The sequence below is a fragment of the Tiliqua scincoides genome, chromosome 3, assembly GCF_035046505.1.
Source record: "Tiliqua scincoides isolate rTilSci1 chromosome 3, rTilSci1.hap2, whole genome shotgun sequence".
Lineage (NCBI taxonomy): Eukaryota > Metazoa > Chordata > Lepidosauria > Squamata > Scincidae > Tiliqua > Tiliqua scincoides.
The window spans coordinates 154,206,865-154,462,245 of record NC_089823.1 but is presented as its reverse complement, the minus strand read 5'-3'; the positions used below and the strand labels follow the sequence as shown (position 1 = coordinate 154,462,245).

General features: G+C 44.8%; 2 protein-coding genes and 2 pseudogenes across 3 annotated transcripts; 1 reads left to right on the top strand and 3 right to left on the bottom strand.

Annotated features, from left to right (window-relative positions):
- Positions 1 to 48,069: 48,069 nt before the first annotated feature.
- LRRC20 (leucine rich repeat containing 20) lies at positions 48,070 to 185,688 on the bottom strand. 2 transcript variants are annotated; one of them, XM_066622139.1, is made up of 7 exons: positions 185,617 to 185,688; positions 183,211 to 183,318; positions 173,056 to 173,209; positions 167,044 to 167,170; positions 142,178 to 142,327; positions 105,425 to 105,592; positions 48,070 to 52,185 (listed from the first exon to the last, which is right to left on the bottom strand). In XM_066622139.1, exons 4-7 carry the CDS (start codon positions 167,123 to 167,125, stop codon positions 52,040 to 52,042), a joined length of 546 nt encoding a protein of 181 aa, XP_066478236.1. In that variant the 5' UTR covers positions 167,126 to 167,170; positions 173,056 to 173,209; positions 183,211 to 183,318; positions 185,617 to 185,688; the 3' UTR covers positions 48,070 to 52,039. The 2 variants fall into 2 exon arrangements, with proteins under 2 accessions (XP_066478236.1, XP_066478235.1); XM_066622138.1 differs by lacking the exons at positions 173,056 to 173,209; positions 183,211 to 183,318; positions 185,617 to 185,688 and adding an exon at positions 171,676 to 171,815.
- Positions 60,997 to 61,113, bottom strand: LOC136646296 (5S ribosomal RNA; annotated as a pseudogene).
- LOC136646115 (5S ribosomal RNA) lies at positions 165,345 to 165,464 on the bottom strand (annotated as a pseudogene).
- EIF4EBP2 (eukaryotic translation initiation factor 4E binding protein 2) lies at positions 185,296 to 209,829 on the top strand. Its single transcript, XM_066622140.1, has 3 exons — positions 185,296 to 185,670; positions 195,836 to 196,012; positions 199,053 to 209,829. The coding sequence occupies exons 1-3, from the start codon at positions 185,526 to 185,528 to the stop codon at positions 199,082 to 199,084; spliced, it is 354 nt and encodes a 117-aa protein (XP_066478237.1). The 5' UTR covers positions 185,296 to 185,525; the 3' UTR covers positions 199,085 to 209,829.
- Positions 209,830 to 255,381: the final 45,552 nt, after the last annotated feature.

The following is a 255,381-nucleotide window of genomic DNA, read 5'->3' as shown; positions in this document are numbered from 1 at the left end:
ATTCTGCCTCCTCCTAGACTCTTATCTCCCCAGGACTGCTACTTCAGTTCCAAACGAAGATGAAAGCCAGCAACACTGTCTTCCCTTTTCAAGAAGTGGAAGATCCAATTGACAAGAGTTAATGGGGTGCATGAGGCAGCTGCCACCAATGCAGAACTGTCTAGGAGCAGTCAAGCAAAACACCTGCAACTGAGAGTTCTTGACAAACAGCAGCTTATGAAAGAAAGCTGGAATCCCCAGATAGGATGCAGGTGAACAAATGAAGCAACTTAAATTTTTGAAAAAAGCCTGCCCTATTCCAATGTCTTTTCCCTTTAGAAAATAAAAAGAAGGCTCTTTGGAAAGGCTTCTGTTGGAATGCTGGCTAGCATCAAGTCTCTTTGCCATGGGTTGTGGTTTGGTCCTCCCCAGGTAGCCCACACCCTGCTTGTCAATAGCTCCCAAATGGCCAGACTACCAGCAGTGCTGCAGCAGCAGGCAGAGATCTCAGTGCTGTGTCCAAGCCCGCTGGGGAAAGAAGCAGGTGCTGCTCACCAGCTTTGCTCAGTGCCTGACTTTCCTCTCTCTCAGCTTCTGCTCTTTGGAATCTCCCTCCACCAGCTCACTTAGCTGAGAGGCAAAACTGCACTGCTGCTCCAGTCAGTTTGGGGAGGGGGGCAGGCATGGTCTGAAAAGGAGGAGGGGGCGCAGCTCTTCCTACTGCCATGGTTACAACATCTGGGGGATTCACAGCTGTACCCGCAGGAGCTCTCCTTTATCAAGCAGGCAGACTGAAGAGTTTTGAGAAAGTACATTGAATGACAAGGGAAATGAAATCAAAGCCATTCTTTGGCAGGCTCCTCTTCAGCTGCAGGTGCATTGCTTGCCCATTTGATTTCTCCTGCACAGACCTGCTTTCATGGCAGCTGGCCCACGGGTCAGTTGAATCTGAGTAACATTACAACTCTTTTTTTGTGGTATCCTGGGGGCAACTCTGCTGATATTTTTGTGGAAGGCATTGCAGCATTGGGGGGGGGGGGGTGTGCCTCTCTCTCTCTCTGGAACAGGAGCTCCTGACAAAGGATCTGGTGGCTCAGGGACTCAACCAATCCAGCTGACCAAACATTGCAGCACAAAGGCACCAGCTGGACTGCAGTGATTGTAAATTGAACCTCAGAGAACCTCTGGCATATGGGCCAGTGAAACCTGGGACTTCGAGCTTGCTCATCATGCTGAACAACTTGCTGCAAGCAATAGCAGTAACCAACACCAAATGCCTTGGCCTGCCCTGAAACTGCTCTCAACCCAGCTCTGATCATGCCCTACCTCTGGCCCCTTGGGTCCTGAGCCTCCCGCAGTGGAACTCAACCCTTGGCTCAACTCTGACTCTGTCCCACCTCTGGCCTCCCAGACCTCAATCTGCTTCCTCCAGTCTCCACCTTGCCTAGTTTGAACCATGCCTTTGTCTCAGCACCTGACAACCTGCAGCAGGCCCCAGCTGAGATCTGAGGCAGAACATCCAAATGGAATCCCCATCCATGGTGGTAAAAAATTAAATAATAATGATTAAACTAGTGGCAAGTTACTGTCCTTTACTGGTACCTCAAAGTCTGCAGTCTGGGGCAGGTTACTTCAACCTTGGTGTGTAGACCAAATCCTGATTCACTCCTTGTTCCCAATACTGGGGCTGTCAGATCAAAATGGAAATACAAGGCACACTCCTAAGTGCTGTTCTATGGAGTTCTTCTGTCCCACTGACATTTCAGGAAAGGGGACTGCTTTTTTAAAATAAGGCAGTTTTGCAGCCTGCTGTTCAGCTCTCAGAAGGTTGTTCTGCCAGTTTCAGTATGTACCCTTTTCCACCACATGTTTCAATCTCTGATCCTTTGGGAAAGGCCATAGCTCAGGGCTACAGCCAATGCTTGGCATGCTGACGGTACGGCTTCCATCCTGGGCATCTCCGGGTAGGGCTAGCAAAGAACCCTACCTGAACCCCTGGAGAAGCCTCTGCCAGATAGCATATACAATGGACAAATAGTCTGGCTCAGCATAAAGCTCATATGTAGCCTATCATGAGTACATCAGCAAAAGCTCAATCTCATCTCCTGATAGGGTAGCATAGCAGCTGCAGCTATTTGCAGCTACTGAATGAGCTACTACTGCTCTGAATGAGCAAGACCTTGAAGGAGTGTGTGTCTGATGAGGTCTGACTGCAAAGCTAGGGAGGTCAGGCATTCGCCTAGGTTTCTGGTTCCGCTGCCCTGAGTGTGCCACCATTCTCACTTTGCATGGAGCTCTTGAAAAAGTCAGAGGGAGTATGAAAAAATTATCTGTTTACATACTTCACCTTCTTTGGGGTTAAGGTGTTTGTCCAAACACCTCCAAAATCTCAAAGCCAGCATTATTTTTAGATATACAGGACTCCTTAATTTATATACTTCTTGGTAAATTGTACAAAATATCAATACTTGAAAGAGAAATCATCCTCTTTAAAAAAAAAAGAAAAATCAACATCAAATTTTTATATGTTTATAGAAAATACAGTGATTTGCTGAATATACCTGAAAGGACGTCTTCTTCAACACTGCAACCTTCACAGAGGCAAGTCTTACCATCCCCAAGAGATTATGATCATAAACATCAACCATAATAAAAATGCATGTTATTTTTATTCTCCTTCGGAGCATTTGAGATGCAAAAATGTCTTCAAAACTCAGAGGGCTTCTTTTAAAAAAGGATCTGCTTTGGTCTGTAAAAAAATCTGACATTCTTGAGCGGATGATTACAAGTTGGCTGGAAGTGGAGCATTAAAGCCACTCAGATGCAGTGATTGCCTGTTCACGTACAAGTGTGGGAGTTCTGATGCATATGCAAAACTTGCCTGTGTACAAGAGGCTCTCTGTTCATTTCAATGGAAAGGCCTCAACTGCACATGCAAAATAATGTGTGTGTAGCTTGCATCTGTCCAGTAGAGTGAAGAAGAATGATATCCAGATTGGGGAGTCTATACAGCAGCAGCAGTACCTTGCAGTTTTGTCTAGAGCATGGACTACTAAAGTAAAAAAAAAATGGCTGAGTGTCAAAGTGCCTTATTTAGCTTGCAAATTTTTTTGGTCAGCGGAAAACAAAAGTAACTAACTATAACATACATGCAAATGCAAGCAAAACCTAATACTGTAAACAGAAATAAAAGAAAAATAAGCAGAACACTGACGAACATTGTGGAAGGTTGGATGAAGGAGAAAAGTACATGGACCAAATCTGAAATGTGGTTATAAATGAAAATGGTGAAATAGTAAAGCAATGAAAGTCAAGTGGATGAAAGTCAAGGTATTGCTGTTTGTCAGGTATGCTTCAACCACCAGGAATAAAAACATAAGAGCCAGCAGACAGAAATTTCCTTCCTCGTGTATTATGTGAATTCAAATGGGCAAAAATAGCACATGGCAGAGCCTTCCTGGACTGTACCACTATTGCTGGAAATTGCATGTCAGAATCCTTCCTGTATAGCCATGGTTCTGAACCACTGAGGCAAAATTAGACTGTTATGGACCATATGCAGCTGTGGCCTTCTCTGGTTGTTCGTTCCCAAGCACTCACTTCAGTGGCTGTGGCTGCAGGCTGTTCATTCTCTGCCCTCTCTGGTGGTCTGTGGGAGATTTCTTGCTTGGTGAGACACTAGAAGTGATCAAAGGTAATTTTTCTTCCTCTGAGACCTTGTGGACCACTTCTCAGGGTCTTGTGCACCATCTGTGGTCCATGGGTCACAGGTTGGGAATCATGTTGAATATAAAAGCAAGCAAATCAGTGAGAAGACCAGGCTCAAACTTATTTATGGCGTGCCAACCTTTCATGCACCAACTCATCTTTAACACAGGCAAGGCTGTTTGGTTCCCACATTGCCCTTCCTAAACTGAAAATGTACTGTGGAACAGCATTCCTCAGCATTTGCCCCCTGCTGTACCACTTTGCATGGTCCACCTATTGGAAGTACCACTGATAGCAACTGGCAATGATGTCATCACTGGTTACTTCTGGATTGGGAGGCCAGGTGCAATGCAATAAACACTGGTAAGAGGCTCAGGGCAGATGGGAGGGATTATTTGAGCACATGAAAAGCACATTCTGGAGCTCTGCCTGCTGAACCGAGCCTCCTACTGCTGCTTGTCACGGTGCACAGCTGATCTCAGTGGGCGTCTGGGGGTCCTGCGCGTACCATTGGACACCACCTCAGGTATCACCAGTAGTACAAGTACCACTGGTTGAGAAACACTGCTCAAACACAGCCAGCATTTCCCTGCAACTCCAGATTGCAGGGGAAGTTTGGGAATGGTGAGCAAGCTGTATTTCAGGGAAGATTGTCTCCCATCACTTGTTATAAAATGGCTCCCAATAAGCTTTTAAGGAGCCTAGATTTCCTGCAGAGTGCCATTGTCCACTGTAGTGCAATGCAAGCTCTACAGAATCAAAGCTCATGCCAAACAGCCACAGAGACGCCTGGCAATGAAATCACTGTCAGGCACCACTGATTCAGATAGGAATGACGGTTCCCCAGCTGTCAATCAGTGAGAGCTAGGAGCAGATGGGGACTGGCCTCAGCTCTTTAAGTGCCCAATCCTGAGTGGCCCGGCACCCAGGGCTGCAGCGGTGCCAAAAAGGCTGCCTCTGCATCCTGAGTGTGCCAGGCACCAGCTCCCAACGTCTCCTAAGGGGAAGGGGACATTCATCCCCTTCCCCTAGATAAGGTAAGAAGCCCTGCAATGGGGCAACTCAACTCTGCACCTGTTATTTAGCCAATGCAGAATAAAGCAGCTCTGTGTCGGGCCAGGAGGCCCGACGCAGGCCTATGGATTCGGCAGAACTGAGTTCCACTGGTCCTGCCCCCCCTCCTGCCCCATTACCTCCCCTCGCCCCAACTTACCTCTTTGCTGCCCAGTGCTTGCCTGGAGTTCCAGGTGGCAGTCCCCTGAGCCTCGCACTGGCTCAACACGGGCTTGCACTGAGCCTGCTCTGGCTCTGGACTGGTGGAAACTTCACAGGTGTGCCTTACGGCATGTTTGTGACAGTGCATGCCTACGCTGGGCTGGCATGCATCACATAGGATTGGGCCCTAAAAGGGCTGATAGAGGGCAGAAAGAGGAAGAAAAAAGATATGGAAAAAAGTGGGAAGACAAGGAAGAGAGAGGAAAGAAGAGATGGAGGAGTGGGAAGGAAAGGAGGAAGGTAGAAGGGATGAGAAAATTTGGAGGGAGAAGGAGAAGGAGAAAATTAGGAGGAGGAGGCGGCTTGGAGAAAGGATGGGGAGAGGATCCAGGAAAGGGGGGCACAAGGGACCCACCAGAAAGCTGCTCACAGACAGGTGGGATTGCTCTGGTGGGAGCCAGAAAGGGTTAAGTGCCAGCACTCAGAGGCACACACAATGGAGTCCATCCAGCAAAGAGCAAAGTGAGACGGAGCATCTCCTGGAGGCTAACCTAAAGGCCGCCCTTCCTATGTGCACCCCTGCAAAACTGGACAGTCCCTGGTTAGGAGGACCTGAGAAAGTAATCAAATCCACCATATTAACTCGGCTTTATGGTATCCCTATGATCCCCATCGTAGTAGACCAGGCCAACTATTCACATGACCAGTTATTCAACAATTTCCCATTGTGATGGCACTGCTGGGCAATGGGACTATTTGAGGTATCAGGGTGAAGACAGTCCCCCCTTTTTATGTTTTGTCCATCCTGGTCAGGGAGCTTATTTACTTTGAATAAATATCGAAGACACAGCTGTACTATTAAGCCTGGTCCTTAAAATACACTACCTTTGCTCCCTGGATGTGCACTCCCCCTGTGGGACAATGCCATAGTTCTCCAAGATACAAACCTCTGCTACACAGTTTTGGTTGAAATTTATACTGCAGGAGGCTTATGAAACCACAGGATCTGGTTTTAATGTACTGTATTTACAAAAGAAGAGCATTTGTGGTGCCTTAATTAATAGTGAATCTCGGAGGTTTTTATCTAATAGGCATGCTAATTAAATTATTTTCTCTCTGAAGAGCTCGAATCATCACAATATATTCTGCTAATTGGCCTACAACATATGCCATTTTCAAGGTGAACTTACTGCCCAATTTTATCCCCCCTCCCCTGCCGGCATAAGTAGCATTGCAGAGGCTGCTTTACAGTTGTCCTAAAGCAGACTCTACTGACAAGCCTACTGCAGTGGTCCCACCAGCAGGGAGGTCGCAGCAGCCTCCCACATGCCAGCAGGCCCATGGACACCCATCAGAGCAGGTAACTGAGCTCAGGGGGTTGGAAGGAGGCAGGTATGGGGTAGAATGAAGTGAGTGAAATGGGGGAGGGGTGGGAAGAAGAGTGTGGTGACTGGCAGGGAGGAGGGCAGATCAAGCCTGGGAGGGGGATGCAGCTGAAGCTATGCTAGTGCCACTGCATAGGGATTTAGGTGGGATTGGGCTGCCCCTCTTGTTCTCTGCTCAGGTCCACAGTGGCTGGGACCTGCCTGGCCAATGGCACCCTTTCAGTGCCAACAGCACCAACATTGGGACCACCCTCCAGGCAGCCCAAGAGATACTTACTTAGGAAGTCATTGCAGCTACCAGTAGATTGGTGATCCTGGCTTCCTCATGAGGAACACTACTGGCCTCCTTGTGAAGAGCAAGGTTTCCTGTTCCTATCTCTCTCTGGTCACCAGGGGAACTAGGAAATAAGAAGCATGGGGAAACAGATGGTGGGAAGATATGTTAGTGGGAAGGTTGAAGAGACAGTCAGTGGTGGGCCAATCAGAAGAGGAAGAACAGGCTAGTAGGGAGTGTGCCTGAGGAGTGGAGCTCTATGAAGATGCCTTACAGTCCAGGGTGATTCAGGGCCCAATCCTATGCAGTGCGCATTGGCTCGACACCGGTGTGCACTGTTACTAGCTCAGCACTAGTTCTAGCTCAGCATCAGTGGAGCACCAGTGCTCTGCTGCTCAGCGGTCATGTGGACTGCTGGGCAGAGGAGAGGTAGGTGGGGATGTGGGGGGGAAGTGGGGAGGAGGCATTTTGGAGCGAGGGGGGCGAAGGGAGGGTGGGGAGAGGGTGCGGTGGAGGTGTGCTGGGGTGGGAGCAGGGCAGGAAGGAGGAGGCAAGTGGAGCTTTGCTGCATTGGATCCTGAGCATCCATGTCAGGTCGCCCATCCAACATGAAGGCTCTTAATTCTACACCGACCCTCGGGTGACTGTAGAATCAAGTAGCCCCACTGCAGGGCTATTCACCTTACCCAGGGAAAGGGGCCAAAAGTCCCCTTCTCCCAAGGAGCCACTGGCACTGCCCACTGAGTGCATAGGCTGTAGCAGCGGCCATTTTCAGTGCAGCTGCAGCCCTGGGTACCAGGCAGTTCAGAATTGGGCTGCCCACCCCCTCTCCTTTTGAGGAATCTGAACCATCCAGATGGAACTGAGGTCTGCAAGATACAACCCCATGTCATATTGTCCTTAAGACAAAAGGAAATACAGATAAGAACTGACCTTGCTACATTTGGATATGCTCATGAATGAAAATAAAAATCCTATACATTATTTTAAATAATGGAGTATTCTACTTTGCTGAATATCTGCTTCGTGGCAATGGTGTGTCAGATGCTTTGCAGATCTCAAAGACGACATGATTCATGATTACGGCAACTAAACTGAGATTTTGGTGACATGCATATGTATTTAAATGTAATTGATTAAGAGATGAATCAATTAAGATGCAAACCATTACCAGTGAAACATTTTTGTTGACAGAACTCATTAAAACAGTATCAGATCTAATAAACTTGGGATTTTGACTGTTTAGAATTTCAAACAGTAATTAACATTGGCCTTTTTGCCACCTGCAGTACAAGATGCAAATCATTAACCAATTAAACAAATTTTTGTTGATAGAGCCTATGCATGACTACTCAGAAGTAAGCCCCATTGTGTTCAATAGGGTTTAATCATAGGAAATCATGTATAGCAGCAGTTCCCAAACTTTGCATGGGAAGTGGAACCTTCCTAAGTAGTTGCAGGGGAGGGACTGTGATAACATTGCTTCCAGGATCACGCCATTGCCATGCACAAAGGGAGGTTTTCTCACTTACTGGGAGCTGCTATGGCCCTCTGGAGGGTGCAGGGGATCCACACCCCACTTTGCAGGCCTCCCCACACCTCAGAACAGCTTCCTGCTGCGATTGTGCAGTGGTCACAACAAAAGCCAGAAGTGGGTCACGAATGCAGCAGGAAGCTGTTCTGAGGTATGGGGAGATCTGCAAGCGGGGCTGTGGACCTCACGCACCCTCCAGAGCGCCATAGAGACTCCCAGTAAGTAAGAATTCCCCTTTTTGAGCAGTGGCGCAATCCTGGAAGTGCCATTGCCTTAGTCACATTATCACCACCCCCCCTTAAGGGGGTAGCAAACTTATCTCCCTGGCTGGGATGTCGCGACATCCCAGTTTGGGAAACGCTGGTGTATAGGATTGCAGCCTTAAGCTTATAGCCCTAAATAAAACCTGTCCTGAAAACTGATGCAGAATCTTTTAAAAGTAATTTCCAGCTGTATTAATGTAAGGAATATCATGTTTCTCATTACTTCTGCTATCCTCTTGCAAAGGTACTTTTGAGTTCTGATTATTCGTGCTTGTAATAGTTCCAGATTCCTTTGTCCTCCAGTATGCATAATTGGGCATGATCCTGATTGCCCTTACATTAATAAAGATGAGCAAATATGTTTTATATCTTGACATGCTTACCCAGAAGCAACTCTCATTAATGAAGGAGTGCGCACAGGAGTGTGCCAAAGGGGTTCACGTATGCACTGAAAAGGAGTTCAGTTGTGAACTGACTGAATTATAAATCTTACTGAACAGTTCCTTTGATACACAAGTTTTCTAAGAAAGGGTAATGTTGGTCAGACATGTTTTCATACATTATTTTTGTGACGTGACTGTCATTGAGCTGATCTCCACCAGCAGATGGCTCACTGCTACAGTGAAGAATGACAACCTTCCCGATACCAAGCGCACTTTAACAGAAGGCTGGTTGCACAGAAGAACTGGGCAGCAGCTGGAAAAGTCCTAAAATAAGATGCCTATGAGTAAAATGGAATCTTCTATTGAATCAACTCTAAGGTATCATTTCATTTGCTTTGGTTTCATAAAACTTTGGACAGAGTTGAACTGCTACCAAATGTTTCCACAGATGGTAAATAGTAGAACGGATTCCAGTAAAGGCTAGTTGTGCAAAAGGTCTGGTGACCCAACAAATAAGCAGTTGTGGATTGGCAATGGTTACCAGAAGAGTATGGTCAAGTTAATTGCCTGGCCACCCCAGTCTCAATGAAGTATTCACATAACCCCATTTTGGCATTGTGACATGGTGGATGGAGACTGCCATAAGTAAGCTTGCTGCCATCCAAACCTTGTGTATGGGAAAGATTAAGGCTGCAATCCTATGCACACTTACCTGGGTAAGTCCCTCTGAACTCAGTGGAGCTTACTTCTGAGTAGACATGCATAGGATTGTGTTGTGCATTTTCATCCAGGATTACTGAACCAGCCATGAAGCAAAGAGAGGAAGAGCCAATCCTATCCAACTTTCCAGCACTGATGCAGCCTGCAGTGGCGGGGGTGGGGAGGGCAGTCACAGAGGCCACCTTAAGGTTAAAGAGTGTAACCTAACCTTGTGGCTGCATTGTGGCTGCATTGCCTCTGGAAGGTTGGATGGGATTGGATCCCAAACCACCCAAGGTCATATTCCAGTGACAGGTGCCTCAGCTATATCTTGAGGAGAGCGGGTCTTTCAACTCAGTAATAGGCTCTGACTTTGTGAGACATGAAATAACTTTCCAATCACTTATTAACTGCTCAGGGCAAAGGTGTGACAGTGTTTAAACATGAAAATGAGAAAATAGTAGCCAGGCAGTGGTGTAGCTAAGGGGGTGGCAATTGCACTGGGCAACAAGCTTTAGGGGCAACAAGCTGAGCATGACACTAGTGGCCAATATTGTGAAAACCTTGGTATGTACAAATAAGACCATCATTTATATATCACTGGAAAGGTAATTTAACGCTGAAAGTGATGAAACAAACCATGCTGGAATGTCTAAATTCTATCAAAAGTTATCGCCAATTAACCAGAAAACTTTTTATTTATTTACTTAATAAATTAAATTTGATTTTGTTGTGAGAGGGGGCCACAAAATCTTCTTTAACCCCTGATAGCAGACGCCTTCGCTGTGCCACTGCCCCCTTTTTCACTTTTTAAAAAGTCTAGGTGTGACATCACTTCCTGGGCATCATTTTGCACTCAGCACAGGGCTACACTTTCATTAGCTATGCCACTGTATCCTGGTCAGTCATTTAATGTGTAATTCCTATTCTCCTCGGCATGTGCTAAGGCATCACAGGCTGGTGTAGTGTGCCAAATGTTGAATATGCCTAGGGCAGCACAAAAACCTGGCTTTGCCCCAACAAAAAATAGGAGTGGGTCTCTATAAGACCACCCACTTCCCAGCAAACTCCTGCAACCCAGCTATATTGGCAGTAGCCCAACCTCCATGAGGCTGGGGGCCTAACTGCCCCTCAGGGAGTGGTTTCTCCATAAGCCAAGTAAAACGAGCAAGGATTTTGGTGTTGTCTTCCAGTCAGTGTAATTTTAAGCAAGGTAAGGTTTACGGAAACAGTTATTTTGCAGGTTGGCTTCCATGGATTAGTCCCAACAAGTTCACTGTATGAGTCTGAGGCGTTCCCACTTGCACACAACATTGCATGCTGCTTTGGAGGAGTTCCTGAACCCCTGAAGCAGATTGGGAGAGGGTGTAGGGGCTACGACTAGGGAGAAATTTGAGCATATGGAAATGCTTTCCACACATTGATGGAGAATGTTCAGATCTAAGCCCTTAACAGCAAAGTTTGAAATGCAGAACCATCAATCAGAGGATGAAAGGTCACTGGCAGGTTGCTTCCTAGGAAGAACATCACAAGGGGCAGACCTGCCTGGCCCTAACCTTCAGCAAGAGAAGGAGCAACTGAAAGGAGCCTGTCCCTCCACTTCCTGGCAGAAAGAACATTCTGCTCTAATTGCCAGTTCCCTTCAGTTCTGAAGAGAAATAACCTCTTGCCTCTATACAAGCCTTCACAACAAACAAACAGCATTCTTGCCTCAGGATCTGTTGCAGTCTGTTGCAATCCAAGTTGATACTTGGCTGAATGGCACAAGAAATTCGGAGACTTCAACCAAGCCCTAGATAACATTTTCCTTTGCACCAGAATATAATCCTGTAGACTTATTTTTATTTCTTTATTCATAAAATTGTTGGGTCCAAGGTCATGTGAGTCCATTCACAAACTAAACCAGTCCATGATACAAACATACAAATGTATTTCAACTAGTCTGGGCAAACCCTTGAAAATTAGGAGGGCTAGAAACAGGAAGTGCAGCAAAAACCAATGTGCTAACCAGTGATACAGTTTGCTAAATAAAATTAATAGAATAATCTTGCAAAGATTTGCTTACCCACATCTATGAACTTAAGACAGTGCGATGTCATTTGAACTGCCCTAAAAAAGTAAGACTACCAGGTTCTACTGACGTGTGGTGAGGTCCAAGTCTGGGAAGGCACCACATACACAGAGGGAGAGATTGCAAAGAAACCTACCTTGCAAATATTATTCATGTATGTGTGCGCCCCCCCCCCCCCAAAGAAAACCAGAAATAAATTCAAAAACAGCTTAATGGCTTGGACAGAAGTGAAACAAATCAGCTTCCTGCCTCCTCAGAGCTTGCTGACGCAGGCACTCTGCTTTTTTTCATTGGAAGTCAACCATTATTGCAGCCAACCGACTGAGGGCCCGATCCAGAACAGCCAATGCCCAATGCAGCACCAGTACTAAGCATTACAAATGTGCCACAAAGCACACAGCAACATTCACCACTGACTCAGCGCAAGCCTGCGCTGAGCCAGCACCAGGCGGAGGGTAGTCAAATGCCATTAGGAGCTCTGGGCGAGTGCCAGATGCTGGAGTACTAAGTTGGGGTATGGCGGGAGGCATTCTGGGGTGGGGGGGAAAGCAGAAGGCAGGCAGAGTAAGGGAGGGAGGGAGCAGGGCAGGAGGGGACAGAAATGGCAGCAGGCTTGGGAGACCCGACACAGGTCTCCTTGAATCTGTACCTGTTCAATAGCAGGTGCAGATCTCAGGAGACCCATCAGAGCCATCTGGGAATTACATGGGGTAAGGGAGCATAAGCAACCTTACCCCAAGTATACCTGGCACTACTTCCCAGCCCCAATGGGTACAGAGGTCAACATTTCGGCATCACTGCAGCACTGGGCACTAGGAAGTACAGGATTATCAGCAGTTCTGTTAGGGGCCTCTGTGTGTATTGTATTGTATTGTATTGTATTTTGTGTGTGTGTACGTGTGTGTGTGTGTACTGCTTAACTCAGTGACTGTGCTGGAGCAGAAAGGAGCTGTGTGGAAAGGAAAGGTAGTTTTTTATTTTACTTCTTGGGTCCAGTGAGGCTGTGCTTCTCCTGCCTCCCCTGGCTGCCAGGCTCTCATTCAGAGAGGGTACATGTACCTTCAAATGAACTGAGGCACAAAGAAGGATTCACCCAATATACCACTTTTCCCAGCCATCTACCAGTTCTCCCACCCATCCTCTGGACCAAGTTGCTACAGTGCACTATAAAAGTAAGCTGGAACACTGTCTCTATAGAAGGACCACTTGAAATTACTTTTGTTTAGAATGACAAATCCCATGAGGTAAATGTGACATCTGATGAAGAAACCCTCAGGGTGGAACACCACCTTAGAAAGAACACAGGGCTGCCAGTGAAAATGGCAGCCCAACATTAAGTTTCTCTTTCAGTATTCCCTAGCTAAATTTACCATATGCCACAAGTCCATTTCCCCAGTGTCCTCAATGTGCATTTCCACTCCACCTTATAACCATGTCAAGACATGGAGGTTAATGAACTGCACTGATATTTGCAGTGACAATTCTGTGTTGCTTGTAATGTTCAGTTCCACTCTCAAGTTCTTAAATGGGGATATTGATGGAGCAGATTATTAAAGGGTAGCAGCTTATCTGCTAGATAAGAGGCCAGCAGTGGGGAAGGGTTAATGCTCATATGTCTTTAGTCTGAGTTCTCAATTCAGTCATAGCTCAAAGGAAAAATGGTTGCCCCTCGCACCATGGCAACTGATTCCATTCTCATAGCTTCTTGGCAGCATTTCAGCCACTGCAAAAGAAAGGGCTGTGTCAGCCCTGGCTTTCATCATGGATGTATTGTTGCTAACCTGTCTCTCCGGCAATTCGTACAGATGTGCTGCATATAAACTCTGGGGATTCACAAACTGCTACAGAGATAATGAGGTGCTTTTCCAGATGTTCTGCCATGCTTTCAGCCCCTCTGCCAATGCCTTCAATTGGAGTCTTTTGGTATAAAATAGGAGCCGCCAGGGGCAGCCCACCCATGAGGCAAAGCGAGGAAGGTGGTGGGTGGGTGCAGGCAGCGCAACTGTGCCCATCGGTCATTTCTGTGGCCGCCTCACCTTTCCCTCATTTGTCCCCTTCTCTCTTTCTGCTAGAACTGCTGCTCTACATTTTAAAATGGAGCAGCAGAGTCGGGTAGGACACTTCAGCTTCTTCTGCCCTGCTCTGCCACACTATTTTGAAACAGAGCAACGGGTACGCTGGGGACAGATAACCATGATAAGAACCCCAACCCCTGATCAGGGAGGAGAGGGCTGCCATTGTGCAATTCACGTGCTGAGGTGGCAGGCGGACCAAGTTCCTCAGCCACTCCCGTCTGCTCCTCCAGCTCATTTTTAAACTGAAACAAGGGGCACGCATGGTAGCAGTAGTGGGGGGCAGCAGAATGTCTGTGGCACCCAAGGTGCTGTTTCCCCTTGGGCTGGGCCTGGCTCCTGCAAATGTCTGTCTTCTGCTGAATACTGCTTTTGCTTTCATCCATTCTCTAATAAGGCTATTGTTGACTAGATGGAGCAGCCGGCTGGATACAGACTTGTTACGGTTCACATTAGGAGCTCATCTTGTGCTGTCTGAATTTTATCTTTGTGGTTAAAATGAGGAGAGCTATTTCTGAATAGGAAATGGGAGGAAAAAATAAAGGTGGCTTCAGTCCAATTCTATCCTCCCGCGAATGCAGCCACGCCAAAAAGGCTTGTGATGCATCCTGTGGGGGGGGGGGGGGAATCAGAAGGCTTGAAAGAGGTAAGGAAAAATATTTTATCTTACCTCTGTAAGGCCTCTCAATCTCCAATGGCTCTCCTTGGACTGTGCCAACTCTTGTGTTGGGAGGTGAGGAGGGAGATAGCATACTGGCACAGGTCATGTGCAACAGTACACCCCCTCCTGCCCTTCCCTGTTATACCCTCTCCCACTATGTTCCCTCAACAACCATTTTACAACAGTGTAAGTGTCTTCTGCTGTTGTAAACCCCACCATACAACAGCCCAATCCTGCATAGGATTGGGCTGTTAGTTGCATTTGTTTGCTGTGTCTGATGGGAACTTTAATCGCATCATCTACTTCTTTAACAATAAGAAACACACTTTGTGGTGTTAAGATATAGCATCTTTTGTTTGCTATTAGTAAAATGGATTTTGTGAAGTTGCCTCCAGTCTACTTGATGTTCTAGGTCAGGGCATCTAACTTTATTTTAGCTGGTTGAAGTCAACCACTGTGCAAGGGGGCAATTGTATCTTTGACCTGCTAAATTGTATTTTGAATAGTGCCATACACCCTAAGGATGGGTTTTCAGGAATGCTCTGTAAAAGTGGGAACATCTACATCAAGAGAAACAACATCAGGAAAACATTGAAAATTGCATCTTTGGTCCTTTCAGGCATAGAGTAACATTTGGCAGTATTCATACAGAGTAATCGTACAGACTCATACAGAATAAAGGTTGTCTGAAACCTTCAGGCATTACTATAATTAGGGTTGTCTGTTTCTAGTATTTGCAGAATAGAACAATGTGAAACCAATTCTCTGCAGACGCGTGTGGCCTCTGGGACACCAAGTGCCTCTGGGAACTAAGTGCCAGGTAAGGCACAAGAGTTTAGCATCTGGGCGAGGAGAAGGCAAGGAGATCTCTGAGTTTTGGAGAAGGAGAGGAGGAGGAGCAGGAGGAGGAGGAGGTAAGTGTACTCATTCTAACGCTTTGTCTTTCTAACTCCCTGTCTTCTAACCTTAACCTTACCTTTAAAGCAACCTTAAATCAAAATTGAAAGTTAGCACCTAAGGGAGGTACATAGGGCTACTCTGAGCAGGAGCAGAGTCCTACTCGTGAGTAAGAGCAGCGTCCTACTCGTGAGTAAGTGCCCAAGGGTCAGGCATTTAAATCAAAATTGAAAGTTAGCTGCACCTAAGGTAGCACTTAATCGAAGGAAGGGAGGAGGATAAAGTGAAAAGCAGGTTTTCTACTTGTTTAAATTAAACCTATACTTAACCCAGGTTAAACCTAATCTAAGTTAGAACATAACCTAAACAGGTCAGTAAATTGGGACACAGGATCTAGAGAGCAATAAATAATTAAACAAACCCAAATAAAAACTAGCTTGAGGTTACAAAAACAGTCCAGCCTAAGAGAACAGAACTAGGAGGGAAAGGACCTAGGAAGGGCCAATTCCCAACCCATTAAGAGCCCCAGTAGGCTAATCCAAGCAGTCCATTCAGGAGCCTGCAGAGTAGGTCACGCCCATCAGCAGCCATTTGCCTTCCTGAGCTTTTGTAAACTCACCTGGGAAGGCCAGCCCCCTTTCAATCAGGAAGGAAGGAGGGGGGAGGAGCCAGCCAGGAGTATAAAGCTAGGCAGGCCATCGCGTGAGGCTCTCTGCAGACGCGTGTGGCCTCTGGGAACCCAGTGCCTCTGGGAACTAAGTGCCAGGTAAGGCACAAGAGTTTAGCATCTGGGCGAGTTCAGCAGCAGGGCGAGGAGGCCAGGGCCCCAGACACTGCCCTTCCTCTTCCCTTGAGAAGAGGGCTGCTATCCAGTGTACGGTTTTTTAAAGGACCCCTAAATAAAACAACAACAACAAAAAAGCTATGCAGTCAGACAGCCAGCAGCAGGGTGGGGGCTATCCAGTGTTCTGCATCAAGTGCCACATGTATGATTATATGCCTCTGGGGCATAAGTCATGGGTGTGTCCTCGGTGCAAGGAGCTCCAGGGTCTCAGGGAACGCGTCCGCTCCCTTGAAGCCTTGGTGGCCGACCTGGAGAAGCGCAGGCAGCCAGAGGAGGACCGTGGGGAGACTTCCGGGGACGATCAGGCTTCGTCCCAACCTCAGGCGTGCAGCTCCTCGGCTGCCCGGGTGGGAAGTCTCGGGACTGGAGGACGTCATCCTGGAGAGGAGGGAAACAATCCCCTAGGGGGGATCCCTTCTCCAGGGGATGGGCCCGTATCCGAGCGCACTCGGGATACTCCTCGGCGGGAGGGGGGTCGGGGGCTTCTTGTAGTGGGGGATTCGATTATTAGAAGCATAGAGAGGGGGGTTTGCAACGGATGTGAGGACCGCATGGTGACTTGCCTGCCTGGTGCGAAGGTTGCGGACATCACTTCTCGTCTAGACAGGCTAGTAGACAGTGCTGGGGGAGAGGTAGCGGCTGTGGTGCATGTCGGCACCAACGATGTGGGCAAGTGTAGCTGGGAGGTCCTGGAGGCCAAATTTAGGCTTTTAGGCAGGAAGCTGAAAGCCAGGACCTCAAAGGTAGCGTTCTCTGAAGTGCTACCTGTTCCACGCGCAGGGCCAGCTAGGCAGGCGGAGATCAGGGGTCTCAATGCGTGGATGAGACGGTGGTGTAGGGAGGAGGGGTTTAGATTCGTTAGGCACTGGGGAACGTTTTGGGACAAGCGGGGCCTGTACAAGAGGGACGGGCTCCATTTGAACCAGAATGGAACCAGACTGCTGGCGCATAACATTAAAAAGGTGGCAGAGCAGCTTTTAAACTGATCCCTGGGGGAAGGCCGACAGGAGCCGAGGGGCATCCGGTTCGGGACTCCTCATCCCTATGGGACGAGGATGGGGAGGTTAGAGAACAACAAGACAAAGGCAGGGTAGGAGAAGAAATTGGGAAAGTTAGGGAGATGGGATGTGATAGACGGTTTGGCACAATGAGAGGATGCGGGGACAAAGGAGCGAATAAGCAGCCCATCCTGGGGCATTCCATGTATAAATGCTTTTATGCGAATGCCCGAAGTCTACGAGCAAAGGTGGGAGAACTGGAATGTCTGGTGACAAGGGAAAATATTGACATAGTGGGCATAACGGAAACCTGGTGGAATGCGGAGAATCAGTGGGATACCGCAATCCCGGGCTATAAACTCTACAGGAGGGACAGGCAGGGGCGTGTTGGAGGTGGGGTGGCCCTTTATGTTAAGGAAGGGATAGAATCCAGCAAAGTAGAGATTGAAGGTGGGTCCGACTCCACCGTAGAATCTCTGTGGGTTAAATTACCAGGCTTGTGCAGCAATGTAATACTGGGGGCGTGCTATCGTCCTCCAGACCAGAAATCTGATGGGGACCTTGAAATGAGGAAACAGATCAGGGAGGTGACAAGGAAGGACAGGGTTGTAATCATGGGGGACTTCAATTATCCTCATATTGACTGGGTCAATTTGTGTTCTGGTCACGATAAGGAAACCGGATTTCTTGACGTGCTGAATGACTGTGGCTTAGATCAGCTAGTCACGGAGCCCACCAGAGGACAGGTGACTCTGGATTTAATTTTGTGCGGTACGCAGGAGCTGGTTAGAGATGTAAACGTTACTGAGCCATTGGGGAACAGTGATCATGCTGCGATCCGTTTTGACGTGCACGTTGAGGGAAGAATACCAGGCAAATCTCTAACAAAAACCCTTGACTTCCGACGGGCGGACTTCCCTCAAATGAGGAGGCTGGTTAGAAGGAGGTTGAAAGGGAGGGTAAAAAGAGTCCAGTCTCTCCAGAATGCATGGAGGCTGCTTAAAACAACAGTAATAGAGGCCCAGCAGAGGTGTATACCGCAAAGAAAGAAGGGTTCCACTAAATCCAGGAGAGTGCCAGCATGGCTAACCAGCCAAGTTAGAGAGGCTGTGAAGGGCAAGGAAGCTTCCTTCCGTAAATGGAAGTCTTGCCCTGATGAAGAGAATAAAAAGGAACATAAACTGTGGCAAAAGAAATGTAAGAAGGTGATAGGGGAGGCCAAGCGAGACTATGAGGAACGCATGGCCAGCAACATTAAGGGGAATAATAAAAGCTTCTTCAAATATGTTAGAAGCAGGAAACCCGCCAGAGAAGCGGTTGGCCCTCTGGATGGTGAGGGAGGGAAAGGGGAGATAAAAGGAGACTTAGAGATGGCAGAGAAATTAAATGAGTTCTTTGCATCTGTCTTCACGGCAGAAGACCTCGGGCAGATACCGCTGCCCGAACGGCCCCTCCTGACCGAGGAGTTAAGTCAGATAGAGGTTAAAAGAGAAGATGTTTCAGACCTCATTGATGAATTAAAGATCAATAAGTCACCGGGCCCTGATGGCATACACCCAAGGGTTATTAAGGAATTGAAGAATGAAGTTGCAGATCTCTTGACTAAGGTATGCAACTTGTCCCTCAAAACGGCCACAGTGCCAGAAGATTGGAGGATAGCAAATGTCACGCCTATTTTTAAAAAGGGAAAGAGGGGGGACCCGGGAAACTATAGGCCGGTCAGCCTAACATCCATACCGGGTAAGATGGTGGAATGCCTCATCAAAGATAGGATCTCAAAACACATAGACAAACAGGCCTTGCTGAGGGAGAGTCAGCATGGCTTCTGTAAGGGTAAGTCTTGCCTCACGAACCTTATAGAATTCTTTGAAAAGGTCAACAGGCATGTGGATGCGGGAGAACCCGTGGACATTATATATCTGGACTTTCAGAAGGCGTTTGACACGGTCCCTCACCAAAGGCTACTGAAAAAACTCCACAGTCAGGGAATTAGAGGACAGGTCCTCTCGTGGATTGAGAACTGGTTGGAGGCCAGGAAGCAGAGAGTGGGTGTCAATGGGCAATTTTCACAATGGAGAGAGGTGAAAAGCGGTGTGCCCCAAGGATCTGTCCTGGGACCGGTGCTTTTCAACCTCTTCATAAATGACCTGGAGACAGGGTTGAGCAGTGAAGTGGCTAAGTTTGCAGACGACACCAAACTTTTCCGAGTGGTAAAGACCAGAAGTGATTGTGAGGAGCTCCAGAAGGATCTCTCCAGACTGGCAGAATGGGCAGCAAAATGGCAGATGCGCTTCAATGTCAGTAAGTGTAAAGTCATGCACATTGGGGCAAAAAATCAAAACTTTAGATATAGGCTGATGGGTTCTGAGCTGTCTGTGACAGATCAGGAGAGAGATCTTGGGGTGGTGGTGGACAGGTCGATGAAAGTGTCGACACAATGTGCGGCGGCAGTGAAGAAGGCCAATTCTATGCTTGGGATCATTAGGAAGGGTATTGAGAACAAAACGGTTAGTATTATAATGCCGTTGTACAAATCGATGGTAAGGCCACACCTGGAGTATTGTGTCCAGTTCTGGTCGCCGCATCTCAAAAAAGACATAGTGGAAATGGAAAAGGTGCAAAAGAGAGCGACTAAGATGATTACGGGGCTGGGGCACCTTCCTTATGAGGAAAGGCTACGGCGTTTGGGCCTCTTCAGCCTAGAAAAGAGACGCTTGAGGGGGGACATGATTGAGACATACAAAATTATGCAGGGGATGGACAGAGTGGATAGGGAGATGCTCTTTACACTCTCACATAATACCAGAACCAGGGGACATCCACTAAAATTGAGTGTTGGGCGGGTTAGGACAGACAAAAGAAAATATTTCTTTACTCAGCGCGTGGTCGGTCTGTGGAACTCCTTGCCACAGGATGTGGTGCTGGCGTCTAGCCTAGACGCCTTTAAAAGGGGATTGGACGAGTTTCTGGAGGAAAAATCCATTATGGGGTACAAGCCATGATGTGTATGCGCAACCTCCTGATTTTAGGAATGGGTTAAGTCAGAATGCCAGATGTAGGGGAGAGCACCAGGATGAGGTCTCTTGTTATCTGGTGTGCTCCCTGGGGCATTTGGTGGGCCGCTGTGAGATACAGGAAGCTGGACTAGATGGGCCTATGGCCTGATCCAGTGGGGCTGTTCTTATGTTCTTATGTTCTTATGTTAGTCAATAAAATGAAATAAAGCTTTTAAAATATATATATTTGCCACCCCTGTACCCTAAAAGACAGAAATGATGGCAAAATGGTACTATGCTCAGACAACAAACATACTTGCATGATAACAGAGTAGAAAATGCATACTGGTAATATTAGTGCTCTCGCATCCCTTTTTCTTAGGCAGTGGTGGACCTCCCCTCAAGGCACCCTGGGGCGAAGTGCCATAAAGCTGCCGCCCCCCTCCCACTCACCTGGATTGCCACAGAGCCTCATGTGACTCCAGGACCAACAGGAGAAGTCATCTGAGGCTTCCCCTCTGTCTTAAACTGTGCTTCTGGAAATCCGGAAGCACAGTTTCTGACTGTGTTGGGAGCCTCATTAAGGCTTCTAAATAAATAAATAGTAACTTTATTGGCATTTAATTAAGGCTTTCCGCACGGTCCTGGAGGCACACCAGCTCTGTACCAGGGCATTTGCCCTGCTCTTCCAACTGGAGGTTCACTGCTGTTCTTAGGGCTCCAGACACAAGGACCAAACCCATTCAACCCCATTTCTGCAGCTGCAGACACAAGGATAAAACACAGCATTCGTATCTATAAAGAGAAGTCCTTGCCTCAAAGGGTGGCATCTGTGCGTGTCTCTCAAGCTCCATTTGAAGCAACTGTGTCTATGCATCTATCTGGAGGCATGGCAGGTTAGCGCTTAAGCCCCTAAAAAATGTCTCAACCGGCCTCCTCCTGAGCCTGACCCTTCTTTTCAGCTGAACAAAGTTTCAAAGGCAGCACCTGAATGCCCTTACTAATGCCCTTCCGGCTGTAAGAGAAGTCCCAGCACTGCCCTCTACCCTGCCACTCCCTTGACTACATCCTGGTGCTGCCTTTCAAATGAGTGGTGGATCTCTGGGTATACCATCCTTGATTGAAGGCATGGTCCTGTGTTTGCCTGGAAAAGAAGTGATCAGTCACAGGCTGTCTGTGTTTGTGCTACAAGAGGATTCAGAGCTCACTCTGTAAAAAGTTTCAGAGTCCAGCCGTTGCAGAGGTGTGCCGTGTCCCGTGGTGCGAACCAGGAAGAGCACAGTGCTGTCTTTGTGTTTTGTACGTGTTCGACGTCGGGTGACACCACTGATTGTTCTGTTGCCACCGTGCATTGATTTGTTCCATACGTGCCTGGCTACTGTGGGAGTGCTGTCAGCATACAATGCTGTGATTGGTGGGTTGCAGTGACGTTGCCATGGTTGCTGTGGAAATGTCACTTGGTTTTGTTACGCTATCTTTTGCTTGAAGTGGTATTGTTTTGCTGTCCCCTTTGAGTTCTTAGGCATGCCGGCCCAGTAGCAACTATATGGCATTCGCTTTATGCTGGCTTTAACAGCCATTGGCATGTCAGGCCTATAGGGAACATCAGACCCTCTGCTCTTCCATGTGCTGATACCTTTCAAGCCAACTGGTCCCTGACCCCTCACTGTGGCTACAGAACCACTGAACCAACTCTCACATCTGGTGGAGTGATTTTTCCCATTGATTGAAAGCCAGTCTAGCAAGCCATATGATCTGAAGAATGGGGTACAAACACTTTAAATAATAGAATGGCCCTGCCCAAATATTTTGATCAGTGAAAAAGGCGTGCCCAATTAATTGAGTCGATTTTCTAAACATTGTTAGCAGTGGCACAGCTAGTGGGGGGGGGAATGGTCTGCCCCAGGTGCCACCCTCAGCATCAGTTGCATGCCTGCCATAGACTTCCCTGGCGCGAATGCCCTAGTGGTTGGTCGCTAGGACCCAGTGGAAGCCTTTTTGAGGCTCCTGACGGAGGTGCTTCCTGTTTGCTGGAAGCTCAGTTTATAGTGCCAGGGAACCTCACAGAGGTTTCTCTGGTGTGGGAGGAGGTCGCGTGAGGCTCTGTGAGCCTCTGGTGAGTAGGGGGGGGATTTCTGTGCGCGGGGGGTACCATATAAGAGGCCAACAATCTCCCTGTCAGTTCAAGGGCTGGGGGTTCCAGCCTGACTTTGTTTTGACTTGGGGAAATGTAGTTGAAGTATCTTGACTGGAGGCCTAATTGACATAAGCCCATAACTTGCTGTTTCAAGAGTCAGCCTAGTTACTATTGAACACATGGGGCTGGGTATTCAAGACCCAATCCCATCTAACTTCCCAGTTCCGATACAGCTGCAATGCAACCCTTAGGTAAGGGCAGTGGCAGAAGAGAGGCGGGGGCAGGGGGGGCAAAAGCCCAGAGTGCAGTGCTTGTCGTGCCCACCACTGCCACCTTCGCACACCCCGACGACCCCCTGCCCGTCTAAGCTGTTCCGCGGGCAGCTTGGCAGGTGAGGTCTTGCGTGGTGCTCGGCAGCAGGCAAAAAGCCTTCTGAGGCGTCTCCTGCTGTTTTATGCAACACTTTTGGTTTAATTGGTTAATTGGGAAATCGGAAGTACTGTTTAAAACAGCAGGAGAAGCTTCAGAAGGCTTTCCGTCTGCTGCTGAGCATCGCTCAAGGCTCCGTGAGCCTCATTCAGTATCCTGGGGATGGAAGGGGCAGCATGTCAGGGTAGCAGCCTGTTGCGAATCTGCCCCGGGGCCCGATGAGGTCAGGTCTTGAATGTTCCCTTGCCTTAGAGGAGGCCTCCGTGGCATCATCTTAGTCTTAATTATGAACAATGGTACAACCTGTATTAATGTTACTGTTTATAAATGCTGTTGTACACATAGTTATGAAATAAGAACCGTGAGGAGTTAAAGTTCTTAGGCAAGACTAGAGATGTTACCCTAACTGCAGGCTTGTAATTTTGTGCTTCTGGAAATCCTTGTGAAATGCCTACAATGAATCTCAAATTAATACACCCAGCTAGAATATTGCTATAAAACGTTATATAATAAATAGAGAGGAGGACTCGGGTCTCAACCTTCTGAGGAAACTCATTTCATTATTTGCAGTCACGCCAAGGCTTCTGTGCACCATTTTGGCCATTGAAAGACATTCATGTAAGAATAAATAATTGCTACATCTCTCTAAAACTAGCAGAATAACATAGTGGTATTATAATTGAGAATCAGGCCTTTTTCTTTTTCTCACTTTTTCTTTTTCTCACTGAGGATTGATCAGGCTTACTTTAAAGCAGGGGTGACAAACTGGTTTCATACAGAGGGCCAAGGTTAGCATTCATGGTGCCTGATGAGGGCTAGAAGTGACACCATTAAATAGAAAGTTACATCATTAAGGAGATGATGTAATAAGCACTTGGTTCTCACATAGAAACTCATTAGCTGCAAATGACTGAAGAAAATTATAATTGAGCTCTCCCAGATCGATAATGGGAGCCCAGATAAATTGCTTCCACATTCGGCACGCAGGCCTTATGTTTGACACCCCTGCTTTAAAGAAACAAGTAAGGATCAGTTAAAGCAAAGAGAAGAGAGCCACAATGGTGTCGTGCAGTGGTTCTCAAACTCCCAGGGAGTTCAAGAACCACTGTAAGTCCTTACTGGGGAGCGGGAAAGTGGGAGCAGGAGGAAGGCAGCGACGCAATCCCCAGGATCGCCACTAAGGGAGGGTGCAGGGACTGGCATGTACTTACCAGTTCCTGCAGCAGCCTCCTGGGGGTACAGGGAGCCTTGCGCGACCTCCCACAGGACTCCTCAACCTTCAGAAAGTGAAAGTGGAGTGATGGCACCCAACCTCCATGATTGCAAACTGGAAGTGGGGCGCGATTGCTCCACTTTCACTTTCTAAAGCTCAGCAAGCCCTGTGGAGGGTTGCGCAGGACTCCCCACACCCCTGGGAGGCTGCTTTAGGGACTGGTAAGTACATGCCAGTCCCTGCAGCCCCCTAGCAACATGATCCTGGGGATCGTGTCGTTGCCTTCCCCCACCCCCGCCCCTTAAGGGGGAAGAGTCAAGGGCCCTCATGTTGGTGCACTGCAACACCTCAGTTTGAGAACCACTGGTGTAGTGGTTTGGGAGTTGGACTTACACATGGAAGATCCAGATTCAAATCCCCACTCAGCTGAGAAGCTTCCTGGGTGACCTTGGGCTAGTCACTATTTCTCAGCCTCACTTATCGCACAAGATTTGTTGTGAGGACAAAAGGGGGGAGAAGCTATGTACACCACCAGTGAGCTCCTTGGAGGAAGGATGGGTATAAAAATGTGAAAAATAAATAAAATAAATAATCAGCCAATGTTCGGAACAGACAATATGTATTTGATGAGTAGTTCTCACAAACTGCTGATAGCTGCAGGTGGAGGCTCACATGATGAAATGCATCGGGGGGGGGGGAGGTCACATTCCTGCACACAGAAATCAAATAACTTGAGGGGGTTACCAGGTCATTAAATGTTTTTGCTAAATTAGATTGCTTCTTCAGTGGCATACCTAAGCCATTTGGCACCTGGATCAAAGAATATTTTGGAGCCCCCTCTCGATGAAATCAAATGTAATTAATTAGATAAGTAAACAGCACAGTAACAGTATCTGCACCGACAAGTATTGCTACTTGACAGTCACTGAGTGTTGACTGCATTACCTGCAGCTTTGCGCCCATCTGTTGTTTTAATTCCAGTTGAAATGAATGGGCTTTAAGCAGCCTGTGCACAGTATTGCAGGCATTGGGGCAGGTCATGTCTGGGAGGTTTTCTGAGTTGCGAGTAGGTCACACAGGTATTCTAAATTGCATGGTGTCCCCTGGCAGCATGGAGCCCAGGGCAATTGCTCCCTGGTCCACCCCCTTTGCAATGCCACTGTGCTTCTTTGGAAAAAAAATTGCTTATAAACAGGATCACTTATAACAGCTTCTGCTGCCACTGAAACACAGAGGCTTTAATCTTCCTAACTTGCACCAATATTGAGATATGCCACAGGGAAACTATCAGATCAAATCCCATTTGTAGTTACAGTACTTTAAAGAGCCTTTATCCAAAAAACAGAGTTGAGGGAATAATACTCAAGGATCACATGGTGTTGTACAAGAACTCCTGTGACAGCCTATTAAAGGCTGGAATACATTTGAAAACACCAATAAGGGATCGCATATTTATTCTTTGGTAGTAATGATATCTTGTTTTGGATAATGAAGCCACGTAGGTAAGACCTGTTTAAGACATAGTATTAATAACAACAACAACAACAACAACAGGTATTTATATACCGCCTTTCTTGGTCTTTATTCAAGACTTTATTCAAGGCGGTTTACATAGGCAGGCTTTATCTAAATCCCTATTTAAATAGGGATTTTTACAATTTGAAAGAAGGTTCTTTCTTTCAAGAACTACTACATTCAAGGTGTTTCATTCCGATCTGGCTTCACATTCTGGCCTCCATCCTCCCACGCTCCGAGCAGATGGAATTGCTTGGCTTCAGCTTGTCAGCTGCTCCAAGGTCGCATGGTGCCGGTAGCCTCGAACTGGCGACCTTGTGGATGTTATCTTCAGGCAGATGGAGGCTCTACCCTCTAGACCAGACCTCCTGCCCAGACCTGCCCAGACCTCCTGCCCTCCTATATGTATTAACAGACATATTATGCTGTGGTGAAGATGTTATCAGCAACGTTTATAAAGGATGTTCACTTGTAGCTAGAGCAGAGGAGTGGCTCTTTCTTTGATTTACAAATAACTGAGATGGATGCCTCATACATAGACTGACTGAGCACCAAATTATTGTGTCGTTGGATTCCTGACCAAGTAGAAGTATCCATGGAATATACAGGTCTTTCTACCACTGACTAGGAAATCCATCTGGGTCTGCAGCTTCACCATTTCCTTTAGATTTTATTTTTGCCACACACAGGAGGGTGTTCTAAGGGCCAGAGAGTTTGAATGAATGAATGAGCCCATTCATTCATTTTTTCACTCATCTAAGTTTCATCTCTAATTTATTTATATAAATTTTATATTTAAATTTTTTTTCCATCCCTCAATACCGTGCCAGATATTTGATGCGGCCCTCTGGCCAAAATGTTTGGAGACCCCTGCCCTAGAGGCAAAACATACCTCTGGCAGGTCTCCTGATTGCCCCCAACCCTCATTGGATGCAGCATGTGCTCCACCAGTACAGCTGTATTGGCGCCAAAAGTGGGGGATACCATTAGACAGTAATATTATTTAAGGAGAGTTCTGGGAAGGACAGAAACACATCCCACTACGCAATGCAAGTGGGCTGAATACATACAGAACTGGTCAATATAACATTTCAGAGCAGTTGGATGTGTGTGATAACTGCCCCCACGCACTGCTCAAAATATTTGGCAGACAAAAGTCTTTGTATCCTTGGTGTAAAAGGATATTACTTTGTGCAGATGGTTACGTTATTATCAAAAGCCCAAATAGAAGAAAGGAAATTAGAGTCCTTGATAATACCCTCATCACCCAGAGGAGTCTGGTGTGAAAAATCCCATCAGTATGTTCTTTCAGTTGTCAGATAATCCAACTAGTATGGAAAAATAATGAACCTAGTTCTTGAAAAGGTTTCACATGTATATCAGAAATAGTGCAAGCTTGTTATAATAGAAGAGAAGATTGGATGAAAAAGAGCTCTCTTTTGAAGGAATAAGTGATTTTCCCACCAGACCTTCTCTGTGTCCAGGGCATACAAATTACAATCTAATGACAAAAAACACAGGCCACCTCAAATATCTTCCTTAGCAACAAAATGAAACAGTATGGCCATTAAGGTAGGGCAGTCCAATCCTAAAGGCCAGCAGGGGCAGCAGCACCAAAGCGGTTATTGCTGCATACTGTGACCCAGTGGTAGCTGCCAGAGGTCTCCTCGGGGGAAGCTCCAAGCCCCACAATGGGGCTTCTCATGTCTGTGCTGGTTATTTTGCCAGCGCAGAGTTGAGAGATTCCATGTCAGGCCTTCTGGCTTGACATGGAGTTCAGGATCTGACAGAGCAGAGATCCACTGGTCCCACCCCTCCCGCCCTGATTCCTTCTCCGCCCCAGGTGCTGCAGAATGCCTTATGGCATGTTTGCGACACCCAGCACCAGCAGTATGCTCATACCACCGTTGCTGAAGAGCTCAGGATTGGGCTCTAAGTTGATTGTAAATCTGAGCCAGAGAAATTCAGAATCCAAAGGGTCATAATTCCCAATTCCAAACCTGGATTTTGGTGCTGGTACATATCCTGCAGTGACCCATTCACTGATCTGTTACTGGGAAGTTTTTGATTGGGTGGATGCTGAATCTTTTACACAGCTCTGCAATGTCTCTAGTTTTCTTTGAAATCTCATCTAGGACAGCAATAACTGATGGGCCACCCTCAGCCCCATGAATGTCCTTCACCATGCTAGGCTCACTTGGCATTGCCAAGCTGGACTGGCTAGTGTAGCAGTAGGGAGGGCCTGACCGGGTTTGTGTTCTTCTTTTTCTACTTTGATGCCTCAAAAGAAGATGCCACTGGACCTAAGAAAAAGACAGCTGCCAGAACAGAACTTGTTTGTGGTCCAGATGTCTGTTAACACTGTTTTACAAAAATTCATGACACTGATCTAAAGCCATGAGATGACAGATGAAGTCCATGAGATGAGATGATGCAGCCAGAGATGTTACTCAATTAGAATCCACCAGGCATCTACGCCTGCACGTCAATGGCACTGCTCTGGAATAAGCACTTTTGGAGCCTGCAGCTATCGTGATTGAAATCTTTGCATTCTTTCCAAAGGCAGTGTTGGTGCTATAGAACATGTTCAGAATCCTGGTCCTGTGCAGGAAAAGGATTCTATTCTTCTCTATTCTATTTACTGTTTCAGCACCATAGAAAGCAGTAGCATAGGCAGAGTGAGGCATCTCCACTTTCTTGCGTGCAGAACACAGCTCGAGACAGTTTATTTTTCCAGACAAAAAGCAGCATGGAAGCTAAGAAGTCAGTGGGCAAAACTGTTTAATCCTGACCCTTCCTGCTGCTTGCTTGTTCAACATATCCCCCCTCTAAGCTGCTGTCCTGAACAGCAGAAGAGCTGCTAAGGGCACAATCCTAACCCACTTTCCAGCACTGACATAAGGGCAGTGCAGCTTCAAGATAAAAGAATAAACATTTCCTTCCCTTGAGGAGGTCTCTGTGTGTGCCACTGAACTGCAGGATGCAACGCATGTCCCATTGGCACAGGTATGCCAGTGCTGGAAAATTGGTTAGGATTTGGGCATACATTGAAATGAAAACATACATTGAAATGAATGGGGACCCACCTGAAATTGGCCCACAACCCAACTAGTGGGTCCAAACCCACAGTTTGAGAAACATGGACTTAAATGTTTTCAAAATCTATTCTGTTCAGAGTTTGCCCACAAGTTCAAACTCATGTGGTTTATTGTAAAGATCAGTGATGCCGCTGATCTTGCCCCAAGCAGATTTTCTGCTGATCTTCAGGACTGGAACTGGGATCTACTGTTACAGGTTGGAGATGTTCCCACAACTTACCAGACCTCAGTCTGCTTGCTCTGAAGCCTTTTCTATAGCAGAGCATCAATGATAGAGTACACCTCATTGGCCTAAGAACTCCTGTGCTGACAAATGCTGACCCTTCCCTTTAGCTAGTGATATGTCAGCACCTGCTTCACCCACTCCCTGTATTTGAAAAGGAAGAGGGAGAAAGGACAGAAAAGGGAGAGGAGTGGGAAGTGATGGCGTCTAGCCAATAACTCTGTCCTTTTCCACAGAGAGTGGAAGAAGGGGGAGCAGTGGAGGTGACTGAGTGGATGGAGGGAAATCACTTCAGTCAGCCTTATGGATAGACCAGCCCTGCTCATGCCACACTGGGAGCCTTGGTGCAGGTGCCCGAAGACTATAGTACTTAGCTGGGGCGTGGAGCTTGCCTGGCATTTTGTATTGGCAACCTTCAGTCTCGAAAGACTATGGTATCGCGCTCTGAAAGGTGGTTCTGGCACAGCGTCCAGTGTGGCTGAAAAGGCCAATCCGGGAGTGACAATCCCTTCCACACCGGGAGCAAGTGCAGTCCGTCCCTGGTCTGTCTCCCTGGCTATGGGCCTTCCTTCTTTGCCTCTTAGCCTCAGACTGTTGGCAAAGTGTCTCTTCAAACTGGGAAAGGCCATGCTGCACAGCCTGCCTCCAAGCGGGCCGCTCAGAGGCCAGGGTTTCCCACTTGTTGAGGTCCATCCCTAAGGCCTTCAGATCCCTCTTGCAGATGTCCTTGTATCGCAGCTGTGGTCTACCTGTAGGGCGCTTTCCTTGCACGAGTTCTCCATAGAGGAGATCCTTTGGGATCCGGCCATCATCCATTCTCACGACATGACCAAGCCAACGCAGGCGTCTCTGTTTCAGCAGTGAATACATGCTAGGGATTCCAGCACGTTCCAGGACTGTGTTGTTTGGAACTTTGTCCTGCCAGGTGATGCCGAGGATGCGTCGGAGGCAGCGCATGTGGAAAGCGCTCAGTTTCCTCTCCTGTTGTGAGCGAAGAGTCCATGACTCGCTGCAGTACAGAAGTGTACTCAGGACGCAAGCTCTGTAGACCTGGATCTTGGTATGTTCCGTCAGCTTCTTGTTGGACCAGACTCTCTTTGTGAGTCTGGAAAACGTGGTAGCTGCTTTACCGATGCGCTTGTTTAGCTCGGTATCGAGAGAATGAGTGTCGGAGATCGTTGAGCCAAGGTACACAAAGTCATGGACAACCTCCAGTTCATGCTCAGAGATTGTAATGCAGGGAGGTGAGTCCACATCCTGAACCATGACCTGTGTTTTCTTCAGGCTGATTGTCAGTCCAAAATCTTGGCAGGCCTTGCTAAAACGATCCATGAGCTGCTGGAGATCTTTGGCAGAGTGGGTAGTGACAGCTGCATCGTCATTGTGCATGTGCAAAGCCCATTAAGGGGCACAAAAAATACAGCTTGGAGCAGACTTTCAGATCCCATCTGAATTCCTGGTGGATTAAAATGAATTTGTTCTGAAATCAGCCAAAACAACACCCAGTGGAAGATTCTGCCTCTCTCTTGTTGTTGCATATCTGTGTTAACTGCATTTCTAAAGGTCCTTTCAAAGGATATGGTGTTAAGCTTGGATTTCGGGGAGAGAGGAATGCTTTTGGCTTCTCTTGTGGGTGGGCTGTCGTTTGTCAGGATGTCAATGATGTCACAATGATGAATGACACAGTGCCATCTCTGCTAGATCGCATTCCCAGAGAGAGACAGCATTTTTCATTATTGGTTTCTACTTCAATATGTTGTTCTAATTACTGTACTGAAAGTATGTTGCTTACACTCCTTTATATTTTAGCTGCTAGAGATTATAAGAAAAGACTTTCATTCCAAAGTATCTAAGAAAAAAAATTCTCCAGATTCATTCTTCGACACTGACTCACGAAATTATTTTTCCCTCTCAAATTGTACACTTCCGTGATTGTTATACAAATGGTATATTAAATGATTGTTAAACAAACACCAGAACAGCCAAACACTAATATCTACAGACAGGGCTTTTTTTCTAATGGAACGCGGGGGGACGGAGTTCCGGCACCTTTTTGCAGGGGCCCCTCCCCTTTGGAGGCATTCCAGGAGGGGGGGAGCAAAATAGAGGCATTTGCTGGGTGGGTGCTGGGGGGTGCAGGGTAGGCAGGTGCCTGGCCCCTGCCTGACCACACAACGACCCCCTCCTGCCCCATCTCCAAGCTCCCGCCTGAGCCCAGCCTGCCTCCCCTCCCCCCGCGCTCTGCTTCCCAGCGCAGCTTCCAAGCCGGTGGAGGGCGCGGGGGGACACGTGCCGATGCTGAGGAAGAGAACGGACAGCCAGCCAGCCAGCCAGCCAGCCAGGGAGATGGGCTGTGGCACCCACGGAATGCCCAGGTACTGGCTTGGCGGAGGAGGAGGGGAAGGAAGCTGGCTGGTGCAGCCCCCGTGCCAATCTGCAGCATGAGTCTAGGCGTGTCTACTCAGAAGTATGTCTCATTGTGCTCAATGGGGCTTGCTTCTGGGAAAGGGTGCATAGCCTTGCAGCCTGAGAGCCCAAGCATGTCTACTCAGAATTAAGTTCCATTGTGTTCAATGGGACTTACTCCCAGGAAATTGTCATAGCCTTGCAGCCTGAGTAGGCAGGCAGAGGAAGGGCTCCGAGGCTGCAGGCCTCTCCACACTTTCCTGGGAGGAAGCCCCACTGTCTCTAATGGGACTGACTTCTGAGTAGACAGGCACAGGATTGGGCCCTGAGGCTGCCACCCTATCCACAGTAAGCCCCAATCACTAAAGTGGACTTCTGAGTAGACATGCATAGGATTGGGCTCTTAGGCTGCAATCCTAGGCACTTTCCTGGGAGTAAGCTCCATTGACTAGAACGAGACTTACTTCAGAGTAGACATACCTAGGATTGGGCTCTTAATCCTGGCAGAGATATATATCTGCACCCGTTTTCACATGCTAAGGGCAGGTGAAAAAGGATTCTACGTGTGTACAACGTGCTGTCCAGCCTTGCCAGAGATCCTCCTCGTCCTTCCCCCACAAACATGCCCTCCGCCAGCCAGCATTTGCAGCTCCTCTCCAGCAATGCACAGCAGCTGCTCAGGGCAGCAGAGAACATACAATTGCATGCCAAGCGCCTTCCCAAAGACACAGAGTATTCTGATACCTGAATTAAACCATATTTAATTGCTTGTTTGCAAATGTAGCTGTTTCTGTGTGCACCTAAGGACCCCTCTCAGGTAAGAATTCCTTTTTTGTTCTTACTCCCACAGTTGCTTAGAGTAATTTTATTACATGGAACTCATGTAAGCCATTTTTCGGAATCCATTCACTGCTTCCTCTCCTCAAAGTAGTGCCACACTACATACTACACGCTACAAGTGCACCTGTACAGTATTTTTCCCCTTGTGTAGAAAAAATAGCTAGGGGGAAGGGGATGTGGAGATTGACAGCCCAATCCTATGCATGTCTACTCAGAAGTAAGTTCATCTTTAGGGGGGAAGCACATAAAAAATACTTTATTTCTCCAATAAAAAATTGTTTATAAATAATTAAATAAATGAATGAATAAATAAATATTAACAAGTTGTGAGTTCCTGCACCTTTTTATTTACAAAAAAAGCACTGTCTACAGAAGACGACAAGATATTGGGGTAAATGAAATAGGTTCACACAACTGTAGAGCTGTAAGAGATATGGTGATAATAGGGTGACCCTTCATGCACTACTCCACAAGCACACCACATGTTCATCCCTGTGAAAATTTTAATGAGGCCCTGATGTAGTGGCTGCACACTATATCCAGAGGCTCTCCAGGCTTCAGACAGGAATTCCCAGCTCTACTGGAGATGACAGGGATTGAATCTAGGGCCTCCTGTGTGCAAAGCAGGGGCTCTCACAGAGGTATGGCCCTGTCCCCTGAGCTGCAGCTCTTAAAAGGGTCTCTGGAAGCATGGCTGAGGACACCCGATGGTCTAGCAGAGTTGCTGCCAGTTATGGTTAACCACTCCAGTATTGGGCCAATGATCGGACTCGGTTTAGAAGCCCACTTCACATATTCATAATCACTTGTAAATTGATTTGGGAAAAGCAGTGAATACTGTAAAACAAACTAATTAATAGTATAAGCCTATGCAGGTGAACTCAGGAGTAATTTGCACTGAATTCAGTGGCGCTAACTCCCAGGTAAATGTGCATGTATTGTACTGTCATTTGATTGATTTTGGAGCCTGGTCGTGAATCTTGTGTGTGTGTCAGGAGAGAGAGAGAGAGATTGTTTTAATGCTAGAGAGACTGCTAAGTAAAGGTTTGGTAAACAGAAAAATTGCTGAATCCATGGGATGAGCTGCTGCACATAACCTCCCTTGGGGCATTTAGCTAGGCAATGGCAATAGAGACAATGCTGTGCTAAACGGATCATTGATCTAACTCAGCATGGGAACATGGGCAGACACAGTTTAAAGTAAAATGTGCCAGCTGAGACTACAGAAGAGGTAGCAGTGTGTTCCATGAAACCTAGGGCACAATCCAGGGCCCGCGCAAGGCCCAGGAGGGTTGCAAACATGCTGTTTGCGCCTCCTCAGGAGGAAGCCGGGCCAGTGCTCAGAGAAGCACCGGCCCAGGAGACTGATGCAAGTTTCTGTGCCAGCTTCGCAATGAGCAAAGGTAGGTGGGGAGGGAGGCATTCTTGGGTGGGGGGAGGCCCTGGTGGTGGGTAGGCAGGGAGCAGGAGAAAGGGTTGGGATTCAGCAGTTATGCCGGATCCCAACCCCCATTCCTAGGGAGAATGGAGCAGCTTCAAGCCGCTCCGCTCTCCTCAGACTTGCACCACCTCAAGAGGAGGTCCACTGCAAGCTGGAGGAGACCCATAGGGGCCAGTGGCCCTTACCCAGAGGTAAGGGGAAATGTTTCCCCTTCTCTCTGGCTGAGTCGCTTATGACCCCTATCCTGCGCTGGATACAGCGCAAGCCTCTTAGCTTGCTTTTCCAGCACAGGATAGGATTGCACCCCTAGTTTCTTGCACAGAATACAATATGTTGTACACTGTACAACACTGTTTCTTAAAGTGTGAAATCCATTCATTTCAATGTTTTATTTTTAATATATTATACTTGATGCTACCATGGTATGTAACTGCATTTGGGGAAGTGTTAATCTGCACTTTTAACAGGCTACTCTGTATATGCTTTTAACAATGTCAGTCAATGGGGCTTACTCCTGGGTATGTGTGAGTAGGTTTGCAGCCTAGGATTGTTAAAAATGTCCCTGCTTGATGATGTCACTTCCGGTCATGACATCACTTTTGGTGGTCCGATTCTCATTCTAAAAGTGGGCCTCGGTGCTAAAACCACTGAGAACCACTGTTGTACAGAATACTGTTGTCCAAACCTCTGATAGCAGCTGTCCCACTTAATTTTTGAATTAAAATACAAAATGCTCTTTGCTCTTAAGTCTTCAAAGGAGAGTGGAATTATTTACTTATTTTTACAACTGTCCTTCCTCCAAGGAGCTCACGTTGCTGTAAATGGTTCCTTTCCTCCGTTTGTCCTTGCAACAACCCTGTGAGATAGGTGAGGCTGAGAGACAGCAGACGGCCCAAGGTCACCCAGGAAGCTTCATGGCTGAACTGGGATCTGAACCAGGATCTTCCAGGTTTCAATCCAACTCCCAGACCACCACGCTATCCTCCAGTCTTACCTGATGCAGGGGGGTGACAGAATTACAACTGGAAGAAGGGAAAACCAGAACAGTTAATTGTGCAAGCAGCCTTCCCTGTGAATATTTCAGGCTCAGAGGATCCCTTAATGACCTACCCATCAATATCTAAAGCCCCTGCCCCTCTGCCAGTAGAATTACAGCCGAAACACTATCACACCCAAAGAAGATGTAGATTTCTAGGTTCTTCTGGCGCTCCAGAGGTTTGCAGAGGTTTGAAATTATCACTAAAACCAACAAACCAAGGGGGGGCACCCAAAAAGCTGAAGAGTCATTGCTAAAGAGTCTACAGATTAAAGGGGAAAGAGCACATACAAGATTCCTAGAGAGTCATCCCTTTTCCTGCTTGAGGGAGGCAGGAGAAGAAAAGCACCTTCAGCTTAACTAAAAACTACAGCTGTATGAATGAGGACTGACTGTAAGTATGCACACAAAGAGTCCAAACTGGGGAAGATGTGAACCAGAGAGTGAGAGGAAGGTGGGGCTGGCTGTTCCATCCCAGCAGTTGAACAGTGTGATCTGGGACGTGCATACTCTGAAGTAAGTTCCATTGGGTTCAGTAGGACTTATTCCTGGGAACATTTGGCATATGGCAACATTTTGATGTGGCACTTACCTTATTTCATTCACTTGCTTTCTCATGGCACTGCAGTGCACCCAGGTAGGGAATTCCAGGGAATATTCCCAGTTTGTAGAGAATATAGAAAATAGGTGCAGAAGTGGTCAGGCACATAAAAACTAGCACATTCCTATGCTGACCAAAGATGATCCAATGAAAATCACTGCCTTTGGGGCACACTGTATACGTATTGTTTTGTCTTGCTCGGACTGCTTCATCGTGAGAACACTCCTCCCCCCAAACTTCTGTTGTGGACCATGTTTCCCATATTTTTCTAAAAAAGGATACATCTCAACATAAGAAGTGCTGACTTTGCACTCAGCAGGGACGTTTGCTGCTATATTAGTAAAGATACCCATATTCTTATGTTGGAACACTGCTGGTTGGGCAGGTAATTGCTTGTTGTAAGTCACAAAATAACAAGACCCTTTTTCCTATGTGTGACTAATTAGTCATGGCTCATTTAAAATACAGGTGCAATGAGAAAAACAGCAACTATAAATGATGGTTGTCCTTTAATTGAATGGACATAGGTGGTGTTTAACTTTAAATGAATGGCCCTGAAAGGAGAACAAGCATCCATGAACTGCAGCATTGGCAAACCACTAATTTTAACTCTCCCTTTTGATTTGCTCTTAAAAAACCATGCTGTGCATTTTTTTCATTGCTGGTAGCAGCCTCCACATCTCTTCACTCACCACATCACCACAAGCAGTGACACCCTCATGGATGGGGAAGTGAACATAAGAACAGCCCCACTGGATCAGGCCATAGGCCCATCTAGTCCAGCTTCCTGTATCTCACAGCGGCCCACCAAATGCCCCAGGGAGCACACCTGATAACAAGAGACCTCATCCTGGTGCCCTCCCTTGCATCTGACATAGCCCATTTCTAAAATCAGGAGGTTGCACATACACATCATAGCTTGTAACCCGTAATGGATTTTTCCCCCAGAACCTTGTCCAATCCCCTTTTAAAGGCATCTAAGCCAGATGCCATCACCACATTCTACGGCAAGGAGTTCCACAGACCAACCACACGCTGAGTAAAGAAATATTTTCTTTTGTCTGTCCTGACCCTCCCAACACTCAATTTTAGTGGATGTCCCCTGGTTCTGGTATTATGTGAGAGTGTAAAGAGCATCTCTCTATCCACCTTATCCTTCCCATGCATAATTTTGTATGTCTCAAACATGTCCCCCCTCAGGCGTCTCTTTTCTAGGCTGAAGAGGCCCAAACACCGTAGCCTTTCCTCATAAGGAAGGTGCCCCAGCCCAGTAAACATCTTAGTCGCTCTCTTTTGCACCTTTTCCATTTCCACTATGTCCTTTTTGAGATGTGGCGACCAGAACTGGACACAATACTTCAGGTGTGGCCTTACCATTGATTTGTACAATGGCCTTATAATATTTTGTTTTGTTCTCAATACCTTTTCTAATGATCCTAAGCATAGAATTGGCCTTCTTCACTGTCACTGCACACTGGGTCGACACTTTCATCTCAGTGCTCTAAGCACACCTCTGCTCTAAGAACAACCTACATTGTGACAACTGACTGCCGAGTCAAACTTGTTCTCTTCAAATCCTGTGTCCATCTCCATGTTCTATCGGTGGTATGGGAAAAACACCAACAGAGTATTTTTAATAAGGGCTGCTTACAAACACAGGCAACCTCTCTACTACAGGGGTCATTTTGATCTTACTGCAACTTCAGCAATTTCAATATAGCTGCAAGCAAAGCATTTATTAATTTACTTTTCAAGTTTCTATACCACCATCCTTCCAAGGAGTGCAGGATGATGTACATGGTTCCTTCCCTCCTTTAGTCCTCATCACAACCCTGTGAGATAGGTGAGTCTGAGAGATAGTGACGGAGCCAGAAAGCTTCATGGCTGAGTGGGGATGTGAACCTGCCTCTTCCAGATTTAAACCCAACTCACAAACCACTGACTACACTATCACTGCTGCAAGTTCTTCTCTAATCAAAGTGTAATTGGAAAAGGGTTCAAGGGGAGACCGTGGAGCAAAATGTGGTGCCATGGGAGGTATGTCTCCATTTCCCCCGCCTCTCATTTTATACATTATTATTAAATATAGCCCACATATTTTTGCACAATCAAACTAGAAATCTGTCCACAATTAAAAGTCAAAATCTTGATATTCTACATCTGATAGCCATCTCCCCCCCCCCCCTTTAGACTATTAAACCTCACAGAGTGTAGAATTGTGATAGTTAGGCAGCTTCCAGGATGGTCAATTGATCCAAACATCCTCATTCCTTTCACGGCTCAGCTCTCCAGGCCCCTGAACTCATAGGGCAGATGCAGTTTCCTGTAAGCTTCCATAATGCTTTAATCCATTTCTGCCCACCCACAGGTGTACACATTTGGTCCCTGTTGCGTATATGCAAGATTGGGCAGAAATGGCTTAAGGGCCCCGTTTGATTGCAGCTGTTCCTCTCCCACCCAGCACACATTCGTCACAGAAAGAGAACTCAGATCCCTCACCAGGATTATAAATCTTCCAATGACCTGTAATTATTGACACGCCATCCCTGACAGCAACATGAAGCATGACAGCTATCAAAGTACATGTGCTCCTGCTGGCTTCCCCCTTATCATCTGTTCCTGGACATTGTGTTCTATGCAAAGCCAATATTTGTGGCAGTCAGTTGTGCCAGTGTACCTGAATATAAAGAGAACTCGCTAATTTGATTTGGCTCATATTTCTGCTCAATAAATGAAATGCCTTTCATATGAACATTGCGGCCAAATGCTTTGCCTTACAAAAGGTACATTTCTGTCCCCTGCATTGCCTGCCAAGGTTTTGTCCTGTATAGCAGAAAATACCATTGAATAAGTGCTCCAATGTGGACAACATTCAATTACATGCCAAACAGATAAATTAAAACAGAGTCTTTTCTGACTATGGGTTCTAACGGCTTGGTTAAGGGATTCCTACTAAGGCCTGTGTTTAGTCCTTTGCTCACACTGAGAAGTGGCTACAGCAAAATCTAGGTGCCTGAAAATCCCAAAAGACTCTTTGTTTTCAAGACAAATTCAGATTTCTGGCCCTCATGGTTGAAAATGTACAAGCAGTATCTCTTGTAAGATACTTCTAAGTTATAGATAATAACTTGCAAGTGTAATGCCTGAGTTTAATTTCTGCCCCATCAAACACAACCTCTGCCTCCTCCTCTACCCCAGTGACATGTGGTAAGTCCAGATCTGGGGAGGCAATACACACTCCCCCCCTCCCCAAGCTCAATCTCTAAAACACACATACTCTCTCTTTCTGGCCACCCCCTCTAGAAATAATTTTTTTTAAACTCACCTCTTCCTTCCCCACTTTGAGCTAGGAGGAGCTCAGCACAGGCCCTGGTGTAGCAAGCCACCCTGGAGCCAGTGCAGAGTTAAAAATGATGCCCCCTCACATCACACCCAGAAGTGACATCACTTCCGGGTGTGACGACATGCCCGTGGTGTTGTTTTTTTTTAATTAAAAGAATAAAAAAATCCAGTGTCTCCTCCAGCCCCCCTCCTGTGCACTCCCCAAGAGGCATGGGCTGCAACTGGAGTCCCGGCTGCTTGCTCCCCTTGTTCCGCCTCCACCTCCTGCTTGTCCAGGCCCCCTGAAGCAGCCAAAAAGTTGCCTCTCCGGGTGCTGTTCAGTGCTGTTGTTTGTGCAGGCTCCTTACTTTTTCATGCCTTTTTTTTAAAAAACAGAAGAGAAGCAACTCTTCCCACTGCCTCCCCAGAGCTCACAGGAGTTCTGTTATTTTTTTTTTTTAATCAGAAGCCAGCTGTTCTGCCTTTTTTTATTTACTGGAAGACACCCTTGATTATAGCCTAACTGCTAGAGGCAACTCTTCCTGATGCCTCCCTTGAGACTGATGACACAAGTGCTGACTTTTTTATTATTGGCAAATGGAGGTAGCTCTCTCTGGTGGCTTTAATTGCACAGGTTTTGTTTCTTGCAAGCCACCATAGTCACTGAACTGGCAGCTCTCCATGTTTATGTGTGCTGCATCAAACAGAGGCTGAGCTGGAGCAGAGGAGGAGGAGCTTGGGAAAGGCAAAACGTACTTTAAAAATACTTCCTTTTTTTTTTACTTGCTGGTTTTGGTGAGGCTCTTTCTCCCGACTGCACATCACTGCTCAACCCCTATCACGAATTTCCTGTGTCTCATGCTTAATTGGAAGAAATTTGACACCTCAAACGTCCCCCCAGAATACACAATTCACATTCATAATTTTCTAGAGGCTGATGTCTGAACGCTACAAGCTTGATTTTAACAGTATGTGGTTTTAGTTGTAGTATAAGCTGCCCCAAGAGCCACTTCTACAGAACGATTTATGTTTTAAATGAATAAGTGAAAGGTAGAAGTCAAGAGGAATGAAATTGCTGTGGCCTTCAAACCAGGGCTGCTCATGAGGCCAACTGACGGGGTCAACTCAGGGAGTATATTTGTGGGGGGGGCGCCCCTCTTTATCTGCCCACTTACATCCACTGCTCCTCCTTCTCCTTACACTAACCTCAACTGGAAAAGGAAAATGGGGACTGAGAGGAAGAAGAAATGTGGAGGGGAGGGCTGAGCTAGAACATGGGAAAGTGAGAGACTCTCGATTGCCCAATTAAAGGGTGATCCAGATCAGTTCAGCCTGGCCTGGAACACAAGAGTCTCCTCCCAGTTGGGGAGCGGAGGAGGGCTGGAACTGGCAGCTACAGAGGCCTTTTAAAGGGCACAATGCCCAGCCCCCTTCCTCCTTTACACGACGCAGAGGCTGACACATCAGCGGGTAAGGGGGACAGCATTTGGCACGCCATCTCAGGCATCAGGAGGTCTTCAGACAGTCCTGCTTCAGCTTTTTCTGATCCTGAATGTTACCCTGAATCTTCACCTGCAAGGCACAGTTCCCACTTTTTTTTATTTTCTATCATTGGGTACTATTACATACATTCTTTCTCCTTTTCTTTCATGCTCCATCTTTTCTCCTCCCTCCCTATTTTGCTCTGTAACAGATCGTCTTTGGGCCACTGGTGCAACCCTGCTTTGGGAAGTTTGGGAACTGCAACCAGGACCAACACACTCAGGGCCCAAAATGCTCAAGAGTTCTGTATCTCCACACCATGAGGTTTGGATGCTGCCACCTCTGTTTTCCCCAAAAGAAACACAATCCAAAATAACTGCTCACAGTCTAGGACATTTGTGATTAGGCTACCTTGACATTCAACTAGTTTGCGTTGGAAATGTCACTTGTGGGCAGCCAAGTACTGCTGTTGAGTTCTGACCTTTTGCAGGCTCTGTCTAGCTTACAAAGTATAATTTCTCCATGAACTTGCAATGTGGCTACAAAGTTCAGTGCAGTTCTACCTGCAGTCAGAGCAGAGTCGGGGGAGAAGTTGCTTCCGTATGTGATAGTAGGAGGTTAGAAAGTGTGGCCTGATGACCAGCTGACTCCATGGATGGTCTCCACAGGCTACCGTCTCTCTACTACCAGCCAAGTTCAAAGCTGGAGGCCTGATGCTAAGTTATATGCAAAAGGTGCCACTGTTTGGGATGGATGGGGGTAGTGGGGTCAGCTGACCACCTCCTACACTATTTTATGGTCCAATCCTATCCAACTTTCCAGTGCTGATGCAACCATGCCAATGGGGCATGTGCTGCATCCCGTGATGGGGGCACAGTCACGGAGACCTCCTCAAGGTAAGGGAATGTTTATTCCCTTACCTTGGGTCTGCAATGCTGCTGCATCAGGGCTAGAAAGTTGGATAGGATTAGGTCCTTAGTCATTTTATTTAATCTCTACAATACTTATATTCAAGGATGGCTGCACCAGACCCCCCACCATCCTTCCAATTGTTATTTACTGTATTCTTTCCCACTCAATGTTTTCAGCCAGAACAGGAAGTGTGGGAACTCCCAGCATGCACCACTCTGTTTTCTTTCATGGGACTGCAAGGGAGGATTCAGGTAAGCTGCTGCTTCCCCATCCCCTTAAATTGTTTCTTCCTTGGTTAGTGCCTTTACATTTAAACTTAAAGAGACTGCACAAGGAACATACAAGATGAGTGGGTAGGGAAGCAGCTTGCTGTTTTTCTGGGCATGGGCAGTGGTGATTCATTTCCCTACCCAGTCATCACCTACCTTCCTTTGGTTGGCCCTTTAAGTTTTAAAGGGACTGCGCAAGGGAAGGAACAAAGAGACAGCGGGTGTGGAAGCAGAAACAGATCACTGTGGCTCAGTTCATGGCAGACTAGTGAGGGGTAACAGCAGAGTCAGGGTACTCTTCACCCCAAATCTATTGGAAAATAGGTACAGTGTTGCCTACAGGACACCAGGGGGCAGCATACTGTCCAGAGGACCAAAATGTTACCTGTCACAGGTAACCTTTACTTTGTCCCTCTTTTGACCTCAACCTGGTGTGTCTCTATCTAGCCTTCCTCTCTTTTCTTTCCTCACTCTAAAACCTCCAAGCATGAGCTCTGACTAGCCACATGGAGTCCGCCATGCCATGAGGGCTCACTGACCCATGCAAAAGGAACAGCTTTAAGATTCCCTGTTCCAAAGTTTAGGACCTGTATAGCCAAGAAAGATGTACATGATTGTGAACTGTGAATATTTTTCTTTGAAATCATTTTACAGCCTCTGCTCCTATTTTATTCTTAGTAATCCAACAGGAGTTGGTGGGTTGATTCAGGAAAATAAAAGTCTTTTGCTTATAACTACATAATATTGATTCAGAGAACCCCTTTTTCCATCAGTCTGCTGCTGTCTGCCACTGACATGAGCCACATTGTTTGCTTCATGCCGGGCTGGCCCTGCTTATATTTTTATAGAGTGATTTCCCTTATCATTTATCAAAGCCACAAACTCATTGGTTAACTGAGCAGCACTATAAGACTCTTTTTATTGAATGTTTTATCTGTTTCCTTTTGCATACAGTTGTGAGTCCAATGCTTATTACATACATCACCTTTCAAGAACATCAAAGGCATATCACCTACAGTAAAATATTATCCCACATTCTGAGCGCACATTTAACTTGGGTCTCAAGTCCCCATTACTTGTCCTTTCTTCCCACTAGTTTAAATAATACATAGATTGTATCTATGCAATTGACAATGAGTGCTGAGTTGAAATGGACATGGTGTACATTTTCAACATCACATTTGCACATCACTTTGGCATTTTTTCAACAGCAAGCAACTGCAAACAGAGCCAAAGTGTTCCCAGTACAGCTTTGCCCTGGCAGTCATTCAGAATGAGAACATTGCCTCATGACCTCACTTGGAATTGACTTGGTGTTGCCATCACATAGCTAATTTAGAGTGAGGGCAGTCAAGAAGTATTGCTGTTGTCACCAGATCTGATTGGCTATGTGGTCCTGAGATGTCATCACATTGACATTCAAGATAGGTTGCACTCAGTCTCCTGAGCAAGTGAAAATTCTGGGAGAAAAATTGTGAGGTGTCTCTCACATTTGAGGTGGAACAAAGCCCTAAGTGATACTCAAACTCACCACTCAGTGGGGGATGGGGAACATATCAGAGCCAACTTTAGCACAGGGACCTGCATGAACCTGTGCACAACCTGTGGAAACTGTATGCAGACTTGGCTGAAGAAGGGCCAGTGCTTGAAGCTGTACCCAGATTTTCCACTTCCACTTTAAAAAAAGTGTGCCGACACACCTCTCAACCCCACCTTTTCCACCTACTGAGCCTCCACCATCTATAACCACTCAACTGTTTCTTCAAAACAGAAGGGTACAGAAGGATGTGTTCTGTGCATGAAGATGTATAAATTGCCAAGAATGGGGCCTATACACATCAGGCTCTTTGTGTGAAAATAGTGCTTCCAGTGTGCAAGCTGCAGGTGGTGATGGGAAAGACCAGCAAGATCTCAAACCCCCCCCCCCCATTGTGTAGTACATATGAATGCCAGCATATGCCTATTTTATTGCTCTATTATCTCTGGGGTCACAAGAACATCACTGAAGAGCGACTAAAATCCCTATGTGCAGGACTCCCTGTGATCATGCTGAAAGGTCCCAGCACAACCCCAAAAAAGCTCTCATGAAAAACCAGACAGAGCCTTTCTCTCTGCAGCAGTTCAAAAATTAGAAGAGCATAAAGGAGCAGAGAACAAAACTGAAAAGTGATTTGCTTATCCAATAGAAAAGTGGAGCATCACTAAAGCATGTAATTCTTTTTGACAATTGAGTGAATGCAATATTAATTATCATGTCCAAAGTATAAGAACATAAGAACAGCCCCACTGGATCAGGCCATGGGCCCATCTAGTCCAGCTTCCTGTATCTCACAGCGGCCCACCAAATGCCCCAGGGAGCACACCAGATAACAAGAGACCTCATCCTGGTGCGCTCCCTTGCATCTGGCATTCTGACTTAACCCATTCCTAAAATCAGGAGGTTGCGCATACACATCATGGCTTGTACCCCATAATGGATTTTTCCTCCAGAAACTCGTCCAATCCCCTTTTAAAGGCGTCTAGGCTAGACGCCAGCACCACATCCTGTGGCAAGGAGTTCCACAGACCGACCACGCGCTGAGTAAAGAAATATTTTCTTTTGTCTGTCCTAACCCGCCCAACACTCAATTTTAGTGGATGTCCCCTGCTTCTGGTATTATGTGAGAGTGTAAAGAGCATCTCCCTATCCACTCTGTCCATCCCCTGCATAATTTTGTATGTCTCAATCATGTCCCCCCTCAAGCGTCTCTTTTCTAGGCTGAAGAGGCCCAAACGCCGTAGCCTTTCCTCATAAGGAAGGTGCCCCAGCCCCGTAATCATCTTAGTCGCTCTCTTTTGCACCTTTTCCATTTCCACTATGTCTTTTTTGAGATGCGGCGACCAGAACTGGACACAATACTCCAGGTGTGGCCTTACCATCGATTTGTACAACGGCATTATAATACTAACCGTTTTGTTCTCAATACCCTTCATAATGATCCCAAGCATAGAATTGGCCTTCTTCACTGCCGCCGCACATTGGGTCGACACTTTCATCGACCTGTCCACCACCACCCCAAGATCTCTCTCCTGATCTGTCACAGACAGCTCAGAACCCATCAGCCTATATCTAAAGTTTTGATTTTTTGCCCCAATGTGCATGACTTTACACTTACTGACATTGAAGCGCATCTGCCATTTTGCTGCCCATTCTGCCAGTCTGGAGAGATCCTTCTGGAGCTCCTCACAATCACTTCTGGTCTTTACCACTCGGAAAAGTTTGGTGTCGTCTGCAAACTTAGCCACTTCACTGCTCAACCCTGTCTCCAGGTCATTTATGAAGAGGTTGAAAAGCACCGGTCCCAGGACAGATCCTTGGGGCACACCGCTTTTCACCTCTCTCCATTGTGAAAATTGCCCATTGACACCCACTCTCTGCTTCCTGGCCTCCAACCAGTTCTCAATCCACGAGAGGACCTGTCCTCTAATTCCCTGACTGTGGAGTTTTTTCAGTAGCCTTTGGTGAGGGACCGTGTCAAACGCCTTCTGAAAGTCCAGATATATAATGTCCACGGGTTCTCCCGCATCCACATGCCTGTTGACCTTTTCAAAGAATTCTATAAGGTTTGTGAGGCAAGACTTACCCTTACAGAAGCCATGCTGACTCTCCCTCAGCAAGGCCTGTTCGTCTATGTGTTTTGAGATCCTATCTTTGATGAGGCATTCCACCATCTTACCCGGTATGGATGTTAGGCTGACCGGCCTATAGTTTCCCGGGTCCCCCCTCTTTCCCTTTTTAAAAATAGGCGTGACATTTGCTATCCTCCAATCTTCTGGCACTGTGGCCGTTTTGAGGGACAAGTTGCATACCTTAGTCAAGAGATCTGCAACTTCATTCTTCAATTCCTTAATAACCCTTGGGTGTATGCCATCAGGGCCCGGTGACTTATTGATCTTTAATTTATCAATGAGGTCTGAAACATCTTCTCTTTTAACCTCTATCTGACTTAACTCCTCGGTTAGGAGGGGCCGTTCGGGCAGCGGTATCTGCCCGAGGTCTTCTGCCGTGAAGACAGATGCAAAGAACTCATTTAATTTCTCTGCCATCTCTAAGTCTCCTTTTATCTCCCCTTTCCCTCCCTCACCATCCAGAGGGCCAACCGCTTCTCTGGCGGGTTTCCTGCTTCTAACATATTTGAAGAAGCTTTTATTATTCCCCTTAATGTTGCCGGCCATGCGTTCCTCATAGTCTCGCTTGGCCTCCCCTATCACCTTCTTACATTTCTTTTGCCACAGTTTATGTTCCTTTTTATTCTCTTCATTAGGGCAAGACTTCCATTTACGGAAGGAAGCTTCCTTGCCCTTCACAGCCTCTCTAACTTGGCTGGTTAGCCATGCGGGCACTCTCCTGGATTTAGTGGAACCCTTCTTTCTTTGCGGTATACACCTCTGCTGGGCCTCTATTACTGTTGTTTTAAGCAGCCTCCATGCACTCTGGAGAGACTGGACTCTTTTTACCCTCCCTTTCAACCTCCTTCTAACCAGCCTCCTCATTTGAGGGAAGTCCGCCCGTCGGAAGTCAAGGGTTTTTGTTAGAGATTTGCCTGGTATTCTTCCCCCAACGTGCACGTCAAAACGGATCGCAGCATGATCACTGTTCCCCAATGGCTCAGTAACGTTTACATCTCTAACCAGGTCCTGCGTACCGCACAAAATTAAATCCAGAGTCACCTGTCCTCTGGTGGGCTCCGTGACTAGCTGATCTAAGCCACAGTCATTTAGCAAAGTCTTGGAGTTCTTCTCCTTTGATCAAGAAAGTAGGCAAGGGCTCCAGCCTACATGATGCCAAGACAATGGGGCAAAACACTGTGCAAGATATAGATCCCAAAAACAAATATAAAGGCCTTTTATCAAGCTTATCAAAGCTCATGTTATCAGGTCCCTCCTCCTGGGTAATACCATGCATCATTCTTTTATACAGTAACATAGGTATAGGGGAGGGTACAGTTCTAAGTTTTGCTGGGTGCCACAACACACCATGTAAGCTGACCCTCCCTCTCGCCATGGGAGCCATTACTGGCTGTGAGAGAAAGGCAGCTGCATCTCCTTTGCTTTTCTCTCACTGCCAGGAATGGCTCAGACAGCAAGGGAGAAGGGCAGGTTTCAGGGCATAATGAGGTGCCCTGCAAAATTTAGTGCTGTGCCCTCCCCCGTAGCTATGCTTGGGGGGGCTTTTATAAAGCTTCCCCCCCCAGACTTTCTCCATATAGATTAGTAGTTGTTTAGCAGCAAACAAAATAGATCACTTTGGGCCCAATCCTAGCCAACTTTCCAGCACCAAGGCAGCTGCAGTGTAGCCCGTCAAGGAAAGAAAACCAATGTTTCCTTACCTTGAGGAGGCCTCTGTCACTGCTGCCCCACCACAGGATGCAGCGCACCCCCGTAAGCACAGCTGCATCAGCCCTGGAAAATTGGATAGGATTGGACCCATATTCAATTAGCTAACTATGAAGATTTGGGGGTTTGTTTGTTTAGGTTATATACCTTTTTTGCCTTGGCCAAACAAACCAATCAACCACAAATTCCTTGGTTAACTGAGCAGCACTGTAAGTTGCTTTTACTGGATATTTGATCAGTTTCATTTTGCAGACAGTTGTGAGTTCACTGCCTATTATGAACTCCTCCTTTCAAGAACATTAAAGGCATATCACCGCTGGTACAGTCAAACAATATTAGCCCACATATTGAGTTTCCTTGGACACAAGATTCCAGCAAGACTGAGCTTATTCATGTGTTTACTAGGAGGGAAGGCATGTTGGCTGAATGTTAAATTTCCCAAGACCTGGATGTAAAAGAATGGCAAAAGGAGGAGTTTAGTATTTCTCTCTTTCATACTCACACTCTTACCAGTGCATTTTGTGTGTGTGTGTGTGTGTGTGTGTGTGTGTGTGTGTGTGTGTGTGTGTGTGTGTGTGTGAGGAATAAAAGAGGATACAACACAGCTGGTGGCACATTATGGGGAGGAAAAAATTATGTCAGATTCACAGGAGGCAAACAGGAGATGGAGTAGGAGGAGACGTACCAGGATGTATAAGGTAATGATTGTACAATATCAACTTTCATCCTGGTCATCTAAAGATCTGGGAAGATTCAGGTGAAGGCAATAATTTTTAAACTGCACAAGAAGAGAGCATTTATGTCTCTGTTCTGGTGCGCAAATATGGTCACAGTCTAAGCAGACAGTGAAGAATGGAGGAGGTACTTGAACAGACAGAATGCACCAGAGTTCTTTGCACTGTCACCCCAGACTTTAGGCAGAGGCAGTAAATGTTGCTGGCCCCTTCACCAAGTTACAGCCAAGATGGATTTGGATGATTTGATGGATCTAGGTCTGGCAACTGCCTAATCCCAGTGATCTCTGGAAACAGCCACATCTCATGCCTCTTACATTTCATATATCTCCATCACATATCCTTTTAGGATGCAGCACCATAAGATTTTTCTTTAAATGTTGCTTCTTTTTGTTCCTCATTGTACCAGAGGGTTACACAATGCAGTCACCCAAACACATTTATTAAAGAGGTGTACTTCAAACCAGAAGCACCTCTTCTTTCACAAAAAGTAGCCACAGAGTTGGGAGGCCAATCCTGATGATAGGGACAAAGAAGTGCAAGTAATGAAACATTATCTCTCTCCCCTCATGCTATTGCCCCAAAGGCTGCTAATAACAGTCTTATTATGGATGGGAGTCTAACACTTTCCATCCTTGCATGCAACTTTTTTGTCAAGGAAGACGCTTACGGGCTTCAGCATGTCGCTTAAAAACATGTTCAGGTGGAACGTGTTTTTGATCCCAGGTCACCACTGTGTACACTACCTGCTTATACACACTTACTCTTTGCAATGTTTTGAATGGGGGGGATTAAAATTGTTCTTTGAAACAGTATTACATTTGGACATTTTTAATAAGAAAAAAGGTGGGTGATTATATAAAGGAAGTAGAAGTGGGACAGTGCATGGAACTAAGTATGAATTTCATACATTTCCTTTTTATTCATAGGAAAATCAGATGGCTACAGATCTATCCTTTCAGGAGGTAGAGATACTGCATTTTCTCCATTTGAAGCCACCCCATTACAGCAGCATCTATTTCTATAAAGTTTGCACTAGACGACTAGAGCGTAGGACTTAAGAGGATCAGGTGGTTTATTTGTCAAAGCGCTCAATTGTTACAGCCTGTCAAGCACACACTGAAGGCAATAAATAAAAGAGTGGGAACAATAGCATATAGACAAGACTTCCTATCCAGCAAAAATCCCAATGCTATAAGGTTAAAAATAGAAAACAAAGAAATCTCAAGTTGTGCAATAGTGAGCAAGTCCCAGCCCTCCAAACCCTGTGCTCCAATTAATCAAAACCAGAAAGTGAGTTCAAGCAATATTTTAACATATTTTAAAAAACAAAAGAAGCAAACAATCCAAGGAGCATCCATAAACATGTGCTTTGTTGCTGTTCGGTGAATTAATAAGCGTTTTCTACTGACGCATCTTACCTAGTCTCTTTAGGCAAGCACACAGACTGGGCAAAACTCCTCAGCTCATTACAGTCAAAATGAAGTGCAACCCTTTCTACAAGTTCCTGCAGAGGAGTTTTGACAAGGTTAAATCTATATTTGTTCACAATATGAAAGAAAAACATTATTCAAATCAGGAGCTTGGAGTTGCCTTCTCTAACAGCATGTCGGTTACTTTTGCTTTCCATACCTGTCTGCCTGGCCAGTTCCCTACACTTGCTCACACTCTAGTTCTACACAACTCCATCTGGGGCTCTGCTTTTAAAAGGCTGAGATTTCCAGGGGCAGAACCCCATCCAATGGTGTCCCAGTAAAGAACAAGTGAAATCCAGACCCACCTCTGACTCTTTTTTTGCGATTCTGCAGCCATCCTTGCACCAGCTGGTGAGAATCAGCTTAATTAGCCGGGAGAAGAAGCTTGTGTTATCTTGCTTTTCATTAGAACCAAGATAAAGAAGCCTAGTGGAACCTGGCAGAGCCAGTATGCCAAGGCTGTGCCAATTAGAAATTGACCACAGCTGGGGTTCTCCAGTTGGGAGGGGTCAGGTGGAGTGACCAATAGTAGCTTCAAAGGTTTATATCACCCTTCTAATTGTAGGGTATCCTTACTCTTTTCAGAAGTACCTTATGCCTTTCTATGGAAATGAAACCTTAATTTCTTTCTTTAAAGAAACTGTTTCTATTATTATCTGTGTTGTGTGAGAATGAAGTACTAATTCCAACTAAGTCTAGCCTACCTACTCAGGGCCCAATCCTATGACTCTGGGCGTTGTAAACATGACATAAAGCACATTTGCTGCAACCAAGGTGCAAGGAGAACTGGTGTTGGGCCAGCACTAGAAGGACCTGTTGTGGGAGCAGCTGGTGGTAAGTTACTCTGCCAGCTGGCAGAGTGGCTTTTGGGGGCATAGGAAGGGCATGAGGTAAGTGGAACTGGGCAGGGGAGGGGAAGATTGAGCTCGGTAGGGGGTGGAGATAGAGGTAGCCTCTGCTGCTGTATCCTGTGCTCCCTTGGTGCCCAGAAAGGTGCCCTAGCATAGGCCTCCTTGATTCTGTGCCTTCTCAACAGCAGCACAGATTTGAGGAGACCCATTGCGGCTGGCTGTGTTCTATCCAGGATAAGGGACCAAACGCTTCCTTACCCCAAAGAGACTCTAGCAGCTGCCTCAGTGCCCATAGGATACAGCAGCAGCCATTCCAGTGTAGCTGTTCCTCTGGCTGCCAGAGTGGATAAGATTGGTCTGCCCATATGCTACTGGAAAATGCTGCAATATGCCTGAATCTTGAATCCCTGGGAGAACTTGGAGGGAGTCCAGAATCTGCAAGAGAGGGCTTACAGTCTGAAGCACCTCAGCTTTCCCTGGAACTGAGAGATTAGCTGTTAATCAGGGGTGGAAACTACTGAGGAGCAATTTGTCCTACAGAAATGTGGGCCCATCTGGTCTGCAGGTGTTTGAGTTAATCAGACACATATGCTTTAGAACCTTGTACTTAGTGTTTGGTTTCTTTGTCTAAGAACTGTGCCCTGTGAATTCACTGTGTTCCTTTAGGCCCTTGAGTGGATGGAGCATGTTAGAATCATGAAGATCAGTAGCCTAGTCTCTCAAGCTGAGAGTGTAGACCCTTGAGAGGATAGTTTAATTAAGAACTAATTGGGACATGCACCTGGGTTAACTTGCAGCGTTTAGACAGTAGGCCAGTTGTGCTTAAGAACAGGTTGGTCTTAGGAACTGAAACGAAAGGAATCCTTGACAGTCCCAAGTGTCATTCAATTATATGAGAGAAAATCATGTGCTCTCCTTACTGTGGAGAGAGCATAACCTCTATTCCACAGTTGATGAACTGGTCACAGGAATCCTTCTGGAGGTACACTGTGTGTCTATATACAGAACATGTAGAAGTGCACTGCAACTCCCAGGAGTCCTTGTGGCTTCTAAGGTCTTTATATCCTGTAGCTTGTCATTTGACAGGGATTTTGTTGGTTTACAACACGAGTGTGTATTTTTTTTTTTTTACAAATTTAGTGCTTTTTTCAGAACCCCCTGTACAAATTTATACCACCCCATCAATGGGGGGGGGGCAGAAGCTAGATCTATAAATGTAATAAATGGTAACAACCATAACCAGAGCCCTTCACTCAGGGAAAGTCTAACAGCCCAATCCTAATGAGGACCTATGCTGGTGGAATGCACATTCCGCTGTTGCAAAAGTGCCATAAAGCACTTTGTGACATGCAAGGCCCAGGTGTGCGGGCTAGAAAGCTAGAGTCTCCCCGCTAGCAGCCATTGGGAGGTTTGCCAGAGCAGGTAAATCCAGCACAGGAGTGGGGGGAGCATAAGGAGGGGGTTGAATGGAGTGGGATGAGGGCAGAACAGGGCAGCAATGGGAGTAGGAGAGAGTGGATCAATTCTGGGGGGGGGGAATTGGTGGCACCAGTGTGTGCCATACCCAAATCCCCTTCCTGGACCCCATCCACCTACACAGATCAATGTGGGCTTGTGCCAGCGTTATCACTGGCACAGGTCTGAGTTAACTTGTTGCTGCTTCTGGGGCTTACCCCGAGGAGACCTCCAGCAGCCCAAAATCTCTGTGGGATGCAGCACAGCCTGTGCTGGTGCCGCTGCATCACCATGTGGGGATTTACATTGAAATGAGCTGAAAAACTATTAAGACTCTACCCTGAGAAAAACACAGCTAAAGACTAGATACTATCAAAGTACAGACAAATCCTGAGCAGAGGCTTATCAAAGCTGCAGGATGAAATCAAGCATAATATCAAATGCAGAAAGCTTAAGAAAATATGTGTTCACTCAACGCTACATTTATCAGAGAAATTTAATTCCAAAGACATGGTGGCAGCTTGCACTACGCGCGGAAGTTTATGGAATTCCTAAACACAGGACAGCCAACTTCCTGAAATCCACTTTATTCTTCAGGCAGTGCTCTTGGATCTAGAAATGTATTTCCTCATGCCTTCTGATCCTCTTGCGGTTGATAAAGTCTGAATACTTAATAGCTGAGTCTTGACATTCACAACCAGAAAATATGTAGCATTAAAGCGTAGAATCTGTCTCTCGCACACAAGTGTTGAAGTTCAGACTTTCTATCCCATCCTCCATCCCAATTTGATGCTGCAAGTAAAATTTCTTTATGGGCTAGAGAAGCTGACCATGTCTGATTGGTCATCGATCAGGTATCCAACTGGCCACTCTTGTCTCAAATCACAGATCACTGGGTGTGAAGAATGCTGCATTTCACTCATGTCTTTTTTCCCCTTCCATAATGGGAAAGACTACTGTCTGTCCAAGGAAACCTGTCCTTCTCCGATCAGTCAAAAGACACTTTCTTTGTAGGCATTATGTGCTTTCAGTTGGTTCACAGATCAGCAGAGATTCATTTCAGCAAGAACACTGTGCTTCCTACTACTCCGGAAGCCCACAAAACCTAACACATGCAGGAGCAGTGCAGCTTGGGAAAAATTGGTGGGTGTATCTTGGCTCAGCGCACACTGCATTCTCATTTCTTCTAGAACCATGACCAAATCCAGCCACAGCACTACATCTACACACTCAAGTCAACCACATTTCAAACTTGGGGAATGACTGGAGATGTCAGGAGGTCAAACTTGATCAGTGGCCTGGCAATTACCCGGACCTCTTCATTTACTGGATTTGACTTGAGGTTCACACTCTGAAGAGATTCCATTGAGGCAAGTTTCTCAACAGGCACGTCTGGAACAAGAAAAAGAAGCAAGAAATCAATGACTTTCAAGACAAGCACCAGTGTGTTAGGGCCAGACAAGTTTAGCCTACAAATTCATGTCTGCCCCCTCCCTTTTCACAATATGGGGTGTGTGTGTGTGTGCGTGCATGCAAAATGACTAAAACCCGTGGTGAGGAGGAGCCTTTTAGCACTTAACACCTGTGGTTGTGGTAACAATCTTACTTCCTGCTCTACAGAAGAAAGTGGTGTCCCTTTTGTACTCACTGACTGCTGGTGAGTTTTATAGGGGAAGAATTGCAGGCATGCAGTAAAACTATCAACCTACAATACTGCCTGTTGGGGACGCTACTGAGAAGATGGTAGATATGACTGGGAGTGTCCTTGCCCACCTTCATCTGGTACCCCAGCTGTTGCCCTTCCTTTGAAAAAGGCAGATCTGGCCACAGCTAAGAAACATTCATTGCTGCTCAGCATGTCATTTTATTGGTCTCCAATTACTGGTGATGGTGGTTGTAAGTTGCTTTTTTATTTAATATACTGCTTGTTAACTATCTTGGGCCCATTTTTCATGAAAGGCAGGGTAGAAATTGAATGAATGACTCAATAAATAATACCGTAATTGTTGACACTTGCTTTCAGAATTTCTCCCTTAGCTGTTTAAGGTGAATATGAATGACTCATTCTAGCTCTCTGAAATACGCATCATATTTAAAAGCAGTTATGACTGTAATTCATTAATGCATACTTCGGGTCTGCAGCCCCCTCCACCTTTTCCCAAGGTAGTAGGCTCAGGGAAAGACATAGCGAATGGATGTTAGAAACGACATCCTCTGGTTTCTTCTTTATTTAAGCAAAACAAGAGTATTCTCCACTTGCTGACAACATAAATGTAGTTTGTCTGTTGATACCTGCTCTGTGGTCCTTGGGCAGAAGTCCTATGGTTTAGGATGTTCTTGGCCATTGAGGGGAATTGTAAGGCCTAGTTGGCCAGCCAGATCAGCTGGTTCAGGGGATGGATGGGTCTCTTGGGGATGGGCATGAGAACTTGCCCCTCACAAAAGGCCTTCTTCCTCTCTGTCCAGGCATTGCAGTTCCCAATTCCTGCTGGAGCTCACCAAAGGCAGCCATTTGCTCTCCAGGAAAGTTCCCTTTTCCCACCTAGTTCCTTACCCTTGCACCCCTTTAGATCTTTTTGACTCAGTCTACCTCTGCCTCTTTCCAGCTTGTCCTCCGGGTCTCCCTTGCTTACTGCCCCCATCTGCCTCCTCTCCTAGTGGTGCAGCCTCCTGCCACCCTCTTTCTCTTTATTCTCTGTTTCTTTCGCCTTGTTTCTTCTCCATTTGGTTTCTTCTGCCCCACCTCCCTTCTTCTCTCCTACCCCACCATGGTGTTTCTCAAGCCCTCCAGCTGCTCACCAGCTGACATTATCCAGCAAGGCAGCTGCAGGGAGGCTGTTGGCAACAGCCAGCTGGGAGGAGCTCAGCAGTGATGTCACCACTGAGCCTATCAAGGGCTGGAAGTGCTGCGCTGTGCCAGCTAGGGGCCCATGCTGCTGCCGGGGAGGATGTGTGTATCTGAGTTCTCTTTAAACACTCCCCTGATGTCCCTGCCCATCTGTAAACAGGGCAGGAGGGACTGTGAGAGAGCTGGATCAGAAGCTGCAAGAGGGAGGAAGGTCATGGACAGAAGCTGCAAGGCTTACCAGAACAACCTAATCCTTGGCAGCTCTACTCAGAAGTAGTCCCACTGCAGCTGGTCATTCAATGGGGCTTCCTCCTCCCAAGTAACAATGGAGCTCAGAGTAGCCATGCCATGTGGTGGAAATCGTGATTGCTATGAACTGCCTCCCCCCTTCCCTGGGTTTCTGCAGTCAATCATAAGACAAGAACCCCCTTGGCTCCTCCTCCTGCCCTTTCTCAGCCAAAGAAAATACAACAATTCCCATCCTGAGTCCAATGATCATGGGTTCCTTCCTTCCTATCAGAGATGAGCAAAAGAGCTTTCTCTCGCCTCCCCCCTCCTGCTCGGATGCATTAACCCTTCCCTGCCTCGTAGCTGGAACTTCCCTGCTATTCGCCCGGTCTGAATGATGGACCCACAAGGTTTATCACACTGCGAAAACTGTAAGCACACCCAGACATAGGCAGACTTGAGTCAGCATGTGTAGGGATGAGGTCAGGGAGAAATGTGCATTTTTGCAACTCTGGTCCAAGTCATCGGAGTCTAGTTTCCAACCCTGTTAAAGAAGGGCTCCTTAAATTGTCCACAAATACAAGACCAGATCTCCAGTAAGGACAAGAAACTGAATGCTGATTGGTGCAAGCGAAAGCCAATTTCTGCACTGTCAGAACGCTGAATCAAGAACTGTAACATTAGTTTGGGCCGGAGAGAGACAGTGGTCTGCACCTGCATTGAAAGCCCAGTAAGAAGTTGACAAATATCTGACAAGTAATTGGTTCGTGTGACAGCAACACCATGGGATACAGAGCCCTCTGCGGTGAAATAAATCTGCCATTTGAAAGCAGGCACAGACTAAAATGAAGTAGTTCAAATCTCAGTGAGAAATGATGGCCGTAAGAAGTCGATTACCAGTAGCTTTCCCTTGACGGCCCACTGCCTCCACTGAAAAACAGCTTGAGGAGAAGGGCTATTTTTCTTCTTACATTTCATTACCAACCATAAGTGTATTTAGAGTTTCTTTTTCTCAAAGCAGAATCAATGTAATATATTGTAGATTTATTTTGCTAAAACCTTGCTACATCAGAAACCTATTAACACTTGTCAAGTTGATGTTATTCTTGCTATGTTCTTGTACCCTAATAATCAGATTTAAACACACACACCTTTCAGGCACTTTTGGAAAGGTCATGGAGTGATGCAATTGGGAGCTGTAAATAGAAATGGCGTGCTGAGAAGATGAAGGTCAGGGTACTGGTTTAAGGATATTGTCAGAGAAGAGAGTGTGATGCGTGTGTTCTCAGAACTCCTGTAATGCTACTGTATTGTCGCATTATTTAGTTAAGAGATTTGTATCCCACCTTTCTCCAGTGGTGCTCAGGGCAGCTAACAATATTAAAACGGACAATATTTATTGTACATTCTTCCCTCTTTGTAACTCCTTTTGCTATATAGATTTTTACTTATCCATACTGCATATATTAAGACCATCCCTCTTTATCCATACCAAGATTTTTGATATAACATCTAGTAATGGTGGGGAAGGAAAAGGAAACAGGTCTCTCATGGAGGCAAGGTCTACCTCCCATTTAACCCAACAGGTACACATCCCTTCCACTTGGAGCTTCAGGGACAAATTTGCCTAATCTGCCCAAGAAGGAGTTCCAGGAGTTTGAATCAAATTTTGGATTGCTCCCCCTGGTAGGACAGAGGTCCAGAAGGGCCCCTTTCTCAGGTGTGTTCCTGCAGGCTTCAGGGGGAAACACTCCTCAGTACTCTCAGAGGACCAATCAAGGCTGGAGAGGAGATACCTTCCATCAGGGCAGTGGTGAGATGCACTATTTGATGGGTAGTGTGTCCCTATGCTTTCAAGGCACTGACAATATATGCTCCCTTTCATAGTACATCTGTTTTTGTTCTGTTTCTACAAATTACTGTAATACAAGTCCTGAAGAACGGAAGAAGATGAAAAAAAAATCATGGGAAAAACGGGTGAAACATAAGAGTTGCTCACAGTTTGCAACTAAAGCATGAGGTGCTGCTGGAACTTCTGAACCATTTTCATTGTCAATTTTAACACTTCATTGATGCTGTATAATGTTGTTAGATGTTCTATTTTATTGTGTCATGCAACTTTTTCCTTATGCTTTTAGGCATTTAGGCCTTAGGCATTTTTTAAATTAGGTTTTTTTTGTGAACTTGGAATGGCTTTGGAACAAGTTATAATTTTTCCCATTGAAATTAATGTGGTAATTGCACTGATCCAGATTTTCACTATAAGGCCTATTTTCCAGGAACAAGATTAGGTATGCATAACGATGGAAAGGTGTACTTGTGTCTCAGCCTTCCTCCACAGAGCTCAAGGCAGTGGACTTAAGGACCATCTAGGCACAGGTCAGACCCAGATCTGCTTAGTTTCAGGAAAGTTGCTGCAACAGGGGCCTTCAGACTATGAAGTTAATAGTCTGCTTACTGAGAAATACAGCTCCCATGAGTGAGGGGAGCAAGGGATAAATTGTACCCTGGTCCAGGATCAAAAGAAGGCCCAGGAGAAGCCCTGGAAATGTCCTGGGATCATACATTTTCCTATCTGACCCAGACTCACTGACTTTGCCGCTGCTGCTGTTACGCCAGTTCTGACTCAGCCTCCAGAAAGGCATGTTGGAAGTGCTACGCAGCAGACACAAGCCATATGTCCTGACTTTCCATTCTAATGTGAGCCCTGATATGATGATACAAATTTTCTGCAAATTATTTCTATATTTAAAAGATTTTAGAGACTCAGGAGAGTGTTTGGTTTTCTGAATTACTGTATCTAGCGGCCAACGCTGCTTCGGTTAGCTATGTTTATTTTACTTTTTTTACTAATTCTTATGTCTTTTGATGATGTGATGCATTGCAATATAAAAGGATGTTTCAATCCTTTTATATTCTATTATTTTCAATTATTTTTCCTTATCTCTATTGTAGCATAAAAAGGATGTTAAAATCAAATGTGCCTTCTTATCTCTGGTCTTCTTTTGTTTTATTTTTTCTAGTGGAGGGAGTATTAAGAGCTTAAGGCCTTAAATGCCAAAGATTAACAGAGTGCTCCACTCCATCCCTCTCTCATCTTCCATACCCTTTTTGACTTTACAAATTATAAAGGTAAAGGCTTCCCCCCCCCCCCGCATTAAGCCTAGTCTATCTATTTCTCCGCCATAGCATGCAACTGCACTAAAACAGGCTATGCTGCATGCTATAGTGGGGGGCTGCTCGAGAGGCTCCTCGTAAGCTTCCTGATCGCCAATAGGTCTTCTCGGACATGTGCCGGTTCTTTGGCTGGTGCAAGTCAGAAGATAAAAAGAGGGCATATTGAGAGACAAGGAAGGGAATAGCATACTGGCACAAATATGTAAGATAAACTTTGCAATATAAGTGTAAAAAGATATTAAATTATAGTTAGGAAGTGCAGTCTTTAATGCTTTGCCATGCTTGGTATAACATGCAGGCAGCACTGACACTGCAGTAGCTCTTGTGGAAACTACATTTTCCAAGGGTTTCTGGGGCCTTTTGTTCTGGCACAGAAAAGAGAAGGAGGGAGACATCTTTCTCTGTTCCTCCCCTCATAGCTATCTGCCATTGCTGGTATTGCCCAGGTAAGAACAGTTTAAAGGAAAGGCAACTTGAGCCTCAATCCTGTGCACACTTTGCTGTGAGTAACCCTATTTGAACATTTGGAATAAACTTGTATAAGATTGCACTGTTGGAAAATCAGGGTGGATGAAATGAAGGGGGGCTGGCTGGGTGCTTATTATTTGAGGGCTCAAAGAGAGGAGTTAGGCTGAATTCATTTTAAAATAAGGAGATTTTTCAGGAAGTAGCTTATTTCTGAGTATAATTCATGTGATGGGGGGGCTGACCTCTTTTACTACCACATCTGTTTAATTTATCTCCCAACCACTACTATCCAGTAACTGAAAGAGGCTCTTAGAGCACAAGAAAAAAAAAATCCCCAATTCAAATTAGGGTAATGCTTTTATTAGGATATAAAATCTGAGGACAGAACCCCAAACATCCATCCAAAGTATCCTGCAACCAGACGGAGCCCAGGAAGAGGCTGGCATCTTTGCAAAGACTAAAGGGAGGGTCTCTCCATTTGGATGGAGATGAAATTTTACATGTCTTGCCTAGCCATGTTGCAGGGTGTCTCACTTTGAAGCAACATGAAACAGTTACTTTGGGTAGCAAAATCCAGACAGATTTTTTCCCCCTTTCAGCTTCCATCTCTGCGAGCCATTAAAAAGAAATACAGGCAATAGAACTGGTACGATTAAATTTTTGACTTGCAGCTGCAGAAATTTCTAAGACCAGCCAGAGCGGCCTATAGCCAGATGCTAATTCTGTCAGGCCCAGGGAACACGTTTTGAAATGAGCTTTCATTATGTCCTTGAACTTGAAAATTGTTCTCAAGGGCTGAATTGGCTCAATGTGATGCATTTTTCTTTATTGTCTTTGATCAATTTTTTTTAATTGAGCGAGCAGAAGGTAGAGGAGGGGACATGATTGGCTTCAAGTGCAAACTTGCATATTAAGCCACAGAGCTCAAGGAATGGGTATGATTCCCCCCCCCAACACTGCAATAGGAAATCAGACAGGATTGGAGTGGGAAACGTTTCTGGTTGTTTATGGAGAGGAATCCATGACTGGTCTCTCAAGGCCTCGGTCACATTTTGTAATTATGGGTAATGCCAGTCTGCCTGCATATGTATTTCATGGCATAAACAGTAGCTGAGATGCCAAATGTGTCTATAGTACACATGCTGTAGCTCCTATTTTAATTTACATTGGGCTTTTAGGAAAACTGAATTTTTAGGGCTTTAGGAAAACTCTTAGGAATATTTGAGTTACAACTCCCTTTGCTCCAAGAGCTTTGATAGCCCCACTCGATTTTTTAAAAAGAGGACAAAAAAGGACACTAGAAAGGAAACAGACAGTGGCTGACTGCTCGTGATTATATCAGGGAGTTTACTGCAGGCTGATCTGTCTCAAAATGACCAGGGTTTCCATGCAATTATCAATTCCCACCTCTGGGGTTGGCTTCATCCTGAACTGCTGTCTGGTCTCTTGTGAAAATGCCTATTCATAAGATTTCACTTGTCAGCTTCCCCTGTCCAGCAACAATGTGGGAAGGAAAAAAGCAGGAATGTGTTGGGAAAGGAATGGGTCCCCTGGCACTCCTGTAGTTGCCATATCAGCAGTTGTTGAAGCCATCCCCAGTGAGATAAATCAAACCTCTGGAAACCAAAGGTAGGGATCTTGCCACCTTCGGTATACTACTCTCATCTTCCAATACTGTACACTCTAAATATAGCACAAAGGCAATCTGCCTTGTCTTGAAGAGGCCACCTTTGACCTCTTGCTGCTGAGAAAAGGCAGCCAGTGTAATTTCACTAATAATAGAGGAGTGGTATGATTCAAACAATTGCCAGGAAGAATAACCACAGAGGTAGCATTAGTATTTTCACCGATAAGCACTAAGAAACATAAGTATTCTTTAGCTCTGTAATCACTTCAGAAGTGGAGCCTTAAGGTCTAACAAATGCAGGGAGCAGAGTTCAAATGCCACCCCTTTAAAAAAAAAAAAGAAATAGAAAACAGATTTGAGAGGGGGACCTTTTGAGCAAAGAAGTGGCATGGAATACAGGGTGCTTAACTTCTTCCTTGGTCAAAATCTTTGCCTGCTATTTGTCTGTTCAAAATTATCACCCAAATGGTTTCTGTTCTGCTGGGTTCAAAATGCAGCACAGAAAGCTGGGGAGGGGGATTTGGAATGCAGAAACGGGAGGCAAGGAAAGGGCTAAGCACCCTTCCTCTGCAACTTCGTTGCTCATAAACACCTTCCCCAAAGCGGTTTCTCTTCTAAACAAAAACAGAACAACAGGTTGGGGTTCTGTTATGCATTTCTGCATTAAATTTGTAGTGATCCCCTTAAACATTGACCCTGACAAGGCCCAACCCCCCCCCCCCCCCAGCCAATGAAGCAGCACCAAAAAAGCACGCACTGCATCCAGCCCTGGTGGGACCGAACTGGGAGGAAAGGGAATGTATCTCCCTTACTTCCCCATAAGCCTCCCACTCGCCAATGGGTCTCCTCAGACCGGTCGGTGCCTGCACTTTAGGTGGTGCACATCTGAGGAGAGGAAAGGGATGGGGAGCTTCAAAATCAAAGGACTAGGATCTGGTGCATGTCACTGCTGCCAGATCCAACCCCTCCCTGCCCATCCCCACCACTACCTCACCTGGTCTGGCAGGTGCAGCAGAGAGCACCAGTGGAGCTATGGCGCTGCCACCCCTTGCAGCAGCACTCACACAATGGCCATAGACGGAGAGCTACACACTCCATTGGTAGCCATTTTAGGAGAGTGGAAGTTACTTCTGTTGTTGTAATAGGCTCCAAGTGACAGCCCAATCCTGCGTACTTTTGTGCCTTTCATCAGTTTGTCTCTGTCTTTGACCTCTGAAGAAGAGGTCATTGTCCTTCACTGAAGGCAGTAACATTCATGCACAAAAGAATGCCAGACTGCTAAGACAATACATTTGACTAACCAAGATATTATATAAAAATATTATTACTAATAAAAGTAATGATAATTGTTTCTAGTTCTTTTTTCATCGACTGGCATCTCCAGGAACCGCAATATCAATTAAACATATAGCTGATTAATATTGTAACTCCTGGAGATGCCAGAAACGATGAAAAAGAAGTACAAAAAAATGGCAAAATACCAAGACCTGGCCATCGAAATCACAGGACTGGATAAAACATTGCAAAGTGGTCCCCATTGTCATCAGGGCATTTGGAACCATCTCAAAAAGTTTTGCAAATTACTTTAAACAACGGCCGCTTACTGAAATGACACCATCAGATCTGCAAAAAACAATCCTTTTAGGAACATCTTACATACCACATCAATACTAGTTGATACTTAGGCTGAGACTTCTATCAATTGCTCTACACCAGATAACAACTGTGTTTCATGTAGTTTGGGATAATGATGATGATTACAGTGATGATGAAATTTATATTCTGCCAAAGGCAAATGCCCAAGGTGGCTTACAAAAATGGTTGGCAACCTTCAGTCTCGAAAGTCTATGGTATAAGCCTACAGCACCCAGTATTCCCAGGCAGTCTCCCATCCAAGTACTAACCAGGCCTGACCCTGCTTAGCTTCCAAGATCAGACGAGATTGGGCATGTGCAGGGTAACAGTTGCTGTCAAGTTTCACAAAAAAAATAACAATAATGCTTACAATAAAAACAATAAATACTGTACAACAATAGAAAACAATTTGCAAAAACGGTTGGGGGTGAGTAAAAAAGGGAGGGTTTAGGTGGAGAAAGGTATTTGCCAGGAGATCCTTCTCAGCCCTTTGCAAACAGTTACATTTCCTCCAGCTAACAATAGCAGAATGACAGACAGGCTTGTCTAAGGCCATTGGACTGCTGCAAAAAAGAATCAATATGAAGGAATTTTGAATGGCACAATTAAAATGCATCAGCACCTTAAGGTTACAAACTGCGTAATAATAACTAGCAGTGAGAATTTTGCCATACAAAAGGCAGCAAGTTTAGGTTTTTTACCCTGTGCATATCAGGCCTCAGTGATTCTTGCCTGTGCACTTCTGAAACCCTTGGGAGAGCCAGCATCTGCACTATGCCAAGATTGCAACCATTATCCGATAGGCAGGCTTTTACAGGAACTGAGCAGCACCAATGGGCTTTGGAAACCTTGTTTCTGGTGTGTGGCAATGTTTTAATAGCAGTCACTGACTCAAGGTTTTGCACCTAGCAAGTCTGCACTCCATCTCAAAACAGTTAGAAATGACAGAATTGCACCATTTTCTCCTCCCACCCAGCACACCCATTATTGTGCTTGACAGGGCTTTTTTTCTAATGGAACGCGGGGGGACGGAGTTCCAGCACCTTTTTGCAGCGGCCCCTCCCCTTTGGAGGCATTCCAGGAGGGGGGGAGCAAAATAGAGGCATTCGCTGGGTGGGTGCTGGGGGGTGCAGGGTGGGCGGGTGCCTGGCCCCTGCCTGACCACACAATGACCCCCTCCTGCCCCCATTTCCAAGCTCTCGCCTGAGCCCAGCCCGCCTCCCCTCCCCCTGCGCTCTGATTCCCAGAACAGCTTCCAAGCCGGTGAAGGGCACGGGGAACATGTGCTGATGCCGAGGAGGACAGACAGCCAGCCAGGGAGACGGGCTGCCGCACCCACGGAGTGCCTAGGTACTGGCTTGGCGGAGGAGGAGGGGAAGGAAACTGGCTGGTGCAGCCCCGTGCCAATCTGCAGCACGAGCCTAGGCATGTCTACTCAGAAGTATGTCCCATTGTGCTCAATGGGGCTTGCTCCTGGGAAAGGGTGCATAGCCTTGCAGCCTGAGAGCCCAAGCATGTCTACTCAGAAGTAAGTTCCACTGTGTTCAGTGGGGCTTACTCCTGGGAAAGTGTCATAGCCTTGCAGCCTGAGTAGACAGGCAGAGGAGGGGCTCTGAGGCTGCAGTCCCCTCCACACTTTCCTGGGAGGAAGCCCCATTGGCTCTAATGGGACTGACTTCTGAGTAGACAGGCACAGGATTGGGCCTTGAGGCTGCCACCTATCCACAGTAAGCCCCATTCACTATAATGGAACTTACTTCTGAGTAGACAGGCACAGGATTGGACTCTAAGGCTGCCATCCTATCCACAGTAAGCCCCATTCACTAAAGTGGACTTCTGAGTAGACATGCATAGGATTGGGCTCTTAGGCTGCAATCCTAGGCACTGGGAGTAACCTCCATTGACTAGAACAAGACTTACTTCAGAGTAGACATACCTAGGATTGGGCTCTTAATCCTGGCAGAGATATATATCTGCACCCGTTTTCACATGCTAAGGGCAGGTGAAAAGGGATTCTACGTTTGTACAACGTGCTGTCCAGCCTTGCCAGAGATCCTCCTCATCCTTCCCCCACAAGCATGCCCTCCGCCAGCCAGCGTTTGCAGCTCCTCTCCAGCAATGCACAGCAGCTGCTCAGGGCAGCAGAGAACATACAATTGCATGCCAAGCGCCTTCCCAAAGACACAGAGTATTCTGATACCTGAATTAAACCATATTTAATCGCTTGTTTGCAAATGTAGCTGTTTCTGTGTGCACCTAAGGACCCCTCTTGTGTAAGAATTCTTTTTTTGTTCTTACTCCCACAGTTGCTTAGAGTAATTTTACTACATGGAACTCATGTAAGCCATTTTTCAGAATCCATTCACTGCTTCCTCTCCTCGAAGTAGTGCCACACTACATACTACACGCTATAAGTGCACCTGTACAGTATTTTTCCCCATGTGTAGAAAAAATAGCTAGGGGGAAGGGGATGTGGAGACTGACAGCCCAATTCTATGCATGTCTACTCAGAAGTAAGTTCATCTTTAGGGGGGAAGCACATAAAAAATATTTTAGTTCTCCAATAAAAAACAGTTTATAAATAAATAAATAAAAGATTAACGAGTTGTGAGTTCCTGCACCTTTTTATTTACAAAAAAAGCACTGGTGCTTGAACATCCAGCCTGAAAAAAATGTTCGCTGTTTGAAGACAGCTCACTGTTAGGAGACATTTTAGTTGGTTCAAAGAAAGGTATGGCCATACTGCGACTTTTGGACTGACTCATAACCATTCTGAATGCAAAACAAGTTGCAAAAGTACTGGAAAAGATATCAGACTTCTACGTGTAGCTGTATACTTGGAGTGGCAGAAATTATTTTTTGACAACCAAAGAGCCATGAGTCATGCACATTCAGGTGTCACTTGGCCTGATCCACACAGCAGATACAGGTACATCTGAGCTGTGCATGCATCCTGCAGTCCACAGATTAGGAAAGTGGTCTTGCTTCTTCCATGGCCATATCTTTCAATTCCCTTAACCTTTTGCTTAACTTTTTAAACATCTTTTCTTTGTAATCTGTATGTTCCCTTGTTATAGCAGTGCAGCAATTTTCTCTTTAAAAAGAGACCAGTATACCACCACCACAAGTGTCCCCCGTCCTCCCTCAGCCACAGTTCCTCTCATTTAATGGGGATGGAATATAAAGTTAAAAGTGCTGAATTCTTGCAACTGTTAATGGAAAACTAAAGTAACAATGCAGAGTTTAAAAAAAAATCTGAAATCATAGAACAACACAAGTATGTCCTGCCACAGCCTTTTGCATCTCCCTATCTTAATACCAACCTCCAGCACACAATAAATTGTATGGGGTTTACAGAAATCTGTTCTCTCTCTCCCCCCCCCCCCCCAAGGTCTGCTGTTGTTTATTCCCAACTAGCACATCCAAAGGTGGTAGTGGGGTAAGAGGCTACAGTGGATCCTCACTGCTTTAGTGGTTGCTGGGCAGAGGTGTGGGTCCTTGTGTGAGGTGCACCCCTGCACACAACCCAACTATGGAGCCATCTGTTGCTTCCATCACTTCCTCCTACCACTCCTGCTACTCTTTCCAAAAAGCAAAGAGGACTGGAAGAGTGGGAAGAGTGGCAGTCGCCTAGAGCTTCTTCCAGAAGATGCTCTAGGAAATTTTTGCACTCTTCCTCACACTTCTCCTGCTCCTCTCTGCCATTTTCAAAGGGCAGCAAGAGCAGGAGATGATAGAGACAGAACAAAGCCAGGATAGGTAGGTACTGCAGAAGCCAGGAGAAGTGACTAACAAAGGAAGCAGGTGGAGGTGCGCAGAGATCAGTCATCCACTTCCCACCGATCCATAGCCAGAGGTGCTCACTTCACCTGGCCCACCCCTGGTATCACTGAGGCTGGTCAGTCCATGTCAGGCTGTTTGGGTTTTTTTGTTTCATTTTCAACCTTAATTATTCCACCCACCCCAGCAGGGCACCAGGATGCAGGTCTCTTGCAGTCTTGTGTGCTCCCTGAGGCATTTGGTGTGCCTCTGTGAGATGCAGGAAGCTGGACTAGATGGGCCTATGGCCTGATCCAGTGGGGCTGTTCTTATGAATTCCTGCGGGTTCTTATGAATTCCAGGGTGGCTGCGGTGCTTACTTGAAGGACCTCTGCGTCACGGACGTTTGGGGGTGACGGAATAATATTGCTCTCACACTGATTTAAATGTGAAAGACTGACTCCCTTGGGTGTTCTTCAGGCTACTTCAGGCCCCGCCACCAAGTGCTCTCACAGCAAAAACACAATCAAAGTGAGTGTGTGTGGCAGCTGGACACAAAGCAGTCTAAAGATCAGCGAAAGGTGGTGTGGGGACGCGCTCTGTCTGGGGACATCACCGGGGGCAACCCTCCCCAATTCCCCCTTGTGACACCACTGATTCCCCCATAGTTAGGAAATTCCCTCTCTCTATAGGAACACATACTGTTTCAAACTGAAAAGCACTGAAGCAGCTGTTTACTATTTACTATTCAAAATACTAATAACAAAAATAAAGACTGATTTTGTTGCAGCACTTGTGCTCCAAAAACTCAATTTTTTTAAAAATGTCCTCTTATGGGGCCCAATTAAGAGCTGCAGATCAAAGTACTAAGAAAGAATGCAAATTCTTTTGGCATTCTCTGTTTTTTCCTTTTCATGGAGAAAACAAGGGCAGATGGATTCCTGCAGGGGGCGGCTCTTGAGGGCAACGATGGCAACTTGTACAAACTTCAAAGATGTTGACACAGACTGTAGCTAATCGATGCCAGGCAAAAACATTACAGTGAACAGGGAGATGTTCAACAAACGGAGACGCAGTTTCTACCAGGGTGCTTTTGCAAGGGGCATGAAAAACATTTTTTCCTACCTCTAACATAAACTTTTCTTGAACTTGTGAATATGCCCAACACAAGACACATGTCAACAGTAGTTCTTAACACTACTGGGGCATGCAGACAGAATGATCCGTTGGATTATGGCTCCCAGAGCCACACAATTCTACTGGAGCTGCTGGACAAAGTGATGAGGTTAGATCTTGTGAGATGGGGCAGGAATCATGTACAGCTGAGCATAGCATCTCAAATGTCTGCCTCGAACCTACCATCAAGGGTATCTCAAATTTTGACCCACTTGTATTTGCATGGTAGACTTGGCCTCCCATGCTGAGGAGGGTGAGTCGAGTTGTCACGCCCTGCCTCTGCATTCTTCCTGTCTCCCTTGTCATTTTGCAGCTTCCCCTGCCGTGGACTCTAGCCTTTAAAACCTATTGCCTTCATGTTTGGACACTCATTTTCTACAATAATAAGGTCAAGAAGCTTATTTTAAATGAGTTTCAGCTTTCTGTTACCAATTTGCAAGTCACAGAACAATGTCATGCAGCTTGTATTCTGCCTCCAGTTCTTGTGAAGAGTACCTCCTTAATTCAGTGTTGGCTCTTTCCATGGTAAAATCAAGACTTTTATAGCATGCTTTTTTCTTTCAGATTTCTTGGGTAGTATTTCTAGTCTTAAATAATCTCTCTGGCTCCATTATTACATTTTGGAATGCAGGAATGTAGGACAATGCTCTGTCAAGAACAAGTCCAAAATAGCTGAACACTGTAATGGAATCTTCTGGGATTGAAATAGAGCTACAGAAACAACTAACCTTGAGGTGATCTCCTGTGCTAGATGATTTATGAGTTTTACTTGGGGGGGGAGGGGGTTATCTATATTAGTGCACTCTCTGATAAAAAAATCCAATGTGAAATTAATAAATTCTATTCTATTCTGCACTGGGTGACCAGATGTCCTCTTTTTCCAGGATATATCCTTTTTTCAGCCTCATGTCCTGGAAAGGAATTTAAATGTCCTCCTTTTCCCAGTGAGGGAGCCCCTGCAGGCAGCACATAGCCTTCCCGCAGTTAAAAAATTATATGTAATGTAGTCTTAAATTTAATAATTGGTGTTGAAATTAACCACATGAGATCAATATATGAGTGTTTTTTGCTTTTATTTTGTAATGTCCTAAATTTTTCTTGATGCCCTACATTTTGGGATGGCCCATCCTCTTTTGCGGCTATGACATCTGGTCACCCTGATTCTACAAGCAGAATTAGATACGCTCCCTGTTCCCTAAGATTATGGTCGGGCCATGCTACTTTGCAACTCTAGCAAAATGTGTGCAGCAGAGCCACAACAGACTAGCATTTGGATGTGAAAGAAAGATGAACTCATTATGCATAACAAACGAAACTAATTTTCTTGTTTGCCATGTAGACATACCCAACGCATATTTTTTCACAGGCAACAATAGACTAATTTACTAGAAGTAATTACCACATTTGGAAATGCCCTTTCTTTCATCACGATAGGTAATTGCTACTGTTCACAAAAACTCTTGAAGGATATGGTCACATAAACACTCCTGGCAAGAATTAGTAACTCTGCTGGGACAAAAACTATAAACATTTTGCAAGTATTTTGCCTTCAAAGAGAGAAGGGCATCCCAAAAAACACTGAGCGGCATTTTTTTCCTCTTAGGACAAGCAATTCTAAGCACACCTGGACCTAAATTGCACTGAATGCACTAGGAATTGCTTCTGAGTAAACCTACACAGGATCAGGCTGTAAATCTGCTCCAATGGCCAAACTGTACTTTCCAGGCTAACTACCATTTGGGGGAAAACACCGTTTGGATATACCAGCAAACTGGTTTGCCTCAAACCAGAAAATTTAGGAGGGAATCAGAGTGTTTTAAAACTGCACTTTTCCCTGGAGCTGAAAGTGGTGATCACGCTCTCTGACTGCTCACCGGCCACCCCCTTGCTTTACCACCCTTCCGGTTGCTCCCTCCCAAAGTCGATGGCCGCTTTAGCTTTTGGCTTTTTTTTTTTTTAACCATGGGGGTGTGCTGTCACACCTGAAAGTGAAATTATGGGGGTAACATTTCAAACTTTGTGCCAGACTCCAGAGTGACTAGCCATGCCACTTTTTTCATGACTCCTCTGAAAAAGATTTTTTTTTTAAAGCTGAATTGAGCAAAGCAAAATATTACTTTGAAATGTCCACCCTTTTAAAAGTTGCTTATAATTGGAGATGATTTGTTGACATTTCTTTGATGGGAGCTAATAGCTAAGGCAGTGATTTTCAACCTTTTTCATTTCACAGCACACCGACAAGGTACTAAAATTGTCAAGGCACACCATCAGTTTTCTGACAATTGACAAGACACACCATGCCGTTGGTGGGGGGGCTCACATCCCCAATGGCCCTACTAATAAATGACCCTCCCCCAAATTCCTGCAGCACACCTGCAGACCATTCATGGCACACTAGTGTGCCATGAAACAGTGATTGAAAATTGCTGAGTTAAGGGATGATTTCTCCACAGGGAATTCATCTGATGATGTGGGCCATCTGAGACCAGCACTGTGCAAGAACTCGTATGTGGATATTTGTGTGATGAAGCATGAGAGATGCAGCTCGGGAGGCAGACCTTACAGACAGAAAGATAAAATTGACAGTTTTTAGTGGGATTAGTTAAAACTGGAGGTGCAGCCTTGAAGGAATTGCACAAAGCTATCTGAGGAACTGCTGCTGGTTTCAAAACTCTGCTTGCTTCCAACAGACTCTGCTTACTGAGTTGCAAATTAACCAAATATTACAAAGATGTGGTAAGGCTTGTCATTCTTCGAGGGACTTATGGCTCATCCTAGATCTATTTTTTGTAAGGAACTCTTATAATATGCAATACTTTCTGCCCCTATCAAGAGCGGATGCTCAAAACATATTGGGATGGTTATTTGATTTTACTTCTTTTTCTGCTTCTTTATTAATAGTGAGTTGTATGTAAAGAAAGTTAGTCATAACTAAGCGACATTGAAATCAGTGAAACATGTCACCGCAACTAACTTAAATCCCATTAATTTTAATGGAACATAAACTGCTATCCTATACACACTGAGGTCCACTACACTCAATGGAACTAACTTCTGAGTAAACACACACAGGATTGTGCAGCTAACCTGACAACTTTTGGGGTGATGCAACTCAACTCAGAATCTTGGAGGACTCCGAAGAAATTCAGGCTTAATTTTTTGAGAATATATAAGCACTATTAACAGATGATATTTCACATTTTACCTTATGCCTTTTTCTCCTGCTTGTGGGTTTTCTGAAGGCAGCTGGTGGGCAATTATTGGTAACAGAATGCTGGATTAGATGGGACTTTTGTCTGATCCAGAATGAGTTTTCTTATACAGGTGTGTGTGTCGCTTAACTACCTTTCAAACAACAACTGACTGCATATATGACAGAGGTTGGCTCTCTGCATCTTCCCCTCTATCTGCACACACCTGGCAAGAGGCTAGTTCAGCAGTTCCACTTCAGTTATGTTCAAAGATTGCACTTTGCAAGGAAATCCAGGCAAGCACAAGTTCAGCAGTTGCAAGTAAAGAAACTCATAGGATGCTCTGCTCCCCTGGTGATAACTATTTCATGGGCCTCCTTGCCTTTTTTTAACCTGCCTACTGCTAAGGCTGTGGTTGATCTTGCTCTTTGCCTACTTTTACACTAAACAACGGATTTGCTTAACAATGGGGATCTGAGAATGTATCCCTGTCATTAAGTGATGCACACCTGTATTTTTATCTAGGTTGATAATAGCAAAATGTTTTGCCATCTACTACCTGTTCTGTGGTGACTTCTGCACCACTCCTAATTATCTGTCCCATCAGAAGTACCTACATGTCCAGGTTCATGTGGATCTACCCCCACAGGGGCCAGTCGTGACATCCCAAGATGCCACAACCCATCTTGAGAAGTGGTGGTGGGCTGGCCAGAGCCGTGCTGCCAAACAGGACATAGTGGCCATGTTAGGTGCAGTGACACACCAGGAAATGAGGGTGGTGGGTAGGGCTTGATGGGGCAGGGAAAATTGGCACAGCTAATGGTGGAGCTCAAAAGCAGGTTGGCAACCAGTAATGAGAGCAGAGAGTCCTGGCAAGGAGGAAGCCCACACTTGTGCTGCACCAGATTGGGTTGCAGAATGTAGCCCAAGGAAGCAGATCCAGGTGGCAGGGGGGCTCCTGGGCAACTGACTAAGCCTTCCCCTAGGCCAGCCATTTTCAACCACTGTGCCGTGGCACACTGGTATGCTGCGAGTGGTCCACAGGTTTGCCACAGGAATTTGGGGGAAGGTCATTTATTAATAGGGCCTATGGGAGAAGTGAGCCCCCACTGGCAGCATGGTGTGCCTTGTCAATTGTCAAAAACCTGGTGGTGTGCCTTGACCATTTTAGTGCTTTGTCAGTGTGCCGTGAGATGAAAAAGGTTGAAAATCAATGCCCTAGACCAGGGGTGCCCAAACCCCGGCCCTGGGGCCACATGCGGCCCACGAGGCCTCTCAGTGTGGCCCTCAAGGAGCCCCCAGTCTCCATTGAGCCTCTGGCCCTCCAGAGATTTGTTGCAACCCACACTGGCCCGACACAACTGCTCTCAGTGTGAAGGCAATTGTTTGACCTCTTTGCGTGAGCTATGGGATGAGGGCTTCCTCCACTGCTTGCTGTTTCATGTCTGTCATGCAGTAGTGGCTGCAAAGGAAAGGCCAGCCTTGCTTTGTGCAAAGCCTTTTATAGGGCTTGAGCTATTGCAAGACCTTCATTCATTCATATAAGTTCATCTTTAATATATTCATTTATGTAAACTTATATAAATTTATTCAAATTTAAAATGTAAATTAATTCTTTTTTCCCAGTCCCCGACAGTGTCAGAGAGATGATGTGGCCCTCCTACGAAAAACTTTGGACACCCCTGCCCTAGACTATGAGACCCTGCTGCAGTCCCCCACCCAATCCTCTTTGTTTCTTTGCCGTACACATCAGACAGTCCTCTGCCAGAGTTCCCAGCACTCAGGCCGTGGCTACCTTGGTCCACCTGCAGCTGCTTCCAGGAGGGAGCAGGAGTTAGCCCCCTTCCCCTTTACATTAAGAGTTAACAGTCTCATTTATTAAAAAAAAAAAGAATCAGAATAACATTGACTCAATATGAGCACGCCAAACTATCTTAAAGAAGCATTACTGTGGGTTGCTATATTGACCAACATAGTTCGTGATCAGCCAGCAAACCAGAATAAAAAAAAAAAAATCCTTATTTGAAGCATATTTGAAAACCATGGTTTAGGCTACCTATGGTTTGGTGTAATGTCTGAACTACAGTTCTGGAAACCGCTCTATCTTGAGAGGCTCCTGCATTATGGAGACAAGAGTGAATTGTAAATGCTTGAACTCGGCTGCTGAGAAGACGGAAAATGTCAGCACAAGCTTCTTACTGCTATTTTCCTATGTTACATTTGGAAATTCAAACCATGGTTTGAGTTCTGAACTATGTTAGTGCAAATAATGGTTTGGTATGAATCACCTGCAGAATCACCTGCAGCTTAAAAACCCAAGCCTGTTCAGGTCCACACTCAGGAAAAATGCAATATTTTCACAGCAACCAATTTTGACTTTTTAAAAAACTTGTTTATTAAAAAGAAAAACCTACTTTGGATTGCACAAGCTGATATGAAAACTGCCCAATATAATTAGTGGTTTGGCCGATTGGAAGCATCTAGACACCACAGTCTCCCAACGGATTAACTGCAATCAAAACAATGCCTGGGAGCCCAACACTACCTAAACTAATTAGATTTTGGATTAACTATAACTTCATAGCGAGACTGGCTGAGAACTGCACTGACATCACAACCCTATGTTACTCAAAAGTATGGCCCAGTGTGTTCATGACCTCCCAGGGCAGGAGGTCTGGTCTAGAGGGTTGAGCCTCCGTTTGCCTGAAGATAACATCCGAAGGTCGCCAGTTCGAGGCCACCGGCACTGTGAATGGCGAGACCTTGAAGCAGCTGGCAAGCTGAGCTGAGTTATTCCACCTGCTCTTGGAGAGATGAAGGAGCTGCTTGTCAGCCTGTGTGGGAGGAATCTGGAGGCCAGAAAGTGATAACAGACCATTAAAGATCCATCTGAAATGTTGTGCGGTTCTTGAAAGATAGAACCTTTCTTCAATTGTAAAAATCCCTATAGGGATTTAGAACAGCCTGCCTATGTAAACCGCCTTGAATTAAAGTCTAAGGAGAAATCCGACGACCAAGAAAGGTGGTATATAAATGCCTGTATTATTATTATTATTATTATTATTATTATTATTATTATTATTCATTCTGGCTTATTCCCAGCTGAGTGGGCAGAGCCATGTCTTTTTCATTCATTGTAAAGCACCATTGACAGAGATGGTGCTGCATAAGTAATAACGAGACTGTACCTTAATGTCCTATACAGAAAAGCAAACAAATTCCTTTTCTCCTGTGGTGCCCTGGTGATGACCATAACCAGTGGTGTCACTAGAGGGGTGCAGGGGGTGTGAACTGCACTGGGTGACACCTTCAGGGAGGGGTGACACCAAAATGACTGTCTATAAAAACTATTTGCAGTGCTTCAGGGCTCAACCAAATCACAGCTTCTCAGCCACCCGAAAACATGAAGAAAGTACCGTGAAGGCCAAGAACAGTGGATGGGAACAGGGCTTATCGCATCCCGAGTTCCACAAGGTACATCGCAGACTAATAACCCTTCCTCACTTCAAAGGGTGCCTGCACACTGCGGAGGTGGGGCCAGGGTAGAAACAGGAAGCAGGGCCTGGGTGGCATAATAAGTTACTGCACTGGATGACACCAATCCTAGTGACACCACTGACTGTATCTTATGAAACATGAACAGGGCCAACTGAGACATGACATGTGCACATGATGTAACCTCGTGTGCTGCTGCTGAAAAGCCTTTAGGAGCCCTATGAACACTTGAAGATGCTGTACATTGAATCAGACTATTGGTCCCTCTCGCCCAGTATATACAGACCGGCAATTCTTTTCCATAGTCCTGAGAAATCTGAACTGGAGACCAGGGACTAGACCTGAAACCTTCTGCATAGAAACCAACTGCTTTACTACAGAACAACAGCCCCTTCAGTCCCAATTTAACTCCCTATTTAAAGATTTTTTTACCAAAAAGCGGAGTTTGATCCTCAGCCCATGCAGATATTACACTGCTATGCAAGGGTTTCATACATATGGACTAGTGCAAGGTATAGGTAACTTTTACATATGACACTGCTTGCATGGAGTTCTTACACAAGCAAATAATTTTTTTGGGTGGCATTGCCTACAATCAGCATCATGGCTAAATTAGACTTAATTAATACTAGGATCCACCCTAGTGATGAAGAAGAGAGATTAGAGACAGTCAACCCAATCCTGAGTGTCCGGCATGCAGGGCTGTCGCAGTGCCAAAATAGCTACCGTGGCATGCTGAGTGCAACTGGGCAGCCAGCAGCAGCTCCTTGAGAGAAGGGGACTGTATTACTCCAAAGACAATTTTTCATTTGCCATTCATGGCAATATAAAAACAGACAGTAAACCTGACCCCTCCCCTCATCCAACAACTAAGTTCTTCTGCATTGCTGTCTGAAGTATGTTGTTTGATCTTTATGACCACATAGCGACTGCTTATATTTCACTTAGGGCGCAATCCAAACTGCACCCACGGCCAGCACAAGTCACTTGTGCCTGGCTGGGAGGGTTGCAAACATGCTGTAAAGCACATTTGCACCTCTGTGTGAGTCAGCTGGGCCAGTGCAGGGGCACACACTGGCCCATGGAGGTCAGATCCAGCCTCCATGCTGAAGGATCTAGGTAGGTCCATGCTGGCCAAGCTCAGCTGGTGCGTGGGAATGGCAGGGAGGAGCCAGGGAGGTGACATGGAGGGTGGCATGGAGCAGGGGAGGGTGAGTGGTGGGTAGTGGGCGGGTCCATGGGCAGGTGGGTGGGGAGCTTCAGGCAACGCCAGCTCCATTTCTGCATAGCGCAGAGCGGCTCCAGGCTGCTCTGTTCTGCGCCACCTCTTCAGGTGGCACAGATCTGAGTAGATCCATTGGGGCTGCTGCAGTTCTCCTCAGAGTAAGGGGAACAGGTGGCACAGATCTGAGTAGATCCGTTTGGACTGCTGCAGCTCTCCTCGGAGTAAGGGGAATTTTTTCCCCTTGCCTTGGGCCAAGCCTCAGCCAGCCCTAAACTCATGCTGGATACAGCGCAGGTCGCCTGGCCTGCCTGTTCCAGTGCATGTTAGGATTGTGCTACTAATCTTAGAGGCAGAAATGAGCTCAAGTAAATTACAGATTCTCTCTCCCAACACACCTCACAGCATGGGCCAAAGATAGCCTTACAAAACATCTGTTACTTAGCAGCATTTTACTGGCAAATGAAATCCCAGTCAGTTTATCAGTTGTGATACAGAACACTGATTATCTTTGAAGAACAAGAGTTGTTAGGGTCTGTTTCTCCTAATAAACAAACAAGATCCTTCTACAAGAAATGTCTGAAGCAGGGAAAAGAAAACTGAAAGCATGTATTCATAATTAAGATAACCTTAGCCAGTACAAGTTCAGTGTGAGAAAGAGTGAGCCAAGAGCTGAAGGACCTTGGGGCAAAGGTGGCCCTCTGGGGAGCTGATGTAACCTTTCCTTGTGTATAGGAGTGCTCTGCTCTTTAGCACCATCTAATGCTCAATCTTTGTAACTGTTAACACACCTTACACTCTCACTCAACCTGCTGCTCCTCAACACCACTTGAAAAGGGAAGGCTTACTGTAGTAGTAGTAACTTTAAATTTATGCACCTTTGAGATATAAGCATAAATATATACAACAATTCCAACAGTCACACTCTACACACTCACCCACACATTCTATACAACATGCATCACAATATAAAAACAGTATAACAGACCATAATGCCCAGGAGTATGGTAACAGCTATATCGCCTTATTCAACGTAATGATGGCTATGGGATAAAGACTGTTCAGGAATCGTGTGGTGCTGCTCTAATAGTTCTGTATCATCTACCCGAAGGCCACAGTTCAAAGAACTTAGTCAGAATACTATGTGACTTCTGCAGACAGCGAGATGTATAGATGTCCTCCAAGGCTGGTAGATGAAGGCTGATGATGTGCTGCGCGATCTTAATCATTCTCTGCAGAGCTTTTTTATCCCCTGCAGAGCGATTTCCGTACCACACCAAGATATCATAGGTTAGGACACTCTCAATGGTGCAACGATAGTAAGACACAAGCAGCTGCTGTGACAAATTTAACCTCCCAAGCTTCCTCAGAAAATATAACCACTTTTGTGCCTTTTTTATCAACATGCTGGTATTAACAGTCCATCACCTCTGTGATGTAAATGCCTAGGAATTTGAAACTAGCAACCCTCTCCACCTCCTCACCATTTATGTATAATGGTGCGTGTACATCCCTCTTTTTCCAGAAGTCAATTATAAGTTCTTTAGTTTTTCTGATGTTGAGAGATTATTTTCTTTGCACCACAATAACAACTCCTGTACCTCCTTCCTATAAGCAGACTCATCATTCCCGCTAACAAGCCCCACCACTGTAGTATCGTCTGCAAATTTTATAATTTCATTGGTGTTATGTAATGGGGTGCAATCATGTGTATGCAGGGAATAGAGGAAGGGGCTCATCACACAGCCTTGGGGAGCCTTGGGAAGTGGCAGGAGCGTTCACTCACTCACTCACTCACTCACTCATTCAGGATAGAGGCTCGTTGTGGGCCGCAACTGGTCCCTGGGCCAGGGTCTGGAGACCCCTGATTTATACCATTTATACCCCACATCAGTTAAACAAACAAACAAAAATTATCCAGGGATAGCAGTTACAACCAGTAAAGGATGGCTTAATACAAAAAAGGTGCTGATGTTGGAGGAAAAAAAAATACTACCTGGAAGGAAAACCTTTGGCAAAATGAAAAGTTGCAGCCTCTTGTCCATTCAATCCATTTGCTTTAAGTATTCTAGTGCAATATACTTTTATCTCTGAGAGTGACAATTTTCATTAGATTGATAGAGTGGAAAGGCCTAGTTTTTACTGCATCTAGACAGTGCACTGCTTTAAAGACTGAAATCTACCGTGAAATGACAGCATTGTTCCAGAAAAATGGTTCACACTCAGCATAAATTTAGTGCTGCCTAGTACTAGACTAGTAGAATGCACAAGATGGTAAGAGATTATCTTGATTTGCCAAAATACTACTGTGTGATTTCCAAAGCTGTTTCCATCCCACACATCCAAGGAACTGCTATTTAAGAATGAAATCTATAATGTGTAGAAAACCTGACATTCTAAACATCTCATTCTCAGCTGTAGTATCCTCCATAGCTTCTCCCATTACTATCTTTTCCTGCCTTTAATGTCCACCTACACGCCTGACTCCAATTCTCCTCCTTCCTCTTTCCTTTCTGCACTAAATCAGTATCTGCAAAAATACATAAATTAAATCCTAAATTATTGGAAGCAACAATATATGAAATGGGCAGGTGCAAACACAACTGACCTGCCACCTATACTCTAGGCTCCAAATTACTATGTAGGGAGAACATGATCTTGCACAGATCTATGCACAAAGCTCAATTCACACTCAATGCTGTATACATATTGCAGTGGGTGAAATAATCCCCTTTACCCTATTATTATACAGTAGAACCTCCAAAGTAGACCACCTCTCTATTTTGACCATCTCCTTAAGTTGACCTAATTTTCACAGTATGGAGAGACACTGCATATACACTATGGGAGACCAACCTCTCTATATTGACCACCTCCATAAATTGTATCTTGACCACTTCGATCATTGCACAGAGTATTAATTTACCCTCCGTAAGTTGCCCACTGAACGCTATACTGTGGGCATGTGTTTTGTCTGGTTTGTCCCATCCTGGAAAAGCAAGAAGCCACGCGACAATCCCTCCCCTATGCCTGCTAGCGTGTGTGCAAAAGGGTTTTTATAGGTGGGCACACTGCACATAGCCGACAGACTTGCGCCGGCTGCCGACTGTATCTGGACACATACGAAGTTGTGAGGGACATGAGGTTCCTTGTGCATAGTGAAGCCACTGTCCTTTCACTTTGGTTCCCATCACAGGTGCATTACTTTACACTTATATTGAAACACAACTGCTATTTTGCTGCCTGTTCTCCCGGTTTGGAATGATTCTTCTGGAGCACTTCACAATCCCTTCTGGTCTTCACCACTCAGAAAAGTTTAGTGTCATCCACAAACTTGTCCACCTCCCTGCTTATCCGTTTCCAGGTCATTTATGAAGATGTTGAAAAGCACCAGTCCCAGGACAGATCGTTGAGGCACTCCACTTTCCACCTCTCTCCACTTTTTTTATCAATTGCCCATTGACACCCACTCTCTGTTTCCTGGTCCTCAACCAGTTCCCAATCCATAAGAGGACCTGTCCTCTTTTTCCCTGACTGTGGAGTTTTCTCAACAGTTTTTAGTAAGGGACCGTATCAAACACCTTCTCACATTTAGTGAATCTGAGGAGACCCAGTGGAGTCCAGGTAGCCAAAGTAAAAAAGTGTTTTTTGGGTTTTTTTAAGCTGTTGGGGCTATGTAACATGCTACATGCTATGGGCTGGCAAGGGATAGCATTGATCTGCCTGACTGCTATGAAACCAAGTATTTTTTTTTAACTTGCAAGTTTTTTTAAGCTTATGAATTTTCAGGGTTTTTTTAAAACACTGATTGTGGGCTGTTTATTCTCTGTCTCTTGGTATAGATACAGATGATATAAATAGGAAGCATTGTAAGAGGATCAATTCTCATTGATATTTGCAATAAAACTTTTTAAAAATCCAATCTAAATAATAACTTGGTCTTGCATTTGTTGTCCTGGGAGCTAAACATTATAATAATTAAATACCTTTTTTCCCATATGTTGACCACCTCCCTATGTTGACCAATTTCCTCCAGTCCCCTGGGTGGTCAACTTAAAGAGGTTCTACTGTATGTAGGAACTGGACACCAGCACCATGTAAATGGGCCTTCAGATGAAAAAAACCGTGTACTCCAATTTCCAATATGCATACATTTCCCAGTTCAAAATTTTTTTCCCAACACAGGATGGTCCTTATACTACATTCCATACATGACTGGGGGACTGATTTAAACATTATTAAGATAAATGTATATCCCTTCTTTCCATGAACGATAAAGGCAGCTAGTGACAATTCCAACAAATTGAAACAACTAATCAAATCTATTCATAATTAAGTAGTAGTAACTGCAAAACAGAGAAAGCACAAAACTGGGGTGGCAAAGCAGAAGTATAAGAACAATGGCCAAAAGTAAGGCAGCCAGAACAGGCATGTCTTCAGAATGCACTGAAAGCAGTATAAAGAGGGGGCTAGTCAGATCTCTTGGGGCAAGGAGTTCCAATCACGGTTGCTGCTCCAGGGAAGATCTTCTCTTATATGCCCCCCAGCTGAATGTCAGCTATTGGCAGGGACAAATGGAAATCCTCTCTAGAGTATCTTGTTTCACATTAAGGGCGCAATCCTAACTTGGACTTGGGCTGGCCCCTGATGTGCCGTAAAGTGCATTTGCGCCTCCGTGGGAGGAAGCTGCATCGGCACATCCAGATGCGCCGACGCGCGGAAGCCGCCAGAAGCCTCTGCGGTAGCTTCCTCACAGCCGCTTGTGTCGGTGTACCCATGCTGACACAAGTGGCAAAGGTAGGCGTGGGGGGGCATGGAGGAGGCGGGAGGGTAGCGTTTCTGGGTGGAGGAGGGCGGGCGATGGACGGCCCCAGGGGTGGGTGCACGGGGAGCCGGGGTTGGGGCTGAGACCCAGCGGTTATGCTGGATCTCAACCCCCATCCCCGTGGAGAACAGAGCAGCTTCAAGCCGCTCCACTCTCCTCGGACTTGCGCCACCTGCAGAGGTGGAGCAGGGCCGAGGAGACCCATTGGGGCAAGCAGCCCTTATCCAGGGGTAAGGGGAAGAGCTTCCCCTTGCCCCTGGCTGAGCTGCTGCAGCCAACAAACCTGCTTTGGATGCAGCGCAAGCCTCCTGCAGTGCAGGTTTGGACTGCGCCCTCAAATGCACGAGTGTATATGTGTCAAATAGTCTGTCCTGTGAAAATAGAAAATACCTTTGAAGAGGATGTCTAATTGTGGCAGCACATGGAAAGAAAACTTATGAAATTAGGCCCAATACTCTACTACAGCAAACATTTAGAGCAGTGGTTCCCAAACCATGAATCTAGGATCCACCACCAGTGGGTTGTGACCCAATTTTTGTTGAGTTGCAAAACTGACAGAGCTGACTAGGCGATGTGTATCACGAGTTAAACAAGCTAATACTTGGGAGAAGCACTGTTGCCCAATCACTATTATAGCCACAACCCTTGGCCTTTATAAATCAGGCAGTAGCCTCTAGGACGGTGATGGTGAACCTTTTGGGCTCAGTGTGTCAAAAATTTTGAAAATGCCTAATTTGACTCTGCTGGTGTGTTGTTACCATCACCACTTGAACAAAAGAGAAACAATTCTTTACATATTCATTTATACAGCCTATTCATGTGGAGTGCTATGTATTATAGAAAGAAATGTCTAATTACAAAAAATGAAATATGAGTAAAACAAACTCAGTTGTTGTCTGTTGTTGGTGAACACTGGTGTGTCGTGGTGTGTCACTTTTAACATGCATGTCATAGATTCACCATCACTATTCTAGGGCCTCTAAAAAGTTTGGGAACCAATGCTTTAGAGCAGGGCTCTCTAAACTTTTTGGCCGAAGGGCCAAACATCAAACATCTGGCACAGTGTCAAGGGCTGGAAAAACAAATTAAACATAAAATTTAAATAAATACATTAGAGAAGGAACTTAGATGACTGAATAAATGAATGGGCTCGAATGTCCGGGACTTCTCCAGGCATGAACACAGCCCAAGAAATAAAGCACACACTTAAATGGACCCCCATTCTCCCATCCCACAAGCACAACTCTGGTTGTGTTTGGTCAGCTGGGCCAGAGGCTCTCAGGGGATCAGAGGCTGGCCACTGGCCGGATAGAGGCTTGCCATGGATCGCATCTGGCCCCCAGGCCGGGGTTTGAAGATCCCTGCTTTAGAGGGAGAGACAGGAGTTGCTTATGACTGCTCAGACCAAGCAGGCCACAAGCTGAAGGTGCTAGCCATTAGGAAGATTCCAAATGCATTAATTTCAAGCCAGGCATTCCGTTCTAATGAAGCCAAGGGTCTGCTACGTTTGCTGGATGTTTCTTTTTTCTTTTTCTTTTTTTACAATACTTTATTTATTACAGATACAGGTAAGGAACATTGGATAGACTTAGGGCTAGGACTACATAGGTCACACATAAGGATACTGGCCATCGATTACAACATACATTAATCCAAACAATTATTCATCAATACAAAATTTATCATAATCATTAATCTACTGATTAATCTACTAATTAATAGTTTAACTAAACAATCAATATTTTTTCTCTAACCTTACCTATCCAATCATAAAAAGGCTTCAAATTTTTACTTATACCTTCTTCTTACCACTAAACTAAAATAAAATCTTTCTTACCTAATTCTTAGCTTCTAATATCACATCTAAAAGGAATGTCTCCAATTACAATGGTATTACACACTTCAATATCTCTTATAACATATTATATATCATTTTCCAAAATTTCCTTATTTTTTGCCTATCCACCACATGTAATAAAAAATTCCCCTCAGTTCTTTACTCATCCAACATTTATTTGATGACCCAAAATACACTTTTACTATTCTCTCTAAAATAAATTGCCATCTATAATTTATTTTATATAACTTCTCTTTTCAAAAAACCTTTTTGTTTATCTTAATACCACTTTGTTTTTCACAATACTTGTATTCCAGAGTTCCATTTTCATCTATTTTGATTTAATATAATTAATAAAATACTCTTCATTTCTAACAAAATATTTAAATCATTAATAACTACATAAAAAAATTTTTTCTACTTGCTATTCAGCCATTTTAACTTCTGTCTTGATACTAGTTTATTTATTACTTATTTATCTTAATACCACTTTAGTTTTCACAATAATTGTCATCTACTTTAATTTAATATGATTAATAAAATACTCTTGATTTCTAACAAAAAAATTTAAACCATTAATAACTACATAAAAAACAAAAACAAATTTTTTCTACTTGCTATTCAACCATTTTAACTTCTGTCTTGATAGTTATTTTGTTCTCTGTCTTCTTGGTGCTTTCCTTCTTGCTCCTCCCACTACTGCTTCCATTTCTTTTTTTCCTTATGTCTCTAAAAATTCTTGGCCTCTCTCTTTTCCCCCCTCTTTTTCTTCCTTCTGTTTTTAAATTTAATCCCAAAGTTCTTCCTCTTCCTGAAACAGTGTATTCTCTGGACGTTTCCTCTATTTTCTTCCTTCAAATTCTTAATTTTTATAGTGAGCGTTGCTTTTTCCATCTCCTGTCTCACTTCAAAGTACTCCACTTCCTTAGCTTCACCCAACACTGGATCCATTCTTTTTTCTTGTATATTATTTGTAATCTGTTCCTGCTTGCTTAACAGGGAGGAGTTTGGTTGATTTGTTCAGATAGTTCTCTGACCTGTTGCTGCATTTCACTTCTAAAATCCATCAAAAACTCCATTAATAAGGACTGGTTTTTACAAACATCCTTTAAGTTTTCAAATGCCATTTTTGTCCATATCAAATCCAGCCAGTTCTTGTAGGGCTAATTTCCAGTTTTTGTGTCCAAAAAAATATAAATCAATGGTTCCAGTCCAATCAATAATGTCAAATCAATCAAACAATCCAAGAATCATCCAAATCTTTATCTTAAATCTCTTCTTCCAAAAAGTGTGGATCACTAATCCAGGTCAATAACACTTTCAAATTGAGTTAGTATACCTTTAAATGACCAGGCTTGAGTCAAGGCTTCTTGCTGGGAAAACGAAAGTAGACTTTATTTCTTCCATTGAAGATTACTTTTTTATTTCTCTTCGGTGCATACCATAAAACAAAATAGTCTTGTCTTTACTCCAGCAGGGGAAAGCAGGGAAACTCCAAATTCGCTTATTTCCCCTCTGGGTGGCTACCGGCCAACATAAATGATCTTAAAATTATCTTTTCCTCCTTCGGATCTCTTGATTGCAGTTCTCGTTAAAGCCTTTTAATGAGCCAAGTTTACTCACATTTTAAAGCTTTTTTCACTGTCATGTTGTTGTATCTAGGCCGTGGGAGGGGGAGTTTTTCTCAGCTTTCCAGATCTTCTCCAAGATGGTGTCCGGGATAGAATGTGATTCAGCACAAACGGAGAGAAATTCTTGAAATTGCCTGTTTCAAAGGCCTGTTTCAAAGACCCCGTTCAAGCTCTCAGCTCTTCGTACCGTCTTCCTGGTAACGATGCGTGCCTTAGTTGTTGAGGCACATGAAAAACACATCTATTTAGCAGTCCCCCCGGGAGCCCCCGAGGTTCACTGCTACTTCGCCGAGTGTTGGCTCCGTCCCCACGTTTGCTGGATGTTTCATCAGATCCCTTATGTACAACAAATATATGTCAGCACTGCTGTAGAAAAAACATCAATCTGCTCCTTAATTGTATATAGTCTGACTTCTATTGTGATGTTATTATAACATGAATGTCAACAGGACTCAGAGCTGTCAGAAGTGTTAACACTCCATGTATCAAAGCTAAAAAAAAACACCAGGCAGAAATATAATTCAGCTGTCACACAAAATGCTAAGATGAGAGAACTATTGTGAATATTCAATAAAAAAATAGACTAGTATCTTTTGAATTAAATACCAGGGTGTCTAACAAAGTTATGCTAAAGAAAATTCACTGAGAGATACTGAGCACAGAACTAACAGTATAGTGGTTTTTTGTTGAGTTTCATCTTTCAGGAATACTGTAAATGGCAAAAAGTCTTTTTGCACTGAACTTAAAGCAGTTTCACATGTAACGGTTTCTTGTGCAGAATATAATTTCCGTCAGCTTTGCACATGCAGTACAGATGTGTTCATCACATGTGTATACAATAGTCTACAATTACTTCCTACACAAAAGTGATATACGAAATATATGTGAGGCAATCCTTCATTATTTCCTTATATTTGAGGAGTCAATACTGGTTTTAGTACAAGTGTGTGTCACTTGGCGGTGTTCCTCGACAACCGATTGCATCTATGACAGCAGTTGCCTTCTCCTCTGTAACCCCCATGCACCTTGTAAAGTCACCCACCGTTGTTGCATTTTCTTCCTCAGAAGCTGCATGATCCTTTGAGAGCCTTTTGAGCATCCTAAATGCTGAAGTGGAACCCCTGAACTCTTTCCAAACCAGTTGCTTGCCTTTTGAACATCCTGATCACACGTGCCTCACTTCTGCCCATCTCAGAGATTGAAGGCTCTTGCTGAGGGGCTGATTCAGCAAGAGTTCAGTGGTTTCACTTCAGTGATCAGGACCTTCAAAAGGCAAGTAGCTGGTTTGGAAAGTGTTCAGCAGTTTCACTTCAGCAATCAGGACCCTCAAAGGCTTGTGCTGCAGCTTCCACTGACAGTTCATTTAACAATGGATTCACTTAACATCAGGGATCAGAGAACACATTCCTGTTGTTAAGCAATGCACACTCGTACAACTTTCTTGCTTTATACGCATCACTGCGGATTTGTCTATCGGTAGTGATGTCATCACTGATGCAATCACTGGTTATTCATCTTTGTCCCTGGTTCACTGGGATACTGTTTTTAGGTGTTATTCCTCTTGGTTTATCCAATGACAGAACATATCATTAGAGACAGAGGGATGAGGCTTAAAGGTTATAGTCAAAATGTGAATTCCTCTCACATACCAGGGTTGATAGGCAGTGACTCAGGCACTGAACACCCTGGAATTCTAGTTATGTTGTTTGCAAAATAGTAACAGGGAAACAAAAAGGTTGATTCTCTAATACCTTTAACTACTACTGGGCAACTCTCCTGTGGAATAGCTAGTAAGGGACTTGGGCCAACAGAACTGCAGGACAAGACAACAGTCACCATTAATGCACACATGAACACATATTACAACAGCAATACCACATGAATGTATTAAGCCTTATGCTGAGCCAGACTTCCAAACTCAATATTGTCTAATCCAACTGGCAGTGCCTCTCCAGGGTCCTTGGGAAGAGGTCTTTTCCAGTCCTGCTACCTAGAATCCTTTTGACTGGTGGTGCCAGGAATTTAATCTGGGATCTTATGTATGCAAAGCATGTGCTCTACCCACTGAGTTACTGGTCTTGTTCAGGGGAACGAGGTTCTTAAAGAACCAGATTCTCAAGCTTCAAACAGCAGCAAATTGCTGTTATGATACCCATGCTCCCTTTTAAATGGATGGTTGTTTTAATTGGTTCCCTAATTCTACAGATTTTATTAGGAGAGGAAGCTGCTTGGGCACTCCCTCCATCAGCACCGTAGTCAGGAAAAGAAGTATAATTACCGGGGCCTCTGAAGAAGCCCAATTGCAGATGGGAAGGGTGAGACATGGTGGCAATGGCAACACAAAGTGTCCAGTTGAGTGACTGTGCAATGTAGCAAGAACATAAAATGAAATCTAAGAACAGATCTGCTGCAGAAGAGATTGATCATTAATTTGATCCACGATGCTACAAATCATAAGGAGACATCTCTATAACATCCAGGTAGAAATGAAAGATTAGTGGCGTGTTGTGAAAAATGGGAGTGGAACCCCGGAATTAATCAATGTTTACAGAGCTATAATGACAAGCTATTTCTGTGAGTGACATGCTGCAATCCTATACACACTCATCTGGGAGTAAGCCCCATTGAACATAATGGGAGTTACTGCAAAGTAAACACGTACAGGATTGTGCTTGCAGTCTCATTCTAGCCCCCCCCCTCCCACACACACACACAAAGGGGGGTGGGAAAGATCAGCCAGGTTCCTTTCTTTTTTCATTTCCCTCATTAAGCGGGCTGCTGAGGTTCTTGACATACAGAAACCTTGTTGTTTTTTTAAAGCAGGCAAGCACTTCTTTCTATGCTTGAAATAATCAACAATGCATTACCAACGTAAATACTGAACTCTATCACATATGTTACTGCAATGGAACTGGTAATTCACTTTTTTTGCAAGATGATGTGCTCTTTGAAAACTGAGATTAATCATAAGTGTACATTAATTTATGTCTTAAAACTGTTGATTAAATATGGTGCATTAAAGAGTACAGTTGTGAAGCAGTGAGAAATACCAAGGCAATGCAAATCAAAACTACAAAATATGATTTCTGTACAACAGGAAGTTGTGGTACAATTTAATAATCTCACATATGTATGCAGCTGATCCATACATACCTCAACAGATGAAAAGAAATGTATTACCTGCCTATACAGTACTTTGAGCTGAATTTCCATTGTGTGTTGCATTCTTGGAGGCAAGAGTTCAATATAATAGCTCACACCAGTGTTTCTCAAACTGTAGGTCGGGACCCACAAGGTCGGCCACGAGCCAATTTCAGGTGGGTCTCCATTCATTTCAGTATTTTACTTTTAATATATTAGACTTGATGCTACAATGGTATGTGACTGCATTTGGGTAAATGTTACACATCTGTACTTTTACTGTGTATATACTTTTAACAATGATAGTCAATAGATTTACTCCTGAGTAAGTGGGGGTAGGATTGTAGCCTAGGATTGCTAAAAATGTTCCTGCTTGATGATGTCACTTCCAGTCATGATATCACTTCCGGCGGGTCCTGACAGATTCTCATTCTAAAAAGTGGGTCCCGGTGCTAAATGTGTGAGAACTACTGGCTCACACTATGTCATGGTGACTCTGTATATGATAATATGGGGCTGGGCTTGAAACAGAGAAAGAAGTCTTCCCTTGCCGCATCCTAAGACTTCCTGGGCATGACAGAAAATGTCTCCTCTTTTGAATTTCAGTGCATATTACTTTATACCAGATCAGCTGCATTAGGTAAAGAACCATGTTTTGTTATTTACTGCTATTCAGGTACAAAGTAATTCTTATAAGGAAGCAATATGTGGATTTCAGCACAGTTCTCAGATTATTTATTTCAAAGCAGTCCCCTGAAGCCAATGCTTCTGAACTAAAGGAAAAGGTTTCAGGGCAATTTTGCAGTTTAAAATACTCCACCTTGTGATGATATCAGTGAAAACTTCATTCCGTGTGCACCCATGTATGTGTGATTGTTTATTGCTTCGTATCTGCAAACTGTGAAGTTTCTACTCCCTCCTGTAGTAGAGGATTGCTGCTGCTACTACACTGAAAATTTGTATAGGACTTTCTGAGTGTGCAGAGTGCTTCAATGTCATACTTTGTTGTCTTTACAAAAATCCTGCAAGATGATTAACTTTTATTTTCTTCATATTGCTGCTAAGGCTGAGAGGGAGTAACCTGATGAAAGCCACCTAGGAAGCTCATGGCAGATGTGAGATTTGAATCAGGGAAGTCCTGATTTGCAATTCAGTCATTTAGAATGCAATCCTAACCACACTTTCCTGAGAGTAAGCCCCATTGAACAAAATAGGACTTAATTCTGAGTAGACCTGGTTAGGATTGTGCCCTTAGGCTGCAATCCAATACACAGACTTACCTAGGAGTATGTTTCATTAAGCTCAGTGGTGCTTATTTCTGAGTAGCTTGCACGACTAGTCAATATACTTCACTATCTTCTATAACAGAACTGGGTAGGGATGGAAAACCCAGTGTGACTTGACTCATCAAGTTGCTGAGTCACCGCCTGCTGTGACTCGACTTGAAAAAGAGTCCTAACAGAGGCACTTTCCAAGTTTCTGATTCACCCTTTAGTGACTCTAATGGACTCGAGTTGAATCCCCCCTACCTTTAGAAATCCCGCCTTTAAAAACTGGAAAAAGCCGGGCTGCTGCTGGACTCTGTGTGTATGTCAAAGTTCTCTTTGACTACTCCCCTGATGTGCCCGCCTACCAGTAAAGAGGGCAGGAGGGATGGTGAGAGAGCTGCGATAGAAGCAGTGAGAGGAAGGAGGGTCATGAGCAGTGCCTGGGAAGCTTACTAGGACCACCCAATCCTTGGCAGCCCTACTCAGAAGTAGTCCCACTGTAGCCGGTCATTCAATGAGGGTTGCCCCTCCTCTGCTCCTCCTCCGGCCCTCCCTCAGCCAATGGAAATATGAGAATGCTGAACCCTTGTCCAATGATCATCGATTCCTTACTTCCTATCAGAGATGGGGAAAAAAGAGCCCAGTCCCACCTCCCTGCTCCTGCTCACATTAACCCTTTCCTGCCTCACGGTTTGAACCTGCTGCTTGCAGTCAGTATGCTGGCCCCATGAGGTTTTCCATGTCGTGAAAACAGTAAGCAAGCACCCCCAGACACAGGCAGACTTGAGTCAACTTGTGTGGGGACAAGTGCTGAGTTGGGGGGACCTGACTCAAGTCTTTTTCAGAGTCTTCCACGTGCACAACTCACAAGTCGCAGAGTCACCCAAAATCATGCATTTTGACCACTTGAGTCCGAGTCATCTGTCTCGAGTTCCCAACACTAGAACTGGGAATGGTCAAGAAGGCATCATCACACCACACTAAAAGAATTTCTTAAGAGTCCAAAACAAGACCAAAAAACCAGCTGCAGCATATAGAGCAAAACCAATGTTTGACTTTAGGTACAGTGAAGTGAAACATTATATTGGGTAGTGTGATTAATGCCTTGTTTTCACCCATTTTTCTTACCTTTTCCTTCTGACCCCCCAGAATTGTCTGTGTTGGCTCAGCCACTTAAAAGCCATTGGGACATGTTCCTGCAGCAGGCTTTGTCCTTTGTTTGAAAAGGCATTCCTTAGTTTTTCTGGATTCAAGTCATTCTTCATGTCTGCAGCAGCTAACTGTTCTGCTGGCATGTACCTGCCAATTAGGTAGTCACACCATCGTGTCTGGGTACATGGGTGGGATGGCAAGACCAGGTAGGTTTCACTCCTCCAGTCAGGTAATTCAATGACATCAAACCTAGGTTACTGAAATTCAAGCACAGGGGTGCTTGTGTGTGTGTGTCAGGTCTGCCACAATATCTCATGTTGGTTCACAGAAGGCATGCCCACTTACTCTCCAATAAGTGCAGGGACTGAGATTCCAGGAACAATACAACTAACTAGCAACACAGACTATATTTAGATACTCCTAGGCATTAATTTTGGTTTGTTTTTTCACTCCAAGCCAACCTGCAAATTTTACCAGCTTACACAGCTTGTTGGAGTTCTATGTGCTTTGCCCACAGGGGTTTCCAGGCCGCCTCTGCTGCGTGACACTAGTTATCATATTCAGTTTGATCAAGCTGTCTTTGTTTCCATTCTGCCAAGCTCAGGCATTTTCCATTGGCTAGTTTGCTTGTATTTTTCTGCCTCCTTTTCCCAATTTGCTTAATTCTTTTCTTTCTGGATTTAATAAAGTAATTATATTTTGTCTCCTTGCCTACCTAGTCTACCTTCATGGGTAATTCAATAGGTTGTCATGTCTGACTGCTCACAGCTACTGCAATTTGATTTTTAATAAGAACACATGGGTGTTCTTATGATATTGGGCCTTTACCCAGACAGCCCCTCCCCCCGGCGTGGTCTTTTTAGCCCAGGCTGGTGGAGGTGGAAACCAGTAGTTTCCCTCCCCATTCAGCAGCTGACCCAGTAAAAAGGGAAATAGGAGATAAGGAAGGACTGTGTGAATGCTAAACAACTAGGTCAGTGGTTCTCAAACTTTTAGCACCGGGACCCACTTTTTAGAATGACAATCTGTTCAGGACCCACCAGAAGTGATGTCATGACTGGAAGTGACATCATCAAGAAGGAACATTTTTAACAATCCTATGCTGCAATCCTACCCACACTTACTCAGGAGAAAGTCTACTGACCATCATTGTTAAAAGCATATACATAGTAAAAGTACAGATGTGTAACATTTCCCCAAATGCAGTCATATACCAGGGTAGCATCAAGTCTAATATAATAAAAGTAAAATATTGAAATGAATGGGAACTCACCTGAAATTTGCTTGTAACCTGCCTAGTGGATCCCGACCCACAGTTTGAGAAACACTGCACTAGGTCATACCCTTCTAAGCCTGTGTTCTCTGGCTCCTTCCCTGACAATTAGGTTTAAATAATGTTCCAGAATAGTAAGCTGCTATTTCCTGGCAGTTTTTCAGCACCCATTATATTCCAGCTGCTTGATGATAGCATTAAAGTCCTTTCAGTCTTCACCCAAATATCCTAAGCTAGTTATTCGCTCACTAGAGAAGGAGCAGTTCCAAATAGATTTTGTGCCGCCCAACGCCATTTGATTCTCATCCAATTACTATTGGTTATGAGTTTTGAAAAAAAAATATACAAGGACCTATTTAGGACCTATTTGTACAACTGTGCTGCCATTATCGAGCGTTTTCAGATAGCACAAAATCACCAGATGCAGCTTCCCATTTAGTTAAGACAACACCAACTTAGGACAATTAAGTAATACATTCAAGTGATCCTGAACAAATTTTGACTCACTAAACTAAACCCTTAAAAACTTTTAAAAGCTTACAGTGAGTTGCAACCTTTTTTGTCTCATGGCACAGAGGCAAGGCACTTAAATGGGCAAGGCACACCATCAGTTTTTTGACAACTGACAATGCACACTATGCTGTCAATGGGGAGCTCACATCCCCCAATGGTCCTATTGATAAATGACCCTCTGTCAAATTCCCATGGCACACCTGGGGACCATTCGTGGCACACCAGTGTGCCACAGCACGGTGGTTAAAAATGGCTGGTTTAGACTATAACTCCCTCCCTTCGTGGTGGCTTTAAAACACCAACTACCTGCAAGGAGGTAGAGAAAAGAGGCCAGCAAGCAAAGAAGCATCATTGTAGCTTCTTTAGAAAGCTTAGGCCCAGATCAAACGTGCAAAAACCCACATGAAAATGAACATTTTCCATGAAACAACCACACATTTGGTTGTAAAATCCACATGAGTTTCCTTACCTGTAATACAATTGTGAGTTTTTTTTTCCCCCACAGAACAGCCACATATCTCTTTCCCACTTTTACACCTCTTAATCTGAGAGTTTGGAGCCTTCCATGTGGGCATTTTGTAGGGTCACAAAACTCATATGGTTTTTGATATTTGTGAACTCTGAGTCATCAGAGGATGCGAAACAGTGCCCTGGGCTGGCTCTCAACAGAGCTCTCCATCACAGCTTGCCTGCTCCCTATTTTCGGCTTTGAAGGACAGCCATTTCCACCCTTGTCTGCAGTGAGTAGGTGAGACAACAGTGAAATCATCTTTTGCTTGTCTGTCTGGGATCTTGGGAGCAGGAAGGACAGGGAAGCCAACAGCACTTCGATCTTCTTCCCACAGGAGAGAGAGGGTGAGGTGCTGTCTCTCTATTCTACTCTTTGCATGCCTAATCAGCAGGAAGTGTGCATAGCAGCTGTTCCCAAACTGGTGGGTCGTGACCCACCAGGAGAACTGGAAATGTGAACTGGAGATTTGTGATTTGTTTTGCAAACATTTTTCCTCTTGCATTGATTTCCAGCCACCATCCTGTTCACATAGCGGCTCACCAGACTTTGGGAAGTCCACAAGCAGGAGAGCAAGGCATATTTATCTATGGATTGGACTATGAAACACCTATGTTCTTCAAGGAGTTCGTGATCTGCACAAGTTCTTCATGATGGTGAATTTGTTCTCAATTCTTGGTTAATCTTTCTGAAATTGCTGAGCCATGCTTTGTAAGCTTCACAATCTACTTGTAATTATGCCTGCCTTGCTGCTATCATATTGTGAAGTGTTCTGGGCACCAAGCCAAGGTCACTTGTTTATATGAGGCCACATCCCATGGGGATTGCATCATATACTTTTTCCGCGGCACTTGGTATATAAAAGGGGGCTTGAAAAAGCCATTAGTTATGCACCAAGTTCTCATGCAGGCAACTGCAGATGGGCCACATGCAAACTTGCCCATGAAAGAGATATATACAGTAGAATGTGGCACCAATTCAATTTGGAGGAATGTATTAATGCTCTACCGCGGGCCTTCGGTATACACAGGGAATCCATTCCAGGACCCCAACGGATATAAAAATCTGCAGATAATGAAATCTGCACAGTTGGCCCACTGTGCCAACTCAGTAATTTATTTGGAGGCTGCATCCAGTCCTTCGGAGGTCCCACATGGCCTCCCTCCTCAGAAGTCTCCCGGACAAGACCAGAAGTGGCTTCCAGTCATGTCCGGGAGGTCCTCTGTGGTGCAGGCCCACCAATAAGGAGGGCCCACTGTATTTTGTTTTGTCTATTTGAGGAAATTGTTGCTAGGACCAAGCTAATAAATCCTAACTTCTTTCTCCTGCTGGTCAGTTCCATCACTTCCATATCCAAAAAAGAACCTTGCTCTTCTGACAATACATTTGGCACTGCAAGCAGGATACAAATTTGCTCTCCCATGATTATTCCCCCTGCAACTGGTATCCAGAGGCATACTTCCTCTGAATGTGAATGTAGCACATAACCATCAGGACTAGTAGCCATTAATAGGACTGTCCTCCATGAATTTGCCCAAGCCCCTTTTAAAGTCATCCAAGCGGAAGGCCATCACCAATCACAAATTATGCACCATGTGAAGAGCTAACCTTTTTTTATCCATCCTAAAACTCCCACCAACCAGTTTTACTGGATAACCTCTGGTTCTATTATGATACAGGAAGAGCAACTTCTCTCTATTCACATTTTCTATACTGTGCATAATTTTATACAGAATATATTTTATCAAAAAAACCAGACATGCACAAACAGATACTATCCATAAATATTTTTGAACTATGGCTTATCATCATGGTATCCGAGAGTCCCAGATCTGAAATGTGATGCACAATAAAATCTTTCTGTACTTTTAAGATGTCAGGCTACATAAAAGCAACCAACAGTCTAAAATAACAGTGCCAGCTAACTTTGAAAGCAGTTGCAGACATAAAAATGACTGGCAGAAAATGACATCCCAGTGCTTTTAATTTGTTCTCTCTCAATTACGACTGCTATTTCATGTCATTTTATAACAGTAGTGAGAACTGGAAACCTAGAATTATTATGAAAATTAGATTTCAGAATGAATCAAAGTATCCCTCTCTCCTTGGGGATAAATCTTGTTTTTCTCCTGCTTATAAGCACAAGTTAGGGTAAAATACAATACACAGAGTGCCGGCACTTAGGTTTTTAAAAGTTTAGGGACGGGTCCAAAATGGGCTTGGGGATGGATCAGAAAGTTAAGGAATGGCTCTGAACCCTGCGTTTTCCACACCCACTTCTCTATTGAAATTAAGCCTAAGTATTGTTATATCACTTGGAGGAAAGGGCGGAATATAAATCATTTAACAGGCCAACCCTATAGGCTTCTTCCATGGACAGAACAACCATTCCATCAGAGTAAGGCCCACTCTGTTGGCATGCAGTGACAACATGTTCAGTAGAGCCTCCAGAGCAAAAGGCTGGCAACTGCATGTGTGCACTGCCAGAATGCCCAGCTACTGCCAGAGATGAGTTTGCACAAGGGGTGGGGTGGGCGGGGGCAGGGAGGGAGAGGATTAGCGTTGGAATCAGTGCCACCAGGAGGCATATCAAGAAAGAGTAGAAGGCGGAAATCAGCAGTGATGACACCACCAATATCCCATGCTCCCCCCGCTCCAGCTGGTCTCAACACACCCTCTTGGGTCCACTTGGACTTGTACCAGCCAAAGAGCTGGTGCAGATCCAGCTAGACCCTCTGGGACCATTGCGCATAGCATAAGTAAGTAAGTTTGCTTTGCTTACCTCTCCGTTGTGCTATGGTCTTTGGCCAGCCTGCAAGATGCAAAGGGGGGGGGAAGCACCACTGCACCCCAAAGGCCAACCAAGGATAGTATTGGGCTGTAAATTATTTAATTAAGGATATTTACATGCTACTTTTTGACAAAGAAGTTCACAAAGCAGTTTACATAGCAAAACAAACAAATGGTTGCTTCTCCCCAAAAATCTCACACTATAAAACAATGCAGAGAAACATCAGCAAACCACCATTAGAAAAAATACTGCATTGGAGCAAACAGAGAAAGGGGAAGAGTTGCACTTCCCCTGCTAAATATAAGAGAAGCAATGCTAGGCCAAGACCTGCTGACACCTGAGGCAGAATGCCAAGTGCCTTCATAGATTAGAGTTCTTGCTGAATTCCTGTAGAAAATATGAGGCACAGTCTTAGGAGAAATGCTCTCTACTGAATGAATCAAAAAACAAACAAGCAGAGCATCCTAATTATTCAGGCTCCCTGCTCTCGCTTGTTTTTGTTTTTCCGCTTGGCTCTACTATTTACATTTATATTTGGAAAAGGAAAAAAATTGAATGGACATGTTTGCAAAACTGATGTTAGCACAGTAGGTTGTCTGCAATGCAATTATTTATCTAATAGTGACTGGAGCCAGCAAGACATCAATTAGTCATCACCAGGTAATGTGGTTGTCAATATTCCCATAACAGTGAGCACTGACTGTCACCATTCTTCAGAAGAATAGCAACTCACTCCACAAGTCTGCTGGCTTCAATATCATGAATATTCCCAGTATTCACTGGAGAAATTTGGTATACCCATGAATTCTGTTAGTACAAAAGGGGACAATTACTTTTTAAAATAGTTTTCCCTCTAAACTTCAAGTTGTTGAAAATATGTGTTGAAAAGGATTATATGTAGTTTTTAAAAACCATAATGAACAAATTGGCTTTTTTTCCCTTTCAGTAACAATGGTGTGCATTCTTTTTGTTATATATAAACACATCCTCCCACTCTCGCTTCAAGGTGCATATCATTTGCTAAACTGCAGAAAAGATCTTTTATTCATGTAACAGTTTGGCCTTCGCTGAACAGGCAATTTCTGACACACAACATCAAAATTCATCTACCATGTAATGACTAACTGAACAACTGAATGGCAAGATTCCCATGTGCTGAACACCATTGTCTCATTTTTCCTAGGATACTTTAATTTTTTTTTTAAAGCTTGCTAACACAAAGGGGCAAGAGTTGATCTGTGCCCTGTTTATATACAATTCTTGCAGGAGGACAGGTCTCTGAATGCAGGAAGGAGGGCATGAGTCAGTGACAGATAAATCCAGCATACAAAGCAATGTGTGCAGGAAGGGAAAAGGAGGATGCAGGGAGAGACTGGCGTGTCCCAGATCTTATTCCCCATTTTTCTGCCCACTCCATCCCCTGGCTTTCCTTGGACTTGAACCAGCAAAATGGCTGGTGTAGTTCTGAGAACCTCCTGAAGGCTACCTGATCTCCCCACCACCACCACCCCAGCATGCAGTGCAGCCTCTGGTGGCAGGAAATAGGATAGATATGCAGTGTATAAACTAAATCTGACAGACATGGCTGGGAAACACAGATCTCATAAAAATGAATATTCTTCTGAAAGTCATGTTTCTGGTTACAAACAGCCCATTGGTTTGTAATAAGATTATATTATCAAGCAAAGGCAGAAAAAAATAACATGTAGTTTGTGTACATATTCCCCCCTTCCCCCCAGGCCCAAAGACTTGCAAAATCTACTCCTCATAAAACAAATATCAAGTAACAATAGATTCTGTATTACAAAGGCAAAAAAGGTTATCTGCCATTTCTAGAAGGACTCCACAAAACGATGCCTTGAGCGTGAAGAAGAAGAAAATCTGATTGCAGTACTTCTTTTCAGTAGGCTTTGGCATTTAGATTAAACTAGATTTGAAAAACTCCTGGTGTGGTTGTATATTTGTGTTCTGAAAACGTGACATCAAATTAAGATTAAAGTGAGTTAATGGTTATCGCCTTTGACTTCAGTTTTTTTGTTGTTGTAGTGAGCAGTTTACAGAGCAAAAAACATTCGGCAATGTCACGGACTGGTACCATCTCTCTTTGGTCCATTAAAAAATGCAAGATAGAGTCTTGCCATACAAATAAGCGGTTGAGGAATTGGAAAGAAGGTGCGCCCATTTTTTTTCCTCAATTTTGTCAAACAGGAAGTGTTCAAACTTTAATGTGGAAGTGTGGGATAACGTGGAAATTCAATAAGCTGAAAAGTTGCTGAAATTGATAAACTCAGGGGAATGGTGAGCAAGTGGCATTCTACATAGCGAGGGTGTACTTTAATTTTACCAAAGTGGAAAAAAATTGAGGAGAGAGGAGCACAGGTATGGGAGGATTAGTTAGCAGGATTAGAGACAACTGTGAAAGAAATTTTCTTAAATTTTCTGTTTACTTTGCGGACTAGGAATATAAAAGATTCCTGCACTTGACTTGAGCTTGGTGTACTCCTTTCCTCCAATCTTTAAAAAAACTGCATGGGCTGTGGGCTGGCCTGAGACACCAAATAAAGCCCAAGCCCCTGCAATGGGGCTATTCAAGTATGTGCCCGCTATTTTGCTGGTGCAGACTCCCCCATTCAGCCCTCCCCCACCCCAAAAAGCCACACCACCATCCAGTGGTGCTACTTACTGTCTACAGCTCCACAGCTTCGTCCTCCCAGTGCCAAGGCCCAGAGCTGCTGCTCCCTCCTTGCTGGGTGCCGCAAACATGTTTTACAGCATGTCTGCGAGAGCCAGCACCAGCAGGACATTCATACATCTGGTGCTCGAGCCCATAGGATTGGGCTCTGAATCTTGTTCAGATGCTCCTTCCCACTGCCCATCTTTGAAAAGCAAATTAAGGCTGCAATTTATACATGCTTACCAGAGAGTGAGCCTCTCTGAACACAGAGGATTTACTTCTGAGTAAATATGTATAGGCTTGTACTGTAGGTCTGGTTTCAGTCTCGCTTCAGCTTTAGATCTGGATCCCTGTAGTCCATGTTGCATACTGAGAAGCAGCCAGACACACCCGTACCTGGATGCAGACATCAGCTTGCACTTTTATGTGAAAGACCGCTGTCTTTCAGGAAAATGGAATGAACTCTGAATGGGAGATAGGATGACTTCCTGCCTTCCCACTGTAGGCAACAAGCCAATTTATGATTTCTTGAAGATGGCAACCAAAGCAAAGTCATTGCAGCTTGCTTTGTATTGCAGTGCTTTTGCAGTCGCGGTCTTGTGGGTCTGTTTGAGAGACAGTTTGTAGTAAATTCTAAAATGAAGAGCGTAGAGTTTCATGTCTGTCAGAATATCACACTGACACCCAATCTCCTGCCTCGCCCCTCCAATAAAAGCTGCAAAATGTACTTCCTAAGTCCAGATTTATGGAGGCTTGTTGCCATTTCTCAATGGCAAGAAGTGCTCTGCGCATGGCCAGAAGCTATTAGAGAAGTAAGAGGGGGAAAGCCATTGCCTGTTAATACAAAACCTTCATTCTATAACTCTGCAATTTGAGCTGTCATACTTCCTTGGGGCCATCTCCCAAAAATACATTATCAGCACCATTTTTCAGAGACTGGCCCTGAGGATAAGGAAGCATTTAAAATGAACAGGAAGAATATATTACATTAACTTCCAGCTATAACTTTCTTTCTCTAGTTGGACTCCTGTGGAGACAGACCATCTGGTTATTCCAGAAGTCATGATATCACACCTTAAGGACTGTGTCACAGCAATAAAAATAGGCTCTCATGCAAGGCTTTGATGATCCTTGGCTCTAATTAACCTCTTATTTTTGCCAATACAGTTGAGATCATTTGTTCTTTCCACGTTGGGAAGAGAAGTAGCTTGGTTTTTGAGAGATTGCATGGGTTTTTTGAAATATGACATCTACCCCACAAGCAAGTCCTTCCAACATTTTTCAAAAGTTTGCTGTGTCTGTTTAGTTTTGTGGCAAAAAAGTGTGACTGTATTACCAAGTACATGAATTCATATTGCATACATGACTGAGAGCCCAATCATTAGCAGCGCACCCTAGCTCACCACTGGCGCACACTGTCACAAACATAATGTAAAGCACATTTGCAAGCTTGTAGCACTGGAGCTCAGCAGCAGCTGGTGCTGGGCTAGTGCCAGTGGAAAGCCAGCAGGCCGCTGTTCAGCAGTCACCCGAACAGCTGGGTAGCAGAGAGGTAGGTGGAAGCATGGGGAGAGGCAGGGAGAAGGTGTTCCAGGGGGAGGGAATTGCGTGGGAGGAGGGCAGGACAGGCTTGCGGCACGACGCGGAGCTCTCCAATTCTGCGGCCGTTCTAGAGCAGGGCTACTTCCTTTACTCAGGGAAGGGGAAGAACGTCTCCTTCTCCCAAGGAAGCGGCTGCCCAGGACACGCTGGATGCCGCAGCAGCCATTTTTGCCACTGCAGCAGCCCTGTGCTCCAGGGAGCTCAGGACTGGGCTGCACATTTCTACATGAGAATTACAGGAGTTCAATTTTTGTTTGGAAGTCATGCGCGTGCACTCTTACATGGAAGCCATTCCCTCTATCCATGGGTATGCAGAGAATCGTTAATGTTGGTCAGTGGGGAGATCATGATACCCTTTAAATGTTTAAAGTCACACAGTTTTGTTTATAAATGCTGTCCAAGTCCTTGTGTGCAGAATGGAGGGTTTTCAAACTTGGCATCTTTTACAATCCAAAAAGCCACCAGCTATGTGTTATCCCAAGAGGTTTGTCTAGAGCTTCTCAGCAAATTCACAGATGAGCTATGTTTTAAACCATGAAGTACCTTATGCTTGTATCCATTATGTCAAACAAATGATGACTAGAAAAAATGTTTAATTCTGTGCACAGACATATACACGCATAAATGTAACCTCAGTCACTTCCTGAAGCTTCCACAGACTCTTCTGACTCACCTGACAGCTTTGCAGAAAAAAAAAAATTGTCAACAGCTCAAGAGATAAACATTTTGGTGTTTGTCGTCTGTGGAGCTTCTATCTGAAGAGTTTATTTATAAACTCAATCAGAAACGTCCTTCCGTTTAATCCGCAAATTAATTGACTGTCATTTTTTGTCTGGCATTCTGACACACAAGTTGCTTCAATTTATGACAGTAAAGATTTGTTTATGTTTAGAAAGCAAAAAGGGCAACAAATGTAGGAAAAATAAGGAGACTGTAAGCAATTCTATCTTAGTAAACTATTGATGGAAAAATATGTTTATGGAAAAATTTTTCTCTCTTGGTTTTTAATATGACCTGCAGATTTAATGTCCACATCAAGTTATATTTATAACCCCCACCCCATAAAAATGACAAACTACACCAATTCAAGAGTGAGGACAGTATCGATAACGATCTACACAGCTATCCAAATATTCAGGGGATACATCTCCTAAAGAAGTCCCCTTTGGCCCTTCATGTGCTACAACTGCATATTGAACCTCTTCAGGATGTTGAGTGTAGGAAAGTCCCACTATATCCTCACATCTGACTGACCCAAGGTAAGCGAAACCCAGATTGGCTACTCCACATATACCAGCTGGTCCACAAAGCACTGCCAGTATATATTGAGGAACTTAGGGTGCAGTCCTAACCAACTTTCCAGCACTGGCACAGCCAGTGGGGCACATGCTGCATCCTGCAGTTGGGGGGTAGTCATGGAGGCCTCCTCAAGGCAGGGCAATGTTTGTTCCCTAACCTGGGAGTTGCATTGCCCTTATGTCAGTAATGGAAAATTGGTGAGGATTGAGGCCTTAGTGTAGTGCCAGTTCACAGCAGAGTGCTAACAGCAAGGATGGCAAAGGCATCCCAGAAAGAAAGCGACACAGACAAGGCAGATGTCCGCCAACAGTCTGTATTTACAAAATATTTACAGATAAGCAGTTCCTTTGCAGCAAAACAGCATACGTATTCACAGCCACAATCTTCAACTCTCTGACACAGACTCCTGCTCTCTCCGACCCCATACAACAACGCTCACAGGTGGGCTCTACCTGTCTTGCGTATATATTGCTGTGCACCAATCACAGTGGAGATGACATCATTGCATTACCTCATCGCATTACCTCATCGTCTCAAGACTAATAACAGCATCTCCCTTGGTGCACTAGCTGTACCTTTTCATTGACTTGTATGACAGGTACTTTGTCACAATGACTCAGCATTTTTCATACACTTTAATCGGTTACATGGAGTCACATGGAGTCACAGAAAGATACAGAGAGATAGATACACACGTGCTTTCTGGTATACATTTAGGCCTAGACATCAAGGCCTTGCCTTATTCAGACTGCAAATTTCCTCAGGGGCATTCTTTGGCAGAATAATCCTGACAGTATATTAGTAGATTTGATCACTCTCTAGTGCTACTGATGCTCTATGTGCCTGCACTCTGTGGCTTGCCTACATTCCCCCCCCCCCCACCTCCAGAATGATTTTTCAAGGTATGATCCCACAGTTAGATTTCATAGTCTTGCTGGTTGGCAAGGCGGAGGTCTCACAGTTCCCTTTAAAGCTCCAAATAAGAGAGAAAACACAGCCACCATCCTGGTCCACCACCAGCAAGTCTATTTTAACTATATGTCAGTGTTTCTCAACCAGTAGTACGGGTACCACCAGTGGTATGTGAGGTGGTGCCTGGTGGTACTCGCATAACCCCTGGTTAACTACCACCTGGCAATGAGACCAGGAATGCCACACAACAAACAGTGGCAGGAGGTTCAGCTTGGAGGGGAAGAGCTCCAAAGCATGCTTTTCTGTACTCAAAAAAGGCATCCACCCTGAGCTTCTTCCTGGTGTTTACTGCACTGCATCTGGCCTCTCAACCCAGAAGTAACTGGCAATGTCATCAGCAGTCACTTCTGGTGGCATTTCAAATAGGTGGACCATGTGAAGTGGTATGGCAGAGGACAAACCTTGAGAGACACTGCTTTATGTCTCACTAATGGGCCCCTTGCTCATTCTTCACCCCCACCTTTTGTAACAAGCAAGATGGTTGCTTTGCTCTACAGCATTCAGGGGAAGGAGCAGCACAAAAAGGCTGCTGGAGGAACAGAGTGGGAGGCAAAACACCACTTCAGTACTTGAAAAAGGATAGACAGGTGTAGTGTTTATGTAGAGGCGCTAGCCTTAGCCTTAGTATGTTGGCAATAAAGCAAAGCACACTTTGCACTTGCGCAGAGCAAACTTGCGCGGCCTTGGTGACATGCTGAGTCTGAAGCTCTGTAGCCTGTGAACAAGAAGATGTTATAGAGAATCATATCTAGGAATGTGGATTGCGGTTAAGCTAGAGAGCCGGCTAGTTATAGCCAGTGTGAATCTCAGCATCCTTTTGTAATTTCCCTATTATGCAGACTTCTGATTCATAGCTTAGTATTGTAAACAAGATCAGAGAATGGAAAACCCCAGCCTGTTGTGTATTGTTTAAGAGGGAATAAAAGTCAGAGAAGGCTGAATCCCAGAAGCTTTTCCTTCTGCATCAGGCCTTCCTTCTGCATCTCACTTCTATACATGTCTGTTGTTTTATTCATTGCTATAACTCTTTGCTGCCTCAAGTTCTAACTTTCAAACCCTCAGAGTGCTTCTGCTTTAACACTCTCCTTCAGGCAACAAGATACAGTCTTGTGTGTCTCTCACCAAGGCCCCCAAAGCCTTGGGTGCTCCCCAAAGCAGCATCTTGCGCTGCTACAGACAGGAGCTTCAGGATGACTGCTGGCAACCCTGTGCTTTTTCTAGTACTGAGAAAAAAACAACAATGGTCTTTGATTCTTTCATGCAGAAGGATTTCTACCTCTGAAGAGCACTGGCTGAACAAGTAGTTTTAGTGCCTTATATAAAGGGTATTTCTTACATGAGGAGTAGATTCTGCTAAGCTAGAGCTGATGTTCTCACTTCCATTTGTACCAGTGGTGATGAAAGTGAACAGGAAGAGTCATGCATGGAGTACCACCAACACATTTCAGAACCCCAGGAAAAATTTCACCACCTGCTGCCATCACTGAGATTAGCATAATGGGGGAAAAAACTTCAGCAAGTTCCAGAAAAACATGCAATCTGCTTTTATCACTGTATAGCAACTGGTACTACCAAGACCCCCTGTGATAATAGCTGTATGAATCCAACAACCAGGATACATGATACATTAAGCCCATTATTAGGGCTATGGGGCTTGTTTTAAAATAATTAAGCAGCAGCCACATTTGGTGGTGATCAGGATCAGGACTGCAGTGTGGGGCGAGCTGCAAGGGAGAAATTAACACTTGGTTCTGCTGCCAACTCCCTCCTTTCTATTTGTTGAGAAACTTTCTGGTCAAAAAGCAACCAAGAGGGGAGGGGGGAATCTAGCTCAAGACTGTGACAGAGACAAGTGTAAATATCCCCTCACCCCACTCCACAGTCCCAGTCTGGATCGGGCCCCATCAGTCCCAATAATGAACTAATGTGCAGTTTGGACCTAAGAGACCACTGAATTGATGCATGCTTCAAGCGCTGTAGTGTTGATTTGTGCCATGTATTTGCAAAATTCTGACACAGTGTCTAAAGATGACTCAAATATCATACTGATCAGACCTTTTCACTGGCAGAATACAGACGGAAACAATAAACTTGACATGTATTAATGGAAGAAATGTATATTTCAACATTTTCCATGTTCTTACAGACATATTCTCTTGACTACATAAATAATTTCCACTAAAGAGTTGTGCCATCTCTGCATGCAACAAAACATCAACACAGAGAGAGTGTGTCTGTATCAATCACGCACGCACGCACACCCGTAAAGTGTAAAGAAGTATCTTGATGTTACACAATAAACTCAACTCAGAAAAGGAATAAGGATTTTCATAGCTGAATTTTAAAAGCCTACGGAGATAAATTCAAAGCAATTCACACGAGGCCACAGGCAGAACAATGCTTTCAGGAACAGAAGTTCCTTCTGAAAGAAGGAGCATTCTACATATACAAAGACCCAAAAGTTCAATTTCCTGACATTCAGTTTTATCTTTACTAGAGCAGTCACTGATTATAGATCTTTAAATCCACTAATCATTGGACTTATACCAAAACCCCATTATAGAAGCACTTTTGAAGACATGAAAGGAAGAACATAATTTCTTTTAATTGTATGATAACTTATTTATGACCCAATCTTCTCCAAGATAGGGCCATAGGTGAAGGGATTTAAAATGGCCTATGGTGGCATGTGTGGACTGCTGCCGGATCCAGACAGGTAAGCCCACTGGTGGCGGGCAGAACAGGAAGGTGAGAGGGGCAGGGGGTGAATCGAGGCCAGGAAGGGGTCAATATCAGCCACACCACTGATATCCTATCCCGCTTCCTGGCTTTGATCCACCTTCCCAGGTACACTTAGAGTTGTACCAGTCCAGGAGCTGGCACAGATCCAAGCAGACCCAGGTTTATCCCCAAGTAAATGTTCCCTTACCCAGAGGAAACCTCCAGGACCTGAAAGTCACCTGTTGCCCTGTTGGTACGGCTGCATCAGTACAAGGGGAGTTAGATAGGCCTGGGCTACCTAACAAACCTAATCATTCTTAATAAACCTAACCATTCTTGAGAGGGCCATCTTTAACGTTTTCTTTTTTTTCAGTTGCTTGCCATCTGGAATACACCATGTCCCCTATTACATTAATACGCCAGAATCAAAATATATTCCCCCACCCACTCACCCACCCAAACAGGTTCAAAACCAATCAGTAAAATCCAAATCCTGGTTCAAATCCAATCTGGAAAAGCCCAATTTTATATAATGTACTGATATGGATTTCAACATAGCATGGATAGCCTCAGTTTCCCGCTGTTTCTATTGCCAGAAAGAGATAGTCATAAAGGGTTCACCTCAAATGTAAAATGTCTGCTAGTTTTGGATGCAAACTAAAAGAGCAGCCATTTTCAAATTCCCTTTTTTTCAGATGTAATACAGCGAGGAGGGACTTTGTGCCTCCATTAACACATTCGTGGAATTCTGGATAGCACCAGCCTTTGTAACCTGAATAAGAAGAATATATTTATTGTTCCTTAAGGACTAGAATACTTTTTTTCAGGAAGTCCTGTGATACTTTCCCTGGGCTGGTACTCATCCCACTCGCTTACAAAAATTCAAAACACTGCAAGTACTACATCAGGCAAGCAAATAACTATACATATTTTCGAAATGCATACATTTTGTTTGCTGCAAGCATATCGTCTATATGTGAAATAGATGAATTGTGCACTACATAGGAGCAGTGCTGCAGTACCCTCCTGGGCAGCATTCAGCCCTAGCTCCTGATGAGCTTATCTGCAGTCCAACCTCTTAAACGCGTCAACAATAACTAAGCAAATTAACTCTATCACAGTTTCCCAGCCTAACAATGCTTCAGTCTTTCCTTACTGAAGGAATCCAGGAAAAGCTGCTGCGGAAGCAAACAAGGGTTAGGTCAGGCATGGTGGACCTAGAACTGTAGCATTCCAGTGAATTCCCTCACAGTCTAAACAGGCAAGGCACAGGAGATCTATGATCTGGTCTCCTGATGTTTTCATCTTTACCTACAGGCAGCAACAGGAAGCTCTGCACTTGATCAGAGTAGCAGCATGGAAGTGGATGGTTTAGCCCTTTGCCACATACTGTTTCCCTAACTTATACTGTATTAATATCCTTCAAAGCTCCACAGGAAAACACACAGGTTTGACAAACAGTTTTTGCACATGTCTGGCAAGGAGGGAAAGGGTTTGAGAGGTTGCCAACTCCCTCTGAAAGAAAATCAGCAGGAATCTGCTGCAGTCCACGTGATTCATTAACACTGAAGGAACTTGTGGCCTGGGACTGCCCAATTTCCTGGATTTACTTTCTTCTTCAAAGCATGTTTGTTTTTCTAGACGAAATGACAGAGAAAAGTCAAAAGAGAAGAAAACCAGACACAGTACAAATGAGTATAATTAGCATCCTCTCTTTTTTGAAGTGGTGGCTTTGTTTGAACTTTGGGGTTGAAAACAAAACAGAGCCTTGGGTAGGATGGCAGAGCGAGCCTGGCACATCTTTGGCACACAGACCCCTGCAACCACAATGCGCGTTGCTCAATGTGCCTCATTGTTTTAAGTGGAGATGACTCCTGTGGAACATGAACAGCTGCTTACTTATGATTTAAAAAATTGCTCACTGAAAGTCTGGAGGACATAAAAAATAGGAAGAACCACAATGCTGGGGCTAGTTGAGGAGCACATGATGCTGAACCACTTCTGGAGGTCAAACCAGTACAAATCTGATGGGAGACGACTGGGAGGGTCAGGTAAGCGGTTGAATCTTTTTCAAAGCAAAAGTAGGATGGACATAAAATACTTGTTTTGGTTTGTTTGTTTAGAACCTGCCCAAGAGTTTTGAGGTATTTGCTCAGAACAGGCACAGTAAAGCTCACTTCAAGCCAATTATAGCAAAGGGCAAGAGCACAGAGAAGACAGGTTAAGACAAAACCACAGAAGGTCTTTTAAAAGCACTTGCAGCACAATCCTATGCCTGTTTACTTAGAAAACAGCCTCACTACATTCAGTGGGGCTTACTCCCAGGTTAGTGCGTACAGGATTGCAGTCCCGGAGAACTGAAAAAAGTCTTACAGCTTTTTCTGGCAAAAGGATAAATATGTGAAGGAACAAGGAAAAGCTTTGCAGACACTTCCTCCTGAATTGGGAAGAGTCATTTTCGTTGGGTGCGTACTAACCAACAGGCAGATCAGGACTTGCTGCAGCTTTTATGCCCAGTATGACAGACATACTGGCCAGTGACTTTAACACTGATTAAGCGGTTTGTCTGGCAAATCCTGATGGAGCCTAGTGACCAGTGGCACCAATTAAACGGATTATGTGGCAAGAAACTATCCCAACCAATTTGACTCATCTGACATAAGGAAAAAAAACGGATTCAAAGCTTTAGGACAGGGGTGTGCAAACTTTCAACCTTGGGGTTCCTGGATCTTTAACAATTGTATAGAAGAGGGAATTTCAGCAAGTGCAACTTCTCATCTATGAAATGTTCTATACAATTGTTAAAGGTCCAGGAATCCTAAAGTTGAAAGTTTGCCCACCCCTGCTTTAGGGCAGGAGTGGCCAAACTGTGGCTCAAGAGCCACATGCAGTTCTTTGACATATAATGTGCGGCTCACAGAAATTTGTTGACTGAACTCCTTTTTGCATCACAATTAATACAAAAAGCAAACAAGAAATTTTCAAGCTTTATAATTATTTGCTAGGTATAAACTGAGAGTCCACTGGATTAAAACACTAAGTTTAATGTTCATGGGGAGTAAATATATTTAAGAATTTAAATGCTTCTTAAATATTTCGACTCTCAAACAACTGAAGTTTATTCTTATGTAGCTGTTAGGTTAAGCAAGTTTGGCCACCCTTACTCTAGGGGATCTGCTGCAGCTCTGCAAGGATGGCCTTGCACATTTACTTCAGCATTAGGGACAGATCCATGTATGCAAATATAAGCATGAACATATGAAACTCATATCAAATCAGTCCATTTACCCCAGTACTGTCTACACTGGCATGCAGCAGATCTCCAAAGTTTCAGAAAAAGGACTTTCCTAGCCCTGCTATTGAAATGCTGGAAATGCCAAGGATTAAACCTAGAAACATACATATCCAAAGCAAGAGATCTACCACCGAGTTGTGGATGTACATGTTTGTCCAACAATGAAGTAAAGAATTCCATGCTTGCAAGGAAGAGACAAGTTGAGAAGAGTAGAGAATATTTTAAAATCTGGACTAAAGTCAAGAAAGGATCTCATGCTAAAAAAGGTAACACAGATACCTGAATGCACAGCCATAATCTTACCGACAATCTCATTATCTTCGAGGTTGATAGTTTCAAGAGCTTTCAAAGAGGTCAGCTGCTCTGGAAAGTGCCGAAATTTGTTTCGAGAAAGGTTGATATCTCTCAGATGTGACAGGGTTTGGACCTCTTCTGGTAGGTGATGAAGAAAATTCCCTTCTAGATTCAGCTCTGAAATTAGAAGGGATGAAATTTCATGGAAAAACTCATCAAATTAGAAATTATTAGAAAACTATCACCTAACCCTTTTTTTTAGGCAATACTCCCACTGACAATGAATTATAAATGTCAAGGTAAATCACCTATGGGTGTTTTACACTACTAAAAGTCAAGGTAAATCTCCTGTGAGTATTTTAAGACAACAAGAATACAGAGTGAAAATGCAACCACACGAAAAACCATTATATTGATTGACTGGGTTACCCCCCAATGTTGCTTGAAAGCAACATTATTGTTGACAGTTGATAACAGGCATTTTTCTCTGAAAGGGTTCAATCCCACTGAAGTACAAAGCGTTGCCCTGGATCTAAAGCAAAATACCCAATTTTCAATAATAATTTTATGGGGGGGGGGGCAATGGGGGAACCAGGTCTGGCAAAAGAAAAAAAACCCTTCAACAGTCACTTCTGCCTCATGTTTTTCTTTTGAAAGCATGGCTCTAACAGTTTTTTTAAAAAATCAGGCAAAAAGTAGATCTTTTGTCCTGTTCATAAGCCAAAAACCAGATAAAAAATATTCTTCACTATCTGAAATTGACAACATGAATCAAACTAATCATACTCATCTTTGGGAAGAAAATGACTGGTGGCTTTTCCCTAGTAAAACAAGACCTCAAATATGAAAAGAATATCTAGGATCTATCCCACCTTATGGAAAACATCTTTCCATACATGGAGGACATGTGGAAAAAGGGAATTGCAATCTGCCCAACAGCTCTTGAGGACTGTTTGAGTTCTTTGATGCAAACAAGTCCTCTCAGAGGTCAAAAGTAATTTTTTGATTGCCTGGCCATTTCTGCTTTTTGAGGTCCCCTAGCCATAACAACAATTTAAAAAATGACAACACAAAAACAATAACAGCATAATCCTATGCACGTATATTCAGAAGTCCTATTTAGCACATATATGACCGCAGCCCAAAGCACTTTAAAAAAAGAATGGGGCATAATTTGAATGTTAACTAATGCTCTTCTAGTCTTTTTGTGTCTAAAACTGAGGCCTCCCTTTGTGCCTGGCCCTCTTGCTCCCCTCACCCCGCAGACTGGACCTGAATGGGAATATACTTCCACGAAATTTTAGTAATATCTTCTATGATCAGACCAAGACACCAGGTTTTCAGACAACTTCTTTGTGTTATTTCTACTACTAGGGCAAGATGTGCTAAAAGGCACGTCCAAAACTAATTAGGGTCTAATATGAAGGCTTTCAGCTGGGAATTCACAAATTACTCTCCATTTCCAAACTTCTCATTTCTAGAACAGAATCTTAACTTTTCTGAAAGGTAACCTGGGCATTCATTCAATACTCTCTCTAATGAGGAATCTACAGAAATCTCTAAAGGCCAATTTAAGGAAGAGCTGTGTCACCCACAATATGTTACCAAAAGCATTCATTATCCAGCACCACTTTGAAGGAAGGTTGCAAGGCGGATCTTTGCGAATGTAGCCTGCTTGCTCACTACAGTATGCACTAAACATCTCACTTCAAGTAGCACTGTTTGTGAACATCTCAGGGCTGAGTGACAGGAAGAAGTTTAACCTGCTGAAAGTTGTTTTTTTCCCCCCTCAGAAACTGCTTTAAAAAAAAAGAAACAAGAAGTGAGGTACGCATGGGGGTGAAATCGCATCCTACCCACACAAAAAAAAAGGTGTAGAATTTTAAACAACTCCAGGCTGGGTGAAACTGGTACTTATCCTCATCTTTTTTATAAGCAAGAAGTAGCCTGTGAATTAAAAAACCAAAGCAATCAGAAAATTACTTGTGACATTGTACCACATTATAATTATGCTTCAAGTTGAAGCACTATACACCCATCTTCTGCAAATATATATCTAGAGGATTCTTCCCTCCTGGGGCAAAAAAGTCTAAGTTCTAACCATTGAGGCAGCTGTATTTTACCATCTGGAATGCTACATACATGCTTGGAGGTGGCGCCACCTGGAAAAGCTAGAAAGAAAACATCTATCATGCAGAAAGAGAGTCACCTGGCTATGTAACAAGGAGGCTAGGACTGTTTCCTTCACATTCTTTCACATTCAGACTAGATTATATTCATCCATGCCATCAAGGCAAGCTATCATAACAAGCTACAAGTGCAATTGATTGAAGGATGTGGCTGGTACACAGTGCAAAGATCTGCTGTCAGCAGTGGATTAGTAGAGTCCTATCTGGTGTTCAAAAGTCCCGATGAACTTCTCCCAGCTGTGCAGTAATAGCTTACAGCACTGACTTCAACCTTTGAAGCCCTAAGTAGCTTGCATTCCATAGAGCTGCCAGTTCCCTAGAATGGGCTGCGAGTTGGAGCTTTACTTTCAAATCACAAGCCGCACTCAACAAGATGTGCCATTCTGGGGCACTGCCATAGTGAAGTTGAATCTCAAACTCCTCTGATGCGCCAAGTACTAGTCTCAATTTTGGGCATTTTCAATAAAGCTAAATCAACTTTCAGCTAAACAATGCATTTTTTAAATATTCCTATGTGACAGTGTATATTGTATTTCTGCAAAATAAAACTTTTTACTTCTTTGCTGTTTTTCTGGAGCGGCTGAGGTTATAGAAGCTGCTGACAAAGTGTTGCTGGGGTGAGAAGCTCAGAATCCTTTTGGCCACAGATCTTTATCTCTCTTTTACACCCGTTAGAATTTCGGCAAGAAAGCCTTTTAAAAAATTCATTATTTACTGAATTCATACACTACTTTCCTCTTAAAAAGAGCAGCTGACAAATGAAACAATAAAGCATCATAAAAACAGGCAGAAACAACTAGGTTCCAATCTTGATTCACATAGCTAGAGTACAACAGCAAACCTTCTACATGGGACAGCAGAAAATGTCTATTCTAAGATGGGGCAGCCCTTCTTTCACCTTCCCAGCAGCTACCCAAGATTCATATGTTTGGAGAGGAGAGTTCATACTAGCAGCACTGGCCTGAGATTACAGTTGGGCAAACTCCCTGGCACCTTTCCAGGACCCTTAAAGATCTCCATGCCCTGAAGCAAAAGCAGAAAGGCAGCATCTATGCCATGGCAGCTAACACCATCAGCAGTGGTGTCACTAGGGTTTGTGCCACCCAGTACGGGGGGGCAGCGTGTCACCCCCATGATGGACCTCATTCCATGCAGTGGGTGTAACAATGCCCCAAGCAATAAGCATGGTGATACACCATTGCCCCACCCACTGGTTTTTTTGCTACAACTTTTGATAGAATAGAGACATTTCAACGCGGTTTGTTCCATTGCAATCTCATGAAATTACACATTGAATGATATATAACATGATGGTTTCATTCAAAAATACCAAGATGTTTAAAATTTTGTCCAACAGTGGTGTCATCCCCCTGTGTGCATCACCCGGTGAGGCCTACATCCCTCTGCACTCCCCTAGCGACACCATTTACCATCAGGAACTGCGGATGGCTTGAAACAATTCTGCTACATCTAACTCTGTTTCTGAATTTTCAAATTATGAACTGCCTTGACCACAAAGGCAAAAAGACTATAAATGCAGTAAGAAAGAAAAGCTTTCTTTTTAAAACTTCAGTTTCTAGGATACATATCAGTTCTTCTCCAGAAGTCAGAAAGTACATAAGATGAAACAGCCAGCTCTTGTCAGCCCTGCGCTTTCGCACTTGTACAAATGCACCACAATGGATGGAATGTGCTTGTGCAACGTAAGTGTAAAGTCAGGCACATTGGGGCAAAAAATCAAAATTTCACATATAGGCGAATGGGTTCTGAGCTGCCTGTGACAGATCAGGAGTGAGATCTTGGGGGCGGGGGTGGACAAGTCGATGAAAGTGTCGACCCAATGTGAGGCAGCAGTAAAGATGGCCAATTCTATGCTTGGGATCATTAGAAAAGGTATTGAGAACAAAATGGCTAATATATAATGCCATTGCACAAATCTATGGTAAGGCCACACTTGGAGTGTTGTGTCCAGTTCTGGTCGCTGCATCTCAAAAAGATATAGTGGAAATGGAAAAGGTGCAAAAGCGAGCAACTAAGATGATTGCTGGGCTGGGGCACCTTCCTTATGAGGAAAGGCTAAGGCGTTTGGGCCTCTTCAGCCTAGAAAAGAGACGCCTGAGGGGGGACATGATTGAGACATACAAAATTATGCAGGGGATGGACAGAGTGGATGGGAGATGCTCTTTACACTCTCACATAACACCAGAACCAGGGGACATCCACTAAAATTGAGTGTTGGGAAGGTTAGGACAGACAAAAGAAAATATTTCTTTACTCAGTGTGTGGTTGGTCTGTGGAACTCCCTACTACAGGATGTGGTGATGGTATCTGGTTTGGATGCCTTTAAAAGGGGTTTGGACAAGTTTCTGGAGGAAAAATCTATTATGGGTTACAAGCCATGAAGCATATGTGCAACCTCCTGATTTTAAAAATGGGCTATGACAGAATGCCAGATGCAAGGGAGGGCACCAGGATACAGGTCTCTTGTTATCTGGTGTGCTCCCGGAGGCATTTGGTGGGCTGCTGTGAGATACAGGAAGCTGGACTAGATGGGCCTATGGCCTGATCCAGTGGGGCTGTTCTTATGTTCTTATGTTAGGTACCTAGTGTATCCATTTTCAGGGCAACTTCCTTTAAAATAAAAACATAAATGACAATTACAAGGACTATTTGGAAAGTAGCCTCTGTTTGGCTTTTAAAAAAACAAGAATGAAGGAAATCAATTCAATACCGCTCAAATACTGCCAGCACTTTCACTTCCACGTAATCTCCACCTGAATTTAGACAATTGTTGTATCCTGAAACAAGTTTTTGTGTCCCCTTGTCCAAAAAGTTGCTGCCAGGCAGCTCAGGCAGCTTGCATTTGTGTAAACAATAAGTAATGAGTCTTGACAACACGTATGCTCACACAGCAGCAACTTTCTTGACGAGGGGAGAGAAACGTTTGTCCCAAGATATAATTGCCTCAATTCAGGTGGTGGTTAGGTGGAAGTGAAGTGCTAGCATGGTATATAACTTTTGAGCAGTATTAAGTTGTTTGCCTTCATTCTTGTTTTTTTATAGCCAAACAGAGGTTGCTTTCCAAATAGCCTTAGTAATTTCCCAGTGTTCTTTTTTGCTTAAACAAAAAGAGAAGAGGAATGGGGAAGAGAACACAGACCCCAGAGAGAATAGGGAAGAAAGCCAGGGCAGCAATCTGTTTGTCCTCTCTACTAAGCAACATTCCCTGTTGCTTCTGTGGCCACCTGCTGTGCAGACATGACAGCAAAATTGGCTCTCCTGGTTGAGAGCACTGGTTGAGGTGAAGGATGCAAGAACTCTCCAGCAGCTGTAGAACAAAGCACAGCACTCTGTTCCAGGTGAGAAGAGGCAGGTTGGCAATCAGTATTTAAATCCCAAGAATGCTGGACAATGTTTCTTTACAATACAGTCTGCGGCAGATGATGCTTTAATAAATATAGACAATGAGAAGGCCAAACCTACCAACAAACCCAATCTTGAACCACTTTTTAGTGTGTGGAAACAGCACGGTTGGCCCTCTGGATGGTGAGGGAGGGAAAGGGGAGATAAAAGGAGACTTAAGAGATGGCAGAGAAATTAAATGAGTTCTTTGCATCTGTCTTCACGGCAGAAGACCTCGGGCAGATACCGCTGCCCGAACGGCCCCTCCTGACCGAGGAGTTAAGTCAGATAGAGGTTAAAAGAGAAGATGTTTCAGACCTCATTGATAAATTAAAGATCAATAAGTCACCGGGCCCTGATGGCATCCACCCAAGGGTTATTAAGGAATTGAAGAATGAAGTTGCAGATCTCTTGACTAAGGTATGCAACTTGTCCCTCAAAACGGCCACGGTGCCAGAAGATTGGAGGATAGCAAATGTCACGCCTATTTTTAAAAAGGGAAAGAGGGGGGACCCGGGAAACTATAGGCCGGTCAGCCTAACATCCATACCGGGTAAGATGGTGGAATGCCTCATCAAAGATAGGATCTCAAAACACATAGACGAACAGGCCTTGCTGAGGGAGAGTCAGCATGGCTTCTGTAAGGGTAAGTCTTGCCTCACGAACCTTATAGAATTCTTTGAAAAGGTCAACAGGCATGTGGATGCGGGAGAACCCGTGGACATTATATATCTAGACTTTCAGAAGGCGTTTGACACGGTCCCTCGCCAAAGGCTACTGAAAAAACTCCACAGTCAGGGAATTAGAGGACAGGTCCTCTCGTGGATTGAGAACTGGTTGGAGGCCAGGAAGCAGAGAGTGGGTGTCAATGGGCAATTTTCACAATGGAGAGAGGTGAAAAGCGGTGTGCCCCAAGGATCTGTCCTGGGACCGGTGCTTTTCAACCTCTTCATAAATGACCTGGAGACAGGGTTGAGCAGTGAAGTGGCTAAGTTTGCAGACGACACCAAACTTTTCCGTGTGGTAAAGACCAGAAGTGATTGTGAGGAGCTCCAGAAGGATCTCTCCAGACTGGCAGAATGGGCAGCAAAATGGCAGATGCGCTTCAATGTCAGTAAGTGTAAAGTCATGCACATTGGGGCAAAAAATCAAAACTTTAGATATAGGCTGATGGGTTCTGAGCTGTCTGTGACAGATCAGGAGAGAGATCTTGGGGTGGTGGTGGACAGGTCGATGAAAGTGTCGACCCAATGTGCGGCGGCAGTGAAGAAGGCCAATTCTATGCTTGGGATCATTAGGAAGGGTATTGAGAACAAAACGGCTAGTATTATAATGCCATTGTACAAATCGATGGTAAGGCCAACCTGGAGTACTGTGTCCAGTTCTGGTCGCCGCATCTCAAAAAAGACATAGTGGAAATGGAAAAGGTGCAAAAGAGAGCGACTAAGATGATTACGGGGCTGGGGCACCTTCCTTATGAGGAAAGGCTACGGCGTTTGGGCCTCTTCAGCCTAGAAAAGAGACGCTTGAGGGGGGACATGATTGAGACATACAAAATTATGCAGGGAATGGACAGAGTGGATAGGGAGATGCTCTTTACACTCTCACATAATACCAGAACCAGGGGACATCCACTAAAATTGAGTGTTGGGCGGGTTAGGACAGACAAAAGAAAATATTTCTTTACTCAGCCTGTGGTCGGTCTGTGGAACTCCTTGCCACAGGATGTGGTGCTGGCATCTAGCCTAGACGCCTTTAAAAGGGGATTGGAAGAGTTTCTGGAGGAAAAATCCATTATGGGGTACAAGCCATGATGTGTATGCGCAACCTCCTGATTTTAGAAATGGGTTAAGTCAGAATGCCAGATGTAGGGGAGGGCACCAGGATGAGGTCTCTTGTTATCTGGTGTGCTCCCTGGGGCATTTGGTGGGCCGCTGTGAGATACAGGAAGCTGGACTAGATGGGCCTATGGCCTGATCCAGTGGGGCTGTTCTTATGTTCTTATGTTCACCTGTTTAGTCACTAGCTGGAAAGCAATGGCTCCCCATCACGGACACACTGTGATAGTACATCAAAAAAAAAGCAACATGAAAGGCAAAGTAGTGTAATATCTTTGGAAGGTCAGATCTGAGTAGCTACTAGCTTTTAAATTTTCAGTGTTGCATTCACGATCTTTGCCTTTCGCTCTCCCTCTTCAAGTTATCATCTTTCTTCAGCTCTTCCCCCATCAACCAATTTTTTTGCCCAACATTCTACTTTAATAACAGTATTTCCAGTGCATATAGAAGAGTAGTTTGGACAAAGTGCAAAGTTGCTTATCTCATATCTGGAGCTGATTATCTTGCCTTGCCTTGATTAATTCCTTCCATGCACTCTTCTGCCTTGGATCTTGCCTGGCAGGGTGTATAAAACTAATAACTTTGGGGATGATTCCATGCTTTTTACATAATGAACTGTACCAATTGCCATTTTGCAAGCTGGTATCTCCAAGGAAACTTATCTCTCTGCAGAAGTGTCTCTGCTCCCATATCTTATAACTAAATGCTAATTTTTGGTTGCTGGTAAAATATATCTTTACTAGATCAAAGAAATACAAAAATCTCAAAATACACAAAGTAGGGCATGTATTCTGTTTAGCACATATGCGTTCAGAAATTTTAAACTATAAATTACAAGCAACTAAACCTTTGCCAAACCAATATACCCACTGCTGGTACTCAGAATGCATTTTCAGAAACAAAACAAATTGCGGTGGTGATGGCGTGTGTGTGTGTGTGTGTGTGTGTGTGTAAATTAGAGGGATGTATATATTTATAAGTATCAAGCAAATATCACACTCAATATAAATGTATAACAGCTGAAATTATAAATATTTATAGCAGCTGTTCAACAAAAATGTACACAGTGGTTTAGTTAACAAAACTGTACACAGTTCAATAAACCAAATAATTTATATAATGTAATTAAATTGTTCAAACAGTTTCTTCCTGCTATCATTCAACACTTCCTTTTTCATCACATTACAAAATATACTCAATTGTTTATGATAATGTTAGGGTTCCTTTCCCAACAACAGAAAAATCCATTAAATAACTCCCTATTGCTTAGCCTTAGATATTTCACTTGTTTTCTATAACTTAATATGTGCATCAAGTTTTACACATCTTACTATTGCCCCATTTTTTTTATTCTACCATCCTCTTGAAGGAATCTCAATTTTCTTCAAAAACTGAGCAACCAATATTCTATAAATGAAATACTTATAAGCAAAATATCTTGATTCTGTTTTTGGGTACCTAGCTGTTCAGGATTCCCAACACTATGATCAGCAGAGGAACCAAGGGTACCACTACCCCAAGCAGATACGGTAAGTCATCCAAATATAAACCACATCTGCTCTACCAAAGCCATACTGCCAACAAACTTAAGGTGAATTGGAATCAATCTGTGATATGAGAATAACAGTGCAATCCTGTGCATGTCTACTTAGAAGTAAGTTCCACTGAGTTCAATAGGACTTACTTCCAGGAAAGTCAGTATAGGATTGCAGCCTTAGGGCACAAACCTAACCCACTTTCCAGCACTTACATAAGGGCAATGCAGTACCAAGGCAAAGGAACAAACATTCCCTTACTTTGAAGAGGCCTCCATGAGTGCCACCCAGCTGCAGGATGTGGCACACGTCCCATTGGCACCGCTATGCCAGTGCTGGAAAGTTGGTTAGGATTTGGACCTTAAGCATATTTGCACCACTCCATTCAGGGTTAACAGTAGGATGACCAGTTTATGCATACTGAAGGGAATTCACCTGCCAAAGGAGAAAACCTAGCTTCATTTGTTGCTACTCTTCCTTAGCCAATGTTGTGCCTCCCTCTGCTCTTCCCAGTTCCCAGTATTCTAGCCTGGCGCTCCCCTCCCCTCCTCTCCATGTCTTCTGTCCACTTTTTCCTTTTCCAATCCAGCCAGTGGAAGGAGAAGGAAGAGCAATGGAGCAGTGGTGTCACTAGGGTTCATGTCACCCGGAGCGGGAGACCAGCTCATCATCCCCATGCAGTGGGCGGGGCAACACTCCAGGTGGGGGACATGGTGATCCACCATTGCCCCACCCCCATTGGTTTTTTAGCTGTACCTTTTGATAGAATAAAGATATTTCAATGTGGTTTGTTTCATTGCATTCTGCATGAAATTATACATTGATTGATATATAACATGATGGTATTATTGTTACAAACTGTGATTTTAATGATTTTGGTCACTAGTGGTGTCACCTTCCCCCCAAGGTGTCAACTTACTAACACCTTATTGCAGCAGTTCTCAAACTTTTAGCACTGGGACCCACTTTTTAGAATGACAATCTGTCCAGGACCCAACATAAAGCAAACTAAAATAAATAATTTTAAATAATTAAATTAAAGTAAAACAAATAATTAAATAAGGGGAAGCCAGCCCTGTTACACCAAGTGAATTTTCTCTGTAGCCTGCCTGCAAATAACACCCCCTGCCCCCCCCCCAAAAAGAATCAGTACGATTTTCACCCTTACACAGTACCCAGGTCAGTATAAGTTCTTATATTTCAAGCATATCACTATCAGGACCCACTTGGCTTTACAAGTCTGAGAGCCTAATCCTATGCCTGCCTACTCAGAAGTAAGTCCCATTATAGTCAATGGGGCTTACTCCCAGGAAAGTGTTGATAGAATTGCAGCCTAAAACAGAAAAAGATTCTCCTTACCCTGTCAAGCATCTGTTTCATTCTTTTTGGGGGGGGGGGGACTGCCTTCTGGAGCATTTGTTGAGCTTCAGTTGCATCAAATCAGGACCATTTTGGTGGCCTCACATTTCCCTTTGCCTGACCTGCCCAAGAGAAAAGGCACATTTGCTTACTCGTAAGTAAACATGACCATATGGCTTAGTTTCGCCTTCCATAGGGCTGAATACATTCGCCAGCTTGGAGGCAGGAACCTCCTTCCCAGGTGCTTTTTGGGGGCTACATTCATTGGATTCATTGGACACCATTCTGGTGTCGTTGGATTCCTCTCAGTCTGCCCTTTCCAATGGACTAAGGCAAGTTTGCCTACTTGCACATAAACATGCGATATGGCTCGGTTTCACTTTTTATTAGGCTCCGTGCATTTTTTGTTTTCCGGTTTTTTGCCAATAACGTTTGATAGAAAGGAGATATCTCACTCCGGTTTTTCCATTGCATTCTGCTGGAAATTATTATTATTTATTAACAGTATTTATATACCGCTTTTCAACTAAAAGTTCACAAAGCGGTTTACAGAGAAAAATCAAATAACTAAATGGCTCCCTGTCCCAAAAGGGCTCACAATCTAAAAGATGCAAATGAATACCAGCAGAATGAATACCAGCAGAATACCAGCAGAATTCCACATCCAATGATATATAACACGATGGGGTTACTCCTAACCACCGCAATTTTAGCGCGTCATCCCCGTGCGCGTCACCCCCCCAGTGCACGTCACCTGGTGCTGCCCACACCACCCACACCCCCTAGCGATGCCACTACAATGGAGGTAAGTAGGGGACAGAGATAAGCGCCCCCTGCCATCAATCTCCTGCCTGGGGCAACCACTCCTGTTAGCCTCCTGGATGGTTTGATCCTGTTTAGTGTGAGTAACGGTAGGTGCTGATTTTCCATGCCTTCCTCTGACTTCCTTTCAGAGAGGGAGGAATTGCATCCACCATCAATAGGACTTCTGCACTACTGTCCACAATGCAGTGATCTACTCAGAAGGGAACAAGTACATCTTGCACATCTTGTACTTGTACAAGTATGGGTATTTTGCTTCAATGTACAAGTACATCTTCAGTGGCCAGGGAACTAACACTGTCCTATGTGTAGTTTTCTGTTCACATACGTGCAAAACAGTCTCATCTGTGTGTAGGCAGCTACAATGAAACTGAAACTGAATGCAACTTTTTGCTTATGCAGGAAGGCAGAAGTCACATGATAAAACTCTTTTTTCTCCATTGCAGGAGAGATACTATACTTCTATAGACTGCCCTTCAGTATATTGGTGCAGGTAGGGAACTAGTGTAAAACTCTTTAGTGCACAACACATTCCATATGCATAAAGAATAGTCTAATACAGGGGTTCCCCATCTCCCGCACCCTGCAAACTACCTTGTCTGGTTGAGGATCCTGGTAGTTTACATACTGCAACAAATGGAAAAGATGGTTCAGAAATTTGTTCAGAAGTGTGATATAGAAATGAACAATCCATCATTTCACTAAAGCAGAGGTTCCCAAAAGTTTTAGCATCTGGTCCCACCTAAAAATGTTTCACTTTACCATCCACTCAGGCCTCTGTGGTTATAATGGTGGTTAGGCAGCTGTGCTTCATTCCCCAAATAGCCTAATATACCTTGTCAGTTTCACGATCAACCAAAAATCAGGTCATGACCCACTGGTGGGTCCAAGACCCACTCTTTGGGAACCGCTGCACTAAAGTATACAGATCTTTTCTCCTAGTGTAGCTGTTGCACCACTGCGGGATCCCGTCTCCCCCCAGGGGGTCTACAGGTGGTCTGGGGTCAATTCGCGACACTTTCCACTTACCCTGCTTCAGAAGTAACCACTGATGTCCGTCTTGATCAATCCCGTTTATTCGGGTCAAGCGCTTCACATTCATTAGGTCTCTGTTCCCTCACAGAGACCTGTGTCTTGCTCACAGGCAAGGAACAAACCCCACATGCAGGGAATACAAAAGTCCATTAACTATAAGTAAGTCCCCAGAAACAAGGCTAGCCCCAGAGGCCTTACCTCCGGCATAAACAGGGCCAGGTAAGATGTAGGGGCTTTAGTAAGACCATCAGTGTTGCCGCCCAGAGGTTACGGGGCAACCCTGAGGCTGTGTGGGGTTCGGCCCCTCAGCTGGCTGCTGAACGGTAGCGATGGTGTCCCAGTCCAGCTTGCCTGTCTGCTGCTCTGGTTCCTCCGGCTGTTCCCACTGCATAGGCGTCATGAGGACTCCCAGGCGATTCCACACCCCTTCAGCCCTCCGAGCAGCTCCTTCCTTGGGGATCCTCCTCTGATTGTTAGTGAGGGTCTGGGTTGAGCTTCTACACAGAGGGGTGATTCCTGCTCTTCCAAGACTAGGGTCCCGTACTGGTAAGGCAATGGTTTCGCCTGAGCATTCCCCGGCCACCTGGTGGAGCCTAAGCCCCAGGAAGAACCTCTTCCTCTGGCTGCTGGGCTCCTTCTGAATGCAGCAGCCTGCCTGTCTGGGTCCACCCCCTCCGGCCATGTGATGTTGGAGCCTACTCCCCAAGGAGGTCCCCTGCCTGGGGGCTGTATCCCGGTAGTACTCCCACAGCTTCCCTCCTCCTGAGGAGTCCCTTATTCCCAAGGAGCCCTTTACCCTTGAGGAGCCCCTTGTTCTCAAGTAGGCCTGCGTCACCTGGGCCCGGCCCTGGTGACAGTAGTATGGCAGAACCCTGCTGTAGATGACTATTTTTACTAATACTGTACAGAATTTATAAACCAATACAATATCTCCTTAGAACTTACTTTTGTCTTTATGATGAGCTCTTTGGGAAAAGGGAAACATTTATTTTGCTGTGGAAACTATTTTTTGCTGAAAAGTAAAAGTCTTACTAATAATAATATTAGCCACTTTTGGTGCCCTTTCAGGAAAAAAATGGATAGGAAAAGTAAATATTATTGTAAGAAACCACTCATGACTAAACAGAGTAATTCAAAGATTATTCTTGAATTATTGCCAGTCAGGTCTCTCTCTGGGAAACAAACACAATCTGTGGATTTAATGGAAGGTGTCGGTAAAATAGCAACTGCTTTAGCAATGTTTTGTAAACTGTATTTTAGAGAGTTACCACACTATAACTATATTAATTTTTTCTTAACTCTTAAGTCTTTCCTTTCTCAAGTAACAAATTATTTTTTATACAATTTTTTAAATGGAACTCCAGCAAAGGCTTTTGAAAGAGTGGGAAAAAGCACTTTACCTTACAAAAAGCTTATAAAAAGCACTTTATAAAATGTTACCACAAAAGAATTTCTCCAAAATTTTCTCTTGAATTTATACTTTTTTTTAAAAAGAAATTTAAACCAAGTGATTTATAGGAAATAACAATGACTTTTTCATTACAAATTAAGCATTAATATGCCAACCATCAAAATATAGAATTTAAGATAAAAATATACAGGTGTGCACCCCTTCGTGACATTCCAGCTAATGCCAGGATTGCATATGCGACGACCACGTGTGGTCAACGGGGATGCACACCCCCGCCCTCTGAATGCGAGGGGAGCTCTGCTCCCCTCACCTCTGGAGAGTTGTCTGAGCTTCCCAGAGGCAGTGCACATCCGAGCTGAGCATCCCCTTCCCTATGGAGGGTTCAGATTGCGTCAAGCACCGCTTGTCGACAGGGATCCAGTTCCGATCCCCGTCATTAAGTGGCGCATGGCTGTAAATGTCTACAGGAGGTGTGGTCCAGTGGTTGAGCTGTCAGACTGCTTGAAGTTAAGCAGGAACAACTGAGCTGTGTCCTTGGAGAGGAGGTGCAAAACCAAGCTGACAAAGTGCTATAACCCATTGTGAGAGGACACACCACAGGTGGCTCATTGGCAACTGAGACACCAGGGGAGTGTGAAGAAGTTAAGAATGGTTAAGAGCTTAAGAACCAGCCTGGGCTTGATTTACAGTTGCCTACAAAAGTTTGATGGCACACAGCCAGAAGATAACTCCACACCATGAAGTGAAACATCTGGTAGACTGAGACAATATTGTTCTTCTCACAATATTCTATTCTAATATTCACAATACAGTCTTCTGAAGACTGTATAAAGTCTGTATAAAGATATTTCTGCTTTGACAGAATTCATATTAATGGACCTGGACCTGATGACCCTGAATATCAAAAATTCCTTCGGAAGGCAACTTTGAACAGCAATTTACCAACTTGTTTGGAAAAATTGCTGCTTGCCAAATCACTGGCAATGCCTTATTCTAGTCATCCCAAAGTTATTCTGAGACAGTGACATTGGGATTGTGGTAATGAGCCATCAGCCATCATCTTTTATGCTTAAAATATGTGAGCACAAGCTACTAGTCCATGACTAAAATGGAAAGGTTACATGGGGCACTCCAGCATGGATTAGTTAGAATTTAGTTTTATTTTCCCTTACTCGGGGAGACACAATATGTAGCACATATTGTGAGGACCACAGCCACCGGGTAGATGGGACTCGTTAGCCTGGGAAGGCAGCTCATCTGAGAGAAGGAAAACTCTGATCCCAAACCTCCACTGCCTTGTGGCTACATCCAGTTACGGAAAAGGCTTCAGGAGTCAACCTCGAGGCAAAATCCGGAGCCGGAGTCCCTGAGGCAGTTCATGGCTGAACATAGTCACGTTCTGGCAACTCCTGCGACGCTGCTGGAACCAACCGTATTGGCTTCTGCCTTTCCATTGGACCATTTCAGTGACGTGGAGAGGGGGGATTTGCTGCATGGGTAACAGCCTATCCTCCATACCTACTTTACCCAGGCTTCGCGCACTGGAGAGGACACTCTGTTCCAGAACCACCATTCAGAGTGTGACACCATAGTCTTCCGAGACTGAAGGATGCCAACATTGTGAGGAAATAAAGGGATGAACAGAGCATACAGAATAAAGATCAAAATCATTCCCCTTCCACCCCTTTGAGTTTGAAATTTGACAGATTCCTCAGTGGCTCTTGACATCATTGTGTTTTTGAATAAGACAGCTTTTTGAACATTATTGCAATATATGAATTATGGAAGTAAAGTTTCTTTTGTCCTTGAAGATCTCATTTTCCAGTTGAAGGTTTTGCAAAACTGAAAATATGTGACGCATAACCCAGCAAAACCTAGGTGCTTTCAAGCCCAGTGGATTTTAGTGGAAACAAGTGCTGTGTTTAGTGTTTAGTGGTTAGCTTTGGCTGGATTGTGTCCACAATTTGCTCCCTTTCAAATATAGTTTGGTAACATTTGTCCTATCTCATCCAGGTCATGCTGCTTGAACTCATGAAACAACATTCAGATTTCAGTTTAAGAAACAGCATTAAACTACCACTTTACATTCTGTGTTTACAGATAGGTAAAATGTTTCATACACCCATGGAAAGTATAGGGAAACTAAAACTAAAAAAGTATAGGGAAGCGGAAATTTTGGTTCCGCTACACAAAAAAGGTGACATAAGATCCCCAGAAAATTTTCAACCAATAAGCCTTTTGTCAGCTTTCAGGTTGGTTATTAGAGAATAATGCTATAGGCTCTGAGCAGGCTGGGTTTCGAGCAGGGAAGTCAACCATGAATAACTGTCTGATTCTGTTTCATCTTGCAACAAAGTACACCTTGCAGCAAAATTCACATCTATACGCAGCTTTTTTTTTATCTCAAGGGCGCATCTGATTCGGTGGATCGGGGGATTTTGTGGGGTAAGCTGACTAAAATGGGTCTTGATAGAAGACTGATTTTTTGAATACAGAGACTTCATTCTGGCACCTCTGGTCATATCAAGTTGTCTTCGCGTGGCGATCTGTCTGAGGAGGTTCCCCTGAATAAGGGAGTAGAGCAAGGTTGTGTACTTGCCCCCACCTTGTTTAATTTGTATGTCAATGATTTCGCCACCCACTTGCACAAGGCTGATGCTCACTGCCCTAAACTTGGCTCCATAAAAGTTCCTGTACTGTGCAAACGATATGGTTCTGCTCTCCCGAACAAGAATTGGTTTATGGCACCTGGTTCAATCTAGTTTTACCTATTTTGAACAGAATAAGCTCTCTTTAAACTGTGAAAAGTCCAAAATCATGGTATTTGGTAGATCACGGAAACCCCAACTTTGGACTTTTAATGGCAAAGTGATCAGGCAAGTCAAGAAATTCAAGTATTTGGGTATTCTGTTGCATTATAGACTCTCTTGGGAGTCTGCACCGGCAGGTGAGGATTCAGGCTGCAAAATTGTCTACACAGGCCATTGTACGCTTTTTCTATGCATGGGGCAATTCCTATATCCCTTCTGCCCTGCAAATCTTTAATGCCAAGGTTAAGTCCAAATTTTGTATGGAATACCTATTTGGATGTCTGCATTTGGTGCCAGTGTTGAGAGGATCCAGTCACGGTTTTTATATAAAATATTTGCCATACCACGCTGCATTCCATATGTAGTATTATATTTGGAAGTGGGCCAACACAAATTAAAAACCATGGCCTGGGTTAGTTTCAGCAAATTCTGGTTAAGGGTTTGCTACGCGTCTAAGCAGGACATTCTGCTCAGAGGCTTATTAACTGACCCAACATTCTCCCCAGGACTGTCATTGTTTCTAAAAAAGGTTCAGGCCATAGGTCTCTCAGCAAATCTGTTAGGAGCTCTCTCACCAGAGCTGGCATTTAAAACTTTGAAAACCCATTTTGAGGATATAGAGCGGCAACAGCTGTTTGCAGACTCATCCACCACCTGTTCAGTTTTTGCTTTTTCCAATCCTGGATATATTACTTATGGGTCATTCCATGTCAAGTGTTCTAGTTTTTGAAAAGTGCCCCGCGCAACCATCACAGATTTTAATGAAATTTCGTGTGTAGAGTCCCACATGTGTCAAACGAACTTTGGTAAAGTTTTAGGTTCACCAGTGGAATACTTGTGGAGATATAGCCATTTGTTTGACCCCATACTGCAACCATGTTCAGTACAATTGTGAGATTTGACAACTTTGAGACATAATATCTCCTTTACTATTTTTTCAAAACAAATGAAACTTAGCTACCTCATACAACTTTTTGCGCTCTATTTAATGAAACAATTTTTGGTGAACGTGTCCAAAGTGGTTAAAATTGCAGCAAAGTTGGCCAAAAAAATCAGTGCTTCAAAAAAATCCTAAGTTTAACATTGAATAGCTCCAGCAATAATTAAGTAATAATTGTGAAATTTAGTACATAATATCCCAATATAATTTTGTTTTCAAATATGTAATTTCAGCCTCCTAGCTCTTTCCATTAGCTAACAAATTAAGTGTAAAGTTAATGATTTTTGTAAAAAGGTCAAAAATGGGGTATTTTCAACCTGCTTTTACAAAAAAGTACCTTCTAGAAATGCTTTTAAACTAATCTCATTAGAAAGAGCATGTTTCAAACCCCCCAGAAAAATGGGTTTGATTTTCTAACACAGGAAAACAATGCATGAAAAATAGGGACAAAGTTGGGAGACATTGTCATATATTTCAACATGCAATTCTGTCATTTTTCAGGTCGTGCTGATTTTTTCATACAATTTTTTATCCACCACTGTAACTATTCCATGGTGACATTGTCACTACCAGTTCCAGAACTTGAACTGGCAACCCCATCGCCATAGGGGGTCACGCCCAATAGCAGTGCAATACCAGCCACGGGTGAGTTTCTTCATCCAGGTTCCCAAGCCTGTAATTTGGTTTCTTTGACGAGGTTCCAAAGCCTTGTGTGGGTATCTATCTTGTTCCTAAGACAATGATTGGGCTGCTTATCCTAGGTTCCCAAGCCTAAACTGGGTATCCTACCCTACTGGGTATAGGGTATAGGTTGAAATATAGGCTGTTGTTATGGCAATGTCAGAATTTCTATCTGCAGGCGATGTCTCACTGCAACAAGTTATGTAAATATAGTGGTTTTAGTTTCCCAATAGATTCAGAAACCTTTTATTGGCATAAAAATCAACATAAAAACATAAAACAATACACTTAAACCATGCCTAAACCATGCCTAAATCAATACATTGCCCTTACTCACAAACAATGTGACTCTACACACAAAATTTCATTAAAATCGTGGTCGCGCGGGGCACTTTTCAAAAACTAGACCACTTGGCGTGGAATGACCCTTATACTTCCTACTTAACTCACAGGAACAGACAGCCTTCTCCCTGTTGCATTGCAATGTTATGCCATCTAATTTTACATCAGGGAGATACAATGGCCTGAGTGTGAAAGCAAGGGTGTGTTGTTGCAACTCTCTGGACAATGAATCTCTTCCACTTACGATCCTAATTTGCAAATGGTTTGACGATCTGCGTTCACAGTTGCTCAAGCCACTTTTGTCCTCCATACATGGGTCGGAGGACCTTGTGCTACATCATTAGCTATTAGGAAAGGATGAAGAATGTACACGCCAGGTGGCGAAATTTCTTGATTTATGGGGCTGTCAAAGGTTTGGTTTAAGTGTATTGTTTTATGTTTTTATGTTGATTTTTACGCCAATAAAAGGTTTCTGAATCTACTGGGAAACTAAAACTACTATATTTACATAACTTGTTGCAGTGAAGCATCGCCTGCAGATAGAAATTCTGAGCTCCCAAGAGGACAGACGTTTCTTAGAAAACATTTGGAGATAACATTACAACAGACAGCTCTGGTTTACAAACATAAGAAAATCCATCATTTACAGCTACTTAACATACTAGAAAGTTATGAAAGAGAAGATATACTGAATTACTGGTGTGAAATGTTGGTGTAGATTGTCACACCAGGCAACCTTGCGTGTAGGTTTTTCACTCTGAGTAAGTAGGTGAAGAAAGGCATCTGGAAACCTTTCTGTTTTGTTTTAGGCAACACAAACAGATGCCTGGTAAGAGGGATCTAAAATATTGGTTTCTGTTAGCACTTCTGTTGCAAGGATGTTAGCTTCTTTTGAAATACTGCGCTTCTGAGAAAAGCTCTCTACCAATTACAGTTGCCATGTGGAATGTTGCTTTGATCGTGTTCTGGACTGCCTGGAATAGTAAACGTAACTTCATTGAAAATGAGTGATGCAACATCAAAGTTGGAGACACTGGGGTATGTTACCCCCTCCCCTTCAGAACTTTCTGCTAGAACACAAGTGAACTTAGAACCAGGTCTTATTGAATAAAAGCAATAAGGATAACCTTCTATATTATTGGAATTACAGGCCAACATGTTTTTCCAGAGGCCTAGGAATCTTTTTTTTTTTATATTCACACTTTTCTCCCAACAATGACACAAACACCATTCACTATGAAAAAAATCTCCTCCCCTCTGCTCTGCCAGTTTTAACTATCCAGCTTGAGAAAAAATATTTGTGTTGACTCAAGAGCTGCAGCCAAGGCAAGGCTGACTCTGGGCTCAAAGATCTGTACTACCTTTAGAAACACCATACTATCATATTTGGAAGAAACGATTGTAACTGATACTTTTGAGAAGCTGATTGTTCATTTGACCACTGTTCAGGGGTGCAAAGGCACGACACTTAAGTCTCCTGCCTTTGCTTCCAACAGATCTTGGTTCGATAATGAATGCAAGCTGATGAAAGAGCATCTTTGTAATGCCTTTAGGCAGTGCAGGGTAACACATATTCCCATTATTCTGGCCAAATATTTTGAGATTCAGAAACAGTGTAAGATTTTGTTGAAGAACAAGAGGGCATGTTTTATCAGGAAACAGTCTTACAAGCTAACTCAACTTATAGCTCTAAAGAATCCCAAACAATTTTGAAACTTTCTTGCTGGTGTCTTTCACCCTGAGGGATGTGAACCATCGTCAGTTCCATCTTATTAATGGGAGCAGTACTATTTGGCCCATTTCTATGACAGAAGTTATAGGTGGAAGTCTGAATCTTTACCATCAATCAGCAACCTTCCAGGATGACCTCAGATAACACCTGAGGAAATAAGGGAACTACCGTATTTTTCGCTCTATAAGACGCACCTGACCATAAGACGCACCTAGTTTTTAGAGGAGAAAAACAAGGAAAAAATATTCTGAACCAAATAGTGTAATAAAATATTTAATAAACTATAACAGAATAACATTTGAACCATGTAAAGTGAACAGCAGTCAACAGTGGCATTAAGAACCATTATCACTGTCATTAACAAATGGAGAGACTTAAAGGTTTGAGTACTCTAGTTTTCTGGAAATCCCAAGAACTCATCATCACTAGAGTCAGAATTTATGAAGCTCACAAAAGCAGGTGCACACAAATAGGGGATCACATTATCTTTCTGCTACAATGATGTTCTGCCAAATTCCAATCCACTGGGCCTCGTGCCCGCTTAAGGCTGATCAGTCCCCCTTGTGCAACTCACCAGTGCAGCAAGCAAAAATGAGTCCAGTTCCAGTCCACAGATGCCAAGTAAATCAGTCCCATCATTCAGAGTTACCAAATCAGAGTCCAGAGCCAATAAGCCAAATTACAGTCCAAGGTCAGGTTCCAGGTAGGTCAGTTAAATCCATCAGGGTATACAAGTCCAGCCACAGTCAGATTCCAAATTCAATAAACCCAGTCAGTCAGTCAGTCAGTCAGTCAGTCAGTCAGTCAGTCTCCCTCCCCTCCCCACCCCACCCTGCACTCCTTCAAAACCCACAAACCCTTTCTGCCTCTGGTACTCCTTATATCCCTGAGGGCCCTATTGCCTTCCAGTGGCTGCAGCTGTGCCCAGGATGCCCAGGCCTTACCCTTAAAGGAGCCACTGCTGACACCACATCTACCTCCTCACCAGATCTTCCTGGATTCCAATACAAGGGGGGGGGGGAGCAGATCTCTATACAGACCAGTGCAAAAACAGGGGAAAGGTGTGGGGGAGGTAAGATCTTTGTATAGGCATCACAGCAAGACCAATGCAAAACCCCTTGCACACAGAACCAACAGATGGAAGTGGGGGGGGGGTGCAGATCTCCATATATAGCAGTGCAAAAGCAGGGGAAAAGTGTGGGGGAGGTAAGATCTCTGTATAAGCATCACAGCAAGACCATTGCAAAACCCCTTGCACACAGAACCAACAGATGGAAGTGGGGGGGGGGGCGCAGATCTCTATACATAGCAGTGCAAAAGCAGGGGAAAAGTGTGGGGCAGGTAAGATCTCTGTATAGGCGTCACAGCAAGGCCATTGCAAAACCCCTTGCACACAGAACCAACAGATGGAAGTGGGGGGGGGTGCAGATCTCCATATATAGCAGTGCAAAAGCAGGGGAAAAGTGTGGGGGAGGTAAGATCTCTGTATAAGCATCACAGCAAGACCATTGCAAAACCCCTTGCACACAGAACCAACAGATGGAAGTGGGGGGGGGGCGCAGATCTCTATACATAGCAGTGCAAAAGCAGGGGAAAAGTGTGGGGCAGGTAAGATCTCTGTATAGGCGTCACAGCAAGGCCATTGCAAAACCCCTTGCACACAGAACCAACAGATGGAAGTGGGGGGGGGGCGCAGATCTCTATACATAGCAGTGCAAAAGCAGGGGAAAAGTGTGGGGCAGGTAAGATCTCTGTATAGGCGTCACAGCAAGGCCATTGCAAAACCCCTTGCACACAGAACCAACAGATGGAAGTGGGGGGGGGGCGCAGATCTCCATACATAGCAGTGCAAAAGCAGGGGAAAAGTGTGGGGCAGGTAAGATCTCTGTATAGGCGTCACAGCAAGGCCATTGCAAAACCCCTTGCACACAGAACCAACAGATGGAAGTGGGGGGGGGCGCAGATCTCCATACATAGCAGTGCAAAAGCAGGGGAAAAGTGTGGGGCAGGTAAGATCTCTGTATAGGCGTCACAGCAAGGCCATTGCAAAACCCCTTGCACACAGAACCAACAGATGGAAGTGGGGGGGGGCGCAGATCTCCATACATACCAGTGCAAAAGCAGGGGAAAGGTAAGTCAGCCCCAGTAGAGCCAATGGGGCTCACTCCCAGGGATGAGTGGACAGGAGAAAAGCCTGCCAGCGCCTCCTCTCCCAGGGAGGAGCCGTCTCAGTCCCTGGGCTCCCTGGACTCACTCCCTAGGCTCGCTCCCTGGGCTCACAAGCCTGCCAGGGGCTCACTCCTAGGGATGCGTGGACAGGAGAGAAGCCCGCGATTGACTCATTTCGCCTGGAGATGGACTGGTAGCTCGAGGGTCGACGTAATGAGCACCCCTGCTCTAGGGGCTTGCTCAGCAAGACTGCCACCCCACCCCCGCTTTCCTGGGAGTGAGCCCCAGTGACTCTGAGACTTACTTCTGAGTAGACACATGGGCTTTCTCAGCGAGCCTGCCATCCCCCCCCTTTCCTGGGAGTGAGTCCCAGTGAGTCTGAGACTTACTTCTGAGTAGACACACGGGCTTGCTCAGCAAGACTGCCACCCCACCCACGCTTTCCTGGGAAGCGGAGCCGAGCAGAGCGGGCAGGGGGCGGGGCCAGGGGCGGAGTTTTTTTTTTTTTTGCAGTATTCGCTCCATAAGACGCACACACTTTTCCCCCCACTTTTTTGGGGGGAAAAAGTGCGTCTTATAGAGCGAAAAATACGGTAATTGCTGGACTTAGGTCAATGAATCTCCTGGCCCTGATGCAATACCTCCAGACTACTACAGCAAATCCTGATTGGTGGGCACTGGTTTTGGCATCTTTATTTACCCAGATGGTTAATTCTGGTATCATTCCAACTATCTGGACTAAGTCAATCATAGTCCCCATTTACAAGAAGAGAGACCATAAACATCCAGAGAGTTTTAGACGCATCAGTTTGCTATCAGTTTTGGGGAAATTTTTTTGCAAAAGTATTTGCTGAACAAACTCATGAAATGGATAGTCAGGAAATTCTGGGAGCTGAACAAATTGGCTTCAGACCTGGTAGTACTACTTCAGATCATTATTTAGTACTGTACCATCTTGCCTATAAATATGTTAAGGTTGTGAAATCCCGGTTATACGTAGTCTTTTTGGATCTCAAAAGTGCTTTTGACTCCGTGGGCAGGCCAACTCTGGGCTAAATTGACCAATCTGGATAACAATAGACGCCTTCTTGCTTTAATAATATGCTTTTATTCCAATACCTCTTGTCAGATCAGACTTTCCTCTGTGGGGGAAGTAACTAGGGAGATTCTAACCAATGGGGGGGGGGGGTAAAACAGAGCTGCATTTTGGCCCCTGTTCTTTTTAATCTCCTTTTAAACGACTTGTCTTCTTGCCTGAGTGAAGTTAAGGGACATCCGCCTTTGCTGGGTTCACGCCAAGTCCCTTTATTACTGTATGCTGATGATGCGGTTCTGCTATCTTGATCACGTCTTGGTTTAAAACGTTTGGTCCTTAAATGTGTAGATTACCTTACATCCAACAAACTTTCCCTTAATTTTGATAAAACTAAAATCATGATATTCAGTAATACTTGGAGGAAATACTCCTGGTCTATCAGAGGAAGGAAAGCTGAGCAGGTGAAATGTTATAAGTATCTTGGCATTCACTTCTCGTACAATCGTACCTGGATCAAACACTGTAAAACAAGGGCAAATCTTGCTGGTGCAATGGTGCAGAATATTTTACACTTTCACTCTTCTAGAGGGGGTGCTTGCACCTCTGAAGGTATTCAATGCCAAAATTACCCCCCAGATCTTGTATGGTGCTCCAATTTGGATCAAGGCAATGAATTGCTCCTTAGAACAAATTCAATCTGCTTTTCTGAGGAAAGTTTTGGGCTTACCCAATTGTGTTACTTAGGCCACCCTTCATTTAGAGATGGGGCAATGTTTAATTGAAACGAGGGCTTGGTTAAGGACTTTTAAATTCTGGCTAAGAGTCTATTATAAGCCTAGTCAGAATAGACTTTTATCTGAGCTCTTACAGGATTCGCTTGCCCTGGTGGAATCCATGGAGGTTCTTCATAAGATCAGGACAATTGGCATTGATGTAGAGACGTTGGGTGCATTGCCCTTTATGTCGGCATATAATTTAATTAAAAGGAGATTTCTGGACACCCGGGTCCAACTCCTTTATAGTCTGTTCCCTGCAGAGCTTTCAGATTTTTATGAAAGCAGGTGTTATACCATCATATTTAACTTTGTTACTGTGTCCTTAAGAGCGTAGGGCATTCACATTGGCTAGATGCAACTTACTTCCATCAGTCGTGCTGTATGGAAGATACAGCAGCATCCCTTACAGCGAATGTCTTTGTAACTGTGGGTTAGGTGCAGTTGAGTCCATTACGCACATGGTCCTATATTGTTCATTTTATCAGATCTTGTGCAACCAACATCTCTCCTTTTTTTTAAACAAATGGGCTGCCTGCTCGGATGCCATCCAATTAAGAAATCTGTTGTCATCTGTGGACTCCACTACAACAGAGGCCATGGGGGTCTTCTTAAAGAGTTTAATGAGACCTTGCAGTTTTATTTGTAGTGAAGGAGAGTGTAATCCCTCCCAATTAATTGCCTGATTTGCTCTTAGATTGTCAACTGTATGTGTTTTTCTTTTTTTTAATATGCCAATAAATGTTTCTGTCTGTCTGTCTGTCTGACTCAAGAGGTTTATACCACATCAAGAACATTAGTAGGTCCTAACAAAGGTATTGTTGGACTATTCCTGTGTTTCTGTGTATAGATGTCACCTTGGATTCTGTCTCTTTCCTGTAACTTGTTGATCAGTGGTGCTGAATACCATTTAATACAGCACTCTCAGGAACTGAGGATGCTGAACACCTAGCTGGAAGCTACTCAGTACCTTGTAAAGATTGGGTCTTGTATTGATTGCCAGTTCGCTTCAAAATCTCACATTCAGTTCTGCTTTGAAGGTATTGGGCTAGAACAAAGAGGCAGACAACAAAAAATCCAGAGTCCCCAAGATGATCAAAATGCACAATCTGAAATGTGCTGTTGGCTGTGAAAAGACAAGAAATTAAAGGATTTCTGCATGATTTGACAGAGGATCAGCTTCCTTGCTCTTCTAACTTCATTTGAATTTTCTTTTATGTCAGAAAGACTTGAAATCTTTGATGTCAAGTCAAAGATATCTGTTGCCAGATAAAGGTCAAAGGAGATATAATCCGGATATCCATTAACTTGCTAATTAATTTCTGTCCTCATGGTGGAACAGTTTTTACTGCAGCAGAAAAGTGAATCCAAAGGATGAAGTCCCACTGATCAACATTCAGAAGAATACAATTTCCTGCAACCACATTCTATAATTTAGGAGATGGGCTGTAACTCAGTGGTACAGCACATAGTTTGCATACAGAAGGTCCCAGGTTCAATCTCCAGGTAAGGCAGAGGAAAAATTCCTCTTTGAAACCCTGCAGAGTCACTGCCAATCAGTAACAACATTACTGGGCTAGATGTCTGTGCCAGCATACGCCAGCTTCCCTCGTTCCAAGCTTATGAGAGAAGTTTATGTGCAAGACCTAGTAGCTTGAAAATCTCTCAGCAAAGATGGCCATGATGCAATGCAAGACCTAGTACAAGACCTAGTACAGAACATCAAAATTTAATCAGAACAGGGATTATAACTCAGCTTTGCTTTATGCCATTCATAACAAGGAATGGTTGAAATAGAATCAATTCAGTATGATCTTAGCTATGATATTCCATATGTTAAAATGGTTTCAGAATCAATCAAGGCCTTTTGGAACACCACATTTCTAACACCTGTACTCTAAATGAGACAGGCACTACTGCAACATGAACCCAACATACTCTATATATACACATGTTCAAAGGCCAATTTGTAATGTGATGAAAACAATACGCACACAGCATAACAAATACAGAGAACAGCCTGCACCAGATTTCGAGAAAGCAACTACAGGTTGAGCCTCATTATTCGTGTGGGTTCCCTTCCACTCACATGGATGGCAAAAAACACGGTAAGATAAGAGTCATTAAGAAGAAAATCATCAATCAGTCCTCTGCCAAGGGCTTAGAAAGGTGCTTCACTCAGCCCCTCTCTTCACCAATGCAAAGTGATCACCTTTCTTTCAGGAAAGAGACAGATTGTCAGACAGCTGCCCTCTCTCTCTCTCTCTCTCTCTCTCTCATTTAGGAGGCTATTGTTAAAGGACTGTTCAGTTTTTAAAACCAATTTTAAAGGGATGCATTTTTCCTCTTCTCCAGGGATCAGCACATTCCTTCTCATTTGCAGGGGGCCATTCGTGTTGAGTCAAATCCGTGTATAAAAAAATCTGTGTATAAATAGGCTGGATCTGTAGTAGAGTTCCCCCCTTCTGCAACCCACCTACATTATTGTTCCCTCTAAAGTGTGCAGCCCAGCAGTCACATACCTCCCTGCTAAGCTCCACGCAGTGCAGAGCTTGGCAACCCAGGATGATGAGATGACATCACCACCAAACTTCTGGAGGTGGTTATGTGATGAGTCACAATGCTACACAGCTGCTGGAGGGGTTCCCCTTACAGGGAACAATTATCTACATCCCAATTTTTGAACAATTCCAGTTATAAAACTCTCAATAAACTGTCTCTGTCTATGCAAATAGCATTCACAGCTCCCGCCTGTCCTTAGATGGAGAGGTGTCACTAAGGTCTGATCAGCATCTCATTTCAAAAACTGGACTATCAGTAAACGATCTCCTGTCATCAGTTCTCATTTACGAGATCGCAGCTGCACATCCTGATTTATTAAACCAGTCCATCAGCTTACCAGAAGGATGGTCTGACCATATCCAAAACAATATCCCCCTCAATCCCTAACATAAAAGGTGGCTTAAAGTTACCATTTTTTGCATTTAAAAAAAAATAGCATTTTCCCCATTAGTCTACAGAGCGTGCTGAATAGTGAGGAGCCTCTGCAACAGACCAAGGACAGTCTATAGATCTGGGGAGATTTTATTATGGAAGGGTAAGTAGAAGCAAGACATTTGTCCAGCAAGTAAAGTCCTACTACCAGAACACAATTTCTTCTTTCATGCATTTTTGTGTGTTGTTTCCAAGGAGAACACAAAAATTAGTGGACAGAATGCTGTGGATGCAGACTTCAAGAATCTTCTTTCCCGCTCTCTCCCCCCAGCCCCAATATATCTCTGCCTGATGTACAACCCCTGGGGGCTGGGGGATAAGAATAGGCCCTCAGTTTGGCTGTACTTGTTCTAAGAGGCGACTAAACAGCCACAGGGTAGATGGGACTCGTTAGCCTGGGAAGGCAGCTCATCTGAGAGAAGGAAAACGCTGATCCCAAACCTCCACTGCCTTGTGGCTACATCCAGTTATGGATAAGGCTTCAGGAGTCAACCTCGAGGCAAAATCTGGAGCCAGAGTCCCTGAGGCAGTTCATGGCTGAACACAGTCACGTTCTGGCAACTCCTGCGACGCCACTGGAACCAACCGTATTGGCCTCTGCCTTTCCATTGGACCATTTCAATACTGTTAATAATAATAATTTCAGCGACGTGGAGAGGGGGGATTTGCTGCATGGGTAACAGTCTATCCTCCATATCTACTTTACCCAGGCTTCGCACACTGGAGAGGACACTGTTCCAGAACCACCATTCAGAGTGTGATACCATAGTCTTCCAAGACTGAAGGATGCCAACAAGGATGTACAAACATGCATGCACGCCACATGGTATTCTGCTACCATGCTCTTGACAACCTACTGGGCCCATCCTCTCTTCCCAGGTATCCTCCTGGATTCTGCATACAGGTTGCAGCCCTTGCCTTACATGATCAGAGAAAGCAAAAGCAAGAATGCACAGAAAACAGTAGCAGCTGAAAGACGCAGATCAATTGTAAAGAAGAAGCTTATTTTTCTCTCTCCTCTCTGCAAAGCACTGAGAAATACCACATTATTTAACTGAGAGCTCTGCAATGTTAAAATGGTAGTTGGGTCATCCAATGCCTGAGTCAGAGAGAGGAGAAAACATTTTTTTCCCATGTAGGTCCTAATAAGGAAAGCCTGTTGAAAACATTTGAAACACCAGAAACTATTTTGGTGGGGGTGTATTTTCCCACTTACCCAATGTAAGTAGCAGGCTGACCCCAACAGGGTCAACAACAAAGCAGATCATTCCTTCAAAGGTGACACATTGATAAGGGCCTCCCTTTTATTCCCCCAAGTTAGGTTGCCTATCGCGACCTGTCAGCTCACTCTGTAGAGCTATGCAAGGTGTGTAGTTAGCTGTATGGTGCTCTGGCTCCCTTTAAGGTCTACCAGAATCTGCAGCTGGTTCACTGGGTATTCTGTGTTGCTGGTTCTCTTTAATTCCATAACATTAAATACAATCACAGGAAAAGTATTTGAAGCTCTCCAGTAGCTGTTTGCATTCAGAATTTCAGTTTAATTGTATCCTTACTCCTTTTCTTTTACATTCTCCCAGCCAAAAATCATCATCATCATCGCCACCAGCTTTGGTTATCCCTTTGGAAAATAAGTATTAAAAGGGATGGGGAAAAAGCACGTATAATTATAAACCTAGACTTCAACTTGAAGTGGGTTAATTTTTGCTTCCGAAAAGAAAAAAATAAATCAAAAGGGAGTTTCTTAAAAGAACAGCATTTTAATGTACATTATAGTAATAATTGCTGCTCAGGTTCACAGTTTAATAGGAAGTTGGAGACAGACACCATGGGGCCAAAGTATAAGGCCCACATCATCAATAAATGGAACAATTATTTCACTGAAACAATTTGCTTAGCAAAGTACATTCAATGCAATTTAGAAATTCTGTTTTTATTTTTTAAGAGATTTCCTGACTGCTCTAGCCAGTCAGGTTACAGAACACCCACTTATATTCAAAGCCTATATGCAGAGTGAAAAAGCTGGGGACTATATTTGACTTTTCTGCTCATACCTGCTCAAAATCCCATTCTTTTGATTAGGCAAATCTTTTATTCCGAACAACTCCTACCTGCTAGAAAATTTAAGTCATTTGGTGAAGATGCATGGTTCAGTGATAGATCTGCCCAGGGTCCCAGGATCAATTCTTGACATCACCAGGAAGAGCCTGGAAAGAATCCTGCCTGAAATCCTGGAAAGCCACTGCCAGTCTTTGTTGACAATGCAGAACTGATGAACCAATGGTCTGGCTCAGTATATGGTAATTTCCTAGGCAGGGCCCATGACAAGGGGGTACAGGGGGTAAATTATGCCCAGGGTCAAAAAAGGGGACCCAGGAGCCAAAGGAGGGGCCCCCCAAATTTCCTTGCATCTTACATTTTCTGATCTCACCAAAGCTCAAGAGAGGGGGGTACAGGGGATACACCGTGCCTGGGATAAAAAAGGGTGCCTGGGAGCCAAAGGAGAGGAACCAGAAATTTCCTGGGATGTCAGAAAATGTTCACATATACAGTATTGTGTGAAGACGAGCATTCACATTTTGTGCAAGCCTACAAAGTTTTATATATCGTAATTAGTAAAAACTATGATCCAAAGATTGTATGACATCAAAATCCAATGGAGAAAGAAGGGGGCCCTAAAGAAACTTTGTACCCCCAAAAGAAACAATGAACACCCTGATCAAATTCCTCTCAGAGGCTCTGTTCCTAGGTCTACATGGAAATTAAAGGTCTGCCAACCTTGGCAGCCTGTTGAAACCCAAACAAGCAACTGAATACAAGTGTAAAGATTCCAAGAGCCCAGAGACTGCATATAACCATCCCCTGCCATTACTCTGTTCTGTTTTCTGCCTTGTGTATTCATTATGAAACATCTCTCACTTCTCCCAAACTCCCACTCAAGGAGCACCTGTGCATAAATACTAGCTCCTGAGTAAACAAGAACTGACATCTATTTAAGTTAGCCTGATTCCAGATTAATGTTCATTAGGCTTCCCCTATAATTGAATTGTCAGTGCTTTGGCAAACAAACTGGATTATTACCTGTTCTTCACAGCCTCTGTAAATATTTCCCCCCTCCCCATGCAAAGGTTAGGTATTTTTTTTTAACACAGTATCTCACAGTAAATTCCCTCCAGAACACAACTTACAGGAATTGTGAGTAACTAAGGGCAGAGATAAGGGTGGGTGTGTGGGGCTACATCCACTATTTCAGCTAACATAGTGCATTTCCATGCCACAAAGCATCATGCTGTTTGGAAACTCTGACTGGTGCCATGAGTAAAACAAGTTTAAAATTCAGTAAAATGTACTCTTCAAATGCACTCTGTCCTGAACCTGCTGCCAGAAAGGTTCTTAATGCCTATAATTAAATAAGTAGAGATTTTATTTAAAATTTGTTTCTTTATAAAAAGCTTTTAAAAAGCCAAAACATGAGAAATTACACAGTATTTGAATGCAGACTTGGAACCTTCTCTGCTGCAACGCCATGATCTAAACATTAGGCTTCAGGGTCCTCTCCATCTGTTTGTCTTCGGAGGGGCACTTTTAAGTGGAAAAAACAGCCAATAGTGACAGTGTTAAGCACCCCCTCCCACCTAAACTTCACAAGTTTGTTTTTCATTACTATTGGTCATCAGCAGATTCATCTGCATGCAATGCATAGTTTGCATACTGGGCTACCTAGTGTAGAGCTAGGCTTGGATTTCCAGGTTCACACTCATACTATATCAGCTCTCAATATTCATGGAAAAGCATTATCAATTACCTCCAAGAGAAAATTTATTTCACTTCAAGAATACAGAAGGAACATATTTGCAGATGACCAGGGATTAAATGTAACCATTTAGCTAACTTCATTATGGGGATATTGGCATTTTCAACCACTAAGGGCACAATCCTAACCAGGTCTACTCAGAAGTAAGTCCTATTTTGTTCAATAAGGCTTACTCTCAGGAAAGTGTGGTTAGGATTGCAGCCTAATTCTCACAATTTGCCACCTTTGCCACCATTGCTCATTCATTTACACTAAACATGTTTTTAATCGCTCAGTTGAATTCAAGTCTACTGTAGTGCATTGGTAGCTCAGCTATTCAAATCACCCCCTCACTGTAGTTGGATCCATTTATCAATGCATGCTGGTTGCTCGTTTTTGTGTGCTGTTAACTACATTGAGAACCTAAGGCTTCGTTATAGCTAAGTGGTCAGCTGCCAGGAGGGCGGAGGAAGGAGCTTATTACTTGCACCTGTGTTGGACTCTGGAGACTGAAGATTGGCTCCTTCTCTCTGCAGGTAGCCTGCTAAAGCCTTATATTCCCTGGTTTTCTGGCAGGAAGGTGGGCCTTGCCACATGTGTTTTTTCTTAGGAGGGAGCTCAGGGGAAGGGAGGGATGCCACTATCAAGAGAGTGACGGGTCAGGGGAGATATGGTGGTGGGGGTTGGACAGGCCATTACAGGAGAAGGAGAACCCATCATAGGCAGCTAATCTCTCCTTCTGGTCCTTCCCCCAATTCTTGAATACTTGGTGGTCTTGGCAATGAGTCCCTGGATCTGAAGCTGCTGCTTTTGAATGCCAGGTCGGTGAATAACAAAACCTGCATCATCCAGGATTTAATCCTGGAGGAGAAAGCCCACCTGGTATGTATTACAGAGACCTGGTTGGACATGATGGAAGGAGTTATTCTCTCCAAACTTTGTCCACCAGGTTTCCAGGTGTTGCAGCAACCAAGATTGCAGGGACGGGGAGGGGAAGTTGCAATGGTCTATGGTGAGTCCATCTCCCTTACCAGGTGCCCTGTTCAGCAGTTTGCTGGGTTTGAGTACCTGCATGTTATGCTGAGAGGGCCGGACAGGATTGGGATTCTGTTGGTGTACTGCCTGCCCTGCCGCCCAACAGTCTCCCTGCTTGAGCTGACCAGGGTGATCTCGGGGGTAGCATTGGAGTCACCCCGTCTAATAGTGCTGGGGAACTTCAATGTTCATGTAGTAGGTGCAGCTAAGGATTTCATGGCTGCCATGACAACCATGGGCCTATACCAGAAGATGTTGGCCCCAACACATACTGCAGGACACGTACTGGCCAAGGGGGTAGTGATCTGGATGTAGAGGAGATTAAGATCACTCCGTTGTCATGGACAGATCACTTCCTGGTAAGGGTTAGGCTTGTTGCGGCTTCTTATCTTTGCAGAGACGGGGTCCGCATTCTATGGTCCGCCCCGGAGGCTAATGGATCCTGAAGGTTTCCTGAGGGCTCTGGGGAATTTTCCCACTGCCAAGACTGGCGTCTAATCTGAGGCCCTGGTTGACCTCTGGAATGGGGAAATGACCAGGGCAGCAGATGAGATTGCTCCGGAGCGACCTCTGCCATGTCGCAGACTCGGAGTGGCTCCTTGGTTCACTGAGGAGCTGTGAATGATGAAGCAGCAGGGCAGGTGTCTAGAGCAAAAACTTGAGATGAATCCAATTGGACACAGAGTAGAGCTCATTACAGAGCCTATTCTGTGGCGGTGGTAGCAGCAAAGTGATCATTCTTCTCTGCTACCATTGCATCTGTTAAGAACTGGCCGGCAGAGCTGTTCAATGTGGTACGGGGCCTCCTGCATCGGGCCCCTCCAGTAGACCAGGAGGAACACACGGTCAGCCGCTGTGACGTGTTTGCGCAACATTTCGCAGATAAAATCGATCCTATTCGTCACAACTTGGATGCCACATTGACAGTGTCTGATGATGTCCCCTTGGCAAAATGCTTGTCCGGTGTTGTGGGATTCTTTTCAGCTTGTACAGCCTGAGGATGTGGACAGACTCCTTTGGAGTGTGAGGCCATCTGCCTGCCTGCTTGACCCTTGCCCAGCTTGGTTGATAAGAGCTGCCCAGGGTGGACTGGCTGAGTGGACAGGGAGGGTGGTCAACTCTTTCTTGATGGAGGGGATGTTACCATGTGCTTTGAAACGGGCAGTGGTTCGCCCCCAGCTGAACAGGCCCTCCCTGGATTCTACTGTATTAGACAACTACCGGCCAGTTTCCAACATCCCGTTTCTGGGCAAGGTAATTGAGCGGGTGGTGGCATCTCAACTCCAGAGGGTCTTGGATGAAGCGGATTATCTGGATCCTTTTCAATCTGGTTTCAGACCGGGCTTTGGGACGGAAACTGCCTTGGATGCCTTGGTGGATGACCTATGCCAGGGACTGGACAGGGGGAGTGCGTCCCTGTTGGTCCTGCTGGACCTCTCAGCGGCTTTCGATACCATCGATCATGGTATACTTCTGGGCTGACTGGCCGAGTTGGGAGTTGGAGGCACTGTTTTGCGGTGGTTCTGCTCCTACTTGGAAGATCGGTACCAGATGGTGGTGCTGGGGGATGCCTGTTCGACACCCTGGCCCTTGAGGTGCGGGGTGTCACAGGATTCAATTCTGTCCCCCATGTTATTTAACATCTACATGAAACCACTGGGAGAGGTCATCCGGGGATTTGGAGTGGGGTGCCATCAAAATGCCAATGACACCCAGCTCTATCTCTCCTTTCCTCCAGACTCCAGGGTGGCAGTTGAGGGCCTGGAGCGCTGCCTGGAGGCAGTAAGGATCTTGATGGGGGCTAACAAGCTGAAATTAAATCAGATAAGACAGAGGCTCTCTTGGTTCGGAAATCCTCGATGCAGGTGCTGGACTATCGGCTTGCGCTGAATGGGGTTGCACTCCCCCTGAAGGAGCAGGTCCGCAGCTTGGGGGTCCACCTGGAATTGTAGCTGCTCCTGGATTCCCAGGTGGCGGCTGTGGCTAGGGGGGCCTTCGCTCAGCTTCAGCTGGTGCACCAGCTGCGGTCGTACTTGGATCGTGCAGACCTGGCCACGGTGATCCATGCCACGGTGACATCAAGGTTAGATTATTGTAGCGCTCTATGTGGGGCTGCCCTTGAAGACGGTTCGGAAATTGCAACTAGTGTGGAATGCGGCAGCCCATGTAGTTACTGGAGGTAGGTGGTTTGACCCTGTCAGTCCGCTTCTCCAGCAGCTGCATTGGCTGCCCATTTGTTTCCGGGCCCAATTCAAGGTGCTGGTTTTGACCTTTAAAGCCCTATACTGCTCTGGGCCAGGATATCTTAGAGATCGCCTACTCCCGTGCAATCCGGCTCGTCCTCTTAGGTCATCATAGAAGGTCTTTTTACAAATGCCACCGCCTAGGGAGGTACAGGGGGCGGCGGCAAGAAACAGGGCCTTCTCAGTAGTGGCACCAATGCTATGGAATTCATTTCCCCTTGACTTAAGAACTGCTCCCTCTCTTGAAACTTTTCGGCAAGGCCTGAAGACCCTTCTGTTTAGACAAGCCTTCTGAGTTCTTGGCCTTTTTTAACATCTTTTCAACATGTTTTAATATCTTTTAAAATACCTGGTTACAGGCCTGATTCTTTTATGATTTGCTGCTCTATGCTCTTTTTACCCGACTACTTTTTTATCTGACTACTGTTTTTATGATATGTTGTTAATATGCTTTTATCCATTTTTAAATTATGTTTTTTAATTTGTTTTAACCTCGTTGTAAGCCGCCTTGAGTTCCACCGGGAAGAAAGGCGGGGTAGAAATAAAGTTATTATTAAACTTATAAATATTAAATAAATATTTTAAATAAATAAACTTATTAATATTAATAATCCTTACATGGGAGTAAGTTGCACTAAACTTATTTCTGTGTAGAATAGGATGTTTCATTATTTTTACTACCCCGATACACCATTTTGTACTAACATTCATTTTACTTATAAATGACAATGTGATTACAGTCCACTGAACAGTACTGTGAGCAGTATTCCATATAATCACAGAATCTTCTGTTTTACCACCTCTGGCAACCTGAACAGACTGCATAACTTATTTATTTATTCTGGAAATTTATTCTGCAAGATGAACCTTTATCCATGTTACAAAATATGATACTAGTTTCACTGCGCACCCTATTAATCCCATGCTTACACAACATTTCCAAGTTTGAGGGAGACAAAAAAATTCAATACTCCCCCACCCCCCTGGCCAAGTTGCTGCTAACAGCTATTGGTTCTATGGTCACCATATAGAACTGAAATAATAGAATATTAGAATAATATGAAGCACCCTGAGCTTACCATACAGTCATCATAGCAACATCTAGAGCATGGCCAAATCTTTACTTAAAGGCATGCAATTATTCTGCTCCAATTCATGGATGTACACCAATGTCAAACTTTGCCAGGGTTGGAATCAGACTAGCTTTAAGGGACATAAAGTCCTGTATCTCCATACCGCAGAGTATTATCCGTACTGAATAATGAGAAGTGCAAATCTCCACAGGCCAAAGGCTGAAATATAACCAATGTCATTTTAAGGCAAGCAGCCAAGTTCCAAATCAGAAATGCCCTTCCTACAGAGGGCCACCTTGCATCATCATTGTTGATCATTTTAGAAGATTAATTAAAACTCATCTACTCCACTCAGCATGGCCAGGAGAGGATCATTTTGTAATAGCAGTTTTAGTGTTGCAATTTATTTTTTTGTGGTTTTCATAGTTTCATGACACTGGTTCTATTTTGATATTGCTGGTTTGTAATTTTATAATATACACCCAGGATGATGTAGCAGTTTGGGAGTTGGACTTAGATTTGAAAGATCCAGGTTCAAGTCCTCACTCAGCCATGAAGCTTCCTGAACGACCTTGGGCCAGTCACTATCTCTCAGTCTCACCTACCCCACAGGGGTTGTTGTGAGGGCTGTGAAAAAGGTTGGGCTCAAAATTACCACTCACCTGGGTCTTGTCAAGGAATACCAAATAACAAGCTTGTGAGCCAACAACCAAATTTTTCCCAGAACACTCTTCCCTTATTCAGAGACTAAGTCACAAAGTTTGGGAAGAAAGCTATATAAAGCAATCAAAATCCACACAAAGAGCTTCATGTTCATACAAGGCAAGTTTAACAGAAAAAGGTTTTGCCATAGTTTATAACATATTTAATTCTAACCTGAACTCTAGCTTAGTACAGACTTCTTTTCAGAAGAACAGGCAGTCAACCTCAACAGGCAGGGAAGGACAACCACTAACTCTCAAAAGTCCATTCTTCTAACCCACCCAGGCTAAAAGAATGCGACACAGCTGCGCTTTATCCCCATAACAAAATCAATTCCCTTAAAGGGGAAGAAACCTTTCTTTCTAGAAGACATCTCATCCTTTAATCCAGTGGTTTTCAAACTCTCGTGGAGAGTTTGAGCCACTGTAAGTGCTTGCAGGGGGTGGGGAGGCAGGGGGTGGGGATCGCACCACTCAGGGCGCTGCAGGGACTTGGGTGCACTTGCCTGTGCAAGGGGCTTGGGTTGTGCAACGCCCCAGTTTGAAAAGCCCTGCCTTAATCCTTAGGAAAAGCCCTATTAACTATGCTCCTAAAATACCTTATGGACAATTATCAGAGTCACATTTCCAAAACCCCACTTCTTGTGACAAAAAAGGGGGAGGAACTACACTGAGCTCCTTGGAGGAAAGGCGGTATAAAACTGTGAAAAATAAATACACAGTCTTGATAACTAGGGAACACCAGTAGGAAATTATGAAAGTTATCCAAAATATAATCTCTAACATGTGGAAGAAGTCTAAAATACTATTGGCTCTTTGTTTCTGTGGTTACCATCAGAGACACACACCTACCTCTAAGCTGGTTAAAGGTGATGATGAATTTGCTGGTCACTGACTTGAGCTCATTATTGGCCAGCGTAATGAGATGTATCCCTTCTGTGATGTGCCTCATGACTTTGTAAAGGGCAATTGGGAAGGTCATCAGTTTGCAATCTGCCAAATCTGTAGCAAAACACCAAAGAGGAGAGAGTGTGCAAAATCAGTTTTCCAAGGTAAACCGTGTTTTATCACATCATATTTTCATTGTCTGTCTACGAGGACTGGATACCTTATTCAGAAAAGAAAGGTCAGGAGCAGACACAGCAATACTGCACTGTTGCAAAATTTATAGTATTCTCAAAGCAGGGGTAAAAATACATGGTCAAATTCAATTAAACCCAAGTCTCTATGCTAGTACTCTATGCTAATATTGTTTTAAGACACATCATTTTAGTAAAACAACTTGTACTCATTCAGAGAGTCACAATGTTTTCAAAATGAAATTCAGACACCCACTTGCTAGCTTCCAGAATGTCACAAAACAAAAAAATAAAAGCGGTGGTGGTATGCTAGATAAGATTGGGGAGAAATAATCTGTCATGCAGAAAGGTGCCAGAGAACTACAATTCCCAAAAGATCTCTCCCTGCTTTGTTAAGAGCACTAATGGCCAATATGGCCTCAACCACAGCAGGCAGCACTGAGACAAGGTGACCTTTGATCCTAGACTGTAAAAGCCACTGGATAGCCCAGTAATACTATAGCATACACACAGTGGTAAAGAGCTGCTTGATTTTAAAAGCAATAAGGATAGTCTGACCGATTTGGGGGCCTAAAAGGCTGTGTTATACACTTTGGAATTTAGCTTAGATAACAGTATCAGGCTGGGAGATGTACGCCTTGGTAGAAGTTAAACACACTTGTGCCCACCAGGAAAACTCTGTAACTTTTATATTTTATTATTTCATGCTTTCAGAGCAAAAGGCACATATATATATAGGCAAGAGTTAGGGCAAAATAATCTTTGCCCTAAATTGTAATTCACATACGGGGACATATTAGCCATAGAAGTAGTTCTTAAGGAACCAAAGGTTGCTTGATTTTAGAAAAGAGACACAATAAAAGGAGTTTAGAAGTTTAAAAACCTTTGCTTTGTAGAAGTTGGCCGAGGGCTCCACAGTGCTTTACTAACACATAGAAAAGGAGAAGATAAGATAGGGCGCTCGAAGAAGGCTACCCTAATGAAGGATGAACATGGGTCTGAAGTTCTGCCAAGATGAAGTCTTCACACCTGTTCTTTCAATGATGTTAGTAAGAAGACCTGTCAAGTAATTTTAATTGGACTGATTTATGTGAGTGTGATCCAACACTGGATATAGCACACCCTACTGGTTTTTGAAAACATTTGAGAATTGTGTAATTTTGGCTAAGTTTTAAGATGAAACAAATAAAGTTTGTGAACCTTCACTCCTGAAGTACCGAGTTGTTCTTGAGTCTTGAGTTGCTCTATCAACCTTGCAACAACACAAGTCAACAATAAACTCTACAGGAGGGACAGGGAGGGGTGTGTTGGAGGTGGGATGTTTATGTTAAGGAAGGGATAGAATCCAGCTAAGTAGAGATTGAAGGTGGGTCCGACTCCATGGTGCCAGAGGATTGGAGGATAGCAAATGTCATACCAATCTTTAAAAAGGGAAAGAAGGGGGGCCTGGGAAACTATAGGCCAGTCAGCCTAACATCTATACCGGGTAAGTTGGTGGAATGCCTCATCAAAGATAGAATCTCAAAACACATAGACGAACAGGCCTGGCTGAGAGAGAATCAGCATGGCTTCTGTAAGGGTAAGTCTTGCCTCACAGACCTTTTAGAATTCTTTGAAAAGGTCAACAGGCATGTGGATGTGGGAGAACCCGTGGACATTATATATCTGGACTTTCAGAAGGCGTTCGACACGGTCCCTCACAAAAGGCTACTGAAAAAACTCAACAATCAGGGAATTAGAGGGCAGGTCCTCTCCTGGATTGAGACCTGGTTGAAGACCAGGAAACAGAGAGTGGGTGAATGGGCAATTTTCACAATGGAGAGAGGTGAAAAGCAGTGTGCCCCAAGGATCGGTCCTGGGACCGGTGCTTTTCAACCTCTTCATAAATGACCTGGAGACAGGGTTGAGCAGTGAGGTGGCTAAGTTTGCAGACAACACCAAACTTTTCTGAGTGGTGAAGACCAGAAGTGATTGTGAGGAGCTCCAGAAGGATCTGCCAGCCTCTGTTCCTCCTGCTCCCTGGATTGGAAAAGGTTCCGGGGAATGAAGAGGAAGTGTGGAGAAGAGTGGTTACTCTCTGATCTCCACCCCATTTCCTCTTCTGCTTCATCCTCATCTTCTTCTTCCCACCCAAGTTGTGGGAACAGAGGGAATGGAAGCAGGTAGCCACCACCAATTTGCTACCTGAAGTGACTGCCTCAGTTGGCCTCAGGATGGACCAGCTCTGCTTAAAATGCTGTTTTCATTTTAAATCAAAAATAATAATAACGCAGCCATGCCAACAATTTGGAAGCCATCCATCTTCTTTTCTATTGGATTTTTCAGACGAACAGCCAGAGCTGAAATAAAGTATAATTTGCTCTTGGAAGGCGTCTTAAACAGAACTCTTAGGCTAGGAAGCCATGTTCATCCAAGTAAAGCACAGCAGGCTTACATGGAATTAAAAAAAGACAGATTAGCACCTTTGACTTAATTCCAAGCATCAAGTGGTCTGCTTTAGTTTGTGCATAAGCAATAGGTGTTCGATCCTGTAATTAGTCCCTATTCATTCATATGCTCTTGCAGTCTACAATCAGAACCCGAAGTGGCTAACTCCTAGTGGTTGTTTATTTCCCCCGGTCTTTACTCATACTTTGCCCTCCCTCCCACTCATGCATACTAAAGGAAAATTGGCTATATAAAAATGATAGAAGGCTGCTGTTTTGAAATTATAAAGCCAAGTAAAATTGAATGCATTTTTCACCACTTTAATCATCCAGTCATTAAACTGCAATACAGTTATTCAGAAATCCTGGCGCTTTCGTTCCTGCTTAATCCCTCTTTTCCTCCTCCATTTACCACAGAAACAGCCTAATATTCAAAAGTGTATTGAGTATCTCCTGGGGGCTGGGGATAAGAATAGGCCCTCAGTTTGGCTGTACTTGTCGTAAGAGGTGACTAAACAGCCACCGGGTAGATGGGACTCTTTAGCCTGGGAAGGCAGCTCATCTGAGAGAAGGAAAACTCTGATCCCAAACCTCCACTGCCTTGTGGCTACATCCAGTTATGGAAAAGGCTTCAGGAGTCAACTTCGAGGCAAAATCCAGAGCCGGAGTCCCTGAGGCAGTTCATGGCTGAACACAGTCACGTTCTGGCAACTCCTGAGACACTGCTGGAACCAACCGTATTGGCTTCTGCCTTTCCATTGGACCATTTCAGCGACGTGGAGAGGGGGGATTTGCTGCATGGGTAACAGCCTATCCTCCATACCTACTTTACCCAGGCTTCGCACACTGGAGAGGGCACTCTGTTCCAGAACCAACATTCAGAGCACAATACCATAATCTTCCGAGACTGAAGGATGCAAACATCATGGAACCTTAAAAATGAATTAAGTTTTCATGGCATTCACTATTATGGATCGGAGTCATCAAACACACATTGTCCACAAAGTTTATGATGAAATAAATCTATTTGTCCTTAAAGTGCCACAAGACTCCTTTTTTGGTTTGGGTGCAACAAATGGGCCTAATCCTAAACTCCCTGGCACCAACAGGTGCAGTGGTGCCAAAATGGCAAAATGGTGCCAAAATGGCATCCAGCAGGGCCCAGGAGACTACTGGAAGAATCCTCAGGAGAAGATGACTTTCATCTCCTTCCCCCCCCCCCCCAGGAAAGCCCCAGGCCCCACAATGGGGCTACTCAAATCAGCACCAACTATTTTTCTGGTGCAAACTTGAGAAACCCCATGTAGGGCTTACAGACAGATGCAGGGGATACGATCCGGTGGAGGAGGCCTCCACTGGTCACTTCCTCATCCAACCTCCCCCAACCCAGAATGCCTCCCCCCCCCACCCCAAAGAGCCCAGCAGTGCTACTTATCACCAGCGGCTCAGTGTCATCCTTCTGGTGCGAAGGCCCAGCTCCAACTGGCATTGACCTAGCACCAGTGCTCTCTCCTCCCCAGGTGCTGCACATGTATCACCGGTGCTGGAGAGAATAGGATTGGACCCTAACAGAGCAATCAAGTCATTAGATAGCAAAAACAATTCACAAGCAGCAAGGGAATGGTTGCTTCCTTTGAAGAAAAAAGCTGTAGGCAGCCATGCTGATCCATAAGAAAAAAAATTCAAAAGGAATTCTAGCAATACCCTTCTTAGAACCAACCAAACTGACACAAAATCATGAGCAGCTAGCTTTAGAGCTCTCCAAGACTCTTCATCACTCAAAAGCTAACTGTTCACAATTTTGTACCATTTTGGTTTGTCCTAAAGAAAGATGTTACCAAAATTAATCTCTAATAGAAGTTGCTCAGACTGCCAGAATGGCTTGGAGGCAAGAGTTTTATAGGGCTGGGGGCGCAATCCTAACCCCTTATGTCAGTGCTTTCCAGCACTGGCATAGCGGTGCCAATGCGACGTGTGCTGCAGTTGGGTGTCACACACGGAGGCCTCCTCAAAGGAGGGAATATTAGTTCCCTTAGCTCAGAGCTTTCCAGTACTGACATAAGGGGTTACGATTATGCCCCGATATGCCTCACTGGATCTGCTGATTACAACACCACTATGAGCATGTCGAGGAGGGAGTAGCTCCTTAGCTGCTTGTCCAGCGGAATGCAGCTTCAAGGACACAGCCCACAACGTAGAGTGTACACAGACGCAAGGAAATCCATCACCATTTCAGTCTGTATTTACAAATTTACAATATCAGCAGCAGCATAGCAAAACAAAGCAGAGATAGCAAACCATAGAACACACATGACCACCAACAACCCACACACGAGGGCTCTCACAGCCTCTTATAAAGCTCTGTGCACGAATCAGGATGGGTGCTGTCTCCTCCTCCTGCCACACCCTGTCTCATGATGCATGCCTCATCAGCTGGCTCACTCTACACCTGAGTCCTGGTGAGTTAGGCCCTACCTTATTCAGGTCTGCAAATTTATCCTGGGTTATGTTCTAACCCTGACAGAGTATTGCATAGCCCAATAGTGCGCCCTAGAAAGCACCTTTGCATCACAGAAGTTTAAGCCACCTGGCTGCTGAAGGACCAGGGCATGTGTGGTACAGGCACATGTGGTAAGGTAGAGAAACACTGCTGGGAGTCCCTGTGAGAAACACCCTCCCAACAACTTACAAGAACTTTGTTTCCAGGTCAGATTCAAGGTGCTGGTATTTACCCTTAAAGCCCTTTATGATCTGGGCCCCGGACATTTGAATGAGTGCCTTCTCTTTTATATGTCGTCCTACACAATGAGATCCAACAACAACAATTTACTTCAAGTGCCTACTATTGCAAAGTTAGTAATAAAAGTCAGAAAAGGGGTTCCATAACAGCCCCAAGATTGTGGAGCCAGCTCCTTTGAGAAATCCAGATCTGGGAACTTGTTCTCAAGGAGGCCTTGAAAACCTTTTCATTCAGTTTAGCGACTGGCTGCTAAATGTAATGCATTAAAGTTTCCCATTTCTTTTTGAAATGTAAGCTTTTAAAAACTGATTGTTGTTGCCCTCCTCAGAAATATTTTAATTAATTGCATACATGGTGCAGTAGTTCTGGTGTTGGACTTAGAAGATTCAGATTCAAAACCTCATTCAAATCCGAGTTCAGCCAATAAGCTTCCTGGATGACCTTGAGCCAGTCACTATCTCTCAGCCTTCCAGAAATGTTGTGAGGACAAAAGAAGGGAAGGAACCATGTACATCACTCTGAGCTCCTTAGAGGAAAGGCAGCATAAAATGTGATTGAATGGTAAATAATGTCTGCTTCTCCCCAGCAGCATCGGTCTCAGGTTCTGGGCACCTTTGGCTAAAGCTTTCTCCTCAATTCCTGAGGTGGAGAAGGAGGGCAAAACTGGCACAGCAGTTCATGGTTGGCACTGCAGCTTCTGTTCTCCAGTCACCCTTTCACTGGGGAGACTGGGACTTCCTGGGGATGGTCTATTCACTGCGACTACCCAAGAATAGGAAGCCAAAACAGAAAGAGGTTGCCTTAACAACAAGCTCTCAAATCCAGGGAATCGGAAAAAGCAGCAGTGGACAGCAGCAATCCTGTATACATAGCAACCCATTCCTCCCAAGCAAGCTTAGTCCAGGACAGAAAATCAGTAAAGTACAAGATTTTTTTTTAAGGGTTAGAAAAATCAATAATGGAGGAAACAGGCAAGGGTGGAAAATACAATATAAAATAGAAAACAGGCAAGAGCATGGAGGTTAAAGTACAGATTGAAAACAAAACAAACCTTTAATGAGGCTAACCGAGTACCTTTCCTACTCTAGTTATGCTGTTTCGGGAGTCCAATTCTGATGCTCACGCTATGAGTGGGTATGCCTTTTGCCATCCAGCAGTAGTTTTCAGTGATGGACCAGACAACTCATCTAAGCATTCTCAAGCATGGCCTTAAAAACACCTAGGGCTGACATGACAGGCCTATTTGATTCAATGATTTACACAGCCATCTGGTCATCCCAAACTGCCCTTTGCTGGCTGCTGTAAATGAGGTGGCCAGACAGTCCCCTTTTACCTTCCAAAACAATCATGCACAGTAAAAATGGGTCAGTTGCAGACTGCGGCTCTCTCAGCAATGCAAGACAGTAATAGCCAAGAACTGCCCTGTTCCAGGCATCTGGGAAAGGCAAAAATGGGTCAGTTGCCGGACGTTACTCTCTTGGCAACACTGAGCTGCAGCCAAAGACTGCTTTTCTTTACCTTTCGAGATGTCCAGGGCAGCAAAAAAAGAGAGCTCTGCAAGCTCATCCTTCAGTGACCTATGAGAGCAGACAGAGGAACGTCCAGGAGCAGCAGCTGCATCTACCTCCCTGTAGCAAATGAGTTTTCTTGAATCACCACAGGGGCCTTTGATCACCACTTATGGATGGGGAGGGAGGAAGAAACAGTCAATGGGGCAAGTCACTCATTTGGCTGACTTACACAAGCACTCTTGCTGACAGGGACTTCAGGGGTTGGTCTTTGGGTGACTGTGGACCCTCTATTAGTGCTTAACCTTGCCGACCTCTGCTGCCACCCACACTCCCCATATATTTTGTACGTTTTAAAAAGTCTTACCTAAGAGATGCAAATAGCCCAATCCTAACCTGCACTAGGGCAGGCAGGCAAAATCTTGCCAGCTGCCAGAGCAGCGAAATCTCTGATGCAAATCTGAGCAGCCCAGTGCAACGTGGACTGGCAGGGAGGGGTGTGAGGATCCAACCCACTCCTAGGCCCGATCTACCCACTGGCCTGCCCTTCCCCCCACACTCCCATTTGCTACACTCCTAGGTGAGCGCAAGGATTGGAATTGCTGTTCTGGATTGCGCCCTAAAATACTGTTTCTAAACAAATTCAGAATTGCCCTCTCTGTTCTCACTAGGTTAAAATGGTGTCTTACAGATCCTCTTTAATAACAACAACCACAACAACAACTAGGTATTTATATACCGCCTTTCTGGTCATCAGATTGCTCCTCTGACTTTATTCAAGGCAGTTTACATAGGCAGGCATTTCTAAATCCCTCAAGGGGATTTTTACAGTCATAGAGGTTCTCTTTTTCAAGAACCAACAACATTTCAGAACGGATCTTCCTGCTTTGGTCTCACTTCTGGCCTCCAGTTCTCCCACGCAGGCTGACAGCAGCTCCATCTCTCACATGGAGGGTAGCCAAGACACTTCTTGCTCACACCAAGAGCAGGTGGAATCACTCAGCTTGGCTTGTCAGCTGCTTCAAGGTCTCGCCATTCTCAGCTGTTCAGGGAGCTGCCGGTGTCCTTGAACTGGCGACCTTCTGATGTTATCTTCGGGCTATCGGAGGCTCTACTCTCTAGACCAGACCTCCTGTCCTCTAGACCACACTCTTTTGGGGTGTTCTTTGCTTGAAGTTACTCAGCCATGTGTTTTGCCAAATTCCCTTGTCGGGGTTCCCCTCCTCCCCCAAGTCCCCAGCTTACCCAGAGAGGAGGCTTCTGGACCAGAGCAGAGGCAACAGCCTTCTCAGGAACAACCCTAGCAACTCCAGGTGAGAGGAGGTGGGAGGGAAACAGAGAGAGAAAGGGCAGGAGTTGTGGTAAGCCCAGGGAAGGGCAGGCCCAGAGACAGGCCCATTTTGTACCATCCCTGTGAGGGAAGGGGAGGGGCCGAAGGGGAGGGGTCTGCCCTACATAAACCTGGAGGCCAGGGATGACAAGGCAGTTGGGAGTTAGAAGAGCAGACAGGAGGATCTGCTGACAGCAGCCCCTGCTCCTGACTGGCAAATGCTGCCAACCCAAAGAGGGGGAACCGGGTGACACAACCCCCCCTTCTTCTGGTGAACTGTTCTGAGGCCTCCATAAGGGGGTCCCCCTCGGAAAGGCCAGGTGGGCCCTCCCCTCCCCCACAGGGAGGCCTCACATCCCTTTCCAAATTTGGTCTAGAGCAGTGTTTCTCAAACTGTGGGTCGAGACCCACTAGGTGGGTTGCAAGACAATTTCAGGTGGGTCCCCATTCATTTCAATATTTTATTTTTAAGATATTAGACTTGATACTAATGAATGGTAAATGATACTAGACTTATCTAAATATCTAAAAGATATTAGACTTGATACTAATGATGGTAAATGAATGCATCTGGGAAAATGTTATAGCTCTGTACTTTTAACAGGCTACTATGCATATGCTTTTAACAATGATAGTCAATGGGACTTACTCCTGGGTATGTGCGGGTAGGAATGCAGCCTAGGATTATTAAAAATGTTCCTGCCTGATGATGTCACTTCTGGTGATGACATCATTTCTGGTGGGTCCTGACAAATTCTCATTCTAAAAAGTGGGTCCCAGAGCTAAAAGTCTGAGAAGAGGCCTGTACAAGAGGGACGGGCTTCACTTGAACCAGAATGGAACCAGACTGCTGGTGCATAACATTAAAAAGGTGGCAGAGCAGCTTTTAAACTGATCCCTGGGGGAAGGCCGACAGGAGCCGAGGGGCATCCGGTTCGGGACTCCTCATCCCTATGGGACAAGGATGGGAAGGTTAGAGAACAACAAGGTAAAGGCAGAGTAGGAGAAGAAATTGGGAATGGTAGCATGATGGGGTGTGATAAACAATTTGGCACAACGAGTGGATGCAGGGACAAAGGAGCTAATAAGCAGCCCATCCTGGGGCATTCCATGTACAAATGCTTTTATGCAAATGCCCAAAGTCTCCAAGCAAAGATGGGAGAACTGGAATGTCTTGTGACAAGGGAAAACATTGATATAGTGGGCATAACAGAAACCTGGTGGAATGCGGAGAATCAGTGGGATACTGCAATCCCGGGCTATAAACTCTACAGGAGGGATAGGGAGGGGCGTGTTGGAGGTGGGGTGGCCGTTTACCTTAAGGAAGGGATAGAATCCAGCAAAGTAGAGATTGAAAGCGGGTCCGACTCCACCACAGAATCTTTGTGGGTTAAATTATCAGGCCTGAGGAGTGATGTAATACTGGGGGCGTACTATCGTCCTCCAGACCAGAAAGCGGAAGGGGACCTTGAAATGAGGAAACAGATCAGGGAGGTGACACGGAGGGACAGGGTTGTAATCATGGGGGACTTCAATTATCCTCATATAGACTGGGTCAATTTGTGTTCTGGTCACAAAAAAGAGACCGGATTTCTTGACATGTTAAATGACTGTGCCTTAGAGCAGTTAGTCATAGCGCCCACCAGAGGACAGGTGACTCTGTCAGGTCTATGTTCTGGATAAGGCAGAAACACAGCCAACAAGGTGGTTCAGGAACAGGTGTAGATTGCTGGAGTCAGCAGGATCAGCAAACACCTGTGACTGCCTCACCCTGGGTGTGGCTTAGCCTACACTGATTGGCCACTCCAACTACTTAATGTTTGGTCTATTGAGCTTCCAGTGCAGCAGCAGGAGTGTAGTAGGAGACTACTGAACTGCTGCCAGTAACCTGGGAGGCTGGATGTGAGTATATACATGTTGTTACTGACCATGGAATGAACTTTGACTGTGTATCTTGGAAAACTGATTTGGATTTGTTGTTTATGGACTGACTGCTCATCGTGCTGACTAGGACTGTTTACTGATTACTCTACCTGTGATAACCCTTGCTCTGAAATATAACCACTGCATTCAAAGAACTCTGCTGGTGTATACTGTTTTGTGTTTCTGCTCATCCAAGGTTCCATACAACTCTTTACCAGACAAAGGGTTGCAACTCTAACAGACTCTAGATTTAATATTGTGCGGTACACAGGACCTGGTTAGAGATGTCAATGTTACAGAGCCATTGGGGAACAGTGATCATGCTGCGATCCGTTTTGACGTGCATGTCGGGGGAAGAATACCGTACAAATCTCTCACAAAAACCTTTTACTTCTGGCAAGTGAACTTCCCTCAAATGAGGAGGCTGGTTAGAAGGAGGTTGAAAGGGAAGGTAAAAAGAGTCCAATCTCTCCAGAGTGCATGGAGGCTGCTTAAAACAACAGTAATAGAGGCCCAGCGGAAGTGTATACCACAAAGGAAGAAGGGCTTGACTAAGTCCAGGATGGTGCCCGCATGGCTAACCAGCTAAGTCAGAGTGGCTGTTAAGGGCAAGGAAACTTCCTTCCGTAAATGGAGGTCTTGCCCTAATGAAGAGAACATAAACTGTGGCAAAAGGAATGTAAGAAGGTGATACGGGAGGCCAAGCGAGACTATGAGGAACGCATGGCCAGCAACATTAAGGGGAATAATAAAAGCTTCTTCATATGTTAGAAGCAGGAAACCCACCAGAGAAGCGGTTGGCCCTCTGGATAGTGAGGGAGGGAAAGGGGAAATAAAAGGAGACTTAGAGATGGCAGATAAATTAAATGAGTTATTTGCATCTGTCTTCACAGCAGAAGACCTCGGGCAAATACTGCTGCCTGAACGGCCCGTCCTGACCAAGGAATAGAGTCAGATAGAGGTTGAAAGAGAAGATGTTTCAGACCTCATTGATAAATTAAAGACCAATAAGTCACCGGGCCCTGATGGTATCCACCCAGCAGTTATTAAGGAATTAAAGAATGAAGTTGCTGATCTCTTGACTAAAATATGCAACTTGTCCCTCAAAACGGCCATGGTGCCAGAGGATTGGAGGATAGTAAATGTCATACCAATCTTTAAAAAGGGAAAGAGGGGGGACCTGGGAAACTATAGGCTGGTCAGCCTAACATCCATACCAGGTAAGATGGCGGAATGCCTCATCAAAGATAGAATCTCAAAACACACAGACGAACAGGCCTGGCTGAGAGGGAATCAGCATGGCTTCTGTAAGGGTAAGTCTTGCCTCACAAACCTTTTAGAATTATTTGAGAAGGTCAACAGGCATGTGGATGCAGGAGAACCCGTGGACATTATAGATCTGGACTTTCAGAAGGCGCTTGGCACGGTCTCTCACCAAAGGCTACTGAAAAAACTCCACAGTCAGGGAATTAGAGGGCAGGTCCTTTCCTGGACTGAGAACTGGCTGAAGACCAGGAAACAGAGAGTGGGTGTCACTGGGCAATTTTCACAATGGAGAGAGGTGAAAAGCAGTGTGCCCCAAGGATCTGTCCTGGGACCAGTGCTTTTCAGCCTCTTCATAAATGACCTGGAGATAGGGGTGAGCAGTGAGGTGGCCAAGTTTGCAGATGACACCAAACTTTTCTGAGTGGTGAAGACCAGAAGCTATTGTGAGGAGCCCCAGAAGGATCTCTCCAGACTGGCAGAATGGGCAGCAAAATGGGAGATGCGTTTCAATGTCAGTAAGTGTAAGGTCATGCACATTGGGGCAAAAAATCAAAACTTCACATATAGGCTGATGGGATCTGAGCTGTCTGTGACAGATCAGGAGAGAGATCTTGGGGTGGTGGTGGACAGGTCGATGAAAGTGTCGACCCAATGTGCGGCGGCAGTGAAGAAGGCCAATTCTATGCTTGGGATCATTAGAAAAGGTATTGAGAACAAAACAGCTAATATTATAATGCCGTTGTACAAATCTGTGGTAAGGCCACACCTGGAGTACTGTGTCCAGTTCTGGTTGCCACATCTCAAAAAGGACACAGTGCAAATGGAAAAGGTGCAAAAGAGAGCGATTAAGATGATTATTGGGCTGGGGCACCTTCCTTATGAAGAAAGGCTATGAAATTTGGGCCTTTTCAGCCTAGAAAAGAGGTGCCTCAGGGGGAACATGATTGAGACATACAAAATTATGCATGGGAAGGATAAAGTGGATAGAGAGATGCTCTTTACACTCTCACATAACACCGGAACCAGGGGACATCCACTAAAACTGAGTGTTGGGGAGGGTTAGGACAGACAAAAGAAAATATTTCTTTACTCAGCATGTGGTCAGTCTGTGGAACTCCTTGCCACAGGATGTGGTGACAGCATCTGGCCTGGATGCCTTTAAAAGGTAATTGGACAAATTTCTGGAGGAAAAATCCATTATGCATTACAAGCCATGATGTGTATGTGCAACCTCCTGATTTTAGAAATGGGCTATGTCAGATGCAAGGGAGGGCACCAGGATGCAGGTCTCTTGTTATCAGGTGTGCTCCCTGGGGCATTTGGTGGGCCGCTGTGAGAAACAGGAAGCTGGACTAGATGGGCCTAAGGCGGGATCCAGTGGGGCTGTTCTTATGTTATGTTCCTTCCTTCTACACCCACACCCTTTTCTTCCTCCAGGTGCTGCTTTTAACCCTGAGGGCCTTGTTTCCTCCAAGTGGCTGCAGCTGTGCTGCACACACACTGAAATCTAAGGCTCTGGCATTAACCCCATGCTTACCTGCCAAAACAAGGAGCCACTGTTGACACCACACCCGATCTCCTTGATGGATCTTGCGCATTTCCATTATACCATGTATTCACTTAACTGCTCCAACTTGTGGCCAACATATCACTTTGAGCATGATAGATGTTGTGCCAAGAGGTGAAGGCAAGCAGTGCTCATCAGTGTTTTAAAAGTGTTTTTTTTAAGTGCTTCTTTTTAGATTGTGAGCCCCTTTGTGACAGGAAGCCAATTAGTTATTTGACTTTCTCTGTAAACCACTTTATGAACTTTTGTTGAAAAGTAGTATATAAATATTTAGAACAATAATGTCTATAAAATCAGAGTTTCTCAAACTGTGGGTCAGGACCAACTAGGTGAGTTGCAAACCAATTGCAGGCGAGTCCCCATTCATTTCAATGTGTATTTTATTGTTATTATATTAGATTGGATGCTACCATGGTATGCAACTGCATTTGAGAAAATATTACGTATCTGTTCTTGTAAGTCATTATTGCCCAACGTTGCACATACCGAACAGGAATAAAATGCATACACCCTTGGGCTGGGCAGAAATGGGTTAACAGGCTACTGTGTAAATGCTTTTAACAATGATAGTCAATGGGGCTTACTCCTGGGTAAGTGTTGATAGGACTGTAGCCATTGGGATGTTTGGGAAAAAAATTTTAAACGGATCATCCACTGTTTGGGAGAGTTAGGATGGTTCTTTATTTTAAACAAATTTTTAAACTTATACTTAACAAATTCTTAATTTACTTAGGATGCAATCCTACCCTGCGCTAGAACAGGCAAGCCAAGAGGCTTGCACTGTATCCAGCACAAGATAGCGGCCCAAGGCAGCTCAGCCAGAGACAAGGGGAAATTTTTCCTCTTATCTCCAGGTAAGGCACCTTTGCCCCAATGGGTCTCCTTGGACCTTACGGCACGTTTGCCACTCTCCTGGGCCAGCACAAGGGACTTGTGCCGGCCCTTGGGCGCCTCAGGATTGCGCCCTTAATTAGTTTAGATTTGATCAAATGGGAGCCGTTAACATTTTTCCTGCTTGATGATGTCACTTCTGGCCATTACATCACTTCCAGATTAATGACATCACTGCTGGTAGGTCCCAACAGACTGTCATTCTAAAAGGTGGGTCCCAGTGCTAAAAGCTTTGAGAACCATAAGAAATTCTCCTTATGCAGAGGCCTTTAGAATTTGTAAAAATCTTTCTAACTTTATCAATGGGGTAGTAACTCCCCCTGCTGGTCCAGTCTGAATTTACACAAGATTGATTCCTTGTTGTGTGTAGTTGACTGCAAAAGTTGTAATTCAGTTGACAGACTCAGGGCCCAGTCCTATCCAACTTTCCAGCACCAGCGCAGCAGCAACATTGGCATGAGGTAAGGAAACAAATGTTTCTATACTTAGAGGAGGCCTCTGTGACTGCTTCCCCAACACAAGAAGCAGTACATACTTCATAGGCACTGCAGTAATGGCACTGGAAAATTGGACAGGATTGGGCCCTCATGTGTTAGTAAATATTAAAGTCAGCTAAATCATGATTGCATAATCTACCTAGATCTCCTTTGGCAGTCTCAACTTCAGAATACTGTATTCAAGGAAATTACACATGGGGGAGATGGGAATTTAAAAAAGTATCCCACTTAACAAAACAGGATAGACTTGAATATAATTTCAGAGAAAATTCTATGATGTGTCCTATGATGTGTCACAAAGGGTTTGCCCCTCATAATCTTGAACACCATAAGCAAATGTTTCCCCATCTTCATGGGATTGTGTTACAGAGCGCTCTTACTACAAAAAAAATCCCTCCATTTCATTCTAAACCTTTCAGTCATTAATGTCATCCTCTTATTGTTCACCATGCACCAATGATCTCCAACCAACCATAAGCACAGCAAAAGATATTACAGCAATTTTCAAGCATGAAAGTGTGCATACATAGTTTATTTCCACTCCCCCCCCCCACAACACACAGAGGGTTAAATATTCAACCACTGTATGGTCCTGCACATTTGCTTCTTCGAAGTGAAGATTAGGACTTCAATGGGAAGGAGCTGGGCTTCAACCTTTTCTTCAACATAGGCCTGCCCATGGCTTGGCAGCAGAAGTTACAACTGGTACTGACAGAAGCTCCCTTCCAATTCAAAACAGCATTGCTGAGCAAAGGACTGAAGCCCCCTCTCCCCCATGTTGTAGCCCTGATTTCCCTGCACCATCTCAAGACTATTTCACACAGGACAAACTATGTTTAGCACACTATGCAACTTTGACCCCGAGGTGTCTGTGTAGGAAAAGACATCCTACATGGTGCCTCCTCTGAAAGGTTGAGTCACACAAGCCAAATGTTTTCATTGAACTACCTTTCCAAAGAGTTCACCAGCCTGCCACCTTCCATACCCAAGCAGTTCTGCTTCAGTACTGCATGTGCTTCTACCAGTACAGATTCACTGCCTGTCCATCCCCACTTTGGGAAGGACTGCTGAATGATATTTCTTGTCACTACATAAACTTGATGCATCAATGGGCATACCTAGCCTGCCATCAACATGAACATAAGAGGCCTGTTGGATCAGGCCAAAGGCCCATCTAGTCCAGCTTCCTGTATCTTACAATGGCCCACCAGATGCCTCAGGGAGCACACAAGATGCCTGCATCCTGGCGCCATTTGCATCTGGTATTCTGAGGTAGCCTGCTTCTGAAACCAGGAGCTTGCATATACCCATCATGGCTTGTAACCTGGGATGGATTTCTCCTCCAGAAATCTATCCAAACCACTTTTAAAGGCATCCAGGCCAGGTGCCAGCACCACATCATGTGGCAAGGGATTCCACAGATTACATGGCACTGCACCTCACTACCTATCTTGAACAGTGTGGCAAGGCCTAGGGATGATTTGCCTAAATACAACTATCCAGCCAAAAATGACTCAACAATGAGGGTTCCAATTAAAAGAGGATTTTATTATTCTGGCCATCTAAGGTTATGGATACGAAGACCACAACTGTCGGTTTAAAAATTGACAGTATAATAAATTGACAGTTACAACGACCAATAAAAATACATCTCCTGCACAACCATCACTTCTGAATAATTAACTCAGAACTAATTCACAAGAGACACCAAACATGGAAGATTACCAGCCAACAATTTATTCATGTTGCTTCAACCACTACCTGCTGCGCAGGTTACTGCATTTCTGGGCTTGCACACATCAGTGCTTTTGGTAATTAACATTTTAATCACCACTTTGCAAGTCACCATGCGAAACACTCCGCTAGAACCCAGATTGTATCAATACATTCCCATTAATGAACCTGAACGCAGAGCAGTCCTGGGCAGAATCATTTCTTGTTCAAGAGGGAGCTGAAATCTTGTAATAAAAGAAATAAGGGGTGGGGGAGAAGATATAGAGATGCAACATTTGCATTTGGTCATGCCCTTCTTTGCTAACGTATTCTGCACTGCTGAGACCCAAGAGGCGAGATACTAACAGTGCAATCCTATGCATGTCTACACGGTGTTCAATGGACTTAATCTCAGGTAACTGGATATCAGAAGAGACAGCCCACTTCCTCGAACACCGTAGTACATGCTGCATGAGGAGGATTAAGATGAAGCAATGTGAAGGAGTTTGAAGCAAGGCAATAAGGAAGAAAGATAAAAGGGAAAGCCTTAGTGGCTGGTAAGAGTGCATCCCAAATTGTCTTCCCACACCACAGCTCAAAGTTCCCACCTGTGCCTTCAGTTTCCTGTCCTCATAGCCTGTTTCTAACCTGGAATGGTTTGGGAGCCCCTAACTCAATAGCATCTCCAACGGTTTAAGTGTAGAATGACCAAGAGGAAATACAAATGGTGTTCTAAAGTCAACTATGAAGAAGTCATGATTTTTTTTTTGTATAGGTAGTCTTCCTCCCACTCCAAACAGATTATTTTAGTGGTTAAATCTTATGATGATATAAGTTTCAGAGTTATTTCAGAGCACATCTGTTTAAGAACAGAGCATGAATGTGAAACAGAGGTATTTCTGCTTGGGAAGGTTTAATATGCTAGAGAATTTGCCCTGACAGAATCTACTTTGACATCCTTTGCCCTCATGCCAGTAATTTTTTCCCCTTTGCATCAATTCAAAACTGACAAAAGACATCTTTTGTATTCGATTTTAGCTACCAAATACAATCCCATACAATCCGGCTTGTCCTCTTAGGTCATCAGAGAAGGCGTTTTTACAAGTGCCGCCGCCTAGGGAGGTATGTGGGGCGGCTGCAAGAAATAGGGCCTTCTCAGTAGTGGCACCAACGCTATGGAACTCCCTTCCCCTTGACTTAAGAATGGCTCCCTCTCTTGAGACCTTTCAGCAAGGCCTGAAGACCCTTCTATTTAAACAAGCCTTCTGAGTTCTCGGCCTTTTAACATCTTTTTAACATCTTTTAATATTTTTACAGGCCTGATTCTTTTATGACTTGCTGCTGCTCTATGCTCTTTTTACCTAGTTTTTATTCTGACTGCTGTTTTTTATGATGTGTTAATATGTTTTTATTTGTTTTTAAATTATGTTTTTAATATGTTGTAAGCCGCCTTGAGGCCCTTCAGGGAGAAAGGCCGGGTAAATATAAAGTTATTATTTATTATTATTATTATTATTATTACCAAATACAAATTTTGGGTACACAAAGTATCACTGAAAAGTTTTAACTTTTATTTTTTTACTCAAGCTTCCTAGGATTTATATAACATCAGATGTTCATTTTTATTTTTTTTTTGAAAAGGACTCCAAATCCAATATAGTTCTCATATTATTGCAGTCTCTCATTGATTCTACAAAAAGCTGGTTTAAAACAAACAAACCAAAAAAAAATACCTCTCTTAACGCCTTCATTTAAGCCTTCAGAAGATATTCCTTGTTAGCTTTAGTCATTTGTTTCAGTGAATTCCACGGAACAAAAGATCACATTTTATACAATTTCAGAAAAATATACTGATTTTTTTAAAAGAAAAACTAATTGTCCAATTCATTTTCAATCACACAATTTTTCAGAATTGTCACATTCTCTCATGTTGTTTAAAAAAATGTAGAAACCACACCATACCATCATAGATGTGATGTAAAATGTAGTGTGGTAGGGTATTGGAATCATGGAAGTCATTGCGCAGAGATAGGATGTGGTGTCTGCAGTGGCCCTTTGCTCTGGTGAATCTGGGAAACATGGGGTTGAAGCCTGGGCTTTCAGCAGTGGGTATGCTGCACATCTGCAGCCACTAGACGCAGCTAGGTCTTTAGGGATAAAAGTAGCACCTGGAGGTTAGAGAGGCTGTGGGTAGTAGAAAGAAGAAAGCTTGAAGGAAGGACTAAACAGACTGATGGATGGACTAATGACTTGGTAGACTGACCAATAGACTGGTGGATGGACAACAAACTGATGAATGGACTCATGGACTAGCTAACTGGCTAATGGACTGACTGTCTGGCAAAATAGTGGAACAGAGACTGCTGGAGACTAGTGTGTGGCTGCCATGCCCAAGAGCTGCTGCTTGGAGAACTGGGAGGAGGGACCCTGCAGTCCCCCGGCAAGCTTCTAGTTAACTTCTTGTTGGTGCTGGGGTACAGTGTTAAATTTTGTATGCCACTTGAACTAGCCTGTTTGAGCCAGAGGAACTAATTAGCTTAAAGTGGTCATACGTTCTCTAGAACAAGCTTGGAAAAGGAATTTGGAAAAACAGGTCTCTATTTAGGCACTTCTCAGCTAAAAGTGCCAGTGGAATTAAACTGAGAACCATCAACCCCCTTGCCACGTCTAGTGACAATGAGCTTTCACTTTCCAGATAGAATAATTACAGCAAATGATGAACTGGCTCACCAACTCACATGAACCACTGCCCTGAAGTTTGCTTTCAAAATAATGTAAGCTAGGCAGGTTTCAACTCTGAAACAAATACTTTGTTTACAACATCAAAAATCCAATGGGGTTTTTGCCTTTGTAAAGTGACCTTATACCTCATAGGATGATTTTTTTTTTAAATGAACACGATTACACTTCCGTTTAGAAATACTGGGGGAGGGAGGAGGAGTTAAAACAGTGATTTGAGGTTTGGTTCTTGGTTAGTAGTGAAACTACTCCACCTGCTGGTTTCCAAGTTGCCATAAAAAAAGATGATGAATTACTACAGGGATGATGCCAATCCTGGTCTTATTGGACCTAGTGAACATATCAGATATGCTGCAGCACTGTGAGCCTGATCCATTTTTGAATGGAAGGTTGCTGGGAGACTCATGAAAGTAAGAGTAAGGTATAATAAATACAGGTTTTTGTGTGTGTGTAAGTCAACAAGGTCAAACATTTGCAAATATTCAACCTGCAGTTTTAATGCTTTACAAAAGTTATTTTCTCCTCTTTTAAGTCATAAATGACTAATGTGTGGTCACATAAGCTCATAAAATGCTGTAGGTTAGTAACTCTGTGGACTTATTTTTTAGGCTTCAAGAAACCCTTGGCTTTACTGCACATCCTCAGTAAACATAAGACAATAGGGTTCCTAGAAGGAACAGCATACCATAAAGCATTTTTTTTTAACAGTTCAAGTATTGTAGAAGCTATGAAGATCAATAACCTTTGGGCATCAAACTGAACCTGAACCAAATACCAGACTGCACCTTTCTTCCCCCTCCCCCAAACTAGAGCGAAAGATTGAAAGTCTCTCAAACTCAGACTGAAATGTAAAATAATTCAGGGTTCCCAATTCACAGTAAAACTTGATTAAAATAGTATACAAAAATAATAGGGTGATAGTACAGGTCCAGCCTGTTTGTACATGGATTTTTTATACATGGATTTGACTCAACAGGAATGGCCACTGCAAATGAGAAGGAATGTGCTGATCCCTGGAGAAGGGGAAAATGCACCCCTTTAAAATCAGTTTAAAAAACTAAACAGTCCTTTAACAATAGCCTCCTTAATGAGAGAGAGGTCAGCTGGCTGACAAGCCATCAATCCTTCTCTCTCCAGGGGCCCCTCCCTTCCCCCTGAGCACTGAAAGAAAGGTGATCACTTTGCATTGGGGAAGGGAGGGGCTGAGTGAAGCTTTCTAAGCTCTTGGAGGAGGACTGGTTGATGGATTGTCTTCTTAATGACTCTTATCTTAGTCAAAAGGTGAGCAAGACTGATTTTAAATCACTGGTGCAAAGAAACTTTGTTTTTTAAATTGATTTGCTATAGTGAGTTTTTTGCCATCCACTTGAGTGCTTGGAACTGAACCCATGTGAATAATGCGGCTCAACCTGTACACATTTTTCCAGGCCAATGTGAATAATGAGTACATAAAACCAAAACAGGTATAATCTAATTATCCGATGGATTTTTCACTCCCAGTTTTATCAAAACACAATGAGAACGGCCGTTTAAATTAAAGAAAAAACATTCCTAATTAAGGGCCCTTTAAATTAAACCAGTGGTATTCAGATTGGGCCATCCTAATGCTCCAGCCTGAGGGCCCTGGCCACTGCCCCCTTAAGGGGCAGGGGGGAAGGCAGTGATGCTATTCCCAGGATTGTGTAGCTCAGGGGGGCTGCAGGGACAGGGATGCACTCACCAATCCCCGCAGCATCATCCTGGGGGTGCGTGATTGCTCTACTTTGACTTTGAACCAGTTGGGGAGCCCTGCAGATGCTCACGCAGGGCTCCCCGCACCCCCAGGATGCTGCTGCAGGGACTGGTGATTGCATCCCAGTCCCTGCAGCCCCACTGAGTGGTGCGATCCTGGGGATAGCGTTGCTGCCTTCCCCCCTGCCCCTACTGCCTCTCCCCAGCCCCCACAAGGACTTACTGCACTTTTTAAACTCCTGGAGAGTTTGAAAATTGCAGAATTAAAGGAAAAGAGAGGGCAGCCAGCTGACAGTCCATCAATCAGTTTCTCTCCAGGCACTTAGAACAGCTTCACTCCAAGGCAAGCAACCCTCCCTTCCCTCTGAACATGTCAAAGAAAGATAATCACTTTGCATTGGTGAAGGGCTGGCTCAGAGTGAAGCCTTTCTAAGCGCCTGGAGAGAGACTGATTGATGGATTGTCTGTCTAATGACTCTGTCTTACATCACAAAGGTCAGTAAGGCTATTTTTAACTCGTCTAGCAAAGGGACATTTTTTTAATGGATTTGCTTTAATGCGATTTTTGCCATCCAGTTCTGGGAACGGAACCCTTGTGAATAATGAGACTCAGCCTGTACTGGGAGGTTTTTTAATACATTTGGCATTTGGCCAAGTTTCCATGCTGTGACTTTAAAGCAAAAAGCAAGATATGACCTGTTTCTTTAATCATAGAATTGGAAAGGCCTCGCTTCCTGTCTGTAGCACGAAATCCTCCTAGAACATCTCCAACAGGTGCTTATCCAGCCTCTGCCTGAAGATCCCCAGTGAGGGACAGTCCATCACCTCCTTCAGTAATCTGTTCTACAGCCCTGACCATCAAGAATTTCTTCCTTAAGGTAGGCTGCAAACAACAGTAGCACACAAATTCGACAAGGTACAGTCTGATTTAACTGGTATTGTTCCACACACTACATGAGAACTGTTAAAACTTCTAGCAACTTGTCAACAGCCCAAGAGCTACCTAACTGATTCAAAGATGACAACAGGCTGTTTTTGAGACATAGGGCACAATCTAACCAGGTCTACTCAGAAGTGAGTACCATTTTGTTCAATGGGGCTTACTCTCAGGAAAGTGTGGCTAGGATTGCAGCCATAGACATAACAAAAATGAAGCTGGTCCAAGTAGTTTATCAGTAAAGAAGCTAGCAGAATGCTATGGATGGCTAAGGGTATTTCCAAAGTCATTGACTGTTCCTTGGGACACCATGCACAGTATCTCAGCTGCATTTGAGTCCACAGAAGCAATGTTGGTGGAAAAGAAAAAACTATCAGTGCCACCTGATAGAATTGCAGGTGGACTCTGTAGTGTATTGAGATAGGCTTGCCTTGAATTTTCTACATTTCACACCAATTACAGTTTTCAGCTCCTCCATACACCAAAGTAGTTGCGCTCTCTGAGACAAAAGGGGAAAGTTAACAGGGAACAATCCTCTTTTTGGCCATTCCAAATGTTGACCAAGGCCTACCTTTGCCTACCACTGCACAATTCCCCCAGATCATAACAATCCTTCAGATCCACAAGGATCTGGAAGTAGACCAATTTAATGATCTTTCCCCTACGCAGGAGAGAAACCAACCTCAGCTGAGCCTTGATCAGCTAGTGATCCAGCTACAACCAAGGTTTAATTCTAACAAGCCTGTCACTACATGACTTGCATGCCACAGCTAGAAGTGGCCCCTTGGTGCTTGACAACAGCTCCACTGCTGAGCACTGCAGATGAATGAGGCCAGCTGGGCACTGTATAAGGAGGCCAGAAGCTTTGTAGGACTTGGGGAATATAGGCCAACGTACAGCTGAGCCAAGCCAGACCATCCAGGATTGTGGGAGAAGGAAGGTCAGAGCACTAGAGTGGGGAAAGACAAGGAAGGGTATAAGGGGAAGTGCAGGAGAAAGAGGGGAGTGGCTTACAAGTGGGGAAGTCATGACCAAGTGTATCTGTGGAAGCAGATGGGGGAAAGCAAATGAGAGCAGTTGAAGGTGGCAAGACCTGGAAAGATAGGAGACAAAGAGAAGGAAAGACCAGGAAAGACAAAGAGGGAAGGCTGAATAGGGAAGTAGGAAAGACCAAAATGGAAAGCAGGGAAGACAAGAATGAACTAGAATCAGGAAGAAAGATGACGTTAAACCAGACAGGAAAAGGAAGCAGAGGATGAAGGGCATTCTTGTGATAAGAAGGTAACTGGGAAAGGCAACAAATGGACAGAATAAGGAAAGGTGACGGATTGTAATTGGTTACTAACCACCAGAATAAAAGCATGTTGTATTGCAATGGTCTACGCATTTCACATGGCCTTAGCGGTATGTCCTTTTTCAGACCCTAATAATACCAATCTACCCAATGGGGGATGACGACACAAAGAGGAGATAATGCCCCACATTCAGACCACCAGCTTTCTGACTACTGCTGAACAGTAAATCCAGGATGACCTCCCGTGAGCCTTGGACCAATAATGTATGAGACAGTCCTATATTTCCCATGGCACCTAGGAATTCCTAAACTACTCCACTTGGGGTGCAATCCTAACCCCTTGGTTGGCAACCTTCAGTCTCGAAAGACTATGGTGTAAGCCTACAGCACCTGGTATTTCCAGGCGGTCTCCCATCCAAATATTAACCAGGCCTGACCATGCTTAGCTTCCAAGATCAGACAAGATCAGGCATGTGCATGGTAACAAGAGCTGTATGCTCTTATTTCCAGCACTGGCCTAGCGGTACCAATGGGACATGTGCTGCATCCTGCAGTTGGGTATCACTCACAGAGGCCTCCTCAAAGTAAGGGAAAGTTTGTTCCCTTACGTCAGAGCTGCATTGCCCTTATGTCAGTGCTGGAAAGCACTGACATAAGGGGTTAGGATTGTGCCCTTACTTGCAGGAACCCAACAGGAAACATGCTGCTTGGAGCAGACAGGAAAACCCACTTACTCTCAATGAAAATGAGTAACAACTGTTTATTATGGTTAGAAGGTATGCCACATTTTGTTTTTAAAAAGCATTTCCAGCTTCCATAGCTCCCAAATAAATTTCCCCACTGCTGCATCAAGGAACAGTTATATCTTTTCTGCCCTTACAGGATTGTCTGACAGAAAACAAGTGAGTTCAAGGTATGGAAAATTCCCCATCTGCAGAAACCTATTGCTATAGAATTTCACTCCCTCATCCTAACTACAATTCTTTAAGGATATAAACCATGGTCAAATAATCTCAACTAAGAACGCACTATCTAATACAACATTGGCTGCAATCCTCGGCATACTTACCTGGGAGTAAGCCCCACTCACTATAATGGGGTTTACTTCTGAGTAGATTTGCCGAGCCTTTGGCTTCTAACTTCGCTTGCTTACAACTGGAGTCCCAATCACCTCATTAAGTAATCAGAACAGGTGTTTAAATAGATGTGCATACTAATTGCAGATCATAGCCCCCAGAGTACATAGCTCATTAAGAGGTCACAAGGGAACAATGCAAGCTATCTGGGCAGACCAGAAGCAGTTCAGAGGCCCTATGCAGGGAGAAGAGAGAGCTCTCTCTCCATTAGTTGGTGCATGGAGGTAGTCTATTAGGCTTTGATTTCAAGTGACCACCATCATATATGTGGTTGGTCATTAGGTGGAATGTTGCTAAGCGATTCATGCCTGTACATAATTCCTTTGGCTGATATGCCACTACCCTCTAAATTCTGCTAGCTTCTCAAGATAGGAGGGTAATGCTTTCTTACCCTCCTTACCCTGTCAAACAAGTTGAGCAAAGTTTAGGGCATTGTTTATATATAGTTTAACACCTACCACAATTCTGATATTTTTAATATGTTACTTTGTTTCTCGGTTTTGACATCCTATGCAGTTGTACCAGACTGCTGCCAGTGCTAATGTATAACAGTGCTGATGCCAGTCAGCATCCTCTCTCTTGATGGAGTTGCTGATTGAGTCTTCCCCATTAAATCAGCTCACATACACAGTTGAAATATTTACCTACAGATTCCAATGAAAAGGATATCACAAGGAGCAACAGAGCCCATAAGCCTCAATGCATACATGAAGGGGGCACCTAGTCTTAGAGCCACAGCACATTGTGTGCAAGTAGACAGTCCCAAGTTGACTCCTTAGAATTCCTGTTAAAAGGGTACCAAGAAGTAATGCTGAGAAAGATCTTCACTTGAGACCTGGAGAGCCACTGTGTACCAGAACAAATCATACTAGGCTAGCTAGATGGATTATCATCTGACTCCGTATAAAGCAGCTATAGAAAAGCCAAAATGATTAACTTACCAAGAGTATCTGTTTTGTTTTCAACTGTTTCATTCACTTTCCTGGCTACTCTTGCAACAGCTTCACCCATTTTTTTCTCCATGCAGACCTGGTCCTACCGCAAAAGAATTTAAGGAAGATGCTGCCACTGAAAAAAATTAGAACACAAAACAATCACTGCCACCAAGTTCCATTCCACAAGTACAGCTACTTCAAAAAAAAAAGAAGTCTAACACACTGAAAGACAGAAAAGAACATTTATCATAGAACAGAGCATATACAATCAGGTTCTTTTCAAACATTTAACCACAGAGAGAAACCAGTCCCTGTCTACTTCCTTCTCCCTACTGCTGCACTTTGAAATTTAGTTAAAGTTTTTTTAAGTAATCCTTTCTGCCTCTAAAAAGATATTTAAGCTGTTTTAAAATACAGAGCAAAAATAAAAACACCACACACACACAGAGTAGAAAGAGACAGCAACAACAGGTCATAGTATTTTTATATGCGGGAAATACATGGGAAATTTACACATTAAACAGATGACAAGTTCAATAAGCAGGTGCACCCTGAAATGCAGAAACTGACCAACAAATACGTACAAGCTACAGAAGTGTTAGGCCTCTGATACAGAAGCTACTGCTATTCATCAGGATAGCACATTTGTAATGAAGTTAGAGCAAGTTTCCCTTCTTTTCCGAATATCATATTTTAAGCAGGCTTTCATTTCTCCTCATTTAACATCTGTGTATAAGAAAAATGAAATACTGAACACACTGAATTTTGAGCATAAACACACATGGCTAAAAGACTGAAGACATGGTCCATGGGGATTCACATATGAAAACTTTTTCACAATAGTCTGAAATCCTGAATGCACATCCTTAAAAGTCCCAAGGGGAAGCTATTTAAGGCTGCAATCCTTTATTTACCTGGAAGCACACTCAGTTGTATTCAGTGAGGCTTATTTGCAAGTAAACATACATAGGTTGCCTGATGAAGAGGTTAACACTGGGTCCTGGCCAATTTTTCAAGAGCACATACTTCTAAGATAACAGATGCAGTAACTTCACATTAATCAAGAGGGTATAACGCACTTCAGTCTGGAAAAAGTTATCAGTAGGGATTCTAGTGAGTGGAGTTGAAACCAAGTAGGAGGTAACTAAGAAATATCTTTTTCACTTCTAAAACTTTTCAAAACATTGGCGTTGCTAGGGGGGACCAGCCACAATGGGTGATGTGTACAGGGGATGACACCATTACTGGTCAAAAATTTTTAAATCCTGGTATGTTTGAATAATATATATATATATATTTGATGTGTAATTTCATGCAGAATGCAGTGAAACAAACTGCATTGAAATCTCTAGTCTGAAAAGTTATAGCCAAAAAACCAATGGGGTGGGGCAATGGTTCATCACCACATCCACCACCCAGGACATTGCCCCATCCGCTCCATGGGAGGAGGTCCATCATGGGGGGTGACATGCTTACATCACCTGGTGATGATGTAAACCCTAGTGACACACCTGCATGAAGGTTCCTGAGTGATCTTGTGCCAGGTGCTATCACTCAGCCTCACCTATCTCACAGGGTTATTGTAAGGACAAACTGAGGAAAGGAACTGTGTTCAATACCCTGAGCTCCTTTGAGGAAGTGTGGTATAAAAATGTGAAAAATAAGTAAATAAATAATTCCACCCCTCCTTTGATGACTTAAGAGCAAAGAGCATTTTGTATTTTAATTCAAAAAATAAGTGGGACTCAGCTGCTAAAATCAGTGGTTCTCAGCTGAAAATCTGCAGGGACAGGGCAATAGTGCATCACCACAGCCATCACCCAGGGCGTTGCCCTGTCCACTGCATGGGAGGAGGTCCATCATGGGGGTGACATGCTGGCCTCCCGCTGCAGTTGACGCAAACCCTAGGGACACCACTGTTTCAGAACAAAGCACTGTAAAATATATAACATTAAGGACGGGTCCATGAGCTTGCAGGCTAAATGTTCACACTGCATAGTCAATCGGTTGAATTTTTTGCTTTGAAAACAGGAGCAGTGAATGTAACTCACTGGTTGTTACCTGTCAGATCCTGATCAACAATTGAGTTGTACTGTCACCTTTCTTTTTTAAATAGTGTACAAAGAGAAGAGAGGGAGAGAGAAAAAACCCTTTATGCAGACATAAAAATGAGATCTCATAATGCAGACTGGAGTTTAAAAGGTTAGGCTTCCAACAGGCAACAACTGAGTAAGGTGACTTTAAGAAAAGCAGCTTTAGGTCCCTTTGAGAAGTATGGCGGGATAAAAATACTGCAAATAAATAAAAGACTAGATAGTTTATGGAATGTCCCCTCAGTTACCATGGTAGGCCAATGAAATGTCACAATGATAGGAAAAGTCAGCAGCTATGAGACCAGAATGGGATGACCATTAATTATCAGAATAAAAAGTGTAAGGGTTCTGACAATACATCTGATCAGACCCACCCACTGTGCAATAAGGAATGCAAGCAAGTACATCCTGCCCCCCCCACCCCGTGTGCCATTCTGCTTTATACAGCCATGCATTTATAAGGGTTAAACTGAAAACAAGGGAACAGTTCATCTGCCCCTTCATCTTTATCTGTGATTGTGTGGAGGGGTATGCAGCACAGGAAACAGGAGCAGTCAGAGCAGAAGCTCTTACTCCACAACCCGGAATATGGAGCCCAGTCCAACATTTATTGCCCAACATAATGTAGTCCATAATTGCTCATGCATTCCACTGATGCTTAGATTAGGATTTCTTTACATGTAACTTTGTTAAGAAGTTTTCCTGAGCACAAGAGAAATGACTCTGCACCTTGGTCCTATAATTAGCTGACAGAATAGCAGAACTGAAATGTTGGACTGGTTGGCAGATAACCAGCCTGCTGAACTGTTCTGCCAAACGAGTAACATTAAACCTGACTGGAGCCATGTTATGCTTTGCGCCAATCTAAAAGTATTACTGCCAACTGCAAACTGCGTTGGGGAGTATGCCACACTGCAGCTACTAACTTTTTGCACTCAGCTATTGCTTGCACCACACACTTTTTCTTCTTGGAAGCTAAATCTTGTTGATTTCAATAAAACCTAATCCTAAGCGAACACGTTTGGGATGACAACCTGAAGTATCTTCAAATATGAAAAGCCATGTGTTTGTGCTCTGGGTTCTGAGCTTCTCTGGCTGAAAACCGCTTCCATCAAGTACTTTGCAGTTAACACTCTTCCCAAGAAAAAGGGGTCTCAACCTTCCTTTCTGTGTTCAAGGTTATGTTTCCCACATGACTCAAAAGCTCGGACAGAAGTCTTCCAAGAACATCGCCCATTTGGACAAAAGAGCTTCTGCCTTGTACTCTTACTCTACCAACAGGTATGCACACCCTCTTCATCCAGTTTCTCTCCACTTGCATCTCGGAACATTGCTTTCTGGGTGCAAGATGTCCCTCCATGCTAACATGAAGGTTATTGAAACAAGTTCTATGTACTAAAATGATGGTCTTCAACCTTTTTAGTGCCACAACCCCTAAATATAGAAAGTATGAAACTGGGGACCCCACTGTCTATCCCACACCCCTCCCAGGACCCTATCTGCTCTCCCGACCTCCATATGCTCTCTCAGCATTGTTCACTGTAACAAATATTCTTATTAGAGAGAACAGGAAAAGTTACCATGAAGCCTGGCACTAGTGAAAGCTATTTTAGCACAACCCGAGCAGGACTGGGGCACCATTGTCTGATACTTGAAGGGGTACACCAGGTACCTCCCCCTTTACCTGGTAGTGCTCTAGTCCAGGGGTCTTCAACTTTTTTCATTCTCATAAGTTGCTGCGACCCCAGAACTGAAGCTTGGACCCTATTTGAGTCCCAACCCCAAGGCTGACACACAAAACAGGCACCCAAAAATATGACTAGTGTGACCCACATCACAGTTATGCTTACTTGCTTACTCTTTGAGTAGAAGCAGTGCACTTTGGAGTCACTACACAGATACAGGAGTCAGAAATGCTGCTTACTTTAAACTGGGGGAATCGGGCCTAGTGAAAACTGCTACAAACAAATAACAGTATTGTCTAGAAAAATTTTCCTCAGAACAACAGTGCGGACGAGGTGAAGCGTTGCACACCACCACAGTTCTGACTGGCTCCAAGGTGCAAAACTGAAGGGGTGTTCCACTCTTCAGCCATTGCTGCCCAACGTTGCATACACACAACAGGGATCAAATGTGTGTGCCTGTGGGCTGGCTAGGCAGAAATGGGTTTTAACTTCCCGTGCAAAGGCTACAGCAGCAGATCCCAGAAGCCTCAATACATACATGGGGGGGAGGGGCACTAGTTACACCTAGGGCACAAGCCTAACCAGGTCTACTCAGAAGTAAGTCCTAGTGTGTTCAATGGGTCTTACTCCCAGGAAAGCCCTAGTCTTCGAGCCCCAGCACGTGGGGTGTGCAGCAGCTGTAGGGAGCACAGCCAGCCCACCCTGGGCAGAGGCAGCTTTCAGTTTGTACCGGAAGTGTACTCTACGCGTCACTGCCTTGCCTCTTCCTATGCCCAGGAGCCTCTCGCGCTCCATTCAAGACATGGCGCTGGTGCGCTGCGCACAGACGCCCCCGCCCCAGTTGAGCGCGCGCCTCTTACCGAAGGGCTAAGGCAGGGCTTCCCTTTGCACGCTCCTGGGTGCCTGGCGCTTCTGGAGCCTGCCGGTCCGGGCTCCGCCTGCCCGCCCTCTCCTCCTGGCCATGCTGATAAGCAGCAACAGCTGCCTCCTGGCTCTAACCCAGCCTGGGCGGAGAGCGGCGCTCGGAGCTAGAGCCAATCGGCGCGGGAGCAACCGATGGAGGAAAGGGAGGCGCGCTCCTTCCCCGCTTGCAGAGCGCCCTCCGCTGTTGACAGCAGGCGCCTGCGATGCTCCTGTGCACTGAACAAACCTCCTTGCAAGCAGAAAGCCAGCACAGCAGGAGGAGGGCCAGGCTTCAACCTTGCCAAAGGGATGGGAGGATTCCAAATGACAGGAAACACAGGTGTTAACTGCCCAACGTTGCATATACGCAACGGGCTCAGATGTGGGCTGGGCAGAAATGGGTTAAACTGGTGTTGAGCAATGGATACAAGTCTCAGCCTAAGTTGCAACTAGGTATCAGCGCAGTAGGTACAACATTCCTCAAAGCACTCTTCTTTGCAGGTCTGGTGGGGTTATTTCAGGAAGCTGCCATTGTTGAAAGCAGTGGTTCTCACACATTTAGCACCGAGACCCGCTTTTTAAAATGAGAATCTGCCAGGACCCACCAGACGTGATGTCATGACCAGAAGTGACATCATTGAGCAGGAACATCTTTAACAATCCTAGGCTGCAATCCTACCCCCACTTACTCAGGAGTAAGTCCCATTTACTATCATTGTTAAAAGTGTATACATAGTAATCCCCTGGGGGCTGGGGATAAGAATAGGTCCTCAGTTTGGCTGTACTTGTCATAAGAGGCAACTAAACAGCCACCTGGTAGATGGGACTCTTTAGCCTGGGAAGGCAGCTCATCTGAGAGAAGGAAAACTCTGACCTCAAACCTCCACTGCCTTGTGGCTACATCCAGTTATGGATAAGGCTTCAGGAGTCAACCTCGAGGCAAAATCCGGAGCTGGAGTCCCTGAGGCAGTTCATGGCTGAACACAGTCACGTTCTGGCAACTCCTGCGACGCTGCTGGAACCAACCATATTGGCCTCTGCCTTTCCATTGGACCATTTCAGCGACGTGGACAGGGGGGATTTGCTGCATGGGAAACAGTCTAGCCTCCATACCTACTTTACCCAGGCTTCGCACACTGGAGAGGACACTCTGTTCCAGAACCACTATTCAGAGCGCGATACCATAGTCTTCTGAGACTGAAGGATGCCAACTGACTGATACATAGTAGCTTGTTAAAAGTACAGGTCTGTAACATTTCCCCAAATGTAGTTACATACCATGGTAGCATTAAGTCTAATATATTAAAAGTAAAATATTGAAATGAATGGGGACCCACCTGAAATTGGCTTTGAGCCATCTAGTGGGTCCTGACCCACAGTTTGAGAAACACTGCTGTATCTTATATCTGCATTTTCTTGCTTCTCCATCTGCCTCCTGAAGTTCGAAGTCCATGCAATCAGTGAAGAGATCCAAGACGTCTGCTCTGCTTTCTAAAGAAAAAGTAGACTTTTTGTCAATGGTGAATGCACATATCATAGGAGAATTAGGGACTTCTATAATAATCTATGCAAGCAGTTCAGGAATTTGGATTATGAACTCCAAATAAAAATTAATAGACCCATCTTGAACATTTTTACTCTGAACTCTTCAGAGTAGGTATGAACTTGAAGAGGGTGTTAGGCTGAACGGTGGTTGAGGTCCAACACTACACATTTGAGCAACAAGATGTATTAGAGCCCAGTCCTATATGCTCTGAGTGCCAGCGCTGAGCTCCAGCACCAGTGCTAGGTGTTGTAAACAAGCCATAAAGCACATTTACGGCACCCAGTGCATAAGGAGCACCAGCACTGGCCCACACCAGTCGACGCTGAGCCCTGCACTGGAGGGATGCTGCCTGGAAAAAACAAGAGCTCCAGGAGGTGGTAAGGTCTTTCGGGGTGAGGGAAAGGCATTCCAGGGCAGGGGGAGGAAGCAAGAAAGGAGAGGGGGTAGGACTGACAGAGCCCTGCTCTGCTGTATCCTATCCTCTGTGTTGGGCTGAAAAGCCAGACATGGAAGCTCTCAAGTCTGTGCCAGCTCTCAAAATTGCTGTTGCAGACTTGAGAAGCCCCTTTGCACAGCCTGGGCCTTTCCCCAGAGGAAAGAGATAAAAGTCCCCTTCCCCCAAGGAGACCACTGGCAGCCTCTGTGGTGCTGCTGGATACAGCAGTAGCCATTTTGATACCGCTGCACCTAGTGGTGCCACCAGGAATAGGGGTGGGCTGTTAATTTGCAGTCATCATGACTGGAGCTCTAGCCATTATTACTATTACTATTACTAAAGTATTTTTATACCACTTTTCAATTAACAGTTCACAAAGTGGTTTACAGAGAAAATAAAATAACTAATGGCTCCCTGTCCCAAAAGGGCTCACAATCTAAATGATGCAAATCAACAGTAGCAGACAGCCACTAGTAAAGACACTGCTGGGGTGAGGAGGGCCAGTTATTCTCCCCCTGCTAAATAAAAGAGGAGCACCCACTTGAAAAAGTGCCTCTTACCCAGTCAGAGGCCATGTGCAGCTTCTGTTGTAAAGGACACCAGTGGCAATTTCTCATACATAAGTGGGAAACATAAGATCAATCAAGGCAAAGAGTGTTAAAATGTTACAGCAAGGGTGTGATCCTAGGAGAAAAGAGTCATAGATGGCAGAGCTGGTGCCCAGTCAGAAAGAGGTAGAGATCAATAACAAGACAAAAGGCATTCATAGTTGCTCCAGAAGGTCTGAGCACCTCATGAATGCAAAGGGTGCTTACAGAGCAATCTCGCACACACTTACTCAGAAGCAAATCCTACTATATTCAATGGAGCTTACTCTCAAAATCACAGGATTGCAGCTTTACGCACTTTCCCAAATACCCAGCTAGACATATGACGAGAAACTTTCAGTGTACTATTTGGTAGACAGGAGGTTAGGCTGAAATTGTGCATGCTTATTTGGGAGTAAGCACCATTAAACACAGTAAGAAATACATCTTAGTAAATATGCATAAGATTTGGGCAGTTGTGTACAACCCAGCCAGAGATAATGATTTTGGCTGAATGGCTTTAAAAAAGGATTGGACAAGTTCACAGCAAGTCTATCAGTAGCTACTAATAATGATGGCTTTGAATTCAGCACTAGTATGCCTCTGAATACCAGTTGCAAGGGTGCAATGATGGGAGAGAAGTATTCCTTTCTCTCCTGCTTGTGGGGTTCCCAGAGGCAGCTGGAGGGCCTCTATGGGAAACAGAATTCTGTTTTGGTGGATTAGATGGGCTTTTGGTAAGATCAAGCAGGACTTTTCTTATATTCTTATGCAAGAGTTAAACATGTGCTTAATTGGACAGTGCTTTAACACTGCAGTACAGCAACGCATGGGAGCCTCCTGGCTCCTGGGGCCAGGCGATGTAGTAATGTGGAAACATCACACCCCATGTCATGGCTGGATCTGACCCCCCTGCTTCTAGAATGCCTCCATTTCTGAACTGTTCAGAGCCAAGGGAGGGCGAGTGCGCCCAATTTGCTGCGCTCACCACCTTGTGACGATCCCGGGAAACCTGGAGCGCCGCAAAGGGGGAGGGTATCACCCCAATTGCCCCCACACATGCTACTGACACCCCCTGTGGTACCAAGGGCCAGCCCCCCTCGTCCATTACTGGCACAATACTTAAAGGGGGAAAAGGGGAATAGAGAAGAAGTGTGGGGGAGAGGTGTGACGGTTCCCTGTCAGGTTCCCAGCAATGTGGGCCCCTTCTGCTGCTGCACTGCATTGCACCTGTGCTGCAGTGCCATCTCCAGATGCTCCATGATGATGATATGCACATGGGCCACACGGCTGAGCAGCTTGGTGGGAGCAATGGTGGTGGAGTAGAGTATTGGAGACTCTTCTGCTCTTCCCTTCCATTTTCCAATCCAGGTAGTGGAACAGTAGCAGTGTGTGTGGATGGAGGTGGGCACTCCCCCATTTATCTGCTGCCTCAGATGAACAGCCTCAGTCAGCTTCATGGATGGCCCAGCCCAGGGGGTAACATGCAAAGTGAGTAACATAAACTGCATTAGGGTTGTGCAGTGCAGGGAAGGCAGAACTGCCTCACCATAGTCCATGGGAAAGCACTGCAGCTGCCCCACCCAAGGAGGCTCTGCTTACACCTGACGAAAGCAGCTGCAGTGCTTTTCCATGGACTATGGTGAGGCAGTTCTGCCTCACTTGCCACCTCCCACATTGCACATCCCTGAACTGCATCCACATTAGACACCTTGGCCATTGGTCCTTCCAGTTCCAGTTCCTTCAAAGAAACATAACTATGAACAAACCAGGATATTTTGGACAGTTCTATACTCACTGTTGTATTTCTCTATTCTGCTGGTGCTGTCTTTTGGATACAACCTAATAGAGGCTTCTCTGGTGAAGACTCCAGTAGAATGGGAATTATGTAAAACAAACTCTGGCTCAAATCTTGAAAAGAAGGTAATGGGCTGTGGGGGGGGCAGGGGGGAGGGACGGAGGGACAAGGCCTGATGCATAGTTACACACAGGGCTTTTTTTCTAATGGAATGCGGGGGGACGGAGTTCCGGCACCTTTTTGCAGGGGCCCCTCCCCTTTAGAGGCATTCCGGGGGGGAGCAAAATAGAGGCACTCGTTGGGTGAGTGCTGGAGGGTGCAGGATGGGCGGGCGCCTGACCCCTGCCTGACCGCACAATGACCCCCTCCTGCCCCCATCTCCAAGCTCTCGCCTGAGCCCAGCCCGCCTCCCCTCCCCCCACGCTCTGCTTCCCAGAGTAGCTTCCAAGCTGGTGGAGGGCGTGGGGGACACGTGCCGACGCCGAGAAGGAGGACAGACAGACAGCCAGCCAGCCAGCCAGCCAGCCAGAGAGACAGGCTGCGGCACCCACGGAACGCCTAGGTACTGGCTTGGCAGAGGAGGAGGGGAAGGAAACTGGCTGGTGCAGCCCTGTGCCAATCTGCAGCATGAGTCTAGGCATGTCTACTCAGAAGTATGTCTCATTGTGCTCAATGGGGCTTGCTCCCGGGAAAGTGTCATAGCCTTGCAGCCTGAGTAGAAAGGCAGAGGAAGGGCTCTGTGGCTGCAGTCCTCTCCACACTTTCCTGGGAGGAAGCCCCACTACCTCTAGTGGGACTGACTTCTGAGGAGACAGGCACAGGATTGGGCCCTGAGGCTGCCATCCTATCCACAGTAAGCCCCATTCACTATAATGGAACTTACTTCTGAGTAGACAGGCACAGGATTGGGCCCTTAGGCTGCAATCCTAGGCACTTTCCTGGGAGTAAGCTCCATTGACTAGAACAAGACTTACTTCAGAGCAGACATACCTAGGATTGGGCTCTTAATCCTGGCAGAGATAAATATCTGCACCCATTTTCACATGCTAAGGGCAGGTGAAAAGGGATTCTACATGTGTACAACGTGCTGTCCAGCCTTGCCAGAGATAATAATAATAAACTTTATTTTTATCCCGCCCTTCTCCCCAAAGGGACCCAGGGCAGCCAGAGATCCTCCTCATCCTTCCCCCACAAGCATGCCCTCCGCCAGCCAGCGTTTGCAGCTCCTCTCCAGCAATGCACAGCAGCTGCTCAGGGCAGCAGAGAACATACAGTTGCATGCTAAGCACCTTCCCAAAGACACAGAGTATTCTGATACCTGAATTAAACCATATTTAATCGCTTGTTTGCAAATGTAGCTGTTTCTATGTGCACCTAAGGACCCCTCTCGTGTAAGAATTCTTTTTTTGTTCTTACTCCCACAGTTGCTTAGAGTAATTTTACTACATGGAACTCATGCAAGCCATTTTTCAGAATCCGTTCACTGCTTCCTCTCCTCGAAGTAGTGCCACACTACATACTACACGCTACAAGTGCACCTGTACAGTATTTTTCCCCATGTGTAGAAAAAGAAGCTAGGGGGAAGGGGATGTGGAGACTGACAGCCCAATCCTATGCATGTCTACTCAGAAGTAAGTTCATCTTTAGGGTGGAAGCACATAAAAAATATTTTATTTCTCCAATAAAAAATGGTTTATAAACAAACAAACAAACAAACAAACAAGTTGTGAGTTCCTGCACCTTTTTATTTACAAAAAAAGTGCTGGTTACACAGAAGTAAATTTAATTGAATTCAGTGGAACTGACTCCTAGATAATATGATTGCAGCTTTAATTTATAAAGTCCTTTCTTTTCTGAAGAGTTAAAAGAATGCTTATATACTGTTTTGGTAAGAAGCTGATTGGGATTTATTTTTTTCTGTTAAACATGAAGCAGACTGGCAGATTTCAGAATTAGATGTACTAAAACCCAGTGAATCAGTGGGCCTAGGGGAGCCTAAATGTGCACTGAATTGCATCCACAGTCACATTAGTCTTCAGAAGAACAGAATTTCTTTTGCATAACTGAATTGCTAAAGGTCAAGAACATAAAGTGTATCTAGGATTTTTACTATCAACTTGTCGATGTTGCTGCTGTGATAAATAGGAAAAAAAATTGCCTCATGCCAAAAGAAACATTTAATTCTTTATCTACCATGATGAATCATACAGTGAGAAATATAAAAACCAACCTGCATTCAAAGCTCTATGTAAGACCAATTCCAAACTGTGATACTACTCGTAAGCTGGAGCCTATGTGTGTTTATCCTGAAGTGAGTCCTGTGTTACTCATTGGGGCTTACTCTCAAGGTGGTGTGTGTATCGCTGCTACCAGAAGTTAGGAATAGGAACTTATTCTTCCCTTTCCATGTGTTGGTTTTGTGCATCAGTTACATCTGAAATGAGGATACTGCTGTGGATTGAATTTATTAATATTTTATTTATTACAGTATTTATATACAGCTTTTCTCATAAACTCAAGATGGTTTATATAGACAGGCTGAACATAAATGCCATTTTTCAATAAGGTGTTAACAAGCATTGTTCCATGAAAAAATCTCATAGACCCCTCCATTTCTCCAGGAGTTTCCCTTCATAGTGCAGTTGTCATCCTGGCTGCCGATCCTTGCACCCTCCAAGCTTTTGCAGGCAGCCACAAACCAAGCTTCAGATGCGTTCTCAAGATATCCATGTTTTGCCAGCTAAGGGCCCAATCCTATCCAACTTTCCAGCACTAGTGCAGCTGCAATGCAGCCCCGAACAAATGTTTCCATACCTTGAGGAGGCCTCTGTGACTGCCTCCCAGTCCCCACCACAGGATGCCATGCATGCCCCATTGGCACAACTGCACCAGCACTGGAAAACTGGATAGGATTTGGCCCTAACTCTGCCACAGAAATATGCCAGTGACCTCTTACAAACTCTCTCTCAGTCTTTCAGGCACAAGTCAATGCATGTCTATTCAGAAGTAAGTCCTATTGTGTTCAATGGGACTTACTTCCAGGAAAGTGGGTACAGGATTGCAGCCTCAGGGCACAATCCTATCTAATTTTCAAGTGCAGCCGTGCCAATGGGGCATGTACTGCATCCTATGGTGGGGAAGCAGTCACAGAGGCCTCCTCACAATATGGGAACACTTGTTCCCTTACCTTGGGGCTACATGTGCCGGAAAGCTGGATAGGATTCATCAGTGCCGGAAAGCTGGATAGGATTGGGCCCTCTCTTCCAAGCAGCTGATCCTACTTAGCTTTTTCAGGCAAGGCAACAGCTTTAACCTCGAAACCACACCTCCTGCCCAGTAAAGTTCATTCTTAACATTACAAAATAAATGAAAAAATTGGTTCATATTTTCAAAGGCACTGTCAGACAAGGAAGAACCTGCAGCTTAGTGGTTTAGTGCAAATTATGGATTCAGATGGGTCCAGGTTCAATCATCGGGTACAGCATAGAAAAATTTCTAACTGTAACTCTGCAGTCACTGCCAGCTAGCATTGGGCTAAATAGATCAGTAGTCTGACCTAATCATAAGGCAGCTTCCAAATGCAGTGATTTTCAACCAGTGTGTTGAAAGTCCAGCAGATTGCCAGGAGATGTGCTAATGACTACTGGCTCCAGCTTTGTTCCCAGATACAGATAGCAGCAGACACGGGCAATGATGGTATCAGACAGGCCCTAGGTCCAACACAGAAGAAAACTGCTCCTTTGAAGTCTGCCACAGGCGCGGTCATCCAGGACCGGGCGCAGCAGATGGGACGTTGGGTGCAGCACTACTCTGAGCTGTATTCCAGGGAAAATGTAGTAACCAAAGAAGTGCTGAACAACCTTGAGTGCCTGCCTGTGTTGGAGGAGCTTTACAGTGAACCAACCCTAGCAGAACTTGGCCCTGGACTCCCTTGCCTCTAACAAGGCACCTGGGAAAGAACAGCATCCCTGCTGAAGTCCTAAAGTGCTGCAAAGAGATCAACGCCACTGAGCTGCATGAAATCCTCTGTCTCTGCTGGAGGGAAGGTGGAGTACCACAGGACATGAGGGATGCAAACATCGTCAAGCTGTACAAGAACATAGGCGACAGGGGTGACTGCAATAACTACCCCGGCAGCGTTGTAGGGAAGCTGTTTGCCTGAGCTGCACTAAAGAGGCTCCAAGTATTTGCAGAGAGCGTTTATCCAGAATTGCAGTGTGGATTCCAAGCAAACAGGTCCACCACTGATTTGGTATTCTCCCTTAGACAGCTGCAGGAGAAATGCAGGGAACAACGACAGCCACTCTTTATAGCCTTCATAGATCTCACGAAGGCTTTCGACCTGGTTAGCAGGGATGGCCTCTTCAAGATTCTCCACAAGATTGGATGTCCACCCAGGCTCCTCAGCATCATCAGGTCTTTCCACGAGGACATGAAGGGCACTGTAGTCTTTGATGGCTCAATATCAGACCCCTTTGATATCCAAAAGAATATCGGTTGAAGCAGGGCTGTGTTCTTGCGCCGACCTCATTTGGGATTTTCTTCACTGTCCTGCTGAAGCATGCCTTTGGAACTGCAACAGAAGGCATCTGTCTCCGGACCAGATCAGTTGGAAAGCTCTTCAATCTCTCCATACTGAGAGCAAAGTCCAGCTGAAATGTCTGCGTGACTTCTTCTTTGCCAATGATACAGCTGTTACCGCCCACTCTGCCAAAGATCTCCAGCAGCTCATGGATCATTTTAGCAAGGCCTGCCAAGACTTTGGACTGACAATCAGCCTGAAGAAAACACAGGTCATGGTTCAGAATGTGGAACCCTCCTGCATTACAATCCTCTGTGCATGAACTGGAGGTTGTCCATGACTTTGTGTACCTTGGCTCAACGATCTCTGACACTCTTTCTCTCGATACCAAGCTAAACAAACACATCGGTAAAGCAGCTACCACGTTTTCCAGACTCACAAAGAGAGTCTGGTCCAACAAGAAGCTGACAGAACATACCAAGATCCAGGTCTACAGAGCTTACATCTTGAATACATTTCTGTACTGCGGTGAATCATGGACTCTTCGCACACAACAGGAGAGGAAGCTAAACGCTTTCCACAGGCACTGCCTCTGATGCATCCTTGGTATCACCTGGCAGGACAAAGTTCCAAACAACATAGTCCTGGAACAAGCTGGAATTCCTAGCATGTATACACTGCTGAAACAGAGATGCCTGCATTGGCTAGGTCATGTCGTGAGAATGGACAATGGCCGGATCCCAAAGGATCTCCTCTATGGAGAACTAGTGCAGGGAAAGTGCCCTACAGGTAGACCACAGCTGCATTACAAGGATATCCGCAAGAGGGATCTGAAGGCCTTAGGAATGGACCTCAACAGATGGGAAACCTTGACTTCTGAGTGTCCCGCTTGGAGGCAGGCTGTGCAGCATGGCCTCTCCCAGTTTGAAGAGACGCTTGGCCAACAGACTGAGGCAAAGAGGCAAAGAAAGAAGGCCCACAGCGAGGAAGACAGACCAGGGACAGACTGCACTTGCTCCCAGTGTGGAAGGGATTGTCACTCCCGAATTGGCCTTTTCAGCCACACTAGACGCCATTCCAGAACCACCATTCAACCATTCAACCACCATTCAAAGGACATCCCCACTGGATCAGGCCATAGGCCCATCTAGTCCAGCTTCCTGTATCTCACAGCGGCCCACCAAATGCCCCAGGGAGCACAACAGATGGACCTGCATCCCGGTGCCCTCCCTTGCATCTGGCATCCTGCAGATAGGTCAAGAGACCTGCATCCCGGTGCCCTCCCTTGCATCTGGGATTCTGACATAGCCCATTTCTAAAATCAGGGCGTTGCACATACACACCATGGCTTGTAACCCGTAATGGATTTTTCCTCCAGAAACTTGTCCAATCCCCTTTTAAAGGTGTCCAGACCAGACGCCATCACCACATCCTGTGGCAAGGAGTTCCACAGACCAACCACACACTGAGTAAAGAAATATTTTCTTTTGTCTGTTCTAACTCTCCCAATACTCAATTTTAGCGAATGTCCCCTGGTTCTGGTGTTATGTGAGGGTGTAAAGAGCATCTCTCTATCCACTCTGTCCATCCCCTGAATAATTTTGTATGTCTCAATCATGTCCCCCTCAGGGACATGGCTTTTCTAGGCTGAAGAGGCCCAAACGCCTTAACCTTTCCTCATAAGGAAGGTGCCCCAGCCCAGTAATTGTCTTAGTCGCTCTCTTTTGCACCTTTTCCATTTCCACTATGTCTTTTTTGAGATGCGGTGACCAGAACTGGACACAATACCCCAGGTGTGGCCTTACCATCGATTTGTACAACGGCATTATAATATTAGCCGTTTTGTTCTCAATACCTTTTCTAATGATCCCAAGCATAGAATTGGCCTTTACTGCCACCGCACACTGAGTCGACACTTTCATCGACTTGTCCACCACCACCCCAAGATCTCTCTCCTGATCTGTCACAGACAGCTCAGAACCCATCAGCCTATATCTAAAGTTTTGATTTTTTGCCCCAATGTGCATGACTTTACACTTACTGACATTGAAGCGCATCTGCCATTTTGCTGCCCATTCTGCCAGTCTGGAGAGATCCTTCTGGAGCTCCTCACAATCACTTCTGGTCTTCACCACTCAGAAAAGTTTGGTGTTGTCTGCAAACTTAGCCACCTCACTGCTCAACCCTGTCTCCAGGTCATTTATGAAGAGGCTGAAAAGCACCGGTCCCAGGACCGATCCTTGGTGCACACCGCTTTTCACTTCTCTCCATTGTGAAAATTGCCCATTGACACCCACTCTCTGTTTCCTGGCCTTCAGCCAGTTCTCAATCCAGGAGAGGACCTATCCTCTAATTCCCTGACTGTGGAGTTTTTTTCAGTAGCCTTTGGTGAGGGACCATGTCGAACGCCTTCTGAAAGTCCAGATATATAAAGCCCACGGGGTCTCCCACATCCACATGCCTGTTGACCTTTTCAAAGAATTCTATAAGGTTTGTGAGGCAAGACTTACCCTTACAGAAGCCATGCTGATTCTCTCTCAGCAAGGCCTGTTCGTCTATGTGTTTTGAGATTCTATCTTTGATGAGGCATTCCACCATCTTACCTGGTATAGATGTTAGGCTGACCGGCCTATAGTTTCCTGGGTCCCCCCTCTTTCCCTTTTTAAAGATCGGCGTGACATTTGCTATCCTCCAGTCTTCTGGCACCGTGGCTGTTTTGAGGGACAAGGTGCATATTTTAGTCAAGAGATAAGCAACTTCATTTTTCAACTCCTAAATAACTCTTGGGTGGATGCCATCAGGGCCCGGTGACTTATTGATCTTTAATTTATCAATGAGGTCTGAAACATCTTCTCTTTTAACCTCTATCTGACTTAATTCCTCGGTCAGGAGGGTCCATTCAGGCAGTGGTATCTGCCCAAGATCTTCTGCCATGAAGACAGATGCAAAGAACTCATTTAATTTCTCTGCCATGTCTAAGTCTCTTTTTATCTCCCCTTTCCCTCCCTCACCATCCAGAGGGCCAGTAGTGGGTTTCCTGCTTTCCTGGTGGGTTTCCTGCTTCTAACATATTTGAAGGAGCTTTTATTATTCCCCTTAATGCTGCTGGCCATGCATTCCTCATAGTCTTACTTGGCCTCCCATATCACCTTCTTACATTTCTTTTGCCACAGTTTATGTTCCTTTTTATTCTCCTCATTAGGGCAAGGCTTCCATTTACGGAAGGAAGCTTCCTTGCCCTTTACAGCCTCTCTAACTTAGCTCGTTAGCCATGCGGGCACCCTCCTGGATTTAGTGGAACCCTTCTTACTTTGTGGTATACACCTCTGCTGGGCCTCTATTATTGTTGTTTTAAGCAGCCTCCATGCACTCTGGAGAGATTGGACTCTTTTTACCTTCCCTTTCAACCTCCTTCTAACCAGCCTCCTCATTTGAGAGAAGTCCACCCGTCAGAAGTCAAGGGTTTTTGTGAGAGATTTGCCCGGTATTCTTCCCCCGACGTGCACGTTGAAACGGATCGCAGCATGATCACTGTTCCCCAACGGCTCCGTAACATTGACATATCTAACCAGGTCCTGTGTACCGCACAATATTAAATACAGAGTCACCTGTCCTCTGGTGGGCTCCATGACTAGCTGTTCTAAGGCACAGTCATTAAGCACGTTAAGGAATCCGGTCTCCTTTTCATGACCAGAACACAAATTGTTCAAATTGAACACCACCCCAGTGAGATTGTGTGTATATATACCATGCACCAAAGCAGTCATTTTCAACCAATGTGCCGAGAATGGTCTGCAAGCGTGCCACAGGAATTTGGGGGAAAGCCATTTATCAATAGTGCAAATGGGGGATGTGGGCCCTCTGCTGGCTGCATGGTGTGCCTTGTTGATTGTCAAAAACCTGATGGTGTTCCTTGACAATTCTAGTGCCTCGTCAGTGTGCCACGAGATGAAAAAGATTGAAAATCATTGGCAGCTATTTTCAACCAGTGTGCCATGGCACACTGGTGTGCCGCAAAGGGTCCGCAGGCTTGCCACGGGAGTTTGAGGAAGGGCCATGTATCAGTGGGGGATGTGAGCCCCCCACCAGCAGTGCAGTGTGCCTTGTCAGTGATGCCAAAACCGATGGTGTGCTGCCTTGCGTGTTTTAGCACCTTGTCGGTGTGCCATGAAGTGAGAAAGGCTGAACATGGCTGCACTGGACTGGTGCTCCGTTTGCAGGCGTTGGAGGGTCGGTCAGGTCCAGCACTGGCTCAGGACCCACCCGCCCGTGCGAGATGGGCTGAGCCCCGAGTGCGAGTGACAGCAGCAGCGCCGACCCGAAGCGCGATCAAGGGTCAAGCGAAGGCGCCACGGGGCGCTTGCGCCGCCTCTTGCACCGAGTTCCGAGCGCACAGGGCCGGCGTGGCACAGAATGCGCTCCTCTTCTCGCAGACCGAGGCGGCTGGGCAGTGACCTCTCGCGCCGCCCTAGCCACGGCCAGGCGCCTCCGCAGGAGGAAAGCCCACTGCGCTCGTCGCCGGTGCAGCTCCGCTCGTGCGCCCTCGTCCTGCAGCAGCAGCAGCAGCAGCACGGGCGAGGGTGGCCCTGCGGGGCTGCTTGCCTGCCCGCCCGCCCCCTCACTCTGCTCCTCCTTCGCCGCCTGTCTCCGCCTCCCCTCTCGGCCCCCTCGTTTCCTGCTGCTGGCGGAGGCCGAGGGAGAAGGTGGCGGTGGAGGCGGAGGTCGGAGAGAAAAGTGTCCCGCAGCCGGAGGCAGAGAGGCGGCCCCCGCCCCCGAAGGAAGCCGAGCGCCGCCGCCCCCACCACCTCCTCCTCCTCCGGCGCCCCTGCCACCCCCGCCTTTCTTTTCTTTCTGGCTTGCTTGCCTTCCTCCTCCTCCCTTCCTCCCACCCACCACCGCGGGACAATAGATCAGGGAGATGTCCTCCTCCGGCGGCGGCCACCACCAGCACAGCCAGAGCCGCGCCATCCCCACCAGGACGGTGCCCATCAGCGACTCCTCGCAGCTACCTCATGACTACTGTACCACGCCTGGGGGGACCCTCTTCTCCACCACGCCCGGAGGTGAGTGCAAGCGAGGGGCGCGCCCTGCCCGGGCCTGCAGCGCGCGCTCTCCCTTTGGCAGGCGACGCGTCCTGGTCTCGTGCTGGCCCTGGCTCTCCAAGGCTGTTAGGCGCGCGCGCCTCCCAGGCTGGGCAGTGCCATTGCCAGCCCTGAGGCAGTGCCTTTGGGCCATGGTGCCCGTCAGCTCCAGGCCAGCACCGCGTGCGCCCTCGGGAGTCCCCTTCGTCCGTCCCCAGCCTGTGCAAGTTTGCTCGGGAGGAAGTCTGAGGGAGCCTCGAGGGCTGCCATCCTAGCCACACTTTCCTGGAAGTAAGCCCTATTTGACTAATGGGTCTTACTTCTGAGCAGACATGCATAAGCTTAGGCTTGAGGCTGCAATCCTCTCCACACTTTCCTGGGGGTAAGCCCCATTGACTATAATGGGGCTTACTTCTGAGTAGGCATGCATAGGCTCGGGATCGCAGCCTCCATGAGGTCTTTGCTTTGGTTTTGGCTAGCAAAAGGCATGCGTGGTTCCTGCGCAAAACGTGGTGTGTGTCCTGGGTGTCTTCACCTTATGGCGGCGGGCTGTGTGGGAAGACTCTTTCTTCCCCCTCCCTGGAGCCTAAAAGGGGAACAAGGTGGTGCAGCGCGTGGATTGGCATGGAAGAGGCTTGGCCCACAGTTAAAGGGAGCCTTGGAAGGGGGGGGAGTGGAAGGCAGGTTCCCCCCCTGTCTTTGCAGTGCTGCTTGTTTCTTGAGAGGAAAGGGGGCTGGAGGGTCTGGGCCTCCCCTGGCTTGTGGGGCAGGCGGGCAGGCAGAGAGTTATTTGTAAACAAGGCCCAGCAGCCTGGAGAAGAAGGTGGTGACTGTGGTACAATAGGAGGGGAGGAGCAGCAGCAGGCTGCAGGAAGTGGGCCCACAGCTGCAGCAGCATTGGGGGGGCTCTGAACATGAACTCCACTGAGAACTCGGCCACCCTCCCAGGTGGGGAGCTGGAGGGAGCTGCACAACCCCCAGCAGACCCCCAAGCTCTCCCCCTGCAGCCTTCAGGCAGCTATGGATTGTGCAGTCCAAGTTGTTTACCAGCTGAGCTATGCAGAAGCCTCTCTTTTTAGGCCTCTTCTTGGAAATTCAGCCCTCCCTCTTAGCCTACTGCTGCTCTCCAGGAGTTTATTAATAAAAAGGGCCAGGCCAAGAGTCTCCACAGTCCTCTTGCTTGTGTATTTTGAAGGCACAACTGATATCCCAGGCCAGGCCAGGCACGGCCCTATAATAAAACCTTTATTTCCTCCACCGGGTCGTTTAGATGTTACATTGCATGGTGTTTTCCATGCCCTGCATGCTCAGTGAGCCAGAGCAGCGGACATAAACATGAGATTCCCGAGCTAAGTATTAGCCCTGGAAGCGGGAAGTGAGGGCTGTTTTGGAGTTATGGAACAGACTCTTGTTTTCGGTTAAATGTTTGGGCAGGCATTGCATTTTCCACATTTCAGTGTTATAGAAACAGCAGCCTGGTTCGCAGCCCAGAACTCATTGCTAAAAAATGTGGAAGCAGACCATGTTCTGATCCCTTGCTCCTCATCGGACAACACCAAAACAATGCCCATAGTTAGAAACCTGCTGCTTCTCCATGTTTTCTAAGTCACCCAAATACTAGGACTCAACCTGAAGTTTAATTTCTAAATGCTAAAAGAAGTTACCCATTTGTTGACCTTTTTACTCTACCTGTGCTTGAAACACTGAATCATAATAGTAATCCCAGAGGGATATCTTATGTGAGTCTGATGCAAGAAAACCCAAGTCTTGAGGCATCTTAGAGACAAGAATCATTGTGGCATAAGCTATAATGGGCTAGAGCCCTGCATCTGATAAAGCTGATGCCATAATAAGTCTTTAAGGTGTCACAAGAGCCTTTGCTGCCTTTTAAATGGTGATTGTGTACTATTACCCAGTTCCATATTGTTGTTTTCTGCATGATTTATCCATGCCTGACTTTGGCTGCCATTCTTGTTATTCACAGATGTCACTTTGATTGGGGTGTGCAGTTATATGTAGAATTGCAGCCTTTTGTTGTCATTTTCCTGCTGAACTTTGGCACACTTTTAGATTTGTTAATATATCACAGAATAGCTACTTTATTTTACCTTTGTCGCTTTGCTTTTGCACACAGCTAAAACCCAGCTGTTCGCAACATTGAATTGGGTTATGTGTAAGCCAATAAAAAGTCTTGATGAGTTGTAAATTTTTTTTTATTATTATTGATTTCCTTAATAAACTAATTGCTTTCTGTGCATTGCATTTCTCTTTACTTGTAGGGGAGAAATTTTAGTGGTATGCCTCTTACAGGTTTTTTTAGTGCATTTGTTTTTGGTGCAGGAGCTGATGTGGGGTAGTGGCTAAGAGACCAAGCTGCAAGTCAGAACTTCCTGAGTTCAAGTGTGGCTTCTGCCATGAATTTTTCACTAGGTGGCCTTAGGTAAGCCACTTTCTCTTAGTGACACTTTCTCTTAGTGTCAGCTTCCCAGTTGCAATATGGGGATAATAATACATATCTTACAGCAGGGGGTTCATAACCTGTGGTCCATAGAGCACAAGACCACAAGGAAATCCCTGGATGGGCTTCAAGGCACCCATGAATCAGGCACCAGAAAAATTTTGTTTGTATGTGTTTGTGCACATTTTTTTCTGGGGAGGAGTTCCATCGCTTTCCTTGGAGGGTTCTGTGACCCAAAAAGAACCACTGTCTTATTGGGTTTTATAAGGACATAGCGATAATATGTGAAGGCAAATCTAAAGCACTAACAGTATAAATATTAAGTAGTATTATTACTTGCTATTCTATATATCTGAACCGTGTGAAGAGTACTGACTAATGAGAGTAATGAGGGGAGGTTTTAGCATAGGATGTGTCAGATGACCAATTAAACTTTAAATGTTTGTGTAACTTTAAGAATGTTAATGTTTCGCACAGAACTTGCTGTGGTTCAAGAAAGCTGTAACCTAGCACTATGAGTCATCTCATAAGTGATGTTCTGTTACAGTTCTATTGAAACTACATTTTTAGAGCTATATTTGCAAAACCTTCATAAGGTAACATAGTTCCTATGCCATGGTCACATTAGGAGCTAGGCTGAAGGGTCTCTTGACTGTTTCTGCCCAAATATAACTTGCTATGTTTGTTTCTTGCCTTGGCAAGTATACCACGGAAAGATGACATTTACTGCTTTTGCCCAAATGCACTGTGTGTGGTGGGGGCGGGGGGGAAGATTCCTCCAAAATGAGCTTGTAGAAATCCTGTGGATCACAACAGGAGAGGCTAGCATGTGCTGGCACCATTCCTGTTTTTAAGCGGGTATAACTTTAAGTACTGTACTTGATTTTCTCTGAATTGTTTCCATAATTTTTTTAAGATTATTTTGTCTGTGTTGGCTTATCTTTCTGAAGGAAAGTTTGAAAAGCAATTTGTGATATGGCAGGGGGATCTATTGCCAAAAAGCAGTCATTCCACTGGGCATGCCCAAGCACATCTTTTCATCTAAGCCAAGGTCTGGTGGAACTTCGGAGTGCTGCAGTAGTGTTTGTCTTTCTCAGCTCCTCTGAGTGCCAGAGGCAGCATTGCAATCTGCAGCCCTGGTGCTGTTGTTCTTGGAGGCAGCATGTCCTTCACAGGGGTAACTGACTGTGCTTGTGTTGATTTCAAATGGTTGTGGGAAAGACAAAGTGTATGTGAAAAAGTGCTGTGCTGAGAGTAAGTTAGACTCCAGCTCGTAATGAAACTGTTAAAGGAATATGTGGGTAATACAGTAGGGCAATGGTTCTCAAACTGGGGTGTCACAATCCCCAGCCTGCAAGTCCTCTCCTCTGCCCCCTTAAGGGGTGGAGAGAGGGGTAGGCAGCGACATGATCACCAAAATCGAATTGCTGTCGAGGGGTGCAGGGGCTTGCTTAGTCTTACGAGAGCCTGCAGCAGGCTCCCAGGGGTGCATGGAGCCCCACACCAGCCTCTGCAGGGCTCCCCAACGTGCGGAGACAGTGCAGATAACAATTGCGACCCACTTCTGGTTTATGATCACGAAACTATTTCCAAATCATTTAGCTGCCCCCCTCCATTGTGGAAACTGCCGCACCTCGTGGTTCCTGCTGGTCGGTCGGTCTCTCTCTCTCTCTCTCTCTCTCTCTCACACACACACACACACACACACACACACACACACACACACACACACACACACACACAAACACACACGAGACTGTGCTTTCCTAAAGCCCCAGGGTCCCCTAAGGGACAGGAGCAAGCCCCGAAGCAGGTAGGCGAGAAGACTGGAGGTCTCAGCCAGTCGCTTGCAGAAGTGCCCCAGGATGTTTCTTTAAACTCTGCCTCCAGGGGAGGCTGCTTGTGGGGAGACCCATGAGAGACACAGAGCGCTCTGTGTGTGTGTGTGTGTGTGTGTGTGTGTGAGAGAGAGAGAGAGTGTGAGAGAGAGACACCAGCAGGAACCATGAGGTGCGGCAGCTCTTTCCGTGGGGCAGTTTCCACATTGGAAGGGGGGAGCTAAACAATTTGGAAATAGCTTTCTGAGCTGGAGACTGCCCGCCAGCTTGATGCGCGAGGTAAGGGAAGCGCTCTCTCTCTCTCTCTCTCTCTCTCTCTCACACACACACACACACACACACACACACACACACACACACACACACACACACACACACATTTTACAGCAGGTTTCTGTCAGGGCTGGAAAAATGTCATTTCCGGTTTGACTTAACGCGAATTTTTTTATCAGCAGGAGTTTGGGGAACGAAACACCCACGAATTAAGAGGTTTGACCTGTAATTCCATGTAGGCAGTACTGCACTCTTTTGTTGCATTAGCAGCTTTGATAGCTTGTGCAGCAGTTTATCTAAACCAGGTGACGTTGCATTAGGAATTACAGTACTACAGTTGCATCATTAAGAGGAAGCAGTACATAAAAAATAGTAAGAAAAGGTGATTGAAATACAGGAATTCATAGTGGGCAGTATGGAAAAAACAAAATTGTGCCACGTGAATACCTTTTCCTTGTCTTTTAAAAAAGAAAGAAAAGAAAAGCAGTAACTGGTTGGTTCTGTTACTAGTTTACTGAGAAGCAAGTCCCAGTGGGTTAAGTAGGTCTTACTCCTAAATAAGTATGCCTTTAGGCAGCAAGCCTGTGCACATCTAGGAGGAAGTTCCACTAAACCCAGTGGGACTCTTTTCTTAGTAAAATGCTTGCAAAATTAGACTGCAAGAAAGTTTTTAGAACTTTACCCCTTTTCAAAAGATACAGATAACAGAAAATATATACCCATGGTGTGTATAGTGTTTCAGAATCCCAAACTCAAGGACCTGTAACTCAGTGATAGAGCACTCGTTTTGTATGTGAAAGGTCCTTAGTGCAATCTCTGGCATCTTCAGGTTGGAGTGGGAAAAATCTAGTCTGGAATTCTGGAGAGCTGTTGCCATTATAAGATGATACTGAGCTAGATGAACTGACTGTGTGTTTGACAGCTTCATATTCCATGCTTGAAGCTCGCAAAAGGGAGAGGGGAGATACGTAGATAAGTTAAATGGGATGCACATTCAGTGCCTCCGAAAAAATTTTCAAAATACTGTGTAGGCATTTATATCTACACTTCAGCAAAATATCCTCCACTGGTGAAGGCATTTATAGTTCTAAGGTTTTATTTACATGCATTTAAAGCTCTCAGGAACCTAGGAGGTTGATAGTTCTCTGCATTTCACTATGCATCTCATCCAAGGAGTATATAAGATTAAAAGGACAAAGCATTAGATTTGCCAAAGATTAAAAGGACAAAGCATTAAAATATCCCCCCCCCCAAACTACAACATACACTGTCAGTGTAGCTGTAGATATTTAAAGGGAAGGAACCTGGAAGGACAAAGTATTGGCCTGCAGCTTGGAAGAGCTAGCAGCCAAGGGGAACTGGGGGAAGGTGAAAAAACACAGAAATTAGTATCATTTGGACTGCTTCCTCAAGTTAGACAGAGTTCCTTCTGTTTTGTTAGGAGGCAAGTTCCATGCTCATTCTGTTTTTGTTTTGTTTCTTTTGAAAGCACTGAGTGTGCCTTCCTACCTGCCATGGACCCTGTAACTTTGCCCAGGTCAACAGAAAAAAAATCATACCAATGCCAAGAGCAAAAAGACATGAGCATTCAAGTATTAACACTTCTGGTGAATCTTGCCTTGAAGAGCATTATCTTGGCAGGCATCCTGGGAACCGTACTGGTTGAAACTTTTGAAACTAAAATAAAAAGCGTCTGCTGTTTCAGACCATCACCCACAGTACTTCAAGTGGGTCAAAATAAAATAAAAATCAATGTTTGCTGCTGTTGTTCTGGGGAGGCAATGGAAATTCCTTCTATTAGTAGTTTCTTTTGCCACTAGTTTGAGTGTCCTGTGGACAGTAAGCTGGCACAAGGGCCCTTGTTCAGTGTTTCTTGGCAACTGTAGCATGGCCCTGACCACTTTGCCTTCCAGTTTAGTGGAACAAGTATTCCATAGGCTCATCATTGCCTTAGGACTAATATTACAAAACATCAGGCAGGATGCAAAGGCATCTTTGATTCTCAGTATTGCATTCCCTGAGGCTGTCAAGATCAAGGGTTCAGAATTTTGAGGCTACTTGACCACGGAAAGAAACTGCTAGGGGTGCATTTTAAAATAAGGTTGGAAGGGTAGAATGAGAGATCAGAAAGATTTTCCCCCTTATTGTTGACCGCACTTTACCCCGAGTGTGAAGTTTGATGTTTGTTCTGTTGTTCAAGCATGAAGACCTTTTTTTTTGTTTTTGGTACAGGATGCAAAGCGTTATGTTGCCAAGTAGCCGCCCATGGGTGAGACATTTGACACGAACAATGAACACAACAGAATTGCATAATGTTGGCCAATATGCTGTGTTTCTGGCACATAGTTTGGGATGGCAGTATAAGTGAACTGACTGATTGGACTAGAAAAATTCAGCATTTCATGCAGATTTCTGAATTAGCTGCTGATGGTATGGTGCCCGTGCTTCATGACTTTGTACGTCCATCCCCCAGTACAGCTGTTTATCTTGGACTGCAGTGGTGGGAAACTGGTCCTTATGCTTTATTTGTTGTTTTGTTTCAATTCAAAAATATGATCTCCATAAAACATTATGGCAGCCTCCATTTAATAAGACTGCCACTCCTGAATGAAAGGTTTGTAGCTTGGTACGGTTTGATTTTACGGAGAATTTAATAATCTGTCACTCTTTTTCAGCAACTGAAAGTGATGAAATATTCCAAGTCAGTACTAGATGTGAAGTGTGTGGTGATGTTCAGCACATTGGCTGCAGTTCAGCCCTTCAGCTTTTACCGTTCAGTTGCGAACCAGTGACTGTAATGCTTACTTACCCCTCATATCTTTGTTTTAATGAAGTTAAACAATAAATGAGTATGAAACTGGCTCCTGTGCTCTTGTTCATAGTGTCATCCCAAGCGTGTTCAGCGTGTTCCTGTCAGTAGTAAGCATAGCAGAAATCCAGAGCACTTTATAGCCCTTTCTTTTCTTGCCAGTGAACTGTTTGGACAAGTTCTATACCTCCACCCCCACTGAGGATATGAAATAGGGATAGCTGCATGGCAATCTTAGGCTGCAATTCGGTGAGCACTTATTTGGACGGTACTGTTGCAGAACTCAGCGGGACTCTTTTCAGATGAAGTGTGTTTACGGTGCAGCAACCCAATGCTGGATCAGCTGGCAACTGGAGGGGAAAATCTTCTTTCAACATCAAAATAAACAGACTTCTTGGAAGTTACCAAGACAAAAATTATGACTCTCTTCTGCCCATAGATAGCAGTGCTTGAGTCTACAGCTGCTGCTTGTACTTCCCATTTCTTTCTTTTGTTTTGGTGTTTTATTTTCAGAGTGTTTTTCAGAATTTTTTAAGATCAGAAATAGATCAGAATTTTTTTAGATCAGATATATGTTACATTTTGAAAAAAGTTTCTGAGCTCAAGTCCAGCAGTTGGAATAAGTTATGTAAATTCCATAAACTAAATTATCATTCTTTATCTTGATCAGCCTTCTCTTTTGTAGAACTAGAATTTTAGATTCAGATCTCTTGCAGACTGGGTTTAGGATAAGGACTAGACCCGCATTTCTCAGTGCTGCTCCCCCGATATACCACTTGCTGCTTAGCTCTCCTCTGAGGTACCACCAGAAGTAACTGGCATGACATCAGTGCCAGTTACTTCCGGGTTCAGAGACTGTGATGGGAGCTTCTAAGGTCAGTAAGAGGCTCAGGGCACACAGGTAGGCCTTTTCTCATACTCGAAAACTGTGCTAGAGCGCTGCCTTCCAGGCTGAGCCTTCTACTGCTGTTGGAAGCTCCCATCATGGTCTCACTGCTGTGCAGTGGTTGCTGCATGTACCACCCAACACCACCTGACATGCCACTGGTGGCGAACCCGTGGACTAGACAATGGAAATGTGAAACCATAGAAATGAAAGGAGACGGGAGTAGGTATGTGGGTGCATGGGGCCAGTGCCACTTGAATAGATGGCACCATGAGATTACTTGGAAGATTTGCCTGCCTCCTTTCTAGCTGCTTAAGCTTTTCCACTAAAACCTAACACTTCCATCATTTTTTCCTCTTCAAACCTTGAGGTTGTAAGAATTGTGTGCATATCATTCTAGGCATGTAAATAATTCCATAGAAGTGACTCTGAAAAATGTTACTACTCTGCATGCCTATTGCATATCTATCTTGAGTTATTTATGGCACATTCGTGCCCTGAAATAAAGCAGTATTCTCTGGGCAGTTCACAAAAGCTTCCTTGCCTAGTCCCTTGTGAGTTGTGACCAAGTGAGTTGCTGTTTACAAGCCTGTTGTGCAACTGCTACATTATTTACGTGTCCTAAGAATGTACCCTAGCTGCTGTGCCTTGGTGCACATATGCTATCTTATAGGTAGTCCCTCTCATCTGACCTTCTAGGAGTGTAATGGGACACTCAGAGAAGCAGTTACTTAGCCATGTCAGATCCAAGATTCCCCTGGCTTTAAGGTCCCTGGAACAGCCATGACTTGGTTATTTGGAACATTTTTACATTCAGGCAATTTGACTTCCTAGGTGCAGAAGGAAAATGGAGGCGGAGGTGTGTTGGTTTCAAAAGTATGAGCCATAGCAAAGATTTGAGCAAAATGATGATGGAATTTAAAAGAATTCAGGTGATCATGAGGTAATTGTCTTAAATAAGCAGAGATATTGAAGAAAGAGATTTTTCCTGTGCTTTATTTTATTTTTTTTTTTTACCTTGACAGCAACACACACTCAGAGCCTTATTTCTGAATTGTCTGGCCTTGCAGCTCTTTATCTCCCTCTTTCAAATTTGTTATCCTTCACATAGAGATGGAATTCACCAAAATAACATCTATCTTTGTTCCTTAGGGTCCAAATATCTGACCTTGATTTGATTAAAACTAGACAAGATAACAGCTGTTTCCTCAATAGTAAAACTGTAGTATTTCAGTTCAAATGTAGAAGAACTGCTTTTGCCGTGGATTAAAGTGAGTTTGATTATCACCAAATGTTACATTTGGGCATTTTGAGGGTGAAATGGTGTTTACTTCCTGGCACTGATAATTATTCGTGTAAAATTCTTCATGTGTAGAGTCCAGTTTGATTTCTCTGTGTCTCCTTGTATTCAAAATTTCAGATTGGAAGATAGCACTGCTAGATCAGATCAAGGGCCGATTTAGCCTAGTGTCCTTTTTCCAGTGGTGGACCCTTGGGTGCCATCAGGGCACTCACAAGCAGGCCATTTCAGCTATTTAGCTGGCACAGACTTGAGAGACTCAGTGTCAGGCTTTTTAGTCCAACATGGAGTTCAGGATACAGTGGAACAGAGCTCCGCTGGTTTCTCTCCCATTCCACCTTCATTCTACCCTCCCCCTGCCCCACAGAGACCACACCACCGCACGCCATCCCTGACAGTGGTGTGTCCTCCTCCTGGTGCTGTGCCCAGCACCTGACTGGCACGGACCCAGCGCTGGTGCTAGGGCTCAGTGCCAGCACTGGGAGAGTTCAGGATTGGGCCCTTAGTAGCATAAGGTATTACAGTACTTGGATTGGGGGGGCGGAATTCTGTTATGCCAATTATTTTTGTTTCTTTTTCTTAGGTACCCGAATCATCTATGACCGCAAGTTTCTGTTAGATCGCCGCAATTCTCCCATGGCTCAGACCCCTCCTTGCCACCTTCCAAATATCCCAGGAGTTACTAGCCCTGGTACTGTGACTGAGGATTCCAAAGTGGAAGTAAACAATTTGAACAATCATGATGGAAAACCAACAATGGGTAAGAGAGCTCGCATGATAATATCACAGATTTCTAGTGCATTTTTCCCATGATCATTCACAGTCTAGTTACATCAAAAGTTGCAGTTTGTCATTTGTCTGCTTGCATGGGACAAGTAACCATTAATTTGAGCAAATAAGTAGCATGCTAGTCCATCGTCCCACAGCAATCTTTTTCTGCTGCTATCAGTACTGATTGTTGCCAGAGTCTGAAAGGGAGCTTCAGGGCAAGGACTGCTGTGTCTCTGGTTCTTTATTTCATACATTAGTAAGCCTGCCTGTCCTTGGGCAAAAGGTTTCTCTGCCTTTTGTGACCATAGTGAGGAGCATTGTAGGATTATTCTTGATTCTTTGAAGTCTTACAGACTTGGGACAACAGTTGAGATAGTGCCAAGGTGGTCTTACAGTGTTTCTCTTTCCCTGTGCATCTGCTGCACAGCTAACCCTAGACAAGAGAGGACTCAGAGATAGACCTGAGTTAGGAGAGTGGTAGGGCCGGAGAAGGGAAGGGTAGTTGGGAGATGAAGCAGATGACGGCTGATAGTCAGAATGGGGAGAATAGAAATAGTCTCACTTTAGTTACTGGCAAGTCTGACAGCGCAATTCTGACCTTCTGTTGTGCCAGTGGAAGTCCCCTGTGCCAGCCTATGAGTGTCACAAATGTGCCTTAAAGCATGTTCATGACGACTTCTGAGCTAGCTAGACCCGTATCCACCAGCAGAGAGGGTGAGGTTGTGCTGGCCACAGGTGGCTAGCATTGAGGGGGGTGGGAGAGGGGGACAGGAGGACAGGACAGGGGTGTTTTTGGGTGGGGGGACAGGATGGGCCTGGGAGGGGGGACCAACCTTGGCACCTTAGGCCGGATCCCAAGATGTTACAGCGGTCTGCTTGGATTTGTGCTAGTGATTTCACTGGTGCTGATCCGAGTAGCCCCGTGGGGTGGCTGGTGCACCACATAGGGTAACGGGAAAAATATCCCCTTGCTCTGAGTTGTGTTTCAGCCGCCTCCTAGCCTGTGCAGAATACAGCGCAGGCCTCTTGGCGTACCTGTTCCAGCACAGGTTAGGTTTGAACTACCCTTATTTAGCAGCATGGTTTATAATGCATCTCTCTTTGGCCTGATCTTGCACTGTGATAGCCTCGTGATAGCAACAAGGCTGCATTTCTGTAAGCCAAACAGTTTCAAAAAGTTTACTTCAAAATTGTTTTACCAGCCCCATGCAGCATATGATATTTGTTTTAGAGGTTATGGAATTAGATTTTTTAACAGCACCCCTGCACATGGAGGACAGTGAACTGCTACACTCATACCATGTGGGTTGCTGATACAGTGAATTATTACCCTTGGGCTTCATAAAACATTAGTGGGCTGAGAAGCAAAAAACTGCTCCCAGCTGTATCATAATAACTGTCGGTGAATTACTTATAGGATTCTCAATTGTTTTCAAGGTGCTGTAGTGTTGTTCATGGGTCCAGTAATTCTCCAATTAAATTCACAACTATTTGTTCAGCTCAATCTGCACAACTGTTTTAGTACAGTTGTGTTTTTTATACTACAGTTGCCATTCAGAGTACCATTCTAGGTCACCATATGGTTTTTACCATATAGTTTGCTTGTCTAGACTAACTGGAGCATGAACTACCCATTACGATAACTGAATGTAAAACTATCCATTAGGATGCTTTGTTGTAAATCCATCTCTAGGCTACATGGGAATGGGGCAGCAAACTCAGTGGAGTAAATTAGGTCTTACCTAATATCTTAATGAACTGTATTCTCATACATGATGTTGCTGCCCCTAAAGAGAGTCACGTGGAGACTGTGCCATTAGATGTTGACAAGGTAAATGCTGATGGTTAAGTTTACTCTAGAAGCCGTCAAGACATGCATGAATATTTAAAGCTGCCTCACACCTTTGCTGCATTGAACCTGGAACCTTCAGTGTGCAGAGCATATGCACTGCCACTGAGCTATGGCTTCCATTCTACATATAGAACAATGTATATGAAATACTTTAGTAAATAGCATTCTGTATGTAATAGGGGCTATAGTATAGATGTGGGACTGCTGATAGCCTAACTTTTACTGACATGAGACTGTCATTTTATCTGGTGGTTAAGGTCTTGTAGGCTTAAGTCTAAGCACCACAATGTGTGAAACCTAGATATGGACCATTAAAATAATGGTCTCCAATAAATCACTTCAACTGAAACTAACTTAATTTTCATATGGCTTCAAATGGATTTTGGATGGTGAAACTAATTTTTCTGAGCTAAGCAAGGATTCTGTTAATAAGGTTCTTTTTTCCAGAAATGCAGGTCAAAAAAATGGTGTCTGTAATAGTGGGGAGTGTAATGAGTGAAAACTGCAGTCTCATGGTTTGCGATATGCCTAGGTCAGTGGTTCTCAAACTGTGGGTCAAGGATCCACCAGTGGGTTGTGACCCAGTTTTTGATGGTTCACGAAACTGACAGGGCAGATTCGGCTATGTGCATCAAAAGTTAAACAAGCTGCTGCTTGGGGGGGGGGCACTGCTGTTCAGTCACCATTGTAGCCACACCCATTGGCATTTATAAATCAGGCAACAGCCTTAGGGCTTTTAAAAAGTTTGAGAATCAGTGGCCTAGGTGATTTGGTCACTACCTGATCCGTTCATGTAGTATGATTGAGGTGTTACAGTCTTGAGGCAGTTGTGAAATATTCTAATTCTGGTTGCAACAGGAAAATCTGCCCATATCAAAAGCGCCCTTTACATTTTAAAATCTCAGCGTATTGGGGGGGGGGGGGAGTTCTAGCCAAGAACTTTTCCTTACTAGTGCTAGTTTACAGCTTACAGTGAATTTTTTCTACCAGTCTGCTAGAAGGAGAGGTCAGGTCTGCCTCATTTTCCAGACGAGATTTACACATAAGGGGAAAGTTTTACTTTGCATCTGACAGTGTTTAAAAACTGTATACTTAATGCTGTGTCCCATTTCCTTCCCCCCCCCCCCCCGTTTGAGGGCTCTATTTTAATTTTTGTGGGTACTTGTCTTCTAACCAGGTGATGATGCTCAGTTTGAGATGGACATCTGATCTTCCTTGAGGGTAACCATGGAGAGAGAGCAACTCCTGATAACCTGTGCACATCTGATTTGGCCAACAGGATCAATAACCGAAGGATGGAAGAAGCAACAGCTGTTTTCCATGAAAATTCCCACTTCAACTTTTGAAGTGCCAAAGGATAAGAGGACTATTTCCCTGTCTCCTTGACTCCCTTCAGCCATGTCATGTGTTTCTCCTTCCCCCTCACTCCTGCTTTTTTTTCTTTTTTAAACCCCTCATCTCTATGTTTTGTGACTGAATTGAAACCCATGATAAATTTACAGAGCTAAGGAACACGCCTTGGCTTCTCGCACTTTAAAGACAACTTATCCAGTCGTGCACATGTGAGAACATGCTACCATCAGCAATTGGATATTTATTACCACAAAAGGGCCATGGAAGGGTGATATATGCTTGAAGGGACATGACACTGCCATTGTTCTCTCTTAATTGCTTTATTACAATTTATTAGCCAGATGTTATGGTCTTTTACTGCTATGCAGGAAGCACTCACTTGCATTCTGATCTTTGTTCTTAACTCTTCCCTATGAGATAACATATCCTTGAAAATGGGAACATGGTGGGGTTCTGTCTTCTGGAAGAGCATTGCTGTGATTTCTTTTGCCCTTCCAATTAATCATTTCTAATGTGTTTCCTTTGGAACAGGTTTACTACATTTGTAGTTTCATCCTATGCATGATTACTCAGAAGTAAGTCCATCTTATTTCAGTGATACTTGCTCCCTAGTAAGTGTACATAGGATTCCAGCCTTGGAAAGAGCCATCATTTCATCATACATATTTCCGTGTTTGTCTCATGGAGTGTCTCCTAGAATCTCCCATTTCCAAAAGCTTGTCTCTTCAATTTCCTAGTTTTAATCCATCAGTATTAAAGGGGAATCATGTTTTGTGCTGATGTAATTAGAGAGTATCATGCTTGATGGTCCTCTACACTGTTTGTCCTTGATCTGTCTTCAGTTTTGCTACTGTTAATGTCTGCAGGATTCTTTGCAAGTCTACTATTGTGCCAAAATAATTAATTGAAATGACCTGGCTATGCTTGACTAGGATGGGCTTAGCAAGAGTCTTATGCTCTTGGGGAAAAGTCCTGTGTAGGCTTGTGGCATGCCACAGAATTATGTGGTAGAATGGACCACTTCTGGTAGGAGATGCCATTTTTGAATGTTCCTCCATGTTAAAAACAACCACCACCATCACACTCTCAAGTACAAATATAGCACATCAGAGAGAGAAGTTCAAACCAGCTTTTCCCCCAACAGTGCTAGTTTCTACTTGTAAGAAGTGTTTTTATGTATGGAATCATTAATGGCGGTGGTTCCCTCAGTCTGAAGTGGTACAATCCATTCTACCGCAGTCATTCTGTTGCATATGTAGACCAGGCTTTAGTTTCTGGGCTATTGGGCTGTGCAGGGCTGATTTCTTGATGTGTGACTTCAGGAGATTGTAGTGTGGTGGCAATCAGTCACTAGCAGACAACTCTCACATATTGCAGTCTCTTCTGAAGCAAACCTACCCATGTACCCTTTGGTCACCAGCTTGCTATAAGTTTTCAGAATTCAGATTTACTAAATGATCAAGAAGAGCCATTGGGGTTGATTTCAGCATGCAGGAAAGTGCCCTTAGTCGCTGATGGCCTCACTTAATCCATTCATTTCAATTTGTTCCCCTTTTCTGTCCTGTTGGTGACACACACACATGCTGATTGGTTGGAATGGATGAACTTTCCTTCTACTGATTGCTGCTTGCTTGGGATCTAAAAGGCTGTTGTAGAGAAAGGCCACTCAGGATGTGAATTCTTGGGCAGCCAGGCAAACTTGTGATAATACCAGTTGCTGGTGGTGGGGGGGGGGATGTCTGAATTCAGCCACTTGATGAGTTCATGTAGTAATAGCTGTGCCACCTGTTAATTGAAATGGAACTGCTTCTCCCTAGGGCTGCATGTTTAGTCTATTTTAAATTGATTAATCAATTGAAAGCCTTATAATCTACTTTAAAATGTGCCCCTGATAAATCAAGCAGCAGATTTTTTTTTTAAAGTCTGCCAATAGTACAGATACTTGCAAAAACAACAAAGTGGTAGGTAGCATCTTAGAAAATGCTTTCCCCTTTCTTTCTCACAAAGAAAGGAATGTTTATTCTGAAGTGGTGCTTGCTGTGACACATGCTGCATCATATGGAAAGCAAGCAGCTTTTTCCTTCATGTACAGAGCAAATTGGGTTGTATGAGTTCAAAGAAATCTTTGTTAATTTGACCAGGTGAGAGAGCTCTGCTTCTTCACTTACTAGTTAGTTGATCCTTGCCTCTAGTCTAGGCAGTCTCCCAGTAGTGGGCTGGATAACATTTTGGCAGTGATCACTTTCCTATAGCCAGTTCTTATTCCATACTGGCAGTATCTGAAAAATAGAGTAACACTGAACAAACAGATTATGTTGGAAGTTCTTGTATTAATACTGTTGGTCCTTGAAAGGGGATGCAGTACTGATGTGGCTGGTGACTCTGCTGTCCAAAAGTAACTAGAAAGCATGGGACTCAGTGACGGGAACTGGCAACCACACACTGTGCTTGTAAATTATGATTTGGTCCCAGGATATTAGCTAGAATGTGGTAAGTCCATCTGGTGTTGGTCCGTCAGATGGCGGGGAGCACTTCAGTTCAACTCATGTGAACTCATACTATGTCTGTGCCCCTTGGGACTTTTAGATCTCTTCATAATTTGGCAAATATAATTTTCTGCTTATGTCTAGTCTGGTAAAATAATTTTGCTTTCTCTCGCCATATATGGTAGTTTTGGAGGTGGGGGACAAAAACACAGGAATATATCTTTTTGTTTGTTTGTTTTGCCTACTCTAAAATGTGAATAATACAGGAGCAAATTTACTTTGTAACTGTTGATCTCTCAGGAATCGGCTCTGTTTGCAGTGTTTCTGGGAAAAGCAACACTGCCTCTAAAGCATTGATAAAGAAGTGACTAAGCTGTGATTAGCAGAGGGGAAATGCTATTTAGGTGCACTGTAAACTTCCTGATTTTTTGGGTGAGGATAGTTCTGAAGTGCACTGCAAGTTCAGCATAGAGTCAGAACAGAGTTGGATTTCCATCCTGCCTCTCTCACACAATCACCAGCAGTTGTTTCTGGAACCTCACCGTCTATTCTGTTGATGAAGCAGAACGGGTACAGCTTTGCTCTGCAGTGCTGACAGTAGTGTAATTCAGATTTGTCCATGAACTAAACCAATTTTGGTTAGGTGCAGGAAGAGGAAGAGAAGGGTAGTACTTCAGATGTTGCTAACAGCCAGTTTTTCCTCATACTATTGTAAACAGTTATTTAATTTTGGACAAAAGGAGTAACTTTAGTTATTTGTCCTTCTCCCCCCGGGGGGTGGGGGGGTGGCATTTAGCTATTAAGATCTTTAGCAATTCCAACAGAAACTGCACCTCTGAAATGCCCCAAGTTTTTTGATATGGTGCAATCAGTTTATCTGCTGCTTGCAAAGGCAGCTGTAGACCTCTATAAATGCAAGAGAGAGAGAGAGGCTATTCTAATAGTTAAAGCGCTTGCCTGCAATTGTTTGACAGATCTGTTTCTTGCTCTTCCGCAGGCGTCCTGCATGCCTCTGGGTGAGTTGCTTTATCTCTCTGTGCCTCAGTCCCCCAGTCTGTAAAATGGGGACTATAGATTCCCACCTCACAGGGTCGTTGTGAGGATAAATGTGTTGATATTTGTAAGGCACTGTGATAAAATAGGAATGAGTGCCATGAATAAGCCAATAAATCTGTTTTCTTTAAACCCAGCCACATTGTTTGCTCATGGCCATGAAAACACAGGCTACCTTCTTCCAATGTGTGATCAAGGTCCTAGGGAAATGATATACAAATAATAGCGCAGCATATTTAATTGAGCAAAGAGCCAGCAACATTGGCCCTGCTTTTGCTCCTACATAAAGCTGAGACTGAGGCAAGTTGCTCTTTAACTCTTTTCCTTCCCAGTTTGAATAGCAATAGAGACTCTCTTATCAGGCTTGTTCCTTTATGCATTTTAGCTACTCAGTCCATTTTAGCCTGTTTCTGGGCTTCACCAGTGAACTACTGAGGTTGCCTGTAGGGGAGGACCTCTGCTGTTTACACTCAGGATCAAGCAGTTTTAAAAACTCTTTTCCTGGGTCTGGGCTTCATGAAGCAGAAAGTGGCTGGAATACGTAGCTGGAAGGTGTGTCCTTGCTGTTGAGAGAGCTACCCTGAGAGACATTTGGAAAGTCTCTGAGGCTGGATTGTAGCCCTCTAGGCTGCCAGTTACGTATCTGTACTTGAGCAACAGAGGCACAGCAAAGGGGTGAAATTTGGAGGCCAAATGCATACTACATTTTCTACACAGCAGCATGTCTGGTTGTCTGGTTTGGATGACTAGTTGAGTCCTTTTGATGTCAGTGTAGAAACAGTTCTAGCCTGTTGCATCATTTCATTCAGTTGCATTGCTGTGCTTCTAAGTGTGGCTCACTGACCGATCAGTGGAATCTGCATAGCTAGCAGTTGGCGGGAATAGGGAGGGAAGAAGGAATGCACTATCCAAGGTCAAAGTGTTTCCCATCAAGTTGTGTTGATTGAACAATCAGAAGAATAATGGCCTGCCATTTTAAAATGTCAGTAGCTACATATGAACAAAGATTTCTAGAATGGGTCCTATCCTGTTAATATTCCTGATTTTAAGATATAAACTAATATATGTATTGCCATTCAGAATATTTATTTACTATTTGCAATCAGGTTAGGCAATGAAAACTGTTGGTAACCTGTTTGATTGTGTCTTAATTTGTGAATTCTCAGGTGGTGTCACAAATGCTGCAGGATAACATTTTCAATTAGTTGCTTCACATTATTTAGTTCCACTATTGCCAGGGATTAATAGTTTGTGGACCTTGGAACACACTTGTTAGATTCCAGAAAGAGTGAGGCGACATGTTGGGGGAAAAACCCCTAAAATTCACATTTTAGCAGCTTCCCGAAATCAAATACTGCTGAAAAGGATATCCTTGTGCTGCTTTTGGTTACAGTTGGTGGAACAGAGGAGCTATTTCCCTCCCCCAGCATGCAGGCAAAGCAAGGCATGGTCACCTTCTTAATTCTGCTGGATCACTTTTAGGAAACATCAGTCTCTCTTGCTTACGTGGGACACTCCTTTCAGCTGTTCAGCCAAGCGTGTAAGCCTAGTTTGTAAATAGCAGCTCCCCTGTCTGCTTATGACAAGAGCTGTGTCTAAGGTGACCAGCGAGAACCTTTTACAGAAGCTGGGTCTTTTAGGTCGCAAATAGGCATGTTTGGTGGACTAACTCTTGTGAGCATCTTAAGGGCTGGATAACACATAAAAAAGAACCTTGCTTAACAAACAAAAAATCTTGTTTTGGAAAATAGTTCATACTGTTCGGGCAACATGATCCTCACTCTGGGTGTGGACCTGTCTCACAGTCCTTTTTGAAGAAAATGTCCCTACGTGTCAGGGACTGAGCTGTATTAGCACAGCCTGCTGAAAATAAACATCCAAGCTATCATCTTCTTCTGTCCCTGGCTCTGCCCAGCACAAAAATCTTTTTAGTTTAAGCAAATAAAATGGGGAAGTGAGGCCTCCACACATAGTGCCACTGTCGCATGGTCTGCTCTAAGGTGTTTTGCCTGTTTTAATCGGTCCTTTCCCTTAAGCATTGATTCATACTTCAGCTTTTCTATAGGCTGTGCCTGGACCCAGACGTAATAAATGCTTTTTGCCTTGGAAAATTCACACTCAAATTACAGATCTTGCCTAGTTGCCTGCTGATCTTTACAGCCATTTCCTTTGACTTAGGGCACAATCCTAACCAACCTTCCAGCACTGAGGTAAGGGAACAAATATTGCCTTACCTTGAGGGGGCCTCCGTGACTGCCCTCCAACTGCAGGATGCGGCACATGCCCCACTGGCCCAGCTATGCCAGTGCTGGAAAGTTGGTTAGGATTGCACCCACAGTGGTTTCATGTTGTCTTGAGAAGGCTTAAGTACTATGGTGGTTCTTTTTCGTGAAAGAAAACAGACAGGAATCTGAGGTTTGCTTGTTAAGTTGTGAATGTGACTACTGTAGAGATAGCAGTGGTTCTAGGAAATCTGCATGGTCTAGAAAGCTGCCTTATGCCCCAATTCTATACATGTTTACTTGGAAGTAATTTCCACTGCATTCATTGCTGCTTACTCCCCAGTAACTGCACATTTTTGTAGCCACAGTGTGCCCTTGGCTGCTGTTGTTTTTTCTCATGATTGTTCGTTTTGCACTTTAATAAAAGCATAATACACCACGACGCCCTTTTAATATATTGAATTTGGATTTATGGAAATCTTCACTGGTGTGGAACCCAATTATAACCCAAAGCCCTGGTATCTTTTCTGCAGTTTTGGCTAATGGAACTGATTATAAATCTTTTGTGGAAAGTTGCGCTTCCTTACAATGCAATCTTGTTGTCTGGAAATGCAGTAAAGAGCGAGATTAAATCTCTGGCAGCTATTTAAAATGTTTGCTGCGGGTCTTGCTGGCTCTTATGTTGTTGTGACTATACTTGAAGGATTTATCCCAGACAGCTGAATGCCTAGAAAGGCCTTTTTAGAAATATGTTACCTTCCATTTTTCAGTGCTGCTTAAACTGTAGCACCTTTTATCACTGGGAAGGCCTTATATCACATCTTTCTCACAAAGAGGAGCCTGTCAATTGGTGGTTTGCTCTTTTGGTTGTGATTGTGTGTGTTCTTGCTTTTAAAAAGCAACTTTTGATGGCTGATGCTGCAAATGTCGGTTCAGACCAATACCTGAGATTGGAAGTGATCAGTTTAGATTAGTAGAGCTGCAATTAATTAAACTTTTTATTCTGCAGAAAAGGGGCAGAAAAAGGGAAATCATCATCTGAAGTGGCAATTCAAAGTAAATTTATTAGGGAGTAAACTCCATTGATGTCAGTGGACTTACTTCTGTGTAAACATGCTTTGATTACACTGCATGTTAAGGACGGCCTGCTTCAGTAGAACAGTATACACTGCTTATGAAATCCAAAGAAAGGAATAATGTTAAATATGGACTCTCTTGCAACTTGCAGACTTTTTTTCCCTTTCCTAGTAGGCCGACGTCTTATCTCACCTTTAACGTTGGCAGGTCTACCAGGTAAAACTGTATTTAGGTCTGTACTTGGACCATAGGCAATCATGATGCTACTCAGGAAAGAAGGAAGACTGTCCTCGTCATCGTGGGTTTAACCTGTGTAGTGAGGTGTGGGTACCTTTTATGTTTGTTACCATGTGAATCCAGCTGCCTACTTTTCCACCTAAACAAACTGTTTAGTCTCAAACTATGGCCTGTAACTGTTTGGTGTCAACAGTGCTGGGCCTACATGGCAAATACTAGAAAAAGTTAAGGGTAACGTCAGACCTGAGGTTACTACATTAAAAAAAAACACATTTAAAATGCCTCTGGGTCAGCATGCTGATGAAAACATGCCACTGCAAGGGGAATCATGGTAACATGGAACCGTGGCATGTTGTCTTGCAGCATGTTGTCAGTAATATCTGCATATGTGCATTTCAGTCATGTATGTCTCTGATGCTGAAAACACCTAAAAATCGATGCTTCTGATGTGGTAGTTGCAATGCAGAACCCTAAGGCTGCTGAGAACTGTGGTGGGGGCTGGCATGCGTTCTCTCTAGTTCTTGTTTGGCTGCAAAACTTTCACATTCTGTCTTGCTTGCCACCAAAAAGAAAATGTGCCAAGAAAGCCAAGCTTCTACTATGCCTTATCTGTTCCATCACCTTTCCTTAGCTCTGTTATTTAAAGCAAGGGTGCCCAGACCTTGGCCCGGGGGCCACGTGCCCCTGAGGGGCGGTCAATCAGGCCCTCTGGGAGCCCCCAGCCTCTGGCCCTCCAGAGACTTGTTGGAGCCCGTACTGGCCCGACGCAACTGCTGTCAGCAAGAGGACAACTGTTCAACTTCTCACCTGAGCTGTGGGACAAGGGCTCCCACCACAACTTGCTGTTTCATGTCCATGATGCAGCAGTGGCAGCAAAGGAAAGGCTGGCCTTGCTTTGTGCAAGGCCTTTTATAGACCTTGAGCTACTGCAAGACCTTCATTCATATAAGTTCCATCTCTAATATATTCGTTTATGTAAATTTATTCAAATTTTAAATGGTAAATTAATTCTTATTTCCCGGCCTCCCAACACCATCAGAGAGATGATGTGGCCCTCCTGCCAAAATGTTTGGACACCCCTGATTTAAGGAAACAAAGAGTTTGTTTAGGTTTCATCACTTGAATGCCATCATACAATGCCTGTTTAGGTTGTGATTCTGGCCTAGTAGCTTTGTCAGATCCTGATTTTTCAATGAGCACAGTTGTTGACTCTTAATTGAATTGAAAAATGGTATTTAGACTATAAAAACTCTTCATTGGAATTGTCTTTTTAGGATGAGGAGTTTGGGGTGGACATATCTTGGGAAGCATAGAATGACTGGGAATGCAAGCTGCTTCTTAGTGGGTTTTTTTGTTTTTAATCAGGGTTGCTGCAGACTCCTGAGCGGTATCAGGAAAATGTAGTTTCACTTCTATTTTATTTTTATCACTGGGTAAATTGTGATAACTAGTTTTTTTTATCTTCAAAGACTCCTATACATAACCAAATTTTTTCTCTTCTGGGACTTAAAAATACACTAACTGTGGTAAGAGGAATCGAATTAATTAATATTAAAATGCTTACCACAGCTAATTATTACCGTGATGACTTCTCTTTGTAACACTGTAATATATTGAACTAACACCACATACTAATTGTGCACATTGGCTTTGAAATATGTCCCCTCTCATGCTGGAGTACCATGTTTGTTAGCTTTGGAGAGAACAGAAACCATATGTAGATTGCCAAATTTGTGGTGAAGTTCTACATATGGTCACCAAAGATAACTTGCCCAAAGCATCAGTGAAGGTCTTTCCACCAATGAAATTATTTCTGGGGCCAAATGAAAAACTATAGTCCTACCAGTGCAGGGGGTTCAATGACAACCTTTTGAATTTGGTGATATATGTGGGCTGTAAGTGCTTGTGAGTTTTGCCATTGTGAATCAGCCTGGGCTCCCACCTTTAGACCTGCTTACCTGGTGTTGCTGGTAAAAAGGTCCAGGATGGGCAAGATTTCCCATCTCCTGGGTCTCTTTAGATCGGGGAGTAACATTCTGATTCAATCTGGAGTTGCCTGCTTATCCACTGCCATCTTAGCTCTAGTATTTCTCTGTAAACTTCTGGTGCCTCTCAACCGTTAATGGTACTGTCCTTAATATTTCAGTATATTGTCACTTTTCCACTTGGCAGTCTCGCTTACATTCAGTATTTCTCCTTGGGTCTCAGGATAGTGTTAAAACACATTCCAGTTTAGTTTTGTTGCTGGGATTGTTGGCATCAAAAATGCAGAGGCGTTCACTTCTTTGTTTCATTTGTGTTAATTTTCTCTTTCTAAATCTGTTCCACTAAGACTGATGTAACCATGAGTTTTATCTCTCTTCTTTTTTTCTCCCAGTGAGCTGGGTGAACAGATCCTTTCCTCCATAGTGGCAAGCAGGAAGTGTCCAGGCATTTTGAGGGGTGCTTCTGCCTCTCCTTTAACCTTATTTTATGCCTCTGTTAACAAGTTGGTGTTTCATTCTGTGGACTGAACTAAGGAATGACATTTCATAAAACAGATTATACAGAAAACGGATCCTCCTTTTATGCAAATTCTTCGTGATGATAAGCTGCTTGCCCTTTTTTGCCTCCCTCATCCTTACTTTATGCTGCACAGAGAGTGTGGTAGGATGAAAGATTTGTTTTTGAGAGTCATCTGCAAACTTGGATAACTGTGGAATGAAAAATCTCTAGTGTGGAGAGAGGGTGAATGCAAAAAGATGTATATGTATGTGGGTGGATGTTTATATGCACACACAAATATATATATAAATATAGATATATTTTACTCTTAGGGAAAAAAACTATTTGATTCTTTTAATGTCAGGAGAAATTTTACTTAGGGCTGATTATATGGAGTATCTCGTTTAGCAGGCGATACATTTCACAAAACCAGCTTTACAACAACTGCAGATAATTTATCTAAAAAGGAATTTCATGAGACAAATGCAGCAGGAACATGATATAAAAATGCTGTGTGTGTGTATGAGAGAATCAAACAAGATGTGAGGGGAAGCTCTTCAGCACATTGGTCCCTGTTCACATCAGGAACACAACAAGACTTCCCTAGCTCCTCCTCCCATTCTCCCTCTCATGTCAATCTGCTTCACTGCAAGATGGTGATCCAGTGTGCCTTTCTTCCCCTTAGACAGGAGAAGAACTATTTATAACATTGCGGGCAGCTTACCTTTGGGGACTTCCGTGGCCTCCTTGGGAGAAGTGCAGAGGCTGCTGCTGATAAGATTACTGAATGTCCTCGACACATTTTAAGAACTGTACTTATGACTGCCCCATCCCATTTACTGCTCCTTCGCTCCCTTCCTCACCCTCCATACTTTTTTTTTAGTTTTGTTTAAATGTAATCCTGGTTTTAAACAGATGTGGTCTGAACACTCCTTGGGCTGCTTCTGTACAATTCTGGTTTTTACTGAAACAGGTGTTGGGAAAACACTCTCACCAATGGTTGCTGTTACAGTGAGATCAATAAAGACCTTGATTATATTAAGCCTTTGAGTGGTGTTGTCCTTGTGGAAGTAACTAAATGTAGGAGTTGAAAACATCAGTAGAAGATACTTCATTTGCAGTCACGCATAGATCCCTCAGCAGTCCTGTCACCCCCCAAAATGTTTTTACTATAACGGAGGATGTGGAAGTAGTCGTGCAGTTTAAAAGCTGCCATTAGAACAGTGTCTGTCAAGGTTTGTACTCCGCTATATTACTTCACATGGTCCACCTTTTCAAAGAGCCACTGGAAGTTACTGGTGATATCATCACCAGTTACTTCTGAGTTAGGAGGCCATATGCAACATGACAAACGCCAGTAAGAGGCTGAAGGTGGGCAGGAGGGCTTTTTCGAGTGGAAAAGGATGTTTTGGAGCTCTGTCCACTGAGCCAAGTCGCCTACCGCTGTTTGTTGTGTCATGTTCCTGGTCTTGATGACAGGTGACCAGGGGTCCTCAAGAACCACCAGACACCACCTCAGGTACTACTGGTGGTACCTGTACCACTGGTTGAGAAACACTGCATTAGAATGTTCATGGCTGACAGGAACCCATGAAAGTACATCCACTTGTCTCAGAACCAACTTTTGAGGATTGAGTTTCACTAGTTGTGATTTGTATGTGTACCTCTGACTGCATAAATGAGAGCAACAGCAACCCCGGCTATGATCCTGCACATAGACTGCAACGGAAGGCAAACCCAAGTTGGTGTCTTGACAAAAGAAAACCACTTGTAAGCAGAATGAGACCGTCTCTGTCTTGTGGCTTATGGTGTGTACTAACAGCAGAGAAGTGGCTATAGCACTGGATATTTTGTTAAAATAGGAAAGCTGAAATCAGTACTGGTCTGATGATACATTCCCCTTTAGAAATCGTACGCATCGGTTCTTAAACTTAGATATCTCTACTTAAATCTGACTAGTATATGCAAATCATTAACAATGAAAAAAACCTCAACATTGATGATTACATTTAATTTTTAACAGGAAAGTCATATTTTACTGAGTGCCCACATTTAGCACTATAACGGGTGTCCAAACTTTTCAGCAGGAAGGCTACATCATCTCTCTGACACTGTGTTGGGTCACTTCCGGTTATGACATCACCTCCGGTAGATCCTGACAGATTCTCATTCTAAAAAGTTGGTCCTGGTGCTAAATGTGTGAGAACCACCGAGATAGACAATCTTGAAATCAAGCAAGCTAAAACACAGCCTGACCCCACCTTCTAACTGCCTAGCTCCTCTGTATTGCACTGCAGGTAATCATAAATCAGCCTTATTCACATTAGTCACATACCACAGTGCAAAGTAACTGCAAGCTACAGAAGCTTTAATCTGAAGCAGTCTCATTAAAATTCTATTAGTCTGCAAAGCTGCTCCCCTGCTTGTGTTTCCAGTGAGTCAGAATGACCCCTGGTCCGCCTTGGTGGTAGGCTTGGAAGACTTGGTTAGATGTGTTTTTTTGTTTTTTTTTTAACTGCTAATTAATTTTGCATGGGCCACGTACACTTGGGTTGTTCCTGAGTGCTGTTTGAGAGGTGGTGCAGTGTAGTGGCTGAGACACTAAGCTGCATATCTGAACTGTGGGGGTTGAAATTTTGCCTCTGCCATGAGCTCACCAGGTGGCTTTAGGCAAGACACTCACTGCCTCTCAGGCCCAGCTCCTTAGCTGCAATATGGTGATGATGATACTGACTGTACAAGATTGTGGAGGTTTCATAACAATTCATATTAAGCATTTTGAGTGCTCCAATTGCTACATAAGGGGGCAGAGCTAGGCTCCCAATGAAGATGATCATCTTCATTGGGTGACTGGCTCTGCCCCCTTGTGTAGAGACTGGAGTACTCACCATGCTTAATATGAATGCTTATCAATCAAGAAGTATCTGATATGAGTAATATGAATTATCTCATCGCTCTACAAACTATCCCATCTAACTCCACTAGCTACAGCACTGTCCACTCAAGCATCTTTCTCATCTCAACTCAGCTACGAAACAAAGCCCAAGACAAAGTTCTTCACTTTTTAGAGCAGAAGGACTCAACCGGAGGTGGGCAGTTTGGCTGAGCAGAAAACAACATGACACATTGTAACACAAAATCAGGAAAGCGCAGGCCACTGAGGAATCAACTGCTGAGTGAAGTAACAATGCCATTAGCAGAATTGAAAGGGACATTACGCTGGGGCACGCAATCCAGTCTTTGCAATGCAATATTGCAGAAATTCCTAATAAAATCTGCTGTATTGCTGCTGCTGTTGCATGCATGCAAAGCCTTGGATCTTGGGATTAGAAACAAGGTTCATGCCTGGAAGAAGAAAAATACAGGAACTCAAAAGCAAAATAGAAGACCTTAAGAACAGGAGTTGCTGTTGGCACCTTAGGGACCATGGCAAATCTGAAGCAGAGGAAGCAAACCATTGGAATAGCTTCTTGGGAAAAGTGGATAAACACCACCCTTCCCATTTTCCCAATCTCTGAAGATGATTTGGAAAGGGCATGTGCCCCTCTGCCTTCCCACAACAATGTCCCAGGAGACATTATTTGAACCCTCATGAGTCTCCAAAGGAGAAATTAATGAGGGTTCTTGATGCAGCTCCACTGCTTCAGTAAAGGGAATTACTGTACAGTTATGGTACTTCAAGACCTTTGCCCAGAAACTATGAAGCACAGAAAATTGTTTCAGCATCATACTGAAAAAACTGGGGGAAGTGGGGATCCAGTACAAATGAGAATTCCATTGAAACTCATTATCCGGGCAAGAGAAAATCCCCTCATAAAAAAAGGGAGAGGTCTACTAATCTGCTTAGAATCTCCCCTACTCCTGTATGACAGAAACTGAGCCTAAAGATTAGGGGTGCCCAAACCCTGGCCCTGGGACCACTTGCGGCGTTCGGGGGCTCCCAAACTGGCCCAGTCTCCAATTAGCTTCTGGCCCTCCAGAGATTTGCTGGAGCCCATGCTGGTCGACACAGCTGCTCTCAGTGTGAGGGTGACTGTTGGACTGCTTGTGTGAGCTGTGGGACAACGGCTCCCTCCACTGCTTGCTGTTTCATGTCTGTGATGCAGCAGAGGCAGCAAAGGAAAGGCCAGCCTTGCTTTGTGCAAGGCCTTTTATAGGCCTTGAGCTACTGCAAGACCTTCATTCATTCATATAAGTTCCATCTCTAATAAATTCATTTATGTAAGTTTATTCAAATTTTAACTGTAAATTAATTTTTTTTTCCTGTCCCCTGACCTAGTGTCAGAGAGATGATGTGGCCCTCCTGCCAACCCCTGCTCAAGATAATCTTGACTTGGTCTGGACCTTGACTAGTCAAAACAAAAGCAAACCAAACAGGACACTGAACCCTGGGCTGCGCCAAGACCACTGCACAGAAGGCGGAATGCCCAATGCGCCCCCACTTATCCAATGATGTGCCAGCCTCTGCTCCTCCTACTCTCTAATGCAGTGTTTCTCAAACTGTGGGTCGGAACCCACCAGGTGGGTCGCAAGCCAATTTCAGGTGGGTCCCCATTCATTTCAATATTTTATTTTGAATAAATTAGACTTGATGCTACCATGGTATGTGACTGCATCTGGGAAAATATTACAGCTCTATACTTTTGACAGGCTACTTATGTATATGCTTTTAACAAGGAGAGTAAATGGAACTTATTCCTGGATAAGTGTGGGCAGAATTGCAAACTAGGATTGTTAAAAATTTTCCTGCCTGATGATTTCACTTCCAGCCATGACATCTTTTCCGGTGGGTCCCGACAGATAAAAAGTGGGTCTTGGTGCTAAATGTGTGAGAACCACTGCTCTAATGCTATAGCTCCGGGGCCTCCAAACCTCAACCTACAGGCCATATCCAGTGCACCAGGATGATCCTTCCAGGTGTGGCAGTGGCAAAGCTTTACCATTACACGCCACAGCCACCATTTGTAGCACCCAGTAACACAGCGTCGTGCTGGGCAGCCACTTCTCCCAGGCAATTGCGGCCCAGAGCCTTCTGGGGCAACAGGCAGCGGAAGTGGCTGCCTGGCATGAGGCTGTGTGAAGATCGGGTGCAACAAACAGTGGCTGTGGTGCAGAACACCACCATGGCGCCATGCCCCAAAGGAAATTCCTAGCGTGCAGCAGTCCACAGTTTGAAGACCACTGCTAAACTCTACTTCACTCTACTCCACACTTCCTCTCTGTTCCGCTCTTCTTTTTCCAATCCAGGGAGTGGAAAGAGGAGGAGGCACAGTGGAGGCAAGTAGGTGGACAGAGATGTGCATCCTCCAACAATTTGTAATCTGAGGCAACTGCTTGAGTTGGCCTCATGGGTGGGCCAGCCCTGACCAAACCACACTCCAAATTCTTCTAATCTAGAGATTAAACCCAAAATGTTCATGGAAAGACTGCCATGGTATCCAGCATGCAACCAGGCAACTGCTGGCAACGGACTTTTGTCTCCTTCCCTCAGGTAAGGGAAGCAGCCCCACAATGGGGCTACACAATTCTACAGCAGCTTTGTAGCTACCACATAATCGGAGAGTCCCGTGTCACATCGCATGATCCCACACGGGGCTCAGGATCCAGTGGAGTGGAGCTCCACTGGTCCAGTGCCCCTCCCTCCCTGCACCCTCCCCCCTGCCACGCCTCCTCTCCACCCCCACACTGGGCTAACCCCAGTGCTGGGACCGCGATAAGGGCTTGCAAACGTGCCTTACAGCACATTTGCGACAGAGAGCCAGCGCACAGGGCTCTGGATCGGGCCCTAAGTCAAGAACACAAAGTATTCTTGAATCATGTGATTTCAGAAGAAGAGTTTAAAACTATACTTGCTATACTCAAAAACTTTGAAACCCCTGGAACTTATGGCTTCACAATGGTTGGTTGGCAACCTTCAGTCTCGAAAGACTATGGTGTAAGCCTACAGCACCTGGAATTCCAAGGCGGTCTCCCATCCAAGTACTAACCAGGCCTGACCCTGCTTAGCTTCCAAGATCAGACAAGATCGGGCATGTGCAGGGTCACAGTGTGAGAATTCTATAAAATGTTAGCAGAACTCTTAATTACATGGCTGCTCTCGTCATTCAAGGGCATACAAAATGAAACCCAGATCCCAACTCATGGCAGCTACCCAGACTCACTATGGCTCCCAAACCTGGTAAAGATTCCCAAGATATGGAAGTTTACTATCCCACTGTTTCACTTGATGCAGACACTAAAATTTTTACAGACATATTGGCAAACAAACTATACTCCTTTACTGCCACATACTGTATATCAATCCTGATCAATTGGGCTTCATCCCAGGCGCGCAAATAATTGACTCAGTGCCATGTGTTGGACATTGTCCATCTTGCCACCAAATCTAAAAGGCCTGCCATTTTATCACTGGAAGCATACAAGGCCTTTGATAGGCTCAGCTAGAACTTTTTGATCTGTCTGTTAGGGAACAATTTAGACTCAGGCAGCTGTATCAGGAATCCAAAGCCCTTATTTGAATTAATTCTTTAGCCTTAACCCCCATTCAGATACCTTCAAGAACAAAGCAAGAATGCTCACATTCCCATATACCAGTGGTTTTCAAACCTTTTAGCACTGGGACCCACTTTTTAGAAAGACTATCTGTTGGGAGGGAGCCACCAGAAGTGACCTGGAAGTGATGTCATGGCTGAAAGTGAAGTCAAATAGGAAAATTTTTAACACTCCTCCATATGGCAAAACCAAATCAAAATCAATTAAGTAAATTAAAATTTATAATAAATATAAGTTTAAAAATTTATTTAAAATAAAGAAGAACCCTTCTAACCCTCCCAAGCAGTGGCAGATTTGTTTAAAAAAAAAATTTCCCAAACTTCCCAAAGGCTGCAATCCTATTCATGCTTAAATGAGAATAAGCCCCATTGACTATCATTGTTAAAAGCATATACATATACAGTAGCCTGTTAACCCATTTCTGCCCAGCCCACAGGTGTATACATTTTATTCCTGTTGTGAATATGCCAGTTTGAGCAGATTTCCTCATACGCAGTCACATACCATGGGAGCATCAAATCTAATATATTAAAAATAAAATACATATTGAAATGAATTGGGACACCTGAAATTGGGGCTTGACCCACCTAGTGGGTCCAGACCCGCAGTTTGAGAAACACTGCCATATACTCCTTATTTTATCAGTACAATCCCTTGCAAACCTTCTAAAGTCAAACAACAGTATCAAGGGACTTTGTCCTTCTTGTTAATCTCATGTTGTGAATTTGTTTGCAGATGATATTGCCCTTTTCACAAAACTAAGTATAGTATCCCCAGGTCAAGGTTATATATTGACTCAGACACGATTTGACTGGCAGTTAACAGAGGCTGATCCACTGGGGTTTTAAAAATTGGATTCATAGGTTCTACTGTTTTATTCAAGGCTTTTCAGACTGGGACATCGCGACGCCTCAGCCTGTGGGCCCTGGCCTGTTTCCCCTTAAGGGGTGGGGGCAGCCAGGAGGCAGGGAGGAGACCTCCCGAATTGCTCCACTTTCACTTTTGAAGCATCAGGGAGCCCTGTGGACAGCCGCGCAGGGCTCCCCGCACCCCTGGGAGGCTGCAGGAGGCTCTGGTAAGTGTACCCAAGCCCCTGCAGCCCCCTGAGTGGTGCGATCCTGGGGATCGCGCCGCTGCCTTCCTCCTGCCCCTACTGCCTCCCCCCACCCCTGCAAGAACTTACTGCGGCTTTCAAACTCCCTGGGAGTTTGAAAACCGCAGGTTTATTTACTGCGTTTTAGGTGGTTTTCAGCCACTTTGAGTGACCTCATCAGGAGAAGTCAGGGTAAAGAACTATAGACTGGTCTGAAATGGGGCTAATGCTACAATCCTTTCTACACCTACCTGGGATTAAGCCCTATTGACTATAACGGGACTTGCATCTGAGTAGACATGCGTGCAGCCCTGAGGCTGCAATCCTATACACACTTTCATGAGATTAAATTCCATTGATTGCAGTGGGACTTTCCTGTGAGTAGACAATGACACACATAGGACTGGGCTGCAAATCTATTACCTGCAAGTGGGAATTTCTCACACAAACAGTGCAATCCTATGAACATGTACTTGGAAGTAAGCACCATTCCGTTTAACTTTCTGGAAGGTGGTCAGGGAGTTGTGACCTGAGCTTGTGAACAGAGTTGCAAACAGGGGAGTTTTACATGTTTAAAGGTTAGAAGTTTAAGCCTTGGGGGGGGGGGTGTGTGAGCAGAAGCAGCTAGCAGCTGGACCCTGGACCCTGCAGACTCAAAGGACTATGACCCATGAAGAAGAAGAAGAGGTGGTTGTGGTGGTGTTTGTTTCATAGAATGTAGCACATCCCTGTTCCTGGTGGCAGGTATAGAGAACTATACCTGTACAAGCAGTAAGTTCAAGTTTATTTTGCAGCCTTTCAGTTCAAGCATGAGCAGCTAAAGCTTGTTATGCTAGAAAGAAAAGTGAGATGATAGATCTTTATGGCAAGTGAGGACACTTCACCATCAACTCTTGCTACCATGCTTTTCCAGTTCCATTCAGATCTTGACCACATCTTCTACCAAACAGTTTTATGAACATAGCTCTCTCAGTGTGGCAGGAATGGGGATGGGGGGAGCTAATATCCTTCCCCTCTGATTCTTTTCCTTTCACATCTCCTTTTCTTTGATTTAGGCACATTTTTACAGGTAAAAACTGGAAGTCTAAAGGCTTGTACTGACAACACCATCTATTTTCACAAAAGGTGCCATTAACCAATATACTGTATAACACAAAAATAAATTAGAAGGAACACAAGTGAATTGGTTCCAAATTGTTCAGGTCATGCACTTTGCTTCACAATCAATAATAAAAGACAAAGCTGCTAGGTCTCTCAGCATTTGAGTTCCCCATTATCAACTTTCCTCCATTACTCAACGGCTTGCTTCTAAAATCTCTCATTCATTGTTATCTTTTTCTTGTGATTCCAATAAAAGTCTTAAATCTGTGTGAGACAATGATTTGGGAGAGATGATCTCTGGACTGGAGATACTGGGCAAAATTACTGGGCAAAATTACTATTAAAAAGTAGTATAAGGGTGCAGATTGGAAGGAGCTTTGGGTGCAAATAGTAGAGCATGGTCTCAGGATCAGTGTATGCACTAATTGGAATAGTAAAAGGATTGTGCAGTCAAAAGTACACAAATGCCACTAGTTGTGATTGGGATCTGGGCACAGTGGCTCTTCTTCCCCCAAGTGCAGGATTTCTGGCTACAGTGATTTTTATCCATACATCTATAAAATTGAGAGGGAAACCAGGAAAGCGTAGATCTCCTCTTCGAGAGTGTGCCTGGATCAATGGAGTTTACAGAGCATGAACATTTGGAATGAAATGAGCTCAGTGGGCTGTACAAACTCTTCTTTGTGTGTAACTCGCCTTACGGAGATAGCACAAGTGGCACCACTGTGGAAAAAAATGGTATAAGGAGAATAGCTCTTGAAGAAGACATTTACAGCCAAAACACACTGGACTAGTTTAGGCAAGCTGTTCTTAGCATATATTAAAGTCCTCTTTTTTTTTTTTTTTTTTAGTTTCCTTTCCTCTCTCTCTCCTTTGACATGCATGGCCAATGCAAAAAGGAAGTCTGTGCTTCACATTCCTTGTGTTGTCAATAATCATCTACTTGTCTATGGAGAACAACAGTGAGCCCTGCCAGGCTAAGTACTTGTCTTTCGTTGAATGCTGACACGTATGGCTCTGGCCATATAGTCTGGAGCACATGGTTAAAGCATCGAACAGCGTAATCCTATCTTGTGCTGGAACAGGCAGGCCTGTGCTGTATCCAGCAAAAAATAGGGGCCCAAAGTGGCTCAATCAGAGGTAAGGGGAAACTCTTCCCCTTACCCTCACGTAAGCCACTGCAGCCCCAATGGGTCTCCTCGGACTTGTACCACCTCTGAAGGTGGCATACGTCAGAGGAGAATGGAGCAGCTTGCACCGCTCCACAATGCTTGGGAATGGGGGCTAGGATCCAGCTGGGTCCCAGCCCCACCTCCTGTTCCTTGCCAGCCGCCCTGGAATGCCTTCCTCCCCCCTCCTCACTGCCCTCCCCAGTGCCTTGTGTCAGCCAAACTCTGCCAACACAAGGCTCCCTGTCAGAGTTGGCACAGAAGCTAGTTTCAGCCTCTGTGGGCCAACACGCGTTCTTGCGCCGGCTCAGCCAAATCTAGAGGAGGCGCAAATGTGATTTACAATTGCGCCCTAAATGACACAGCAGCTGTATGGCAAGTGCTATCATTACATGGCTAAGTGCTTTGTCTGTGGCTAGCATTATATTTACACTGAGATCATGGCAGAGTTTTCACGTACACATTTGCTACCTGAAAACTGCAACAGCAAATTATGGTTTGGACATTTGGAAATGGACACCAGAGAAGAATTACTACACACAAAATGTTCACATCATCACCTGATATCGACTTAAATGCTGTACTCTTCAGTTGAAGCAGCGCAGATTCAGCTGCCAGTCACTGAATAAGTCAGCCCAGCATAAGTTGCAAACATTTTGGTATTTTCTTCCTGTGGGCAACCCTTCATTCCATTCAGTCAGGCTGTACTGCTGCTGCTGTTAAAGATATCTGAAGCTTTGTTAGCTGTCTGTTAGAGATTATGCCATGACAAATGGCTTGGAGCATTATTTACTCAAATTAAAGCAAATAAATGGCAACTGCTTTCTTCTCAACTGTATCAATACACCTCTGGGAAAGGTGATCAGCTATGGAGGATCTACTCTTCCTTTTCTATGAAGTCAATTGCAGGAACAAATGCCAAGCTGAAAATGTTGAAGGTTTCCTGTTTTAAAAACAGTATGCTACATTTATTTTAGTGTTGAGAGCCACGAAGCAACTTGTTCTCGGTGCCAATCTGTGTTTTTGGCTCAGTCTGTGACAATGCTATAAAACATTCATAGTACTGATATTTAAATATATATCTAACTGTGCGCTATCTCATGATTTAAAAAATGTAGCGATATGATAGCCATATCTCTCAACAGGAAATAAAGACTTTCGTTTTTAACAATGTTCTAGAACATGGTAACGCATCACTGCATTTAGATGTGCATTCACAAACCACTTTACCCATAGAAACATAGTACAAGTAAATGCAGAATTTCAGATCTGTCTGTAGTATTTCCTCTTTAGTTAGTATTCCCTCTTTATCAGTCTTGGAATTTGGATCCATAAAGCCCTCATTGTCATATTTAATAATGAGGATTGATGAGGACTAAGTAGATTAAATACTTGTGGTCATTCATAACTTTGCATAACTTCGACTGTCTTCCATGCTGGATTCACCACATTATTTTAATGATTACTCATTACAGATAATAAGCACAAGTCCTGTCTTGTCATATGGCATGTCTTCTTTCCAAAAACTCCTATTGCAAGAACACAAACCTTTGCTGAACCCTGCAGTTTCCTCAATGGCAAACATACGTGTCTACAATTATATCCTCGTGGTGGCCTATGCTAACCTTTCCTCCTTCATGACATAGCATAAGCTCAGTCTCACTGGGCTTCAGCAAGCAGCAGGAACTTGTTCAGGGTAATAATGTTTGAGCAAACTCTGGAAGAGAAAATAAAAGGATTATACAATTTATTTTCCGTGGGGAGAAAGAATTCACAGAAACAGAGACAAGTCTAAGTCAGGATTTTGAATTCCTTTGGTAAAATCAAGCACAGTTCAGTGAAATTCTTACCTCAAGAAAACTTTTAGGGAATGTGCAAAATGACACACACACCCTTAGCGATTTGAACGTGCCTCCGCTGGTGTGTTCAGTTTCAAAATTTGAGGACTGTAATAGCTCTAGGAGATTGATGCCATCATTCAAAATTTGTGCAATTCAGATGTAACCAAGACAGTACAAAGAAATAATGCATTGATACAACGAACCACCCCCACCCCCTGCTTTTCAAAATTAATCTGTTCCTGAGATCCCGCTGTATTTTGAAAATATTGTAATGTGAATCTAATAATACATTAGTTCCGCGACCTCAGATATTGAAATGTCTGCCATGGAACCTAGCTATTTTCCTCTGCAAAAGGTGAGTTTTGCAATGGAAATCTTCATTTCATATAGAATACTAAATAAATACTTAGTTGTTGGCATCCTTCAGTCTCGGAAGACTATGGTATCGCGCTCTGAATGGTGGTTCTGGAACAGATTGTCCTCTCCAGTGTGCGAAGCCTGGGTAAAGTAGATATGGAGGATAGACTGTTTCCCATGCAGCAAATTCTCCCTCTCCACATCGCTGAAATGGTCCAATGGAAAGGCAGAGGCCAATACGGTTGGTTCCAGCGGCGTCGCAGGAGTTGCCAGAGCATGACTGTATACAGCCGCGAACTGCCTCAGGGACTCCGGATCCGGATTTTGCCTCGAGGTTGTCTCCTGAAGCCTTTTCCATAACTGGATATAGCCACAAGGCAGTGGAGGTTTGGGATCAGAGTTTTCCTTCCCTCAGATGAGCTGCCTTCCCAGGTTAACAAGTTCCATCTACCAGGTGGCTGTTTAGTCGCCTCTTACGACAAGTACAGCCAGACTTGAGGGCCCATTCTTGTCCCTAGCCCCCAGGGCAAATAAATACTAAAGCAAGACAAAAACTTTAAATAAACTAAAGGAGATAAAAAAATGCTGAGGGAGTTCCTTTTTTACTTACATACTTTTACTTATATGCTTTTAAAAATCCCTCTGATGGAGGGATACAAGCTGTAGATATACCAAGGTGAGCTGAGGGCAGTTTGCATATACTTGGATGTCCAATAATCAATTCACAGGTGAGGGCTTAGACCTAGTAAGTCCTGATCCCATGTTTGGCTTATGTTATGGTTTGAGACAGCAGACAAGGGGAGCAATTTGTGGACTCTATATAGATAGAGTTTTTGGTCAGCTAACATCCCCAGCATCATCTTGCATATAAAGAGATGCACGACAACAGCAAAAAGAGCAGAAATAGCCAAAAAGGGCTGAAGACCATTTGCTGAGTAATAATATAGTAATTCTCGTTTGCTGTTGGGGGGAGGGGAACTAATCGGCATGCTTTCTGTCCTTAAGGTAGGTTTTTGTTTTCATAATGCTAATCAATATCATACCTTGAGCATTTTCATTGACCTTGCTCCAAACGCTGCTGTTAGAATTTAGTTTTGGATGGTGACCTTAGTTTGGACAAGGCATGCCTCAGGTGTGAAATGCTCTCCCTTGTGTGTGTGTGTGTTTTTTTTAAATGATCTAAAAAATAAAACAAATATTAAAAAGGATGTTTCAGCATCCTGAAAAAAAATCTCTCTCCAGACTGGTATGGCTGATACCTACTTTATTTTCTTTAGTGAAGAATTATTAGTGAAGACAATTTTATTCCCTGGAAATTGTCAGTTTTAATGAATAATTTTGCTTCTGCTGTTGCTTTTTTAATAACAGCTTTTACTTCTGTTTAGCTGCCATTTTTACTACTGGTGCACATTTTAACTGGTTTCATTGTCAACTGCTAGATTTTTAAAAATTCAGTATTTAAATACTAAATATTTATTATTGTATGTTTACTGCCTTGGGAACTTTGGGTGAAAGGCAGACTAAAAACCTTGTATATAGATGCATTCAATGTATTCAACTGCCAATAACATTCTAGAATTCTTCGTGGTTCACTGTAGCTGTTTACTCACATGTGACTCAAAATGAAGATATTGCTTTGCAAAGCTGAGTGAAGAGTCTGTTTCATTTTAGAAGAGAACCACCTGAGACAATCAACTGACACATGGTGTGAAGTCTGACGTTTTACATTGGTCCAAGCTCTCCAGTTGCCCAAGTGCGTATTATATCAAAGTATTATTTGTCAGCTGTATCCTTTGCAGAGTATCTCATGCATCACATCTCCTCTTGAAGAAATAAGAACTGTCAATAGGAATACAGAGGAAATGAGGGTCTGCATTTAAAATGCATTGTGTAACCTTTGGAAGCTAGTTGGATTCATATGGCATTTGTAGAGCATTCAAGGGAAACAGAAACTCTCCACCCTCATTTTGTTCATCTTTTCAAGGTCCTTGTTGGACAGGCTGGCATTGTCTTCTACTATTGTGTTGGAGCTGATCATATTAAATAATGTAATAGGCTGTTCATTATTCCTTCGAGAAAGGGTTTTTCCACCAGCTGGGAGAACAATACCAATAATATATGGCTTACATTTTCTTATACATTTTCTGGTCAACCTGAGCAGCAGATTCTGAATCCTGCTGTAGGAGGAAGTTAATCTCTATTCTGCTGAACTCTTCACCAGAACCAAAACAGCTCTGTCATCTACATTTTAAGAGAGCTTTTTTATGAAAAAAATTTCCACCTCTTTAATGCTTCTCCTTTTACAAATGTGAGGTTCATTTTTACTTTTTTTACAAGGGGCTCCCACCAGTTTATCTTCAGACCTTCTGCAGCATCAGGTGATCTTCAAATATTCAACATATTCTCATGATTGTGATTTCCGGGACCCAGTGTTCTCTTGAATGTTAGAACATGGTGTTTCAACATGGTGTTGATACTACATTCTTATTTGGTGGCAGCTATTCCTCTATAGAAGCTGCTTCAATAAAAAGCATCTTCCAGTACCGTGGAGGGAGATCACAGGGGCCACAGGACCCCAAGCAGCACTCTTCCAAGGGTGGTAATGCTGCAGCCGCTGCAGCTGCCAGTGTCGCGCTGACCCCCTTGGTGGTCTGTAAATATGATGTGCTGATCTCCCTGTGCATCTATTATATGCTATCCCAGCCTCCAAAAAGGGCTCGCAAGTGTCCCTCCAATAGGGCTGTGATGCCTCAAAGCCATGAGCTACCTTTAAAACCAAACACTAGGAAAATGCCTGAGAGATCTGGCAAAGTGAACCCACTGGAACGAAGAGAGATTAGGCAAGAGAAACCATCAAGAGGCAAGAATTTTATTTAAAAGGTGACACAACATATGAAGATAGTGGAAGGGAAATTGTAAGGGCAAAAGGGCAGTCTTTTGAAAAGAGACAAAAAAGTGGGGCAGCAAAGGTGGGAAATATGCTAAAGGCAAGCAGAAAATAAAACAAAACCTGAAACTTCTTACTTGATAATATTCCTACATTACAGGTCATGCCTCATTGTACACTAGGCAGTGTTTCCCAAACTGTGGACCCACTAGGTGGGTTGCGAGCCAATTTCATGTGGATCCCCATTCATTTCAATATTTTCTTTTAATATATTAGACTTGATGCTACCATAGTAGGTGACTGCATCTGGGGAAATGTTACAGCTCTGTACTTTTAACAGGCTATGATGTATATGCTTTTAACAATGATAGTAAATGGGACTTACTCCTGGGTAAGTGTGGGCAGGATCGCAGCCTAGGATTGTTAAAAATTTTCCTGCTTGATGATGTCACTTCTGGTCATGACATCACTTCTGGTGGGTCCTGACAGATTCTCATTCTAAAAAAGTGGGTCCTGGTACTAGACATCCGAGAACCACTGCACTAGGGGTTCTGTTCTGGAACAGGGTGAAGGTAGGAAATTGGATTTGGGTGCTTTTTTCCCCTTGTTAAAAGGCATTAAAGGTGGACCCCAGTATCAATGGTAAATTAAATTCGTGGGTGCTAAATCAGTGGATAATGAGGTCCCACCTGTATATACACAATGGTTTCAGGTCTTGGCACCCTCACTTGCAGCAAGGTGAACAGATCCAACACTGAACCTGGCAAATGGGGGCACATGATTGAGTGTTGGGAGAGTTAGGACAGACAAAAGAAAATATTTCTTTACTCAGCGCGTGGTCAGTCTGTGGAACTCCTTGCCACAGGATGTGGTGCTGGCGTCTAGCCTAGATGCCTTTAAAAGGGGATTGGACGAGTTTCTGGAGGAAAAATCCATTATGGGGTACAAGCCATGATGTGTATGCGCAACCTCCTGATTTTAGGAATGGGTTAAGTCAGAATGCCAGATGTAGGGGAGAGCACCAGGATGAGGTCTCTTGTTATCTGGTGTGCTCCCTGGGGCATTTGGTGGGCCGCTGTGAGATACAGGAAGCTGGACTAGATGGGCCTATGGCCTGATCCAGTGGGGCTGTTCTTATGTTCTTATGATCGTGTAGCCAGTTAACCCAGTTTTACCTGTGGGATCAAATAACTGGGCTACCTGAGCCACTTTGATGTCCTTCTCCTGAAAATGAAGTGGAATTTACAGTCCAAAGAGCTGGCTCAAAGTCAAGACTTTTGCTCACCAGACAACTGGAGAACAACAATTTAAAAAAAATGAAACAATGGCTATTGCATCTGATTGACTCAGCAGCCTCTTCAGGATGCGAAAGTATCACAGACGCTGCCGAGGTGCTAGAAAAGTCCAAAACCAATAAAACAACTGGCAGAAAATCGGGGGAAATCTGATATTTTCACTATGGCATCCTAGCAATGCAATGCCACTAATGTCATCACATCTTTCTGGTACTGCACTGTTGGTTCAAGACTGCTTATTTGTTGGGATTCCTTGTTTATCTTCAGTCAGCTTCTTTTGTGTTCTGTTCCACTGATACTCAGTGGTGTCAATAGGGGTGTGCGGGCTGCACCTGATGAATCACACGGGGGGGGGGATGACACAACTACTGGCCAAAATTTTAAAAAATCTTTGTATTTTCAAATAATATCATCATGTTATATATTATTCAATGCGTAATTTCGTGCAGAATTGCAATGAAACAATTTGTGCTGAAATATCTCTAGTCTGTCAAAAGTTATAGCCAAAAAACCAGCACGGGCAGGGCAATGGTGCATCACCGCACCCACTATCCAGGGCATTGCCCCACGCACTGCCTGGGAGGAGGTCCATCATGGGGGTGATGCGCTGGCCTCCCTCGGTGGGTGACACAGCTCTAGCAACGCCACTGCTGACCTTATGGAAATGCTTGGTATCGGTACAGTTCTGCCTTGACTGGGTCCTCTCAAAGGTATTTTTGTGTGCTTTTTGTTGTGTGGGCCCAAGATGGCTGCTGTTACTTTGATCTTTCAACTGCACTCTAACCTTTTTCAGAAGGGAATTCCTAAGGGGGGGTTTAAAAGGAGTGTGTAACCATTAGGAAAAGGTTAAGGATTATTGTGTTTTCCTCCTATAGAACAGATAAATGGAAGAAGGGGGAAGGTGAGATTTATTCATGTTCCTAGCACTTTTTGTGAATGATGGTCTGCAGAAAATCTAAGTACCTCAAAATGAAAGGAATGCTAAAGGATGTGGATTGTAAATCCTTTTGCATTTCTAAAGTGTTTGGTGTCTTCTGATAGATCCACATTCTATGTAGATTCACATTTTTTGTATAGATCACTGAAAAAGGGGACAAAAGGTTCCTAGAACGACTCACAAAAAGGTAGGTGGGTGGGTGGAGAACATCACAGACAGACACTTTCATAAGCATTCACAGGACTTTGGAGGGAGACAGTTGGGAGTCCGGAAGGGAGGTCTGAAGGTTTCATGGCTTCCCATATACTTGTATATTGTGGCATGCAAAGAAGTACCATGATATTTAAAATTGTGAGGACCACCAAAGTCTTGTAGTATTGGCAACCTTCAGTCTCGAAAGACTATGGTATCGCGCTCTGAAAGGTGGTTCTGGCACAGTGTCTAGGGTGGCTGAAAAGGCCAATCCGGGAGTGACAATCTCTTCCACCCTGGGAGCAAGTGCAGTGTGTCCCTGGTCTGTCTCCCTGGCTATGGGCCTTCCTTCTTTGCCTCTTTGCCTCAGTCTGTTGGCCAAGTGTCTCTTCAAACTGGGAAAGGCCATGCTGCACAGCCTGCCTCCAAGCGGGCCGCTCAGAGGCCAGGGTTTCCCACTTGTTGAGGTCCACTCCTAAGGCCTTCAGATCCCTCTTGCAGATGTCCTTGTATCGCAGCTGTGGTCTACCTGTAGGGCGCTTTCCTTGCACGAGTTCTCCATAGAGGAGATCCTTTGGGATCTGCCCATTCTCACGACGTATGCCGGTCAAAAGCAATGAACCAAATTCTGATGCACAGCAGGAACCTGGCCCAAGCCCTGAAAGTGTCTGATAAAATTCCCAAATGTCCCATATTGACCAATGGTCAATATCAATGCTCCTATTCTGAGGCTCGGATGTGTTCAGACATTGCATTTGTTCTTTGCACTCGACAAGGGCAAGACAATGCCTGCCCTGCTCCTGCACCAATGCTCAGTAGATTTTCACATCCGGGATGGAATTGTCTTGGGGGAAATGCTGTGAGTCTTTCCAGGAAAACCTATTGTGCTTTGGGTCTTTCGTTTAGCTGCTCTGGGAGCACAGGCTGTGTGGCCTTACCTTGAGTTAACAGCTGCAGAATTTATAGCCCAGCCCTATCTGTGTTTGTTCAGAGGATCAGCTCACTGATTTACTCCCAAGCAAGTGAGCATAGGATTGCAGCCTTTATATGGTTCTTATTTAATTATTTCCTTGCACATTCCCTTCTAAAAAAATCGTTCGGGAATGGGAGCCTGTGAAGAGAGGAGGAATAGAGAAGCCATTTTTAGAAGTCCTTCCATTATTAAAATATTTGAAAGTTTTATAACGAGGTTAATGTCTCCCATTCTCTTAACACCATTTTGAGCTTTTGGGGGGCTACTGTCATCAGGATGCATTATTTGAAGATGGGTAGCACTGTTATTGCTTCATTGATACTAGAAAACAAGCAGGTGAAGATAATCTCTTTAGCGTTAGCTGACCTAAACAACACTAGCACTCATTTTAGGCCTCACTAAAGCCTGTTGCTGTCAATTATCTACACACCCAAGGAAGACACACATACACAGAGAGACGGTGGAAGGATGCCTTAAACTAAAGCATTGAATGGTAGGAGTATCTGGGAAACAGTTCAAGTTATTAAATATTCTTCTGTGGGAGTTTTGAGAGATAGAAGAGGGCAGGAATTTTCCAGGAAATATTCGCACAGCAGGGTGACTCTAAACTTATGTTAATAAGCGCTACCCAATTTGAGGAAAACCCTGTCTGAGCTTCTTCAACCTCAAGAAATACAACAGCTACTGATCATTCATGTGTATAATGCCTGCAAATATTCAAAGCATTTCATATGAAGTATCTTGTTGTAATTCATATGAAGACAAAGGGCTCTTGAGTATAGGTACAGCTTTAAATATATTATTGCAATTTCATATAATAGTTGAAGTGACCAGGAAAAACTAGCACGGCAAGGCTCTAGCATATGTATGCTAGAGACATGTTAATTATCTTGTACAGTTTTGATCTGGTTAGCTGCCTTGAGCATATGAATTAAGGAATGTAACACTCTCCTTTTTGGGCCAGTTCAGATAATGAATCCACTGTAATATGAGTCAACTTGATGATATGCTGAGATGGCTTTGTGACTGTTTCAGCATATATCAATATTGCATCTTGCTGTACCAACACTGCATGTATTGTGGGCTTATTTGTGATGACACTGCAAATGTGAGTTCAGTTGCAAGTTGGTGTGTGCTGAGGAAGTCACATGGCTCTTTCAGCACACACCCAACCCTGCATGTATGCACTCAGTTCACATGATTCAGAAACCAAATTGGTTGTGTTAATTTGCACTATTAGTGTAGAACATTTATTGCTCTAGTGTAGGGGTCAGCAACCTACACCCTACCGGCCAAATTCAGCCCACCAGCCGAAATTCGGTTCACATGACCTGCAGCGTGCTGCACAGGGACTCAGCAAGCCCAGGCGACTGGCTCTGTCATTCCCCATCTGGTGTGTGGCAAACTGGGCAAGAAGCTTTGCCTCCCAGGGAAGCTGCTTGAACCATTCACTAATGAGGCTATACTATATCTCCAAAACTAGATGTGATAGGACAAAACAGATGCCATTTTTGGAATCGGCACCCCAAATATACCCAGGAATTGGTGTAACATTTAAGGAAGCAAAATGTGTGTTGGCCTGTGTTATCAGTGACGGTGTTGGAGGCCCAATGCTGCAGCCAACTATGTGAATGACTGCAGGTAAGCCAGTGTGAGAGGAGCGCAGTTGGAGGGAGAGGGACCTGGAGAGTCTCTGGGCAGGGAAGGGTGGACAGGAGGTAAAACAGGGGACAGAGGTCATAGATCCGGGTGGCAACACTATGTGCCAGGAACCTATTGCTGTTCCTTCCCCCTTACTCTCCTTGGTTCTGTGCCAGCAAAATGACTTACTTGGGTCTAAGGAGACCCATTGGGGCAGTGGAGGCTTTTCCTGGGGTAAGGGAACAAAAGTTCTCTTCCCTTCAGGAGGCCTCTGAGAGTGCCCCTTCCCTCAGGATGCAGCATTCGCTCCATTGGTGCAACTGCATCTGGGAGGGGGGTTATTTAGCTAGGATTGGGCAGGGTGTTTCATAAAGCTATCTGTTTAGCAGAGGGGAGAAATATACTTAGGTGATAAGTCCATATCTTGAATAGCTGTGTGATTTATAGACTACCAGTGCCGTCTAGGCAACAGCGCCTACGCTATATTTGGGGAGTGCAGTATAGGATACACTTGCACACCTTGAATCTAGTTAATTTCACTAGTACAATGTCTGCTCTACTCAGGCACATACCAACTCCCCTTCCAATGGATTCCTAAAACTCGTACTTACCTGGACAGCCCCTCCTCTTCAATTTGCACCCATTGGACAATTCAACAGAGTGCCTACCTGTCTGATGGTACTATTTCATCTCAGATGTACGAGATGTACTCGTATGAAAGCGGAATAACTCCCACTTGCTGATCCCACCCTCAGGGCCAGCCTAAGACCGCCTGACACTTAGAAGCAACATGCCAATGCTGGCCCCCCTTATCCAATGACATGCTAGCCATTGTTCCATTTAAGCTGAGTGGCCACAAGGCGGCAGCGCAGCTCAAACTCCATCCAAGCAGAGCTCCACTCAGCTTGGAGTTGATTATACTCCAGTGATTACACTGTAATACTACAGTGATTAAGTCCAGTGATTATACTGTTTCAGTCAACACAGTTCAAGGATACTATAGAACAGGGGTGCCCAAACCCCGGCCCGGGGGCCACTTGCAGCCCTCGAGGCCTCTCAATGCGGCCCTCAGGGAGCCCCCAGTCTCCAATGAGCCTCTGGCCCTCCGGAGATTTGTTGAAGCCCACACTGGCCCAACGCAACTTCTCTCAGCATGAGGGCAACTGTTTGACCTCTCGTGTGAGCTGTGGGATGAGAGCTCCCTCCACTGCTTGCTTATTCACGCTGATGCAGCAGTGGCAGCAAAGGAAAGGCCAGCCTTGCTTTGTGCAAGGCATTTTATAGGCATTGAGCTATTGCAAGGCATTCAATCATTCATAGAAGTTCATCTTTAATATATTCATTTATGTAAACTTATGTAAATTTATTCAAATTTTAAATGTAAATTAATTTTCCCCCCAGCCCCCGACACAGTGATGTGGCCCTCCTGCCAAAAACTTTGGACACCCCTGCTATAGAACTAGAAAAGGTGCAAAAGAAAGTAACCAAAACAATCAGAAGGCAGAAACACCATCCTTATGAGGAAAGGCTACTTAGCTTCTGAAAAAGGTGATGGGGGGTTTATCTCATGATTGAGATTTATAAAATTGTGCATGGTGTGGAGAGAAGCTTTTCTCTCTCACAGGTCTAGACCCAGTGGTCATCCAGTGAAACTAATTGGTGGGAGACTGAGGACAAACACTGGGAGGTGCTTCTTCACACTTCTTATGGTTGGCAACCTTCAGTCTCAAAAGACTATGGTATAAGCCTACAGCACCCGGTATTCCCAAGCGGTCTCCCATCCAAGTACAAACCAGGCCTGACCCTGCTTAGCTTCCAAGATCAGACAAGATCAGGGATGTGCTCTTTTCATAAGTGGGCTGAAAAGCATTCATGATGCCTGCTGAGGGCCAGAAGTGATGTCATTAAGCAGGTCATGATCAGAGATAAGCATGTTTTTCTCACATAGGAACTCATTAGCTGCAAACGACAGAAAAGAAAATATGCAAATCTTGACTGTATTTTCAAGATATGGGAGAGCTCAATTATCACAGGCGTTGCCTTTTCCACAGTGACACCTCAGCATAGCTCAGCAGCTGAGAGAAGCTGCAGGTGCAGGGAGACCCCGAGTACCAGATAAAGACCTCTCAAGGGTTGCATTTGGCCCAAAGACCTAAGGTTTGACACCCCTGACTGCTCCCCCCAGCATGCCAGCACTCCTGACCTATACTGTGCCTCTGACTACAACTCAGAGAACTAATGGCAGGAGAGCAATACACTTTTCTCTTCTGACTGTAAGCCGCTCAGACCCAACCCGACTTTTCTTATGATCACTTCATTTGGTTGAAAAATTTATAATGCATTATAAATATTCTAAATAAAGAATATATTTGAACTTGTGGTGTTTGGTCCAAGCTAAATGAAGCTTGTCTCACTCTTTGGCCCTCTGTGGCATTTTCTTTCATTGCTGCATTGTGGTGTTTTTTTTGTAAAATTGTGTGTTCAGGTAACTGTTGTTTTCTTTTGGTCTTAACTGTATGTCACTTAAATAACTTTTAGGCAGTAATACCAATGAAGGGAATAATATATCGTTTCTGGTTGTTTTTCTACCCACCCAAAATGCACCTTCAATTTTTGTTTTTGCCAGATTAGATGACACAGGGCCCAATCCTATCCAATTTTCCAGTGCTGGTGTAGCCGTGCCAATGGGGTGTGCACTGCATCCTGTGGTGGGGAGGCAGTCACAGAGGCCTCCTCAAGGTATGAGAACATTTATTCCCTTACCTCGGGGCTGCATTACGGCTACACCAGTGCTGGAAAGTTGGATAGGATTGGGCTTTGAGTGAGGATGATTGGTAAAACTAAATAAAACTAAATTAACATTTAACCAGATGCTGGCTAGCTTGGTTACCTCCCTTCTCTGCTTGATTCTATACGGACCATATATATTGGGACAAAAGTGCCTTGTCTGTTAGTTCCACATCTTGTTGATGGGATGGCTGCAAACAGTTCTAAAGAAAGACACGTGCCCTAAAGCAAGGTCCATGAGGAGTAAATGGGGTAAATTCATACCCAGGCCCTGGGTCAAAAGGGGGGGCCCAGGAGCCAAAAAAGGGGCCCAAATATTATCTGGGATTTTATGTTTTCTAATTTCACATACTTGCTGCCCCTGTGGGATGCTGAGGGCATTACTGCAAATGCATGGCAGTAAATACTACCACAAGTAATATGTGTTGGGCTGAGGAATGCATACGTGACACTCCTTAATACAGTGAACAGTGTCAAATCTGAGAGGAAGCTGGCCTGCTACAGTAGCTCTTTGGCTTGTGGATTTGCAGATCCACAAGCATGTATAGCAGGTGTGCCCAAACCCCGGCCCTGGGGCCACTTGCGGCCCTCAAGGCCTCTCAATGTGGCCCTTAGGGAGCCCCCAGTCTCCAATGAGCCTCTGGCCCTCTGGAGATTTGTTGGAGCCCACACCGGCCCGATGCACCTGCTCTTAGCGTGAGGGCGACTGTTTGACCTCTCGCTTTATGTAAACTTATGTAAATTTATTCAAATTTCAAATGTAAATTAATTCTTTTTTTCCCCGGCCCCCGACACAGTGTCAGAGAGATGATGTGGCCCTCTTGCCAAAAATTTTGGACACCCCTGATGTATAGGAAAGCATGTATAGGAGCTCAGGGACCCAGCTGTGGGGCTACAGCTGCTGCAGAAGTAAGTTTTGGTACCCACAGGACACTTTCCATGCTAGTATCAGCCTGAATATGATGATGCTAATTTTCTGCAATTATTTCCATATTTAAAACATTTTAAAGAGACAGACAGGCCAATCCTATCCACACTTTCCTGGGAGTAAGCCCCATTGGCTCTAATGGGACTTACTTCTGAGTAGACATGCACAGGATTGGACTGTTAGGGGCATGTCTGGCTGGGTTTTCCATTTTACTGGTGGGGCCACGTGGGTGGGTAGGCCTGGGCTCCAACACTTTAAGAACATAAGAACAGCCCAACTGAATCAGGCCATAGACCCATCTAGTCCAGCTAACTGTATCTCACAGAAGCCCCACCAAATGCCCCAGGGAGCACACCTGATAACAAGAGACTTCATCCTGGTGCCCTCCCTTGCATCTGACATAGCCCATTTCTAAAATCAGGAGGTTGCACATACATATCATGGCTTATAACCTGTAATGAAACTTGTCCAATTCCCTTTTAAAGGCATCCAGGCCAGATGCCACCACCACATCCTGTGGCAAGGAGTTCCACAGACCAACCACACGCTGAGTACAGAAATATTTTCTTTTGTCTGTCCTAACTCTCCCAACACTCAGTTTTAGTGGATGTCCCCTGGTTCTGGTGTTATGTGAGAGTGTAAAGAGCATCTCTCTATCCATCCCCTGCATAATTTTATATGTCTCAATCATGTCCCCCCTGAGGCGTCTCTTTTCTAGGCTGAAGAGGCCCAAACGGCGTAGCCTTTCCTCATAAGGAAGGTGCCCCAGCCCACCAATCATCTTAGTTGCTCTCTTTTGCACCTATTCCATTTCCACTATATCCTTTTTGAGATGTGGCGACCAGAACTGGACACAATACTCCAGGTGTGGCCTTACCATAGATTTGTACAACAGCATTATAATATTAACTGTTTTGTTCTCAATACCTTTTCTAATGATCCCAAGCATAGAATTGGCCATTTTTACTGCTGCTACATATTGGGTCGACACTTTCATTGACCTGTCCACCACCACCCCAAGATCTCTCTCCTGATCTGTCACAGACAGCTCAGAACCCATCAGCCTATATCTAAAGTTTTGATTTTTTGCCCCAATGTGCATGACTTGACACTTACTGACATTGAAGCGCATCTGCCATTTTGCTGCCCATTCTGCCAGTCTGGAGAGATCCTTCTGGAGCTCCTCACAATCACTTCTGGTCTTCACCACTCGGAAGAGTTTGGTGTCATCTGCAGACTTTGCCACCTCACTGCTCAACCCTGTCTCCAGGTCATTTATGAAGAGATTGAAGAGCACCGATCCCAGGACAGATCCTTGGGGTACACTGCTTTTCACCTCTCTCCATTGTGAAAATTGCCCATTGACACCCACTCTCTGCTTCCTGGCCTCCAACCAGTTCTCAATCCACGAGAGGACCTGCCCTCTAATTCCCTGACTGTGGAGTTTTTTCAGTAGCCTTTGGTGAGGGACCGTGTTGAACGCCTTCTGAAAGTCCAGATCTATAATGTCCACGGGTTCTCCTGCATCCACATGCCTGTTGACCTTCTCAAAGAATTCTAAAAGGTTCTCAAAGAATTCTAAAAGGACAGCCAGCCTTCCCCTTCCCTTCCCCTCCCAGCTGCGGCCACCCTGTTCCTCCCCCCTGCCTCGGGGGAGAGGCAACTATGCAGGCCCTGGTCCAGAGCGGGAGCGGGAGCGGGAGGGAGGCGAGCATCTGTGTTTGCTGGGCAGCCAGAGCAGCAGCTGAGAAGAGCCATCTGTCCGGGCCGGGGAACAGCTGCTGCAGCTGGGAGCGCCTGGCCAGCCGGGGCGCGCAAGGGCCTCCCGCACCGTCCGCTTCCCGGAGCCGGAGCCGAGCGGCAGAGACGCTGCCTGCCTTTCCGGGCCGGGCGGTGTCCGGAGGCGCGCGCGCGGAGGGTGGATGAGCGGCGAACAAAGACCGGCCCGGAGGCTCCCCCCCCAGCAGCTGCTCCCCTCCCCGCGCCGGCCAGTGGACGATGCAGCCTCTGCGGTGAGTCGCTGGGTCTGCAGCCTCTGCCATGCGGCCCCCTTGGCGGGCTGCTCTGGGGGGGGGGGGGAAGGATCGGGCTTCCCAGCCCTTGGGGCTCCTGGGATCGTGCTTGGCCTGGCTGGCGGGGGGTCGGTGGGTGGGTGTTTGGGGGTCAGGGAAAAGAAGCCCCCAAAACTTCCATAGCCAGAGTCCGAGTGGAAGGGGAGGGTGGCATGCGTGGCGCACGCTCCTGTCGCCAGGGGCCACGTGGGTTTACTCGTGAGTAAGCCCCAGGATGGGACCCTTCCCGGGAAGGGACTGTTGAGGATGGCGGCCCGAGGAGCCAGCCCTGTGTAGGTTTTCTCGGGAGTAAGCCCCGTGGGCTTCAGTGGAACTTCCAGCCCAATCCTCAGCGGATCTGCCCAAAAGTAAGCCCCGTTATGTTCAGTGGGGCTTGCTCCCAGGAAAGTGTGCGTAGGATTGTAGCAGCCGAGCCCAATCCAATGCATGACTACTCAGAAGCAAGTCCCATTATAGACAATGAGGCTTACTGCCAGGAAATTGTGCATAGGATTGTAGCCTCAGTCTGCGACCCTGTCCGCACTTACCTGAGAGGAAGCCCCATTGACTACGATGGAACTTATTTGTGAGAAGACATGCCTAGGATTGAGCCCTTATAGAGCCCAAGCCTAGGCATGTCTACTCAGAAGTAAGTCTCATAGAAGTCAATAGTGAGTCTTACTCCCAGGTAGGTGTGGATAGGACTGCATCCTCAACTTGCACACAACAAGTGTGCATGCACAGATCGGGCTCTTCATTGTGATTGGGGTCTTCTCCATTCCCAGCTGGAACAAATGGGGGGGGGGGAATTCAGTACTTGCTCATGCTTTGTTCTTCCCTGCCCAGAAGGCTCTCAAAGAGATGCTGAAATTGGTTCAAGCTGCTTAACTTTTTTTCCTCCCTTCTTTGCACTGATCAGCTTTCTAATGAATAAGGACCTTAATGCTGAACTTGATTGGATGGAAAGTTTAACCCCTTGAAAGGAGTATGTTCAGAGCCCTCATTGCAGGGCTTAGCCCTGGACCTATTTACCATGACTGGACTCAGTCCTGGGAAACGTGAAGCAAGGAGTCGTGCTCCTGAGCATGCACAGAGAGCCTCACCTCCATCCTTGAGCAGTTGCAATTCAAGCCATGCCCAAAGGAAGGACTTCCAACTGAGACTTCCTGGCAGGCTTGAACTCTGATGTCTCTCACTTTGGAAACTGAGGACTGCCTAGTAGTAAGGAGAATGAGTTGCTAGCCTAAATGCCCTGGCTGCAGTTCCTAACTCTCTGTGGGTTTAGGTATGATTCTCATTTTTGGAGAGAGGGGTATTGTGTTCAAATGTCAGAGGAGCCATTGCAGTCCATTTGTGTGTCTCCACAAGTGGTTTTTGCTGTGTGATGTTAAGAATTTGCCTGTATGTTACTTATTTTAGCTCTTCCCATGCCAGCAACTTAATTCTAATTCCTGATCAGTCAATCAATGGTTGTTTATTTTTCTGCCATCCACGATAATCCACAGTGAGGACTGGATGGGGGACCCACTTAGTCCCCTATGTGAAACGTTGTTTGCCTTGGTCCTGTTGACTTCCCCCTTAAAAATACACATTTTCCTAAAAATACCCTCAGGATAAACATTCCCCATCTTCCCATGGGATTCTTGATAGAAGCAGCGCTCTCTTGTAACTGACAGAGGCAGTGGGCTTTTGACTTCCATTAGGAAGGAGTTGTTATTTATTTTGCATTGGGAATTTTGGGCAGTTCATAGGCTGGGAACAATATTTTGCTTTTTATAAGCTTAATCCTTGCTAGACTTGGCCATATACCAGACCGCGGAACATATTTACCACTTTGTTCTCTGCAAATTCTGTAGCAATTCCCTTTGCTTCACTGCTGTGCTGCAAGGATTTTTGGAAATGGGTGCACTGATAGTAATAAAACGGGAGTTAGTGCAGGCCGCTGTTGGTTTCCATGCCATGTACTGTATTTACACGTGGAAGGGTGTGTTTAGACTGGTGACCACCTGTGCAACCTGCTCCTTCACCTAAATAAGGAGGCACAGTCCCCATTTCATCCTCTGGCCTGGCACCCTTGGCTGAAGGCAACACTTCGGGTTTTCTTACAGGAAAGTTTGTGTGTCCTTAGAGCTCTTTTGCATTTGTTAGGGTCAACTCTCAATCATGCCTGTCCATCTTCATAGCCGTTGTTTGGCCCTTCCTCTTTCCTTGCCGAAGGCCTTTAAACATGGTGAACAGATGCCAATGGATCTGGGTAGCCAGTGATCCTGTGCACTTGGTTAATTTGATCTATTAATGGGAAGGACCCACAATTCAGTGCTTTGAATTCAGTGCTTTGAATATATGAGGTCCCAGATTGAGTCCTCCAGCACTTTGAGTTAAAGGATTTTGGGTAATAGGGTGGTAGAAGACCTCTCTCCAGACGGAGTTGAAAACAGTCTAGATTGGTGCGTCATATGTTCTTTAGCTGAACCGAAACACCTTGTTTCATTTTTATCTCTTCCTTCCAAGGACATCAGAGTGGTATACTAGTCTCTCCCACCTTAGATCCTCACAGCAACCCTTTGAGATAGTTTGACCTGAGCGAGAGTGTCACAGGTCCAAGGCCACCCAGTAAGCTTCATGGCTGACCAGGAATTTGAACCTAGGCCTTCCCGGTCCAGGTGATAACACTAACCCAGCGATCTTCAACCTTTTTCACCTCACAGCACACTGGCAAGGCAATGAAATGGTCAAGGCACACCATCAGTTCTTTTACAATTGACAAGGCACGCTATGCTGTCAGTGGGGAGGCTCACATCCTTCAGTGGCCCTACTAATGAATGACCTTCTCCCAAATTTCTGTGGCACACCTGGGGACCATTCACGGCACACCAGTGTGCCTCCAAACACTGGTTGAAAATGGCTGCTCTAACCACTTTACCCACCTGTCCCCTTCACAAGTCTAAGTAAAACATTTCCCCCTTTGGGGAAGTGACATGTTTTCTTGGCGCATGGCATCTATTTTATTAGAGGCGTGTGGTTGCCTACATTTAAACTACTTCCAACGAAATACTAGTATGGTAGTAGATGATGTCAGATTGGACATATGAAGTGGACTTCTACCAATGCAGACGATTGATTCATCTAACTCTGTGTTGTGGCTCCTCCAGCTTTTCAAAGAGGAGACACCAGGGATTGAACCTAGGGGTTTTTGCATGCAAAACACATGCTCTGTCATTGAACTATGGAGAATAAATTAAAATTGCTTCCTCTCATTTGCTTAACCAGGCACTAAAAGCCAGCTGAGAAAGGTCTTGCAGAACAGTTAGATAATGCTTAGACATTGCAACTTTTTTGGAAGGATTCACCACCCTGGAATTGCACATTTCTGCATATTCCCCACTTCCTTGCTCCATGTCCTTGCCATGTGGACAGTGCACAGATGGTCTAATCAAGTGGGAGCTCCCAGTGGATCTTATAGATTGTGTGTTGTTTGCTCTGCTCCTTGCTTGTCGAAGCAGAAATCCTTGTGTGCTCAGCTGCATAGTCAGAGCAGGTGAAGCCTTCAGATACAAACTTGCCTGGCTTTCGGGAGAGTGGTTGCATTTGATGCACATGACCCAGTATTACAGACCCTGGAACTGGTGGCTGGAGTCTGAATGCATGCAGATAAACGCATCTTTCCCTTGCTCAGATTGGATTATATATCCTTTGCTTGCTGGTGGTTATATGTTTAATGTCACATAGCAACATTTCATCTCAGTTTTGTTTAGAGATGGGACAGGAAAATGTAAGTAAAAGTTACCTTTTTGGTAGAGAATTACTACTTTTTCCTCTTGAGCATTTATGTTCAGTAGACAAGGCTGACCTTAGACGCTGCGGGGCCCTATTGGAAACATTTTTTTTGCAGTGCCTGAGGTTCACAGCAAGATCTAAAGAGTCTTATATATAAATAACATTGATTATTGTCTTTATAGCTCTCTGGTAGAATGGAAAGCAATCAAAATGTGCACTTAAAAAGTGCATGTGAGTTAGTGGACCAAGTAGACTTAAGCCATTTTAATATAAAATTGCCCTCGTGTGGGCCTACAAGTAAATAAACAAAATGTGTAGATTACCTTTGAAAAGTAAATGCTTACAAAACCACTTGTTTTAGTTACTGAGAAATGACTTAGTAAAATGTTTGGGCTGTGGAGAAGTAGGTGGGGCATGGGGGAGGCGGTGTTCCAGGGTGGGGAGGGGAGGTGGGCAGAGGGCAGGTGGAGGGTGAGGAGAAGGTGTGGCAGGGGGAGGGGGCAGGGCAGGGCAGGTGGAAGGTGGGACTGGTGAAGCTCAGCTCCACCAGATCCTGAGTTCCATGTTGGGCTGTGCGGCCTGACACGGAGCTCTTTGATTCAGCGCCAGCCCAGGGGTTGCCACAGAATTGAGTAGCCCCATTGGGGGGCTACTTTTCTTATCTGGGGGAATGTCCCCTTCTCCAGAGGAGCTGCTGGGGGCTGTCTGGTTGTGTGTTGGATGCTGCGGCAGCCATTTTCAGTGCCATGGCAGCCCCCGCACTCCGGGCAGCTCAGGATTGGACTGTGAGGCTGCAATCCTGTGCATAATTTTGTGAGAGTAAGCCCAATTGAACACATTGAGACTTACTTCTTTGTAGGCATCTATAAGCTTGTGCTGTGAGGCTGTAATCCTGTACACACTTTGAACAGCAAGCCCCTTGAACTGACTTCTGAGTAGACCTGTGATTGCAGCATGAACCTTTGCAGGGTGTGAGGACATTTGTGTGACTTTTCAATGATGCGTTCTTGTTTTATGGTATGTTGTGTGAGACATCTAGAGCCTGAATCAGTTATCTGCAATTCTTTGTTAAATTCATGGTTTTAGAAAATTCTTGTCAACTGTGTTAAGCAACTATTTCTTCTTGCGATCATTTAAAGATTGCTGTGGGAATGCTGTGGTGGCATATCTAGCCGCTCTGCAGTTGTGCAAGGCGTGCAAAAGGTTTAAGGAAAACCCAAAATGTTTATCTAGGATGACAAGAGATGGTCGTGCCTGCACATTCCTAGGTATAAACCTCCCCACTTTGGTTACTGCCTGTGTAGACCTCTAAGACAGGGGTATCAAACTCATTTAATACAAGGGGCCAAAGTTAGCTTTCATGGTGCCTGCTAAAGGCTGGAAGTGACATAATGAAGCAGATGATGGCCAGAAATAAACACTTTGTTCTCATATAGAAACTCATTGGCTGCAAATGACAGAAGAGAAAATGTGCAGATCTTGTTCATGTTTTTAAGGTATGAACAAGCCCAGTTATTCTGCTTGGAGAGCCCAGTTCGTATAACAGTGGCTGGATAAATTCCTTCCAGGGACCGCATTTGGCTTGCGGACCTTATGTTTGACACCCATGCTCTAAGACAGTGGTTCTCAACCTTTAGGAGCTCAGGAACCACTAAGGCAAAATTTGGAGACGGCGGGGACCACATGCAACCCCCCCACCCTCGCAGACAAAAAATACAATTAAATTTGTAATGCATAAGAAGATTATTTAATAATTAATGTGATGGTTGTGCTTGCATTTGCTTCACTAGCTGTGAAAGTCTTGGGTTTACATGGAACACAAAATAATTCCCCCCCAACTCAGAGGTTTTCATACCCACCCAATTCAATCCAGTCTCTTTTCCCCCACACCAGACCACATTACGCAGAGCCTTTGCCTCTTTTAAGTGTGGAAAAACACCTCAGAAAGGGAGAGGGTAAGCAGGAGGGGATTATACCGTAGACAAGTCATGCAAGGTAGTTAAATGAGCCAACAGAAAGCACACACATCCCTTAACAGTTCCTTTTGTTACACAGCCCTGGCCCTGCTCCCCCCACTTGTGAGTCCAGAGTCCTTAGGAAAGTGTTCAACCCAATTTGGCAGGTCGGTCCTGAAGGGGAAGCACCAGCTCAGAGGGACATCTCAGAATGGCTGCTGCATGTCTCAGGAAGAAAAGACCTTTTGGTGTGCACTGCAAGGTCTTTAGGGGGGGAAAAGCCTCTCTTCACTTCCTGTTCTAATTGCTGTCAGGCTCTAGCTGTGGACTACTTTGGTTGGAGCTAAGAGAGTGTGAGCAAGCCTATAGGTAGGCTGCAGCCACAAAACAACAGCTGCCTACTCTGCCATTAGTCTGTGGAACTCCTTGCCCCAAGATGTGATGATGGTGTCTAGACCAGATGCCTTTAAAAGGGGATTGGAGAAATTTCTGGAGAAGTCCATCACAGTCACAGTGTGACTAACAGCCCCATTCTAGGCATGTCTACTCAGAAGTAAGTCCCATTATAGTCAATGGGGCTTACTCCAAGGTAAGCATGCATAGGATTGCAATCTGAGGAGATAGGGGAACTGGCCAAGTGTGGGGTGGGGGAGGACTCCCCATGGACAAAGCTGCTGCTGCTGCTCTCTGAGGAGAAAAAGTCAGGGGTTGCACCTGCTGTACTTGGCTACGGTGGTGCCTGTTCTGCAACTTCTGGAATTGCTTCCCCCCAGGTGGGCAGCTTGCAGTAAGACAGCAGAGGTGCTGCCTGTTTCCCTCTCCAAAAGCGGTGCAAAAACCTGGTTGCCTGGATCCCTTGCTCCACCCCTGGGCTGAGTTAGAAGAGCACCTCCAGGGGGCCCAATCCTGCCAACTGGGGAGGGGTACCAGGGCTGGGGGTTGAGCCTGCTGCCACACTGCCTCCAGCTCCCTTCCTCTGTGTTCCTGGCCAGCTGGAGTCTGCACTCCCAGGGAAATCACAGCCAGAGAAACCCACTCCAAGGGAAACTTCCCCTAGCCAGCCAGCCAGCGATGCCTTTGGGAGTCTGCTCCTCCTCCTCCTCCTCCTCATTACTCCCATTCCTCCCCCTCCTCTGGCCCCCCTTCCTTCTCAGCCCCCCGCAAAATGGACTTCCCAGGCTGGCTGGAGTCCTGATCTGACTCCTGAGAAACCAGGCTGCCAGGGCTCACCTGAAGGCACAGGGTCAAGGAATGGAGGCAGTAGGCTGGAGGCAGTGGGCGGCAGGGCACCTCTCCTCTGCATGCAGCTGAGCCACCAGGCTGCACAAATGCACGCACACCTTACAAGGTGCCTGCGCTTCACTTTTTTGCTTGTCTGGGCACTCACAGACAAGGAGGGAAGGGAGGTGGAGGGGGGAGGCAGGAGAGGCTATGCTCTGATTGACTCTGAGCTGCTCTGATTGGCTGCTGGTGCTGCAGAGGCTTTTTCTCTGCCTGGAAGGGCATTTTTTTTCTTTTTTCACCAGAGATGTATAGGACCACCTGGGGGGACGCTGCAGACCACCAGTGGTCTACGGACCATGGGTTGGGAACTCTAACTCTATGAGATCAGCTTGGAATCAAGAGCCAGAGTAAATGTCTTGTAAACAGTGTAAAACAAAACTGTACAAAACATTGTGATTAGGGTGCAAGGAGTGTCTAGAACAAGCAGATGCAGTATTTGTTTAGAAATGAATCATGCATAAGGGAACTACATCAGAGGTTTCCAACAGGGCCCAGGCCATGCATTTTCTAGTTCCAGATGTGATGAACTCTCAAGATGCATTTTGGAATCCACATGCCCTGCAGGAGGCTGTCAGGACTACTTCCTGTGCTGTGTTTTTAGTTTGCACCTGCCCTGTTAAAGCTCCAAGCTTTGTTAACCCCAGATCAGAGGTGGCCAACCTTTCAGCTTTAGGGCTCCTGGACCCTTAACAATTGTGTAGAGGAGGATGACAAGCTGCACCTGCTGAAATCCTCTCCTCTTTACAGCTCTATATTGTTTGGGTACTTGAGGATTCATCTCCTCCCATATGAATGGGCCCATCTCCTGAGGTCAGCTGTGGGTCCGGCTGCATGTGCCACCTCTGCTGTATTATTGGTATTCTTCTGCTGTTGTTCTATTTTGTTGTTGAATAATAAGTTATTATTAACAATATTTTTACAGGTGAGAGCCGCTTAACAATGCTGCAGCCAGCGACAGCTCATATATCTGATGGCTGTCGCTGGCCCCTGTCAACCCCCCCCCCCAGCCTCAAAAGCTAAGGGGAGCTGCAATCCCCTCCTATTCAGAAGCTCTTCTCCAAGGCTCAGACTGCCTGTTTTGGGTGAAAACACAGTTTCCTGAGAAACTGGAAGTTGTGTCTTTTCACCTGAAATGGGCATTCTGAGCCTCGGAAAGGCAGCGCGGAGCCTCAGAGCCATCATATAAGGTCAAGCGTTGCTTGACAACTGGGACGCTAGTCCACATCCCTGTCGTTAAAAGTGGTGCATGACCATATTCTTAAATTTATTGTTTTACTGTTTTTTTTTCTTGTAAGCTACCTTGAGTGCCCTATATTTTTTGGGGAAAGGCAGTATACACAGTGGGCCCTGGACAGTGGTGTCACTAGGATTCACGTCACCTGGTCGGGAGGCCTGCTCGTCACCCCATGCAGTGGGCGGGGCAATACCCCAGGTGGTGGGTGTGGTGATGTACCATTGCCCAGCCCTCCACTGGTTTTTTGGCTGTACCTTTTGATAGAACACAGATATTTCAGTGTGGTTTGTTTCATTGCATTCTGTATGAAATTATACATTGATTGATATATAACATGATCGTATTATTCCTCCAGACTCTGATTTTAGTGATTTTGAAAACTCGTACAGTCTCTCTCTCTCACACACACACACACACACACACACACACACACCCCCGTGTCAACTTACTAACACCTTATTGCAGCAGTTCTCAAACTTATAGCACCGGGACCCACTTTTTAGAATGACAATCTGTCCAGGATCCATTGGAAGTGATGTCATGGCCAGAAGTGACATCATCAAGCAGATTAAAATAAATAATTATAAATAATTAAATTAAAATAAAATAAATGATTAAATAAGGGGGTGCCAGTCTTGTTCCACCAAGTGAATTTTCTCTGTAGTCTGCCTGCAATAACACCCCTCCCAAAAAGAATCAATGAGATTTTCAGCCCTCCCCAGTGCCCGGTTTAAAGTTCTTCTATTTCAAGCATATCAAGATAAAGACCCACCTGGCTTTACAAGTGCAAAATAGAAAACATTCCCTTTACCATTCAAGCCTCTTTTTTTTTTAGTCCTTTTTAGTAAAGGGGGGAGGCTGCCTTCTGGAGCATTTGTTGTGCTCCAGTTCCATTGGATCGGGACCATTCTGGTGTCCTCACATTCCCCTTTGCCTGGCCTGATCACAAGCCAAGGCACATCTGCCTACTTGTGAGTAAATGCGACCATGTGGCTTAGTTTCGCTTTCCATAGAGCTCAATACATTCGCAGCTGGAAGGGAGGGACCTCCTTCTCGGGTGTTTTTGGGGGCTGCATTCATTGGATCAGGACCATTCTGACGTTGTTGGATTCCTCTCGGCCTGCCCTTTCTGACGGACTAAGGCAAGTTTGCCTACTCATGAGTAAACGTGGCCGCGTGGCTTAGTTTTGGTTTCTATAGGGCTCAATACACTCGCAGCAGGGAGGGAGGGACTTCCTTCTTGGGTGTTTTTTGGGGGCTACATTCATTGGATCAGGACCATTCTTGTGTCTTTGGATTCCTCGCAGCCTGCCCTTTCCAACACATGAAGGCAAGTTCGCGATACGGCTCGATTTCACTTTCCATAGGGCTCCATGCATTTTTTTGTTTCTGGGTTTTTGGCCATAACTTTTGAAGGAAAGGAGCTATTTTACTCTGGTTTTTTGCATTGCATTTCGCTGGAGATTTCGCATCCAATGATTTATGGCATGATGGGGTTGCTCCTAAAACCGTGATTTTAGCATGTCATCCCCCTAGTGTGCATCACCCCCTTGCGCATCACCTGGTGTGGCCTGCACCACCCGCACCTCTCTAGCTACGCCACTGGCCCTGGGTATACTTGGGTGAGCTGTTCCTGAATCTGAAAATAATTAAATCTGCAGGGGACCCAGAGTTGTACTGCAGGCTGCACCCAGCTCTCCAGATGCTGTGCCTGGCCTCTTCAGAAGCCTCCCAGATATGCTTGTAAGTAGCTTCTGATTCGTGCTGGCGACTTCTATTTGCGTCTGGGAGGTGTGTGTGGGGAGACTGTGCAGCCTCCCTGTGCCTCAGAACACCTCCCAGACAGAACCAGGAGTCACTTCTGCTTGCATCCGGGAGGTCCTCTGAGGCCCTGCATCCACCTAAATCCGTGCCCATGAATAAGGAGGGCCCACTGTAAATCCTTTAACTACTAAATAAATTTAATCAGTTTTGCAGAAGGGAGGTGATTGATAGGTTGACAGCTGTGTATATTACAAATGCCAAAAACATGGTAAGTAGCACTTGCAGAAATATGCTACCTAGGAATTTAGGTAGGTTAACACTGCATGTGGCTCCTGTTCTAGTTGCAACACTTTGGCTGCAATCCTAACCACTTTTCTGGGAGTAAGTCCCATTGAAAACAACAGGACTTACTTCTGAGTAGACCTGGTTAGGATTGTGCCCTCTGTCAAATGCAGCTGCATTGAGAGATTAGGGCTGAGCGGTGTTATGTGAAACTGTAGTAAGCTCCAATCCCCATCCCAGTACTTAGAATGGTCCCCAAATGTAGTTGATTCGTACCACTAGTGCAAAGTGCCTTAAAAGTGAAACACTGGAAAATATGGCAGCTGCCATCACTTTGCTTTCCGTTGTTGAGCCAACCACCACTTAGAGCTGTAATTTTGTGAAACCTGCAGGAGATTTTGAAAGTACTCTTGGTTCATGAATGTTTTGCTTTGCCAGAAGAGGTCAGCACAAGACAGCTTTTTGAATATTTTGATAGGGCCCAATTAAGCAAACAAAATTCAGCTGCCTTTATCAACTGGCAAACTATAGCCATGGTTAAAATGTGCAGTTTAGTTTGCAAGTAGACAATCCAAGCCTGAACTGTGTGGTGAGGCTTGCAAAGAGCCTGCCTAACCTTTCATTTGATGACAGCTTTGGGGAAGGAGTGGGGGATAGATGGAAAGAAGTTAGCGTCTAAGGAGGGATCTGTTCTGAATTGGTTATATAGGAAGCTGCTTCATCTTCAGTCAGGACCATTGATTCACGGAGCCCACTGTTGACTGAGCTCTCCTTGATTGGCTGGGTTACAGAGGATTGGGTTACAATCTTTTGGCATTGCCTGAAGATGCCAGGGTTTGGTCCTTGGACTTCTACCGGCAAAGCCAGTGCTGTTACACTGAGCCACAGCTGTTTCCTTTGACTAATGGCAGATCCTACCACACCTGTTTCTCGCTATCATATTTCCAGGCACAGAATTGCAAAGTTGGGAGGCTCTGAAAATTATTGGGCTCTAGCCACGATCCTAAGGTACAGTCCTTCATATGTCAACCCACTTTGCTACCATAATCTAGCAGTGCCAAATTTAAGGGCAGGCATTCCACACAACCTTTATGCTTCTTGGGGTGTTGGGGCTTGGTGGTGTGCCAGGGATTAATTACTTAATTACAATATTTATGTGCAGCCTTTCTCAATAGACTCAAGGCAATTTACAAGGCAGGCTGAACATAAACCCCATTTTTCAATGAGGTTTTTACAAGTATTTCTCCATTTTTCCCTGTTTCCCTTCATAGTGCAATCGTCATCCTGGCTGCTGGCTCTTGCACTTCCAGACTCTCACAGGCAACTTCAACGAAACTTCAGACTGGCTCCTTAAGGATGCGATCTGTTCTGTTTTGGTTTTTTGCCAGCTGACTCCTCCCCACAGATATGCCAGCAGGCTTTGATCTCCTATCCATCACAGTCATCCCAGCCTGACTTCTCATGTGCAAACTATGTGTAGGATTGCAGCATGCTGAGTGCTGTTTGTTCTTTTCAATTCACCCATATGGGTTTCCTTGCACAAACTGATATACGATGCAACAGCCTCTGCATGACTTCTTTTTCCCCCCAATTAGGATGCAACTCTACAAACTTTCTTTCAAGTGGAAAGTTAATGCTGAGTTGTTTCCACCTCTCTTCTTGAACTCTCCAGCTTCAAAATTAGTATTGTGGCAACAACAGCAAAAAAAATTCTGTGAAAAGAAACCTCTGTTGCTTAGAAACACCCTGGCAACAGACCATACTTCAAAAAGCCAGAGAGAGAGAGAGAATACACCTATGGTTGACACCTTTGTAGCCAATAGCAATGATTCATAAAGTATTTCTCAAATCATGGCATTTTTCTACTTGACTTTACTGCCAAATATAAATATTGTGGTAACGATGCTGTTTGCTTCTCAGCCCAATCCTAACCTGTGCTGAAACAGGCAGGCCGACTGACCTGTGCTGTTGAGGCACGGTGACTTTTGACCCCAAACTGTAACTCTAATAGCCAAAAGCATAGCAACACACAACGGTAAAGAGCTGCTTGACTTTACTAAAAGCAATAAGGTTAATCTGACGGAAGTTGGGACTTTGGGGCCTCAAAAGCTGTGTTATACATTTTGGAATTTAGCTTAGAGAAATCAGGCTGGAAATGTAGGCCTTGGCAGAAGTGCACACGTCTTAGCAAGGACATTCACTATACCTGCCTGAATTCACTTATAGTTTTAAGTTGTTATTCTTTCATGCTTTTAGGGCTTTTGAAGCTAAGCTTTTGAAATAACTTTACTAAAACTTTTAGTTTAATAAAAGTTAAACCCAAAGCTTTAATAAAAGCTTTTAATAAAAGGAACCCAAAGCTACTTTGCTGTGTTATGTTAAGCAACAGGTGTAAAGATAAGAGGGCTGTATCAGGGCGCACTAACGAGATGGGCATGCCAAGAAACGGGTCTGAAGTTCTGCCAAAGATGAGGTCTTCACACCTGTGTTTGTACCCTCTTTTAGTGAGGTTGGTAAGAGGACATATCAAAATTAATTGGAATGATGGATATGAATAAGGTTCAACACTGGGTCAAAACTGAGTAAATGGTAATATAGCGTACCCTGCTGGTTTTTGAAAACTCTTGGGAATTGTGTAATTTTAGCTAAGTTTTAAGGTGAAACCCCACCTGTATGTAAATCAGAGCCAATCAATGGTTTGGCCCACTTATTGCCCACCTATTTTCTATCTTTTATGTAAATAGTATCTTATCTATATCCTAATAGGAATTAGCCCCATTTCTGATGTCACATTTCAGCCAATGGGAAGTCTAAATTTTCAGACAAAGGGCTGAGAAATCTCTAAGAGTTCTGGACACTATCAAATTCATGTCCATGCTTTGGACATGAGTCCCGTGGACCAATTGCATGCAATTCAAATAAAGCTTGTGAACCTTCATCCCTGAGTACCGAGTTGTTCTTGAGTCTTGAGTTGCTCTATCAACCTTGCAACACTGTATCCACCACAGGTTTGGAGGTGGCTGTGGCACAACTTGGGGCAAGGAGATATTATTCCATTTACCCTGAGCACTCCCCTAGCTACTGCAGTGGGGTTACTCGTATCTGCACCAGCTAAATCACTGGTGCAGATCCAAGCAGACTGGTGTTAGGCTGGGGTGCTCAGGAGAGGGACTAGGATCCAGCCTAAGTGCCAGGGGCTGGTCCCACCCTCCTCCCGGGCCTGGACTACCCGTCTTCCCCTCGCCCCAGAACACCCATAGAACACGTCTCTGTCTTCCCCAAACCACCACGCCAGCAGCCTGCAAGCATCACGAACTTAGCTTTGCTGGGGCTTGCTTTGGCATGGGGAGACTGGCTGCATCCTTGCAGTGGCCTCCCTGACTCCTGCAGTGGCACAAATGTGCTTTACAGCATGCTTGTGATACCCAGAACCCGTACAAGGGACTTGTGCCGACTTAAGCGCAATCTATGGTTCTGCTGTCTATCTCTTTTTCCTTGTGGGTCTCTTGTACAAAATGGATTGAATCCTACTTCTTTTTTCCTGTCTAATTTCAATTATTTAGTGCCCTAAAATGTGCAGGTATTGAGGTCTTTTCCCAAAACTAAATGTTGAAAGGAACACTATCTTGACACCCACTATAGTGTGCTTATTTGTGGGGGACTTGCTGATTTTTGGATTGTACTCTCAGAAAATTAGATATGACTAACTCCAGTGAAATTGTCTAATTCAGTAATGGCAGTCTGGATTAATTAAGATACAAGCTTGCTTGCGTTAGATACAATTTTGCTTGTCATCAGAATATGTAATGCTTTCCAGGCCATACCCATTGAAATCAAGTAGCCTGTAGCACAATTTAAACAGTAAATGCCTCTTTCGAAAGCCAGGTTCTGGACGCCTGACTTAATCGGAACTGCTGTGGTTGGTTTTACTGGGCTAAGGACAATTTTGCAAGCCTCAGTACATTCTTATGACCAGCAAGAAGTTCTTGGGCCCGATGAAAATAAAACTTAGATTTTAGGTTAGCTTGCAAGGGGTAAATGAAGTCTGACTCTTATCTAACAACCATAGCAAAAGCACTGTATTAACCAACTTTGAAGCCCTGAATTCAACCTTTACCATTTTCGGACACCGTCTGGGTTCCGTTTACATTCCTCTTCTGTCATCCCTCCTGACATTTAATGGGCCAAGTGCTATTTCTCTTATCCTTCAGGCTGATGGTGTCCTATAAATATTTGGCTTCTGCCTGGCAGCTGTGGTGTGAGTTGACAGCATTGTTGGAGGAAGCATAATATTTAAAGAGCATGTTTCGTTTATGCACGTTTGATGCTTATCCAAATGCTTCCTCAGATGAATGAATTGTTGGCTGTTGAGAGGCTCCAAAAGGTGAGGGGTACAATTTTTTTAGCATTGTGGCTGCTCCCACTGATTGAAGGTGACAAATTTGAGATATGACTTGTGTAAGCCAAGATGCAGGGCGTGGAGAATGCTGAACAGGACATTATATGCCCAGAGTATGTGCGTTTATTCTGCATGTGTGGAATCTGGCACAGACTTGGGATCTCTGAATTATCATTTATTTTTATTGTTTATCTAGCACCATCAGTGTCCATGATACTTTACATCCAGCAAGAAGACAGGTCCCTGTCTCAAGAGGCTTGCAGCTTAGGTATTGATATAGGGGAGACAACAGAGGAAGAGAAGGGGGGGATGGAAGCAGGGATAGACTGGGGAAGCATATCATTCATCTATTTACTTGTTTTGAAATATTTAAATTCCACCTCATTCTCAAAGATTTATGAGGTGACTAACAACATAATTTACAATACAATATAGCAGTGGTTCCCAAACTGTGAGTCAGGGACCCACCAGTGGGTCACAACCCAAGTTCTGTTGAGTTGTGAAACTGACGAGGCAGATTAGGCTATGTGCATCAAGGATTAAACAAGCTGCTACTTGGGGGTCGCTGCTGCCCATTCACCATTATATCCACACCCTTGGCATTTATAAATCAGGCAGTAGAGTCTAGGGCCTCTAAAAAGTCTGGGAACCATTGCAGTAAAGCATTAAAAGTGAGCATTAAACAAAAACAACAACAAGGAGTGAGAGTGAAACCAGAAAGAAAACATAAGTCACTAATGCAACTTGAACAGCAGGGGGCTAATATGGGTGTAATATTGTCCTTGTACAATGTGTACAACTGTCCTTGTGTACAACTTGTGTGTACAACTGTCCTTGTAACAGTTTTGCAGCTGCATTTTGTATGGACTAATGACTTCAAGAGCATCTTCAGATAGAGCACGTGTGTGTTGAAATAACCCAAATGTGTGATGACTGACATATGGACAATCATAGCCAGGCCTGACTGAGTCAGAAACAGGTGCAACTGGTGCAAGCCAAGCTGTGCAAAGGCTCCCAGGGTCATGGTTGACACCTGGATATCCAGGTACAAGGCTAGGTGCAGGAGCAGCCCCAAACTGTGAACCTCGTCTTCTAAAGGGACCAAAACCCCAGCCAGCACAGACACTCACATGGCCTCCAAATTGGCAGAGCTCCTCGCCAGGAATGTCTCTCTCGTCCAGATTTAATTGTTTGCCAGCTCTTTACTGTCTCAAGTCATTGGTTCAAGGTATCCATAACATCTCCAGCTGGGAACGGCAGTGAAATGTATAACGGAACATTGTCTGAAAACTGATGACTCTCCACTGGCAGTGCCCCAATGAGTTCTTCTGGTGGTTTCATAGATGTTAATTAGCGTGATAGACCAAATGGAACCCTGTAAGCTACAACAAGTCATTAACCTGTTGTACAGTGAGGACCCATCTTAGCCATTTATGGTCAAGCAAAGCCAGTGCTTTATTTGTGTGTAAAAAAATAAAAAAAAAAAAGTGCAGGAACTCAAAACTTGTCAAACATTTATTTATTTATTTATTTATTTATTTATTTATTTATTTATTTATTTATAAACCATTTTTTATTGGAGAACTAAAATATTTTTTATGTGCTTCCCCCCTAAAGATGAACTTACTTCTGAGTAGACATGCATAGGATTGGGCTCTCAATCTCCACATCCCCTTCCCCCTAGCTACTTTTTCCTACACATGGGGAAAAATACTGTACAGGTGCACTTGTAGTATGTAGTGTGGCACTACTTCGAGGAGAGGAAGCAGTGAATGGATTCCGAAAAATGGCTTACATGAGTTCCATGTAGTAAAATTACTCTAAGCAACTGGGAGTAAGAACAAAAAAGGAATTCTTACACAAGAGGGGTCCTTAGGTGCACATAGAAACAGCTACGTTTGCAAACAAGCAATTAAATATGGTTTAATTCAGGTATTAGAATACTCTGTGTCTTTGGGAAGGCGTTTGGCATGCAATTGTATGTTCTCTGCTGCCCTGAGCAGCTGCTGTGCATTGCTGGAGAGGAGCTGCAAACACTGGCTGGCGGAGGGCATGCTTGTGGGGGAAGGATGAGGAGGATATCTGGCAAGGCTGGACAGCACGTTGTACACACGTAGAATCCTTTTTCACCTGCCCTTAGCATGTGAAAACAGGTGCAGATATATATCTCTGCCAGGATTAAGAGCCCAATCCTAGGTATGTCTACTCTGAAGTAAGTCTCGTTCTAGTCAATGGAGCTTACTCCCAGGAAAGTGCCTAGGATTGCAGCCTAAGAGCCCAATCCTATGCATGTTTACTCAGAAGTCCACTTTAGTGAATGGGGCTTACTGTGGATAGGATGGCAGCCTTAGAGTCCAATCCTGTGCCTGTCTACTCAGAAGTAAGTTCCATTATAGTGAATGGGGCTTACTGTGGATAGGATGGCAGCCTCAGGGCCCAATCCTGTGCTTGTCTACTCAGAAGTCAGTCCCATTAGAGCCAATGGGGCTTCCTCCCAGGAAAGTGTGGAGAGGACTGCAGCCTCAGAGCCCCTCCTCTGCCTGTCTACTCAGGCTGCAAGGCTATGACACTTTCCCAGGAGTAAGCCCCATTGAACACAATGGAACTTACTTCTGAGTAGACATGCATAGGCTTGGGCTCTCAGGCTGCAAGGCTATGCACACTTTCCCAGGAGCAAGCCCCATTGAGCACAAGGAGACTTACTTCTGAGTAGACACGCCTAGGCTCGTGCTGCAGATTGGCACGGGGGCTGCACCAGCCAGCTTCCTTCCCCTCCTCCTCCGCCAAGCCAGTACTTGGGCGTTCTGTGGGTGCCACAGCCCATCTCCCTGGCTGGCTGGCTGTCCGTCCTCCTCCTCGGCGTCAGCACGTGTCCCCCGCGCCCTCCACCGGCTTGGAAGCTGTGCGAGGAAGCAGAGCGCGGGGGGAGGGGAGGTGTGCTGGGCTCAGGTGAGAGCTTGGAGATGGGGGCAGGAGGGGGTCTTTGTGTGGTCAGGCAGGGGCCAGGCGCCTGCCCACCCTGCACCCCCCAGCACCCACCCAGCGAATGCCTCTATTTTGCTCCCCCCTCCTGGAATGCCTCCAAAGGGGAGGGGCCCCTGCAAAAAGGTGCCAGAACGCCATCCCCCCACGTTCCATTAGAAAAAAAGCCCTGAGCAAAGCACATATGGGATGTTTGCCTGTCAGGAGAGGAATCACAGGAGAGGAATTCAGCTTCCCCCGTCTTTTCTCTCTTCTGAATTTACTTTAAAACTAGGCAGTTCAGTTGGGTACATGTGCATGCGTGCCTGTGTGTGTGAGAGACCCAGCAAGCAAGCATTTTTATGTTTGTCAAGCTTCACCCCCCCCCCCTTTTAGAAGGCCAGGCTCGTGCGAGCACCTGTTCTGTCACAAAGACATTAAAACTGGTAGTTTTAGAAAATTCTCTCTGTTGCTCTGGGGGATGAATGAAAAGCCCCCTAAAGATTTAGGGCCAAATCCTATCCAACTTTCCAGTGCTAGTGCAGCCACAATGCAACCTTGAGGTAAAGAAACAAATATTCCCTTACCTTGAGCAGGCCTCCATCACTGTCTCTCTACTTCAGGATGCAGCCACACCCCATTGGTATGGCTGCATTGGCACTGGAAAGTTGGATAGGATCGGGCCCTTAAACCATACCTTTGCTGTTACCCTGTAGTATCTTGTACAGTAGCTTGTGAGCCTGAGCACACCATGCTGTAAATCCAATTAAATGCAGTGGGTTTTTCTGAGTGAAGATGTGTGGGATCAGGGCCTGCTTACATGTCCCTGCCGTTTATCTTTGTTGCCACTGCTTGATATTTATGCAAAGGCCTCTGTTTATTCTTTTCCACAAATTGCCATTTTGTGTGTTGGTTTTTCTTTTAAATAGAAGCAAGCACATCACAACTGATCAGGAAAAGTGGACTTGAAATTAAACAGACATGTATTAATCTTCTCAATTTACACCACTGCAGTTTTTTAGGGGGCAAGGATGCAATGCCATAGCAAGTGGGGGGGGGCGTCATTTGCCTCAGGGATGAGCCCTGAAGGCATGACAAGCACCTCACCCAAAAACCTATGAAGTGGAGGCCCATGCTGGGTTTGGCGGTGGATGGCCCCTCCCCGAGCTTCTTAACAGCCAGAAATGGCCAACCTGGAAGCAATTCATTGTGTCACCACTAAATCACTTCTACATGCTGTGTGTAACTCTGGGGAAGTATGCAGGGAGTCACATGGCGTGTGGGGGTGATACCTGCCCTGGGGAGCGCCTGTGCTGGCAGTGCTCCTGGGAGGGCCAGTGTATGATAAGCCAGGAGTATGGTGTGCGGGGGTGGGGGCAGGAAATATTGAAGAAAATGTAAGGTGCAAGTCTAATATGACTAAGGGGAAAATTCTGACTGAACATGCAATAGATGATATAAGATATTGTATTACATCTTGGTTGACTTTTTCACCCAATAGGTGAAACCCCAATAGGGTTTGCTCTGTTTTGACTTCTTTATCACTCTCTTTTATTTCTGGAGTGGTGCTGGGTTTTTAGTGGTGCTACGTTATTGGAAGTCGCCAAAGAAGGGCATGTGCTAGGTGGGGGGGTGGGGTGAGAGAGATGCATTGCACATGTGGAGAAGGTGTTAGGATTGTGTAAACGGCTTATGCTTCCACTGGGCTATGCTTCCAGGTAATCACCCTTTCTCTCTGCTGAGGGAAGCACATCTTGCTGTAGTAAGCAAGTTACTGAAGTCATTCATGTGCCCGCTCTTCAACTTGTGACATCTTACCAGAGCCGGAATATTTTTACTGCTGTGACGATTAACAATTCCTTTTAATAAGATGGACAATCTTGCAAAGATAAATGACTTAGATGTATTGTAACTGTCGAGAAAAAAAAGAACTTACTACATTCTATATCAAATAGCAGAGTGTTTGCCACGGAAAGGAAACTGACCATTATTTATACAGTGGCTATGGAACTTGACAGAGTTAGGCTGTGAGAAAGGCAGGTCTCTGTAACAAGGATCTAAGCTTAGCAATGGCAGAAGATACCATACTTTATAGAGGTTAAAGTAGGGGCCAATTTGGCAGGCTGCCAAAGCCATTATCAGGCACTGGAAATCTCTTCCTCTATCATTGCTTGGCTGTGTTGCAACTTTTAAAGGATGATTTTACCCAAATAGAACTTCTCATTTCCAAGCTTCTAGGCATTGCAGATCCATATGGCCCTCACTCAGACTCAGGGGGGGGGGGGTTTAGGAGTCCCAACTTTTGAAGCCTGTTTCCTACCTTCCAATTAAGACAGCTGATATTTTGTGGAATTAGAAGATGCAGATGAGAATGGGGTTGCTATGGAAATAGAGAATAGCCTTCCAAAACTCATAGCAGCTATGCTTTTCCAAGCTCTGTTTGGAACGCCAGTGCATCTTACTATTAATCCTTTTTTCAAGTGTTTTGTGTAGCAGGAGTGCCTTCCTCTTCTTCCTTGATTTCCTTTTTATAACGGCCATTATTTTATGATGTGAACAAAATTCCTCGGTTCAGAGGTTGGAAATCCAAGGGGCTACATCACTTGCAAGATACATTCTTAAATGGATCGTCTTTAACTGATGTTCAAATTAAACATAAGCTTAAGGGAGTTTGGGTGAATTGGTTTCAACAATTCCAAGTCTCAGGGAACTAGGCCTGTTACTGCAACTACTGCTGCTGATCACAGCTTCACTTTGTGTTGTATACTGGCATCCAAAATTTACTGCATATTACTTTTGTCTTGATATGGTTCTGTTAGGGTTTTGAAATGCGGGTGGGAAAAATTTGGGAAAAGGGATCTCAGGCTTGGAAGAGACTTTGGTGTACACCAGGGGTGCCCAAACCCTGGCCCTGGGGCCACTTGTGGCCCTCAAAGCCTCTCAATGCGGCCCTCAGTGAACCCCCAATCTCCAATGAGCCTCTGGCCCCCCGGTGATTTGTTGGAGCCTCCACTGGCCCGACACAACTGCTCTCAGTGTGAGGGTGACTGTTTGACCTCTCGCATGAGCTGTGGGATGAGGGCTCCCTCCACTGCTTGTTGTTTCACGTCGGGCAGGAGGTCTGGTCTAGAGGG

Excerpts from the sequence above, each read along its gene's own strand:
- LRRC20 (XM_066622139.1), bottom strand. The coding sequence starts at position 167,125 with ATGGAGAAAAAAATGGGTGAAGCTGTTGCAAGAGTAGCCAGGAAAGTG. Across the intron at positions 142,328-167,043 it reads AAACAAAACAGATACTCTTG|ATTTGGCAGATTGCAAACTG; the intron begins GTAAGTTAATCA and ends GTTTTGCTACAG. Across the intron at positions 105,593-142,177 it reads CACCTTTAACCAGCTTAGAG|AGCTGAATCTAGAAGGGAAT; the intron begins GTAGGTGTGTGT and ends TTCTAATTTCAG.
- EIF4EBP2 (XM_066622140.1), top strand. The coding sequence starts at position 185,526 with ATGTCCTCCTCCGGCGGCGGCCACCACCAGCACAGCCAGAGCCGCGCC. Across the intron at positions 185,671-195,835 it reads CTTCTCCACCACGCCCGGAG|GTACCCGAATCATCTATGAC; the intron begins GTGAGTGCAAGC and ends TCTTTTTCTTAG. Across the intron at positions 196,013-199,052 it reads TGATGGAAAACCAACAATGG|GTGATGATGCTCAGTTTGAG; the intron begins GTAAGAGAGCTC and ends TCTTCTAACCAG.